This window comes from Salvelinus namaycush, chromosome 2 (genome assembly GCF_016432855.1).
Source record: "Salvelinus namaycush isolate Seneca chromosome 2, SaNama_1.0, whole genome shotgun sequence".
NCBI classification, from domain to species: Eukaryota; Metazoa; Chordata; class Actinopteri; order Salmoniformes; family Salmonidae; genus Salvelinus; species Salvelinus namaycush.
The window spans coordinates 33,121,006-33,409,363 of record NC_052308.1 but is presented as its reverse complement, the minus strand read 5'-3'; the positions used below and the strand labels follow the sequence as shown (position 1 = coordinate 33,409,363).

Below are 288,358 nucleotides of genomic sequence, written 5' to 3'. Positions count from 1 at the left end.
GGGAGGAGGAGCACTCAGTGATTTTTTTGTGGGGGTTGTGAGGGTGGTTGTATCTGTGTTCTTCAATACCCTCTCTAGACACAGCAGTGGGCAACTGCAAAGTAGGGCAGCGTCGTCTTCCAAACCAACAAGAATAAACTGCAGTACACTGAAACAGTGGCCTCGTTGAGAGTCAACAGCACATACTGTACTGTTTGGTACTATCAGAGCAGGGTTTTGGTTGTGTAATTTTAGCTAGAAAATATCTAGTGCTCTGAAGAGCACATCAAAGTACGTCAGTATATTACACGTGTGCCTTTGTTGTCGGAGCAGACCCCATGTTGGCTGTTTATGGAAACTAATATTCAATAATTATGCAAATGAGGCCCAGCTCAGAGAAGTTCCCACACTGGCATCAGTGGAGAGTTTCTCTTTGAAGACCGACCCTCATTGATTTATCCTAATGAACTTATTTTTTTAATGAAAAAAACCCCAAAACAAATGCATTCCAATCCCTGCACTCTAATCTGGATCCACTATCGGGCTCAAGGCCTGTCTGTCCTAAATGGCACCCTATTCCCTATATATTGTATTGCACTACTTTTGACCATAGGGCTCTGTTCAAAAGTAGTGCACTAAACCCTAAACGGTTTGTGTCTGAATAACATCTGGTGTACTGTAATCTCTGTTCAGGTTATAGAAGTGTTATTCAGCAGTGTCATTGTTACGATCCCATAGGGAGAGCACATAAGGCTCATAGTTATGCTGGAAACAGACAACGTTTGGGTGTCGGTTTCTGCTTTATTAGCAACAATAACTCACTCTGGAGTCCAGGCTAAGAGAGGGCTGCATGGGGTAGATTTGGTTAGATCTACCACCAGTTTCATCTCAGTCAGGCCAGCTCCCGGTATGATCTAATCAAGTCTAACCTAATTCAGTCTTAGCCTCGATGCCGCTCATCTGTTTCTGGAGGCAGCTTGGATATGTGAGTGAGTGAGTGAGTAAGTGAGTAAGTGAGAGAGAGAGAGACGGTCATTTTGTCAGATTAAGTTGAATGTCTGTTTCAGGTAAAGTCGCAGGAGTGTTCTCACTACGCCCCTTTACTGCTCCCCTCTCTCTTTCTCTGTCTCTGTCTCACTTGCTCTTTCCCTCTTCTTCTCTCTCTCCCCCTCTCTCCATCTATCTGGAATCCGTGTGATTTATAATGGCTAATGGCCGCCCACACTCTTCACACTCTTTAACTCGCCATCAAGCTCTATTGATATAAGCCGGCCAGGAAATGGAGCTAAATTATACCATTCACCGTCTGACTCTAAAGACTCCATAGGATTTACCTTCTGAAGGAGACTGCTTCAGACACACGTCCACACACAGGTACACGTACACACACTCACGCCCACACAGACGTATACACACACAGACATGCATAAAAATGCTCATAATCAGATGTGATCGCAACCAGACATGCATAATACATTTTCTATTTTCACCATTATATTGCCATGTTCCTTTGTTATTGTTCAACATTAACAATAGATCTGTTTTAGCTTAATAAAAGATTGGCATATATTTTCTATGAGGTAAGGAAGAAAGAAAGATAGACGAGAAAGAAAGAAGATAGATAACTTTGTCGCCAGAACGCAGACAGTCAAAGGAGGCCACCCCTCCCCCTTCACCCCCTCAAATTAACCCCAGGGAATAGACTAACTAAACTATAATGCCAATCCCCCACCCTAACTCAAATCTGCCCAGCAACCCATACGAAGGGGGGGAGAGAGGGAGATACAAAGAGAGAGACAGACATGAGAGTGAGAGCCAAATGAGTGCCTGCTAGTGAAATTCCTTCACTCTGTGAGTCTTTGCCCCGGAATGCTGTTTGCCACATCTTCAATTTAAGGCTAGAAGAAGGTGTGTGTCCTCAAACATGGAGGGAGTCAAAGATCATTCCGCTACCCAAGAATAGCAGCACACCCTTTAATGGTTCGAACAGCCGACCAATCAGCCTGATACAAGTGATTAGCAAACTTTTGAAAAAAATGTACACAAATGACTGATGATTGGCTGAAATAAATTGATAGTAAGGAGATTGTGACAGCTGTTCTGTTAGATTTCAGTTCAGCTTTTGGTGCCATTGATCATAACCTATTGCTGGAAAAAAACGTAGGTGATATAGATTTGCAGCCTCTGTCTTATTATGAATTCAGAGTTACCTATCTAATAGAACACAGAGGGTTTTTGTTAATAGAAGCCTTTCTAATGCAAATTCAGTTGAGTGTGGTGTACCGCAGTGCAGCTGGCTAGGGCCATTATTGTTTTCTGTTTTTACTAATGACCTTCCACTGACCTTGAAGAAAGCCTGTGTTTCTATGTATGCTGACGACTCAACAGTATACACAGTGGTGGAAAAAGTAAAATATACTTAAGTATCAAAAGTAAATGGAATTGATCAAATATACTTAAGTATTTAAAAGTAAAAGTATAAATCATTTCAAATTCCTTATATTAAGCAAACCAGATGGCACAATTTTTTTTATACAGATAGCCAGGGGCACACTCCAACACAATTTACAAACAAAGCATTTGTGTTTAGTGAGTCCGCCAGATCAGAGGCAGTAGGGATGACCAGGGATGTTCTCTTGATAAGTGCATGAATTGGACCATTTTCCTGTCAAAATGTAATGAGTACTTTTCAGTTCCAGGGAAAATGTATGGAGTAAAAATTACATTATTTCTTTAGGAATGTAGTGAAGTAAAAGTAAAAGTTGGCAAAAATATAAATCGTAAAGTAAAGTACAAATAACTGACACTCTTAACATAAAGCTCCAGTCAGTTTTAGAATAATAACTAGCAATAGGTTGGTGCTAAATATCTCAAAAACGAAAAGCTTAATTTTTTGAACAAATCACTCGCTCAATGCTAAACCTCATTTAGATATATTATTGAATAATGTGGAGATTGAGCAAGTTGAGGAGACTAAACTGCTGGGTGTAACCCTAGATACCAACCTGTCATGGACAAAACATATAGACTCAATGGTTGCAAAATGGGAAGAGGTCTGTCCACGATAGGGCGTTGCTCTTCCTTCTTGACTTCTCAGTCAACCAGACAGGTCCTACTGGTCCTAGATTTGTTACACCTGGACCACTGCCCAGCTGTGTGGCCATGTGCGGCAAAGAACGACATAGGTAAATTGCAGTTAGTCCAGAACAAAGCAGCACGTATCATACTTAGATGTACACGGAGGGAGTGTCAGTAACATGCATGTCAATCTCTCAAAGTTGAGGAGAGATTGACTGTATCACTATTGGTCTTTGTGCGAGGTAATGATGTGTTGAAGGTACCGAACTGTCTGTTCAAGCAGTTTGCACACAATTTGGACGCTCATTGGTACAACACAAGACATCCAACCAGAGGTCTCTTCACAGTCCCCAGGTCTAGAACAGAGGCTGGGAAATGCACAGTACTAAATACAGCCATGACGACATGGAACTCTCTGCCAAACCAGGTAACTCCAGCTAATAGTAAAACCAGATTAAATAACACCTTACTGCACAAAGGGGACTGTGAAGAGACACAGGCATTTTACTCATCTTGTATTGTAATTTGCACTGTATTATGTATTAGACCTAGATATTGTGTGAATGTACTGATATGTAGGCTATGTGTGACATTTTAAATGTATGTATATCAGTCCTTGAACTAATAATGTTTTGTACTATGTATTATGTCATGTTTCATGTGGACTCCAGGAAGAATAGCTAATGCTTTTACCAAATACCAAATATCCCCCCTAACTCAACTCATCCCCCCATCTCTCTGCTCTCCTCCTCTCATCTGTCTCTTTTTCCATACCCCTCCCCCAGTCTCAGCTCAGCACACCAGACTCCAACCCAACATACAGTGATCTACCTACTGTATAGTTTTGTGCCTGCCAACTGGGTGCAAACTGGTTGAATCAACAATGTTTCAACGTAATTTGTAAAATTATTGTGAGGGGAATCTACATGGAAAATACATTGTATTTGAAAAAAAGTAATCAACGGAAACTGTTGTTTTGAGGGTGGAATCCTGCACAGAATGGCGCCGAAGGAAATGGCTGCCGTTTTACGACCCCGTAACCAATTGTGCTGTTGTGTATGTTTTTTTGCATTATTTGTAACATATTTGGTACATAATGTTTCTGCCAGCGTGTCTTATGACCGAAAATAGCTTCTAGATATCAGGACAGCGATTACCCACCCCATACTGGAGGAATACTTTTTCTTCAACGAGACAGACGGGAAGGATTTACTTCAGACACCCGACAAGGCTCTCACCCCGTCATTCTCAGGAGAACGAGATAGAGGTATCGAGGATGAAGATCCGGGTGCCTTGTAAGGATCCATCACCATCGGTCCTATTAGCCAACGTACAATCAATTGATAATAAAATAGACAAACTACGATCACGTATATCCTACCAACGGGATATTAAAAACTGTAATATCTTATGTTTCACCGAGTCGTAGCTGAACGACGACATGAATAACATACAGCTGGCGGGTTTTAAGCTTTTTTGGAAGAATAGAACAGCGGCCTCTGGTAAGACAAGGGTCTATGTATATTTGTAAACAACAGCTGGTGCACAAAATCTAAGGAAGTCTCAAGGTTTTGCTTGCCTGAGGTAGAGTTTCTCATGATAAGCTGTAGACCACACTATTTACCAAATTTTCATCTGTATTTTTAGTAGCTGTCTATATACCACCACAAACCGATGCTGGCACTAAGACTGAACTCAATGAGCACTCATCCAGAGGCGGCGCTCCTAGTGGCCGGGAACTTTAATGCAAGGAAACTGAAATCCGTTTTACCTCATTTCTACCAGCATGTTAAATAGGAAACCAGAGTGTCACGCCCTGACCTTAGAGAGCCTTTTTATTTCTCTATTTGGTTAGGTCAGGGTGTGATTTGGGTGTGATTTCTATTTTTCTATTTCTTTGTTGGCCGGGGATGGCTCCCAATCAGAGGCAGCTGTCTGTCGTTGTCTCTGATTGGGAATCATACTTAGGCAGCCTGTTTTTCCACCCTAGTTTGTGGGATGTTGTTTTTGCACAGCCCTGCAGAACTTTACGTTCTTTTTTTCCCCTTTGTTGTTTTTGGTGTTCATTCTAATAAAATACGATGAACACTTTCCACGGTGCGCTTTGGTCTCATTCCGACGACGGACGTAACACAGAGGGAAAAAAACTCTAGACCACCTTTACTCCACACACAGAGACACGTACAATGCTCTCCCTCACCTTCCATTTGGAAAATCTGATTCTATCCTCCTTATTCCTGCCTACAAGCAAAAACTAAAGCAGGAAGCACCAGTGACTCGGTCAATAAGAAAGTGGTCAAATGAAGCAGATGCTAAGCTACAGGACTGTTTTTCTAGCACAGACTGGAATATGTTCCGGGATTTTTCCGATGACATAGTACACCACGAGTCACTGGCTTCATCAATAAGTGCATCGATGACGTTGTCCCCACAGAAGGCATGGATTACAGGAAACATCCGCACTGAGTTAAAGGGTTGAGCTGCCGCTTTCAAGGAGCGGGACTCTAACCCAGAAGACTATGCCCTCCGATGAACCATCGAACAGGCAAAAGCATCAATACAGGACTAAGATTGAATTGTACTTCACCTGCTACGACGCTCGTCGGATGTGGCAGGGCTTGCAAACTTTAATTTTTTTATTTCACCTTTATTTAACCAGGTAGGCCAGTTGAGAACAAGTTCTCATTTACAACTGCGACCTGGCCAAAATAAAGCAAAGCAGTGCGACACAAACAACAACACAGAGTTACACATGGAATAAACAAACGTACAGTCAATAACACAATAGAAAAAATCTATATACAGTGTGTGCAAATGAGGTAAGATTAGGGAGGTAAGGCAATAAATAGACTGTAGTGGCGAAGTAATTACAATTTAGCAATTAAACACTGGAGTGATAAATGTGCAGAAGATGAATGTGCAAGTAGAGATACTGGGGTGCAAAGGAGCAAAAAAAAAAAAACAATATGGGGATGAGGTAGTTGGATGGGCTATTTACAGATGGGCTATGTACAGGTGCAATGATCTGTGAGCTGCTCTGACAGCTGATACTTAAAGTTAGTGAGGGAGATATAAGTCTCCAGCTTCAGTGATTTTTGCAATTCGTTCCAGTCGTTGGCAGCAGAGAACTAGAAGGAAAGGCGGCCAAAGTAGGAATTTTCTTTGGGGGTGACCAGTGAAATATACCTGCTGGAGCGCGTGCTACGGGTGGGTGCTACTATTGTGACCAGTGAGCTGAGATAAGGCGGGGCTTAACTACTATAGACTACAAAGGGAAGCACAGTCGCGAGCTGCCCAGTGACACGAGCCTATCAGATGAGCTAAATAAATTCTATGCTTGCTTCGAGGCAATAAACATTGAAGCATGCATGAGAGCATCAGCTGTTCCAGGATGACTGTGTGATCACGCTCTCCGTAGCCGATGTGAGTAAGACCTTTAAACAGGTCAACATTCACAAGGACGCAGAGCCAGACGGATTACCAAGACGTGTACTCAGAGCATGCGCTAACCAACTGGCAGGTGTCTTCCCTGACTGAGTCTGTAATACCAACATGTTTCAAGCAGACCACCATGGTCCCTGTGCCCAAGAACACTAAGGTAACCTGCCTAAATGACTACCAACCCATAGCACTCATGTCTGAAGCCATGAAGTGCTTTGAAAGGCTGGTCATGGATCACATAAACTCCATTATCCCAGAAACCCTAGACCCACTCCAATTTGCATACCGCCCCAACAGATCCACAGATGATGTGATCTCCATTGCACTCAACACTGCAATTTCCACCTGGACAAAAGGAACACCTAAGTGAGAATGCTATTCATTGACTACAGCTCAGTGTTCAACACCATAGTGCCTTCAAAGCTCATCACTAAGCTAAGGACCCTGGGACTAAACACCTCCCTCTGCAACTGGATCCTGGACTTCCTGACGGGCCACCCCCAGGTGATAAGGGTAGGTAACAACACATCCGCCACGCTGATCCTAAACACGGGGTCCCTCAGGGGTGCGTGCTCAGTCCCCTCCTGTACTCCTTGTTCACTCATAACTGCATGGCAAGGCATGACACCAACGCCATCATCAAGTTGGCCTTGTACCGGAGCGCCAAGTCTAGGTCCAAAAGGTTTATTAACAGCTTCTACCCCCAAGCCATAAAACTCCTGAACAGCTAATCAAGGGCTACCCAGACCCCTCTTTTACGCTGTTGCTAATCTCTGTTTATTATCTATGCATATGTAACCGATATGAAATGGCTAGCTAGTTAACTGGGCGCGCGCTAGTAGCGTTTCAATTGGTGACGTCACTCGCTCTGAGACCTTGAAGTAGTTGTTCCACTTGCTCTGCAAGGGCCGCGGCTTTTGTGGAGCGATGGGTAACGATGCTTCGAGGGTCGTTGTCTATGTGTTCCTGGTTCGAGCCCAGGTAGGGGCGAGGAGCGGGACGGAAGCTATACTGTTACACATAGTCACTTTAACTCTACCTACATGTACATATTACCTCAATTACCTCGAGTAACCGGTGCCCCTGCACATTGACTCTGTACCGGTACCCCTGTATATAACCTCGCTATTGTTATTTTACTGCTGCTGTTTAATTATTTGTTACTTTTATTACCTATGTTTTACTTAACACTTCTTTTTTTTCTTCTTTTTTAACTTCTTAAAGCATTGTTGGTTAAGGGCTTGTAAGTAAGCATTTCACTGTAAGGTCTACCTACACCTGTTGTATTCGGCGCATGTGACATACAATTTGATTTGAATTTCAACAACAGGATTATGTCAGAATTTTAACACATTTTTAACATAGACAAACCTTGTATATAATATGTTGAATTTGTTCCTTTGAAACAATGTCAGATCTTCAACATTATATCCACTAGTACCGATTATTGGAGGACCAAAAAAAGCCGATACCGATTAATCAGCCGATTGTTATATATACTTGTAATAAATGACAATTACAACAATACTGAATGAACAATGAACACTTTTATTTTAACTTAATATAATGCATAAATAAAATCAATTTAGTCTCAAGTAAATAATGAAACATGTTCAATTTGGTTAAAAAAATGCAAAAACACAGTGTTGGAGAAGAAAGTAAAAGTGCAATATGTGCCATGTAAAAAAGCTAACGCTTAAGTTCCCTGCTCAGAACATGAGAACATATGAAAGCTGGTGGTTCCTTTTAACATGAGTCTTCAATATTCACAGTTAAGAAGTTTTAGGCTGTAGTTATTATAGGAATAATAGGACTATTTCTCTCTATACAATTTGTATTTCATATACCTTTGACTACTGGATGTTCTTACAGGCACTTTAGTATTGCCACCCTAATCTCTGGAGTTGATAGGTTTGAAGTCATAAACAGCGCTGTGCTTCCAAGCATTGTTAAAAGCTGCTGTTTGAATGAATGCTTACGAGCCTGCTGCTGCCTAGCACCGCTCAGTCAGACTGCTCTATCAAATATGAAATCATATACTTAATTATAATATAATAAACACACAGAAATACGAGCCTTTGGTCATTAATATAGTCAAATCCATAAACTATAATTTCGAAAACAAAACATTTATTCTTTCAGTGAAATAAGGAACCGTTCCGTATTTTATCGAACGGGTGGCAACCCTAAGTCTAAATATTACGGTTACATTGCACAACCTTCAATGTTATGTCATAATTATGTAAAATTCTGGGAAATTAATTACGGTCTTTGTTAGAAATAAATGGCCTTTCAACAGATCGCAATGAGCCAGGCGACCCAAACTGCTGCATATAACCTGACTCTGCTTGCACTGAACGCAAGAGAAGTGACAATTTCCCTAGTTAATATTGCCTGCTTACATGAATTTCGTTTAACTACATTTGCAGGTTTAAAAAAATATACTTGTGTATTGATTTTAAGAAAGGCATTGATGTTTATGGTTAGGTACATTATTGCAACGATTGTGCTTTTTTTGCGAATGCGCTTTTGTTAAATCATCACCCGTTTGGCGAAGTTGAAGTAGGCTGTGATTCGTTGATAAATTAACAGGCACCGCAGTGATTATATGCAATGCAGAACAAGCTAGTTAACCTAGTAATATCATCAACCATGTGTAGTTAACTAGTGACTTTGTGAAGATTGATTGTTTTTTAATAAGATAAGTTTAATGCTAGCTAGCAACTTACCTTGACTCCTTGCAGCCACAAGGTCCTTTTGATGCTGCACTCGCGTAACAGGTGGTCAGTAGCCATGTAGTCTCGTCGTGGATAGAAATGTAATTGGCCACAATCGGCGTCCAAAAACACCGATTACCGATTGTTATGAAAACTTGAAATCGCCCTAATTAATCGGCCATGACGATTAATCGGTCGACCTCTAATTTAAAGTGCATTTTAGTTTGATTAGATTAGATTTAGTCCTATTTTTTTTGTTTGATTTTTGGTTCTGATGGAGTCGTCAATCCAATGGATATTGAATTGTGTTTGGTTGTCAACTCAACCAAATATCAACATTTGAAGGAGATGTAAAGAATAGGATTAAAATGCACTTTACATAAAGTTTGATTTGAATTAGTCCTATTCTTTAACTTTGATTCTCGGTTGAGATGGAGATGTGAATCCAACATATTAATTACACATTTGTAGACAAAGTGGAATTAAAGGCAGACTCAGTGACACAAAATATACATCTCCTTCAAATGTTGATATTTGGTTGCGTTGACAACCAAATACAATTCAATATCACTTTTGCAATACAGTAAATCGCCTATTAAATTGTTGACAAGTTAACAAATTATATATTGGATTCTTGTCTCCAATTAAACGAAAAATAAAAATAGGATTAATCCAGTGGCTCAGATTAAACTATCCAAGCATTAGATATCCTTTAAATTATTATATTTGGTTGCATTGTCAACCAAACAAAATTCAATATTACTTTTGTAATACAGTAAATAGCCTAAAGTTAACATTATATCTTACAAACTAATGTAACCGTATTTATTCAACCTTAAAATGAGTAACACATCCATGGCCACATTTTGAGGTTAGCCTACAGTAACAATAAATGTCTTCTTGTGTAATCATAGAAAGCGTGCATGTTCAAGAAAGGTCACAGGTCTGTGGAGATCTTGTCACACCATCCTTCGCTTTGGCTCCCCCTCCTGTCCAGCCCAGGCGTTCGGCGTCGCCGGCCTTCTAGCTGCTGCCGAACCTATTGCTGGCCAACGCCCTTCACTCATCAACCCCGGACTTGTCTCGTCATCATTACACACACCTGGTTCCAATCCCCACTCTATCACTGGATATATACTCCCTCTGCCATTTGTCTTTGTCGGTCATTGTAAATGTTACTAGTTTTCCTGAGAGGAATCTCTCTTCATATTTCTTGAGTACTTTATATTTTGCACTCTGGGTTCGCCCAAAGTCCTGCCTACTCCTCTCTACACCAGTGACAGAATGACCAACCCAAGAAAACAGGAAGCAGCAGGACATCCCGACCTCTCTGCTGTAGGAGCGGACTCGTGCCTGGAGCGCCTTGGGACTGCCATGGATGAGGTGCTCCGGGCAATACGCCAACTGCAGGCTACGCCACCACCTTCCCAGCTCCCCACGGTCGTTCCAGCCACCCCACCATAATCTACATCTCCCGGTCCGATCAGCAACGTCCACCTGCCCCTCCCGGAGCGGTCTGACAGCACCCCAGCTCATTGCAGGCGGTGTCTCCTGCAGTGTGACCTCCACCTGGCCCGTCATGCCGAGACAGCCTCCGAGAGAGACAAGGTGGCCTTGGTGACCTCGGTGCTGACAGGCAGGGGTCCAGGACAGCGTTGGAGTACGCTCTGGATTTCCCGACGGTGGCTACGTCCACTGGCTGGAACGACCAGGTCCTGTTGAAGTTTTTCCGCAGTGGGCTGCAGGCGAACGTCCAGACCAACCTGGCATGTCGCAATGAGGACCTCATGCTGGACCAGCTCATCGCCACGGCCATCTGTCTGGATAATCTCCTGCATGCCCGTCGTCGCCCATCCCGGGGGTTTGGGTCTCTCCCAGGAACCTCCAGAAAGACTGAGCCCATGGAGATAGGCACGACGCACCTTCCCCATGAGGAACGTCAACACCGCCGTCAACAGGGTCTCAACAGGGTCGCCGTCAACAGGGCCTGGAGAACCAGGCGAGGAAGCGTCAGGCCGAGGAGCGCTCCTGCACCTTCCCAGGTAGGCGTGGACGTGCCTTGATCCTCTCTGTCCACTAAGCCCGTCCTCCTCCCTGTCACTTTCCCTGAGTCCTACCCTAGTGTACTCAGGTGATGCAGGCAATTTCCTAGACCGGTCAGTGGCCTTATCATTACGCATTCCTCTAGTCCCTTTACAACCCCCTATCCAAGTCCTTGCCCTAGTCAACCGTCCCCTAGGAACAGGACTGGTGCGCCAGACCACGATTCCCCTTTCCCTCAGTTACCCACAACCACCATGAACGCATCACTTTCCTCATCTTAGACTCTCCTGCACACCCTGTAGTTTTAGGTTTCCCCTAGCTACAGTTGCATAATCCTAGTATATCCTGGACATAGAGGAGGTTGTTGGGTTGGTTGCAGGACTGTACGGTCCCGAAGGGGGGGTGGGGTACTGTCACACCAGCCTTCGCTTTGGCTCCCCCTCCTGTCCTATTCAGGCGTTCGGTGTCGCCCTGTGCCTTTTTTGTTTTTGAAGATATACACTGCTCAAAAAAATAAAGGGAACACTTAAACAACACAATGTAACTCCAAGTCAATCACACTTCTGTGAAATCAAACTGTCCACTTAGGAAGCAACACCGATTGACAATAAATTTCACATGCTGTTGTGCAAATGGAATAGACAACAGGTGGAAATTATAGGCAATTAGCAAGACACCCCCAATAAAGGAGTGTTTCTGCAGGTGATGACCACAGACCACTTCTCAGTTCCTATGCTTCCTGGCTGATGTTTTGGTCACTTTTGAATGCTGGCGGTGCTTTCACTCTAGTGGTAGCATGAGACGGAGTCTACAACCCACACAAGTGGCTCAGGTAGTGCAGCTCATCCAGGATGGCACATCAATGCGAGCTGTGGCAAGAAGGTTTGCTGTGTCTGTCAGCGTAGTGTCCAGAGCATGGAGGCGCTACCAGGAGACAGGCCAGTACATCAGGAGACGTGGAGGAGGCCGTAGGAGGGCAACAACCCAGCAGCATGACCGCTACCTCCGCCTTTGTGCAAGGAGGAGCAGGAGGAGCACTGCCAGAGCCCTGCAAAATGACCTCCAGCAGGCCACAAATGTGCATGTGTCAGCATATGGTCTCACAAGGGGTCTGAGGATCTCATCTCGGTACCTAATGGCAGTCAGGCTACCTCTGGCGAGCACATGGAGGGCTGTGCGGCCCCACAAAGACATGCCACCCCACACCATGACTGACCCACCGCCAAACCGGTCATGCTGGAGGATGTTGCAGGCAGCAGAATGTTCTCCACGGCGTCTCCAGACTCTGTCACGTCTGTCACATGTGCTCATGTGCTCAGTGTGAACCTGCTTTCATCTGTGAAGAGCACAGGGCGCCAGTGGCGAATTTGCCAATCTTGGTGTTCTCTGGCAAATGCCAAACGTCCTGCACGGTGTTGGGCTGTAAGCACAACCCCCACCTGTGGACGTCAGGCCCTCATACGACCCTCATGGAGTCTGTTTCTGACCGTTTGAGCAGACACATGCACATTTGTGGCCTGCTGGAGGTCATTTTGCAGGGCTCTGGCAGTGCTCCTCCTTGCACAAAGGCGGAGGTAGCGGTCCTGCTGCTGGGTTGTTGCCCTCCTACGGCCTCCTCCACGTCTCCTGATGTACTGGCCTGTCTCCTGGTAGCGCCTCCATGCTCTGGACACTACGCTGACAGACACAGCAAACCTTCTTGCCACAGCTCGCATTGATGTGCCATCCTGGATGAGCTGCACTACCTGAGCCACTTGTGTGGGTTGTAGACTCCGTCTCATGCTACCACTAGAGTGAAAGCACCGCCAGCATTCAAAAGTGACCAAAACATCAGCCAGGAAGCATAGGAACTGAGAAGTGGTCTGTGGTCACCACCTGCAGAAACACTCCTTTATTGGGGGTGTCTTGCTAATTGCCTATAATTTCCACCTGTTGTCTATCCCATTTGCACAACAGCATGTGAAATTTATTGTCAATCAGTGTTGCTTCCTAAGTGGACAGTTTGATTTCACAGAAGTGTGATTGACTTGGAGTTACATTGTGTTGTTTAAGTGTTCCCTTTATTTTTTTGAGCAGTGTATTTTGAGCACAACAGCGTTTGGGTTTCGTCCCGCTTTGATCTATGGTGCTTAAATATATTCAGTAGTTCTAAACCTGTGACTGCCTTCTGCCTACTCCTCTCTACACCAGTGACAGATCTTCACAATTGCTATAATAATCGAACAGCATTGTTCACTTGCACTATGTAGTATACTTTAATATAATCTCAACTGCAATCCAGGTAATTTGGTTGTGCTATCAGATGAAGCATAGTAATAACACATGAAGTTGTTTAAATATAAAATATCTGACATTGTATTCCCATTTAAACTTTGTTGTGCTTTTAAATGGTTGAAAGCATAGTGATAACACTTCGGGAATTCAACAAACTTCTGCCTGTCTTTTTGAGTGGGTGACTGAAGGTTGAAATCTCATTGATCAACGTCTCAACCAAATACTCCCACATTTCCATGTTGAAATGACATGGTGTGCCCAACGGGCACTGTTCCATGTGGGTCCTGTTATGTACACTGAGTGAGTTAAGAACCTACTGGTTTCAACTATGACAGCTATTATCAAATTTTACTATTTGATTTGGCTCTGCTTCCTTTTCCTATGCCATCTCTATCAAAGTGCTTTGAAGTATTTTCAGTTCAGCCCTAGAGGAGCGTGGTCTTCAAGATCTCTTCGTCTGAGATTACAAACCAGTCAACACCTACAAGGACAAATAAGGTCAGTTTTCTATATCAGTCAACATTTACAACAAGGGCCTCTTGGGTTCAAATGTGCTCACCACCTGCATTCAGTGGACAGCTAGGGCAAGGGCAGACAGAGCTGGATCCGACTGTCTCCTCACTCTACAGAGTACTGTAGTGCTGTTTTTTTTTTTTTTTTTTAAATAAATATTCTTAAGGATCGGTGTCCCGCTAGCGGGACAACTTCCAGTGAAACTGGAGGGCGCACAATTCAAATAAATAATCATAAATATTATGGATTTTAAACATTTAGGTACATATAACTATCTTATATCGGCTGAAAGCTTAAATTCTTGTTCATCTAACTGCACTGTCTGATTTACAGTAGCTATTACAGCGAAAACATGCCATGCGATTGTTTGAGGACGGCGCCCCACATCAAAATACATTTCCACCGACACAGGTTTCATACATTCACAGATAACGATGAAATATTCACTTACTTTTTGAAAATCTTCCTCTGATTTGTCATCCAAAGGATCCCAGCTATATCATGTAGTGTCGTTTTGTTAGATAAAATCCTTCTTTATATCCCAAAAAGTCTGTTTAGTTGGCGCCATCGATTTGAGTAATCCACTCGTTCAACTTACAGAGAAAGGAATCCGAAAATCTACCCCTAAACTACCCCTAAACTCAAAATACGTTTCTATTTACTCCTCAGATACCCTAAAATGTAATCAAACTATAATATTTATTTCGGAAAGAAGTATGTTCAATAGGAAACCGATTTTAGCAGGTGGGTAATGTCTTCATGGTGCACGCAAACACGAATTTCCAAGACTATGTCCTTATAACTAAAACTGTTATTTCTTATTCGTTTTTGAAGTTACAAGCCTGAAACTTTGAACATAGACTGCTGACATCCTGTGGAAGCCATAGGAATTGCATCCAGGGAGCAAATTTTCTATATGACCTTTCTCTTGCATTTCTAAGAGGATGGTCTCTCAAAAAAACCCAATTCTGGTTGTTTTTTCTTTGGATTTTCTCCAACCATATCTATTGTGTTATATTCTCCTACATTATTTTAACATTTCTACAAACTTCAAAGTGTTTTCTTTCCAATGATACCAATTATATGCATATCCTGGCTTCAGGGCCTGAGCTACAGGCAGTTTACTTTGGGCACGTCATTCAGGCAGGAAGTGGAGAAAAAAGGGGCCTAGCCCTAATTAACATGGCCCATTTCTGCATGGCTAAAAGTCCTCTGGAGAAAATATCACAACATGTCTCCAACATAACTCCATTACCTCTCCACATTTCAACCTAAATGGAACTGCAATTGTCTTCAGCCGTGGTACGTGCCTCTGGTCAAACTTGGTTTGCATTGACATCAGCAAGAGGGCAAGGTGCACACATATGCTTGGATTAGGCAGTAGGCTATGTTATGCCAAGTAAACTGCTTGACATAAGTAACGTCAGTTTGAAGCCCAATAAAACTGTTTTCCAAAATGTGTCACAGGATGTAATTCTATTACATATGGAGTCAGTTTGTTTCCCCTCCTTCGCAAATAGTAGTGTTCTAGAAAGCTACTGTTCACACTTGTCAATTAAATATTTATGCTCTGTTTATTGAGGATAAATTGAAAAAAAATGAAGGCTTTACACATTTCCCTGCAGCCACTTAGCCTGGATAAATATTGGGAACAGTGTAATTTGCAAATGGCTGCTATTATTCTAATTTGCCATTCAAATAATGGCCCTATACCAGATTCCTTAACTTCCACTTTTTTAACATCATTTAATCAATTTATTTCACATCAAGCAAACAGCCACAGACAGCCAATTCGGCTAAATACGCTTGAGCGTGTGACTTTTAGAAAACTATTTCAATTAGTTTTTGGACTAAAACAAATGAACCGAGGCGCGTGTTTGACAAACGCAAATGAAAATCAAATCCCAAGAGTCCTTGGTAAATTGCTTTGCTCAGGAGCAATTATAAAGGGATCTGTTGATTTTCTTGTTAAGTAGCTTAGATTGGTTGGAGACTGGAAGGGTCTAATTTGAAGCCTAATACGTAGTGACTGGTGGAACGGCAGTGAGGACCTCACTTAAACGGCCATTAACATCAATACCACTGGGACAGCTCACACTAACGCTCACTCTGATACTGTCATTCAACACAGGATCAACACACACAAGCATGCACGCACACTTGCAGGCATACATACATACATACATACATCAATACCACTAAAATTGGTTTCTATGGCACACACACATCAATAGCACTAAAATAGCTCTCTATGACACAGTTTACACACAGTGGTAATACACAGGGACAGCTTACACTGATAACATTCATACTGAGACAATACCCTGTCACACTAAGACCTCAGCGAGCATAAGAAGAACTCCTGTTGTTTAAACATGAACTAAGGCAAATATCCAGCTCATCCTCAGACTCCAGAGACCTCTCTCTCTGGGTGATTGCTGATTGTCTAGCTGGGAGACAGGACATGATATACTTGTACAGTACTTACAGTACCTTGTGTGTTTCCTTGCCACATTCAACAACAGAGATTTGACTTCCAGTGTTGGGGAGTAGTGAACTACATGTAGTTCAACTAGTAATTTAATTTTACTGTAGTTTGGTGGTAGTTGAACTAAATTCAAATCTTGATAGTGTTTTCAGTAGTTAATTACTTTTTTGCCATGCAGTGGTGTAGCTAACTACTGGATACACACAACTTTTTTGCAAAAAGAAGAGAAAATATGGTAAAGTAGGCAATCATTTAATTTTTCGGCATCAGACCTGCCTAATTATTTGCCTGATGACTTATTACGCTGCTCTATTGACGGCAACAAACATTTGGTCGGAGCGATGTGGATCAGTGGAGGCTCCTCAGAGGAGGAAGGGGAGGACCATCCTCCTCAGTGAATTTAATAAAAAATGAAATTGTAAAACAGCCTCAACAGCACTCTGTAGGGTAGCACCATGGTGTAGCAGATACTTCCGTCCTTCTCTGGGTACATTGGCTTCAACACAAAACCTAGGAGGCTCATGGTTCTCACCCTCTTCCATAGCCTTACACAGTAATTATGACAACTTCCGGAGGACGTCCTCCAGCCAGAGCTCTTGGAGCATGAACTGACATGTTTTCCACCCAATCAAAGGATCAGAGAATTAATCTAGGGCTGAAAGCATAAGCTACAGCTATCTAGCACTGAAGTGTATAAAATGTGGTGAGTAGTTGACTCAAAGAGAGAGAAAGAGAATAGTTTAACAGTTTTTAACAAACTAATTTCTTCCAAAATGAAGGAGAAGCAAGAGTACTTTTTTTCACTCAGTTTCACTTACTTAGCAAGCAAATGCAGCTAGCTAGTTTAGCCTACTCAAACACTCTGCTCAAACAGAGGGATGCTATGTTAGCTAGCTGGCTATGACTTTCCAACACAACACTGGAACTCTTCCAAGACAAGGTAAGCTTTTGGTATAACTCATTTATTGCCACTCGGGACCTCCGGTGTCACTGCTTACACTGTAATGTTACTGCATGATTGTAGGGGGTTTACTAATGCATTAGATCTATTAGCTATACTGACTATGACGTTACTTTAACTAATATGGTGACAACAATGTAGGCTGTGTGTTTGGCTTGTAAAGTTTTTTTCGCCATATTACAGCTGATGTGTTGAGCATTGAAGTCCACAAGGGAAGGGAAGAGGTGACAGGAGGAGAGCGCATAGATGTGATAAGGAATACAACGTGGCTGCTATGAAACTGTAAACCGTGTTTACGCGTGATCAGGGGTGTATTAATTCCGCCAACTCTGTTGAAAGACATTTCTTAAACGGAAGCAAACGGAACAAAACGGGGATAAACATACCTGAATTTGTCCAATAGAAACTCTCGTTTGCAACTGTTAGATTAATGATTGCACCCTATATCAGCTAGATGCAGGCAAGAGTGTGCAAGGCGGTATTGAATGTCACTGTCTGTCCATGTGTCCCTGTCTGTCATCTCAAATTTGTTTCTCGACCTGTGTGCACCTATGTTGTAAAATTTCATTCATAGGCTAGGTTGTAGCAACCTCATGATGGGTATAGGGAAAATTTGAGTATCATGTAGTAGCCTAAACCTATCGCTGTTACATTGAGCTGGGTGAATGGAATATGAATAAGAGTCATCCAATATGCTGTAATAGAAATAAGGCCATGCTCATGAAAATAAAATCGTCCTCCCTCATCTTAAACGGCACTGACCACCACTGATGTGGATGGGTAGCCAGGCAACCTAATTCTCACTCACTTGATTTTTGTGTTTAATAGGCTAAATGGCACATTCTGTTAATATCTCTCGAGTGATCTGTTCTTGCAATTTGTAGTCTGACATTTCAGATTTAGATATGATAATTGTTCACAAACTAGTTTTTCAAAGTAACTTTAGTTAAGTAAACTATATTTTCCTTAAGTGTAGATTTAATGTAGCTTTAAAACTCTTCTAGTGTGACGTGCTTGGTAAACTATATTTTCAGTGTAGCTTCCCCCAACACTGCTAACTACATCTCACTATGATGACAGAGACGGACACACACACATCGCTCACAGAGGTTACTGGAGTGTGTGTGTGTGTTTGCAGCGACATCAGTCAACTGTCGTCAGCTATTTTTCCTGGCATCCGGGTGGCGTGGGTGTATGACAGTATGTCACAACAAGGTGGCAATGTGCTAAACATGTTGGTAGGAGGAGGCATCTGCTACAGTTGCAGCTGACGACACCACCAAGCTGTCTCCAATTAGCTAATTCGATCAGATAAGATAAGGAGTGCAATCAAAAAACGTTTATATCCATTTCCATTAAGGCCCAGAATCACACTGTGTGTGCAGATTGTCACACTGATTTAAGTTTCTCAGAACCACATTTCCATTTTCAGATTCCTGTCTCCATTAGAGGTGGAGTAATGCTGTTGCATTTTATGATGACTTTTGAGAACAATATCAGATCTTACAATTCCAGATCATTTTACTATAACAAGTGCTATAACCTAACCACAATGAACTGTCCAGTCCAAGTAGACTGTGGTTGGGCAGAACAGAGTATACTAACGTGTTTGTGTGTGTTTTTAGCCTTGTGCTGTTTTGGGGATCTATTCTTTATCTGACTCATGACATGACCCAATTAGACTGATTAAATGAATGATCTTATCCAAATACCCAATGCCCACAGTGTCCCTATAGCACCCGCCTCATACCGGCTGCTCTTAGTGCAAAAGAGTTTACTCTCCATTTAGTCCAGATGAAATAACATGACAAGACAATGTTTGTGCATCAAAATATCTGTAGGCCAGATAAAACCCTTTTCTGCCTTCCAACAGACTACATAGTATGGTCATACTGTATCATATCTGCATAATAGAGTCACATAAGATAGTCTCCTTCCTGGGTTCTTTCTGGATCCTTTTCATTCATTTAAACAGTCATCTAATCATCCCGTACTCATATTTTATTCATCCTTCACTGAAAACGGACTCGCTGCTAATTACATGCTGTCTCTCCCTTCAACAGAATGAATAGAGATGGATGGAGGTGTAACGTAACTCTAGTTCTTCCTCCTCCTCGGACGAGGAGAGGAGAGAGGGATCGGAAGACCAATTTGCAGCGAGGTATGATGACATAATGATCTTTATTAACAAGACGAAACTAAACACACGAAGAACACTTGATAATTTTACAAAACAACAAAACGACGTAGACAGACCTGAACGAGAGAACTTACATAAAACATGAAGAACGCACGAACAGGAACAGACTACATATACTAACGACAACGAAACAGTCCCGTGTGGTGCGAACATACACTGACACGGAAGACAACCACCCACGACAAACAATGTGAAACAACCTCCCTATGTATGGTTCTCAATCAGAGTAAAACGAAAACACCTGCCTCTGATTGAGAGCCATACAAGGTCAATTAAACCTGACACTTAACATAGAACAAACAACACAGACTGCCCACCCAGCTCACGTCCTGACCCACTAAACACAACTATACAAAAGGAAAACAAGGTCAGGAACGTGACAGGAGGGATGGAGAGAGAGAGAGAGGAGGAAAAAGAGGAGAGCGAGGAGTGCATGTTTATCTGTCCATGGTGTTCCCAGAGGGATATGTGGAGCTGCAGCTCTGTGATCTGAAATCTAATAACCACACGAAATGCCACAATGCCTTTCCTGGTAGAACAGAAACACATAAACACATGCACATAAACACATGCACATAAACACACACACACACACACACACACACACACACACACACACACACACACACACACACACACACACACACACACACACACACACTCACAAATAGCGCAGGAAAATGGGGTGAAATTAGGATTGGTTTGTTTGACCTTATAGGTCGAGAGGTCAGCAATCACTGAGTGACTGCTGAATCCACTCAGAACGCTCTCAATGTTTACCGAACTGGGGAGAGTGGGAGTGATATGTTTATATTTCAGTCAATATGTCCTTCATCGGACGTGCATTAGTCAACTAGGGTCAGCTCGATATATGGTCAATTCTGCTGCCTCCATCATAACAAAAACATTGCTATAATAAATGCAAGGAAAGACATCAGAGCTATTTGAATAGCTTAGTGAAGAAATATTTAAAGCTTTTAAGCTTCAAAATCTTATCCACAAAATGGATTTTAACAAATAAAGTCAATACATTTTAGAATCACTTTTGTCAACAATTACAGCTGTGAGTCTTTCCAAGAGCTTTCCACACCTGGATTGTACAATACTTTCCCAATATTATTTTCAAAATTCTTCAAGCTCTGTCAAATTGGTTGTTGATCATTGCTAGACAACCATTTTCAAGTCTTGCCATAGATTTTCAAGCAGATTTATGTCAAAACTGTAACTCGGCCACTCAGGATTCATTCACTGTCTTCTTGGTAAGCAACACCAGTGTAGATTTGGCCTACGGTCATAGAGTACGGTCATGCTGAAAGGTGAATTCATCTCCCAGTGTCTGGTGGAAAGCAGACTGAACCAGGTTTTCCTCTAGGATTTTGCCTGTGCTTAGCTCTATTACGTTCCTTTTTTATCTTGAAAAATTCCCCAGTTCTTACCGATTACAAGCATACCCATAACATGATGCAGTCACCACTATGCTTGAAAATATGGAGAGTGGTACTCAGTAATGTGTTGTATTGGATTTGCCCCAAACATAACAATTTGTATTCAGGACATAAAGTGAATTGCCTTGCAAAATCATTTTGCACTATTTTTTTGCACTATTTTTTGCACTACTAAACACTAGAATATGTTTTATTCTGTACAGGCTTCTTTCTTTTCAATCTATCAATTAGGTTAGTATTGTGGAGTAACTACAATGTTGTTGATCAAAACTTTCTTAGGAAGGACGCCTGTATCGCTGTAGTAACTGGGTGTATCGATACACCATCCAAAGTGTAATTAATAACTTCACCATGCTCAAAGAGATATTCAATGTCTGCTTTTTTTTACCCATTTACCAATAGGTGCCCTTTGCGAGACATTGGAAAACCTTCCTGGTCTTTGTGGTTAAATCTGTGTTTGATATTCATCGTATGACTGAGGGACCTTACATATAATTGTATGTGTGGGGTAGAGAGATGACGTAGTGATTCAAAAATAATGTTACACACTATTATTGCACACACAGTGAATCCATGCAACTTATAATGTGACTTGTTAAAGAAAAATTCCACCCCAAAATGTTCTTTTGGTATTTTTCTGCAGCAAAGTGATGAAATCTGTTGGTGTCATCAGAAAGATTATTGGTTTATTTCATCGGGCTTGCTTCCTAACTCGATACTATAGCTAAATTTACCAATATCTCATTTAATGTAATATTGTCATACAGAGCATTCGGAAAGTATTCAGACCCCTTGACTTTTCGTTACAGCCTTATTCTAAAATTGATTAAATTGTTTTTTCCCTCATCAATCTGCACACAATACCCCATAATGACAAAGCAAAAACAGGTTTTTATAAATGTATGTTTTTAGAAAAACATATTTATATTTATTTAAAAAAATGAAATATTACATTTACATAAGTATTCAGTCCCTTTACTCAGTCCTTTGTTGAAACACCTTTGGCAGCGATTACAGTCTTCTTGGGTATGACGCTACACGCTTGGCTACACCTTTATTTGGGAAGTTTCTCCCATTCCTCTCTGAAGATCCTCTCAAGCTCTGTCATGTTGGATGTGGAGCGTTGCTGCACAGCTATTTTTAGGTCTCTCCAGAGATGTTTGATCAGGTTCATGTCCGGGCTCTGTCTGGGCCACTCAAGGACATTCAGAGACTTGTCCCGAAGCCACTCCTGCGATGTATTGGCTGTGTGCTTATGTATTGTATCCTGCGATGTATTGGCTGTGTGCTCCTCTGAATTCCTCAAGAATTGTCCTGTTGGAAGGTGAACCTTCGCCCCAGTCTGAGCGCTCTGGAGCAGGTTTTCATCAAGGATCTCTCTGTACTTTGCTCTGTTCATCTTTGCCTCAATCCTGACTAATCTACTGCATGATGCTGCCACCACCATGCTTCAGTGTAGGGATGGTGCCATGTTTCCTCTAGACATGACACTTGGCATTCAGGCCAAATAGTTCAATCTTGGTTTAATCACACCAGATAATGTTGTTTCTCATGGTCTGAGAGTCTTCATGTTCCGTTTACTGAGGAGTGGCTTCCGTCTGGCCACTCTACCATAAAGGCCTGATTGGTGGAGTGCTGCAGAGATGGTTGTCCTTCTGGAAGGTTCTCCAATCTCCACAGAGGAATTCTTGGGTTCTGTCAGTGACCATCATGTTTTTGGTTACCTCCCTAACCAATACACTTCTCCCCCGACTTCTCAGTTTGGCCTGGTGGCCAGCTCTAGGAAGAGTCTTGGTGGTTCCAAACTTCTTCCATTTAAAAATTATGGAGGCCACTGTGTTCTTGAGGACCTTTAATGCTGCAGATTTTTTTGGTACCCTTCCCCAGATCTGTGTCTCAACACAATCCTGTCTCGGAGCTCTACGGCCAATTCCTTCGACCTTATGGCTTGGTTTTTGCTCTGACATGCACTGTCAACTGTGGGACCTTATATATTTAAAAAATGTATGATAAAAAGATTGTGGGGGCTGTTTTGTTAAACTTCAGTGCGGCTTTTGACATTAACAATCATAGTCTGTTGCTGGCAAAACTTATGTGTTATGGATTTACACTCCCTGCTATATTGTGGATAAAGAGTTACCTGTCTAACAGAACACAGAGGATGTTCTTTAATGGAAGCCTCTCCAACCCAATCCAGGTAGAATAAGGAATTCCCCAAGGCAGCTGTCTAGGCCCATTCATTTTTTCAATCTTTACTAATGAATTGCCACTGGCTTTGAGTAAAGCCAGAGTGTCTATGTATGAGGATGACTCAACATTATACATGTCAGCTAATACAGTGACTGAAATGACTGCAACACTTAACAGAGAGCTGCAGTTAGTTTCAGAGTGGGTGGCAAGGAATAAGTTAGTCCTAAATATTTCTAAAACTAAAAGCATTGTATTTGGGTCAAATCATTCACTAAACCCTAAACCAACTAAATCTTGTAATAAATAATGTGGAAATTGAGAAAGTTGAGGTGACTAAACTGCTTAGAGTTACCCTGAATTGTAAACTGTCATGGTCAAAACATATTGATACAACAGTAGCTAAGATGGGGAGAAGTATGTCCCTAATAAAGCGCTGATCTACCTTAACAGCACTATCAACAAGGCAGGTCCTACAGGCCCTATTTTTGTCGCACCTGGACTAGAGGTTGACCGATTAAGATTTTTCAACGCCGATACCGATTATTGGAGGACCAAAATTAATCGGACGATTTAAAAAAAATGTATTTATTTGTAATAATGACAATTACAACAATACTGAATGAACACTTTTATTTTAACTTAATATAATATATCAATAAAATCAATTTAGCCTCAAATAAATAATGAAACGTGTTCAATTTGGTTTAACTTCTTTGGGCTGCAAGCCCGAAGCCGGGCACAATATGACAACAGCCACTTCAAGTGCAGGGCGCGAAATTCAAAATATATTTTTTAGAAATATTTAACTTTCACACATTAACAAGTCCAATACAGCATATGAAAGATAAACATCTTGTGAATCCAGCCAACATGTCCGATTTTTAAAATGTTTTACAGCGAAAACACCACATATATTTATGTTAGCTCACCACCAAATACAAAAAAGGACAAACATTTTTTTCATAGCACAGGTAGCATGCACAAAGCCAACCTAACTAACCAAGAACCAACCAAACTAACCAAGAAACAACTTCATCAGATGACAGTCTTATAACATGTTATACAATAAATCTATGTTTTGTTCGAAAAATGTGCATATTTGAGGTATAAATCAGTTTTACATTGCAGCTACCATCACAGCTACCGTCACAAATAGGACCGAAGCAGCCAGAGTAATTACAGACACCAACGTCAAATACCTAAATACTCATCATAAAACATTTCTGAAAAATCGATGGTGTACAGCAAATTAAAGACAAACATCTTGTGAATCCAGCCAATATTTCCGATTTTTTAAGTGTATTACAGCGAAAACACAATATAGCATTATATTAGCTTACTACAATAGCCTACCACACTACCGCATTCATTCATCAAGGCACGTTAGCGATAGCAATAGGCACGTTAGCGATAGCGAATAAACCAGCAAAAGATATATAATTTTTGACTAACCTTGATAAGCTTCATCAGATGACAGTCCTATAACATCAGGTTATACATACACTTATGTTTTGTTCGAAAATGTGCATATTTAGAGCTGAAATCAGTGGTTATACATTGTGCTAACGTAGCATCTTTTTCCCACAACGTCCGGATATTTTTCTGACACTTTTTCTGACACACATATTCTGACCAAATAACTATTCATAAACATAACTAAAAAATACATGTTGTATAGGAAATTATAGATACACTAGTTCTTAATGCAATCGCCGTGTTAGAATTCTAAAAATAACTTCATTACGATATGCAGTTTACGTTATGGCGAGAGCGTGCCCAAAACCTGGCCGCAAACTACTAGTTCACATGTACGACAGATATATGAAATAACATCATAAAATGGGTCCTACTTTTGCTGATCTTCCATCAGAATGTTGTACAAGGGGTCCTTTGTCCAGAACAATCGTTGTTTGGATTTAGAATGTCCTCTTCTCCAGTCAATTAGCACGGAAAGCTAGCAAAGTGGAGCGAAGCTCTCCTTCCTGAACATACGCAGACAAAGCAACACGCCTAACGTCCCGAAAAAATTTAAATAATCTAATAAAACTATATTGAAAAAACATACTTTACGATGATATTGTCACATGTATTAAATAAAATCAAAGCCGGAGATATTAGTCGTCTATAACGACAGCTTATCAGAAGGCAAATCCAGGTCCCTTCACGCGCTCTCCAGAAAACAGGAAACTGGTGACACGTCATACAAAGAGCTTTTATTCGACCCCAGATCAAGTTATACACTTCATTTCTTCTCTCACTGCCTGTCGACATCTAGTGGAAGATGTATGAAGTGCATGTATACTGATATATATCAAGGACATTTATAGGCAGGCCCTAGAACAGAGCATCGATTTCAGATTTTCCACTTCCTGTCAGGAAGTTTGCTGCAAAATGAGTTCTGTTTTACTCACAGATATAATTCAAACGGTTTTAGAAACTAGAGAGTGTTTTCTATCCAATAAAAAAAAATAGTAATAATAATATGCATATTGTACGAGCAAGAATTGAGTACGGGGCCGTTTGAAATGGGCACCTTTTATCCGGCTACTCAATACTGCCCCTGCAGCCCAAACAGGTTAAATAATGCAAAAACAAAGTGTTGGAGAAGAAAGTAAAAGTGCAATATGTGCCATGTAAAAAAGCTAACGCTTAAGTTCCCTGCTCAGAACATGAGAACATATGAAAGCTGGTGGTTCCTTTTAACATGAGTCTTCAATATTCCCAGGTAAGAAGTTTTAGGTTGTAGTTATAGGAATTATAGGACTGTTTCTCTCTATACCATTTGTATTTCATATACCTTTGACTATTGGATGTTCTTATAGGCACTTTAGTATTGCCAGTGTAACAGTATAGCTTCCGTCCCGCTCCTCGCCCCTACCTGGGCTTGAACCAGGAACACATAGACAACAGCCACCCTCGAAGCATCGTTACCCATCGCTCCACAAAAGCCGCGGTCCTTGCAGAGCAAGGGGAACAACTACTTCAAGGTCTCAGAGCGAGTGACGTCACTGATTGAAACGCTATTAGCGCGCACCCCGCTAACTAGCTAGCCATTTCACATCAGTTACACCAGCCTAATCTTGGGAGTTGATAGGCTTGACAGCTCAATGCTCAATGCATAAACAGCTCAATGCTTGAAGCACAGCGAAGAGCTGCTGGCAAATGCAGGAAAGTGCTGTTTGAATGAATGCTTACGAGCCTGCTGACGCCTACCACCGCTCAGTCAGACTGCTCTATCAAATATAAAATCATAGACTTAATTATAACATAATAACACACAGAAATACGAGCCTTAGGTCATTAATATGGTCAAATCCGGAAACTATAATTTCGAAAAACAAAACATTTATTCTTTCAGTGAAATACGGAACCGTTCCGTATTTTATCTAACTGATGGCATCTATACGTCTAAATATTCCTGTTACATTGCACAACCTTCAATGTTATGTCATAATTACATAAAATTCTGGCAAATTAGTTCTCAACGAGCCAGGCGGCCCAAACTGTTGCATATACCCTGACTCTGCTTGCATTCATGTTAGCAGGCAATATTAACTAAATATGCAGGTTTAAAAATATATATTTGTGTATTGATTTTAAGAAAGGCGTTGATGTTTATGGTTAGGTACACATTGGTGCAACGACAGTGCTTTTTTCGCGAATGCGCTTGTTAAATCACCCGTTTTGCGAAGTAGGCTTATGAGTCAATGATAAATTAACAGGCACCGCATCGATTATATGCAACGCAGGACAAGCTGGATAAACTAGTAATATTATCAACCATGTGTAGTTAACTATTGATTATGTTAAGATTGATTGTTTTTATAAGATACGTTTAATGCTAGCTAGCACCTTACCTTGGCTCCTTGTTGCACTCGCATAACAGGTAGTCAGCCTGCCACGCAGTCTCCTCGTGGAGTCCAATGTAATCGGCCATGATCGGTGTCCAAAAATGCTGATTACCGATTGTTATGAAAACTTGAAATCGGCCCTAATTAATCGGTCATTCCGATTAATCGGCTGACCTCTAACCTGGACTACTGTTCAGTCGTGTGGTCAGGTGCCACAAAAAACTGACAATTGGTTCATAACAGGGCAGCACGGCTGGCCCTTGGATGTATACAGAGAGCTAATATTAATAATATGTATGTCAATTTCTCCTGACTCAAAGTGGAGGAGAGATTGACTTCATCACTACTTTTATTTATGAGTGGTATTGACATGTTGAATGCACCGAGCTGTTTGTTTGAACTACTGGCGCACAGCTTTGACACCCATGCATACCCCACATGTCACGTTCCTGACCTATTTCTGTTAGTTTGTTGTATGTGTTAGTTGGTCAGGACGTGAGTTTGGGTGGGCATTCTATGTTTTCTGTTTCTATGTTGGTTTAAGGGTTGCCTGGTATGGCTCTTAATTAGAGGCAGGTGTTTGGCGTTCCTCTAATTGAGAGTCATATTTAGGTAGGTTGTTTCACAGTGTTCGTTGTGGGTGGTTGTCTCCTGTGTCAGTGTTTGTCGCACCATACTGGGACTGTTCGGTTGGTTTTTGTACATCGTCATTTTGTGTAGTCTATTTTCCCTGTTCGTGCGTTCTTCGTGTTTAATGTAAGTTTGTCGTCCAGGTCTGTCTACTCCGTTTGTTGTTTTGTTAGTTATATTGCGGTTCGTGTTTTTTCGTCTTGTCTTTAAATAAATTGTGTGTTCACAACCCGCTGCGCCTTGGTTCCCTCACTACTCCTCCTTTTCGGGTGAAGAGGAGGAGGACTACCGTTACACCACAAGACATGCCACAAGAGGTCTCTTCACAGTCCCCAAGTCCAGAACATACTATGGAAGGCGCACAGTACTACATAGAGCCATGACTACATGAAACTCTATTCCACATCAAGTAACTGATGCAAGCAGTAAAATTAGATTTAAAAAACAGATGAAAAAACACCTTATGGAACAGCGGGGACTGTGAAGCAACACAAACATTGGCACAGACACATGCATACACACACATGATAACATTCGCACTATACACACACACAACATGGATTTTGTACTGTAGATATGTGGTAGTTGTGGAGTAGGGTCCTGAGGGCACACAGTGTGTTGTATAATCTGTGAATGTATTGTAATGTTTTTAAAATTGTATAAACTGCCTTAATTTTGCTGGACCCCAGGAACTGCCTTGGCAGCAGCTAATGGGTTCCATAACAAATACAAATATAAACAGGGTGTGCCTTTCCAACTCGTGTCAAATCAATTGATTTTACCACAGGTGAGCTCCAAGTTGTATAAACATCTCAAGGATGATCAATGGAACCAGGATGCACCTGAGCTACATTTCAAGCCTCATAGCACTGTATGCCTTCTACCTACACAAAATACTCATCATACAAAATACATTTGCAAGACTAGCCACCTCCTCTAATTACCTGGCACCTTTGCTTAAGAAATTCAATATCTTGTCTATTTATGACATTAATGTACTCCAATTATGCACTTTCATCTACAAATGCTCATACCTCCCAGACAGTTTACCTAAACCCTTCAATTGACTCTTAATTCTGAAATCCATCTATATAACACAAGACACTGCGAGAACCTTCACCCTCCCTACTTCCGCACCTCACATAGTCAATTCACTATCAGATATAGAGGTACCATACTCTGGAATTCTTATCTTCACATTGCCAAAATATCACCATCCCTCCATATTTCAAGCGAAGACTGGGGGTCAGCCTGATGAACCAAATGACTCAGTTATCTCCTTCATATAGCCTATCTCTTACACACTCACAACCACACACACATTTAAACTAAACAAATAATATATTTTTACGTGTTTACTGATCAATTAATTTATAAATTTATAATTATTAGGTTTTGTTATCTGTTTTAACAAACCTATTATAATTTTTTATTTTTTACTTACAGTTGAAGTCGGATGTTTACATACACCTTAGCCAAATACATTTAAACTCAGTTTTTCACAATTCCTGACATTTAATCCTAGTAAAAATTCCCTGTTTTAGGTCAGCTAGGATCACCACTTTATTTTAAGAATGTGAAATGTTAGAATAATAGTAGAGAGAATGATTTATTTCAGCTTTAATTTCTTTCATCACATTCCCAGTGGGTCAGAAGTTTACGTACACTAAATTAGTATTTGGTAGCATTGCCTTTAAATTGTTTAACTTGGTTCAAACGTTTCGGGTAGCCTTCCACAAGCTTCCCACATTGAGGTTTGAGGTCAGGGCTTTGTGATGGCCACTCCAATACCTTGACTTTGTTGTCCTTAAGCCATTTTGCCACAACTTTGGAAGTATGCTTGGGGTCATTGTCCATTTGGAAGACCCATTTGCGACCAAGCTTTAACTTCCTGACTGATGTCTTGAGGTGTTGCTTCAATATATCCACATAATTATCCTCCCTCATGATGCCATCCATTTTGTGAAGTGCACCAGTCCCTCCTGCAGCAAAGTCCCCCCACAACATGATTCTGCCACCCCCGTGCTTCACGGTTGGGATGGTGTTCTTCGGCTTGCAAGGCTCCACCTTTTTCCTCCAAACATAACGATGGTCAACAGTTCTATTTTTGTTTCATCAGACCAGAGGACATTTCTCCAAAAAGTACAATCTTTGTCCCCATGTGCAGTTGCAAACCGTAGTCTGGCTTTTTTATGGCGGTTTTGGAGTAGTGGCTTCTTCCTTGCTGAGTGGCCTTTCAGGTTATGTCGATATAGGACTCGTTTTACTGTGGATATAGATACTTTCGTACCTGTTTCCTCCAGCATCTTCACAAAGTCCTTTGCTGTTGTTCTGGGATTGATTTGCACTTTTCACACCAAAGTACGTTCATCTCTAGGAGACAGAACGCATCTCCTTCCTGAGTGGTATGATGGCTGTGTGGTCCCATGGTGTTTATACTTGCGTACTATTGTTTGTACAGATGAATGTGGTAGCTTTAGGCATTTGGACATTTGTGGAGGTCTACCATTTTTTTCTGAGGTCTTGGCTGATTTCTTTTGATTTTCCCATGATGTCAAGCAAAGAGGCACTGAGTTTGAAGGTAGGCCTTGAAATACATCCACAGGTACACCTCCAATTGACTCAAATTATGTCAATTAGCCTATCAGATGCTTCTAAAGCATTGACATAATTTTCTGGAATTTTTAAAGGCACAGTCAACTTACTGAATGTGAACTTCTGACCCACTGGAATTGTGATACAGTGAATTATAAGTGAAATAATCTGTCTGTAAACAATTGTTGGAAAAATGACTTGTGTCATGCACAAAGTAGATGTCCTAACCGACTTGCCAAAACTACAGTTTGTTAACAAGAAATTTGTGGAGTGGTTGAAAAACGAGTTTTAATGACTCTAACCTAAGTATATGTAAACTTCTGACTTCAACTGTATGTATTGTTTTTTGTGGTGTGGCTGAAAGTACTGATGGACTGTCATTTCTCTTTGCTTATTTTAGCTGTTCTTGCCTTAATATGGATTTATAGGGCTATATTCTGTTGTCACAACACAACTGATTGGCTCAAACACATTAAGAAGGAAAGAAATTCCACCAATTAACTTTAAACAAGGCACACCTGTTAATTGAAATGCATTCCAGGTGACTACCTCATGAAGCTGGTTGAGAGAATGCTAAGAATGTGCAAAGCTGTCATCAAGGTAAAGGGTGGCTATTTGAAGAATCTCAAATATAAAATATATTTTGATTTGTTTAACACGTTTTTGGTTACTACATGATTCCATATGTGTTATTTCATAGATTTGATGTCTTCACTATTATTCTACAATGTAGAAAATAGTAAAATAAAGAAAAACTCTTGAATGAGTAGGTGTTCTAAAACTTTTGACCGGTAGTGTATATAAAACACATTTAATTTTGTGTATATTTTTTTCATTATTATAATAACATTTTTATAGACCATCAAAATGTTCGAAACCAAAAACATCTGGGTCTGAAGCCTTGAAAGTTCAGGCTTAATGACTGATTGTGTCTTTTCATTATAGGATAGATACTTGTGGATTCTAGCTGCACCAATCAAAGCAGTGAAGCCAAGAGTGTAGTGAAGCAAAACTTTAGTGGTTAAAACCATTCATCTTGGGGTGACTGGGGGAGTGGGGTTTGCAAAATTCAATCGTATCACACATTTATACCATTTATAAAATAGTCAGGTATACTGTATATATTTTTTATACAGCCTAGCTCAACAATAAGTGAAAAACACGTTTGGACCCCCTATTTGTATTTGCTCCATTGCTCAGGCGGCCAAGTGGACACAAGGCTGTTTGGTTCAGCTCAGTTGTGAAGAGGAAGAACATTGCAGCTGTTTCTGATTAATAAACAACGCCATGCAGGTGGGTGGTAACTGGTAACGATCAAATAAAACCTAGCCCTGAAATGAAACATGTGCAAATTCTTTTCAGCCTGTCATCTCATAGGAAAAGACACGGCATTGACACGGATTTCCACGAATGTCCCACTTCAGATTTCTCTCTTCAAGACCAAATATATCATACTTTTGACTAAAATGATGACCTATTGATGTACATCGTTATACAACATGATGAGTAAGCTCTGGCCATTGTCTTTCAGCTCAAAAAATTGGATTTCTGCTGGTGTGGGCTCTTAAATAGGGATGTGAAAACCACCGCTCTTGCTCTTCCTTTCTGAAGTTGTCTCGTATGGATCCGTTTGTTGATCATACATTGAAGTGCAAACGCTAGAGAAAGCGAAATATTGATTCAAATAATTATTTGGTATTTTTAGGTATTTTCTTAACTGCATTGTTGGTTAAGTGCTTGTAAGGAAGCACATCACTATAAGGTCTACTACACCTGTTGTATTTGGCGCATGTGACAAATAACATTTGATTTGACGATGATGTTCAATGTGAATAAAAGTTAGTATGAGGGCTCAAGACATTGAATCAATGACCAGAAAAAGTGTGACAATCGCTGAAATGGTCTATCAGATTTATGTTCTCACACATGATGTCAGGATGTTCTGACTTCATCTGATTTCTCCACCCAAGTCTGTGACCCTTTACCACTCAACAGTGCAACCTAACATGCCAGTACAATATCAACAAACAGGAGAAAAGCTGCACTCATCCTATCATGTCTGTCTCAAGCACAAGAATGATCCCACTTGTGCCTTGCAAGGTCCTTCAGTCTCAATGCATCAGCTCAGGTGGAAGCAGGCAGCTTTAAGAGATGAAACAGAATGTGATGAAGCACTGTCACTTCAAAGCTATCCTAGGAGAAGAAGGAAGGAAGCAGAAAGAGAGGAGAGAATGTTGACAGGTGGAGAGAGAACATAATCTCTGAACTGCACATAAATGTAATTTTACTGTGTGTGTGGCACACGTGCATGTTCTCTATATTGTGTGCTGGTAAGGTTATATATCATAGCTGTGTAGTGCTATTTTAGTCACAGATTACCAAGACATCACACATCCAGACAAAGTGGAATTAGGCCTATAATTTGACATCAAAATATTGCCACACCCTAGATTTACTGTACACCTCAACATAACTCAAATCCAGTAGCCCGATACTGAGCCATATGCCACCAAACCTTTTCCAAGATCATTATGTAGATTCAGTGTAGGCTAGGTTTTTGGATTCATGCGAGATTAGTTAATTTTAGAGGTCATTGACTCACTTCACCTTACATTGGACACTTTCTGACAAACACTGGAACTTCTAAAAAATTTGTGTCGAAAATGTTCGACATTCGACACTCAGTAAACCCTTTTATCCCTTGCCACGCCAACCTCACCCTTGCTTCGTAGTTTCCCACAGCGAGTTTCTTTTGTTCCCATCACAGCAGAACTCGAGCAGATGGTGAGGTCGTCTAGTTGGGCACCAGGCAGTGATGACATACACTGCCGCACGACCAATCTCGCGTTTGAAATCAGTTGACAGGACTCGCTGCTCTGGTCAGCGCCAGGTGCTCTCTGCATGTTTACTTGGAGGAGGGTACGAGCTCAGAGAAGCGCGAGCTCAAGGCAAGCGCTGTGCCCGGGTTACCAGTGGCGATGATAAAGCTATTCAGTCAGCCGCGGGCGAAGCACGGAGGACAGAAGAACGGCGGCTGAAGAAATCAAAACTAAACCTCTATGAAGAGACCTCGCTTTTTGCTAAGTTAAATATTGTATTATTTATTTTTCATAGATATAGTAATATTATCTTTCAAGACTGAGCGCTCAAATTGCCTGCTTTTCCTGGAGCAGCTAAGTGTGTGTACAGGGAAGAGGCATTCTTGTGGTTGATAAAATGCTAAGGTGAGACCAATTGCTATTTTTCATATGTAGGACCTATGCTACAATTTACATATCTGGTTAACCATTGTGAAATAAGTCAATTAATGAGAATCGCATGCTTAGCTTTTGAATATTATTCACAGATATAAAATCATGAACTTAATTGGAAACGGTAATTACGGAATAATTAGGCATGGTCTGAATATTTTTATTTTATTTCTGAAATTATCTGCGCCTTGCCAAAGGATTCAAACAAATATGCCTCCTATATTCACTGCACTCCTCACGTACTGAAGTGAATGCGACTGTCATTGAGGAGAGGAAAGATGTTGCATTATTCTTTCTAATGTGGTGGTGACAGCACAATTGGCATATCGTCCAAATAAAATATGTAGGCTATGGTCTTATATGTAGACTAAGCTCTTTGTTTATTTAGGTCTACGGAACCCTTGCTGTTCATATTAATATTGTAGAAGCTGGCTGAATCTCACATCAAGTGGTAGGGCTAGCTACAGCATCAGTGCACCCATTGGATTTGCAAGGGCACTGTGATCCGCATTCAGTAGCCCACATGTGGCAAATAATATGGAGGATGTAGTCTGATATGTGTGTGCATATAATTAATTCATTACTATCAATTGAGAATGCGAATTCATATCGATTTTGTCTGAGGGATGACACACTGACACAGGAAATTGCACAGAGTTACCTAGTGTTGATTTTTCAGTGTCACATTTCTAGTGTTGATTGAGGTGTTAAATTAACTCTGTAAGTGTTAAATTAACACTCATTGATGTAAATGAACCCCAGTGTTGGTGTTAATAACCAGTGTTAAACCAAAACCACACCAATTGTAATCAAATTTCCCAGCATGCTCTATTGGAGGTAGATTTTTAAATAGTTTGTTTCAATATGTATGTTTTTGATTCATTCAATTCATGTTATGCTACTCAAATATACATACCATATATTTTTTTGAAACTAATCTGTTATTTGTGCTTATTGCACCTGTATCTGAAATGGTTGTTCCAGTTTATAGCTTTAGGTATCTTAGTCTTCCCAACCGTAGCAGTCATTCTGAATAAAAATTCCAAACGTTGGATAGCCCCACTCCGGCTGGATTCTAATAGGAATTACACATCACTTTGCAAGCCAGCGTAATGTGATTTACAGGCCTGATTTTGCCTGTAAACCATGAGTTTCAGACCACTGTATTAGGATAGAACTAAGCCCTTAAAATAAGGCCTTATGACAGGGCTCACCAACTGGCATCCTGCAGGCTGAATTTGGCCCGCAAGTGGTTTTATTTTGCCCTCCCCCCAGTAAAAAAAAAAGATCCACTGTCACGCAATAGCTGCAACAACAGAGGATGAGGAATCAATTTACAAAGGTGATTTATGTTATTTTAATGGACAAAAAATGTGCTTTTCTTTCAAAAACAAGGACATTTCTAAGTGACCCTCCCCAAAAATATATACACTATCGTTCAAAAGTTTGGGGTCACTTAGAAAAGTCCTTGTTTTTGAAAGAAAAGCTAAAAAAAAAAAAATGTGCATTTAAAATAACATCAAATTGATCAGAAATACAGTGTAGACATTGTTAATGTTGTAAATGACTATTGTAGCTGGAAACGGCTGATTTTTTTGTGGAATATCTACATAGGCGTACAGAGGCCCATTATCAGCAACCATCACTCCTGTGTTCCAATGGCACGTTGTGTTAGCTAATCCAAGTTTATCATTTTAAAAGGCTAATTGATCATTGGAAAACCCTTTTGCAATTATGTTAGCACAGCTGGAAACTTGTTGTGCTGATTAAAGAAGCAATAAAACTGGCCTTCTTTAGACTAGTTGAGTATCTGGAGCATCAGCATTTGCGGGTTCGATTACAAGCTCAAAATGGCCAGAAACAAAGACCTTTCTTCTGAAACTCATCAGTCTGTTCTTGTTCTGAGAAATTAAGGCTATTCCATGTAAGAAATTGGCAAGAAACTGAAGATCTCGTACAACGCTGTGTACTACTCCCTTCACAGAACAGCGCAAACTGGCTCTAACCAGAGTAGAAATAGGAGTGGGAGACCCCAGTGCACAACTGAGCAAGAGGACAGGTACATTAGTGTCTAGTTTGAGAAACAGACGCCTCACAAGTCCTCAACTGGCAGCTTCATTAAATAGTACCCGCAAAACACCAGTCTCAACGTTAACAGTGAAGAGGCGACTCCGGGATGCTGGCCTTCTAGGCAGAGTTGCAAAGAAAAAGCCATATCTCAGACTGGCCAATTAAAAGAAAAGATTAAGATGGGCAAAAGAACACAGACACTGGACAAAGTAAGATTGGAATAAAGTGTTATGGACAGACAAAAAAGGGATCTTGAAGAAGGAAGGCTATCACTCCATTTTGCAACACCATGCCATACACTGTGGACGACGTTTAATTGGAGCCAATTTCCTCCTACAACAGGACAATAACTCAAAGCACAGCTCCAAACTATGCAAGAACAGCTGGTATTCTGTCTATATTGGAGTGGCTGGCACAGTCACCGAATCTCAACCCTATTGAGCTGTTGTGGGAGCAGCTTGACCGTATGGTACGTAAGAAGTGCCCATCAAGCCAGTCTATCTTGTGGGAGGTTCTTCAGGAAGCATGGGTTGAAATCTCTTCAGATTACCTCAACAAATTGACAACTAGAATGCCAAAGGTCTGCAAGACTGTAATTGCAAATTATTTGTAATTATGTTCCAGCCCCCAACCATCTGTGGCTGAATCTAGTTGATGATCCCTACCTTATGAAATATGTATTGTATTGTGTTTCAAGTAATTTAACTTTAAAGATAACATGAACATGGCTGAATGCAACAACCATGTCTCTGTCACTAACAAATACAGTCATGGGTGGTAACTAATTCACAAGAAAGGCACTGGGAAATATGGGAATAAGGCTTTACACTAAGCAGTGTGTTAATTTAACACTGAAAAGTGTGGACCTGTATAGACACTGAACCAGTGTTAAATGTAACACTCTCAGTGTTGATTTAACCCTGTGGACAAACGTGCACTCACAGTAAAATAACCCACTATAAACCGCTTTATAAACAAGAGCAGAAAAAAATGCTAAACAGATAATCTGCCATAATGTCGCCTATATTATTGCCACACACACAACACGATCACAGGGAAAGCAGTTGAAACAGCTGACTGGCAGCTAAGGTCTCTCATGCCCTATCACATTAATTTGCATACGAAAGTGTGAGGATCCTGGCAGATGTCTCGACTGCTCTGTGGAGAAATTCGACAAGGAGTCTTTGGAGGAAAAGAAAAAGACAATGGGTTGCTCAAGATAAATTGGGGGCAGAGCTGGTAGGGGCGGTGACAAAAAATGTTGGGTCACCTTTGTAAATTGATTCCTCATCCTCATCGGGTCTGTTGCAGCTATTGCGTGACAGTGGCACCTGTTACTACTCTCTCTGAAGCTGAAGCCACAGAGCTAAATATGCTTTGAGTGACTCAGGGCCACATTCAATCAAACCTTCACAAGTTAAGTCTTGGTAATGTGGAGGATTGGATTAAAAGCTGGATCATAAGTTGTAATATTTGGTTTGATGAACAGTCCTACAGTTAGAGGCAATCAACATAAAAGTTAAGCAGGGTTTCGTTTTTCAGTTTAAGGCTTTTGTTTTCAAGGAATTGCAGTTTCTGTCATTTTTATTCAATTGAGCCTGAAATTCATTGGCCGAGGCTCAGTTGATTTAAATTATCCTGTTATTCACTTCTGTCCTCTTTAGGCTTGCCAACTGAACCAGGGTTTGTCTTGGGAAAACTTTGAGAATGCTGACATATATGGATGTACTCTAGCCAGAGTGGTGAGGGAGGAGGGGGGAAGAAGCTATTAGGTATAACCCGCTTTAGGAAGAAGGCCTGGCACAGGCAGTGAGTATGCCGTGCCCCACCCACACGCGCAAAGCAGTATTCTCCGCCAGCAGTTCAGGAGTCGTGAGAACCAGCCAACTCAAAGACGTGTTTAACACGGTATGTGTGTGTGTGCACTCGCATGTGTGCATGTGTTCACAACACAAGTCGTTGAGACCCATTGAGAGAGCCTGGGACTGACTCTGCACTGTGGGCTCTAGTTTTGGGGTTCAGTGGGGTGTTTGAGGGGGGATGGCTGGGGATGACTTAGGTGCTCCAGCTCAACCCTCTCCCATTGTGACTGCAAGTTGAGGGGTGAGGGAAATATGTCACGCCATTGTGAGGTTTTTGTAAAGATGTTTCTGACTGAGGCAGCTGTTTATCAAACTCTACCCATCTAATGTCTGGGTAGGGAATTAATTAATGGGCATTATTCTGAGACAAGTAGCTGCTATGACTCAAATCTCAGAGAGAGAGAATGGGCATTCAGAGATGCTGACTGCTTGGTTTTGCTCTCATACCACTGTATGTGGATTGGTAATGGATCCTAGCATCTCTGTACTATATTTCTGGTTACAAAGAGCACTTACTGTTATTGGGGTACTCAGAATCAGAATATGGACTGAGAAGTTATGATTGGACTAGTATATTAATGCGTAAAGTGTTATTGGTCCACCAAACTATTTGAAAATGCTTACTTAGTAGAATTTTATTGTGTAATCTACATGCCTGACTGTGCTGTGGTGATATTTTTAGGCTTTGTCCCACATGGGCATCCATTGAGATATTGGACTTGCGTCTCTCTATTGGTGCAATGTTGAAGGACTTTGCCAAAGTCACCATGATTGATCCATGCTCAGAGGACATATTGGCTTTTTGCCGTTGTAGATAGAATGAGGGAAAAAAAGGAGACAGAAGATATATATATATATATATATATATATATACATATTGTGATATCTTTCTCTCATATATATATATATAGAGAGAGAGAGAGAGAAAGATTGTGTGAGAGAGAGAGAAATTGTTACTGTCAGCACCATCTCTGTTCCATAGGGAATTAGGCATTTGTGAAACGCCCATGTTGGATCTGAATAGCTTCAGCTACTGAAACATACAAGACTGCCTCACATTAGCCTACCTAACCTTGTCACATTAGATGCTGTTAGCATAATTATATTTGTTTTATCTGTATCTTGTTAAAAGTGATATCACCATTACAAATCAAATGTTATTTGTCAAATGCTTCATAAACAACAGGTGTGGACTAACTTACTTACAGGCCCTTCCCAACAATACAGAAAAAGAAAATAGAGAAATAATAGAAAAATAAAACACGTAATAATAAAAGTAGTAATAGATACACAATGAGTGACGATAACTTGGCTGTATACAAGGGGTGCCAGTACCGAGTCAATGTGTAGGGGTACGAGGTAATTGAGGTAGATTTGTACATATAACTAGGAATAAAGTGATAGATAGTAAACAGTAGTAGCAGCGTATGTGAAGAGTCAAAGTTAATGCAAAAAGGGTCAATGCAGTCCGGGTAGCTATTTGGTGAAATATTTAACTAACTATTTTGCAGTCTTATGGCTTAGGGTTAGAAGCTGTTCAGGGTTGTCACGTTCCTGACCTGTTTTTCCTTTTTCTTGTGTTTATTTAGTTGGTCAGGGCGTGAGTTGGGGTGGGTTGTCCATGTGTTATTTTTCTATGTCGGGTTGTTTGTGTTCGGCCGGGTATGATTCTCAATCAGAGGCAGCTGTAAATCGTTGTCCCTGATTGAGAATCATACTTAGGCGGCCGGGGTTCACGTGTGTGGTTGTGGGTGGTTGTATCTCGTGTCTGTATTCGTGCCACACGGGACTGTTTGTCGGTTCGTTTCTCTTTGGTCATTTTGTTTCGTGAGTGTTCCGTTTATGTTGTTAATAAATAATCATGGACACAAACCACTCCGCATATTGGTCTGATCCTTCTCGCCTCTCCTCCTCGTCCGAGGAGGAGGATTACGACGACCGTTACAGAACCACCCACCACCAAAGGACCAAGCGGAGTGGAGAAGGGCAACAACAGCAGTGGAAGAAAACACAAGACTCGTGGACTTGGGAGGAGATCCTGGACGGCAAAGGACCCTGGGCTCAGCCAGGGGAATATCGCCGTCCCAAGGCGGAGTTGGAGGCAGTGAAGGCAGAGAGGCGCTGGTATGAGGAAGCAGCGCGGCGACGCGGTTGGGAGCCCGAGAGTCAAACCCAAACATTTCTTGGGAGGGGGCACACGAGGAGTGTGGCAAAGCCGGGTAGGATACCTGAGCCAACTCCCCGTGCTTACCGTGGAGTGAGAGGGCGTCGTACTGGTCAGACACCGTGTTATGCGGTAAAGCGCACGGTGTCCCCAGTACGCGTGCTTAGTCCAGTGCGGGCTATTCCACCTCGCCGCACTGGTAGGGCTAGGTTGGGCATCGAGCCGGATGTCATGAAGCCGGCCCAACGCATCTGGCCTCCAGTGCGTCTCCTCGGGCCGGCATACATGGCACCAGCCTTACGAATGGTGTCCCCGGTTCGCCAGCATAGCCCAGTGCGGGCTATTCCACCTCGCCGCACTGGCAGGGCTACGGGGACCATTCAACCTGGTAAGGTTGGCCAGGCTCGGTGCTCAAGAGCGCGTGTCCTCCTTCACGGTCCGGTATACCCGGTGTCACCTCCACGTACCAGTCCACCGGTGGCAGCCCCCCGCACCAGGCTGTCTCTCCGGGTTCTCTCTCCAGCTGCTCCCACCTGTCCAGCGCTGTCAGAGCCTTCCTCCTCTCCAGCGCAGCCAGTGTCTGAACTGCCTGCTTTCCCAGCGCTGTCTGAACTGCCTGCCTTCCCAGCGCTGCCCGTCTGTACTGAGCCTTCAGAGCCGTCCAGCCAGGACCAGCCAGAGCCGTCCAGCCAGGACCAGCCAGAGCCGTCCAGCCAGGACCAGCCAGAGCCGTCCAGCCAGGACCAGCCAGAGCCAGCCAGCCAGGAGCTGCCAGAGCCAGCCAGTCAGGAGCTTGCAGAGCCAGCCAGTCAGGAGCTGTCAAAGCCAGCCAGTCAGGATCCGCCAGAGCCAGCCAGCCAGGATCCGCCAGGGCCAGCCAGCCAGGATCCGCCAGGGCCAGCCAGCCAGGATCCGCCAGGGCCAGCCAGCCAGGATCCGCCAGAGCCAGCCAGCCAGGATCCGCCAGAGCCAGCCAGCCAGGATCCGCCAGAGCCAGCCAGCCAGGATCCGCCAGAGCCAGCCAGCCAGGATCCGCCAGAGCCAGCCAGCCAGGATTCGCCCCTCAGTCCGGTGCTGCCCCTCAGTCCGGTGCTGCCCTTTGGTAGAGTGGGATTGACATGGAGGGTGGCCATTGGGAGGAGGCCAAGGAAGGGGGGTTTGACTATGGTGGGGTGGGGACCACGACCAGCGCCAGAGCCGCCACCGTGGACAGACGCCCACCCAGACCCTCCCCTAGACTTTATGCTGGTGCGCCCGGAGTTCGCACCTTAAGGGGGGGGTTATGTCACGTTCCTGACCTGTTTTTCCTTTTTCTTGTGTTTATTTAGTTGGTCAGGGCGTGAGTTGGGGTGGGTTGTCCATGTGTTATTTTTCTATGTCGGGTTGTTTGTGTTCGGCCGGGTATGATTCTCAATCAGAGGCAGCTGTAAATCGTTGTCCCTGATTGAGAATCATACTTAGGCAGCCGGGGTTCACGTGTGTGGTTGTGGGTGGTTGTATCTCGTGTCTGTATTCGTGCCACACGGGACTGTTTGTCGGTTCGTTTCTCTTTGGTCATTTTGTTTCGTGAGTGTTCCGTTTATGTTGTTAATAAATAATCATGGACACAAACCACTCCGCATATTGGTCTGATCCTTCTCGCCTCTCCTCCTCGTCCGAGGAGGAGGATTACGACGACCGTTACAAGGGTCCTGTTGGTTCCAGACTTGGTGCCGTGCGGTAGCAGATTGTCTTTGACAATTTTTTAGGTACTTCCTCTGTGTCACGACTCCTACCAAAGGTGGCTCCTCTTCCTGTTCGGGCGGCGCTCGGCGGTCGTCGTCACCGGTCTACTAGCTGCCACCGATCCCTTTTCCCTTTTCTGTTGATTTTGTCTTATTGGTTTCACCTGTTTCTTGTTTAGGTTTTTAGTTGGGCTATTTAAGCCGGTAGGCCTGCCTGCTCTTTGCGCGGGCTTATTTTTCCACTGTGTTTATGTGTGGCAGTGTGTTTCATGTTGGGTTTTTCTCCGGACTAGTTAGGTCCTGTTTTTGGGCAATCGTGGTTGTGCGCCCGGCATTTTGGCGTATACGATTTTCCTTGTGCCGTAAATAAAGCACTATTCTGTACCTTCAGCCTTTTTGGCGTATACGATTTTCCTTGTGCCGTAAATAAAGCACTATTCTGTACCTTCAGCCTCCTGCGCCTGACTCCGCACCCACTATGCCTGAGTGCGTCACACTCTGACACCGCCTGGTATAGAGGTCCTAGATGGCAGGGAGCTCAGCCCCAGTGATGTACTGGGCTGTGCACAGTACCATCTGTAGCACCTTGCAGTCGGATGCCAAGCAGTGGCCATACCAAGTGGTGATGCAGCCAGTCAAGATGCTCCCGATGGTGCAGCTGTTGAACTTTTGGAGGATCTGGGGACCCATGGCAATTTTTTTCATCTCCTGGGGGGAGGAGGCATTGCTGTGCCCTCTTCACAACTGTGTTGGTGTGTTTGGACCGTGATAGATCCTTAGTTATGTGGACACCGATGAACTTGATGCTCTCAACCCGCTTCACTGCAGCCCCGTCGATGTGAATGGGGGAGTGCTCGGCCCTCCATTTCCTGTTGTCCACGATCAGCTCCTTTGTCTTGCTGACGTTGAGGGAGAGGTTGTTGTCCTGGCACCACACTGCCAGGTCTCTGACCTCCTCCCTATAGGCTGTCTCACCGTTGTCGGTGATCAGGCCTTCCACTGTTGTGTCGTTGGCAAACTTAATGATGGTGTTGGAGTCATGGATGAGCCAGACAGTCATGGATGAACAGGGAGTACAGGAGAGGACTAAGCACGCACCCCTGAGAGGCCACCAATTGCTTTATGGAAGAGCAGAGCAGAGAAGGATTCCTATTGGCTCAGAAGCAGTAGTGCTCCTCAGAAGGAGAATTGCTCCTCAGTCCCCTCCCCCTCCTTCCTCCCTCTTCCTCCTCCTCTTCTCAGCTCCACACCTCTGCTCTGCCTCCACCAGCTGTACCAAAGCCCTGTGTGATGTGGAGCGGGACGCCTGCATACTAATGGTGCCCGAACAGGGTGCTTCTCAGGCAGACCAATGCAGGAGGAGCAGTATGCCTCTCAGGTAGGCCAATGCAGCAGGAACAGGGTGCCTCTCACTCAGACTAATGAAAATGCACTTACCCAGGCTACTTGCTTATAAATTTCCCTAGCTATTTGCTGTTGTTTTTTAATATTTGATTTTGTTTGTATGTTTTATGACTGCTGCAAAATGAACCTATGAGCACCTTCAAGTGAAGTTCATAGGAGCATGTCAAATTGGGTGTCAAATGAAAGCTAAGAGTCTATATTTTTGAGATTTGAAGGCATACAGTATATACATTTTTCAACCATTTTCCAGGAATAAGTAAAGGCTTTGAATTCTGGTCAAACAGATGGAAAAGGGGTCTTAGACAACATCTAGCAGAAACAGTATTTAATAGGTATTAGAAATACATCAAAACACAATAATGTTGGATCAAAGACCCCTGCCAACTAATATCAACACATATTTCATTTTGGATGAATTAAGTTTAAGACACAATGCCTTTTTACCCACATATCTAAGATATTTTCTTATTTCTCTCCCTCATGATGAGGAAGGATAATGAACGTTCACAGAAGCAGCAAGTAAAGGAAGACCCACCAATTAGTTATAGTTTTTTTATATCAAGTTTGTTTATGAATAATTAAAACTCGTAATTCTGTTACCAAATCGGTAACATAATTACTGAAAAATCAGGAACAGAATTACCGAAAAATCGTTAACGGAATTACTGCAGTTGAATTGGCTACAATGGGAAATCATAGTAGTCACAAACCACAGTTGGGTCACCTGCTACTGTACACCCTTCCACTGGCATACTGTTACTGTATGTTCAGCTCATAATAGTCTTGGGCAGTATCCAGATTGTCATACCTTCATACTAACTTTGTGCCATACCAGGATATCCAGTCATACCAGCACTGAACACAAGGGGTGCTATTTTCAAACCCCACATAGCCTCTGTAATGCGAAGGTTAGCAATGCTAACAAGTACATGTAAAATCCCATAGAGAAAGCATTTGCAAACATTTTATACAGTCTCTGACTGAAACTATTTGCAAGACAGACATCCTAGCTCATAAAGTTATACATGTAACTCAGAAATGCTACTCACAGTTTGCTGCACAAAACAAATATTAGACAGCAAGGCTCTTGATCCAGGACTGGATTCTTTGGTGTTACCAAGCGAAGATTGATTTTGGAAGAAGCCAACTACTTAGCTAGCTAGATAGCTAGCTAGCTACTAAATTAGCAAACCAAATGTACAACGGCAGAGCTTTTAGCACATTTTAGACAATTAACTTAATAGTTAGAAGATATCTAGCTGGCAAACATTTAGTTGTGAATTCCATACTGTAACTAGATCACCTGGCGTTTGCTGCACAACAGTGAGTGACTCACAAGACTCTGGTCTCGTGTCGTTGTGTGCTTGTAAACAAACTTTGCGCCTGGGCACTACCGGTAATAATACTTAATAATACAAAATTATGTGACAGGTGAAATGAAGAACGCAATCTTCTTCAGCTCATAACGTATTTCACAAGTTGACTGCAGGTATTTACTTAAAAACTAGCTACAAATATTAACATTTATGAAAACACTTCATATATTATCAACGGTATTGACGATATTGAAAAACCCTCCCATGGCTATTTCCAAATACCCTGGTGGTATGCGGTATATATACGGTCTACTGCCCAAGCCTAGCTCATAACAGTTTTTTTTCTCATTCTGTTATCTGGTGGTCAAACCAAGACTGTGACAACAGTATAGATGTCTCGCTCGCTCTCTCACTCTCTCCAGTTAATGTCACCTCTCCCGGCTCTTACTGACACCTACCCTCTTTCCATTTACTGTTACAAGCATCCTCACTCACTGAGCACCGACCGACACCGGGTGAAAAGTAGTTTAAAATTGGCCAGCCTGCACTGGCAGCCTGGAACAGCATCTATGTTTCACAGATTTGGAAAGCACAGTACTATACAGTAGAGCATAGTAGAGAACAGAACAGTAAAGTGCAGTAGAATAGAGTACAGTACGTTATAGGGCATTAACGTAGACTACAGTATAATGTACTGTATTTAACTACTTTACTGAACTGTACTCTGCTGTGCTGTACTGTACTCTACTGGGCTGTACTGGGGTGTCCAAACTTGTGAAGCATAGACATCTATGATTGTTTCAGATTAGGTCTGGTCCGGACCAACCAAATGTGGTCTTGTTTGGGGGCCGAGCTCATTACAATACTAGCCAGTGTGTAGAACAATACTCAAATATGCAAAAGAAGGATATTGCATATTTCTACTTTTGTGTACCTATTCAGGATACATAACCATGAAGAGAATGATATTCATATCCATAATTATGCATTTCTATATATTACAGATCAGGGACCCATGATGTAATTCTGTTACCGTAATTCCATTACCGGATGTAAATCCACTTCACCTACTGTAGTTCAATAACCGCAAAAAGTATTTCTTAACTCAAGGTGTCATATCATAGCACAGCTGACACCCCATTGTTTCTGCAGACATCTTTGAATCTTAATCTTACCAAACTTTGCATCAGCATAGTTCTTCCAGTCAATGTGTTTTTGTGACATTTTCGGTGTAAATTGTTCAAAGTAGTCCTTGTGCATAGAGTTGTATGGTTTGTTAAACTTTGAAATCAATGGATTTGGTTGGCATACATTTTAAAGTGAAAAATCTGAGTCAAAGTCTAATTCTGTTTTTCCGTGGAATTGCCCAGCAAGGACATGCAGTGCCCATCAGCTACACACGCCTGGCAGGCCGGCTGTCAGCAGCACATGGCGGAGCTGGGGACTCGTGTATGGAGCTGTAATATAGGAGTATTGTGACTGAAAACGAATAATAGTGATGGAATGGCAGGTTTGGCTGTGCTTGCTGTATTGTGATATGCTGTGTTTCATCAGTAATGGTTGTTGTTTGGGAAGGAGACATGCTGCGGTGCGTTTGTAGATGTAGTCAGTAGAATCTACTAGGTAACAGCAGTCCCTTGTTTCTTTGTTGTGGTAGCGGGAGACTGAACGTAGCCACGCTATAGTGGGAGCCATTGTCTGCTGGTATAGCAATTATCAGCCTTTTCGTTTGGTGTCTGTTGTTTAATCCGGTCATTGCATATGGATGTTTATGGTTGTGATCTCGTGCTAGCGGCAGTTCTTGTTCGCTTTTCGCTCTACGATGCCTAATGGCACACACAGCTGTCTCCTCATTTGGGTATGAAACAGACATGTGGCATAGCCGGTCACCATGGTGACGGCATGAATGTGAGGGAGCCTGTTGTGTGGTTGCTGATTGGGGAACACTGCTCACATTTTAGGCCCAATGAAAAGGGCCGAATGAATGAGGAGAAACACATTATTCTTCCCTGTGAAAAGTGCTATCATGTTCTCATTAGACCCAGTTTCCTCTTGGCAGTACCAGCCAGCATCTGAAAGCCGAAGGTTAAGTCACTGAGCAAAACGGATACTGAAGACAGGCACTCTGTATACACGGTCTCCTCCCCAATGGATGAAAAGCAATTTGGCTCATTTTTATTCATATGCGTGTCTTTGTGTACTTTGGTGTCCAGATTCGGCGATTGAGAAGGTTTTATCTATTGATGTCTTTGTGGAGCAGTGAGTGCTTATGTTGGCAGAGTGGACTCAGCCCAAGGAAACCTAATGCTGTTACGAAAGCTCAGCAGGACAGGAAAAAGAGCATCCATCTTTGGTCTAAGACTTCCAGACCTCTGTTCAGAGCTCTAAACAGGGTGTCTGTTAGCTTCTTACCCCCAGAACCAATGAGCTCTATGTGGGTACAGAGAGAGACCCACACAGCCTAACCCTGGATAAGGGACCAGATCTGTCTTCTCCTGGTTGTGTGCTGCTGCTGTGGCTTTGATGAGCTTCATTAGTACCTGTGCTGTTTGGAGACTCGGGTAATAAATGCATTTATGAGGCCTTGGAATCAAATAGACAGGGCTGATGATACCTAAATGACATCTCGTCCTACTTGCCTGCCTTATCCTTTCTGGAAGGGAAGGCACTAAGCTGGGTGAACATATTTACAGGGGTATGAGGTGTGTATGTGTGTGTGTTTGGTGTATGATTTTGTGTACAGTATGGTTGTGTTTGTGTTGAATGTTTGTTTGTTTGTTTGTGTGTGTGTGTTTTGTGAGTTTTTAAGCTTTTGTGTATGGTGTGCGTGATCATGCATGTGTGTTTTAAGGAAGCTAAAACACATAAAGGTTGTGACAGAATGAAGAGGCAGAGTAAATCCCCCCTGCATGCCTGAGGCCTGCTCTGAACCAGCTGGATAATGCTTGGATGATGAGGGATTTCTGTCCATTCAGTGTACCACTGGTTTGTGGAGGTGTGAGTAGGAGTGTGTGTGAAAGAAACTGTTTGTGCACCAGTACTAGGACCAGGACTATGTATGCAATTTATGTACAACCACAGCATGTACAGTATGAGTGGGTGGTGGTGTTCATGATTCGCAGGCACTGGTTTGCTGATGAGGTGCCTGTGTTCATGTTGTGGTATACGTCTTTATGTGTGTTTGTATGTATAGCTCTTAAACTCTTTGTGTGTGTGTGTATTGTTGAGCGAGTTATGTGATTGTCTTCCGTGTCTGTGTATGTCGCACCACACGGGACTGTTTTGTTGTCGTTCGTGTATGTAGTCTGTTCCTGTTCGTGCGTTCTTCGTATATTTGTAAGTTCTCAAGTCCAGGTCTGTCTACATCGTTTATTTGTTTTGTAGTTTGTTGAAGTGTTTTCGTGTTTCGTCTTTACTTTAATAAATATCATTATGTCCACATTCCACGCTGCGCTTTGGTCCAATCCCTACTCCTCCTCTTCAGACGAAGAGGAGGAGAATGACCGTTACAGGCTCAGTGTTCTGTCACTCATGGGGACACTACGTCACCGCCAAATCTAAGGGTAGAGCTCGAAAATTCAAGTCCCTTGGGTGCTGCTATAGAGTTACATTAGAAGTGCCCATCCAAGAAGGCTCAAGGTCATTGGTCACAGATAAAATGACAACAAATCACTTTATATCTACAGTAGCTTTGATTGGACTGATCATATCAACATCATACTTTCAAAATCTTAGCTAGTAGACATCATCATGAATCAAGTCGACAATCTACTGGCAAATCCTTTTTAATCCTTGTCATATGAAGAGAAATAATGAAAATAAATTATAAATACAACGTATTGGACATAAACATTACACAACAAGTTGGAAATCGCAAACTCAACAATGAGTGGTTTGGAAAGAATCAGTGGCTAACTGCAAGCATTGCAAAGCAATCACTAGCCTGCTATTCAGTTAAGTGGGTTTGTGTTCCCAAGTCTGGGTTTAAGTGTCTCTTTTCCAAGTTTAAAATGTTAAACATTCAACATTGGCCATGCTGTCAATCCAGCATGATTTCTACCTCGCTCAAAGCAACTGTTAACTCGGAACTGGGAAATCTGACTTCAGTGAGTTGAAGACAACTGGGAACTTGGGAATTGTTTTTGCTCTGACTGGGAAAATATGTTTTGGTCATCCAACTCAGAATTGCAAGTCAGGAACTCAGGCCTCTTTCTAGAGCTACGACCTGAAGATCACTGACGTCATCATGATTCGCCCTTGTTTTTTTCAGAGTTCTCTTGAAAGCACCATAAATCCAGAGAATGCCAGACTTTGATGACAAAATTAGCCACTGAAGGACCGCCGCGCCACCTTCCTGTTCAAGTGAGCACAGCACAAGGTGAGCCCAAAAATGTATTGTATGCTGCTGCATAAATGATCTAATATGCCAGAGAGATATGTATACTGTAGCTAAGGAAGTAATACTAAGTGTATGTTGTGTAGTAAGCTGTTAGTAGCCCATGTACCTCACCCTAATAATTTGATATATTTCCCCCTCTTAATTTCGCCTAATGTTCTGACTTGGTGGTGCACATGTAGCCTATAACCTGTTTTAGAGATATGTAGTCATCGAATATTGTAAGAGCTTTCATCGTCTGCTTATATGCCCCTTTTATTTATCCTATGGTTCTGACTTGGTGTACAGGGATAACACTGTAAGAACGGCCCATGTTCTGAATTCTGTCGCTGTACATTTCAAAAGTGCTGAACAAATAGTTATATTGACTATGTCCGTCCTAGCTCGATCATGAATGTCTTAATCGAAATTACGGATTGCCTCTTATTTGCTTGTCGTCCCCTTATGCCATAGTTTGTACATCTCAATTGTCACTAGAAACCACATTTGTTTAAGCAAGTCAGCCTTATCAGCTATGTTCATTTTAAAGGCAGTAAATGAGGCTGAATGAACTGTTTCGTTGCCAGACAAGGCTCCGCTGATAGCCAGGTGTAGCAGTGGGAAGGTGTTGGGACTGCTGTTGGGACTCTGCTGTTGGGACAGCTTTATGATCCTAACAGTTTGTGGGCACTGTTTTTCACCGTTATAGTGCAATTAATATATTGTTTAGTGTTGTGTAGTGGCTTTGCTGCATGCATCCCCAAATGTTTTTGTTTTGTTTGCCCCACCAGATGATGATCGATGCTTGGCTGCCGTTTGACAAATAAAAATAATCTTGCTCTTATCCATAATAATCTCATCATGTAGGTAGCCTTCCCACACTGTCTGTGAGCTGTTGGCTAGAGCACATGTTCCAAGACCAGAGTGGGTACATTCGCCATGTAACACAACATTTCTTGTGACAAAACCATCAGTAGAATTGAAAATGCGATGGAAACCCATTTAACTTGTATTTTTTATTTGGTACATGGGAATTTAACCGCAAAACTTATTTTTATGTGCACTACGTCTTTACACTCAGCCTTCTATCCGCAACAAGTCAATTTGATGGAAGCATCTCTGGTGGGAAAATGGGCATATTGTTTTTATGAGGATTTTTTAATATTCACATGAAAATCTGTCACCAATTGGATTGAAACCTAGCTACTGAGAGTGTTAAATCAACACTGAAAGTGTTGAGTCTGTGGACCCATATAGACACCAGAAGAGTGTTAAATTAACACACTGCTTAGTGTAAAGCCTTATTCACATACACTGCTCAAAAAAATAAAGGGAACACTTAAACAACACAATGTAACTCCAAGTCAATCACACTTCTGTGAAATCAAACTGTCCACTTAGGAAGCAACACTGATTGACAATAAATTTCACATGCTGTTGTGCAAATGGAATAGACAAAAGGTGGAAATTATAGGCAATTAGCAAGACACCCCCAATAAAGGAGTGACAAAATGACCTCCAGCAGGCCACAAATGTGCATGTGTCTGCTCAAACGGTCAGAAACAGACTCCATGAGGGTGGTATGAGGGCCCGACGTCCACAGGTGGGGGTTGTGCTTACAGCCCAACACCGTGCAGGACGTTTGGCATTTGCCAGAGAACACCAAGATTGGCAAATTCGCCACTGGCGCCCTGTGCTCTTCACAGATGAAAGCAGGTTCACACTGAGCACATGAGCACATGTGACAGACGTGACAGAGTCTGGAGACGCCGTGGAGAACGTTCTGCTGCCTGCAACATCCTCCAGCATGACCGGTTTGGCGGTGGGTCAGTCATGGTGTGAGGTGGCATTTCTTTGTGGGGCCGCACAGCCCTCCATGTGCTCGCCAGAGGTAGCCTGACTGCCATTAGGTACCGAGATGAGATCCTCAGAGCCCTTGTGAGACCATATGCTGACACATGCACATTTGTGGCCTGCTGGAGGTCCTTTTGCAGGGCTCTGGCAGTGCTCCTCCTTGCACAAAGGTGGAGGTAGCGGTCCTGCTGCTGGGTTGTTGCCCTCCTACGGCCTCCTCCACGTCTCCTGATGTACTGGCCTGTCTCCTGGTAGCGCCTCCATGCTCTGGACACTACGCTGACAGACACAGCAAACCTTCTTGCCACAGCTCGCATTGATGTGCCATCCTGGATGAGCTGCACTACCTGAGCCACTTGTGTGGGTTGTAGACTCCGTCTCATGCTACCACTAGAGTGAGAGCACCGCCAGCATTCAATAATGACCAAAACATCAGCCAGGAAGCATAGGAACTGAGAAGTGGTCTGTGGTCACCACCTGCAGAATCACTCCTTTATTGGGGGTGTCTTGCTAATTGCCTATAATTTCCACCTTTTGTCTATTCCATTTGCACAACAGCATGTGAAATTTATTGTCAATCAGTGTTGCTTCCTAAGTGGACAGTTTGATTTCACAGAAGTGTGATTGACTTGGAGTTACATTGTGTTGTTTAAGTGTTCCCTTTATTTTTTTGAGCAGTGTATTTTCCAGTGCCTTGCCTTTCAAATACATTGTAGAGTTACCAGCCATGACTGTATTTGTTAGTGACAGAGGCATGGTTGTTGCGTTCCTTGGTTTTCAGTCTTATGGACTTCACTAAGTGAGATCCCAAGCAGATATGTTATTCTTTTTTATTATTATTTAACCCAATACCGTATGTATTTTATAAGGCTATATTTTGAGGCCTAGTTTTACTCCAGTACAGGGGCCTGAAACTCATACACATCACTTTGAACTAAAACCACACCCATCATATTTCTCTACATGCTCTATTGCAGGTTGAGTTTTAGAATTGTTTGTTTCAATATCTATGTTTGTGCATTGATTGATTGATTAATCTTATGCTACACAAAGATAAATAGAATGCATTTTTCTAAACTAATCCAATCAGTTAGTTACACTTTTTGCACCCATTACTGAATTGTTTATTCCAGTTTAAATCTCGTAGGTAGTTTCCTCTCAATGATCCAAAACCTGGTGTTCATTCTGAGTGCAGGTTGCAGGTGAATACAAGTTCCAACCCTGGCTGGATTCTAATAGGAATAACACTTAATTTTGCACCCCAGCAAAAAATGTTGAACACTGGACGATTTGCTGTACCCAAATGCTTCAAGCTCTCACACAAAATGCCAGGGCCCCCGAAGACACTCATTATAGGAATAGAGTTGAACTAGGTTTAAAGCAGGGCTGGGGTCTCCTTCTGTGACGAAGGCATTTGTTTGTGTAGTGAGATATGATAGGTGAGTGTAAATTCAAGTCAATTTTTTTTATTTTCACATACACCAGATAGGCACAGAGAAATGTGTTGTTTTACAGTGTAAACCATAGTAGTAGAGCACCCCTGGAGCAAATTAGCGTTAAGTACCTTGCTCAAGGGCACATCGACACATTTTTCACCTTGTCAGCTCGGGTATTCAAACCAGCTACCTTTCGGTTACTGGCCCAACGCTCTAACCACTCTAGCCGCCCTACATTGCTCTGCATCTCTGCACTCTCTCCTTTATCCCTCACCTCTACCTGTTTTTCCTCTTTTGGGCTGTTCTGGGTTAAGTTCAAAGAATGTGTGAACACTGAATCTCTGTGTATCTGGTTTAAGCAATTTGGCCTCTTCAGACAAGTGTTGCACCTGACTAGGGGTTGCTGGCCAGGAAGCCCAAAACGATGCTTGTTATGTCTGCTCCTGAGGCATTGTTATGTATGTCCTGTAGATTAAGAGTATAAACATAGTATATACATAGTAAAGCATGATATCGTAGACTAGCCTTAATTCCCCCATAATGGTTCTAGTCTTTTAGCAGTTTGGCCACTTTCACAGGAACAGGAATATCAGTCTATTGGTTACATATGTGGAAGAGTTTCACTCAAACCAGAGGAAATGGAAATATATTTTACTTTAGTGGGTAAGGCTGTGACAGAGAGCACACCCCAAAAAACATGTGGATTGACTGAAGGATTACCATCAGAATGTGGATAGTTTGTAGGATTTGAAGTGATAACGTTTTTTCCATCCAGGATTAAACAGCATTTAGCCACCACATCTGAAAGCAGCAGAGCTGAGAGGAAAGGGTCCTGTCAACAGTGCCTAGTGCTGCTGTGTCAGTGTGAGCAACGTCTGTTCCCCTCATTCAGAACACTCTGTGGGTTGGGGAGATGTAATTTTGCTTAGTGTGACAACTTTCATTACACTTACCACTGACAGTCAGAGTGTTCTGTTTTCAGGCCCCAATGGACAGCTTGGTAGTCTCTCAGGGCTTTGATGATTAGAGAGGGCACCTCTGGCCTTGTTTGCCTCCAGTTTCCATGGGAGGTGTCTAGGGCTGTGGCGGTCATGACATTTTGTGAGCCGGTGATTGTCAAGCAAATAACTGCCGGTCTCACAGTAATTGACCGGAAATGAACATAAACACGTTCTCCTGGCTTTCACACATAGCCTACTAGCCACTGATGCAGACCTTTGGAACATCCTACATTTTAAAAAGTCTAAAAATCCATTTAATATAGCCTACACCATCACAATAAATCCATTATTTGTTTCAGACAGGTCTAAAGAAACATGATATGAAGAAAATGTAGTCTATTTCAGAAGAGCAGAATAGCATACTCTGAGTTTTCCTTATGTTAGGCCCTGATATGGCTATGGGCTACACTAGTTCATTTAGCAGACAAGATTTGCTTAGAATTCCGTGGCATTATTTTTTATTATTTTATATTATAAAGAATACAATTGAACATAGCTGAATGAAATAGAAATAATATATTCTCCAAATGATTTCCAAGGAAGTTAGTTAGAAGTTAGAATAACATGCGGTTTATCTGTGTTAAGCAGTTAACAAAGAAACAGGTCCACCTATATGCTTGATTTAGAGCTATTTATTCAACTTTAGTTGTGACACAAGTTGGGCTATATGTTTTGATTTTTAATCCATTCTAAGGCTGCATGATGCAACTCTAATTATGATTTGAAAAAAGTTGCATGAAAGGCATGAGCTCTGATTTTGTTTCTTGTGCAGGCTGCACACACTTCATCAGTCTCTCATTCACAATTTGACAAGCACTTGATAATATACTCACCAGGCCTCGAATTTACCGGCATCATCCCCCTTGTGTGGCCGTAGTGCCCCCTAAAAAATCCATTCCTTTTGCAGCCAAAGTGGCCGTTGTGTCCTTGGGCTGAATATAATAATTATAATTCCCTTCTATCCCCGGCTGCTGTGCTCCGAAGCACCCTCACTCACATTGCAAAATTGAAGATGTTAGAAGAATGTTCCACATTTTGCCAACTTTTCGTCAGCCAACAAGATGAGTAGGCCTAACGAACAGCAAAAGCACTAGCCTATGTCAATCTACTATCCCCCATAGTACAAAAGTTGACATATTCTATTGGTCAACTTGTCCTTCTGTGCAATAAATAAATATTCCAAACATTCTCTGGGACACTTGTGGGATGCTACAGTTGAAGTCGGAAGATTACATACACTTAGGTTGGAGTCATTAAAACTCGTTTTTCAACCACTCCACAAATGTCTTGTTAACAAACTATAGTTTTGGCATGTTGGTTAGGACATTTACTTTGTGCATGACACAAGTCATTTTTCCAACAATTGTTTACAGACAGATTATTCCACATATAATTCACTGTATCACAATTCCTGTGGGTCAGAGGTTTACATACACTAAGTTGATTGTGCCTTTAAACAGCTTGGAAAATTCCAGAAAATGATGTCATGTCTTTAGAAGCTTCTGATAGGCTAATTGACATCATTTGAGTCAGTTGGATGTGCACCTGTGGATGTATTTCAAGGCCTACCTTCAAACTCAGTGCCTCTTTGCTTGACATCATGGGAAAATCAAAAGAAATCAGCCAAGACCTCATAAAAAAAATTGTAGACCTCCACAAGTCTGGTTCATCCTTGGGAGCAATTTCCAAATGCCTGAAGGTACCACGTTCATCTGTACAAACAATAGAACGCAAGTACAAACACCATGGGACCACGCAGCCGTCATACCGCTCAGGAAAGAGATGCGTTTTGTCTCCTAGAGATGAACGTACTTTGGTGCGAAAAGTGCAAATCAATCCCAGAACAACAGCAAAGGACCTTGTGAAGATGCTGGAGGAAACAGGTACAGAAATCTCTATATCCATAGTAAAACGAGTCCTATATCGACACAACCTGAAAGGCCACTCAGCAAGGAAGAAGTCACTGCTCGAAAACCTCCATAGAAAAGCCAGACTACGGTTTGCAACTGCACATGGGGACAAAGATTGTACTTTTTGGAGAAATGTCCTCTCGTCTGATGAAACAAAAAGATAACTGTTTGGCTATAATGACCATCGTTATGTTTGGAGGAAAAAGGGGGAGGCTTGCAAGCCCGAAGACCACCATCCCAACCGTGAAGAACAGGGCTGGCAGCATCATGTTGTGGGGGTGCTTCGCAAAATAGATGGCATCATGAGGGAGGAAAATTACGTAGATACGTTGAAGCAAAATCTCAAGACATCAGTCAGGAAGTTAAAGCTTGGTCGCAAATGGGTCTTCCAAATGGACAATGACCCCAAGCATCCAAAGTTGTGGCAAAATGGCTTAAGGACAACAAAGTCAAGGTATTGGATTGGCCATCACAAAGCCCTGACCTCAATCCCATAGAGAATTTGTGGGCAGAACTGAAAAAGCGTGTGCGAGCAAATGAGGCCTACAAACCTGACTCAGTTACACCAGCTCTGTCAGGAGGAATGGGACAAAATTCACCCAACATATTGTGGGAAGCTTGTGGAAGGCTACCCGAAACATTTGACACAAGTTAAACAATTTAAAGGCAATGATACCAAATGCTAATTGAGTGTATGTAAAATTCTTACCCACTGGGAATGTGATGAAAGAAATAAAAGCTGAAATAAATCATTTTCTCTACTATTATTCTGATATTTCACATTCTTAAAATAAAGTGGTTTTCCTAACTGACCTAAGACAGGGAATTTTTAATAGGATTAAATGTCAGGAATTGTGAAACTGAGTTTGGCTAAGGTGTATGTAAACTTCCGACTTCAACTGTATATATTCCAAATGAATACAACCACTCGCATCAAAAAAACTTTTAAAAGCAATGAGGCTGATGCAACAGATCAGAACGTTTAGCTTAAAATGTTGATAAACTATTAGGCTATTTGTTCACATTATACGTGCAGCAATGTGCACACAACAGTAGGCTGTAAGCGTAAACGTTCCCAAATGCAATCAATTATCGGGAAAACACTGTTCTCAAAAGTGACCGCAAATGCGATTATAAATGTAATGCTTTATTATAAAGGTGCATTTTTATGGTGAAAATGATCTTCCCCAAACTTGAAACTCACGCGCCGCCTATGATTGCCAGTTAGGCTCTACAACGGTTGTAAAGCGGATTAATGTGCTTAATTTTAAGAAGTTCTTTGGCCACTTTAGTTGTGATACAAACCTTATCAAAACATATTGGCCTATGGACTAAGCTACATGAGGTGTGTGACTGATTTGAAAAAATCGCAAAAAAAGTAATGCACTGTTTCTTGTCTTACTGCACATGCTGGGCGTCATTCACAAGTGATAATACATCAGTCACAACTGATAGGCTAATATTGGCACCCATCAGACTATTCTTAATTTAATGTTGTCTTTACATATACTAAATAATATGTGTGAAATTAGTTTTGATTTAGAATGGAACATTATCAGTCACCTGTCTCGGTAACAGGGGCATGGGTAAAAAAAATACATGTCATCTATGCACCTAAATTGTGAATGGAGGATACTTTTCCCATTGTTCATTTTCATGCCAGCCAGGTAGGCAAGTCTCCTGTTGTAAGGCAAAGCAATGTGATTAATGTTAAGAAAGTTGATAAATAAATATAGTAGGCTTAGCCTATAGAAAGCTGATTGGATCCTTCTTTTTTAATAGAGGCCATCAAAACTCTGTTTTCTCAAGCAATTGCATAGACTATAGAAATAGGGCGCAGTGCACGCTGACACGGTTTGCTAGGTGCATGGTGTTTCCTCTGACGCATTGGTGCGGCTGGCTTCCGGGTTAAGTGGGCATTGTGTCAAGAAGCAGTGTGGCTTGGTTGGGTTGTGTTTCGGAGGACGCACGGCTCTCGACCTTCGCCTCTCCCAAGTCCGTATGGGAGTTGCAGCGATGAGACAAGACTGTAGCTACCAATTGGATATCATGAAATTGGGGAGAAAAAGGGGTAAAAGTAACAACAACAAAAATAAGCCAAAAAAATGTAAATAGAAATATGGCACAACATGAGCTCATGGGCTCTCATGAAGTGTTTGATTAGATTTTCGAAAACATTTGCATTGATGTCAGAGTGATTCGAGGGACAATAGAGTGCCGAGTACCAGGCAGTTAGCAAGTTTGGTAGGCTACGAATGACCATCAGCAGCATCAGAGCTTGGAGAAGCCCAGTTACCAGTTACCGTGACTAAACGGTCACATGGAATTTGACTGCGGTCATGACTCATGACTGCCGGTGTGGCGGCAAAACGGTCACCGAAACAGCACTAGAGGTGACCTGTCATTATCAATCCCCCCCCCCCCCCCCCCACACACACACACACACGCACACGCATGAACACACACACTGTGGTAGCGTTCGGTCAGACCGGATACAACCCCCCCCACAGAGCTGCCAGCCCTCCAGGAGCCTGGTGCCAGGTGTCTGAGTTTTATGGCCTCAGCGTGAAAACAGCGATTACCTCGCCTGTCTCCTCCAATTTAAGCGAAGAGAGAGGGAAGGAGCGAGGAAGAGAGATGAGGGGAGAGAGAGACAAAAAAAGAGAGACAAAAAAGTAGATTGCCTGATAGATGGCCGGATATAAAAGATGCAGTGTATAGACAGACCGATAGATACAGTTGAAGTCGGAAGTTTACATACACCTTAGCCAAATACATTTAAACTCAGTTTTTCACAATTCCTGACATTTAATCCGAGTAAAATTTCCCTGTTTTAGGTCAGTTAGGATCTCCACTTTATTTTAAGAATGTGAAATGTCAGAACAATAGTAGAGAGAATGATTTATGTCAGCTTTTATTTCTTTCATCACATTCCCAATGGGCCAGAAGTTAACATACACTCAATTACTATTTGGTAGCATTGCCTTTAAATTGTTTAACTTGGGTCAAACGTTTTAGGTAGCCTTCCACAAACTTCCCACAATATGTTGGGTGACTTTTGGCCCATTCCTCCTGACAGAGCTGGTGTAACTGAGTCAGGTTTGTAGGCCTCCTTGCTTGCACACGCTTTTTCAGTTCTGCCCACAAATTTTCTATACGATTGAGGTCAGGGCTTTCTGATCGCCACTCCAATACCCTGATTTTGTTGTCCTTAAGCCATTTTCCCACAACTTTGGAAGTATGCTTGGGGTCATTGTCCATTTGGTAGACCCATTTGTGACCAAGCTTTAACTTCCTGACTGATGTCTTGAGATGTTGCTTCAATATATCCACATAATTTTCCTCCCTCATGATGCCATCTATTTTGTGAAGTGCACTAGTCCCTCCTGCAGCAAAGCACCCCCACAACATGATGCTGCCACCCCCGTGCTTCACGGTTGGGATGGTGTTCTTCGGCTTGCAAGCCTCCCCCTTTTTCCTCCAAACATAACGATGGTCATTATAGCCAAACAGTTCTATTTTTGTTTCATCAGACGAGAGGACATTTCTCCAAAAAGTACAATCTTTGTCCCCAATATGCAGTTGCAAACCGTAGTCTGGCTTTTTTATGGCAATTTTGGAGCAGTGTCGATATAGGACTCATTTTACTGTGGATATAGATACTTTTGTAGCTGTTTCCTCCAGCATCTTCACAAAGTCCTTTGCTTGTTCTGGGATTGATTTGCACTCTTCGCACCAAAGTACGTTCATCTCTAGGAGACAGAACGCGTCTCCTTCCTGAGCAGTATGACAGCTACGTGGTCCCATGGTTTTTATACTTGCGTACTATTGTTTGTACAGATGAACGTGGTACCTTCAGGCATTTGGAAATTGCTCCCAAGGTTGAACCAGACTTGTGGAGGTCTACAAAAAAAAATTCTGAGGTCTTGGCTGATTTCTTTTGATTTTCCTATGATGTCAAGCAAAGAGGCATTGAATTTGAAGGTAGGCCTTGAAATACATCCACAGGTACACCTCCAATTGACTCAAATGATGTCAATTAGCCTATCAGAAGCTTCTAAAGCCATGACATAATTTTCTGGAATTTTCAAAGCTGTTTAAAGGCACAGTCAACTTAGTGTATGTAAACATCTGGCCCACTGGAATTGTGATACAGTATAATAATCTGTCTGTAAGCAATTGTTTGAAAAATGACTTGTGTCATGCACAAAGTAGATGTCCTAACCAACTTGCCAAAACTATAGTTTGTTAACAAGAAATTTGTGGAGTGGTTGAAAAACAAGTTTTTTAATGACTCCAGCCTAAGTGTATGTAAACTTCGGACTTCAACTGTAGGTGCATAGATAGATAGATGGGTAGGTAGATAGGTAGATGAATAGATGGTTAGATAGGTTGATGGATGGATAGAGGGGGAGAGATGACTTTCAGATCTCTATATTGTCCATTCCCAGGCCCTGAGCCTGGATATAAAGGATATAAAGCCCCGATGTTCCAGTTCAGTCACAGTATATGAATCACTGAGATGGCTCTCTGTATGCCCATTTTACTTGAATGATGATATGGATCATCATGGCTATTGGAACAGTATCTAAGAGGTATGGGAGTTTCTCACGGTAACAGCCATAAAAATAGGATACTCACCAGATAATGGATACTCTAATGGACTTCACATCGTATATTGTATCCAGTATACAGTACTGAACCTTGTTTCTCCCACACTGACTAGAAAAACGAATTGAGAATTTGTACTGGCAGATAGGCCTTTGATCAGGCGTTTGGTTATGGATATGTAGATTCCATGTTGTGATCATTGTTAAAATATGCAGACATGAAACACTGGGACTGACATTCTGTTATATTTTTTGTATTACTACATTTTTTTTAGTCAGTATAAATACCTCACCTGCAATATGCTGAATCAAAGCTGTGAGTTCCTGTCAGTCACACATCCTTGTGCTCTGTGTTTCTGCCAGATTTGCGCTGAATGTAGATGAGAAATCACACATGAAAGAAAAGAGAGAAATCAAACAAAACCTGTTCTATGTTAATATTGAAACTCAGAGACATGGTTTTGATGTGTAAACACACAGACACACCATTTCAGGCTGTGCGGAGTGTGTTTTTGAGGATTAATGTGTTATTTTATGAGTATCTGACTTAGACTGTAGGCTGAGGAACACTGGGGTTTATTCTCAGTGTAGGACCCAGAGAACACAGGACCAGGAGAGTTATGGAAGACTGATTATTCCTCCAGGTTGAAGAGATATATTGCCGTCCTCAGCTGTAATATCTTCACACACGCACACCCACTTGAATCCTGCCTGAACAGATACAAAGTGTTTCACCTTGCCTAAAAGGCTGGGATTTAATCATCCTTTTCCCCCAGTATTGAAAATAAATTAGCCTGGATAGAGATGGATTTGGTTTCATTTGTGAGAAAAATTCTGATATGCTCAAATGGATAGGAGTTACTAGGGCCTGCTCTGTGCTCATCACTGTCATATCTGTTTATGATAATGCAGTGTTATTTTCCACTGTCACTGATTTGAATATCCCCAGGTAGGGCAGACAGAGAAGAGGCATAGTCATAGATCATGTGCAGATCATACTGTACATGGTAGTTCATCCCCATCATACCTACATTGACCTGTCACCTGCTGAGAACACTAATCTCACAGCAGCACAGAGGATTTAACCACTACAGTGGAAATACCCTTATCACTGACAGCACCAAACTGATATAGGAAAAACATATTTCCCCCTTGACAGGCCTTACGATCCCATATTGACTGTTTAAATGGAGAGGAAGAATAAACTGCTGTGTTTCATTTCCATAATTGGGCCTCATAAATGTGTTGGGGAAAGGGGAGGCCGCAGCAGTGCCAGTGGCTCATCTGAAATAGATGTGAGGCGCTAGCACGGTGGCGGTGAAGGGCTCCTGAATGCTTCCTGTCCTCTGGGGCTAGACCTGTCAAACCAGCCCTGCCAGTACCAACACGCTGGCCTCAGCCCTGCCCGTCCACCCACATCCATCCCACCACCCTGGGCCCAGCCCGGTGCTGGCAAAGTCACAGCCTAGAGGTTCCAGGCCTCTAATTGATTTCTACCCACCTGTGTTGCCGGTGCTTTCCAGAGACATGTCTCGAAAATTGAGTCTCCCTTTAAAACGATGTCGAGCCAAGCATTTTCCCTCTCTCTACCCGCCCTGGTTGTGTAAGTAATGTGCCCACAGTCAGATCAACGAGCACTGGCTGCTGCTGCCACACCAAAAGGATCTTCCTCTGTCACTGTGCCGGCCCGGTAGCATAGGCAGATATTCCCCTGGGAGAGAGTAACATGCAGGTAATCTCTGAAGAGACAGACACAGAATACTGTTCATCAGAGTGGCCGAGTTCATATCCACAATACACCTCTGATAGGAACAAATATACATATCAAATATGCATCATACATTTAGGCTACCACTCTCTAATCTACTAATATACATTCAGTGCCTTCAGAAAGTATTCATACCCCTTGACTTATTGCACATCTTGTTATGTTACAACTTGAATTCAAAATGGATTAATCCGATTTTTTTTCTCAACCACCTACACACAATACCTAATAATGACAAAATGAAAACAAAACATTTTAGCAATTTAAAAAAAAATTACAATACAGAAATATCCCCACACCCCTGAGTCAATACTTTGTAGAATCACCTTTGGCAGCAATTACAGCTGTGAGTCTTTCTGGGTAAGTCTCTAAGAGCTTTCCACACCTGGAATGTGCAACATTTGCCATAATGTTTTCAAAATTGTTTAAGCTCTGTCAAATTGGTTGTCCATCATTGCTAGACAACCATTTACAGGTCTTGCCATTGTTAGGTGCCTCCTAAGAAGAGGTATGTGCAGGAGTCAGGAGCAGGAGAGCAAGGAATTCCAGTTGGCACAGTCGTTTATTATAAGTCCCAACCCAACAACAACAGGTGGGGAAAATCACGAAACACACGGAGGAGAAACCTCTACTCCTAATACAGTACCAACGGTACAATGACTGTGAGGGGGAAAAAAACCTGTGGCGCAAATACGCACCCCTAACAGAGCTAACACAGCAAAATAATCCCACACAAAGACTAGCAGGCAGTGGAGGTTAATAAACCCACCGAAATTAACTAATCAGACACAGGTGATAACAAAAATAGACAGACACAAACGAAAAGGAAAAATGGATCAGTGGCAGCTAGTAGGCCGGCGACGACGACCGCCGAGCACCGCCCGAACAGGGAGAGGAGCCACCTTCGGTGGAAGTCGTGACAGCCATAGATTTTCTATGAGATTTAAGTCAAAACTGTAACTCAGCCACATGCAGTATCTTCTTGGTAAGCAACTCCAGTATAGATTTGGCCTTGTGTTTTAGGTTATTGTCCTGCTGAAAGTTGAATTCATCTCCTAGTGTCTGGTGGAAAGCAGGATTTTGCCTGTACTTAGCTCCTTTCCATTTATTTTTTATCCTGGAAAAACTCCCCAGTCCTTAACGATTACAAGCATACCCATAACGTGATGCAGCCACCACTATGCTTGAAAATATGGAGAGTGGTACTTAATAATATGATGTCTTGGATTTGCACCAAACATAACACTTTGTATTCAGGACAAAAAGTGAATTGCATTGCCACATGTTTTGCAGTGTTACTTTAGTGACTTGTTGCTAACAGGATGCATGTTTTGGAGTATTTGTATTCTGTACAGGCTTCCTTCTTTTTACTCGGTCTACTAGGTTAGTATTGTGGCATAACTACAATGTTGTTGTAGTTACTCCTATCACAGCCATCAAACTCTGAAACTGTTTTAAAGTCACCATTGGCCTCATGGTGAAATCCCTGAGCGATTTCTTCCTCTCCAACAACTGAGTTAGGAAGGATGCCTGTATCTTTGTAGTGACTGGGTGTATTGATACACCATTCAAAGTGTAATTAATAACTTCCCCATGCACAAAGGGATATTCAATGTCTGCTTTTTTTGCCCATCTACCAATAGGTGCCCGTCTTTGCGAGGCATTGGAAAACCTTACTGGTCTTTGTGGTTGAATCTGTGTTTGAAATTCACTGCTCGGCAAAGGGACCTTACAGATAATTGTATGTGTGGGGTACAGAGATGTGAGAGTCCTTCAAATATCATGTTAAAAAATAGTCCATGCAACTTATTATGTTACATGCACATTTTTACTCCTGAACATATTTAGGCTTGCCTAAATACTTATTGACTCAAGACATTCCAGCCTTTCATTTTTTATTAATTTGTAAAAATTTCGAAAAACATAGTTACACTTTGACATTATGGGATATTGTGTGTAGGCGAGTGATAAAAAAATCTAAATGTAATCAATTTTACATTCAGGCTGTAACACAACAAATGTGTAAAAAGTCAAGGGGTGTGAATACTTTCTGAAGGCACTGGATACATTGATATGCATTACAATTCTGGACCATAATCTTATACATTTTCTGAACAACAAGACAGGTCTTCTGTACACAAATATAGTGAGCCATATGCACACAATGTGTATTCAATACAAATTCAATACAATGTGAACTCAGTTTTTATAGGCTTATTGTTGGATGTGTAGTATGATTTATAACATACTCGTGTTCTTTCACCCTTCACTCACCCAGCTGTTAGAACAGCAGGACTAGTACATGTCACAGTTAATGTATGTAGTATGCTCCTTATTTGATATAAAAAGGAGGAGAATTAGGAGGACACCGATATGATTAATTACTTTACTGAAATCTCTGACTCACTTTCATTTTTTCTAGCTTTTGTTCATCAGAGGTAACCTGCCACCAACAGGCCAGAGCAGTCAGGTTGATTGACATTCTGACTGATTAACTTGAAAACTCAGTGTTTGCTTTTTTCACCTGTTTTTGGCTGAGTAAAAGCTCATTAAAAGACAGAAACTAACCTCTGCACAATAGCACAGCAACAATAATAATTTCACAGATGTATTCGACCCTGTTAGGCATATCAAATTAGTCCCCAAGAAGTCTGCAGGCTGGTGCTGTGTAGGCTGGGTGATATCTCCAGTCTAACCCTCTGCTGAGAAACTATACAGAATGTCAGGTATTTCAGTCCAAACATAGAACCAGACCTGGGCTCAAATACTATTTTAAATCTTTCAAATATTTTAAACATTTGCTGTTTGGGTGGGATTTTTACTTTTGGGACTTGTCTATTGTTTCCATTGAAACAGGCAAGGTCAATCAAACACAGCTAAAATATTCAAAATGATTTCAAATAGTATTTGAAACCAGGTCTGCACAAAACCTGGTGTGCATGTATTTGACTTGCTCATAAATGTATTCTAACATACCGGTGTGACTGTTTATTTTCACTTTGTCAGCAGCAAACTAAATATATTACTCTCAGTTTCACAGAAATGTTGCGCTGTCAGTAGCCTATTTAGCAGATATGAATTTGTTATTCATGCTGTTATTTAGGTTAAAACCCAGCTAGCACATTTGGTTCCTTGGAAGTTGTGGGAACTTATGTTTTTGGTTTCCTATGGTGTGGGAATGAAGCCATATATTTCCTGACCGGTAAAACGGAAAGTTTTTTAAACCTCCTGAGAACAGACGTTAAAATTCCGCCTGGACACGCCATCATGAGGCCTCAAATAGTGACCCGAGTTACTTCCCTGACGACACAGACGGCTTCATCAACAACAACAGGTAATGTGTGTTACATGGAAAGTTGTATTAAAAAATACCCGGCTTGATAAACTACACTGAACAAAAAATATGAACGCAACATGTAAAGTGTTGTTTCATGAGCTGAAATAAAAGATCCCAGAAATGTTCCATATGCACAAAAAGCTTAATTCTCTCAAATTTGTGCATAAACTTGTTTACATCCCTGACAGGCATATCAAGAAGCAGATTAAACAGCATGTTCAGAACACAGGTGCACCTTATGCTGGGGACAATAAAAGGCCACTAAAATGTGCAGTTTTGTCACACAACACAATGCCACAGATGTCTCAAGATTTGAGGGAGCATGCAATTTGCATGCTGACAGCAGGAATGTCCACCAGAGCTGTTGCCGGAGAATTGAATGTTCATTTCTCTACCATACGCCTCCAACGTTGTTTTAGAGAATTTGGCAGTGCGTCCAACCAGCCTAATAACCGCAGCTCACGTATAACCACCCCAGCCCAGGACCTCCACATCCGGCTTCTTCAGCTGCGGGATCGTCTGAGACCAGCCACTCAGACAGCTGATGAAACTGTGGGGTTGACTTCAGTGGGCCAATGCTCATCTTCTATGGTCACTGGCACGCTGGAGAAGTGTGCTCTTCACAGATTAATCTCGGTTACAACTGTACCGGCCAGATGGCAGACAACGTGTATGGCATCGTGTGGACGAGCGGTTTTCTGATGTCAACGTTGTGAACAGAGTGCCCCATGGTGGTGGTGGGGTTATGGTATGGGCAGGCATAAGCTACGGACAATGAACACAATTGCATTTTATCGATGGCAATTTGAATGCACAGAGATACCGTGACGAGATCCCAAAGCCCATTGTCGTTCCAGTCATCCACCACCATCACCTCATGTTTCAGCATGATAATGCACAGCCCCATGTCGCAAGGATCTGTACACCATTCCTAGAAGCTGAAAATGTCCCAGTTCTTCCATGGCCTGCATATTTACCAAACATGTCACCCATTGAGTGTGTTTGGGATGTTCTGGATTGACGTATACAACAGCGTGTTCCAGTTCTCGTCAATATCCAGCAACTTCGTACAGCCATTAAAGAGGAGTGTGACAACATTCCACAGGCCACAATTTACAGCCTGATCAACTCTATACGAAGGAGATGTGTCGCGTTGCATTAGGCAAATGGTGATCACACCAGATACTGACTGGTTTTCTGATCCACCCCCCCTACTTTTTTTTAAGGTATCTGTGACCAACAGATGCATATCTATATTCCCAGTCATGTGAAATCCATAGAATAGGGCCTAATTTATTTATTTAAATTGACTGATTTCCTTAAATGAACTGTAACTCAGTAAAATCTTTGAAATTGTTGCATGTTGTGTTTATATTTTTGTTCAGTACAGTAGGCTAATTCCCCAGCCAAGCAGATACAACTGGTAGTCGTTTTTGTTGTGAAGTGCATTAGCAAAAAGCTTGGTCCTTTCTTTAGAACAAAATGCAATTTACCACTTGACTGTCTATTATATCACCCTGTCACAGGCCCTCCCAGTCAACACCACCTCATAAGATGGCCTGCTGCAGTTGTCCAGTTTGCAGCCGAACATGCATCATAGAGAAGACCAGCAAGAGAGCCCTCATCAGCATCATGCAGACATGCCCTTGCTGTGAGCATCACTATGAATGGAACAGTCAGTCACATGTTGGCAAGTATCCGGCCAGCAACCTTCACCTGTCAGCAGCAACGGCTTTCCCCAGCTCATCATTTGTACAAATACAGAAGGTAGCCCACTTCATTACTTTTATACATTTTATAACCCAATTATGAAACCTAATTGATATAAACTGACATTATTTGTTGCTTATTTTCTACTTCTTAAATGCATGTAGTGTCCAGAGCATAACCTAGCCTGGTGGAACCAGCCTGATCGGTGCGTTCACCATTCTATTTGAATTCACATATTATGATATCTGAAGTGAAATAGAAAGGTGAATGCAGCAATCAGGTTGGTTCCACCAGGCTATTCATAACCACCATTGATAATGTAATCAATGTTCTGTGTGTGTGTGTGTGTGTGTTTTGTGTGTGACCGACCAGTATCTTTGATGAGGGGCCAGGAGCTGATGATCTACTCTCCCATGCCTGACGACCATCATTGGGGCTCTGGCAAAGACCTCACCTCCAGCCTCACCTCTTACCTGCTCACCAATGGTCGTCGATGGGGAGACCAGAATTAGGTAGGTTTAGTCTGACCTGTTCAAACTTCAACATAGTATATTTTTGTTTGTCAGATATCACCTATGCTAACTGCCATTGGTAGTAGAACAGGGACTGTACTGTGTCTGTGTTCACAGATGCATCTATGGAGCCAGCACTGGAGTCCTGCCCAAATGACAGGCTTGATACTGACGTCTCTTAATGGAGAGAGACCTGGTGCTCAACACATCCACAACATTACAGCAGAAATGTCCAGTATTTGTAACACACTTTTCATTCCATGTGTCAATGATTAACTCTGCCTATTTCTACAGATGGAGAGGACTGTATATGTTTTTGCAGATGCCAGTCTTGGTTGTTTGATGGGGAGGACCATAATTGGGTAGGTTTTATCTGACCTGTTCAAACTTCAACATATGACCTGTTTGTATGTTAGATATTACCTCTCCTAACTGCCATTGGTATTATAACAGTGACTATATGTGTATGTGTTCACAGAAACACATATGGAGCCAGCATGTGGAGACTTGCAAGATGATTTGATGAAGTCCACGCTGACAGACGGGCTTGATACTGATGGCTCTGAATGGCGAGAGACCTGGCACTCGGCATAAATGTTTAACTTGTCACAACATTTACTTGTATTGTCTTTTTTAATTATTGAATGGTATCAGTCAATATGGGGAGGGAGAAACCCTCTGTATTCTGCACCAAAATCAGGAAACTCCTGTTGTATACGGAACACAACATTGGAAGGTATGACCACTCTGACATGTTTGCCAAGGTAGCCCCATTACCACCAGACAACATGTTGATTGGCACTGTATCTGTATCGGCTGGGCATGACAAGGAAAGGTGAAAGGTGTGCATTGTTATATTAGCAGAACATTGCTTCTATGGTATGATGTAAGTGGTTGTTTATTCAACACGGACCTGTTGCTACATTTGAAAGTTAGCAAAACACTTAGTTTAGAATATCTACATAAATTCAGCCATTGCATTCTTTTCATATTACTCTGTAGGCTACTGACCTATTCAAAGCTTCCTCCGTCATCTCACCATACATCTCTGCCTGTAGTTATTGAACTCAACCTGCAGGAGGTTTGTTTGTTATGATTGAGTGGAGGGAAACAGCTGCCGGAAAGGTCTGACAGATAGGTGTGTCTTGGTGATGGCAAGGACACACCCCCAAGAAACACAGACATCAAACCACACCCCCAAGCCAACTCACATTTGGCTTCTGTCATGGCCGCCAGCATTTCTTGAGAAGCAATCCAAGAAATGAGGCCAAATCAGCAGGTGCAGTTACCCTTTAAATACCCAGTACAACACCCCATGGCAAAATGGATAGAATTTCAGGAAATTACCTTCCAGACCAGAGTCCGGAATATAAATATACATTCAGTGGACAGTTTATTAGGTACACCACCCAGTTCACGAAAATGGTTCACTCCTACAGACAGTGAGTCACGTGGCTGTGGTTTGCTATATAAAGCAGGCAGAGAGGCATCAAGGCATTCAGTTACTGTTCAATTGAATGTTAGATTGGGCAAAACAAGTGACCTAAGCGACTTTGAGCGTGGCATGATCGTCGGTGCCTGCCAGGCACGCTGGTTCCAGTACCTCAGAAATGGCCGGCCTCCGTGGCTTTTCACGCACAATAGGGTGTAGGGTTTACCGAAAATGGTTTGACAAACAAAAAACATCCAGTCAGTGGTAGTCCTGTGGGTGAAAACATTTAGTTGATGAGAGGTCGAAGGAGAATGGCAAAAATCATGCAAGCTAACAGACGGGACGCAAACAGGCAAATAACGGCTCTGTATAACAGTGGTATGCAGAACGGCATCTCGGAATGCACAACTCGTCGGTCCTTGTAAAGGATGGGTTATTATAGCAGACGACCACAACGGGTTCCTCTTCTATCAGCTAAAAACAAGAAGTTGATCCTGTGGGCACGTGATCACCAACTCTGGACAATTAAGGAGTGGAAAAACAAAGCCTGGTCCGATGAATTCCGGTTCCTGTTTCGTAATGCTGCAGGCAGTGTCAGGATTTGGCTTAAGAGTCCATGGCCCCATCCTGCCTGGTGTAAACGGTACAGGCTGGTGGCGGTGGTGTTTATGGTGTGGGGAAGGTTTTCCTGGCACACGTTGGGTTCCTTGATACCAATTGAGCAACATTTCCAAGCCCCGAATAATTCAGGCTTTTCTGGAAGCAAAGGGGTGTCCGACCCAGTACTAGATGGATGTATCTAATTAACTGGCCACTGAGTGTATATATGAACTGTATGTATAGACAATATGGACCGTATGTGAATAGAAAAGGTGTGTACAGCAGTAGTTATATAACATGAATACAGTATATACATAGTGTTCAATGACTATGTACATAGGGCAGCAGTCTAATAGGCTGACCACAACGCCCGCGTCGCGTGCGCGAGCGTTGCAAAATAAATGTAGAAATCTATGTTATTCAATTATTGCACCCACACTGCTCGCGCGCGTCAACGAGCGTCTGCGTTGCCAAGTGCTAAAATAGAACTCCTTTCTATTTCTGACGCAGATCACGCTGCAAGTCCTGCCTCTCCCATCTCCTCATTGGTTTATAGAAGCAGGTACCCACGTGCCATCTCCTCATTGGTTATACCTACGTGGGTGATTGAAAAACGAACTGTGTTGCCGGTCAGTGTACTATGAAAGTTTAGATGCCAATCACCATTTAAGTTCAAAGATGAAAAAGCCTGGGAGGAGGAGATGACTAGAAACGATTCGGTTGACCGTTTTATGTGTGGATTAATTGTCGGAGTAGGGGACCTTGTGCATTTCAGGTAAAATAACAACTCAATGTTTATATCCCAGGACAAATTTGCTAAGCAACAGCAAGCTAGCTAAATAGGACAAATTAGCTAGCAAGTGCAAGCTAACTAGCTAAATTGCCATACATGTTTAATGCTTTTCGACCTGTTCCCAAATTAATGTAATTGGTTCAGAGTTTGTTTTGATATTTGAACCTGCGTGTCGTGATCGCATTTGGTGTAGGGGGACAAAATAAATGTATGCAAGAGACGCACGTGCGCAGCCGGTTTGGGTTCCGTGTAAGGTTCAGAGTACTGGGCGGAGGCCGGCTAGTGATGACTGTTTTAACAGTCAAATCTGTTCTATGTGCGTTATTTATATGCTTGCCGTGCTTATGTTTAATTTTTGCATCTTTTTCTTTCGGTTTTGTACACCAGCTTCAAACAGCTGAAAATGCTACATTTTTGGTTATGAAAAATATATTTCACAGTGGTTTAGATGGTACAAGGATTCTCTACACTATACTTGCTGGTTTTGTCACATAAACTGAAATTAGGAGAACTATTAGAATTTTAGCAACCAGGAAATGGTGGAGCAATTTTTGCATAGTGCATCTTTAAAAAGATAATAGAAAGAGTTTTGTTGATGCTGAGAATGGTATATGTTTTTAAATAACATTCTTAGAACATTCTCTGAACTTAACTGAAGTTTTCTTGTGGTTTTTATGGAATATTTTCTTAACGTCAAATTTGAGAACATGACTTTAAATAGAACCATGAGGAAACGTTATGCTGAAATAATACAATTCCCACAGAAGAACATTGTTTCTTAATGTTGTTTTTTTTAGAACATTCCCAATGTCAAACCAGTTGGCGAACGTTCCTGGAACATAACCTACATTTATTTTAAATGTAACCATGTTTGAACTTTTAAGAAACGTTCTGTTAAAGTAATGAAATTCCAAGAAAATAAAGTTTTTTGAAAAGTACCTAAATGGGCTAAGGATGTTCCAAAGCCAAGCAACTATCTTGTACCATTCCCAGAAAGTTGTGGGAAGATTGTATGCAAAATAACCATAGAACAACCGCGCTCTCACCAAGATGTAAGAGGTTCTCAGAATGTTATGTGCTAGCTGGGAAGCCTTGTCAGTATCAGCTGTGTTAAATTAAATGCAACTCACTGTCTGATATGTTTTATGGCTTTTATCTCTCACCGGGAACTCTCAATCCCTCTCCGCCCCCCTCTATCTCGCAGTCTCCCTCTCCCTCTCTATATCTATTCTTTATCTAAATCACCATCTGTTTCTGGGATGATAATGGAACAATGTAATGCATTCACCATTGTTGCAGACTTCTAATACCTCTCCTGGTTTCTGTGTGTTGCAGACTTATTCAGCTGAATTGTGAGAAGAGAGAAAAACACGTGAGTGGAGGAAGAGGACAACCCTGAACATCCCCTGGCCCCCTTCTGAAACGCACACACACTCGCAATCATCGCGGACTGCTCGCACTCTCACACTAACTGTGGATGGACCGCAGCTCTAGAAAAAAAACACTACAAGCCTGAAAAGGGAGGACACTGATGCCCATGACCCCACACCTATCCTCCAGGCTGTCCTCAGGAACCCTGCCTCTCCTCTAAGTTCAGTGTGACCAGACAGAGAGAGCAGACAACATGGCTCCAAGCCCCCTCCTCTGGCCCCCGCTGGGATGGCTGTGTGTGGGGCTGCTTTTGCCCCTGGTGCGGGGCGGGGAGTGCCCGCGGCTGTGTGTGTGTGAGGTGCGCCCCTGGTTCACCCCCCAGTCCACCTACAGGGAGGCGGCCACGGTGGACTGCAACGACCTGCGGCTGACACACATCCCCTCCAACCTGTCTTCTGACACCCAGGTGCTGCTGCTCCAGAGCAACTCCATCGCCCACACCAGCGGGGAGCTAGAAGCCCTGTTCAACCTGACGGAGCTGGACCTGTCCCAGAACAACTTCAGCACAATGGAGGCTGTGGGCCTGGCCAACATGAACCAGCTTACCACCCTTCACCTGGAGGAGAACCAGATTAGCCAGCTTCCTGACCACTGCCTGCAGGACCTCAGCAACCTACAGGAGCTCTACATCAACCACAACCAGATCAGCACCATCGCCCCTGGGGCGTTCTCCGGTCTGCATAGCCTGCTGCGCCTCCACCTCAACTCCAACAGGCTCCGGGTTATCGACAACCGCTGGTTCGAGGCAACGCCCAACCTGGAGATCCTGATGATCGGAGAGAACCCTCTCATTGGCATCCTGGACATGAACTTCAAGCCCCTGGGGAGCCTGAGGAGCCTGGTCCTGGCCTGCATGGACCTCACTGACATTCCTGGGAATGCTCTGGTGGGCCTGGATAACCTGGAGAGCCTATCCTTCTACGACAACAAGCTGGTCCGGGTGCCCCAGCTGGCCCTGCAGAAAGTGCCCAACCTGAAGTTCCTGGACCTGAACAAGAACCCAGTGCACAAGATCCATGAGGGAGACTTCAGGAACATGCTGCGTCTGAAGGAGCTTGGTATCAACAACATGGCTGACCTGGTATCCATCGACCGTTACGCCCTGGACAACCTGCCTGAGCTGACCAAGCTGGAGGCCACTAACAACCCCAAGCTGTCCTACGTGCACCGGACGGCCTTCAGGGACGTGTCCTCCCTGGAGAGCCTGATGCTAAACAACAATGCCCTCAACTCTGTCTACCAGCACACCGTGGAGGCGCTGCCCAACCTCCGCGAGATCAGCCTGCACAGCAACCCACTGCGCTGCGACTGTGTCACCCAGTGGATGAGCTCCAACAGGACTAGCGTGCGCTTCATGGAGCCCCTGGCTATGCTGTGTACCTCGCCGCCCGAGCTCCGGGGCCAGCGAGTCAGAGAGGTGAAGCTGCAGGACTCCCCAGAGCAGTGCCTGCCCTTCATCTCCCACGACACCTTCCCCAGCCACCTGAGCCTTGAGCTGGGCATGAGTGTCAGCCTGGACTGCAGGGCTATGGCTGAGCCTGAGCCAGAGATATACTGGGTGTCTCCTATGGGGAGCAAGATAACGGTGGACACGGTGTCGGAGCGTTACCACCTGAGCAGTGAGGGCACCCTGCGACTGTCCCACGTCCAGGTGGAGGACTCAGGTCGCTACACCTGCGTAGCCCAGAACACAGAGGGCGCCGACACACGCGTCACCACCATCCGCGTCAATGGCACCCTGGTGGACAGCGCCGAGGTGATGAAGATCTACGTCAAGCAGACCGAGTCCCACTCCATTCTGGTCTCCTGGAAGATCAACTCCAACGTCATGACCTCCAACCTCAAGTGGGCATCGGCCACCATGAAGATTGACAACCCCCACATCACCTACACTGCACGCGTGCCCGTCGACGTGCACGAGTACAACCTGACCCACCTGCAGCCGGCCACCGAGTACGAGGTGTGCCTCACTGTGTCCAACATTCACCTGCAGACCCACAAGTCGTGCGTCAACGTGACCACGCGCAGCGTCACCTTCACCCTGGACGTGTTGGACCAGAGACCTAGCGCCGCCCTGCTAGCCGTCATGGCCACCATGCTGGCCTTCCTCAGCCTGGCTACTGTGGGGGTGTACGTGGCCCGGCGCTGGAAGAGGAAGAACTACCACCACTCCCTGAAGAAGTACATGCAGAAGACCTCCTCCATCCCCCTCAATGAGCTCTACCCGCCCCTCATCAACCTATGGGAGGCAGACAGTGAGAAGGACAAGGAGGGCGGTACAGAGAGCAAGCCCTCCCCCGTGGACACCACACGCAGCTACTACATGTGGTGAAGCGGGCCTGGCACAGGCCACCCCTCCACCAGCACACACAGACACACTTTTGCCATTTTGGTGCAAAAGTCGTATAAAAGTCATAAAACATTTTTTTTTGTATTTTTCAGCTTTGCTAACACATGGCAGAGTGATAAAGGACAGGATTTTTATTAGTATAGCGTATCGCCTTTGTTTGACTCTCTCTTTTTCTCTTTTATCGTTTGGACTAGTCCAAGATGGCAGCTGTGTCTAGCTTCCGGATTGTCTTAGTTGCTGCATTTTATTTCTGTGATGCGTTTTTGAAGGACAGCTTTTTGTCTTGTTGATGCAGCAGCAGGTACTATTAGTCGAGGTAAAGGTTCCTCTGGCAATGTTGTTAGGGATTGCACTGCTCATTCTCTCTTTTTGTAAAACAGGTGATCTGTTGTGCACTGAGTTGTAAAGGAGTTTGTATGGACTTCAATTAAAGCTGACTAAGGGGATTAGACTTCGTATACTGTCTACTGAATAACTCTAGCGATTGTACGGTAATGTTGTATCAACTATCATTTTAAACTCTTTTTTGGAATTAGTTTGCTGATAAATGTGCTGTAAAGCTAGAAATGTGAATGTTTGATAACATAACTAGGTACAGTAGAAGCTTTTTTATTTACTCTGAATTATTTATTTCTTATTTGCTCAAATCTGTTGCTGACCACTAACTTTTGTTGTGATTTTAACATGCAAAATGTTGTATATGAGGAAGAAGTTTAAATAAATAACATGTTTGTTTGTTTTATATAAATGTCTCTCAATCAGTTGTTGCATATTTATTTCAACTGTTATAGTAATTTCTCAGTAGAAATTATATTGTGCAGCCCATGACCTGTTACTATACCTCTGTTTGACCTCTGATCACTTGGCTCTGGTTATTTTTCCGTGAGGACACGGTTCCACTTCACCTCCAATGTGCTTCAGCAGAATATTAGCAGTATCTTAGCATGGAGCTCACGGCTCAGACTCACACTGTGCAGCAGAGCCCACTCCCCTGAGTCTAATCAGCCGTACAGAGAGCACTGTCAGCTTAACCCCCCTCTCAGTCTGCTCTACGTGTGTGTGCGTGAGTGAGTGCATGTGTGCACACTATATCAGAGTGAGAGAGAATAAACATGTTATTCCACTATATTACCCCATTACACATCATCAATCAGTGTTTCACTAGTGAAGGAACTGGGCTAATATCATACAACATGCCACCTTCACTCCACTACTGTTCCCTCCTGGTCTGACTAAATCACTCCTCTCACAACGCCCACATTATGAACATGCAGAGAGAAACAGCTATTAATATGCCAGGGGAGATCTCAGAGAGAATAGTAGTTTACCTGTAGAGAGGATGTGAGGGGGAGGTGAGGAAGGGTCTGAAGATGGATATGATTAGATTGAGGGTAGCAGGAGGTTGTAGATGTGGTGGGTTGTTGATGTAGGCCTGTGTCCTGTGTACTATGCACTAGTGGCACACCATCAATCCCCTTCTGTCTGTTTATAGGTGTCTTATTGCTCTGTGAGTTTCATACAAGCAGTAGATGAGGAGACAATGTGTTAAGCGAGGGGTTATTACTTGACGGTGCAAGAAGAATAGCCAACACTGCTCTGATCTAAATGAAAGAGACCAGTGCAGCTCTTGATAATATCTTTCATACACCGGATCAAATAGACTTCTGAGTCTGTGCTGCCCTCTAGTGGGTGTTACAAGACAGCTCTAGTGGGCACTAAGAATTGACCATGAGAACTAATATGCGACTGGGGATGTTTTAAGGCCTCAGAAATCCCTAAAATGAAAAACTTGACTAGGAGTGATTTTTCAGAACAACAATGAAGATTATTCAATAAATACAAATTATATTTAACAGCAGATATAAAGTTCTTACATATTTATTTTTTTGGAATGGTTCCATCTGGGACGGTATGAGTAGGAGTCTGTTGATAACTCTGCTCTACCGATACATTAAGTTTTCTGTTTGTTTTTGTCACAGAATGGTGTAATAAAACTTTTCCACACAGAAGAGGGAAACATATGACAGGAAAATATTGTGATGACGTTTACATAATTTATTCCCAAAGAAGGCAAACAGTGTGGATTTGATGTGTAACTTTGCACACAAACAACAGTTAATAGAACAGTTCATATCATTTAATTTGATTAGCCCTACCTTCTCATTTAAAACATCCTTTTTGTGTTCAATTAGATTAGAAAAAATATTACATGATACTCATAGTTATATAGCAATACAGAGACTCAAAGAGTGTAAACAAAAAGCTGTAATATACATACATCATGCAAAAATGTATAGAGGAAAGTGGGAATGAGTGGTAAATACTGCCACTGCAGTCCCATCACACTAAATCTATTAGTGACCATAAATGACCCCAATATGACACAGTAACCTAAAAATACATAACACAACATCATTTTGGTCCCACAAAAATAACAAGTTAAAAAAGCTTTATAAGGCATTCATCATTTCTTTATAAGAACTGCATAGATGCTTAAATGATTTAAATCGTCACAGGGTGATATTAAGTCCTGACATCTGGTGCTTTTACAAATATGGCATAAGCGTTTTGAATTGTATTGCATTTGCATGACATTTGATTATGAATGGGACAAATATTGAATGAGACAAATATTGAATGAGACAAATATTTCCCCCCTAAAATAGTTAATTTGAGTACAAAAAAGAGAAAAAGGAAAATGGTTAATGATATACCATAATATAATGGTTTTATGGTTTGTTAATTGAGTATCCTTAAACATTTAATGTAACCTGCCTGACTGATTTTGTTAATCAGTTCCAGAGTTAGTTGTTTAAGCTCTGAACTTTTGTCTGAGCATCTAAGAGGGACAGGCGATGATCCCCAAGAAACGGTTCATCAACCTCACAAGCAGTGAGGTTTTTGATCAGATTCTCTCTATCAACATTTAGGAGCAGGCCTTCTTCTGGCAGGTGGAACGCCAGGGTCACATGGTCCCACGTGTACCATGTATTGTAAACATGACCATCTGTTTCTACTATTTGGTCCATGTCGTTTATGGTTAACCCAACTTTTTGTGTCGCTGACATGGCTTGTGCTCGCCAGACAATGTGTCCTTTTCCTTCCCCCTCTACATCGTTTTCCTTGTAACCACAGACAGCGTCATCACTACCATCACCAAGACATGGGTACTCCTCAAACTCATCCACACTTGGAGAGTGAACAAGCACACAGTACATTATCTCCTGCTGGTAGACAGAGGTTTCATACACTTTCAGGACAGGCTTTTCTCTACCACATATCTGCTCTCTGTACATCTTCAGGAGATCAGACAGGCTGAGAGTGAACCTGAAGTTCCCATAACGCGATGCCTGCTTAAAGGCAGGTGAAGTGGTGAACTGATTCAGGAAGGAACCATTCTCTCTTTGCACCTCTCTCTGCTCTGGTGTTCTGTCTGGGAAGATCTTCTCCAGGTAACGGTCTTCTGTTGCTCTGATATCATCATGCTCGATGGCTAGGCTCCACCACAGGAGACTCCTATCCCCGCCCCTAAATCCATTTGAATCCAAGATTTCATCGATTTTAGATTCATTGGTGACATGGGCCACTTTGGATATGTGAAACTCGGGTTCTTCTGGGTACCGTGGAATGGGATTATGAAGGTACCCATGGTCATTAAGGATCGCCTCATTTTTCAGTGTGGTGATATTCTTATGATTCTCCACTGAAAAAAATCTCTCTTTTATTTCTTCGATTAGTACGCTCCATTTCCCTAAGAAAGAAATAACACATTTATAAAAATTACATTCTGTACTCTCTTCTCTGAGGCTACAAATAAGGCCTCTCTCACACACACATGCGCACTCATACATGCACACACACACTCACTCTTGAATTATATTTTCATTGCTACCATGATACCATGATCTACCTTTTTTTTCAAGTTTGAAGATAGCTGATTGGTGGAGGCGATGGAAGACTTGCTGCCTGGTAGATGTAGATAGCTCTTCTCACTCCACAATGAGTGAATTACCTGTACAGTAGTTAAATCAGACATTCAATAAAAGTATCTGAACAACAGTATGCATCCAAACATCACAGTCATTTTTGTCATTTTTAATCAATCGCTTTTGGTTCTATTTTCACAAGTATGTGGTGAATCCCCAAAACTATAAATACAAAACTGGTAACACATTCAAAACCTTTCCTTGTGCATTAATTTTGTTTGGCCACATCTTTCACCACACAACCATTGATCGAAAATGACTGCTTGTTCAAATCATTTTTAAAATTTAGTATAGTATATGTGTCTCAGCATCTGTAGAAACGCAGTTTGCACTGCGATGCACCACTCGGGAAGTTCCATCCACAAAGTTTTTAATGCTTATTAATTGCCTGGCACGAAGTATCAAAATACTAAAATACTACACAGGACTCTTAAAGAATTTCATTTAAATGTTAATTGTATTTTTTGATCACAGAAACAATGAGGAAAATATGGAGAAAAAATAATCATTATGGAATGTTAATTATATAAAGCAGCCCGTGTAATCATCTGCCAGAGAGTAGCCCCAATCGGCCCGAGCCTCAAGTAATACATTTGGGCCAGATAACTGACACCGGAATCGGCCCGCATCCTAGCCATAAATAATACTGCCAAAGGCGGCCCAGACTCGGGCCACATGACGTCGGCCGAATGTGACTCTCAGCCGGAATCGGCCCAGATCCACTGTGCTAGCTGGGTTTTTCCCTTTTTCTTTGCATTTATACTCCCCAAAAATATTATAGGTGATATTTTAGTCACTCAAAAGGCTGTTTTACATCTGAATGACTGTTCGGGACCTTTAAGGCTATGTGAGAGGTTATAGACCTACAGTCAGTGTCCAGATTTCAGTTTCCATTTAACCCATCAGAACAGTAGGCTGCAGTTCCATTGACGTGCCATAGGCCTATTTAAAGTCCCCATCGTGTGACTGTCGAATTTGTGTAGCTCCTCACAATCATCACACATAACATAGCTGGCACTTCTATCATCCTATTTTACTGCTTCACCAAATCTTTCCCAAACATTACTTTTCTGGCCTTGTTTTCTCTTTATTTTCAACTCTCTATTTCATAGCTTTTCTCTTATTGATTTGAATTTCACCATTGTCTTTTTTTTAAGATATTGTTTTTTCTTTATTCAACCCTCCCACCCTTCATCCATACAATATTTCGTGACCCTAAACCCGCCCGCCCCACTGATATAACCGTGGGTACCGGGTTATGAGTCAAGCCGCTCATCATTACAGTGTGCAGTTTTTACATTACGAAATTGCAAACTTACGTTTCAGCTGAAGATACTTTGTAGAGTTTCAGATTGGTTGCCTTCGGTGGATGGCTCCCCACTACTTTATGGCAGCTCCTTGATGAAAATTGTATGTGTGTAGCTGTATTTATTGAGCCTAATTCCCATAACCACATCCCACTTACAGGAAATCTAGTTTCATTTCTTGAAAACTGAAGATCAGTTTAATATGTAGACTGAACAGCCACTAGTGGTAGCTGTTTAGCTGTCTCTTGGCGGTCCTAACTTGTTTATCATGGTGAGCTGTCTCAGTAGACAGCACTTTACAGTATGTAGTTATCAGGTTCTTACTGAGATATTTAATATGTTAAAATGGACCTTGTTTTCATTGAATCTATTGAAATAAGTAGCAGATGTTTATCAATTGTGATTCATTCTTAGTAGTACCAGAAAGTATCCACAGGTAAAAACAGTGGAAACAGTACTGTAAAATAAGGTGCTATCTTTGTGTTTTTATGGCCGCAACATGTTGGGTGAGTCAACATGCTCATGTGGAACTGCACAAGAAATTCAGTGAAACTAGATCATGAAAATGTGAAAAGATGCTGCCAGGCAATAGATCAGTAACATACCGGCACTCTTTTAGCTGATTGGATGACATCTTTTTCACATTTAACCTATCTTAATAAAAGCAAGGATACAAAATATGTGTTAACCAATCAACATTTAAGTGGGGTATAAATAATGAGAGTGGGGAAAAAGAGCTCCACCACATCAACAGGCAATGTTTGCTTTGACATATAGGCATAAATATTTTTATATAATTGAAAAAGCTCATATATTAATGGGTTATAACCTCATCATGTTTATACATAACTACATCAAATATGAAAGAATAATAAAGATAATTGAAAAACCCAGGCTAGTGGTAATAAATACTTAATAGCATCCATTATAAACACCTCACATGACATATGATGTTCTGAATGACCTCAGCTCTGTCACAAAATGACAAAAGAAAACTGAATGAATGTTTGTTCCAGTTTAACTGGTGTCGGTAGTCTTCTTTTCAGCATTCCTAACCCTGACAGTCATTCTGAAGGCAGGATGCGGGTGACAAAAAATTCCAACTGTTTAAAGTCCTAACTCTTGCTGGATTCCAATAGGAATTACTCATCACTTTTGACTTGCAACATCATATTGTGACTTTCAACCCTGATTTGGCCTGTAAGCCAGGAGTTTTCTAATACCACTGCGTTAGGGAAAAACTAGGCCACCAAAGTTAAGGCTTATGCTATATGTATTGTATTGGCATAGTTTAATTTTAAGGAATATTTATTTGGCTATTCCAATTCAATACATGTTAAAATTTCAAATAAACTTTAGTTAAACTTCAAAAATAATAAACAATTAAAACAATAAATGATCAATCCAACTTAAGTTAATCAAATCAAAAATCAACAAACAATTACCAAAAAACTAAAAAAACAACCAAATGCATTTGTTCAAATAATGTAATAATCATCAGCGTCAATTTGTCAATCAATCGGTCAGTCAGTCATGGTTGGTCTGGTGGAGTGGTTGGTGGAGTGTATGTTTCGCTGTGTTGGGGGTGGGGGGTGGATGAAGATGGCAGTTGTGGCTGGTCGGTGCTTTGTCCAGGGTTGGTGCTGGTGATGGGGCTGGGACCGGGAAAACCTGGGTTGGTGTTGGGGCTGGGTTGGAAATTGTGCTGGTACCAAGGCTGGAAAACCAGCGGTTGGTGCTGGGTCTGGTGCTGGGACTACGGGCCTGGGAGAGAACAGGAACTGGGAACCAAGAGCTGGGAACTGTTGTTGGGCCGGGATCTGTAGAGGGGAAGAAAGACAACCTGAGGAGCAAGCAGAATCACAAGGGAGCCTTAGACCCAGAGGTCAATGGTGGTACTTCCCTGTGGCATGCTCGCTCTAGGGTGAAGGTGTGATCTTTGGTCTCTCCTCTGTGCCTCGTCTGGTGGTCTGGTGCTGGGACTGGTGCTGGAAACTGGGATCTGCATTGGTGCTGGGACTGCATCTGCAGAAGGGAGGAAGGACAACCTGAGGAGAAAGCGCCCACTCAAGGAAGCCCTAGACCCGGAGGTCAATTGTGGCGAAATGCTCTGAATTTACGAACGAACAATCTGACAACGTTCTGGATTTACGATCTCCCAGAGCGCACTCTGGCACTCCAGATTGAATTTACAAACACACCAGAAATCGTAAAATGTCTAGCTAGTAATTTGTTATGCTAGCAAGAGGTTGCATAGTGTCATGACCATCCTGTGAGGATCCAAATAAGTCAGATCAGCTTTGAAATAAATAACTTCAACCAGACCCCTCTCACCCGCAGAGGGGGGGTAGGAGGGAACTGGTGGGGGTTAACACCTTACGCCCTGTAGTAAATCAAGGCGCGAACATTTAGACATCCCTCTTCAAATTCACCCAAGGAATGTGATTTGTTTTTAGAAGATTTTCCCACCGAAACTCTAACACGTTCAAAAGCAACTACTGGAACAATATTTCTAACATAGAATGTGAGGAATGGTCAGAGGTGACATAAAATAACACTAATGTCATTTTGGTTGTTATTTTGTGATGTCAATAAAAATGTTATAAAGGAAATACTGTAACTTGAAAGTATACATACTACATGTACGGAGTTTCCATCCTCTGCATGCTATATGAAAAATTATTAAAAGGTTTTTGCTAAGAGAGGGATCTGGTTTTAGAAACTATAAGAGGAAATTGTTTCTATAACTGTACACAGAAAGTAGTCACCGCCCCCTTGAGTGAGGTCAGAGAGCGTGTCAGCCTGACGGATCCGCCCCTTTTGAACGAACTGTATAAAATGATGGGTTAAGAATGAACATATCAGACCAGAGAGACGTAGAGCTGTAGCTCACATTTAAAGTGGTTTGAACTCTGAATTTCAACACGAGGTAGAGACAATAAAGTCACCTCCCGGACAATCACTGGTACGGCTGATTAGTTGTCCTAAGTAAAGTATCTAGAAAAGCGATTATAAGTGGGACCATTCTACTACTCTTGTTAAACCATTATATTACGCTACTCTCATCACTCCACTGGGAACCATTGACACGGCTGGCTAGCCTATCTTCAAAGAAGTATCTTCCAGAACGAATGGAAGTAGAATAAACTCTGTAGTTCTGTTCAAGTCACCGGATACAGGACGACTGTAGAGGAGAACAACAGTAGAAGACAGGTCAGAACCCCTTTTCAACAATCAGAGCCTTACAATCGTGTCGCGAAAAGGCCCAACACCCTTTCCAAGAAGGCCCTGTCTACAGAGAGAAACAAAGGATATTCACGTAAATCCATTCACGATTCCTTACTCCAAGCGTACAGCGGTTCGTGTGCAAAGTATAAGTAAGAGTAGTTTCTAAATGTACCAACGTTAAGTGTCTGTTTTTTAAATAAATTTAACCTTTATTTAACTAGGCAACTCAGTTAAGAACAAATTCTTATTTACAATGACGGCCTCTGTCCCCCTCTCTCTTTCACCCTCACCATGTCTTTTGTAACAAGCCGCCATATTGTTGTCAGTCCGCTAGGGACCTGTTTCTAATGTGTTAAGTGTGTATGTTTATCCTGTGTTACCATTTATTTAGCTAGTAAATAAATAACTAAACCAATTTGTGTAGTACTGAATCATAAGTAAGGCCTGGATTTTTGCAGATCCAAGGTCACAACTGTTCAGAATGATGATATGATATGAGGTTATGATTAATAAGTTGACTGTTTGTAGATGTGATCGGTAAAGACCTTTAGAGTTTAATTCGGCAGATGGTAACTCTTTAAATAAGCGCTCTCGTGGTGCCCCAGATCATAATGAGTTTTTGTTACATTATAATGAGAATTGTTACATTATTAATTGAATTGGGTAACAATTACACATAGTTTGTTATTTATCTAATTAACAGTCTTCAGATTAATGAAAGTAAAGTCGCAACATAATGTGAGGGCAAAACATGTTCTCACATCTGTAACAACTGGTTACACTTTACAATATCCAACCAATCTCAACTGATTGAATATCGTTGTCTCGTTTGATTTAACAAGGAAGTTAAATTGCCAAACAAACATTTTTACCAGGTTGATCATTCAGATAAGTACCAAATTTATTCGTTACAAACAATGAGACATTTTAAACTTGTCAATATTAACCTAGATACAGCAACGATTTCAGGTTAATTCAAGCTTAATTCCCAGATAACCTATACAGGTATGATTAATCATTAACATTGCTAAATCAATTAAAGTTGCTTTTGCAAGTTCATTGAAGTCTAACTCCCACATTACTGATCCAGTATTGATGATTCATTAACGTCTATAAATTGTTTTAAATCGTTTTTGCAGCTTTAAACAACTCAAAACCCAAACATTACAAAACAAAATAATTATAATAATAATAATGAGCAAGCTATCAGAGGGCGTGCCCCCCCATTCCCCCGCTAATAAGTGAACCCTCACCAAAAGAAAGACTGATCGCTGACCTCTGCAGCGATGCAATCCCAAACTATGCTAAAGGGCTGAGAATGTTAGATCACAATGCCATAAGCGAAAAAAGAAATTGTGCCCTCCAAAACAGACCATAAGGCACAGGCCTTGTAAAGGTTCTCTCCAGTTTAGCGCTGAACTATGGCCACCAGCAGAGATGGACATTGGTCCAGTACCTCAGTGCCCAGCAGAAGCACGAGCAAGAAACGATTGAGATGAAGGGACAGGTGGAGAAAACCAAGAAACAAATGACAAAAGTGAAAAGGAAAAGATACTGCAAGCTGAGGAACTGCGTTTGAAAACGGAACAATTTAAAGAACTGGCAAAAACTTATGACGACGAACATACACAAACTCTTGTACAAAATCGTCTTCTATTTAGCCAAAAATAAATCTGACTAAGTCCACGCAAAACTAAATAAATCTGACGAGCTAGCTAAAAACAGGGGTGCGCAACTTGATACCCTGCAAGCAGTTTTGAATGACACCACTCAAAGCAATAATGTTCTATTCCAAAAACTGCAGACCAAAGACGATTAATGAACACAATGACCAAGTTGGATGAAAAAACAGCAGAACTAATTGAAGTCGCTGATCAAATGAATGATGAGAAAACCCAGGTGAGGAAGGTGGAAAAATGTATCTCTAAGCAAGCAGAGGAAATTTCATCACTGACTCTCGCTCCGCACTCAAGACCTCTCCCTGCAAACCATGACAGATAAGTATGAGGCCTAACGGAGCAAGTGCGACACTCACGTGTCTAAAAGAAATACTCTAATCGCCAAAGTGGACTCTGTGATGCAGCAGAATACCACCCTTAGGTACCGTATGAACTCCAGAAAGGAACTCCAGAAAGGTCATGCGTGACTACTCAAGTTCGCTACAAGAGCTCGGTTCACAAAGGAGTGAAGACGACAGAAGATTTCAGACTTTACCTCTCTCAGTTGTCCCTCAGTCTATTCCTCTTAGCCACTCGGCACAGACTAATATGGTTCCTCCCCGCTACCAAAGCTTGGCTTCTCCTCTTGGCCTTTCGGCCCATCCTTCCCCACAGGATGAAGCAATCCCCCCCACTTGGCACGGAACGTCTTGATAAAATCATCAAAAACGTATGCACCTTTGACCCCGTTCCAGGGAAGCCAAACGACACTGAGACGTTCATAGCAGACACAGAGGACGCCTTAGACGGCTACCTGAATGCTACGGATTTACCTGTTGAAGCGAACGTCGAATAGACACGTGACAAGGTTCATCTGTCTACAACAGCAACACGTGCAAAACGACTACGCGAAACTTGCCACGGCTTTGAAAATAGAATTCAGTGGCTCTGCGACCCGCAAACACGACAGCTCACTGGCTAACACTATCAATCAAGCACAGAACGAACACCCACAAGCATACTATCATAGGCTTCGTTCAGCTTACTTTGGCCTAGGCACTGAAACAGGAATGGAAGAGCTACTACCATTCAAACAAATGTTTCTGTCAAACATGTATCCCGACTTCATTAACTACGTAGGTTTGCCAATCTCAGAACTTAGAGAGCTTGCGAGCACAGCTTTTGAGGCATCGAAAATGAGCCTCTCTAAGAGCCCTGACATCTTGGCTTTCAATATTATATATATAATAACTGGAGCAGTTATATAATAACTGGAGCAATATAATAACTGGAGCACTCACTCCAGTTAGAGGGTGCAGCATCGGGAGCGGTGAGTGATGATGCAAATTAACTGTATCTACCACAAAACCATGACACCAATAACCACAGCGGTAAAAATACCTATAAAGAACATCCCCAACCAAACAGGTACCGCAACGTTTGACCTGGCCGCTATGTTCCTGCACCCAACTCACACAAAGGGTGACAAAAGGTTCAATGACCACCAAAGCATAGACCGATGCTCTCTAGAAGCTCTGCTAAGAGAAGAAACGAGCCCATAGGCTTTGACTATAGTCCCAGATACAAATGTTGCAATGCACAACATAAGCAACATCGCAATAGCCAATTCCACTCAAACTCCGATAGAGGACCAATTGATCACAAAGTACGCCAGTCTGTCTTGACAATTGACACAGATAACACACCACACAGTTGCGGACACCCGCTCCACTTTGTTGGGGAAACAACTCAAACAGGCCATACCTCAAAACAATCTTAGTGGACTGCTTAAACTGTGATGCGCTGATTGACTCAGGCTCGATAATTTCCCTCATATCTCAAACTTTGTTGGACAAACTCAAAAGGGCAGTGGACCCAGCAAAATGTTGGTTAAAAAGTGAACAATGCGACACTAAACTTTGTGGTTTCACTCAGACTACCTCACCGCTCACCAGGCGTCTCCTACTAAAACTGAACTTCCAGAGATTGTCACTTTTCCACCCTGTGTATGTAATTAGCATTGACACCGAGCAGACGCTGATTGTGGTAGAGTTAACAGACCGTTTGGTACCACTAATGGATTGGAAAAACAACTAAGTATTGTCACAAATAACCATGTCACCTCCACTGACACCACTGCCGTCATCAGAGGCTACCTGCAATACATTACACAACGACGAAGGAACGGCGACATCAACAGAGAAACCCCTGGTGAACTTGGTCATGACTCCGCCATTAGTGGTAGATGACAGTGTGACAGGTTTAACTCTAAAGTTGACCGAACATTACGTTTTCCTGTGTGGTTTGGGTGAACCTCCTGCCGACACATACCGCCCTCCACTGATCGGCGGCGTGTGCCTAAACCTCACAATGGTTGAGGATGCATACTGGCAACCTGGTCGGAAAAATCAGCAATCAGTTATGAAATGTTCACCAACATTTCAAAAGCGGCTAACTGCCACCCCTTGTTCCAAAAACGTTCAGATTCCCACTGGGAATGACTCCCCAGACGACACTAACTTGCTTTAGAGGTGTGTGGGCTATCACTCCGCATTGGCTCCAGGGAAGTATCTCACTACCTACTGGTTGTTGCGAACATACCACATACAGTCTATGTGTGAGCGGATATTCTGGTGAGATTGGGTGTTAAACTCGATACCATAAACTAAGTTCTGTGGTATTTGGCACAGCCAGCTCAACACGCCTTTTCTTTTGACCCTGTGCGAATGGCGTCCTGGCAGACTATTCCTGAAGCTGCAAAGTGGAAACTGAGTGCGCCGTGGTGATACCGGCAAGAACCACATGGGTTTCTGTTAGACTAAACCTGGCGCCCAGCTAACGAATGGAAGGCACTGCTGCGTTCTTCCCAACCCTCTCCGTGACTATTTGACTTGGGGCTAACTATCAATGGTAACCCGCTGTTGGAGCTAAACGCTAGATCCACTTACCTCTTGGTGCAGAATCTGACCCAAACGGATGTCACACTCAGCTAGGAACACTGATCGATTACTCATTCCATGATTTCGAATTGGTGGCTCCTGTGATTGGGCCACTTCCTTCCTCCCTAGACCCATGTGGTGATGGAGACGTGCTTTTTACTTGTCCGTCAAAGGCAATCGCAATAACTCCCGTATTACCAGTTGACGACACATCCACGTTCAGACTGGACGTCGACTCAGACCACAACATGTTGACATACTCCATTGTCACGGAGGAAGATACCGGATCTTGTTCTGCGTCTGAAGTGCACACTTATGAGGCAACAGCTGGTGATTCCCCCACAACTGACAAGCCGTCACCAGCTGATAAAGACCTGTATGATATCACTGAACCATATCCTGGTTTCTATTTACAGGTACTACAGCTAATGACGGAGGGAGACGCACTTGTCAATGACACGGAATGACAATAGCTGTGGGACTTGTTTAACAAACACCGGGATATCTGGTCGACAGACTCGATAGATTGTGGTGTTACGGGTATTCATGTGGTGCATATTCCTACGCCACCCGGAGAAGCTCCTACGTTTGTGAGACAATACAAAATTCTGCTTGCAGCGTACGCGGCGGTACGACTCTCTACTAGCGAAACAGATAATAAGGGAATGTAACAGTATGTACAGTGTGCCCGTGTGGCCTGTTTTGAAACCAACAGGAAAATTGAGTCTTACCATTGACTATAGGCAACTCAACAAGTTGGTTCCGTTGTCACGTTGGCCGATGATATAGCTCGACCAAGAATTGCCAAAAGTGGCAAATGCTAAATACTTCTCCACCATAGATGTGGCGAATGGTTTCTGGATAATGAAAGCCGACCCTCGTGACCAACACAAGTTGGCTTTCTCTTTCTCGAACAAGCTCTTCACATTCAATCGCTGACCATTCAAGTATGCAAACTCCCCTGCAGACTTCAACATCTTCCTGCACAAGGCAATGCCGGATGCAGCCACCAGGGGGATGATAATCTATGTTGACAACGTTCTCATGAGGAGTAGACATGGTCACACCACCTCAACGAGATGGATTACGTTCTTACCCAACTATGTGCAGCCGGGCCTAAATTGGCAATCATGAAAGGACAGTAGTGCAGGACCAAAGTAAACTATGTTGGACTTCTGGTGGGTGCTGAGGGCATCCTGCCATAATCTAGCAGAATCCAGGCAGTCAGCAACATCAAAATTCTGACTAACCTTCATGAGCCTTCAACCTTCACCATCTTCTTTGGTGTATGTAAATACTCCTGTCAGTTCATCAAACATGCCAATTTGTCAAAGCCTCAGCAAAACACTCAACCCTGCTGAACATCAATACTCGGACTGCAAAAAAGCGCTGCTGTCGACAGTCTGGGCAGTCAAGTACTTTACCAGTTACGTCGGTGGACAAAAAGTGATCATAGAAACATATCACCAGGCGAGTGACTTTTCTGACGTGCCAATGTCTCAGAGAGGGAGCTGTACACAACAGCAGGATAGTGGCTTGGCTAATGACACTGCAAAGCCATGATGTGGAAGTAAACTACGCAAAAGCGGAAAAACCTGCCTTTGGGTGGGGCTTTGGCGGTGTGTCAAAGCTGTGGTGATGATGACATTTACTTTAAACCGCCCCCTTGTGACGTAGCTCCGCCATTGCCTTCGAACCATCACTACTTCAAAGTGAACGTATGCCTTGGCATGCCGATGGCATTCATTGGTGGCTGTTCTTACTGTCATCTAGACCCCTTGCAAGCTGGTGTAGGATTGGTATGGCACATTGACAATCTGTGCAAACCGCTTCAATTTCATCTAGGCAACAAGACCTGCCCGTATGCAGAAGTTGCTGGCGTACTTATCACCCTGCAAACTGCGGTGAAACACGACTTGTCAGAACATGCAATCTGCACTGACTCAAACTATGCCAGACTCACCTTCTTATGCCACTTGCCATTTTGGAAACAAAAGCACTTGACTACTTCAAGGGGCAAAGAAGTGAAGAACAAAGAGCTCATTCTAGCTTGTGACGACCTAGTAACCAAACATGACATACAGGTGTATTGGAAGAAAGTCGTGGAGACAAACTTGGCAACGACCATGCCGATAGCATGGCGAAATCTGGTGCAATTCACGGCACTCCTTGGGTGTTCGATGCTTGGGACATACTGATCGCTGGTGACCCCATGGTGTCTGTGGTCACGTGTAGCCATGTAGCAACGTGGGAAACGTCTTCGCGCTAACATAACGTGTCGCTAACCCATTCATTCCAGAATGGTGATCTGGTAGCAATGCAACACCAAGATGAGACCCTCGCCACTTTGGTGGCTTTCTTATCTGATCACACAGTGACCGAGCTGGCTTTGGCAGGCTCACAGACTTGTGTTCACTGTACGCAACTAAACAACACCTCGCACTTGTAGATGACCTACTGGTATTTGTTTCGGAAACCGATGCCACACAAAGATGGGTGGTTCCCAAAACACATAGGGGGATAATGATAGCTCATGCCCACGATGAGCCATGCGGAGGCCAAATGGGGGTCAAGGCGACATGCGAAGCATTGCGACAGGTGGAACAAGACGTGGTCAGAACCACACGAGATTGTGTTCAAGCTGTCACCTGTGGCTTATCAAATCAGAATCAGCAAAGGTCGACAAAACATCACATTCAACTAGGTCCAAAGGAACCAAATCAAGTTGTACACTCCCCCCATGGCAATAGAAGGGGGCCAGTCAGTCCCAAATATTGAAGCCTAGCAAATCCGAGGTAATAAATAAAAAAAATATTATAATCATTTTCAAGTACCCTCAGCTGATCCCTTCCAGGAGATCAGTATGTTGCACCTAATCATCTTTTATTTTCTTCCCAGCTACAAGACATACGTTCGTTGTCACTGTTGATATTGTCCTGCGTTGTGCTGTTCGAAATAGGAAAATCAACTAAATTAGTTCTGTGAAAACGTTTTTCTTTAACAAAAAAAATGACTGAAATAAACAATATCTCTAATTATGTGTTTTTGTAGGATGGCGTTCCTTTGGATGATCCTGACACTCTGCACCCTGGTCAAAACCAACCCAGCAGATGTACTCACGAGCGGACCCCATACGGGAATCTCCACGATGATCCAGGACTTCTTATAACCAACTGCAGGGTACACACGCAGAGGGTCTACGCCCGCCTAGATGCAGAGAACGTGTACCGCCAACACATTTTGCCGTCAACGCAGTCAGCCTAGCCACAGTAAAAATAAACATTAGGGAGATTCCTGAAGAGATGTCATTTATCCAGCAACATATGAAATCACAGGCACTCAGGTTGCAGCATGTCTCTCCAGGACACTTTTCTGGTTGTAAACACACATGCTACTCTCCTGAACAAAACCCTCCTGCTGGTAGAAAAACTAGTAGAGGTCATGAACCATGACTATGCCCATGTCCAATTGATTTGATTATTGTTGGAGGATTTTCTCTGTGAAGTTAGCTCTTCTATGGAGCACTTGGCAATGAATAGAATCCCCTCATATCTAGTGCCCCTCTCAATGGTGGACAACATATTAACCTCAGCTACCACAACCACGATAAGGCCATTACAGTGACACCTGGCCTATAGTCTGGGGTCTGCAATTCCAATACACGTTGATGTTATGAATTTTATTCGTAATGAAGTGGGATTTTTACTGACGCTGCCGATTGTTGAACTGGAGAATATCTATAGGTTGAAAACGGTTCTGAACATAGGATTTTGGTGCAACAACACCCATGTGAAAATCACCACACCCCAAGTTATAGCTTATCAGGAACACAATCCAGATTTCTATCTCACCCCTAACCTGTTAATGTGTACTCTAACCAAAGACGTCCACCACCTTTGCCCTAGCAAATCATTCGTCAGGGATAACACTGAGCACCTTTGTGGCCTTAAGCCTATCACCAGCGAAGAACTCTGTAGAGCCAAACTAACAGCAAGAGATGAGGTCACCACCACACAAGTGAAGGTATTAGGGAATCAATGGCTGGTTAACATCCCGTTCACGTTCGCTAGGTCCCTAGTGGGGGTATTGCCCTGCGAGATCTGTAGAATGGACAAAAGTCCCAGTGAGTTTTTGTAAGAGGAGAGTTCTAGAAGCTAGTGAGTTAAAAAAACAAAAATAAATCTAAAATACCCTGAACACAGTCGGGAAAGTTTAGGGAATAATAACTATTGATATGGCGACAAACGGCACCGTTTCTTCCTGTAATATGGAGCTAGAGGATTTTAATAAAGCCATGGAGGCGTTGAAAGAAGCGCACCAGCATTCTACCAATTCGGCTCGAATATGGGGAAAAAAATTGCAAATGGGATAAAATTGGGCAACATTTTCCTGCTGACGGAGAATTCAAATCAAATAAAGAATTCAGGGAGGCAATTACGACTTGGCACAAAGACATAAAACCAGAATCAAAAGCTCAATATACCAGCGTTTTGATTTCAGCATTCTATCAGCAACATCACGATAAACCTGGAATGAGTACCAGTACCCTGCCACAGAAAGACTGGGAATGGGAGTGTATTGATAGAATTTGCACTTCTGTTTTGATGGCAGGTTTGAACCCTGTGATCATAATGGTAATTGCGGGGGTAGTGGATTTAATTCAAGAGGATGTTTCGAGAGTGGAATATAACACCGCTCACTTCGCAGACGTGCGATGGCTTAATAAGGCCACAGGGAAGAGCACTAACTATAGTTTCAATGACCAAGATAAGACAAAGAAACGTAGCGGAAAAGCATCAAAGCATAGAGAGACAGAGTCCTGTTTTAGGTGTGGGGCTATTGGTCATTGGAAAAGGGAGTGTAAAGTGGGTATGGAGCCTGCTGTATTCGGAGAAAATGCTGCCAGGCAAGCATTTGCATCGATTTCAAAAGAGCAACAACAAATCCTCCAGAAAGTGCAGGAATGGAACTTTCACCTAGCGGTGTATAGTCTCTGTTCGATTGATAAGAGGTTCATAGAGATTACAGTTTATATGTGAAGGAAGACATATGAGATCACGTCTTACCTAACTTTTTAGTAGAGGCCAGGGATCAAATATTGCGGATTCCTTACGATGAGAAATTGGCTAAATTTGCCACAGGAATACATATTTTGGGTTGAAGAATCTAGGCGAAATGCCAGGGGAATGGATTCTAAAGGTAACACATTTAAATTATATGGCCAAACACTCCTTGCAAACCTGAAGGCATAGAGTCAGGTGAAGAGAGAGCGGGAATTGTCATGGTCTTAGACTTTGGTTTTCATGCATATATAATTATACATAGCTTATCACATTGTTAACACTGTTATGTTTTGTGTGTCATTTTGTTGCTTTCCAAGTCTTATGCTATCACTCTCTTAGGAACCAGAAGGAGGAGCTGGAGAAACAAAAAGCGCTCCAGCTGACACGGAACAAGATAGCAGATTCAGCTGGAATGCCATTTTGTTGTGTGATGAGAGATGTAAATAAAATTGTGTATTGTGTGATCATAGAACAGAGGCCATAAGTCTCTGAGTTTGTAAACCTCACGGTGAATGTTTGTTATCATTGTTTGTTCGTTTCTAATCATATTTTTTTTACTTTTTATTAATGTGTTATTATCATTGTTTGTTCATATATAATCATGTTTTATTATTTTTTGTTCATGTTTTGTTATCATTGTTTGTTAATTTATAAGTAATTTCATAGCTTATGTAAATTGAACATTAGGAAGCTATTGTTCAACAGGGTTCTGAGAATTGGGTTCTGAGAATATGAAATGTTACTCATTCATGTCACTGATGGAGTGCTAAGGTTGAGGGTCTACACCAGAAGCTAAGGGTTATAGGAGGAAGGTATATAGTGGGTGCAACTAAGCTTGGAATGCGTTGAGTGCAGGGAAGCGATTACAAGTGGCAGGCATCGATAAGGGGAGATGCGTGGAGATCTTAGAAACAAACAAATGTCACTGAGGGAGAGAGGGTAATGTATAACGTTTACATTATGTCAGGATATGTTATTGTTAGCCATCAGGGTTCCTCTGGGAGGAGAAGAGACACAGTGTGGTATCAATAACATGACAGCCTTGAGTTGCGGAGGAGTGAGCACTTTGGGGTAGAGGTCAGGTCAGATGAAGTGAGGAAGAACAGATATCACTAAGGTTCTGTCTAGCAACATGGATGCATTGACTGTTTGGTTGGGTAGGAGGAGACTCAGCATAGGAGAAAGGGTTAAATATCAGTGCACGTGTGAAATGTTTTTTTTTGTCTGAATTACAGCTGTAACGACCCTTTGGGAAGAATTAAGCTTGGTTAAGCTTCTCTAGTGTCCGTGAGTTATTTAGAACCTAACAATAAAAAGCAGAAGATGGTAAATAACATTAATCACAATGGTTAGCCTATGCAAATTAATAGGAATACATTTAGCTTAATTGGTAATAAATATGACGTGGGGGAAAGTTGAGATCCTAGTCAGGTTTGTTTGTCAATTCCAGATTAAATATAGGTCTTCATGTGTATCAAATCTGTAGGCAATTGTGGGCTAAATCAATGAGAAACATCTTAAATGTTCAGGCTTCATCATGATCTGTGCTCAAAACAGGCTGGGGTGTTTTCGGTTCCGTTTAGTCTAAGCATATGCGTAAGAACGCAACTGCACTGAAATTAATAGTCTGATTCAATGGGATTCTCCTGAATAATAAATGTTTTTATCTGTTAAGGTGTTTGGTCGACGCATAGATCCATACCGATTCTAACTTTGGTATTTTGCATTAGACATACAGTAGCTCTATATTGCAGAGCATTTAATAAACCAACCACATTTCCTGTGATGTTTAGTCTGCGCAAGACCTTCGATAGGCTAGTAGACTGCGGAAATAATCGTGGAGTTTATCGTTGTTATAGCCTAGATCGCTTTATAAAATCTGGACCGTTGCTTTTCCAATGGCTAAGCAAACAAGTGGTAGCGTATGCTTTTGGCACGTCTCTATAATAAGGCCTATATCCTCACATACCCCCTAAATTCGAACCCTGCTTTTAACCATGACTCATCTCCACAGAAATGGGGTGGCAGGTAGCCTAGTGGTTAGAGCATTGGACTAGTAACCAAAAGGTTGCAAGATCGAATATATTATTAACATATTATAATCTGTGTGGCTTGAGCCCTGAATACGGATTGGCTGAAACTTGTGGTATATCAGATCGTATACCATGGGTATGACAAAACAAATATTTTTACTGTTTTAATTAGTGGGGCGGGAGGTAACCTAGTGGTTAGAGCATTGGATTAGTGACCGAAAGGTTGCAAGATCGAATCCTTGAGCTGACAAGGTAAAAATTTGTTGTTCTGCCCCTGAACAAGGCAGTTAACCCACTGTTCCTAGGCTGTCATTGAAAATAAGAATTTAACTGACTTGCCTACTTAAATAAAGCTAAAAAATTACATTGCTATTTTATAATAGCAATAAGGCACCTCAGGGTTTTGTGGTATATGGCCAATATACCATGGCTCATGGCTCGTGGCTGTATCCAGGCACTCCATGTCGCGCCATGAGTAAGAACAGCCTTTAGCAGTGGTATATTGGCACGGGTAAAAATCTGTCGTTCTGCCCCTGAACAAGGCAGTTAACCCACTGTTCCTAGGCCGCCATTGAAAATAAGAATTTGTTCTTAACTGACTTGCCTAGTTAAATAAAGGTACATTTTTTTACAAATAAATGTATAGACGAAGGATTGCATGGTGACAGTGATTGTGTCTGTTTATCCGGTAAACTGGGAATTGGGGGGAAAACGAGGTCAAATCATGACATCAGTGATTTTTCAGGTCAGAGAAAGATACCAGAGATTCCGAGTTGGATGACTGTTCAAAGAAAACTAAAATCCCAGTCTGAGCTCGTTTTTTTCAGAGTTCCCAGTTGTCTTGAACGCACTAAAGTCAGAGATTGCCGACTTCCGAGTTGTTTTGAATGAGCCACTAGAGACCTAGGCTACCTCCAACAAAGAAAAGGAAAGGGGGATACCTAGTCAGTTGTACAATTGAATGCATTCAACTGAAATGTGTCTTCTGCATTTAACCCAACCCCTCTGAATCAGAGAGGTGCGGGGGGCTGCTTTAATCGAAATCCACTTATTCGTCGCCTGGGGAACAGTGGGTTAAATGCCTGGCTCCGGCAAAACAACAAAAAAAGTTTATATTGTCAGCTTTGGGATTCAATCTAGCAACCTTTCGGTTTCCGGCCCAACGCTCTAACCACTATGCTACCAAGAAACCCTTGTGTTTGTATTGATGCGAGAAATAGGCATATCTACGCAGTAATGGTGGCTGTGATATCAACTAGCCTAATAATTTTTTGCATTGAGGTGATATGCCTATTTGAGCTAAATCGACAAATGAAATTGATGATCTAAACAGACACTTAAACTAACACGTAACACATGTAGACGTTTTTAAGGCGTTCATGGTAAGATCATTCATAATAAACTTACACGCAAACTGACACGTTACGTGACCACCACGTGAACACTACGTGTACCTGTGTCGGCAGTTTGACGCCTTAGAAACAAACTTGTCTCCATTGACAGTCCATGTTAATTCATGTCGTTATTTTATGGCGCTAGGAAGATGTTAGGTGACTTGGTGAGAGGTATCAGTAGCTTCACGAGGCTTAATGGATCACCCCCCATATGTCCTCCTGGCGGATGCACCACAACCCAGCTCCGACAGCAGTGGAGGATCATCGGCACTGTCAAGCAGGAACATCAGAGTCTACCAACAACAAACCATGGAACGAATGACAATGAGGAGGAGGATCACTATACTTCTCAGGGATCACGCCATTACAGACTTCCACAAAGACCCGGACCAGGTGAGGGTAGTGATGTGGAAACAAAGCTTCCTGAAGTATTGAGCATTTCCTTTGATCAACACAGTGTACACTAGTGGCACCCACTGGTCAAAATAATTTAGAATAGCCAAATTATTATAGATAACGTTGCCCATGCCATAGCATGTGCACAGGGTAGCCTTTTGTCTTCTACCGAAACCAACACCAAACCAATCAGGTGGTTGTTCGACAAAACTTTGATCATGTGCTTCTGATAAAGTGATACAAGCATCGGCACACTGTTTCGAAGCAAACTTCTGAGTGATTTTGACGCATGCCTCAGAGCTCAGATATAAAACATAACATCACTAGGCGAGGGTGGTATGGGGGGTGGCACGATGTAAGGACATCAACATCTAAACCACCCTCTGAGCCGCCCAGACCAAGACCATCCCCAGACCCGTCCTACAGCCTTCAGCATCCAGCCTCACCGCCGCATCGCTCCTCCTCCATGCCACCGCCCACGCCTCCAGCACCAGCCAAGGCCGATGGACACATTCACTACCCCCACCCCCCCCTTTCTCTCTCCATTTCTCGTGTAAGCGCCCTTGTGTACCTGATTGTAAGTCAGTGTCCAACCTTATCAGTGCAGCCCAGACCAGCGCAGCCCAGACCCCACCCCATCTTCCCCCAACAAAAAGACAGACACATTGTAGCCAACATTAGCTGGTTAGCTAGTGTGCTTGACTGCCATTGTGAGGTCAGAACGCTCGGATCAACCCTACTCCTCGGCCAGATCTCTCTGAACGCTCCGAGAGCAAAATGCTCAGAATTTACAAATGCCAAGAGCGGTCTGGCACTCCAGATTGAATTAACAGACACACCCAATTATATATTTAAATACTCCATATTTAGGCGAATTTCGTACGACATCCGGGAACTTTTGGCATACTAACTATATCCATACTATGACCAATAAGCATACTACATACTCAAATTACATCACAAATAGTATGGTTAGAATGAGTATTCGAACACAGCTAGTGTCTTTTGGGACCGTCTCTCGGGCACTACTTTCCAGCAGTTTTGTTAACAACGGTGAGGGCAGGCGGGAGCGAAGGACACTGGAATCCGGTACACATCAGGTGGGAGGCGGGATACGTAGCTAGCTAGCTAGGGCATCAGTAGACAGTGTTCTTCTGATATAGAAATTATATAAGTTAAGGGCTAAAAGTTAAAACAACCACTCAATGTATTGTGACATCTATGAAACTGAGATCAGGAAGGGGGTCTCCTCAACCAGGGAGGGAAAGAGCCGTTAGGCTTGTGGTAGATTAGGAAACATGTTGAAGAATATGATAAGCAATGACCAGTTAGAGAAGACTTGTACAAAAGCATTAATTTATTGAGTTAACGCCATATAATAGAAATGGACATTTAACATGTGTGTGTGTGTGTGTATTCAAAGTAAATTAGAGAAATATTAACAATTCTAGGATGGAACATGTCTGTTAGGATTTGACCTTATAGACTAGACTGTGCCCCGAGAAGAGAAGTAAGTCAGGCACTGGGTACACGCAGAGGTTTCCTGTTTTGAGCTCGACCTGTCAGTTGCAGACATGTAGATAGAGGAACCCGGTTAGACCGAAGGAGCTATCGAAGTTGAACATTGTGACAGAGTTAGATGAGAGGAGGGGCATTTATAAAGTGTATGTCATGACCAAATGTGAGGTATAAAAGGCTATGTGCGTGCATTGTATGATTTTTAGAACTCTCGTGAATAAACATTTTGACTATTGTAAGCTGGGACTCTGTCTGTTTCATTTAACCAGAATCTTACAAACTCTGGGTTGCAGACCGAGTAGTTTAATTGAAGTTCAGTTTAAGAACATTGAGAACAAAATTCTCGTAACATCTTCGCACCCGCCTGTCGGGCACTGCTTTCCCACAGTTCTGTTAATGCAGAGGGCAGGTGTTCGGCAGGCGGAAGCGAAGGACACTGCGTGCTAGCTAGCTATCATGAAGGACTCCGGTACACAGCAGGCGGGAGTGACACCGGTAGCTAGCTAGCTAGGACACAGGTAGATAGTGTCCTTCACCCCTGAAAAACTTGGATAATACTATTTCCCTTTTGACCCACATTTTAATTGCTTAGACAATCAAGGGAAATCCAGAATATCAAAAGTCTCACACAAGCATGAAGATGGCGCGCTCGAGTGGTGATGTTCATGCAGGAACCAATGCGATGCTTGAGGAGGGCGTTCTTGCAGGAACCAATGGGATGCTCGAAGGGGGGCCTGAATGTGAATGCCCACATTCAGGAGCGCCCCGAATTGCGGGCCACAATCAAACACTATCTGCATATCACACGTGTACATGGAATTAAATATAAATGAATCCCATTTCATTCTGAAATAAAACATTAAAAAAATTAAAAGAGGATGTTCAATTCCATTGATCACAGAAAGGCACAGACAACAATTGAGAACTATTTAAATAGTGGCAAACTTCTACTGTCTAACAGAGTGGCTACGTAATGAGAGCATAATAAACAACGTTGTATTTTCACAATAGGTGATGGCAATTTTTGACGAATAATGTTAAATGCATTTGGTTCATTTGAATTATAATTGTACCAGATATTCTGTTCACTTGGATATAAAGAGCATAGGAAATATGTGAGTTTTTGTCTTTATTTTTACAATTGGCTCATTCATCCCCCTCCTCTCCCCTGTAACTATTCCCCAGGTCGTTGCTGCAAATGAGAACGTGTTCTCAGTCAACTTACCTGGTAAAATAACAGATAAATAAATAAAAAATAAAATTTCATAGCAAGAACAGGGGACTTGACTAAAGTTTACATAATAAGAGTTCTACTAAATCAATCTGTGAAATGTCTTCATACCAAAACAATGTCACCTCACACATGTTCCTTTTGAATATTTATTCATTCACATAGACATTTTTTAAATATTTTACAACAAAATATATTCCATAAATCTCCAATTGTCACGCGGTAATCCTGCATTTCATGAACAACACTGACATCACTGGCTGTATGAAGAGGTGCACTTGATTTGTTTCGCCTGGTGGGCAAGGTAGGCAGAGTTAGCACCCTAGACTAGAGCCAATGGGGAATGGTACAAAAAGGGAAAAGTCAGACTACCCATGTCAGGGTCAAGGGTGAAAGGTTACGGCTGCTCCTGGGAGACACAGCGGAACCCTAGGTTAGAGGCAGAGCTGTCAGGGGTGTTCTGACTCCGTGCTGCACACCTGTACCTGTAACAGTATGACTGGAGTGGTAGAGATAGAGAGAGAGAAACAGAAACAGAAAATCATACGTCAATGTACATTAGATTGATAGCAATGTGCATTAGATTGAAAGCATCCAAGACACAAAGAATATATATTTTTAAAGTGCTCATTTTGGAAAGTAGTGTTTCCTTTAGCATTCACCAATCCAGAGTTACGGCAAATCAGTGATTACTCCATAGAATATAGAACGTAGGATGGGAAGGATGTACAGTACCAATCAAAAGTTTGGACACACCTACTCATTTGAGAATTTTTCTTTTCTTTTTACTATTTTCTACATTGTAGAATAATAGTGAAGACATCAAAACTTTGAAATAACTCATATGGAATCATGTAGTAACCAAAAAAGTGTTACACAAATCAAAATATATTTTACATTTGAGATTCTTCAAAGTAGCCACCCTTTGCCTTGATGACAGCTTTGCGCACACTTAGCATTCTCTCAACCAGTTTCATGAGGTAGTCACCTGGAATGCATTTCAATTAACAGGTGTGCCTTGTTAAAAGTTAATTTGTGGATTTTCTTTTCTTCTTAATGCATTTGACCCAATCAGTTGTGTTGTGACAAGGTAGGGGTGGTATTTAAGAACAGCTCAAATAAGCAAAGAGAAACGACAGTCCATCATTACTTTAAGACATGAAGGTCAGTCAATCCGGAAAATGTCAAGAACTTTGAACGTTTCTTCAAGTGCAGTCGCAAAAAACATCAAGCGCTATGATGAAACGGTCTCTCATGAGGACCGCCACAGGAAAGGAAGACCCAGAGTTACCTCTGCTGCAGAGGATGAGTTCATTAGAGTTGCCAGCCTCAAAAATTGCAACCCAAATAAATTCTTAACAGAGTTCAAGTAACAGACACATGTCAAGACTGTGTGAATCAGGCCTTCATGGTCAAATTGCTGCAAAGAAACCACTACTAAAGGACAGCAATAATAAGAAGAGACTTGCTTGGGCCAAGAAACACGAGCAATAGACATTAGACCGGTGGAAATTTGTCCTTTGGTCTGATGAGTCCATATTTGAGATTTTTGGTTCCAACCTCTGTGTATTTGTGAGACGCAGAGTAGGTGAACGGATGATCTCCTTGAATTATGGAAGAGGAGGTGTGATGGTGCTTTGCTGGTGGCACGGTCTGTGATTTATTTAGAATTCAAGGCACACTTGACCAGCATGGCTACCACAGCACTCTGCAGCGATACGCCATACCATCTGGTTTGCGCTTGGTAGGACTATCATTTGTTTTTCAACAGGACAATGTGACCCAACACACCTCCAGGCTGTGTAAGGGCTATTTGACCAAGAAGGAAAGTGATGGGGTGCTGCATCAGATGACCTGGCCTCCACAATCACCCGACCTCAACCCAATTGAGATGGTTTGGGATGAGTTTGACCGGCAGAGTGAAGAAAAAGCAGCCAACAAATGCCCAGCATATGTGGGAACTCCTTCAAGACTGTTGGAAAAACATTCCAGGTGAAGCTGGTTGAGAGAATGCCAAGAGTGTGCAAAGCTGTCATCAAGACAAAAGGTGGCTACTTTAAAGCATCAAAATTATAAAATATATTTTGATTTGTTTAACACTTTTTTTGTTACTACATGATTCCATATGTGCTATTTCATAGTTTTGATGTCTTCACTATTATTCTACAATGTAGAAAATTGTAAAAATTAAGAAAAACCTTTGAATGAGAAGGTGTCCAAACTTTTGACTGGTACTGTATTTTGAAGTATTTAAACAGGGCCAACGTTTGTTTTACAATCACAAAGCCCGTTAGATTGAAGTCCTTTCCTCCTTCACATGACCCCCTCAGATGAAATAAACCCAGGTTGGTGCTTGGGAATCGTTTTGCATGCTGTCAATCGCAACACCAAGGCAACCAGAGGAGGCGGGGCTAATAGCTCAGTATACTGTGGAAGACAGCATATTGAGCCTCCCAGAGGATCACCTAGCAACTGTACTAGGAAAAGTAGAAGTATGTTTTTCCCCTTAAATCATTTCCCCCTTTGCTGTTAAGCAGGCGGAGGTTGTATACAGCTCCCTTTTGTTACAAATTACAACAGTACGTTGTGTAATTCAAGCTGCAAGACTCTCTCTCTAGCTGTGGTATCCGAGTCAGGCTATTCTACATGGGCATAGAAGTCAAACACACACCTACACACCAGAGCCGGTCTCTGAACCACCCACACACAGACAACACACCCCTCCATACAGAAAGGCCCACTGTACTTTTTTTGTGTGTGGGTAGATCAGCTTTAATATTGCAAATAGATTGTGGTTTCCATCAATGTAATTGTCTGCATCATTTCCAAACACCCATACATTTTTTTGTAAATATAAACTTTTTTTTGTATATATTTTATTTATCATTTCCCCTAACCCTACCACCCCTCCCCTAATTGGAGTAAACAAATGGACAAAAAAACTTAGGCTTCTACTTCCAGCTTATACATACTATATACATTTTACTGACACAGTATATTTTACAATAGTAATCTTATTCCCATTCCCATCTCTGAAGACCATTCAGTTTTGATTTCAATTTGCCATATGTTTTTCAACTATGCTTCGATATTTCACAACATTTCTGAACCTTTCTATTCTCATAGTTTTTACATATTGTAAATGAAAGATTTTTTTTTGATATGAGTATTATTATATTATTGATCGATTGACTATGACTTTTTAAAACCCCCCAGCAGTGCTATTTATAGAGTTACCTCTAGATAAATGTTGTAATTCTTCAGCCATTCCTTAACCTGCAACCAAAAACAAGCTACATATTGAACGAACCAAAACAAATGATTTAAGGATTCGGTCTCTTTGCAGCAAAATCTGCAGAGCTGGGATGGTTGTATCCCACTGTACTTGATTGCACTAGGCTAAAGCAGTGGTTCCCAAACTGTGGGAGGTGCGAGGTGTCGGCAAGTGGGGCATGCCCCACAGTTTGGGAACCACTGCTTTTTCCCGAGACCGGCTAGGCTCTAGTATGTAGGTGTGTGTTTGACTTCTATAGGTGTAATTTTGAAATTGGTTAGTGCACCATTAGTTTTCCTCTTGTCATGTCAGTCATTGGATACCTTAGAGAGCAATTTATAACTTGTCAGAAATGTACAGATCAACTAGCCCATGTCAGCAAATTTTTTTTAGTTATGTTTTTTAGCCAGTAGATTTTGTTATAATGTTTGAGTCACTCAAATATCACATGAATACACATTAGACATGGGAAAATGTATAGAATTGCAAGAAAATGAGCTTTAAACCTGCTAAATGTTCTATCCGCCATCAAAAGGGGTGTGAACAGTTTGTGTCATGAACAGTGCTTGTGGCCATAGAAATAGTAATTGCATGAAGGTTACCTTATGGCACATGTAGGAGCCTCCTTTCTTCACTCGGTCTGTGCCTGATGGTGGACCTGCCTGCAAAAGGGAGGAGAGAAAATATCAAAACATCAAGAGGAAATCCTCACAGATGTGACATAAAAAGTGTGTGTGTATTACCGGGTTGTGCCGTTCATCTGTGGTGTGGTGTACAGTCCACCAGTCAGATGTCCACTCCCATGCATTCCCTACCATGTTGTACAGGCCATAGCCATTTGCAGGAAATGACTTCACCTGCAGACATAGAAAGATATGAGATAGATACTTTCACATTCTACACCATCAAATTGATCAGAAATACAGTGTAGACATGGTTAATGTTGTAAATGACTATTCTAGCTGGAAACGGCAGATTTTTTTACGGAATATCTACATAGGCGTACAGAGAGCCTGTAATCAAACCCACAAATGCTGATGCTCCAGATACTCAACTAGTCTAAAGAAGGCTAGTTTTATTGCTTCTTTAATCAGAACAAGTTTCCAGCTGTACTAACATAATTTCAAAAGGGTTTTCTAATGATCTATTAGCCTTTTAAAATGATAAACTTGGATTAGCTAACACAACGTTCCATTGGAAGTGATGGTTGTTGATAATGGGCCTCTGTATGCCTATGTAGATATTCCATAAAAAGAAATCAGCCATTTCCAGCTACAATAGTCATTTACAACATTAACAATGTCTACACTGTATTACTGATTAATTTGATGTTATTTTAATGGACAAAAAATGTGCTTTTCTTTCAAAGACAAGGACATTTCTACGTTTTTAACGGTAGTGTATACGTCATAGAAAGTGTAACCCTGAAAGACCTGTAAAAGAATGGAGACGATAAATCTCAGCAGCCATTGAAGTGAGACAAATCATATCAAATAGTATCATTTCACTATTACTATGCAATTCATGAATGTTCTCAATGTTATTCATGTGATCTAGAGCAGCTGTGAGCTGCTGGTGTTGTGACATTCTTAACTTGATTATCTCTCTAATCTCCAATGACACACAGTTCCTGTTGGTAAGCAGTGGCTGAATCAGAGATCAACTTCCTGTTTCATCACAATGGATTGTGGGTAAGGGCCACCCTGCCTCCCTAACATGGGAGTAAACAGACTCCCCTGAGCCCTTTGTTTTCACAGTCTTTTAGTCAAGTCAGACCAATTTTACATACTGTATTTAAGTCACATTCTTTCTCATTCTCTGTCTCGGTCTCTCTCTCTCTCTCAGTAACTGTCTCTCCCCATCTCTTACTGGTGAGGTTTTGGTGTACCCGTCCTCTTCTGAGTTGTGTGTGGGGAACTTTCCCTGCCAGAGGTTGGCGTAGTGCTGTCCTTTAGGTTTCAGTTTGTTCCCCCACGGGTAAAGTCTGAAATACAGGAACATATGATCAGGGCAGTGGATAAAGATAGGCACTACTAGAACTGTGCAAGGATTAAAAGGTGTACTGTAGGAATTGTGGCACATAACATATTATAATCTGTGTGGTTTGAGCCCTGAATACGGATTGGCTGAAAACTGTGGTATATCAGATCGTATACCACGGGTATGACAAAACAAATATTTTTACTGTTTTAATTAGTGAGGCGGCAGGTAACCTAGTGGTTAGAGCGTTGGACTAGTGACCGATCGAATCCCCGAGCTGACAAGGTAAAAATCTGTCGTTCTGCCCCTGAACAAGGCAGTTAACCCACTGTTCCTAGGCCGTCATTGAACATAATAATTTGTTCTTAACCGACTTGCCTACATAAATAGAGGTAAACATTTTAAAAATTACATTGGTAACTATTTTATAATAGCAATAAGGCACCTCAGGGTTTTGTGGTATATGGCCAATATACCATGGCTCATGGCTGTATCCAGGCACTACATGACGCGCCATGAGTAAGAACAGCCTTTAGCCATGGTATATTGGCCATACACCACACCCCCTCAGGCCTTATTGCTTCAATATACTTAATCTCTATTTATATATATATTAGTAGTGGGGTTGTTCCCTCACACACACATTACACTACCTGTCCTGTAGGCCTCCTCTGCAGGCGTACTCCCACTCAGCCTCTGTGGGTAGTCTCTTGTGGGCCCAGGAGCAGTAGGCCACAGCGTCCTGCCATGACACATGCAGCACAGGGTGGTCCAGCCTGCTAACACAACCAGGGTATGGTTAATAATAACATCATAATACATGGTAATTTAGTAGTATAGCAACACATACTGTATACTTTGTACATTTGGCTCAAGCAGGAACCAAACACACAACTTCAACCTGAGTCATAAGAACCATCAGTTTATCAACAGACCTCTACCCATCTGTGACATACAGATACTGGTAGACACTGGATCTCATTAGAATGAGCCAGTATAGCGATGTAACTCCTACCTGTCTGTGATGCTGGAGTCGGGGCCCTCAGGGTGCCTCCAGTCTGCTTCTCTGACAGGCAACCACCAGGGGGCAGCAGCCACCTGACAACCAGGAAGTCACAACAGCCGCTATGTCACACAGGTAGACAGAACACAATTTATCAGGAACTGATGTCATGGTGGTCAGGCCGAGTGTGCACTGGCGCACACACAAACAAAAACGCACAAACACACAGTCTAATAGTTGAGTGTGAAGGGGGGGGGGGGTAGTGCTACATTCCTAACCAAGCAGTGTTTGTTTACACACTCTTTCGCCACCTCTAAAACACCCTCCTCTCCCAGTCCCCGCTTCAACTGAATCTGCACCCCATGTCTATAGTCCACCAACAGTCTACACATAACATAAATCTCTCTCCCTCCCCCGTCTCTCTCTCTCACTCCCCCCAAACTAGTTCAGAGAAATAGAAAGTGTGAATCAACATTGTGTGTGTGAAATGTTAACCCACTACACCACACCAGCCCAAAAGGTAGTGTTAGAGAATGGATACTTAAAGGAAACTAGGCAGGTGCCACTTTGTCCTGCTCTGTGGCTGTTGCTCTGCATTTTAAAGCTCTGCCATCATACAGGGGTGTTTGTTTTCTTCATTTGACTCCCAAACAAAACAGTGTTTTTTACACAACTAAAAATAACGGTGTAAGATGTTGGTGTCTTGGAAAAAGGTGTCAACAGCCTTCAAAAACATATGTGCTTTTCTAAGCCAATTCGTCAGTCACACTAAACAACTCAGCTTTGGGAGTACATCACAACAGGTTTGAATAAAAAATGGAATAAATAATTGAATCCAACCTAATGCACAGGGATCTGTATAGTAATACTGAGGTAAAAGATACAGAGAAAAAAGCAGAAAGTTCAAACAGCAGTCCAAGTTCCAGAAGGAAAACAAAGCGTGTGAAGTAGTAACCTTGCTCTCTCAATCACCATGTTAACCAGTGAGCACATCCATCTGTGCCTGATTACATGCTAATGTGTGTGCCCCAATATCCTCCATCCCATGAGGACAACAGTAATTAACTTCCAGTTTTCAGAGTAAGACGTGTGCGCATAGGAAGTTGTTTGTAAAGACATATCATGTTTACAGTTGGCTATGTTGAAATCATACTGTAATCTAATTTGATGACATTGAATTCCAGTACTATGTGTCAGTACGATGTGTGTGTGTGTGTGTGTGTGTGTGTGTGTGTGTGTGTGTGTGTGTGTGTGTGTGTGTGTGTGTGTGTGTGTGTGTGTGTGTGTGTGTGTGTGTGTGTGTGTGTGTGTGTGAACCTTTAACAGTTACTGGCATTATATCAAATAAAATGTTATTTGTCACATGCGCTGAATACAACAGGTGTAGTAGACCTTACAGTGAAATGCTTACTTACAAGCCCTTAACCAACGTTCAGTTTTAAGAAAATACAAATAATTAAAGAGCAGCAGTAAATAACAATAGGGGGGCTATATACAGGGGGTACCGGTACAGAGTCAATGTGACTCTGTTTAGAAGCCTCTTGGAACTAGACTTGGCACTCTGGTACCGCTTGCCGTGTGGTAGCAGAGAGAACAGTCTATGACTATGGTGGCTGGAGTCTGACAATTTCTGGGCCTTCCTCTGACATCGCCTAAAACCCCAAACAGCAAGCAATGCAGGTGTAGAAGCGCGGCGGCTAGGAAAAACTCCCTAGAAAGGCCAAAACCTAGGAAGAAACCTAGAGAGGAACCAGGCTATGAGGGGTGGCCAGTCCTCTTCTGGCTGTGCCGGGTGGAGATTATAACAGAACATGGCCAAGATGTTCAAATGTTCATAAATGACCAGCATGGTCAAATAATAATCAGGAGTAAATGTCAGTTGGCTTTTCATAGCCGATCATTAAGAGTATCTCTACCGCTCCTGCGGTCTCTAGAGAGTTGAAAACAGCAGGTCTGGGACAGGTAGCACGTCCGGTGGACAGGTCAGGGTTCCATAGCCGCAGGCAGAACAGTTGAAACTGGAACAGCAGCAAGGCCAGGTGGACTGCAAGGCCAGGTGGACATACCAGGCAGTGATGCAACCCGTTAGGATGCTCTCGATGGTGCAGCTGTAAAACCTTTTGAGGATCTGAGGACCAATCATAGTGATTCCCTCTTGTATACTCCATGTTGAGAGAGTTCCACTATACAGCCTAAATGACCTGTACTACCCCAGGGAGAATTACTTGGCTGTCTGCTGTGGAGCGGAGTGAACGCTGCTCAATAATTAAACCAGAGGGCAGTCACCTCTCTATACAGGCTTCAAAGCATCATCAAAGGAGACTGATAAATTGGGGGTCTATTGGAATGTCATCAGATGACAGAATGAGAAACCACAACATTGCCTCTCCATGGGCCGTAGACTAAATTTGTACACATGCTCATTGATGCAAAAAAATTGGAGCAATGCAGATGGAACTCAAGTTAGGGCCCTGTGTGTGCAGGACTGAAACAGCTATGAAAACAAGAAGTAGGCTATACTAGCCTGGACGCCCGTATTTTCTTTAGCCAACTCCTGTTTCGCTTTTGTCTAGGAAGAGGCATTGTTGAATGCAGAAACAGTCACGCTAGCACCTAGGCTAGATGTAAACAACACTTAAAGAAGTTTACAATAGAACATTGAATGCAGCCGTCACTTCATTTCATCAGCATGATGGATGCACAATACATATCCCTTGCCTTGGGAGAATTAAATGTATCTTCCTATCTTTTTTGCTCTGAAGGGTACTTACTGCCTGGGATATCTGGCTTTTGACCTCCTCACTCAACACCCCCTCGAAAACAAACGAATCTCCAAACCTCTCTGCCTGTAGGAACACAGAGTGGGGAGAGAGAAGTGAAAGCATCTTATAACAATAAATCAGAGAAGGGAGCAATCACTTCTATAGAGTGACATCTGTCAGCATGGCTGTCTCAGAGTAAACCACAATTCCACATGTGTGAGGCAATGTATGTTTTCATGTTTGTAATTCATTTGTAACACTCCTGACACTACTTCTGTCTTTGACCAGCAGGTCTCCATTCAGAAAAAGAGACACTTGATATCAATAAGACTAATCTCAATAAAGTCAGTTACATTTTAAAAACCTACCTCAGTGATGTAGCCCGTGGCGTTGATGAAGCTCTGGAAGTGGCGGTTGCTGACCTCATGAGCGTCCATGTAGAAATGGTCCAGGTGCACCCTCCTCTGGGGACCCTCCCCGTCCTGGGGGATGCCAGGGTTGTCTGTACCCATCAGGAACTCCCCTCCTGGGATCAGGACCATCTACAGGCACACAACAGGACCATCAGACAACAGACATCTACAAACAACAGACACATCAGGACCATCACACACACACACACACACATCAGGACCATCAACAGACACACACCAGGACCATCAACAGACACACACCAGAACCATCAACAGACACACACCAGGACCATCAACAGACAACAGATACACATCAGGACCATCAACAGACAACATACACACATCTGGACCATCAACAGACACACACCAGGACCATCAACAGACACACACCAGGACCATCAACAGACACACACCAGGACCATCAACAGACACACACCAGGACCGTCAACAGACACACACCAGGACCATCAACAGATACACACCAGGACCATCAACAGATACACACCAGGACCATCAACAGACAACAGACACACACCAGGACCATCAACAGACAACAGACACACACCAGGACCATCAACAGACACACATCAGGACCATCAACAGACAACATACACACATCTGGACCATCAACAGACACACACCAGGACCATCAACAGACAACAGACACACACCAGGACCATCAACAGACAACAGACGCACACCAGGACCATCCAAAAGACACACACCAGGACCATCAACAGACACGCACCTGGATAATCAACAGACACACATCTGGACAATCAGACACACACACACACACACACACACACACACACACACACACACACACACACACATCTGAACCATCAACAGACACACACCAGGACCATCAACAGACACACACCAGGACCATCAACAGACACACACCAGGACCATCAACAGACACACACCAGGACCATCAACGGACACGCACCAGGGCCATCAACAGACAACATCTGAACCATCAACAGACACACACCAGGACCATCAACGGACACGCACCAGGGCCATCAACAGACAACAGACACACACCAGGACCATCAACAGACAACAAACACACATCAGGACCATCAACAGACACACACCAGGACCATCAACAGACACACATCTGAACCATCAACAGACACACACCCGGTCCCATCAATAGACACACACCGGGACCATCAACAGACAACAGACACACACCAGGACCATCAACAGACAACAGACACGCACCTGGACCATCAACAGGCACACACCGGGACCATCAACAGACAACATATACACATCTGGACCATCAACAGACACACACCAGGACCATCAACAGACAACATACACACATCTGGACCATCAACAGACACACACCAGGACCATCAACAGACACACACCAGGACCATCAATAGACACACACCGGGACCATCAACAGACAACAAACACACACCAGGACCATCAACAGACAACAGACACACACCAGGACCATCAACAGACAACAGACAAGCACCTGGATAATCAACAGACACACATCTGGACCATCAGACACACACACACAGCTTTGGTGGGGGTGAGGGCCACAAAAAATCTAACTCATCATGAGCGGCCGCAGTTGCTCGCGGGTCTGCATACAGTTAATCAGTCAGTTAACATGACCTTTATAAATTAGCTGATGACTCTTATATAACAAAATGTAAATTATCTCCTAACCCTGTGTTTACTACAGACCTTATTTTCGGCGTTAATCCAAAAACCCTACAAAAACGCCAGTCATTTCCTCATAGACTTTGTCCAAAGAACCATTGTGGAGTTAGTGCCTACATAAAGAGGCCATTAGTATTTAACGTTATCTCTATAACGATGTGAACGCTTGCTATAATACCTGACTACGAGTATCAGATTCTTCTCCATTCGTCTGAGTGTCTGTATGCCTTTCATTTGACTTTTTCGAGTATTTGACAGCAGGGTTTTCTGTTATTATTGAGCTTTCCTTCTCGATATCCACAACTGCATCTCTCTTCAGGTTGTGGCAGCCACAGCTCGAGCTCTCTACCGCCAGCGGAACGATCGTCTCAGGTTCTGCGCCGACGGAGAGTTCTGGCTTGCTTTGAACACACAGCACATCATCTTTGACATTCAGGGAAAATAAGAAAAACGCACAATAAAGCAACATTGTTGCACCATTCAGCTCAAAACCACTTGTTTGTGGACAGAGCCATGCTTCCGCATTATCAGTCACGTGATCAGTCAGCTGATAACTGTAAGGTTGCAACTCTATACCATAAACATGTAGGCTATCATTTCAGCATACTCATTATTTACAATGCGTGTCATAATGTTTGTGTATAGTTTTTGATTTAAATTTTAATTGCACTTCCTCCAGCAGTGTCTAAAGTTAGGAGAAGTTTCTTTAAATAACGCGCAATGCTCACCACACTTTGGGAGTTGTAGTCATAAATATGCTTTCTGTTTTGTTAAGTATTCGAAGGAATAATTCAAGAAACATCATTTCCCAGAAACCAGTACTGGTATATAATTTTCTGAGGGGCTACAGACCTTCACGCGGGGACGAGCGCTCATGTAGCGAACGAACGGAAGGCAAGGTGATTGGATTGAGCTGTCAAAAAAATCGGACTCTACTCGCCGACTGAATCTCCGTGCTATGGATTAGTTGAAAGCGGTATATCGCTGCCATGCTCTCCCGTTGACCCAGCCAACCTCTTACCACAGCGAAGGTAAAGTTGACCACAACTCTGTACAGTTTGCGGGAGCATCCCCGCCTCTTAAATATGTATTGCTTGTGGCGAGGGAAGAAGCGCAACAATGTATCTGCCCTCCTCATGAACGGCCGGTCATGATTTTCTGCACCGACGCTGATTAAACTATTTTTTTCCCTCCCGAGCTGAGAAACACGGTTTTGCCAGTCTGATATGAAATATAATATAATTGAACAATTGAAGCAACGCAAGTGTTCAAACTGTAGGCTACTCGTCTCATAGATGTGCTGAAGCTCAGTAAAGTTCAAGTGATTTCATACACTATCCCATTTTGAAAGAAGACTGAGAAATATGGATTTGTGCTGGCAGTTTGCCCAGTGGCTTGGGCATCATGTTGATTAACATAACAGTAACGTTATATTTATGTCGTGCACTACTGTTGTTTACTAAATCTTAGGCAATGTGGTTTTGAGGTAATATGATGGGGTGAATTGTTCACCATGTTTTTGTTTTTCTTTGAGTATGTTTCTAAGATGACTGCTCTGAAAATAGGCCTTGAGGTCAGCCTCATTATACTCACTCCTGGGGGATGTTGCAGTGTAGGCAAATAATACGTATGTGTGTATGCTACTAGATTCGCACAGTAGGAACTCTGGAGACTGAAATGTCACCAATGTGAGTCGGGACTCAGTACGTGCAGTATGTTCCAGGAGTTTTTCTCTACCAACCACATGAACAGGAAAAACTCTAGGCCCCATTGACAGCCTATAGTTAGAGTCTGGAGTTCTTCCTGGACAGGTCAAATCAAATTTTATTTGACACATACATGTGTTTAGCAGATGTTATTGCGTGTGTAGTGAAATGCTTGTGTTTCTAGTTAAATGCTTGTGTTTCTAGCTCCAACAGTGCAGTAATATCTAACAATACACACAATCGAAAGTAAAATAATGGAATTAAGAATATATAAATATTTGGATGAGCAATGTCAGAGTGGCAGACTAAGATGCAGTAGAATAGGATAGAATACAGTATATACATATGAGATGAGTAATGCAAAATATGTATACGTTATTAAAGTGACTAGTGTTCCAATTATTAAAGTTATCAGTGATTTCAGGTCTATGTATATAGGCAGCAGCCTCTAATGTGATGGCTATTTAACAGTCTGATAGCCTTGAGATGGATGTTTTTCAGTCTCTCTGTCTCAGCTTTGATGCACCTGTACTGACTTCGCCTTCTGGATCATAGCGGGGTGAACAGGCAGTGGCTCGGGTGGTTGTTGTCCTTGATGATCTTTTTGGCCTTCCTGTGACATTGTGTCCTGGAGGGCAGGTAGTTTGTACCCGGTGATGAGTTGGGCAGACCGCACCACCCTGCAAATCCTCCTGCTACCTCTCTCTGGGATTTCTCCTCAGCTAACAACAAACGTTCCCACAAATTTAGAGAACATTCCCTTAAGTCTCATTAGGTAATTAATTAATGTTGGCATATGAATGTTCCTGTGATGTGCAAGGAATGTTTCCAAGAGACCATTCCCTGAGTGTCAAATATAACTTACCCAGAACATGGTTACCATGTTCTCAGAATTTAAGATAAGAATATTGTAGACGTGTTTCATGGGAGTGTTACAAGAACATTAATGTGTCCAGTTTTCTGTGGTGAGTAGCCTCAGTTTCCAGGCTTCCTCACTGTTTGTGATGTACTAGACGTGGGGGCATGGTAAGGAGGACTGGCTCTTAAGGGTATTAACACAGCATAGGACACAGCTTTACTCCCTGGGCACTGTAACACCTGCAGTACAATAACCATGCACTACTAGGGTCTAGGCCATGTGTCATCCCTTGTAGAACTGACGGGTCTGTCACTCCCTCCACCATATAGCCCAGAGCAGGTCTAATAACCACAGGTGCATGGCCTTCCTGTTTCTCTCTCTGCCTCTCCTAATCATTAACTGTTTACCCCTCACCCACACACACACACACCAGGCTAGAGCATCAGATAGTGCCTGGCCCCATGCAAATCCTCCTGCTACCTCTCTCTCTGGGATTTCTCCTCAGCTAACAACAAACTTTCCCACAACTCAAACAAATACACTCACTGGCTCTATCAGCCATGGCATATGCAACACTCTCTCTTTAAAAGCTAAGCTGTATGTATGTATGTATGGTGCTGTTGATCTGTAAAAAAAAAAGACAGACTACGGTTTGCAACTGCACATGGGGACAAAGATCGTACTTTTTGGAGAAATGTCCTCTGGTCTGATGAAACAAAAATAGAACTGTTTGGCCATAATGACCATTGTTATGTTTGGATGAAAAAGAATGTTCCCTTAAGGGTCTCATTAGGTAATTAACTAATGTTATCATAGGAATGTTCCTGTGATGTGCAATGAATGTTTCCAAGAGAGTATTTCCTGAGTGTCAAATGGAATATACCCAGAACATGGTTGTTCTCAGAATATAAGATATTCATGTTCTAGACACACTTCATGGTAACGTTGAAGAACGTGCATGTGTCCAGTTCTGTGGATTAGGAGAATATTCCATCAACGTCAAACTAAACATACACAGAACATGGTTGCCATGTTCTCAGAATAAGATCATGTTCTAGACACTTTTCATGGGAAGGTTGCTGTGTATCAGTTGTCAGGATGTCGCCTGATGGTCCCCTCCCCCAAAAAATAAGTTTAATTACACGCATTGTTACGGTTGCTGAGCCAATCAAGGTCCTGATTGGTGGACCACTTATCCATTCATATCTTTTTGTCTTTTTGCAAGGTTAGGGATATCCACACACAGTGCTTTTAACATACATATTTGACATTGTGAATGTATTTATTTTTACTGCCTTTTTCAATCTTGTCTCATTGCTGCAACAGGCAAAGGTTGAGTCATGCCTCCTCCGAAACATGACCCACCAAACTTAACACACACCCGCCAGCCACACCAATGTGTCAGAGGCAACACCATTTAACTGACAACCGAGGTCAGCTTGCAGGTGCCCGGTCCGCCACAAGGAGTCACTAGAGCACAATGAGCCAAGTTAAGCCCCCCCAGCCAGACCCTCCCCTAACCTGGACAATTGTGCGCCGCCCTATAGGATTCCGGCTGGTTATGATACAGCCCAGGTCTGTAGTGACGCCTCTAGCACTGCATTACAGTGCCTTGCAGTGCCTTAGACCGCTGCGCCACTCGGGAGGCCCACATTGTGCATTTTCATAGTAATTATTATTCAACATGGCCTCACCTGGGATTTGAACTCACAACCTATTGATTCACTGTACTCCAATCATCCCGCTATGCCACCATGTCAGGTTTCGGTTAATCTGACTATTCTCATTATTTATTTGATTTACCTATTTCAGCAATTTAAGAGCTTTCAGTATAGTTGTATAATGTTGGTGGGGCATGTTAACCTGTTTTTAATGATACTCTTGAATCACTATGATCAAATCATTTTTTTTTTTTTTCTTCAGTATACTTTTAACAGAGCTGAGATTTACTTTAAAGTGCATTCACCCTATTGCTTACTCCTATCAAGTGGTTTCATCTACATGAGGGGTTAGGGTTTCTTTTGGCCATGGCTGAAATATATTGGCCTAATAAGCACATGCCATAGAGAGATCCCTTATTGGGCATTCTTCATCATTGGTGCTGGTGGCCTGGGTTCAAGACCTGCTAGGGTAATCACCCTACTCTCACATTCTTAGCAATATACTATAAGTAAGTTAATGTCATTATTTGGAAACAGTTACAACACACCTGTCTGATACAGTTGAAGTTGGAAGTTTACATACACTTAGGTTGGACTCATTAAAACTCATTTTTCAACCCCTCCACACATTTCTTGTTAACAAACTATCATTTTGGCAAGTCGGTTAGGACATCTACTTCGTGCATGACACAAGTAATTTTTCCAACAATTGTTTACAGACAGATTATCACAATTCCAGTGGGTCAGACGTTTACATACACTAAGTTGATTGTGCCTTTAAACAGCTTGGAAAATTCCAGAAAACGATGTCATGGCTTTAGAAGCTTCTGATAGGCTAATTGACATCATTTGAGTCAATTGGAGGTGTACCTGTGGATGTATTTCAAGGCCTACCTTCAAACTCAGTGCCTCTTTGCTTGACATCATGGCAACATCAAAATAAATCAGTCAAGACTTCAGAAAAAAAATTGTAGACCTCCACAAGTCTGGTTCATCATTGGGAGTAATTTCCAAACGCCTGAAGGTAACACGTTCATCTGTACAAACAATAGTACGCAAGTATAAACACCATGGGACCACGCAGCCGTCATACCGTTAAGGAAGGAGATGCATTCTGTCTCCTAGAGATTAACGTACTTTGGTGCGAAAAGTGCATCAATTCCAGAACAACAGCAAAAGACCTTGTGAGGATGCTGGAGGAAACAGGTACAAAGTATCTATATCCACAGTAAAACAAGTCCTACATCGACATAACCTGAAAGGCCGCTCAGCAAGGAAGAAGCCACTGCTCCAAACCCGTCATAAAAAAGCTAGACTACGGTTTGCAACTGCACATTGGGACGAAAATCGTACTTTTTGGAGAAATGTCCTCTGGTCTGATGAAACAAAAATAGAGCTGTTTGGCCATAATGACCATAGTTATGTTTGGAGGAAAAAGGGGGAGGCTTGCAAGCCGAAGAACACCATCCCAACCGTGAAGCACATGGGTGGCAACATCATGTTGTGGGGGTGTTTTGCTGCAGGAGGGACTCGTGCACTTCACAAAATAGATGGCATCATGAGGAAGGAACATTATGTGGATATATTGAAGCAACATCTCAAGACATCAGTCAGGAAGTTAAAGCTTGTTCGTAAATGGGTCTTCCAAATGGACAATGACCCCAAGCATACTTCCAAAGTTGTGGCAAAATGGCTTAAGGACAACAAAGTCAAGGTATTGGAGTGGCCATCACAAAGCCCTGACCTCAATCATATAGAAAATTGGTGGGCAGAACTGAAAAAGCGTGTGCCAGCAAGAATGTGAGAGTAGAGTGATTTCCCCTAGCAGGTCTCAAACCCAGGCCACCAGCACCAATGACCAACACCCTAACCACTTTCCCAATAAAGGATAGGCTGTGCTTATTGGGCTAGTATAGTTATGCCCTGTCCTGTCCAGAAGAAGCACTACCCCCTCCTCCCTAGGCGCTTGTGTAGATCTGAAACAACTTGATAGGTGTAAGGTTGTAAGCAATAAGGTGAATGCACTTGGAAGTACATCTCAGCTTTGTTAAAAGTACACTGAAAAAAAACAACTTTTATTTATCATAGTGATTCAGGAGTATCATTAAAACAGGTTAACATGTTCCACCAACATGAGACAACTATACTGAAAGCCCTTTAATTGCTGAAATAAGTAAATCAATCAAAGATGAAAATAGTCAGATTAACCGAGACATGACACTGACATGGTGGCGTAGCAGGAAGATCGGCGTACCGTGAACCAGGAGGTTGTCAGTTTTTAAATGCCAGGTGAGGACTGTTGAATAATAATTACTGTATAAATGATCATGCACAATGTATTCATGTAGGTCAAATATGTAAATCGAAACACTATGTTCAAAGCTCTGTGTGAGTATCTCTATCCTTGCCAACAGACAAAGCTATGAATGGATCAGTTGTTCACCAATCAGGGCCTCAATTGGCTGGACAATAGTAACAAGGTGTGATGTTTAGTGAAACATATGGGAAGAAGCTTTGGGACCATCAGGCGACGTCCTGACAACCTATATATATATCTCACAGCAAATTGGCCAGTCTTACCAAGTGGTGATTTGTCAGTGTAACATTTCAATTGTTGATTCAGCAGTTAAATTTAACTCTGTAAGACATTATCACTCAGTGGTGTAAAAGAACCCCAGTAGTGGTGTAAAAGAACCCCAGTGTTGGTGTTAATAACACGTGTTGAGTGTGAAAGTGCCATTGTGTCAGTTTTACTCTGTGGAGAGTAAAACATTCCCATCAAAACCACGGCCATCATTATCAAATTTGCCAGCATGCTGTATGTACTGCAAGTTAGACATTTTTAGGGTTGTTTTTAATATCTGTGTTTTTGCATTTACATTGATTGATTCATCTTCTGTTACACAAAGATAAATAACAAACATTTTTAAAATCTAGTCTAATCAGTTAGATTTATTGCACCCATTACTGAAATGTTTCCAACTGTTGGATGTCCTAACTCTGTCTGGATTCCAATAGGAATTATACATCACTTTGCAAGCCTGCATAATGTGTAAATCAGGAGGTTCCTAACACCGCCGTGTTAGGGTAAACCTTGGTCATCAAAGTAAGGCCTTATGATATATTTAATGTATTGTCCTAAAGAGTTTTAATAATACATTTAATCTCCAGTAAGAACTCACTTGGTGAAGTCCACAGGACTGAAACTTCTTCTTCGGGTTTTAAGGCGGACTACAACCCAAAAATGTGTAATGCAGCCACCAACTGGACAGGGTTGAGAAAAAAAATTACAAAGAAAAATCAAATCTCCATATTTCTCTTCTCAGGCTCTAGGGCCTGAGAGAGTGGTACAGCTTGTGACAATACTCCATGCAGCTCGTCTGCCGAGAAGTTTTTCAGTCCCAGGAAACCCTCCGCCGCATGCACAATGATATCTATTTTTCTGTACTTCGTCTCCACCTTGGCAGTGCCATTAATCTCCATAGCTATAAAGGCCACAAAGTCCACCTTCTTAACCTCCTATAATATCTGTGTCCTACTGGTAAAAGGCAACACGTGCAGCCTACAGTGAAGGCCTATCCACCACCATGGACTCTTTGGGAGCACCATTCGAACCCTCAACCCTTTTAACAGCTGATGCATAAGAAATGCTCTGGACAGCCCTTGCTTTGGCAGAACTGAAAATGAACAAGTTCAACAAGCATGTCTCTGTCACAAACAAGTACATGTCATGGGTGGTAACTCTGCAATTGACTCAAAGGTGCACTTGGAAATGATATTGGGGCCGTGGCTTTCATGTTGTTATGGCCACCCGTGAGTGGAAGTGTTGTACCAGTTTAAGTGGTCTATGGTTATGTTAACTGAAGTTTGAGCCTGTCTACTGTCAGTCCTGAAGTCTTTGTAAATGATTATATAAAAGCATTTGGCAGTAAAGACTTGTACCTATTGTTGCAATGTCCTTAATTTAACATTAGTGATATTGTGAAGTGATATGGACCTCTTTACATAATTGTAAAAAATACTATGTGAGGTGTTATTGCATAACACCATTGGTGTAAACTATATACACTTCCTAGTGTTCAAAATTCTATGAGGTGTTTTTGCATAACACAGTGTTAATTCCCAAACACTGGCAAAGTGTAACAGCGTCAGCACTAAGCACAGTGTTAATTTAACACTGAAAAGTGTGGACCCGTATAGACACTGATCAAGTGTTAAATTTAACACTGTCATAAACCAGGTTTCCATCCAACCTTTTTATGCGAGTAAAGTACATGTCGGATAAAAAATGTCATGACCGGCCTGATGGAAACAGAACACTTTTCGCTACATTTTCCAAATGTCGACAAAACAAAATATTCTAGGCAAGGTGGGATCTTTTTGTCGGTAAAATTAATTATGTGAGAAATGTTGGTGGAAATACTTATATGCAAATATTGATATATAGTAATCATCATATGGAAATAATAAACTTGGAGTCACGCGATGACGTGTGGTCCTTCAACTACGACTGGTCAGGAAATCATGCTGTTTATTAGGCTACAGAGGAAATAAGTTCTGATGAACTTCGCAGGGTGGTGAAAGTGCAAGGTTATGAGTTTGTTGCTTCTTTCCAATACATATCGAGGGTTTTATTTTGATGACATGATAATCTGTGCTTGGCTGCTGTTTGACAAATAAAAATATTCTTAATCGTTTGTCCATAATAATAATCTCATCATTTTGGCTATATATATGAGCTCTAGGCTGGAGTGCATGTGCCAATACCAGAATGGGCACAATTGCTATATAACACACTTTTTTTGTGAGAAAACCATCAGTAGAGTGAAAATGCAATAGAAACCCATTTAATTTGTATCTTTTTATATGGTACATGGAAATTTAACCTCAAGTTATTCTTATGTGCACTACGTCATTACTCACAGCCTTTTATCTGCAACAAGTCTGTTTGATGGGAAAATGTGCATATTATTTTTATGCGGATTTTAGAATATTTACATGAAAATCAGTTGTCAATTGGATGAAAACCTAGCTAGTGTTAATTTAACACTGGAGAATTTTCTGTGCAGAAATGTTCTTGAAATGTGTCTATTTTTAATATCTTGTGTTCTGAGAACATGGTAACCATATTCTGTGCATATTTGTCGGGAATATTCTCCTAACCCACCGAAAATTGGACACGAATGTTCTTGCATTGTTCTCATGAAACGTGTCATGAACAATATCTTATATTCTGAGAACATGGCAACCATGTTCTGTGTATGTTTGGCGGGACGTTGATGGACTTCTCTCCTAACCTACAGAACTGGACACGTGAATGTTATTCAAAGTCCCATGAAATGTGTCTAGAACATTCAAATTGTACATTCTGAGAACATGTTCTGGGTCTGTTGTGTTTGACATTAAGGGAATGTTTTCCTAACTCTAATGCCAAAACATGCTAAAAAGGTTCCCAGAAGGTTTTTACAAACATATATAGAATGTTCCGCTAACTAATGGAAAACTGGACACTCAAACATTAGGGGAACATTACGGGTTAACATTACAAAAATGTTCTCTCTGCCTAAAATTGTTAGCTGGGAAGACATAACAGAAATTAAGACTCACAAATATCACTCTTTGGGTCCTGGATTATTCCTGACCGTGTGACCTGCCCAGTTCAGAAATGTTTTTTTTTTCTCCATTTAAAAAAAAAATGTGTGTTGTGATTGTATTTGTAGCAGTACTTCTCCTTGCCTCCTCTCCTCCAGGTGTGGCCCTGTGTGTGTGAGACATGTCTGATAAGATGTCCAGTTTCCTACACATCGGGGACATCTGCTCCCTGTATGCAGAGGGCTCCACCAACGGCTTCATCAGCACTCTGGGGTGAGTTAATTTCACCTATCCCTTTTATCCTTTAGCTATTATCACTGATTGGCAAACATGGATACCATCTATTGTAGTCATTTTAGATGGTGCCTATATCTTTCCCATTCTTTTGGGATGGAGGAATCACTGAAATGTGGCTACAGGAACATTAGATAATTTATAATTTACTAATTTACTTAGATTAGATATGAATGTAAGTCAACACAATTTTTCACTTTGAGCACCTGCCCCTCCAAAGGTCTGTGCACGGCCCTGAGTGATCAAATCAAATTGTATTTGTCACATGAGCCGAATACAACAGGTGTAGACCTTACAGTGAAATGCTTACTTACAAGCCCCTAACCAACAATGCAGTTGGAATAAGAGATTAAAGTAACAAGTAATTAAAGAGCAGCAGTAAAATAACTATAGCGAGACTATATACAGGGGGGTACCGATACAGAGTCAATGTGCAGGGGCACCGGTTAGTTGTAGTATGTACATGTAGGTAGAGTTACTTTAATAACTATGCATAGCTGACAACTGAGAGTAGCAGTGGTGTAAATGTCTAGTAAATGACTAGACATTTAGGAGTCTTATGGCTTAGGGGTAGAAGCTGTTTAGAAACCTCTTGGACCTAGACTTGGCGCTCTGGTACCGCTTGCCGTGCGATAGCAGTAAGAACAGTCTATGACTCGGGTGGCTGGAGTCTTTGACAATTTTTAGGACCTTCCTCTGGGTTTCTGGGATGATGCTGTTGATGTGAGCCATGACCAGCCTTTCAAAGCCCTTCATGGCTACAGACGTGAGTGCTACGGGTCGGTAGTCATTTAGGCAGGTTACCTTTGTGTTCTTGGGCACAGGGGCTATTGTGGTCTGCTTAAAAACATGTTGGTATTACAGACTCAGAGAGGTTGAAAATGTCAGTGAAGACACTTGCCAGTTGGTCAGCGCATGCTGGTAAAACGTCTGGCCCTGCGGCCTTGTGAATGTTTACCTGTTTAAAGGTCTTTCTCACATCGGCTGCGGAGAGCGTGAACACACAGTCATCCGGAACAGCTGGTGCTGTCATGCATGTTTCCGTATTATTTGCCTCGAGGCGAGCACAGTTGTTTAGCTTGTGTCACTGGGCAGCTCTCGGCTGTGCTTCCCTTTGTAGTCTGTAATGGTTTGCAAGCCCTGCCACATCCGATGAGCGTCATAGCCGGTGTAGTACGATTCGATGTTAGTCCTGTATTGATGCTTTGCCTGTTTGATGGTTCTTCGGCGGGCATAGCGGGATTTCTTATAAGCTTCCGGGTTAAAGTCCCACTCCTTGAAAGCGGCAGCTCTAGCCTTTAGCTCAGTGCGGATGCTGCCTGTAATCCATGGCTTCTTGTTGGGGTATGTACGTACGGTCGCTGTGGGGATGACGTCATCGATGCACTTATTGATGAAGCCAATGACTGATGTGGTGTAATCCTCAATGCCATCGGCGGAATCCTGGAACACATTCCAGTCTGTGCTAGCAAAACAGTCCTGTAGCTTAGCATCTGCTTCATCTGACCACTTTTTTTCCTGACCGCGGATGCCGTTCAAAAGCAGTCCGCTGGATCTATTCAGCAGATGCCATGGGACTTGAACTTATCTGGGCATTAGGCCAGTTTTGAGTTCTGAAAATGTCTGATAGACTTTCATTTGGGAGGGAACTATCCCTTTAAGGGTGAATTCATAGCTTCATCTAAACTTGAGAAGGTCATAAAGGTACTGCCATCAAAGCTCTGCAGTGCATATATAAAGGACGTTTGTCTGTAGTGGATGTGGTGTGTGTGAGTCCCCATATTAAAATGAGTGTGTTTGAGAGAGGAATGGTGTGGAGATTAATCACAGAAGAGATGGTGTGGCCTGTGTGTCAGTTAACCTCTTGGGGAAGTTTATTGTGGCTGGGAGGTACTGGCACGAAGGGTGTGTGTCAGGTGGAGGGGTCTCTACTTTGCTGCTCAGGGGCCCCTCTGCCTTTGGCCATCTGTGGGCCACTGATAGAGAGTGGTTTGGAAGAGTTTGATAAATGACATTCCCACTTTTCCCAAAGAACAGGGCTGGGAGAACTAAGCCCTTTGAAGTGGAAGTGGAGGTCTGGTCCTGGCTTGCTCCATGACCATGATAGTATGTATAATTTACTGGGAGACTGGGACAAATTGGAAGTAAGTGGGAAGCAATGAACACAATGATAAGATGTTTGTGTGTGTACGGGCACCAGCATGCTTGTGCATGTGGACGAGAGAGAGAAAAAGTACATTGGACCATAATACCAGTGATTATCGACCGCGAGAATGAATGGTTCTAGTCAAGGAGCAATTGAAGCCTGGAAAAATATGCTTGACTCTGTAAATAATAATCTCAGCTAAAGCCCAACACGTACAAATAACAATTTATACAGCCTAACACATACAAACAATTGGATTAGATGGAGACATCTTGGCTGGTTGGGGGAGTGGGATGGGAGGTTGGAGGTGGAGACACTACTTTTTTTCCCTCTTGTATATATTCAATATATTATCACTTAACTTTATGATTATGATCAACACACACACACAACTTCTCCATAACATCAATCCCACCTGACTTCTAGAGGCTCGGTATCCCTGGAACCCCCTGCTGCTCATGAAAAATGGATCAGACTGAGTCACAGCAGAAAGAGACATCTGCCTCCACTGAGTTGTTTTACTATTCTTGTGGGGACCAAACAATTGATTCCCATTCAAAAATTAACCTTAAGCCTAACCCTAATGTGAATTGTAACCCTAACCTTAAACCTAACCCCTAAGCCGAAAATATCCTTTCCCCTTGTGCAGTGTGGCACAGCTCCTTCACATAGAGTTGATCAGGCTATTGATTTTGGCCTGTGGAATATTGTCCCACTCCTCTTCAATGGCTGCGCGAAGTTGCTGGATATTGGCGGGAACTGGAACATACTGTTAAACACGTAGATCCAGAGCATCCCAAACATGCTCAATGGGTGACATGTCTAGTGAGTATGCAGACCATGGAAGAACTAGGACATTTTTAGCTTCCAGAAATTGTTACAGATCGTCGAGACATGGCCACGCATTATCAAGCCGAAACATGAGGTGATGGCAGAGGATGAATGGTACGACAATCGGCCTCCAGGATCTCTTCACAGTATCTCTGTGAAATCATATTGCCATTTATAAATGAAATTGTGTTCATTGTCCGTAGCTTATGCCTGCCCATACCATAACCCCACCGCCACCATGGGGCACTCTGTTCACAACGCTGACATCAGCAAATCGCTCGTCCACATGATGCCATACACGTGGTCTGCGGTTGTGAGGCCGGTTGGACGTACTGCCAAATTCTCTAAACGACATTGTAGGCAGTTTATGATAGAGAAATTCATATTATATTCTCTGGAAAAGCTCTGGTGGACATTCCTGCAGTCAGCATGCCAATTGCATGCACCCTCAACTTCAGACATCTGTGGCATTATGTTGTGACAAAACTGCACATTTTAGTGGCCTTTTATTGTCCCCAGCACAAGCACAATTACACAACTGTGTAATGATCATGATGATTAATCAGATTCTTGATATGCCACACCTGTCAGGTTGATGGATTATCTTGGCAAATGAGAAATGCTTTTTGTCATATGGAACATTTCTGGGATATTTTATTTCAGTACATTAAACATGGGACCAACACTTTACATGTTGCTTTTATATTTTTGTTGAATTACTTTTTACTCCATACATTTTTCCTGTACAGGACAGGAAAATGGTCCTCATCGAGAGAACATCCCTGGTCATCCCTAATGCCTCTGATCCGGCGGACTCACTAAACACATGCTTCATTTGTAAATTATATCTGAGTGCTGACTATCCGTAAATTAAAAAACAAGAAAATTGTGCCATCTGGTTTGCCTAATATAAGAAATTTTAAATAATTTTCACTTTTTACACTTAAGTATATTTTTGCAATTACATTTCCTTTTGATACTTTTGTATATTTAAAAACAAATACTTTTAGACTTTTTCTCAAGTAGTATTTTACTGGGTGACTTTTACTTGAGTCATTTTCTAATAAGGTATCTTTTATTCAAGTATGATAATTGGATACTTTTTCCACCACTGTCACAAGGATATTAAAAACAACAAACACAAACAAACACAATCCCACACATACACACAACATATAATACAACTTCAAACGTCAAAGAATTGGAGCTTCAGGCTTTAACATGACCTACACATCTACAGAGCTGGGAACCTAATGCTGCAGCTTATGGAGAAATTCCTTTTCAAATTCACCATCAGTGTGCTCTTTAACCTCTTAACCCCAATCCTTCAGGGATAGGATGGTAGGGAGAGAGGTGAGGGTATTGACATAGACCCTCTTTTCTTACAGGTTACTATTATACAATAACTCCTGAAATGAACCCTAAACACACAGGTCATGCTCTGATACCATGTCATTATGTCAACCGTGTGCATTTGTCATCACTTGCCCTCTCCAAGAACCATCTGGTGCACTCACACACACACACACACACACTGCAGTAATCACACTCAAAAACCATGATGCATACATACATGCATGCAATCACACTCAAACACCAAGATGCATACATACAACACACCATTAGAAGTGTGGACCCAACAGATGTCCTTCTCCAACTCTCACAAACTGGAGTAGAAAGCCTGAGGGGACAAATCAAAAGTTAGAATTTGAACAATGCAGTATGATTCCAGGGCTTTAGTCTGAGAATCCTCTTGTCTTTCAGGATGCCTGTTCTCTTGTCCTGACGAGCAGCTGTTAAAGTAGGAGGAATGTACAGTAACTGGAATTGGACAGTAACGAGGGTCAGACAATCACATTTTAATCAGTTCTCCACAAGATAAACATGTTTACTGTCAGTGTCTGTGTGTGATAAATCTTGCTCACATTGATCTAACAAACCCAGGCTGCACATTAAGCAAACGTCATTCATAATGCTCAGTATAGCTATGCTGTATAATGCTCTGCAGAGATTGACACGGTAGACAGGAGCCTCAGTGTGTTGTCATGTTCAGAGAGGTTTATCCCTGGTGCAGACAGACAGGTCCATGTGTAATACGACTGATCATGTGTGTGGACACTCCACGAGTCCACAGGAACACAACTAGGATGGATGTGGGATCTGGCTGGAGTCCAGGCGATCTTTATTCCGAGCCAGTAAAAAGCTAAATTTGTCACCGACAGGAATGCTAGCTTGTCCACCCACTGACAGCAGCCAACTAATCCTAACACTCATTTCTTCATCATTGTGTGGACTGTGGAAGAGCACCGGCGAATCAAGAAACATCACAGTGAAATCACAAGTATGTGATTGGTTTAACAATAGTGACTAAGGGAGTCAGGATAAACAGTGCTCTGTAGTTGAACGTTTTGAAAACAGTGTACTTTTTATGGGGTCCAATGGTGCTTTATTGCAGGATCTCGTGCTGACAATGTGCTTAGATCAAATCAAAATGTGTTTGTCACATGCGCCCAATACAACAAGTGTAGACCTTACCGTGAAATGCTTACTTGCAAGCCCTTAACCTGTAATTAAGGTAGTAGTTGTGGAATTGTTAGGTTAGATTACTTGTTGGTTATTACTGCATTGTCGGAACTAGAAGCACAAGCATTTCGCTACACTCGCATTAACATCTGCTAACCATGTGTATGTGACAAATAAAATTTGATTTGATTTGTAAACTTCTGACCCACTGGAATTGTGATACAGTGAAATAATCTGTCTGTAAACAATTGTTGGAAAAATTACTTGTCATGCACAAAGTAGATGTCCTTACTGACTTGCCAAAACTATAGTTTGTTATCATGAAATGTGTGGAGTGGTTGAAAAACGAGTTTTAATGAATCCAACCTAAGTGTATGTAAACTTCAGACTTCAACTCTGTCTGTCTTTCGCCCACATGGTGCACAAAGAGATTGCCTTGCAGTTCTCCAGCTGTATCCACTGAAAGCGCGCAAGGTTCAAGGCACAGGGCCAGGGGGAACGGAAAGGGCCACAGAGCCGCGCACAGAAGACACTGGGTAGCACAGGGCAACACTTTAAGGGGCATTGCACTAATAATGGCGCTGACTAGGTAAATGTTCCCGCTGTTCTTAGTGCCAGTCTGCACGTTCAAACTAAAACAATGCAGCTAATAATGGCATCTTTATGCTTTCATTAATAAAATAATGATACAAATATTATTTAAAAATGCTGACATTTATTTAGTTATGGATCCATAATGAATTACTATGGGAGTAAATATCACTGATTTACAAAAATATCCTCCATATGTAATTATTGGCGGAGAGTCATGTCATATTTTTCGATGTAGTGTAGGCCTATCGTAGGCAACATGAGTTTCACTGGTGTTGAGTAATGTGCTTTTAAAAGTGGTGTAGGTCTTATTTATTTAAAGAACATTTTGAAGTTAGAAGCAATAGCCTACAACTATTTTACTGGTCTTGATAAATCAATGAGATTTTTATTTTGACTGAATCTCCGTTTGGGTATTGGTTACACTACAATTCGGGTGTAGAAATGTTATGCTCTTAGTGCAACCTTTATTTAACTAGAAAAGTCAGTTAAGAACAAATCATTTTTTACAAGGACCGCCTACTCCTTCCTCCCCATTGGGGAATTGAACCCCGGTCTCCCGCGTGCCCGCATGACACAGGGATTCTTTAGCAAAATAGCCCAGTACTGTAGCCTACTGCCGACCATCACATTGTGCAGCGCCATATTTTCCGTTCCATCCTAACGGAAACCCAGAGGTTTTTTTATTTATTTTTTCTTGGAATAGAAACACCATAATATTAACTTCTTGACGCACGGATCCCTTTAGCGGGATCATTTTCGTAAACAACCGCTGATTTGCAGAGCGCCAAATAAAAATAAAAAAAATAAAAAATATTTATAATCATGAAATCACAAGTGAAATATACCAAAACACAGCTTAGCTTGTTGTTAATCTACCTATCGTGTCAGATATTGAAAATATGCTTTACAGCGAAAGCAATCCAAGCGTTTGTGAGTTTATCAATCACTAGACAAAACAGTAAGAACAGCTAGCCGCAAATTAGCTTGGTCACGAAAGTCAGAAAAGCAATAAAATTAATCGCTTACCTTTGATCTTCGGATGTTTGCACTTTGTTCGATAAAGATTATTTTTATAACCAAAAACCTCCATTTGGTTTGCGCGTTATGTTCAGAAAACGTTTTTATAATCAATCCTCATGTTGTTTTTAACATACATAATCGATAATATTTCAACCGGACGGTAAACTATTCAATACTACAGAGAAAGAAAATGTCGAGCTACAACTCTCGGGCACATGAACAAATCAAAGGACACCTGACGCGTTTTGATAAATCTCGCTCATTTTTCAAAATAAAAGCTTGAAACTATGTCTAAAGCCTGGTCACAGCCTGAGGAAGCCATTGGAAAAGGAATCTGGTTGATACCCCTTTAAATGGAGGATGGGCAGGCAATGAAACAGGGATTTTTCCAAATAAAAGGCACTTCCGGTTTGGATTTCCTCAGGTTTTCGCCTGCAAAATCAGTTCTATTATATTCACAGACAATATTTTGACAGATTTGGAAACTTTAGAGTGTTTTCTGTCCTAACCTGTCATTTATATGAATATTCTAGCTTCTGGGCCTGAGAAATAGTCCGTTTACCTTGGGAACGTTATTTTTTCAAACATAAAAATAGTGCCCCCTAGCTGAAAGAGGTTAAGCAAATTTAATTAAGCAAAATTTCTTAATCCGTCCCATATACTATGTTCTTACAAAAACACTATTGAAGGCTATCAAATGCTTCTCAAAGATGCCATCTGGTGGTCAAACTAGCACTAACTAGCATTAATGGTAAGTGGTTGGCACTTAAATAACGTGTCATGGAATTATGCGGCACCATGCAAGCTGTGCCGCATTACGCTGAAACTTTTAAAGGACGGACCACTGTAACTGGTGTATTTTAACACCAATAAACCCACCCGTTTTTAAGAATGAATTTAGTATATATCAGTCTAGCAAACCAGGCAACTAAAAGCAACTTTCTGAACTATGTTTTGGTTCGTTTCTAGCTTGTTACCTGCATTCCAGTTCAATTAATGACCATATCTTATAGCTGACAACGTCTTGACTTGTATTCGTATTACAGGAAAATAAACTCGCAACAGGATCATTATTTGCAAGTTAATGGCGAGCTAAGTATAGAAAATAGCTTACGGTTGTGAGTGGGAAGAAATAAAAGCAGGGCATTCTACCAGAGAATTTTAGAACTTGGACACTGTCTTGTTGTCCTAACGTTATATCCTAATTTGACTTTAGTGCAGGTCATGTTTTTCTTCACATGACCATCTCTGGTAAACACACACTATATAAAATATAAGTTTATTTGTCACATGCACAGGATACAGAAGGTGTAAACGGACAGTGAAATGGTTACTTGCATATTGTAGTCTTTTGTTTAGACATGTAGATAGCTAAACAATGAACCATAATCCCAACTCATAATGTTACTACCCTACATGAATCTGCAGGTAGCCAAAACTAACCAACAAGGTTCAATGTTAGCTAGCTAGCTAACATTAGACTAATAACTAGCAATGCAAATGACTAGCAATGCAAATGCCTCTGAGATACGAATAATATTACTACACTGATCATACACGTAAAGTTAGCTAGCTAACAGTACGCTTTAACTTGCAATGAAAACAACTTTCTGACAAAATTAGAAACGTATAATATTTGAAAATGTAGCTAGCTAGACTCTTACCTGTATGCATGGATGAACGCTTCTCTGTCACGGATGCCATGGTTGCCCTTAGTTTAAAGATGTAATCCAGAGACAGGTGTTTTATACAACCGCTTTCTGTGTGTTCTCTTTTTGACTCCCTCCGCATATTTGCAATCAAAAACCAGAATTTTCTCCTTAGCTATCATACTCTGCTTCCACTGGACATTCCACTGATTTCAAAACTCGGTCCTCCATAAAGTGGAGCGGATTAGCGACACTTTTGCAGTTCTTTGTGATATCTTTCAAAAAAGCTGCGTTAGAAAGGATTACCTACACATACTGAGAAGTTATAGACAAGTGTGCTACATGGCAGACCAATCCAAACTCAACTTTTGGCATGTCCAGCCCATCCATTATCTCAGCCAATCATGGCTAGCGGGAAAGTTCCTGTCTTTTTTCCGTGGCTAAACTAACTAGGCTCGTAATTTTACTATTTTATTCATATTTACAAGTTTGTTATTAAGGCATGAAAATTCACATTTTCCAGAAGACATTTCTACCAAAAAACACATTTTGATAAAAAATACATGTTTACCTTCAAATGCCTCTCCTGTGAAGTAGTGAGGTGCGACATACACCTAGTTTCCTGAAACGAGACACATTCGTTTAGAGCCAGGGGGTTATATATTAAAAATAAAGAGAGCTGTGTGAGTGCACATTTGAATGTGTGCATGAACATTTCTAGTATATTGAAATGGTTTATGTTCATTGGCATGTTAAGGGTGTATGTGGACTATCTGTGTTTCTGACTTGTCCATGATTGACATCCGTCATTATCTCTTCTCTCCACAGGCTGGTAGATGACCGCTGTGTGGTACAGCCCGACACAGGGGACCTAAACAACCCCCCAAAAAAGTTCAGAGGTAAGAGAATGGTATACTCCCCTCTCATTCTACTATAGCAGTTTACGCAGCACCACGTCACCTCAGTAAATCCAGCCTGTTTACACAGTGTTTTCCACTGGAGATGTTTCTTCTTGTATTACACTGCGTTTCTCTGGTGATAGCGCCAGTATCCCTCCCTGTCCACATAGATTTCAAAAAGGGCTGCTCTCTTTGACACTGTTATGTGTGTGTGTGTGTGTGTGTGTGTTGTGTATCATCTTGTCTATGTTTCCTGCTCAGATGTGATTCTGTGAGAATAGGAACATATTGAGGCTCATGAAGGGAGATGTGTCTCTGGCTGTTGGGTTATTTCTATCCCCATAACAGGAAGTACAACTGAACTCACGACCTTTAAGTCTCAGGTCAGGGGTCGTTATCACCCATGGAACATTTTTGGCCTACAAACATGATGTGCAATGTGAGTGTGTCAGGCTGTGACTGTAGCCTGTGTGTCTTTTATACCACAGGTGGGTTTAATCCTGAATGCTGATTGGTTAAAACAGCATTCCAGCCGGTGTCTATTCCACATGTTACCACCGGCTAAATCTATGATGTTAAAATGTATATTTACTCTGATCCATCTGACTGTGCAATCCAGTGCCTCGTGAGCCCAGCCAGGCAATTTTATAAACTTGATCTCCGATTTTTTTTTAAAGTATCTAGACATTATTTCACATTTCTGTCGGGGCGAGACAGGCAGGCAGGCAGCATTTCTCAGCCAGTCAAAATCATGAATCAGCTGGCATCGTTTTCTTGGATATATGTGGACTGATTCAGGAAACTAGGCGTATGTCGCAATTCACGAATTCACAGGAGAGCCGTTTTGAACATAATTTTTTTAAATCAAAATGCGTTTTTGGCAGAAATGCCTTCTCGAACATTTGAACTTTCATATGCCTTAATAACAAACTTTTATGCCATCTGCAAATACGAATAAAGTTGTTAAATTAAGAGCGTAGTTGGTTTAGCCAAAGAAAAAGCAGGAACGTTCCCGCTAGCCATAATTGGCCGAGATAATGAGTGGCTGGACATGCCGAGAGATGAGTTTCAGATTGTTCTGCGGTGTAGTATCTTGTGTCTACAAAATGAGCTGCTCATTATGCGTAGATAATCCTTTCTACTGCATTTTTTTTCTAAAGATATAACGTTAGCCATGGAGAACTGCAAATATGTTGCTACTGCTCTCAATAACATTGCTGCCCTGAATTTATCAAGCGCTATCGACAAAGGTCAGTGTGAAAAAGTTGTGATGGGCTTCTTTCTGGAGGACGATCGTGCCATGCTGACTCTCTCTGACTCTGAAAATGAATCAGACGATGAGGAAATAAAACATTTTCATTGAAGAATACATTGTAGAGTCTTCTGATGGGGAAGAAACGGCGATCAACAGTGTTGTCACGGAAGAAGTTGACAGAGTTTTGAAATCAGTGGAACACAACAGGCCAAACAAACTGTGCAAACTAAACGGAAATGACACAGGACGTCTTATTTAATGAAAGGGGTTGCAGTCTGCCATGAAGCGTTCATCCATGTATACGGGTAAGAATCTAGCTACAGTTTCAGATATTATACGTTTCTAATTTTGTCATAAAGTTGTTTTCATTGCAAGTTAAGGCAGCTGGAGTTCGATGGCTGGCTTGCTAGCTAACGTTAACATTGAACCTAACTTATTTGGTAAACTTTAGCTATGACAATTGGTTTGTATTGCTAGTAACGTTACTTTATGGATTGAGATTATAGTTCATTTTTTAGCTAGCTAACATTAACGTGACATGTCTAAACAAAAGACCCCAAGTTAAAACTTGCTGTTAGCTAGTTAACGTTAGCTGAGGTTAGATTGCTGGCTTGCTAGCTAACATTCATTTATGTGTATGAATTGTGTGTAACGTAAGTGATGTTTTCTCAGAATGCCATTTCACATTGCTAGTTATAGCCTAATGTTAGCTAGCTAACATTGAACCTATTTGGTTACCTTTAGGTATCTATGACAATCGGTTTGTATTGCTAGCTAAAGCTTGCAGTTAGCTAGCCAGCTGACGTTAGATGGCTAGCTATCCATCTAACGTGGTGTGTGTAGCGATGTTATCTCAGAATGCCATTTCTCATCTATTGTATAATAATGCTAAAAATGTGTCTTTCAACATCAGTAGAACCAGCCTTACTCTTCTCCACCAGTCATACAAGGAGAACGGTCTAATGACTTCCATCAAAAAGAGAGCTGGCCCAAGCAAGCAAAGGCAGCAGCGCAGGTATCGACTACATGCACCATTTCTTCACCAACTACAGAGTTGGGGAACCGTGTGTGGACCTGAATTGTGATAACTGCAGTGGTCAATACCAGAACAAGTTTGTGCTCTGGTATTGTGCCTGGTATGCACAAGCTCCACCAGTCTGGACCTTCACTACCTGATCACAGGCCACACCAAGTTTGCCCCTGACTGGTGCTTCGGCCTCATCAAGCAGTGCTTCAGAAAGACCAAAGTGGACACAGCTAGACAAACTTATTTTTTGGAGAAGATCAGGGAGTTTTGCGACAGAGGCTGTGGACATCACATACCCTACACCAAAGTCAAGGGCAGAACCAAAACAGGCTCTCCGAATATAGATTCCCTTGTTCATGCATGGTTCGGACGAACCAGTCATCAGCAGTATCTGCAGTGCCTCTATTCAAAGGACTCTCTCCTAACACACACGCCATACGTTGCTGCTACTATTATTATTATTTTTTATCCTGCTGCTCAGCCACTTTACCCCTGATTGTATGCATATAACCACCTCGTCTATCACTGATATCGTTATTGATCTTGTTCTTGTACATACTGTATTTTATTTTGACACTATTTCTGATATTGCTACTATGCAAGTAACCATTTGTCTGTACCGTTTGCACCTTCTGTAGAGACCCATCCACTTAGCAAGACTTAGCAAAATATTGATATATAAAAGTAATATTGATATGTGTGGTCGTAACATGATTTTGTTACATACCACAACAATATCATGTGACTGTATCAAGTGTCCACCACATAAATATATGGCGCATGCATCTGTTTATGTACTGTACATGTGCACCTCACTCAAGTTTCAACTCAGGTTGCACAGCCTTACCTTGTGTATGGAATACTATGTGATAGGTGCGTGTGTAACAGTATATAAAGTATGCTAATGTACTGGTGTGAAGGCATTTGGGCAGTGGTCAAAAGTACTTAAACATACTTAAGTACTACTTAAGTATGTTTTGGGGGTATCTGTACATTACTTTGCTATTGATATTTTTGACAACTTTTACTTCACTACATTCTGAAAGAAATGTACTTTTTACTCCATACATTTTCCCTGATACCTGAAAGTAAATTTTGACATTAAAATTGTCCAATTCACACACTTATCAAGAGAACATCCATACTGCATCTGATCTGGCAGACTCACTAAACACACATGCTTCGTTTGTAAATTTTGTCTGAGTGTTGGATTGTGCCCCTGGCTATCCTAAAAAAAATTAAAGAGAATAATTGTGCCGTCTGGTTTAATATAAGAAATTTGAAATGGTTTATACTTTTACTCAAGTATGACAATTAAGTACTTTTTCCACCACTGGATGTGGCTGGGGGTATAGCATTTCTTTAACATGACCCATCAATTTAGACAAGTGTCTCTGGGTAAGCATCATCTAATATTTATAAAATATTTTTATCTGGATACATTCGGTTTACCTGGAATTTTTCCTTGTTGTAGGCTACTACCACTTTTAATCTTAATTCTTTACTACACTACTCACTGTTTAGCACATGACCCCATGTGAATCCTTAAAGAGAAGGGCTGGCTTAAGAGGGTGTGAACAATGCTGAATGGGCGTAGACCAAGGAGAGCTCTGCAGTAGTCACCAAAACATTCAAAGGCCCTTTTTAATCAAAAGTGAGTTTACAAGTGTATCACCCCTCAAAGCAGAATTACTTTCCCATTGTTCCTCAAAAATGCTGTGTATGATATACCATTTTGTAGCTCTGAGTCTCTACTTTTATCCAATGTTAAAAATAAAAATGTTACATTTTGCTACATAGGACTGGATCCAGGTGGTGAGTCAAATATACAAAGGTTTGAAGTGATTGTGTTACCTTAGTTGTTGGCTAGCTCCTCTGAACAAAAGTGTCCTGACGAGAGAGTACATTTTTCTATGCCATGTGAAATCGAACCTCTTTATCTCATTGTAATGGGGGCATCCAAATAAAGGTCACTAGAAAACAGCTTATGCAAATGCAGCTACTGCTGTTATTCTGGCTGCACTGTTTGAAGTGACTGTAATTTGGTTAGCTAGCAAGCAAGGGATAAGAACGTTGCCAGCTAGTATGGCTATGGAACAGTTAGAACAAACAACTGGGTCGTGTCCGTAGATAAAGAACAAAAAGACTGAATGACTGGGTCGCGTCTCTGGCAACCGATAGAACAAACGACTAGCCGGCTTGTGTAGAAGCCATAGATTAGTATTTCACATCCGTTATATCAGGACTATATTTTGTGGAAGGATGAAATAGTATGAATACATTTATCAAAATAACGTTTTTAATGGAAATATGTCAATCATTATTTGAATATGTTGGTAACCCGTTGTATTGGCACGGTTTGCCGGTCCTCGACTTGGTCTTGGCTCTAACAACACCGATGCCAATATTCTCCCAACACCGGCTTCCTATAGGGCATTATCACTTACATGTATACCACAAAATCTGTCTAATAAAATACAGTATGTTCATCATTTTAGTCTGGATTTAGTTGGATGTTCCATCTATTTATTTTAGGTTTTAGCATTTGGCTGTGTTAGTGTCTAATTATTGCAGAGGAGGTGAGAAAAGTATGATGTAACTCTGCAGTAATCAAAGGATTGTATAAGTAAGTGTCGCCCCGAGAGGAGTTAATGAGGATGTTTCAGCATGGCTGTAAGGCATTGAGACTAACAAGCATTCCACTCATACTGGGAGTTAGTTGCTACATTACATGATGTGGTTTAATGCGAGTGGGGCTCTGTCTATCGTACGTTGTGACCATTAGCTGCAGTCTAGAGATTTGTAGTGTATTTATAACCCATAAAGCTTGGGTCTCCTCAGAGTACACTGAATGACAATTGTGTCTTTGATGTCCCAGGGAAGTTCTCTGAGTTTATCTCCTCCTAGGAGACTGTTACCAACACAAACCCAAGCCAGCTTCTGTCTATCTGTCTGTACAGTAAAGTAAGTTTTTTTTTTTGTGTGTGTGTTAGTCTGTATGTGGAGTCAAGTTATCTTTGTGCATGCTTGTGTCTGTGTGTGCACTCCCACTAAGTGGTCAAAGTGGCCATGGTAACCCCTCCTGCATGGACTCATCTACTGGTGGTGATGACATGTGTTGGCGACACTTGTTATCATGAGAGAGAGGGAGAGAGAGAGAGAGACCAAACAAACAACACAAAGAGTTATCTATCCAAAACTGAATGTATGGGTAAGCCACTTCTTCAATCTTTCTGGCCCTATAAGAAAGAACATACAGCAAAAACATATACATGATCAAATACAAATCTTAGAATCAAATATTAAAGACTACCAGAACCCACTGGACTCTCCAATTTATATTGAATGAAATACAGGACAAAATACAAACCCTCCAACCCAAAAAGGCCTGTGGTGTTGATGGTATCCTCAATGAAATGATAAAATATACAGACCACAAATTCCAATTGGCTATACTTAAACTCTTAAATATCGTCCTTAGCTCTGGCATCTTCCACAATATTTGTAACCAAGGACTGGTCACCCCAAGCCACAAAAGTGGAGACATTTGACCCCAATAACTACCGTGGGTTATGCGTCAACAACAACCGTGGGAAAATCCTCTGCATTATTATTATCAGCAGACTCGTACATTTCCTCCGTGAAAACAATGTACTGAGAAAATGTCAAATTGCCTTTTTACCAAATTACCGTACAACAGACCACATATTCACCCTGCACACTCTGAACAAAGGCAACGTTGATTTCAAAAAAGCTTTTGACTCAATTTGGCATGAGGGTCTGCTATACAAATTGATGGAAAGTGGTGTTGGGGGGGGAAACATACAACATTATAAAATCCATGTACACAAACAACAAGTGTGCAGTTAAAATTGCCAACAAACACACACATTTTCTTTCCACAGGGCCGTGGGGTGAGACAGGGATGCAGCTTAAGCCCCACCTCTTCAACATACAGTTGAAGTCGGAAGTTTACATACACTTAGGTTGGAGTCATTAAAACTCGTTTTTCAACTACTCCACAAATTTCTTGTTAACAAACTATAGTTTTGGCAAGTCGGTTAGGACATTTACTTTGTGCATGACACAAGTCATTTTTCCAACAATTGTTTACAGACAGATTATTTCACTTATAATTCACTGTATCACAATTAGAGATCCACCGATTTGATTAGGGCCAATATCAAGTTTTCATAACAATCTGCATTTTTGGACACGTTTATGGCCGATTACATTGGCAGGCTGACTATATGTTACGCGAGTGCAGCAAGGAGCCAAGGTAAGTTGCTAGCTAGCATTAAACTTATCTTATAAAAAACAATCAATCTTATAAAAAACAATCAATCTTAACATAATCACCAGTTAACTACACATGGTTGATGATATTACTAGTTTATCTAGCTTGTCCTGGGTTGCATATAATCAATGCGGTGCCTGTTAATTTATCATTGAATCACAGCCTACTTCGCCAAACGGCATTCGCGAAAAAAGCACTGTCGTTGCACCAATGTGTACTTAACCATAAACATCAATGCCTTTCTTAAAATCAATACAGTATATATTTTTAAACCTGCATATTTAGTTAATATTGCCTGCTAACATGAATTTCTTTTAAATAGGGAAATTGTGCCACTTCTCTTGCAATCTGTGCAAGCAGAGTCAGGGTATATGCAGCAGTTTGGGCTGCCTGGCTCGTTGTGAACTGTGTGAAGACCATTTCTTCCTAACAAAGACCATCATTTATTTGCCAGAATTGTACATAATTATGACATAACATTGAAGGTTGTGCAATATAACAGCAATATTTAGTCTTAGGGATGCCACCCGTTAGATAAAATACGGAACGGTTCCGTGTTTCACTGAAAGAATAAACGTTTTGTTTCAAAATGATAGTTTCCGGATTTGACCATATTAATGACCTAAGGCTCGTATTTCTGTGTGTTATTATATTATAATTAAGTCTATGATTTGATAGAGCAGTCTGACTGAGTGGGGATAGGAAGCAGCAGGCTCGTAAGCATTCATTCAAACAGCACATTCCTGCATTTGCCAGCAGCTCTTCGCTGTGCTTCAAACATTGCGCTGTTTCTGACTATCAACTCACGAGATTAGGTTGGCATACTATAGTGCCTAATAAGAACATCCAATAATCAAAGGTATATGAAATACAAATGGTATAGAGAGAAGTAGTCCTATAATTCCTATAATAACTACAATCTAAAACGTCTTACCTGGGAATATTGAAGACTCATGTTAAAAGGAACCACCAGCTTTCATATGTTCTCATGTTCTGAGCAAGGAACTTAAACGTTAGCTTTTTTACATGGCACATATTGCACTTTTACTTTCTTCTCCGACACTTTCTTTTTGCATTATTTAAACCAAATTGAACATGTTTCATTATTTATTTGAGACTAAATTGATTATATTAAGTTAAAATAAGTGTTCATTCAGTATTGTTGTAATTGGCATTATTACAAATGATTTATATATATAAAAAAATCGGCCGATTTTAATCGGTATCGTCTTTTTTTGGTCCTCCAATAATTGATATCGGCGTTGAAAAATCATAATCGGTCGACCTCTAATCACAATTCCAGTGGGTCAGAAGTTTACATACACTAAGTTGACTGTGCCTTTTAAACAGCTTGGAAAATTCCAGAAAATGATGTCATGGCTTAGAAGTTTCTGATAGGCTAATTGACATAATTTGAGCCATTTGGAGGTGTATCTGTGAATGCATTTCAAGGCCTACCTTCAAACTCAGTGCCTCTTTGCTTGACATCATGGGAAAATCAAAAGAAATTAGCCAAGACCTCAAACAAATTGTAGACCTCCACAAGTCTGGTTCATCCTTGGGAGCAATTTCCAAATGCCTGAAGGCACCACGTTCATCTGTACAAACAATAGTACGCAAGTATAAACACCATGCAGCCGTCATACCGCTCAGGAAGGAGACGATTTCTGTCTCTTAGAGATTAACGTACTTTGGTGCGAAAAGTTTTAATCAATCCCAGAACAACAGCAAAGGACCTTGTGAACATGCTGGAGGAAACGGGTACAAAAGTATTTATATCCACAGTAAAGCGAGTCCTATATCGACATAACCTGAAAGGCCGCTCAGCAAGGAAGAAGCCACTGCTCCAAAACCACCATTAAAAAAAGCCAGACTATGGTTTGCAACTGCACACGGGGAAAGAGATCATACTTTCTGCCCATAATGACCATCGTTATGTTTGGAGGAAAAAGCGGGAGCCTTGCAAGCTGAAGAACACCATCCCAACCGTGAAGCACGGGGGTGGCAGCATCATGTTGTGGGGGTGCTTTGCTGCAGGAGGGACTGGTGCACTTCACAAAATAATATGCTGATTATCTGGTTCTTCTGTCCCCAACCAAGGAGGGCCCACAGCAGCACCTAGATCTTCTGCACAGATCTGTCAGACCTGGGCCCTGACAGTAAATCTCAGTAAGACAAAAATACTTGTGTTCCAAAAAAGGCCCAATTGCCAGGACCACAAATAACAATTCCATCTAGACACCGTTGCCCTAGATCATACAAGCGATACATACCTCGGCCTAAACATCTGCACCACACGTAACTTCCACAAAGGGACTTCTGTGCCATCAAAAGGAACATAAAATTCGACATACCGATTAGGATCTGGCTAAAAATCGTTGAATCTGTTATAGAACCCATTGCCCTTTATGGTTGTGAGGTCTGGGGTCCGCTCACTAACCAAGAATTCACAAAGTGGGACAAACACCAAATTGAGAATCTGCATGCAGAATTCTGCGAAAAATATCCTCTGTGTACAACGTAAAACACCAAGTAATGCATGCAGAACAGAATTAGGCCGATACACTCTAATTCTCAAAATCCTGAAAAGAGACGTTAAATTCTACTATTCCGATTCCTGAACCTCACATAACAAAGCCATCACATACAGAGAGATGAACCTGTAGAAGAGTCCCCTAATCAAGCTGGTCCAGGGGTTCTGTTCACAAACACAAACAGACCCCACAGAGCCCCAGGACAGCAACACGATTAGATCCAACCAAATCATGAGAAAACAAAAGGATAATTACTCGACACATTGGAAAGAATTAACAAAAAAACTGAGCAAAGTAGAATGCTATTTGGCCCTAAACAGAGAGTAAACAGTGGCAGAATACCTGACCACTGTGACTGACCCAAACTTAAGGAAAGCTTTGACTATATACAGACTCAGTGAGCATAGCCTTGCTATTGAGAAAGGCAGACCTGGCTCTCGAGAAGACAGGCTATGTGCACACTGCCCACAAAATTAGGTGTAAACTGAGCTGCACTTCCTAACCTTCTGCCAAATGTATGTCCATATTAGAGACACATATTTCCCTCATATTACAGACCCACAAAGAATTTGAAAACAAATCCAATTTTGATAAACTCCCATATTTACTGGGTGAAATACCACAGTGTGCCATCACAGCAGCAAGATTTGAGACCTGTTGCCACAAGAAAAGGGCAACCAGTGAAGAACAAACACCATTGTAAATACAACCCATATTTATGTTTATTCATTTTCCCTTTCCCTATTTGCACATAATATAACATTTGAAATATCTTTTATTCTTTTGGAACTTTTGTTAGTGTAATGTTTACTGTTAATTTTTATTTATTTCACTTTTGTTTATTATATACTTCACTTGCTTTGGAAATGTGAACATATGTTTCCCATGCCATTAAAGCCCTTAAATTGAATTTAGAGGCATAGAGAGGGGCGTTGGCATGCTCCTGTGATGGCTGTGGGCTATAGTGGCTCCCTCAAAGTTTTTGAATAGGATTCATTTAAAGACTGTAGTCCAATTCCATTTCTCCTCTCTTCTTTATGAAACACATTTGCTCACTTACCCTTACAGATTGGAAAGCATTGTATTACTGTGTTTTTTTGTGGGTTTTCTACACCAATCCAATGTTTGCCAATCCTTGAGGGTGAGGGAATGAGTGCACTCACTTCAGGAAGAATTGGCTTGTGTGTCATGTAAGGCTTCAACCAGTGCTGTGACCTGATGTAGCCTGTATTCCAACAGTAAGTGCATTGTTGTTGTACAATAATATATGGTAGTCAGGAGAGATGTAGCCTGCTTGTCTAACGCTACTGTGACCCCAAAACTGATTTAATTATTATACTCTCATTTCCATTCTGTCTCTACCTTGGCATGACCTATTTATTTATGGGCTTATTATAATTTTTTTTCAGATGTTAAAATTAACAAGAGACGGTTTCTTCCTATTGTTTTTAACATTAGCCAAATACCAAAAACCGCTGTATACCCTCTGTGGGAGATACTGTACTTCCTTTTTTCTCCCCAAACGTCGGGTTGGGAAGTGCTTATTTAAGACTTCCTTGGGGAGGTATCGTGTGTCTGCCGGATGGCCTCCGGTGTAGGATGGTGTTACCCTGAGACAGACACTGATCTTAGGTCAGTTTCACATTTCCCCTTCTTAATGGTTATGGTTAGGATTTGAAGAAGGTGAGCTGATCCTAGATTTCTGCTGAAGGGGAACTTCTGCACTCCCCACTTCTGTGTCATTTTTTGGAGAGTTCTTCCTCAGAGAAAATAATAGTAAAAAGTAAATGGTGTGTTGTGAGGGATGCAGCGTTGTTGCTCTGAGAGACGGTGGAGATAATCCTCCTTACTTTAGCCTGCTGCTGGCTGAGGGCCAGACTAGCCCTGGCCACCAGGCCTCACTGCCGAGGTATGCATACCATTTCCTCCCAATGTAAGCAGAAGCACTTTACACGCACTCCCTCACCCAAGCGCACACACACATTCACGCACGCACACACGTATGTAGGCAAACACACGCCACACAACTGCACACATCTGCAAGCATGGTGCACACACACAGTTAGAGACACACAGACTCTAATGTGTGCAAGGGCATTCATTTGACACACACTCATGCACTTACACAAACATACACCCATGTCATACATTATGCCCATGTCGCTGCAGCTCAGCAAACCATACACACTCTGGTGCTGAAACGGCTGGGCTACTACATCTCAAAGTGACCATGTTAGAACTCCTATTCCTCCTCTTCCATAACTGCTAAGAACTTCAGCCAGGCGTGATTGCAGGGTTGTGTGTTTTGGAACATAAGGTGTGGGATTGTTGTGTTGACAGACACATCTTTATTCCGTTTAAGTTGCAGACTAAACTACATTCCATCATGTGACAAACCCATCTCATACTGTTCAGTTTTCCTTTACTCAGTGAATGGTCTGTGCTGTGTAGACCTAGGTCTGTAGCAGTTCAAAATGTTGTTGTTGCCTGAGATGACCCATCCATTCCTCTCGTGAACACAGTTATAATGTCCAACTTTGTTACAGTATATTAAGCTAGCTCCATTCCACAATGATCTCTCTCAAAACTCTCATTACCGTCTCCTCAGGAGAAACGTGTTCTCTACATCAGGACAGACTCTGTTTCTAACGTAATTGACAATGAACAAGATTAGAAACTTTTTGTTCCACCTAAAATACCAGAGAAGGGCCAGAGCCTTCTCTTTGTGTGTTTTTTTAATAGAAGTTATTAAGTGCCATTTTAAAACATTTGTTGGTGAACAACAATGTGAGAGCATGTGGAAGACATTAGTGGGATCAGTGTCCGTGGCTGGTTTTGTCTGTTTCACTCTCCTCCCTTCATCCTGCTTTCTTCCTAGTCACAGCTAAAGTTGTTTACATGGATGTGTACTAGGTCATTAAGCAGCTCTTCACAGGCTTAAACCATACATTTAGAATACAGGGCCTAGCTACCAGGTGTGTTGTGGTAATGTCTTCAGCATATGATTTTCACCTGGCAGTGAGGTAAAAGAGAGGTTAGGCAAGGGAAGGAAGCTATTGAATAGCTTCGAGACTCATCCATTGCCTGAGAATAAAACAAATATGGATACCGCCTAACCCTAGTATACACATTAGTTGTTACTAAGGCACAATAGGGTAAATCCATTTGAATTTAATCACTTTTTGACTGCACCCTTTTTGATTTGAACAAAACCTTCCATACATATTTTCCCACTGTAGTACTGCTCAGAAAGTGACTTTCTGGACCTGAATGCCATAACATTCAAGAGATAAAGGTGACATTTAATCAAAGTCTACTAGAGGACAATTTATTTTTAACTAAGACAAAATAATTTATAACTGAATTTTTCCAGTACAATATACAGTGCATTTGGAAAGTATTCTGACCCCTTGAGTTTTCACATTTTGTTACGTTACAGCCTCATTCTAAAATGTATTAAATCATTTTTTCCCCCTAATCAATCTACACCCAATACCCCATGATTAAAAAAGTAAAAACAGGTTTCTTGAAATGTTTGCAAATATATTAAAAATACAAAACTAATATGACATTTACATAAGTATTCCGACCCTTTAATCAGCTCTGGCTGGGCTTCTCAAGGACATGAACCCTTTCACACGTGTGATAGTTCTACAGTGGTCCCTGAAGCGTATGATCACACCCGTGTGATTAGAACGATTATTTAAAATGCTTATTTAGAACGGACAGTTTCAAATGACGCAACAATCATCAATTGAGCTGGCCACACTTTTTTCAGAAACTATTTACACAAACACGGTCCTTACAAAGTTAAGTCCAGAATGTGAGCAGTTTATTTTTGGATGCGATGTTCACAGAAGTATCTATAGCATAACACAATCATCTAAACCCGGAAAAATGTAGGCTATATTTGTCCTAGCGCTAACTGAGGAAAGATTGACACAACCAAAGCGGTCATATTTTCTAACTCTCGGCTGACATAAACTACAATATTAATTAGCTAATAGCAATTACTATGTATAATTAATCACATCACGGGTGAGCTCACCATTGATCGAAATAGAGTAAAACACTTTCTAGAAATCGAAAGTAATCCGACGAGGATTAGTTTCAGCGTGCAGCCATGCTTTTTTTCCTCACAGAAACCAAAGATAATAAGAGAAGACAAGATGAGTTTGGTCTGTTTATAGTATGCATGTTGAAGGGGTGTGTCGTCTACCATCATTCACATCCCACCATTCACTTCCTGAAGTTCTCAAAAAATGAGTGAACCCTTACTCACCTCATTTTGTTATAGCATCTTTGGTCCGACAGAAGATCACGTGAAACCCAGAATGCATTGTATGTCAACAAATATGGCTCCACACATAGCTGGAACTAGCTTAGCTCATAATAATCAGTACAACCTTCAAAAAAGTATTTTACACACATACAGTCGTGGCCAAAAGTTTTGAGAATGACACAAATATACATTTTCACAAAGTCTTCTGCCTCAGTTTGTATGATGGCAATTTGCATACACTCCAGAATGTTATGAAGTGATCAGATGAATTGCAATTAATTGCTAAATCCCTCTTTGCCATGCAAATGAACTGAATCCCTCAAAAACATTTCCACTGCATTTCAGCCCTGCCACAAAAGGACCAGCTGACATCATGTCAGTGATTCTCTCGTTAACTTCTCTAGGATAGGTGGCAGCATTCGGAATTTTGGATGAAAAGCATGCCCAAATTAAACTGCCTGCTACTCATGCCCAGAAGCTAAGATATGCATATTATTAGTAGATTTGGATAGAAAACACTCTGACGTTTCTAAAACTGTTTGAATCATGTCTGTGATTATAACATAACTTATTTGGCAGGCGAAACCCCGAGGACAAACCATTCAGATTTTTATTTTTTGAGGTCTCTCTTTTCAATGGGTTTTAATTGGGAATCCAAATTTCTAAGGGACCTTCTTGCAGTTCCTATCGCTTCCACTGGATGTCAACAGTCTTTAGAAATTGGTTGAGGTTTTTCCTTTGAGAAATGAAGAAGTAGCACTGTTCAGAATGAGGCTCGAGGGAAGTGTACTCTGTTACGAGGCGCGTGACCTGAAAGCTAGCTACACTTTGTTTTCCTCCGGTATTGAACACAGATCATCCCTTCTTCAATTTTATTGATTATTTACGTTAAAAAATACCTAAAGTTGTATTACAAAAGTAGTTTGAAATGTTTGGACAAAGCTTACAGGTAACTTTTGTAGTCATGTTGCGTGAGTTGGAACCAGTGTTTTTCTGGATCAAACGCGCAAAATAAATTGACATTTTGGATATATATCGACAGAATTAATCGAACAAAAGGACAATTTGTGATGTTTATGGGACATATTGGAGTGCCAACAGATGAAGCTCGTCAAAAGTAAGGCATGAATTATGTCTTTATTTCTGCGTTTTGTGTCGCGCCTGGGGGGTTGAAATATGATGGTCTGTGTTTGTTTGCTTGGGTGCTATCCTCAGATAATAGCATCGTTTGCTTTCGCCGTAAAGCATTTTTGAAATCTGACACGTTGGCTGGATTCACAACAAGTGTAACTTTAATTTGGTATAATGAATGTGTGATTTTATGAAAGTTACATTTTTATAGTAATTTATTTGAATTTGGCGCTCTGCATTTTCACTGGATGTTGGCCAGTTGGGACGCTAGCATCCCACATATCCCAGAGAGGTTAACACAGGTGTGAATGTTGACGAGGACAAGGCTGGAGATCACTCTGTCATGCTGATTGAGTTCAAATAACAGACTGGAAGCTTAAAAAGGAGGGTGGTGCTTGGAATCATTGTTCTTCCTCTGTCAATCATGGTTACCTGCAAGGAAACACGTGCCGTCATCATTGCTTTGCACAAAAGGACTTCACAGGCAAGGATATTGCTGCCAGTAAGATTGCACCTAAATCAACCATTTATCGGATCATCAAGAATTTCAAGGAGTGCGGTTCAATTGTTGTGAAGAAGGCTTCAGGGCGCCCAAGAAAGTCTAGCAAGCGCCAGGACCGTCTCCTAAAGTTGATTCAGCTGCGGGATCGGGGCACCACCAGTACAGAGCTTGCTCAGGAATGGCAGCAGGCAGGTGAGAGTGCATCTGCACGCACAGTGAGGCGAAGACTTTTGGAGGATGGCCTGGTGTCAAAAAGGGCAGCAAAGAAGCCACTTCTCTCCAGGAAAAACATCAGGGACAGACTGATATTCTGCAAAAGGTACAGGGATTGGACTGCTGAGGACTGGGGTAAAGTCATTTTCTCTGAATCCCCTTTCCGATTGTTTGGGGTATCCGGAAAAAAGCTTGTCCGGAGAAGACAAGGTGAGCGCTACCATCAGTCCTGTGTCATGCCAACAGTAAAGCATCCTGAGAACATTCATGTGTGGGGTTGCTTCTCAGCCAAGGGAGTTGGCTCACTCAGAATTTTGCCTAAGAACACAGCCATGAATAAAGAATGGTACCAACACATCCTCTGAGAGCAACTTCTCCCAACCATCCAGGAACAGTTTGGTGACGAACAATGCCTTTTCCAGCATGATAGAGCACCTTGCCATAAGGCAAAAGTGATAACTAAGTGGCTCGGGGAACAAAACATCGATATTTTGGGTCCATGGCCAGGAAACTCCCCACACCTTAATCCCATTGAGAACTTGTGGTCAATCCTCAAGAGGCGGGTGGACAAACAAAAACCCACAAATTCTGACAATCTCCAAGCATTGATTATACAAGAATGGGCTGCCATCAGTCAGGATGTGGCCCAGAAGTTAATTGACAGCATGCCAGGGCGGATTGCAGAGGTCTTGAAATAGAAGGGTCACCACTGCAAATATTGACTCTTTGCATCAACTTCATGTAATTGTCAATAAAAGCCTTTGACACTTATGAAATGCTTGTAATTATACTTCAGTATTCCATAGTAACATCTGAGAAAAATATCTAAAAACACTGAAGCAGCAAACTTTGTGACAAATATTAATTTCCATTCTCAAAATTTTTGCCCACGACTGTACTATGTGCCCATTTACAATCTATGCAAGAATCGTAATGCATGATTTATCACCGGAAATTGAAAAACGTGAATAAAACAGTAAATTTATCAATAATTACCACAAAACATTTTCTGATAGTGATATATTGATACAAATGGTGTGTGCAGGCAGTCAATCACGTAACCTCTCACTCCCACTCTGAGCCATTCAGTGTTGTTGTTTATGTATGTAGCTAGTGAGCTAAGCTGTAGCATTAGCAATGTCTTTCAAAAGGAGAACTCACAAATGTGGAAATTCTGGAGATTAATTTTTTTTCTGACAATGAGTCAGTCAGGAATCAGATTCTGACAGTGAGGCGCTGCCCCCCCCAACCATTGAGAACCCTGAATCGGGGGACCCCTTGTCCACTGACAAAGTCCTAGTCCTAGAAGATGGTGGTGATGGAGGCAGACTGACAGTGGATGAAGTACAGGAGTTCTGTGGTAGCTGGAAGGCTGCCAGCCATTTCACCCCTCCTGGCCCTGCTGTTTGCTTTGATGAGTCCCAGTCTGGAGTGCAACTGCCCTTGCCATTTCCATCTGAGGCAGAGCGCTTCAAGTTGTTTCTGACAGAGGAGCTGGTGGGAGACATAGCAGAGACCAATTGCTATGCTTTGGAGCTACAGGAGAAGAGAGAGCCAGGAGTGGGGGGGGACCACAATTAGTGAAATGTATACCTTCTTGGTGACAGTCCTTCTCATGGGGATAGTAAAGAAGAACTTCCTAAGGATCTGTGCTCCAGTATTCTCTATGTTTGCAACTCCTTCCTTTGCGACTCCCTTCTTTGCCACCCTCTTTTCCCAAGATGGCTTCCTAGTTCTGCTGTGATGACTGCATTTCATCAACAATGCTACTGCCATCCTAAATGACCCATTATACAAAATAAGAAATGTCAACAGCTGGCAGTAAAGTGGCATGACAAACGAGACATCCATGTCCTCTCTGCTGTCCGTACAGCAACCATGTTAGCGACAGGGAAGGTGGACCACCTGATGGGAGAGAGAGAAATCAAACCAGACTGCGTGCTTGACTATAACCTCAAAATGGGGGCAGTGGATAAGGCGGACATCATAAACAGCTTTGTGGAATCCACTCAGAAAACGACCAAGTGGTATAAGAAGATATTTTTCAAGGGTATCTTCAAAATACAACAAGCCAATACTTCTGATGCAATTAGCATTGTTTTACAGAGCCAATAGAATTTACTTAGCTACATAAGCACGATTGAATATAACACCACCATAAAGGTTATGAAATGAGTAACGTTACCTCGTGTGTCCGCGGTTATAAGGAATATACACAAATATATTATGCTCCATACACACAGTGAGCTACAGTAGAAACGGTATAACACGACATACAGAAACTAATATAACGTAATAAGACACTTACTTTGAAAGAAAGGCGGTCTGGATTTGAACATGGGTGTCTGTAGTGACGCCTCTAGCACTGAGATGCTGTGCCTTAGACAGCTGCGCCACTTGGGAGTCATAAGGCCAGGGTACCTTCAAAATACAATACATGCTGATACTTCTCTGATGCAATTAACATTGTTTTCCATAGCTAATAGAAGAATGTAGCTAGCTACCTAAGCATTGAGAATAACACCGTAAAGGTTATGAAATGAGTAACGTTACCTCGTGTGTCCGCGGTTATAAGGAATATACGCAAAAATATTATGCTACAGTAGAAACGACATAACACGACATGCAGAAACTAATATAACATAATAAGGCACTTACTTTGATAGAAACGCACACATTTCCAAAGTTATTATTGGTAACGAAAACAACTTTGACTGCGATGTAGGCAACAGACGGAAAATGTGAACACGTGTGTGCAGGACGGGAGATGAGCAAATGTCTGCAGACTTGAACTGCACAAATAATTGGGAAGTGTTTGGGGTATTTTGTCCAGGGCAGAAATGTCCAAAAATTTCATTGGTCCACAAAAGTAAAAATGACTACTTTTATGTGAATGAATGAGGCGGAACACACCTCAATTCAAACAATTTGAAATTGACAAGTTGAAAACAGCCTATAAATAAAATCAGGCTGCGTGCTTTGGTTTGAGGGCAGCGCGGATGAAATGTACTGTTGCGTAACAATCACATTCTGGAATGGAGAGAACGTTCTAACATCACGTGCATAAAAAAACTCACGCTGGGGCGACCGTTAGAGATATTTGGAACTCACGCATGAAAAGGTTAAGAGACTTGTTCTGAAGCTACCCCTGCGTTGTCTTGGCTGTGCGCCTAGGGTCGTTGTCCTGTTGGAAGGTGAACCTTCGCCCCAGTGTGAGGTCCTTAGCGCTCTGGAGTAGGTTTTCATCTAGGATCTCTCTGTACTTTGCTCCGTTCATCTTTCCTTCGATCTTGTCTAGTCTCCTAGTCCCTTGATGCTGCCATCACTATGCTTCACCGTAGGGATGGTGCCAGGTTTCCTCCAGACATGATGTTTGGCATTCAGGCCAAAGAGTTCAATCTTGGTTTCATCAGACCAGAGAATCTTGTCTTTAGGTGCCTTTTGGCAAACTCCAAGCGGGCTGTCATGTGCCTTTTACTGAAGAGTGGCTTCTGTCTGGCCACTCTACCATGAAGGCCTGATTGGTGGAATGCTGACGATATGGTTGTCCTTCTGGAAGGGTCTCCCATCACCACAGAGGAACTCTGGAGCTCTGCCAGAGTGACCTTTGGCCTCATGGCTTGGTTTTTGCTCTGACATGCACTGTCAACTGTGGAACCTTTTATATAGACCGGTGTGTGCCTTTCCAAATCATGTCCAATCAATCGAATTTACCCCAGGTGGACGCCAATCAATTTGTAGAAACATCTCATAGATGATCAATGGAAACAGGATGCACCTGAGCTATGCAAACATTTATAAAAATCTGTTTTCGCTTTGTCATTATGGGGAATTGTGTGGATTGAATACTTTTTAGAATAAGGCTTTAACATAACAAAATGTGGAAAAATGCAATGGGTCTGAATACTTTCTGAATGCACTGTAGGTTCAGAAAATCCCCTTATTGTTTGGGATACCTTTTAAATGTACTTTCAGAGATCTTTAAATATTCATCAATAATGAAAAAGCAGTTTCTCTCTAAAGAGACAGGACTAACAATTGAAATAAATAAACTAATAGTACAGGTAGATCGCAATAAAAATAATACTACAGAGATACAAAATAAGTTAAAGAAAAAACTAAAAGAACTGGAGGAACTGTTTCAAGAACGATCTAATGTATTCTATTGCAAAAATAAAGCGAACTGTATGGAATATTGAGAAAAATGCAGCAAATTCTTCCTGAATCTCCAACACAGGAACATAACCAAAAATAATTTGCACAAACCCATTACTAAAGACGGAGTCATCTATGATTCTCTGAATTATATTTTAAAAGAGGAAGCTAAATATTTTAAGCAGATGTTTTCACCCTCTGAATCAAAACAAATCAACAAAAGAAATGTCACAGGTGCCAAATTATAGACCTTACAGTGAAATGCTTACTTACAAGCCCTTAACCAACAATGCAGTTTTAAGAAAAATAAGTGTTAAGTAAAAAATATATATGTAATAAATAAAAGTAACAAATAATTAAAGGGCAGCAGTAAAGTAACAATAGCGAGGCTAGATACAGGGGCTACCGGTACAGAGTCAATGTGCGGGGACACCGGTTAGTCGAGGTAATATGTCAATTTAGGTAGAGTTAAAGTGACTATGCATAAATAGACAGAGAATAGCAGCAGTGTACAATAGGGGGGGCAAATGCAAATGGTCTGGGTAACCATTTGATTAGCTGTTCAGGAGTTTTATGGCTTGGGGGTAGAAGCTGTTAAGAATCCTTTTGGACCTAGACTTGGCACTCCGTTACCGCTTGCCGTGCGGTAGCAGAGAGAAGAGTCTATGAACAATTTTTAGGGCCTTCCTCTGACACCATCTGGTATAGAGGTCCTGGATGGCAGGAAGCTTGGCCCCAGTGATGTACTGGGCCGTTCGCACTACCCTCTAGTGCCTTGCGATCAGAGGCCAAGTAGTTGCCATACCAGGCAGTGATGCAACAAGTCAGGATGCTCTCTGGTGCAGCTGTAGAACCTTTTGAAGACCTGAGGGGTAATCGGTTTTGTCGTGCCCTCTTCACGACTGTCTTGGTGTGCTTGGACCATAATAGTTTGTTGGTGATGTGGACACCAAGGAACTTGAAGCTCTCTACCTGCTCCACCACAGCCCCGTCGGTGGTGGCAGAAACAAAATAAGTAAAAAATAAAAATAAAAAAAACGCACAATTGGTTAGGGGATTGTAAAATGCCAGCCATCCTCTCCGGCGCCATTCTTGTTGATGACGATTACTGTAAGGAATTCTTTCCAAATAATTCAAAATATTGAAAATTAACAAATCAGAAATAGAATTGTGGTCAGATTTTCCAAATGGAGGGCAAGGGAGAGCTTTGTATTAGTCTCTGTGTGTGGAGCAAAGGTGGTCTAGAGTTTAAAAAAAAAGTATATTTTTTATTTTTTATTTTTTTCCCGCCACTGGTTACACATGTGACATGTTGGTAGAAATTAGGTAAAACGGATTTAAGTTTTCCTGCATTAACCTTTTGTCAATAGGGGGTGCTATTTGCACTTTGTAATAATTTCGTTCCCAAATTAAACTGCCTCGTACTCAATTCTTGCTCGTACAATATGCATATTATTATTACTATTGGATAGAAAACACTCTAGTTTCTAAAACCGTTTGAATTATTTCTCTGAGTGAAACAGAACTCATTCTGCAGCACATTTCCTGTCAGGAAGTGAGATTTCTGAAATCGAGGTCCCTGTTCTAGGGTCAGTTTATAAGTCCCCATGTAAGCTATGGGGCTACATGCACTGCATACGCCTTCCTCTAGATGTCAGTAAGCGGTGAGAATTTGAATGGAGTGGATTGCACCATCTGGGGGACTATACAAGCTCATGGAACGGAAGTACCGTTCTTTTCAACGGGGCGCCTGGCGCAAGAGGGACATCACAATGGCGTCCTGCAAAAGCTTTCGTTTTAGCAGTTCTATATCTCTGGTCATGTTTTTATTCGTTATAGGTGTTAAAGACATCATAAGGTAGTTAATTTAAACCGACTTATAGCAGTTTATATCAGTTTATTGCGATTTTCTGGGATTTCTTTGTGACGCGCTATCACGAGTTGGACACCTCTCCAGTGGATGGCTATCGTTAGCTGCTATTTCTACAGGAGAAGAGGACATCTTTCAACCAAAAGACGATTGTTCTGGAGAAAGGACACCTTGCCCAAGATTCTGATGGAAGCTCAGCAAATAGTAAGCAGTCTTTATGCTGTTAATTCGTATTTATGTTGACAAATGTCAAATAATAATTCCGCCATGAATTTCGGTGCGGTCTCGCTTTAGCGCACGCTGTATTGCGCAGTAACGTTAATTTTAAAAATCTAACACAGCGGTTGCATTAAGAACTAATGTATCTTTCATTTGCTGTCCAACCTGTATTTTTTTTGTCAAGTTTATGATTACTTATCGATTAGAATAGGTGCCTCTCCAAGATGGCGCCGGACAGATTGCTTGAAGTTTTGGCCACTAATCACATTGTATAACCACGATTTGTGCCGCTAAATATGCACATTTTCGAACAAACCCTATATGCATTGTGTAATATGATGTTACAGGACTGTCATCTGATGAAGAATATCAAGGTTAGTCAAAAATTATATATCTTTTGCCTGTTTGTTACGATCGCTAACCTTTGCTGCTGGTAAATGGTGTTGTGTTTCTGTCTATTGTGGTAAGCTAATATAATGCTATATTGTGTTTTCGCTGTAAAACACTTAGAAAATCTGAAATATTGGCTGGATTCACAAGATCTGTGTCTTTCATTTGCTGTACGCTGTGTATTTTTAAGAAATGTTTTATGATGAGTAATTAGGTAATACACGATGGTCTCTGTAGTTATTCTAGTTGCTTTGGTGAGAGTTGTGATGGTGGCTGCAATGGTAAACTATGATTTATACCTGAAATATGCAAATTTTTCTAACAAAACATATGCTATACAATAAATATGTTATCAGACTGTCATCTGATGAAGTTGTTTCTTGGTTAGTGGCTATTTATATCTTTATTTGGTCGAATTTGTGATAGCTACTGATGCAGTAAAAAAATGATGGAGTAAAAAAAGTGGTGTCTTTTGCTAACGTGGTTAGCTAATAGATTTACATATTGTGTCTTCCCTGTAAAACATTTTAAAAATCAGAAATGATGGCTGGATTCACAAGATGTGTATCTTTCATCTGGTGTCTTGGACTTGTGATTTAATGATATTTAGATGCTAGTATTTACTTGTGACGCTATGCTAGGCTATGCTAGTCAGCTTTTTTACTGATGGGGGTGCTCCCGGATCCGGGTTTGGGAGGAACTAGAAGTTAAAGTCCCCGGCCGCTAGTGGTGCCACCTCTGGATGAGCATTTTCCTGTTTGCTTATGGCCCTATACAGGTCATTGAGTGCTGTTTGTGGTGGTATATAGACAGCTACGAAAAATATAGACAAACTCTCTTGGTAAATAGTGTGGTCGACAGCTTATCATGAGATACTCTACCTCAGGCGAGCAAAACCCTCGAGACTTCTTTAGATATCGTGCACCAGCTGTTGTTTACAAATATACATAGACCATTGTCTTACCAGAGGCTACTGTTCTATCCTGCCGATACAGTGGATAACCCGCCAGCTGTATGTTATTTATGTCATCGTTCAGCCACGACTCTGTGAAACATAAGATATTACAGTTTTTAATGTCCTGTTGGTAGGTTAAGCGTGCTTGTAGTTCATCTATTTTATTATCCAATGATTGTACGTTGGCTAATAGGATCAACGGTGAAGGCAAATTACCCACTCGGCGCCGGATCCTCACAAGGCACCCCGATCTTTGTCCTCGATATCTCTGTCTCTTTTTCCTGCGAATGACGGGGATGAGGGCCTTGTCGGGTTCTGGAGTAAATCCCTCTCGTCCGACTCATTAAAGAAAAGTCTTCCTTCAATACGAGGTGAGTAATCGCTGTCCTGATACCTAGAAGTTATTTTCAGTAGAGACGGTGGCAGAAAGTTATGTACAAAATAAGTTACAAAAAACGCAACAACAAAAAAACGCACAATTGGTTAGGGGATTGTAAAACGCCAGCCATCCTCTCCGGCGCCATTCTTGTTGATGATGATTACTGTAAGGAATTCTTTCCAAATAATACAAAATATTGAAAATTAACAAATGTACAAGATCAGTGCGAATGCCAAATTACAGAGGAATAACTTTTTGAGGCTATTAAATCCGTTGTCTGGAAAAACCCCAGGGCTTGATGGCAACCCTTTTTTAAATATAATCAAAGCTACATTAATAGCTTGTTTTAACTACTCTTATAGAAATAGTAGTCTGTCAGGTACTCAGCAGGAAGGTCTGATGTCACTATTATTAAAACAAGACCCAGATGGCAAATATAAAGATCCAGTCTATCTAAAAAAAATAAAAAACTGGAGGTCTCTTACAATGTTGTGATGCAAAAATACTAGCGAAATGCATAGCACTTTTTTTACCAGGTATTGTTCATCCTGATCAGGCAAGTTTTTTTACATGGACGATACATTGGAGATAATATACGACAACCACTAGAAATAATAGAACAACATGAAACATCTAAGAAGCCAGGCCTAGTATTTATAGCGGATCTTGGAAAGGCCTTTGATAAAGTAAGACTGGATTTTATTTATAAATGCCTGGATTTTTTCCATTTCGGTGATTCTCTTATGAAATGGGTAAACGTAATGTATAGCAACCCCAGGTGTAAAATAGTGTCTATTTCTGAGTTAACCTGTTTGGGCTGCAAGGGGCAGTATTGAGTAGCCAGATAAAAGGTGTCCATTTCAAACGGCCTCGTACTCAATTCTTGCTCGTACAATATGCATATTATTATTACTATTGGATAGAAAACACTATCTAGTTTCTAAAACCGTTTGAATTATTTCTCTGAGTGAAACAGAACTCATTCTGCAGCACATTTCCTGACCAGGAAGTGGAATGTCTGAAATCGATGCTCTGTTCTTCTTCCTGCCTATAAATGGGCACAAGACCTATTAGTATACATGCACGTCATACACCTTCCTCTGGGTGTCAAGAGGCTGTGAGAGAAGAAATTAGGTGATTATCTTGGTCTGAGATGGAACACATCATCTTGGAATGACGTGTCCCCCATTTTCGGTACTCTGAAGAGCGCGAGCTGGACAGTGGGGTTGCCTTTTGTTTAGCTGCCGTAATAGGCGACTACAATCGCCGGCTTTGATTTTATTTGATACATGTCACCATATCATCGTAAAGTATGTTTTTTCAATATAGTTTCATCAGATTATTGAAATTTTTTCGGGAGTTTTGCCGTGTTCCGTTCTCTTCCGTTTGTTGACATGGAGAGTGTCGTGCCACCCGGCTAGCGCGCTTGCTAAATGAAGAGGGAAAGTTGCCGTTCTGAATCCAAACAACGACTGTTCTGGACAAAGGACACCTTGTCCAACATTCTGATGAAAGATCAGCAAAAGTAAGACCCATTTTATGATGTTATTTCATATATCTGTCGTAGTCGCCGGCGCCCAAGTGTTTCTGGCTATTGTGCTAAGCTAATATAACGCTACATTTTTTTTCCGCTGTAAAACACTTAATAAATCGGAAATATTGGCTGGAATCACAAGATGCCTGTCTTTCATTTGCTGTACACTATGTATTTTTCAGAAATGTTTTATGATGAGTAATTAGGTATTTGACGTTGGTGCCTGTAATTATTATGGCTGCTTTCGGTGCAATTTCTGACTGTAGCTGCAATGTAAACTATGATTTATACCTGAAATATGCACATTTTTCTAACAAAACATATGCTATACAATAAATATGTTATCAGACTGTCATCTGATGAAGTTGTTTCTTGGTTAGTGGCTATTTATATCTTTATTTGGTCGAATTTGTGATAGCTACTGATGGAGTAAAAAACTGATGGAGTAAAAAAAGTGGTGTCTTTTGCTAACGTGGTTAGCTAATATATTTACATATTGTGTCTTCCCTGTAAAACATTTTAAAAATCGGACATGTTGGCTGGATTCACAAGATGTGTACCTTTCATATGCTGTATTGGACTTGTTAACCTCTACTTCCTCAGAAACCCGGGTCCGGGAGCACCCCCACCAGTAAAAAACCTGACTAGCATAGGCTAGCATAGCGTCACAAGTAAATAGTAGCATCTAAATATCATTAAATCACAAGTCCAAGACACCAGATGAAAGATACACATCTTGGTAATCAAGCCATCATTTCTGATTTTTAAAATGTTTGGATGAATTACATTTTTAAAATTAACGTTACTGTGCAATACAGGGTGCAATACAGGGTGCGATAACGCAAGGCTACACTGCAAATAATGGCGTCTTATGCATTTTACTTTTTTCAACAGAACAACGAATTATCAGCATAAATAGTTCTTACTTTTAGCTGAGCTTCCATCAGAATCTTGGGATAGGTGTCCTTGTCCAAAAGAATCGTTGCTGGGTTGGAGAACGTCCTCTTCCACGTTGCAATTAGCAGTAAACAATGGCATGCGAAAGAGATACACAATTTTCTACAACGTCAGAAAATGAAATACCCGAAAATCGCAATATACTGACATAAACTGATATAAATCGGTTTAAAATAACAAGATTATGATGTCTTTAAAGCCTATATCAATTCTATCCATAATAATATGCATATTGTACGAGCAAGAATTGAGTACGAGGCAGTTTAATTTGGGAACATCAAGAAAAAAATAGTGCTAACAGCTCCCCCTATTGACAAGAAGTTAATGTGTGAAAGTTAAATATTTAAAAAAAATATCTTTTGAATTTCGCGCCCTGCACTTTGAGCTGGCTGTTGTCATAAGTGTACCGACGTCGGGCTGCAGCCATAAGAAGTTAATTGTCAAAAGGATTTAAACAAGGGTGTCCGCTGTCACCATATCTATTCGTTATGGCCATCAAAATGCTAGCTATTAAAATCAGAAAATTAGAAGATTAGAAATCAAAGGTGTCCATGTATGCCGATAACTCAAGTTTATATATTAAAAGTTTTACTTGAACCCTACTTGGTTCTCAAATAGATTACTAAGAACAGCTCATCCATTGTTGAAAAATTGCCTTTTTGCCTTTGTGCGGATTGCCAAGACTAATTTTCGATTAATTGAAAATGAAACATTTTTCAAAGTATCTCTCTTTTTCAAACAAGCATTGCAGAGCTAGTTACAATTTCAATTACATCCCCCTGAAAAGAAGCAACAAATATTATGGCTGAACACAAATGTGTTTGTCTATAAACTACCTGTATTTATGGAAAAGATGTTTGAAAAGGGTATTTTGTTTTTAAATTATATTGTAAATTGGAATGGTAGAGTTATTTCTTTCATGGAGTTATCAGAATTGTATGGGAAGGTCTGCTCAATCCAAGATTACAACCAATAGCATTACCCCAAATATGGAGGAGGCTGGTGGCAGCGGGAGAAGGTAGTGAACTGGTCTGTCTGCCCAATATAAAGGATCAAAACTGCTGGAGGAATACATTTAGCATAAATAGGAAAGTATACCAGTTTCATTTGAGGACCAGGATGTTGACAGCTGTGCCATACAGATTGCAAATTAGATGGGAAGAGATTTTTGATCTACCGATTCCATGGTACAGGGTGTATGAGTTGATTCAAGACTTTCAGTTGAAATGATTGTACAGAATGAAATTACATTTTTCTCGGTGGTGGGGAGGGGTCAGACGGTTGAGGGGCAGTTCTCGGGGAATTGTGAGGCGGCATCTTGGAGGGCTGGTGTCCTGGTGGTTGGGAGCTTGGGCCGGTGGCTGATAAGGTTACTGGTTCGCGTCCCCATTCTTGATTGACCTTGAGGGAGATCTGTCGACGTGCACTTGAGCAGGGTGTTGACCCTGGTTGATTCTGTGGGTCGCTCTGGATGGTAGTCTGTTAGATGATTGAATGTGATGTAGATAAAAAAACATTAAAATAAAAGGGAGAAAGGTGCTCAAAGTTGACCCATTTTGCATACTCCACCAATCCATGAGACATCCATGTCATCATACTGGAAAAAATAAATGGTTTAGATTGATGTCATTACTTTATTTATTTATATATATATATATATATATATATATATATATATATATATATACATACACATACACTGTTTGGTGCCCAAGCCTAGCTCTCTGTCATCTGGTGGTCAAACCAAGACTGAAAACAGTATAGACCTCTCTCTGTCTCTGTGTGTCTCGCTCTCGCACTCTCTCCCTCTGTGTGTGTGTGTGTGTGTGTCTAAGGCCATGTTTATTTAGGAGTGCTGTTTGATGTGGAGATCTGAGGTGTGTATGTGTCGCTGGTTTGGTTCTTTCAGTTTTCATGACAGAGGAACAGCTTGAAGCCGACACAGTTTAACACATATATTGGGTGGTAATGAGAGGGGAAGAGCAGCGTTGTCTGTCTGTGGTTGTCATGGTTTCAGTGGGATGCCTCGCAGCCTGTCTTTCCGAGCAACACATTTGAGCTCTGTTGCAGTGCTTCAGGGGCCTTTGAGCCCCGCTAAGGGGGGAAAAAATTGAGGGGGAAAACTACTTAGTGGGGTCGTCTAGCTAGCTCCACTTTGGTCTACATTACGATTCCTTGACTGAGCTCATGAATTGAGTCGGTGGGTCATAGTCCTGTTTTGTGATGCGTATACAGTATTTCCTTCTAATAAAGCGCAGAGCTCCAGCTAAGATCAGGAATGCCAAACAATGTTTCAAATCATTAAATGCTCTAGTTTACCAGGTCACCCTCTGAGCAATCTCTCCGCGCCTTTTCCCGTAGTCCGAGTGGGAATTCTGAGAAGGAGCGTACACAGAATTCCCTGATGTCTCCCACAGCTGACTGACTGACTGAGGAGCAAACTGGAGAGAACGTTCACCACAGGCTGTTTACCTGTCAGACACACAGAGAGAGAGAGATATTGTGTGTGTGTTTACCAGGGTTTCCGTTAGCCGTTAATTGCCAGCTTTTGAAAAATAATGCTTTTTATTAAGTGATGGAAATACCAGTCGAGGTAAATACATTTGACCGTCATGCTTATCGGTCTAATAAGTTAATGTGCATAATTTAGTGGAATTAAATTGTCCTGTGTATTTTCGTTAGTCGTCATGTATCTTATTTATCCAACACCGCTATCACATGCGCACAGCATAGCCTATTTTGATCAGGATTTCTCCTGCAGCTCCTCAGCTGGTTGCTGCTGGAGTAAAATGTGCTTTTATAAGACCATTTATTGCGCAACAATTCTAAATGCAATTGCGTGTTAACTGTTTTGGTGCATGATTAAAAAGAGCCACTTTTTATTTCTCAACTGGTAATTGAATCGCACCTCCCATTCACCATTCAAGTGCAGGCAACAGGCTATCAGCGCATCACCCACCACAATGTGAGCTGGAGGCAGCATACATTTTGAAAATGTACTTAATTGTTTGAGACCTGAGTGTTTTATTTCATATTATGATGCATGTCTTACCTTGCATCAAAGTAACCTATAGGCAAAATCTGACCATGGAAAACGTGGAGGCATTTATTTTATAAAGACCTCATAGGCGATGTGTGAGTTTTAAGTTTTGGAAAACGTACAATTTCTACCACCATTTCTACCATTCTGCGTGCCAGTTAGGATTTTCGTATGCGCATTTTTGTGGAACAGTTTCATTTAAATAATAACGTTCTCGTTTCTCAAAATCATTGTCACGTGGTTAATCATAAAATTCAGAATTAAAATTATAAAAATATAAAAGTTAAGTCAACTAATGCGAGATCACCAGCCTCATTGATACACCGTGATTTATTGGCGGCTAGAGAAACGAGTGCATGGTTGGAAAGATTGGAAAGATGTTGGAAAGATTTTTATAATAGCTTACTGTGAGGAACTATAGTTGTAATATATTATAATTCTCAATGGATGGTTAAAAAAACACTTTTCTACATTTCAGCGCAGCAGGCCAGGTACTTCTATGCGTGCTCGGGTGCACACGATTCCTCAACATTATCAGGACAGAAACCAGACACATGCTCATTGCTCACATGGAGCACTCCAAACAAAAGACAATGAACAAATTGACAAATCTCATAAATTACAGTTATAAAATAAATCAGAACTTGTTTCTCACAAGTGTTGCAGATTGTTAACTCTGCAAACAACGTTTCCACTTCAAGAACGAGAATGGTAAAAGATGAATTAATACAAGCACTAACAGAAATTAATGTAACCAAATGACAGGAATTAACAGTATATTTACTACTGGTGACATATGTAATGGGGAAGTGATGAAAATTAAAGGGCAAACAATTCACACAATACAACAATGAATGTGCAAGAATTGGCCGGAGACAGTTGAGCCATTCTGGAGAGAGACTTGCCACACACCCCTCCCCTTCTTGTCTCAAAATGTAATTATGCTCAAGGCACATTATCTTCACACATTTTAGATGCTTTTCAATGACCGTCACAACTCAATAATCAGCTAGGCCTATTTCCACGCTCGCTGCCCATATTGCAGGCTTCCCAAATAATAGGCATAAGCCTATGAGCTTGTGATTTGAAACAATCCACAGCTATTTTTTTTTAAAGAAGCTAATGACCCTTGGTTCCTCTGTGGCTAAGTCATGCTTTCTGGTGAAGTATTTAAAAAAAAAAAAAATTATAGACAGGAGTAATCATATCATTTTGGCAAATTGATTTCCATTTCCTTCCGTATTGGAACCACCACTATGCCATTTCTCTCCTGTTGTATTGGTTTTCATATCAACTTTCTTTCATTGCCCAGAAGCCAAAGGCACAATCTTAGTCATATTAGCAACCCGTCCTAGTTGTTGCACCTTTAGATTCCCCTGCTTTCTTCATTTCTAACAGAGATTTTCATCGGTCACTAAATGGAACCCTCTATCAGGTGTGCTGTTTAGAATGGTGTTTCCCAGGTGTGCTGTTTAGAATTGTGTTTTCCAGGTGTGCTGTTTAGAATTGTGTTTTCCAGGTGCGCTGTTTAGAATGGTGTTTTCCCAGGTGTGCTGTTTAGAATTGTGTTTTCCAGGTGCGCTGTTTAGAATGGTGTTTTCCCAGGTGTGCTGTTTAGAATGGTGTTTTCCAGGTGCGCTGTTTAGAATGGTGTTTCCCAGGTGTGCTGTTTAGAATTGTGTTTTCCAGGTGTGCTGTTTAGAATTGTGTTTTCCAGGTGCGCTGTTTAGAATTGTGTTTTCCAGGTGCGCTGTTTAGAATGGTGTTTTCACAGGTGTGCTGTTTAGAATGGTGTTTTCACAGGTGTGCTGTTTAGAATGGTGTTTTCACAGGTGTGCTGTTTAGAATTGTGTTTTCCAGGTGCGCTGTTTAGAATGGTGTTTTCCCAGGTGCGCTGTTTAGAATGGTGTTTTCCCAGGTGCGCTGTTTAGAATGGTGTTTTCCCAGGTGCGCTGTTTAGAATGGTGTTTTCCCAGGTGCGCTGTTTAGAATGGTGTTTTCCCAGGTGCGCTGTTTAGAATGGTGTTTTCCCAGGTGCGCTGTTTAGAATGGTGTTTTCCCAGGTGCGCTGTTTAGAATGGCGTTTTCCCGCAAATTGCATTTTGGCAAATGTTTTGAATGTGGGTGGACATCCTAATGGGTTATACACCCAATGCATATGGGTCTGGTAAATTTCTCAGTTGGACAGTAAATGCAAATCTTCCTAGTCAAGTTGTCCGGCATAACATTTTCCTAAAGGAATCCCTGGTGTGTATGTACAATATGTCTGTGTGTGTGTCCAGTTACCACTTAGGTATTTGTATGTCATGTAAACAGACAAGACTGTCTGTGTTAATATAAGCTACTTGTTTTGTGTTAAAGGAGTTGTATTTCTGTCGGTCTGTCTGCTCCCCTGTGGTATCCTGCATTCCTCTGCCGTTTGACTCCATTTTGACTCCTAGTTTGATCTGATCCTGGTGGACGTTTTTTTTTCTTTCTGCCCCATAGCCAGAGATGGAACATCTTTTTTCGACGGACACACACACACACGCACACACACGCGCACACACACGCTACACATTACAAAGGGCCGCTCTGTCCAGAGAATTGTGCTCTAAGGGAATAGATCAAAGCTCCTCCCTCTATGTTCACTCTCTACTTTCTTTTCTTTCTCTCTCACACTCCCTCCCTATGTTTTCCTTTTGCGCTCTTTCTGTCTTTCTCCACAACCACTTCCTCTTATTTGTTTGTCTGACCCTGTTTTTGGACTGCATGGTATGAACCATAACAGAGAGAAAAGGGGGCAGAAACAGCTATTAGCTTGAGGAGAGCTTAGAGGAAGAGAGGGAGGGGAGGGTTGAGGAGACTTGGAGTCCCCACCTCTCTCTTCCCACTCCCCTGCTCTGGCTAGCCTTATTTGGTCACTTTACTGCTGCTACGACTGGAGAGAGAGAAAGCGGGAGGATGACACATTGTTCTTTTTTCAAATTTCCCTTTGAGGAGAGAGAGAGCTCTCATCTAATCTGAGGTCAAAGAAGAAACCAGGCCTGAGAGACGGGGCGTGGGTGGCCCGTATGGTGGCATAGCACGCAACCCAGCATCCCCATAAGGTGGGGGTGTCCCCAACCGTTTTTTTTTTTAGGGTATTGAAAATCAGACTGTCAGTATTTCAAAATACCCCGGTATACGGTATAAAAGCCTAGTTTGGGATTTTCACTCTATATAGACTTCTGAATACAAGTTCCGTATGAAGTTGGCCCCGACAAATGGGATTTGGTACTGACCATAGATACTTTGTACTGTTATGAGCTGAGGTGCAGTACAAAGAAGTGCAAGTTATATCATATCTACAGTATGTAATATCTCCAGTATGCAAATACATTTTTATGGACTCCACTGGTTATAATACCCCTATCTAGCGGAAAGGATTGACGTACTAAGTACTTGTGTATTTTGGGTTCATCAGTGGAGCCCTTTGTCACTGCAACAGTACAGTACGTTTGAACAGTTTGTTGATTAGGTATTCCAGAAGAGGAACTCTGCTTGGTTGGGTTAGCTGAAACCACATGCAAATCTGAGGAGCTGTTTCTCTCAGCCTGCTTCCTATCGTGGCTATGTAAATGACAGGTAGAATCACAGTACTATCAGGACTGGCCTGTTGTATGGCGTTATGTACAGTGACTGATCACTGCCTGTCATATCTCAGGATACACTACAGTACTCAAATCAAATTGTACTAGTCACATGCTTCGTAAACAACAGGTGTAGACTAACAGTGAAATGCTGTCTTAAGGGCCCTTCCCAACAATGCAGAGAAAGAGAACATTTTATAAATGAAAAACAGAAAAATAACACATTTAATAAATACACGATGTGTAACGATAACTTTGCAATATACACAGGGTAGCAGTACCAAGTCGATGTGCAGGGGTATGAGGTAATTTAAGTAGATACAGTTGAAGTTGGAAGTTTACATACACTTAGGTTGGAGTCATTAAAACTTGTTTTTCAACCACTCCACAAATGTCTTGTTAACAAACTATAGTTTTGGCAAGTCGATTAGGACATCTACTTTGTGCATGACACAACACCATGGGACCACGCAGAGACAACAAAGTCAAGGTATTGGAGTGGCCATCACAAAGCCCTGACCTCAATCCTATAGAAAATATGTGGGCAGAACTGAAAAAGCATGTGTGAGTAAGGAGGCCTACAAACCTGACTCAGTTACACCAGCTCTGTCAGGAGGAATGGGCCAAAATTCACCCAACTTATTGTGGGAAGCTTGTAGAAGGCTACCCAAAACATTTGACCCAGGTTAAACAATTTAAAGGCAATGCTACCAAATACTTATTGAGTACATGTAAACTTCTGACCCACTGGGAATGTGATGAAAGAAATAAAAGCTGAAATAAATCATTCTCTCTACTATTTTTCTGACATTTCACATTCTTAAAGTAAAGTGGTGATCCTAACTGACCTAAGACAGGGAAATTTTACTCGGATTAAATGTCAGGAATTGTGAAAAACTGAGTTTAAATGTATTTGGCTAAGGTGTATGTAAACTTCCGACTTCAACTGTATGTAGATATAGGTGGGGATAAAGTGACAGGGCAAGAATATAGACAATAAACAGTAATAGCAACGCATCTGTCAAAAGAGTCAAAAGAGTTGGGTGGTCCGGGTAGCTATTGGTTAACTATTTAACTAACTATTTAGCAGTCTTATGGCTTGGGGGTAGAAGCTGTTTAGTGTCTTGTTGGTTCCAGACTTGGTTCATCGGTACTGCTTGCCGTACGGTAGCATAGAGAACAGTTATGATTTGGGTGGCTGGAGTTTTTGACATTTGTAAAGGCCTACCTCTGACACCACCTTGTGTATATGTCCTGGATGGCAGGAAGTCTTCTTGGGTATGACACTACAAGCTTGGCACAACTGAATTTGGGGAGTTTCTCTTATTCCTCTCTGCAGATCCTCTCAAGCTCTGTCAGGTTGAATTTTGAGCGTTGCTGCACAGCTATTTTCAGGTCTCTCCAGAGATATTTGATTGGTTTTAAGTCCGGGCTCTGGCTGGGCCACTCAAGGACATTCAGAGACTTTCCCCGAAGCCACTCTTGTGTTGTCTTGGCTGTGTGCTTAGGGTCGTTGTCCTGTTGGAAGGTGAATCTTTGCCCCAGTCTGAGGTCCTGAGCTCTCTGGAGCAGGTTTTCATCAAGGATCTGTCTGTACTTTGCTCCGTTCATCTTTCACTCAATCCTGACTAGTCTCCCAGTCCCTTCCGCTGAAAAACATTCCCACAGCATGATGCTGCCACCACCATGCTTCACCATAGGGATGGTGCCAAGTTTTCTCCAGACGCTTGGCATTCAGGCCAAAGAGTTCAATTTTGGTTTCATCAGACCTGAGAATCTTGTTTCTCACTATTCTGAGTCTTTAGGTGCTTTTTGGCAAACTCCAAGCGGGTTGTCACGTGACTTTTACTGAGGAGTGACTTCTGTCTGGCCACTTTACCATAAAAGCCTGATTGGTGGAGTGCTGCAGAGATGGTTGTCCTTCTGGAAGTTTTTTTTATCTCCACATAGGACCTCTGGAGCTCTATCAGAGTGACCATCGGATTCTTGGTCACCTCCCTGACCAAGGTCCTTCTCCCCGATTGCTCAGTTTAGCCGGGCGGCCAGCTTTAGGAGTCTTGGTGGTTCCAAACTTCTTCCATTTAATAATGATGGAGGCCACTATGTTCTTGGGGACCTTCAATGCTGCAGACATTTTTTGTTACCCTTCCCCAGATCTGTGCCTTGACACAATCCTGTCTCGGAGCTCTACAGACAATTCCTTCGACCTCCTGGCTTGGTTTTTTCTCTGACACACACTGTCAGCTGTGGGACCTGATATTTATATACAGGTGTGTGTGCCTTTCCAAATCATGTCCAATCAATTGAATTTAACACATGCGGAATCCAATCAAGTTGTAGAAACATCTCAAGGATGGTCAATGGAAACAGGATGCACCTGAGCTCAATTTCGAGTCTCATAGCAAAGAGTCTGAATACTTATGTAAATAAGGTTTTTCTGTTTAATACATTTGCAAAAATGTCTAAACCTTTTTCACTTTGTCATTATGGGGTATTGTGTGTAGATTGCTGAGGACATATTATTTTTTTAATCCATTTTAGAATAAGGCTGTAACGTAACAAAATGTAGAAAAAGTCAAGGGGTCTGAATACTTTCCGAGGGCACTGTATATACACACACACACACACACACACACACACACACACACACTGTGTTTACATGCTTATCACTGACAACTATGAGACAGCCTATAGGGAGGAGGTCAGAGATTTATGGTGCCAGGACAACAACCTCTCCCTCAACGTGATCAAGACAAAGGAGCTGATCGTGGACAACAGGAAAGGAGGGCCGAGCACGTCCCCATTACATCGATGGGGCTGTAGTGGAGCAGCTTGAGAGCTTCAAGTTCCTTGGTGTCGTTCACATCACCAACAATCTATCATGGTCCAAACACACTAAGACAGTCATGAAAAGGGCACGACAACACCAATTCCCCCTCAGGAGACTGAAAAGATTTGGCATGGGTCCTCAAGAAGTTCTACAGCTGCACCATCGAGAGCATCCTGACTGGTTGAATTACCTCCTGGTATGGCAACTGCTCAGCATCCGACCGCAAAGCGCTATAATGGGTAGTGCGTACGGCCCAGTATATCACTGGGGCTAAGCTTCCTGCCATCCAGGACCTCTATACCAGGCAGTGTCAGAGGAAGGGCCTAAAAATGGTCAGACTCCAGCCACTCTAGTCATAGACTGTTCTCTCTGCTACCGCACGGCAAGCGCTACCAGAGCACCCAAGTCTAGGTCCAAAAGGCTCCTTAACAGCTTTTACCCCCAAGCCATAAGACTGCTGAACAGTTAATCAAATGGCTACCCGGACTATTTGCATTGACCTCCCCCCTTTTTTTTTTTTTTTTTTTACATTGCTGGTACTCGCTGTTTATTATTTATGCATAGTCACTTTACCCCTCCCTACATATTACCTCAATTACCTCGACTAACCTGTACTCCAGCACATTGACTCGGTACCTGTACCCCCTTTATATAACCTCGTTATTATTATTTTACTGTTACTTTTTTACTGTTATTATTTTGTTTTTGTATCTTTTCCCCCTTTTTCTCCCCAATTTTGTGATATTCAATTGCAATCAAATTACGATCTTGTCTCATCGCTGAAATTCCCCAACGGGCTCAGGAGAGGCGAATGTCGAGTCATGCGTCCTCCGAAACATGATCGCCAAACCGCCCTCCTTAACACCCGTCCACTTAACCCAGAAGCCAGCTGCACCAATGTGTCGGTGGAAACACTGTTCAACTGACGACCGAAGTCAGCCTCCAGGCGCCCGGCCCACAACAAGGAGTCGCTAGAGCGCGAAGAGTCAAACCCTCCCCTAACCCAGATGAGGCCCTCCCCCACCCTCCTTTCGGAAAAGCTGACCACGACTCCATTTTGTTGCTTCCAGCCTACAGACAGAAACTAAAACAAGAAGCTCCCGCGCTCAGGTCTGTTCAACGCTGGTCCGACCAATCTGATTCCACGCTTCAAGACTGCTTCGATCACGTGGATTGGGATATGTTCCGCATTGCGTCCAACAACAACATTGACGAATATGCTGATTCGGTGAGCGAGTTCATTAGAAAGTGCATCGGCGACGTTATACCCACCGCAACGATTACAACATTCCCAAACCAGAAACCGTGGATTGATGGCAGCATTCGCGCGAAACTGAAAGCGCAAACCACTGCTTTTAACCAGGGCAAGGTGACCGGAAACATGACCGAATACAAACAGTGTAGCTATTTCCTACGCAAGGCAATCAAACAAGCTAAGTGTCAGTATAGAGACAAAGTAAAGTCACAATTCAACGGCTCAGACACAAGAGGTATGCGGCAGGGTCTACAGTCAATCACGAATTAAAAAAAGAAAAACAGCCCCGTAACGGACCAGGATGTCTTGCTCCCAGACAGACTAAATAACTTTTTTGCTCGCTTTGAGGACAATACAGTGCCACTGACACAGCCCGCTACCAAAACCTGCAGGCTCTCCTTCACTGCAGCCGAGGTGAGTAAAACATTTAAACGTGTTAACCCTCGCAGGGCTGCAGGCCCGAACGGCCTTCCCAGCCGCGTCCTCAGAGCGTGTGCAGACCAGCTGGCTGGTGTGTTTACGGACATATTCAATCAATCCTTATCCCAGTTTGCTGTTCCCACATGCTTCAAGAGGGCCACCATTGTTCCTGTTCCCAAGAAAGCTAAGGTAACTGAGCTAAACGACTACCACCCCGTAGCACTCACTTCCGTCATCATGAAGTGCTTTGAGAGACTAGTCAAGGACCATATCACCTCCACCCTACCTGACACCCTAGACCCACTCCAATTTGCTTACCGCCCCAATATGTCCACAGACGACGCAATCGCAACCACACTGCCCTAACCCATCTGGACAAGAGGAATACCTATGTGAGAATGCTGTTCATCGACTACAGCTCAGCATTTAACACCATAGTACCCCCCAAACTCGTCATCAAGCTCGAGACCCTGGGTCTCGACCCCGCCCTGTGCAACTGGGTCCTGGACTTCCTGACGGGCCGCCCCAGGTGGTGAGGGTAGGTAACAACATCTCCACCCCGCTGATCCTCAACACTGGGGCCCCACAAGGGTGCGTTCTGAGCCCTCTCCTGTACTCCCTGTTCACCCACGACTGCGTGGCCATGCATGCCTCCAACTCAATCATCAAGTTTGCGGACGACACTACAGTGGTAGGCTTGATTATCAACAACGACGAGATGGCCTACAGGGAGGAGGTGAGGGCCCTCGGAGTGTGGTGTCAGGAAAATAACCTCACACTCAACATCAACAAAACAAAGGAGATGATTGTGGACTTCAGGAAACAGCAGAGGGAGCACCCCCCTATCCACATCGACAGGACAGTAGTGGAGAGGGTAGTAAGTTTTAAGTTCCTCGGCGTACACATCACGGACAAACTGAATTGGTCCACCCACACAGACAGCGTTGTGAAGAAGGCGCAGCAGCGCCTCTTCAACCTCAGGAGGCTGAAGAAATTCGGCTTGTCACCAAAAGCACTCACAGACTTCTACAGATGCACAATCGAGAGCATCCTGTCGGGCTGTATCACCGCCTGGTAAGGCAACTGCTCCGCCCACAACCGTAAGGCTCTCCAGAGGGTAGTGAGGTCTGCACAACGCATCACCGGGGGCAAACTACCTGCCCTCCAGGACACCTACACCACCCGATGTCACAGGAAGGCCATAAAGATCATCAAGGACAACAACCACCCGAGCCACTGCCTGTTCACCCCGCTATCATCCAGAAGGCGAGGTCAGTACAGGTGCATCAAAGCAGGGACCGAGAGACTGAAAAACAGCTTCTATCTCAAGGCCATCAGACTGTTAAACAGCCACCACTAACATTGAGTGGCTGCTGCCAACATACTGACTCAACTCCAGCCACTTTAATAATGGAAATTGATGGAAATTGATGTAAAAATGTATCACTAGCCACTTTAAACAATGCCACTTAATATAATGTTTACATACCCTACATTACTCATCTCATATGTATATATTGTACTCTATACCATCTACTGCATCTTGCCTATACCGTTCTGTACCATCACTCATTCATATATCTTTATGTACATATTCTTTATCCCTTTACACTTGTGTGTATAAGGTAGTAGTTGTGGAATTGTTAGGTTAGATTACTCGTTGCTAAGTACTGCATTGTCGGAACTAGAAGCACAAGCATTTCGCTACACTCGCATTAACATCTGCTAACCATGTGTATGTGACAAATAAAATTTGATTTGATTTGAGATGACGTTAAGCCAATTGTGCTTCGCCCTATGGGACTCCCGGTCACGGCCAGTTGTGACACAGCCTGGTATTGAACCCAGGTCTGTGGTGACACCTCAAGCACTTAGACCGGTGCGCCACTTGAGATGCCTTTACTTTTTTTGTAAATATTTTCTTAACTCTTAAAAAAAAAAAATGTTTACTGCATTGTTGGTTAAGGGGCTTGTAAGTAAGCATTTCACGGTAAAGTCTACACCTGTTGATTTGATTACCCTATCCATATTTCCTCCACTAATGGAGGAAATACACACGTCACATCCTCTCCCTCTTTGATCTGAGCTCAAAAGACTTATCTGGATATTAACCTGATTTTAAACTGTGTGTGTGTTTTAGCATGTAACTTTGGGAGAATGATGATGCAAGTGTTTTGTGCACGTATGGCTTTGTCGGTGTGTGCATCATTAGGCACCTCACTTAGCACTGTGTATTTATTTACATCGATCAATTGGAAGTTCATCCTTAGTTATTTTTTCAGCAACTTCAATATAGCTGCATTGACAACACCTCAATCCTAACCATCCTTCACCTCTGAAACTGTTATTCATTATCTACTTACAAACACACACACACACACACACACACAGCCAATGTTCCTCTCCTATGTATATAAAGACATGAAACATTTCTTTTATGCAGTTTTTCACACTTTGCATTCATACTGTATTCTTCACATATTGTAGCTCACTTATATATCTACTGCTGTACATATCATTCTGAGTATATACACTGAGTGTACAAACCATTAAGAACACCGTGCTAATATTGAATTACACCCCCTTTTGCCCACAGAACAGCCTCAATTCGACAGGGCATGGACTCTACAAGGTGTTGAAAGCGTTCCAACAGGGATGCTGGCCCATGTTGACTCCAATGATTCCCGCAGTTGTGTAAAGTTGTCTGGATGTCCTTTGGGTGGTGGACCATTCTTGATACACACGGGAATCTATTGAGCATTAAAAAACCAGCAGCAATGCAATTCTTGACAGGCGCCTGGCACGTACTACCATACCCCATTCAAAGGCACTTAAATATTTTGTCTTGCCCATTCTCCCTCTGAATGGCGTACACACACACACACACAATCCATGTCTCAAGGCTTAAAAATCCTTATTTAACCAGTCTCCTCCCCTTCGTCTACACTGTCACATGAAGAAGGGATCATAGCTTTTACCTGGATTCGCCTGGTCAATCTGTCATGAAAAGTTCCTTATGTTTTGTACACTCTGTAGTTTTGGTGGATATACGCATAGATTGCAGTTAGATTACTGATAGTGTTATTTGTGTTAACTGGATTCATACTGACATTCGTGATTTCTTGTTTTGAACTATTATTTGTGTACTTGTTTGACATTTTTGCTGCAATTAGTAACAAAATGCATTTCACTGGGCCCGCTATAACATCTGCTAAACTGTGTACGTGACCAATACACTTTGATTTGATTTGTCTCTCTGTTCAGACTGTCTGTTCAGGTTGTGTCCAATGAATCGGTACTCTGCTCAGAAACAGTTCTGGAAGGCAGCGAAACCTGGAGGAAACAGCACCACGGACACAGTCCTCCTCAACAAACTCCATGTGAGTGACTCCTCCACCTGACCCCTATACAACTGTCTTAACATATTACTGTATTAAATTATTGATTATATACATTATTCAGTGGTATAATGACTCGTCATCTCATATCCAATGGAATGAAGAAGAGTAACAATAGATGAGCCCTCTGTGGATAACTAATTTAAACTAAACTCTAAACTAGCAATACTTTTAAAATCCAATACAGCTACATTACATTAGTAAAGCACTTACACTCATAGTTTATCTTTGAATGTGGTAATCCCTCGTACAAATGTGAAATACTACATCCTGCAGTTCCCTTTAACAGACTTGTCTAGTTTGACAGGTACAGTAGCAGTCTTGGCCTCACCACCACTGTTTGAGGAGCTCTCTTAGAGAGGATAGGTTTTCTGTCCCCACACTCGTTTGAGGGTATTCTTATGGAGGATTATATATTTTCTGAGGTAATGTTCAGGTCCTTTTATAGACATTTCTGAAGCATACTTTAGTTTCGCTACTCCCGTCCCACATTTCTCTCTCTCTCCTAAAACAAAACCATTTAAAGCCTTCTGGAATCTAACTACAGTCATAAAATGATAGATTCAAATCTCTCCTGTGTTACCATGGTGATGTGATGTTTTAGGTTCTAGCATTCCAGTTGACGCTTGCAGGCAACTGCACATGCCGTTGCTACATTCTTTTTATTTGAGATTTCTGTCATAGATTTCTGTCATATTCCCTCCTACACAAGTCCATATGTATAATTATTTGTGCAAAAGCAGCAGCAATGTTGGTAGTAGCAATAATAATGGTCTGTAACTCTTCACTCTTTCCTTCACTTATGTAGCATGCAGCAGATTTGGAAAAGAAGCAAAACGATTCGGAAAATAAAAAGTTGCTCGGAACGGTGATTCAGTATGGGAACGTCATTCAGGTGTGTGTGTGTGTGTGTGTGTGTGTACATATTCATTGTCTGCAAGACCGATGTCTGGCTTGTACTCACGGCTGAAAGTCACTTCATCAATGAAGCCAATTCATGTCATAATGAGTAACCGTCTCAACACATTCAGTTACAGCTCACGTCTCATATTCCAAATTTGAGGCCAATAATGTCATCGTAGCCCACATATTTCTATGGAGTTTTAAAGTGAGGAAAGCATTTTGAGGCTTTCCATCCAATATATTTTGCTGGTTCTTGGTGAGGAGAGACTGGGAGCCCTGGAGGCATCCATGTGGTTTCTGTGTGTTTATAAATAGAACAGTAACGTGGGAGGATCTAGATAGTGTTTTTCTAGCTTCAGAATTGAGCATATTCTTTTCTCAGTCATAACCATTCAGTCGTAGACTGCTCTGAGAGACTAAAATGTTTTGCATGCTCATAAGGGCAGAGAAAGCCCACACAACACAAGAATAAATCATATGATGATGATGAAGTGCACAAGCAAAACTGTTCAGTATGTTTGTATCACAAAAATGACAGACATAAGTTATTGTATCGTATAATATTGTATGTTTGCTGTTTTCCCCCAGCTCCTCCATTTGAAGAGTAACAAGTACTTGACTGTGAACAAGCGTCTCCCAGCGCTGCTGGAGAAGAACGCCATGAGAGTGATGCTGGACACGGCCGGGAACGAAGGCTCCTGGTTCTACATTCAACCCTTCTACAAGTTGCGCTCCATAGGAGACAGTGTGAGTTCTATATGGTTCTAAAGCTCCACTTCATAGGAGATAGCGTGAGTTCTACTGTATCTATATCATGGTTCTACAAGCTGCGCTCCATAGGAGACCGTGTGAGTTCTATCTACAGTATATGGTTCTACTAGTTCTGCTCCATAGGTGTTAGTGTGAGTTCTATCTATTTAAGCAATAAGGCCAGAGGGTATATGGCCAATATACCACGGCTCAGGGCTGTTCTTACGCACGACGCAACACAGAGTTCCTGGATACAGCCCTTAGCCGTGGTATATTGGCCATATACCACAAACCCTGAGGTGTCATACCCATGGTATACGGTCTGATATACCACGGCTGTCAGCCAATCCGCATTCAGGGCTCGATCCACCCAGTTTATAAATGTGTATTTATATACATCGATCCCTTCTACAAGCTGCGCTCTATAGGAGACAGTGTGAGTTACACCTATGGAAATTATCACATACTGTATGTAGGAATCGCTTGAATCTTATGGGGTAAGTCAACTTAAACAAATCCTCAGACTGAGTGAATCAAATGTGTAAGGAAATCTAATATGGTCACAGATAGGGCTGTTATGGTGACCGTATTACTGCCACACCGGTGGTCACGAGTCATGACCGCAGTCAAATTCCACGTAATCATTTAGTCACGGTAACTGGTAACTAGGATTCTCCAAGCTCTGATGTTGCTGATGGTCATTAGTAGCCTCCCAAGCTTGCTAACTGCCTGGTACTCAGCACTCTATTGTCCCTCTAATCACTCTAACTTCAATGCAAATGTTTTCGAAAATCTAATCAAACACTTCATGAGAGCCCGTGTTGCGCAACATTTCTATGCAATTGCGTGAGATAAAACAGTTTTGATGGCCTCTATAAGAAAGAGGATCCCATCAGCTTTCTATAGGCTAGGGCTACTATATTTATTTCTCAACTTTCCTGATAGTAAGCACATTGCTTCTCTTTACAATGGGAGTATAGCCTACCTGGCTGGCATGAAAATGAACCACCGGAAAATACGTCCTCCATTCGCTATTTAAGTCCATAGATGTATTTTTTGCCCCTATTTCGAGACAAGGGTGTGATAATGGTCCATTCTAAATAAAAACAAATTTCACATACAGTGGGGAGAACAAGTATTTGAAACACTGCCGATTTTGCAGGTTTTCCTACTTACAAAGCATGTAGAGGTCTGTAATCTTTATCATAGGTACACTTCAACTGTGAGAGACGGAATCTAAAACAAAAATCCAGAGAATCACATTGTATGAATTTTAAGTAATTAAAAATCAGGCCCGTCTGAAGTTTGGGGAAGACAATTGTTTCCATAAAAAATTGCACCTTTATAATAAAGCATTACATGCATAATCACATTTTCATTTATTTTTGAGAATGGTGTTTACCCGCTAACTTCTCTAGGGTAGGGGGCAGCATTGGGAATTTTGGATGAAAAGCGTGCCCAAATTAAACTGCCTGCTACTCAGCCATAAAAGCCAGAATATGCATATAATTATGTATATACCAGTATATTTGGATAGAAAACACTCTGAAGTTTCTAAAACTGTTTGAATGATGTCTGTGAGTATAACAGAACTCATATGGCAGGCAAAAACTTGAGAAAAAATCCAACCAGGAAGTGGGAAATCTGAGGTTTGTAGTTTTTCAACTCTTTGCCTATCGAATACACAGTGTCTATGGGGTCATATTGCACTTCCTAAGGCTTCCACTAGATGTCAACAGTCTTTAGAACCTTGTTTGATGCTTCTACTGTGAAGTGGGGGCAAATGAGAGGGGATTGAGTCAGAGGTCTGCCAGAGAGCCACGAGCTGACCATGCGCGTTCACGTGATAGTTAGCTTGCGTTCCATTGCATTTCTGAAGACAAAGGAATTCTCCGGTTGGAACATTATTGAAGATTTATGTTAAAAACATCCTAAAGATTGATTCTATACTTTGTTTGACATGTTTCTAAAATTCCATGCTTAACAGTTGTATCTTTTAGCAATGTTTATGTGGAGTATTTCTGTAAATTGATGTGGCTCTCTGCAAAATCACCGGATGTTTTGGAACTACTGAACATAACGCGCCAATTTAAACTCAGATTTTTGGATATAAATATGAACTTTACCGAACAAAACATACATGTATTGTTTAACATGAAGTCCTATGAGTGTCATCTGATGAAGATCATCAAAGGTTAGTGATTAATTTTTATCTCTATTTCTGCTTTTAAAGACTCCTCTCTTTGGCTGGAAAAATGGCTGTTTTTCTGTGACTAGGTACTGACCTAACATAATCGTTTGGTGTGCTTTCGTCGTAAAGCCTTTTTGAAATCGGACACTGTGGTGGGATTAACAACAAATGTATCTTTAAAATGGTATCTTTAAAATGGTGTGAAATACTTGTATGACTGCTTGCATGATGACGGGTTTCTCACACGACTGCATCAGCCTCATTGGTTTTAAAATGTTTTATGGATGCTAGTGGTTGTATTAATTTGGGATCTATTGCATCAAACAACTGTCCCAGACTATGTTTGGAACATTTCTTCCTCGCACAGAAGGACGAGAAAGTAATAATAATAATATATTGACATAGGCTAGTACTTTTGCTGTTTGTTAGGCCTACTCATCTTGTTGGCTGACGAAAAGTAAATGTGGATAATTCATCCAACATCTTCAATATGTGCCTCGGAATTCAATAAGGACGTGCGCAGTTGCCTCCACGATATGTCTGTCTTCACTTGTAGCCTGTGAGAAGGACCGATCACGTGATGGGCATTGGCTAATAAGAATTAAGATATCTGAGAGAGCCATGCGAGTGAGAGGTGCTTTGGCGCGCACAGCTGATAATTATTATATTCAACCCAACTGCACAACGGTAACTGGCCACAAAAGGCATGTCTTTTTTTAGGGGGCGTTACGCCCACACAAAGGGGATGCCGCCGGGAAATTGGAGGCATTATCAAGTGCTTGTCAAATTGTGAATGAGAGACTGATGAAGTGTGTACAGCCTGTGAAAAAAAACAAAGCAGAGCTCATGCCTTTCATGCAACTTTTTTCAAATCATCATTAGTCGCATCATGCAGCCTTAGAACGTATTAAATATCAAAACATATAGCCCAACATTTGTATCACCCCTAAAGTTACATAAATAACTGTAAATTAAGCATTTAGGAGGACCTGTTTCTTTATTAACCGCTCAACACAGAATAGACACATGTGCACACTCCCTCAAATCGTTTGGAGAAAATGTCCTTTCTATTTTATTCAGCTATGTTCAATTGTATTATTCATATTATAAAATAATGCCATGGAATTCGAAGCAAATCTTTTCTGCTACATAAACTAGTGTATCCCACAACCATAAGGCATAGCCAGATCAGGACCTAACATAAGGACAACCAGAGTATGCTATTCTGTTCTTCTGAAATAGACTACATTTTCTTTATATCATGTTTCTTTAGACCTGTCTAAAATAAAGATTAGATGTATTGTGATGGTGTAGGCTATAGTAAATGGATTTATTAGACTTTTTAAAATGTAGATGTTCCAAAGGTCTGCATCAGTGGCTTGTAGGCTATGCCTGGAAACCAGGAGATGCTAAATGTGTTTGTTAATTAACGGTTATTTGCTTGACAATCCCCAGCTGACAAAACTTCATGACCGCCACAGCTCCAGATTTTTTTTTGTAAATGTTTTTTTTTTTTGCAACACGCAGCTTGCAAAACCCTATGACAAAACGTTTGCACAGTGGCACAGCACATTAATGTCAGTTTTGGGTTGGCGGAATCAAGTAGGCGCGAGGCAGTAGCAAGAAAAAGGTTTTCTGTCCAAGATGGTGGCTGTGCATGTGCTAAAAAAACACCACATTTTACTTTGCTAATAAGGAAATAAATATGCATGTTTTCTGAATGATACACACAGTTTTGGAGTGTGTGTAATTCTCCACAACTAACTAGGTATTCATTTTGTAGCTTAAGTAGCTATGTTTGCAAAGTTTGTTTACCAGGTTCGCTAGCCTACCAGTTAGCTAGCTAGCTGGCTAAAAGTACTAAATGGTGCATCTAACTACACTGAACAAAAATCTAAGCGCAACATGCAAAAGTTTCAAAGATTTTACTGAGTTACAGTTCATATAAGGAAATCAATCAATATTAAATAAGTTCATTCGGCCCTAATCGTTGGATTTCACATGACTGGTAATACAGATATGCATCTGTTGGTCACAGATACCTTAAAAGAAAAGGTAGGGGTGTGGATCAGAAAACCAGTCAATATCTGGTGTGACCACCATTTGCCTCATGCAGCGCGACACATCTCCTTCGCATCGAGTTGATCAGGCTGTTGATTGTGTCCTGTGGAATGTTGTCCCACTCCTCTTCAATGGCTGTGCGAAGTTGCTGGATATTGGTGGGAACTGGAACACGCTGTTGTACACGTCGATCCAGAGCATCCCAAGCATTCTCAATGTTTGACATGTCTGGTGAGTATGCAGGCCATGGAAACTGGGACATTTTCAGCTTCCAGGAATTGTGCACAGATCTTTGCGACATTGGGCCGTGCATTATCATGCTGAAACATGAGGAGATGGCGGAGGATGAATGGCAGGATTGGCCTCAGGTTCTCGTCACGGTATCTCTGTGCATTCAAATTGCCATCGATAAAATCTGATTGTGTTCGTTGTCCTTAGCTTATGCCTGCCTATACCATAATCCCACTGCCACCATGGGGCACTCTGTTCACAAAGTTGATATCAACAATCTGCTTGCACACACAACCCCATACACGCTGTCTGCCATCTGCCCGGTACAGTTGAAACCGGGATTCATCTGTGAAGAGCAAACTTCTCCAGTGTGCCAGTGGCCATCGAAAGTGAGCATTTGTCCATTGAAGTCGGTTACGAACTGCGGTCAAGTCAAGACTCTGTTGAGGACGACGAACATGCAGATGAGCTTCCCTGAGACCGTTTCTGACAGTTTTTGCAGAAGTTCTTAGGTTGTGCAAACCCACAGTTTCATCAGCTGTCCGGGTGGCTGGTCTCAGACGATCCTGCAGGTGAAGAAGCCGGATATGGACATATGGTAGAGAAATAAAAATGTAATTCTCCGGCAACAGCTCTGGTGGACATTCCTGTAGTCTGCATGACAATTGCACGCTCCCTCAAAACTTAACATTGTGTTGTGTGACAATACTGCATTTTAGAGTGGCCTTTTATTGTCCCCAGCACAAGGTGCACTTGTGTAATGATCATGCTGTTTAATCAGCTTCTTGATATGCCACTCCTGTCAGGTTGATGGATTATCTTGGAAAAAGAAAAATGCTCACAAACAGGGATGTAAACAAATTTTTGCACAAAATTTGAGAGAAATAAGCTTTTTGTGCATATGGAACATTTCTGGGATCTTATTTCAGCTCATGAAACATGGTACCAACACTTTACATGTTGCGTTTTATATTTTTGTTTAGTGTCGTAAGTACACTTACTGATATGGAGTAATTGCTGATGATCGTTGGTTTTACCTTTTTTTTGGTTGTTTTGTGAGCTAACATTAGCTTGATTTAGACTTTTTAGCACTCTACCTTTCTGGAGAGTCACACTCTAGGTATTCCACGAGGCTCATCATCGAGTTGTTATGGATGGATCTCTTTCTCAGGTAACTCTGCCTTCCCTGCCTTCACATTAGCGCTGGTACCTACAACAGGTCTTGCACTCGTCTACATTTGGCTCAGCCAATCACACTGCACGTTCTAAACTACAGCTCCTGAACATTTATATCTTGCCCCAATATCTCCTAGGTTTATTATATTCGACTCCCGCACTGCGCCTCACTTATTTTTGGTGATAAGTAGCTCGCCCGCCAGTTGCTCAGTTGTGTTCCAGCCACCTGAGCTATATATCAGTTTGCAACAGTCGCTCTCAGTGGATTAAAGCAGCAGAGGCTGGGAGTCATTCTACAACCACAACACATATGACTGAGCCCAAGGACCAGGTGACCGCAAGTGGAGCCATGACTCGGTTGTTCTAGTAGTAATACATCTAATGAATAGCCCCTGTGGATGAATGATTTAGTTTGTGATTCTGAGCTTCACATAGTATCCTGTATTTGACTGTGGACAGACACATGCAAATAAGTCTTGTTAATGTTTCTTAGCAGCTGACGTGAGTGTGTGTCTCTGTGGGCACATAACGTATGAATAAGTGTGTGCACACGTGGAATAAATGCATACTAAATTGTAGTGTGTGTATGTTTCATTCCAGGTGGTGATAGGGGACAAAGTGGTCCTGAACCCAGTGAATGCTGGCCAGCCCCTACATGCCAGCACCCATCAGCTAGTGGACAACCCAGGATGTAACGAGGTTAGACCCTTACCCTGTCTGCAGCTCATCTCTATGTTTTATAGATGGCTGTGTGGGAGTGTACTGTATGTAGAGTATTTATAGGAGTCTGTGTAGTGTGTACTGTTATTGGGCCCCTCCTACCATATTAGACAATACCCCACTGTGCCATGGTCCTCCACATTTGCATCAATTATTTCTAGGATTTGCGTTAAGCTCTAGCCTACAGCTCATTCTGTGAGAATGGTGTGCTGCTCTGTAGTTATTAGAGTACCAGTGATAATGTGTTTCTGTTATTAAAGGATTAAACTGGTAATCCTGTGGAACTCTTTTTGCCTGTTTTGTGTTTCAGGTGAACTCGGTCAACTGTAACACCAGCTGGAAGATTGTGCTGTTCATGAAATGGAGTGACAATCAGGAGATCATTCTAAAAGGGGTTGGTTTTATCACAGTTCTCAACCAATCAGGCCTGGTTTTCACAGTTGACTTTTCCTTGATTTGCCTTGATTTGGACCATCATCCAATCAATATGAATGAGAAAATAATGGTTCAACGAACCTGGTATCCCAGTTGAAGACAAAACACTGTTAATTGTTAGCCAAACAATCTAGCCCAAGGCAGAATGACACTTCCCTAGCAGTCTCTATGGTAACAACCTTCCTGTCTGTTTGTTGCCAGGGCGACGTGGTGCGCCTGTTCCATGCGGAACAGGAGAAGTTCCTCACCTGTGACGACCACCGTAAAAAACAATATGTCTTCCTGCGCACCACCGGACGTCAGTCGGCTACCTCGGCAACCAGCAGCAAAGCCTTATGGGAGGTGGAGGTGTGGAGGAAGTGCACATGGAAATAGAATTTGTAGAAGGCCCCTCAGATCATGGCAATTTGACTGCTCCCTCGCAACTGCCAATTTATGGTCACTAAAAGTTACATTTGACTTTAAAGTTTATATGGTCTGACAAGTTGTTAAAATGTGCATGTACACAAATCCAGCGTGAGATATGACATGTGACTGATGCCTGTGTTTCTCCTCATGATAGGTGGTGCAGCATGATCCATGTCGAGGCGGAGCTGGCTACTGGAACAGTCTGTTCAGGTTCAAACACCTGGCCACTGGACACTACCTGGCTGCAGAGGTCAGTAACACTGCCTTTACAACACACGCGCGCACACACACACACACACACACACACCCTTGCGGTACCTACAAGACAGGTCAAAATGATATTGATCTTTAATTTTTACCAGGGAAGTCATCTCTAGCTTGCTCCTTATATGTATGTACTCTTGTGTGTGTTTTCCAGGTGAACCCTGACTATGAGGAGGAGTGCCTGGAGTCCCGCTCCTCAGTAAGTCACATTGTCCTGTTCTGGTAGCAGTGGGCTCTGAAGGGTGTAGAGGAATGATGAATACTGTGGATCATCTGAACCAGTCGTTCCCAGATACAGTATTCTGCTGTGACCGTGTTTTCCTGTGTCCCACTGAATGAACCAACCCAACGTCTTCAGTCACAACCCAACGTCTTCAGTCACCGTTGACACAATGTGAAATGAATCAGCCACATACCACTAGTGTGTCCCAGGAAACAATGATCATTGTAACTCTTCTAACTTGTGTACCTCCGCTTGAACACCATGTCACAGTAGCGAGCACTTCCCCAGTACCACGATTAGATGGCGGTGTCTGCATAGAGAAGTCTGATGGAACTGGGCTGATAACTTTGCCTGGCTACCCAAACTCCTTGCTCTGGCCAATCGCTACGACACACCCATGGACGCTGTTTTTTTTATCCACAATGAGCCTGGATCTGAGGACCTTGCCGCCTATTTCTAGAAAGCAAACATATTCTAACCGTTCTGATTGGTCCCAGAAACCGATGGGTTGGGCTAGAGCCAAAGCACACGTGGGTAAAGCCACAGAGTTTCTAAACCCAGGGGCGCAACATCGCAAGACTTCTGGGAAGTCTTGCAAAACAGACCAAGTAGACCAGTCCGGGGTTTGGGGTTTGAGAAGTCAATGTAAGTGAAAAATTCTTCCTTAGTTGTTAATTTTCCTGAAATATAAAGGCACAGCCTGGCCAATGTCTTGAGTAGTAGAACATGTTATTATTCCAACCTCATTAAAGGAATGAGGAATGCCTTTGATTTGACGGACTGCACATGTGCAGTTCGGCGCCAGACGATCGATAAACCCGATGACGTGTTTCTATGCATGAGCTTTGCTTGCCAACGTCGCCATGACATCGCCTACAAGTGTGGTTGAGGATTTCTATTGAAGAAGCAGTTTCTGCCTATCTTCATACTGTACTGTCTTTGGTAAAGCAGTGTTTTGAAAATGTCATTGGTTTTGATACACTGATTGGTTAGAGATGATCCAATCGCTGATGACTTTGTTTTGTACAACACCACTCATTTTGACGTCACCAAAAACAAATTCAACGATGGCAGTCTCAGGCTGAAGTATGTAGCGAACATAGAGCAGCGGAAGAATTCAGTTTGAGTCGTCAGGCAACTGTTACCGGCCTTTAGCCAACAGATGGCAGTCTACCACTAGGAATGATCTCAATTGTCTCTACAAAACACAGGACTATATAGTAAGTACTGATGCACTAGTCGCATTAGTCTGCGTTTACACAGGCAACTCAATTCGTATCTTTTTTCACTAATTGGTCTATTGACCAATCAGATTAGATCTGAAAAAAAAGATATGTCAAAAGATCGGATGTGATTGGTCAAAAGACCAATTAGTGGAAAAAAGTTAAATGCAGCCTTTTGTCAACACATGGTTGAACAAGCTTGTATGACTATCAGAGCAGGGAGCTGAGGGCTGTCTCCATGCCTGGAGGTGTGTGTCTGTCCCTGGCTCTATGGGGATGGACATACAGTTGAAGTCGGAAGTTTACATACACCTTAGCCAAATACAATTCAACTCAGTTTTTCACAATTCCTGACATTTAATTCTAGTCAATATTCCCTGTCTTAGGTCAGTTAGGATCACCACTTTATTTTAAGAATGTGAAATGTCAGAATAATAGTAGAGAATGATTTATTTCAGCTTTTACATTCCCAGTGGGTCAGAAGTTTACATACACTCAATTAGTATTTGGTAGCATTGCCTTTAAATTGTTTAACTGGGTCAAACGTTTCAGGTAGCCTTCTACAAGCTTCCCACAATAAGTTGGGTGAATTTTGGCCCATTCCTCTGGTGTAACTGAGTCAGGTTTGTAGGCCTCCTTGCTCGCACACACTTTTTCAGTTCTGCCCACAACTCTTCTATAGGATTGAGGTCAGGGCTTTGTTATGGCCACTCTAATACCTTGACTTTGTTGTCCTTAAGCCATTTTGCCACAACTTTGGAAGTATGCTTGGGGTCATTGTTCATTTGGAAGACCCATTTGCGACCAAGCTTTAACTTCCTGACTGATGTCTTGAGATGTTGCTTCAATATATCCACATAATTTTCCCTGCCTCATGATGCCATCTATTTTGTGAAGTGCACCCGTCCCTCCTGCAGCAAAGCACACCCACAACATGATGCTGCCACCCCCGTGCTTCACAGTTGGGATGGTGTTCTTCGGCTTGCAAGGCTCCCCCTTTTTCCTCCAAACATAATGATGGTGATTATGGCCAAACAGTTATATTTTTGTTTCATCAGACCAGAGGACATTTCTCCAAAAAGTACGATCTTTGTCCCCGTCTGCAGTTGCAAACCATAGTCTGGCTATTTTTATGGCGGTTTTGGAGCAGTGGCTTCTTCCTTGCTGAGTGGCCTTTCAGGTTATGTCGATATAGGACTCGTTTTACTGAAGATATAGATACTTTTGTACCTGTTTCCTCCAGCATCTTCACAAGGTCCTTTGCTGTTGTTCTGGGATTGATTTGCTTTTTTCGCACCAAAGTATGTTCATCTCTAGGAGACAGAACGCGTCTCCTTCCTGAGCGGTATGGTGGCTGCATGGTCCCATGGTGTTTATACTTGCGTACTATTGTTTGTACAGATGAATGTGGTACCTTCAGGCATTTGGAAATTGCTCCCAAGGATGAACCAGACTTGTGGAGGTCTACAATTTTTTTCTGAAGTCTTGGCTGATTTGTTTAGATTTTTTCATGATGTCAAGCAAAGAGGCACTGAGTTTGAATGCATTGAAAAACATCCACAGGTACACCTCCAATTGAATCAAATTATGTCAATTAGCCTATCAGAAGCTTCTAAAGCAATGACATAATTTTCTGGAATTGTCCAAGCTGTTTAAAGGCACAGCCAACTTAGTGTATGTAAACTTCTGACTCACCAGTGAATTAATCTGTCTGTAAACAATTGTTGGAAAAATTACTTGTCATGCGCAAAGTAGATGTCCTAACCGGCTTGCCAAAACTATAGTGTGTTAATATTTTTTATTTAGCTGTTATTTTACCAGGTAAGTTGACTGAGAACATGTTCTCATTTACAGCAACGACCTTGGGAATAGTTACAGGGGATGAATGAGCCAATTGTAAACTGGGGATTATTAGGTGACCGTGATGGTTTGAGGGCCAGATTGGAAATTTAGCCAGGACACCGGGGTTAACACCCCTACTCTTACAACAAGTGCCATGGGATCTTTAATGACCTAATATTTTTTAGACCAGAGGAAAGAGTGCCTCCTACTGGCCCTCCAACACCACTTCCAGTTGCACCTGGTCTCCCATCCAGGGACTGACCAGGACCAACCCTGCTTAGCTTCAGAAGCAAGCCAGCAGTGGTATGCAGGGTGGTATGCTGCTGGCTGCAATATGAAATTTGCGGAGTGGTTGAAAAACAAGTTTTAATGACTCCAACCTAAGTGTATGTAAACTTCCAACTTCAACTGTATACCGAAGCCGAGCCAAGTTATACTGCGCTGGCCTGGTTATGAATCCACCATGTAGTTGTTTGATAGGATGACGTAAAAAGAAAATCCCCAAGCCAGAACAGTGCGGTTCGGGTCAATACCATAAAGTCAAAAGGGTAATGCGTTACTAGACAATCATCCCCTCAACAATAGTGACCATCTGAACACAGCGGAAGATCCAAACTTATAAAAGAGCTGCAGTTTAACCAGATAATTATACTAAATTACTTATTACTCTAATTACTGAAATTAATATTTATACATATTTGTTGATATTTGAGTGATAATACTGATTTGATACTTCACAATACACTAAGATGTCTCTTTTGGCCTGTAAAACTTCATACAATTAGTAGGTCATGAGGTTTAGTGCAGTATATTGAATTAAGCCTATAGAGTTCTATTGGCCTAAATTAGATTGGAAAACAAGAAATTGGATCAAATTGATGTTCTCACATTGTGGTGAATGAAAAGATCCCTTTGCGTTGTGATTCTCTTATCTTCTTCAGTCAGTTCCTGCCCAGGATTTGAGCTTTAGGTCATTGTCTAGGAATTTCACAGGAAGCTGACCCATGTGTGTGTGACCTGACCTTTTAACGTTTCTATTACTTAAACTTAACCCATATACAGTGAGTATACCAAACATTAGGAACACCTTCCTAATATTGAGCCCCATCCCCCCTCAGAACAGTCTCAATTTGTCTGGGCATGGACGCTACAAGATGTTGAAAGCATTCCATAGGGATGCCGGCCCATGTTGACTGCTGGCCCATGTTGAATCCAATGCTTCCCACAGTTGTGTCAAGTTGGCTGGATGTCCTTTGGGTGGTGGACGATTCTTGAAACACACGTTGCAGTTCTTGACACAAACTGGTACGCCTGGCGCCTACTACCATACCTTATTCAAAGGCACATACATTTTTTGTCTTACCCATTTGTCCTCTGAATGGTACACAATCCATGTCTCAATTGTCTCAAGGCTTGAAAATCCTTATTTAACCTGTGTCCTCCCCTTCATCTACATTGATTTGAAGTGGATTTAACAACTGACATCGACAAGGGATCATAGCTTTCACCTGGTCAGTGTATTTCATGGAAAGAGCAGGTGTTCTTAATGTTTTGTATACTCAGTGTATATTGATGGTCTATCAATTATTTTAATCGTCATAATCATTGATCCTGGTCTTCAGGGCCCATGTCTATGTTGCTGTGCAGTGATCTGACGAGACTGTGTTTCCATGTTGTGTCTCCAGCTGGACTCTGAGCAGGTCGACCTCCGCGCCCGCCTCAGGAACCCCCAGGAGAAGGTCATGTATACCCTGGTGTCTGTCCCTGAAGGCAATGACATCTCCTCCATTTTTGAGCTGGACCCTACCACTTTGAGAGGGGGGGACTCCCTGGTACCCAGGTAGGACTTTGAGCTGGAGCCTACCATGCTAAGAAGGGGGGATTTCCTGGTGCCCAGATAGGACTTTAGGGCCACTTAGTCTGCCGCTAAGCAGCCCCTGCAGTTCACATTGTGCGAAAAGACCCTATTACTCATAATACTTTCAGAGAAATTTACCATTTTTCTAATAAGAAACCTCTCTTTTTACTACGTCCATGAGAATTTGTTGATTTTAAAATACATCCTGTGTTGTTGTCATGTGCAAAGGGGAGTGACCATGCTGTATTTGTCTGGGTTGGGGTCAATTTGAGTTGAAGTTAGTCAATTGAGGAATTAAACTGAAATTCCAATTCAATAATTGAAACATTTTCTGATGACTGTGTGTCTGGAAAGTCCTAAAAAAACAATGACTATATAGCCCACTGTTGATGCAGATCAGATTCTAATGAAAATGTTGCAATATGAAAAGTAAACAGTCATGTTCCTCCCCCTGGAAGGACACACACACACACACACACACACACACACACACACACACACACACACAGACACAGACACAGACACAGACACAGACACAGACACAGACACACACACACACACATATATATATATATACTGCTCAAAAAAATAAAGGGAACACTAAAATAACACATCCTAGATCTGAATGAATGAAATATTCTTATTAAATACTTTTTTCTTTACATAGTTGAATGTGCTGACAACAAAATCACACAAAAATTAACAATGGAAATCAAATTTATCAACCCATGGAGGTCTGGATTTGGAGTCACACTCAAAATTAAAGTGGAAAACCACACTACAGGCTGATCCAACTTTGATGTAATGTCCTTAAAACAAGTCAAAATGAGGCTCAGTAGTGTGTGTGGCCTCCACTTGCCTGTATGACCTCCCTACAATGCCTGGGCATGCTCCTGATGAGGTGGCGGATGGTCTCCTGAGGGATCTCCTCCCAGACCTGGACTAAAGCATCCGCCAACTCCTGGACAGTCGGTGGTGCAACGTGGCGTTGGTGGATGGAGCGAGACATGATGTCCCAGATGTGCTCAATTGGATTCAAGTCTGGGGAACGGGCGGACCAGTCCATAGCATCAATGCCTTCCTCTTGCAGGAACTGCTGACACACTCCAGCCACATGAGGTCTAGCATTGTCTTGCATTTGGAGGAACCCAGGGCCAACCGCACCAGCATATGGTCTCACAAGGGGTCTGAGGATCTCATCTCGGTACCTAATGGCAGTCAGGCTACCTCTGGCGAGCACATGGAGGGCTGTGCGGCCCCCTAAAGAAATGCCACCCCACACCATGACTGACCCACCGCCAAACCGGTCATGCTGGAGGATGTTGCAGGCAGCAGAACGTTCTCCACGGCGTCTCCAGACTCTGTCACGTCTGTCACATGTGCTCAGTGTGAACCTGCTTTCATCTGTGTAGAGCACAGGGCGCCAGTGGCGAATTTGCCAATCTTGGTGTTCTCTGGCAAATGCCAAACGTCCTGCACGGTGTTGGGCTGTAAGCACAACCCCCACCTGTGGACGTCGGGCCCTCATACCACCCTCATGGAGTCTGTTTCTGACCGTTTGAGCAGACACATGCACATTTGTGGCCTGCTGGAGGTCATTTTGCAGGGCTCTGGCAGTGCTCCTCCTGCTCCTCCTTGCACAAAGGCGGAGGTAGCGGTCCTGCTGCTGGGTTGTTTCCCTCCTACGGCCTCCTCCACGTCTCCTGATGTACTGGCCTGTCTCCTGGTAGCGCCTCCATGCTCTGGACACTACGCTGACAGACACAGCAAACCTTCTTGCCACAGCTCGCATTGATGTGCCATCCTGGATGAGCTGCACTACCTGAGCCACTTGTGTGGGTTGTAGACTCCGTCTCATACTACCACTAGAGTGAAAGCACCGCCAACATTCAAAAGTGACCAAAACATCAGCCAGGAAGCATAGGAACTGAGAAGTGGTTTGTGGTCACCACCTGCAGAACCACTCCTTTATTGGGGGTGTCTTGCTAATTGCCTATAATTTCCACCTGTTGTCTATTCCATTTGCACAACAGCATGTGAAATTTATTGTCAATCAGTGTTGCTTCCTAAGTGGACAGTTTGATTTCACAGAAGTGTGATTGACTTGGAGTTACATTGTGTTGTTTAAGTGTTCCCTTTATTCTTTTGAGCAGTGTATATATATCTATCTATACAGTACCAGTCAAAAGTTTGGATTTTCTTTATTTTCTACATTTTCTACATTATAGAATAGTAGTGATGACATCAAAACTATAGCATAACACATATGGAATCATGTAGTAACCAAAAAGTGTTTTATATGCTTTTCCAACCGTCTTGAAGGAGTTTCCACATATGCTGAGCACTTGTTGGCTGCTTTTCCACTCTGTAGTCCAACTCATCCCAAACCATCTCAGTTGGGTTGAGTTTAGGTGATTGTGGAGGCCAGGTCATCTGATGCAGTACTCCATCACTCTCCTTCTTGGTCAAATAGCCCTTACACAGCCTGGAGGTGTATTGGGTCATTGTCCTGTTGAAAAACAAATGATAGTTCCACTAAGCACAAACCAGATGGGATGGCGTATCGCTGCAGAATGCTGCAGTAGCCATGCTAGTTAAGTGTGCCTTGAATTCTAAATAAATCACTGACAGTCACCAGCAAAGCACCATCACACCTCCTCTTCCATGCTTCACGGTAGGAACCACTCATGCGGAGATCATCCGTTCACCTACTCTGTGTCTCACAAAGACATGACGGTTGGACTCATCAGACCAAAGGACAGATTTGCACCGGTCTAATGTCCATTGCTCGTGTTTCTTGGCCCAAGCAAGTTTCTTCTTATCATTGGTGTCATTTAGTAGTGGTTTCTTTGCAGCAATTCGACCATGAAGGCCTGATTCGCGCAATCTCCTCTGAACAGTTGATGTTGAGATGTGTCTGTTACTTGAATTCTGTGAAGCATTTATTTGGGTTGTAATCTGAGGTGCAGTTAACTCTAATGAACTTATGTTCTGCAGCAGAGGTAACTCTGGGTCTTTCCTGTGGCGGTCCTCATGAGAGCCAGTTTCATCATAGTGCTTGAAGTAATGATGGACTGTTGTTTCTCTTTGCTTATTTGAGCTGTTCTTGCCATAATATGGACTTGGTCTTTTACCAAATAGGGCTATCTTCTGTATACCACCCCTACCTTGTTACAACACAACTGATTGGCTCAAATGCATTGAGAAGGAAAGAAATTCCACAAATGAACTTTTATCGAGGCACACCTGTTAATTTTAATGCATTCCAGGTGACTACCTCATGAAGCTGGTTGAGAGAATGCCGAGAGTGTGCAAAGCTGTCATCAAGGCAAAGGGTGGCTACTTTGAAGAATCTCAAATATAAAATATAATTTTGATTTCTACAATGTAGAAAATAGTAAAAATAAAGAAAAACCCTTGAATGAGTAGGTGTGTCCAAACTTTTGACTGGTCGTGTGTGTAATCTTTAGATTTGTGTGGTGTTTGTTCGTTATCAGACACATTTAGTGGAATTCCCCCATTAAAACACATTTCTGTTCTCACTTTCAGTGGAAAGGGTGAGTGGGCTGTGTTAGGGTCATGGAGTGTTCAGAATCTGTTGACATAGGACAGGTCTGAGCCTGTGTTTTGGAGAGGGTAGGGAGGGTTTCCGTCTTGGGAGAGTAGGTGAGGGAGTTTCATGAGGTCATGAAACAATAAAGTGTGTGCATGTGCGTGTCTGTGTCTTGTTTTTGACTTCCAAGCTGACTACAGTAGGGAGGGTTTGACTTGCAGTAACCAGTGTTACTGTTTCATGTTGGTTGTGAGGGTGCAAGGACTGGTGACTTTGATGAAGGAGAAGATGTTTGGTTTTATTTTTGTTGAGATTTATTCAGATACTGTAAGATGTTTGGTTTACAGTAACCACTATTATTATGATATCCCTCTCTGTACTGGAATACATCAGAAAATATAAATTTTTCAATATTTAATCAGAGGCACATGTCTGTTCCCCTGTTTGGTATGGGACTTCTTAGTATGTGCTATAGTGGGCCTAGCCCAATAATGACATTATTTCTTGACTCACAATGCTCATTGTGTGTGTGTGTGTGTGCACCCAGGAACTCATATGTGAGGCTCAGACACTTGTGCACCAACACATGGGTCCACAGCACTAACCACCCCATCGACAAGGAAGAGGAGAAACCGGTCATGTTACGTGTGAGTGACAGCTCAACCAGCCAATCTCCATTTAAGACCAGACAGTTTGAGACCTTACCAATAGTCTGTCAAATCCAATCTTTAACTACTTTATATCATGTTTTCTGTGTGTCCCACTTAAATCTGTCCAACACAAACATTGCTCAATAATATAATAATACCCTCACATTAGATCTGACCACCGGATGCACAAATGATTAATTTTCTATTTGTGAGTTTTACTTACTAGAATTCACTTAATTTTACAATCCTAATTAACTCATCAGTTTCTCACAATGTTGTTATTTTTTAGATCGGCACATCTGCACTGAAAGAAGACAAAGAGGCGTTTGCCATCGTACCCGTCTCGCCCGCTGAAGTCAGAGATCTTGACTTTGCCAATGATGCCAGTAAAGTTTTGGCGTCCATCGCAGGCAAACTGGAGAAGGGCACCATCACTCAGAACGAGAGGAGGTACACGGCAGCCATTTTGGTGCTCACTATGTATTCTTTACCTCTTCAATGTAGGCACCAAACCATTCCAGAATGGAATGTCCTTGGAACTCTGGGTATCAACATGGTCCTCATTAAGAATTCTAAATCTCAAAGAATCTTCCTGTGTGCTCCTGAGTGGCGCAGCACTGCATCTCAGGTCTCAAGGCTTCACTACAGACCCTTGTTTGATTCCAGGCTGTATTACAACCGGCCGTAATCGGGAGGGAGTCCCATAGGGCGGCGCACAATTGGCCCAGCGTCGTCCGGGTTAGGGTTTGGCCGGGGTAGGCTGTCATTATAAATAAGAATTTGTTCTTAACTGACTTGCCTAATTAAATAAAGGTTAAATAAAAAAATGACTTCCTGTGTGTCCTCCAGGGCGGTGACCAAGCTTCTGGAGGACCTGGTGTTCTTCGTGGTGGACATCCCCAATAATGGCCAAGATGTTTTGGAAATCATGGTCAACAAGCCCAACCGAGAGAGACAGAAACTCATGAGGGAACAGAATATCCTCAAACAGGTAGAGGACAATGTCATTCATAAGGGATAACTAGAACGTCCACAGACTGAAGGGGTGAAAAAGGCTTAGGCCGCCTACTTAATTCCTTTTCAATGTGGATCCATTGTGGATCCACAAGTTCCTTTGTCTTCTATTAACCTCTGTTGAAGTTCAACAAAGTATAACAAACTGTCATACTTCGCCAAACATTTTTCCAAACAAATGTATTTTCTTAACCTGATGGACTATCATCCAATGGGTGGAATTTCTCTCCAGATCTTCAAGCTACTGCAGGCTCCATTCACAGACAGCGGGGATGGGCCCATGCTGCGATTGGAGGAGCTGGCTGACCAGCGCCACGCCCCTTTCAGGCACATCTGCCGCCTGTGTTACCGTGTGTTACGCCACTCCCAACAGGACTACCGCAAGAACCAGGTACGCAGCGCGGTAACTGTCAGGCCTACTGGTCTGGGCCTACGACAGCCACACAAGCACACACATGACAGTTCACATGACTGGCCTGGTCCCAAGACAACCACTACCCCAACCTTATCCCTAGCCCCTTAACCTAACCCATACTCTTTCAGTGTTTGCTGATCTGAAGATGCTAAATGAGTGTGTAAGCAGTATGATGGATGTTCCCCTAATTCAATTGGAAGCCTGAGTGGAGCTATATCCATTTGGCTTATATACACCAACAGTATCTGGTTCGATTAGACCTGCAGACCCTAGTGGGCTTTAGTAGAGGAATGGCATAGGGTTTGTTTTCACATGGTGTTCTGGACCGTGTGTTCCAGCAGACAGGGACTTAACCTATAGCCAAAATATCAAGCCACAGCACTTATACAATTAGCCTAAACTGTATGATGGCATTTAGCTGTAATTGAATGTGCTGTTCAGTCAGTGTGTCAAGTATTCTCAAATCTAATTTTATTAGTCACATGCGCCGAATACAACAGGTGTAGATCTTACAGTGAAATGCTTAATTACGAGCCCCTAACCGACAGTGCTGTTTCAAAAGATACGGATAAGAATAAGAGATAAAAGTAACAAGTAATTAAAGAGCAGCAGTAAAAAATAACAATATATACAGGGGTGTGCCAGTACAGAGTCAATGTGCGGAGGCACCAGTTAGTTGAGGTAGTATGTACATGTAGGTAGAGTTAATTAAAGTGACTATGCATAGATGACAACAGAGAGTGGCAGTGGTGAGGGGAGGGGGGGGCGATGCGAATCGTCTGGGTAGCCATTTGACTAGATGTTCAGGAGTCTTATGGCTTGGGGGTAGAAGCTGTTTAGAAGCCTCTTGGACCTAGACTTGGCGCTCCGGTACCGCTTGCCGTGTGGTAGCAGAGAGAACAGTCTATGACTAGGGTGGCTGGAGTCTTTGACAATTTTTAGGGCCTTCCTCTGACACCGCCTGGTATAGAGGACCTGGATGGCAGGAAGCTTTGCCCCAGTGATGTACTGGGCCATTCGCACTACCCTCTGTAGTGCCTTGCAGTCAGAGGCCGAGCAGTTGCCATATCAGGTGGTGATGCAACCAGTCAGGATGCTCACGATGGTGCAGCTGTAGAACCTTTTGAGGATCTGAAGACCCATGAAAATTTTTTTTTTGTCTCCTGAGGGGGAATAGGTTTTGTCATGCCCTCTTCACGACTGTCATGGTGTGCTTGGACCATGTTAGTTTGTTGGTGATGTGGACACCAAGGAACTTGAAGCTCTCAACCTGCTCCACTGCAACCCCGTCGACGAGAATGGGGGCGTGCTCAGTCCTCTTTTTCCTTTAGTCCACAATCATCTCCTTACTCACATTCTGCCTTCATCAAACTTTCAGCAGCACAACGCTCCCTTCCGGGCCACAAGACACGCACCCTCACTCACACACACGCACGCACGCACGCACGCACGCACGCACGCACGCACGCACGACCACATTCCTACAGAAACATGCATTGTCCAAACACACAGACAGACAGTCCACTGTCACATACTGTGTGTAATTGTTGGAGTGGTGGCTGGATTCAACTGAAGGAGGAAGCTGCCTGGTGCATGTGGACAGCCTCTGTTCTCCCAGTCTCAGATTTGTATTCATTTGTATTTATTATGGATCCCCATTAGCTGCTGCCAAGGCAGTGTATGTTATCATGTGTGTATGCATGTGTCTGTGACTATGTTTGTGTTGCTTCACAGTCCCCTGCTGTTCCATAAGGTGTATTTTTATGCGTTTTTAAAAATCTGATTCTACTGCTTGCATAGAGTTCCATGTAGTCATGGCTCTATGTAGTACTGTGCGCCTCCCATAGTCTGTTCTGGACTTGGGGACTGTGAAGAGACCTCTGGTGGGATGTCTTGTACGGTATGCATAGTGTCTGAGCTGTATACTAGTCGTTTACACAGACAGCTCAGTGCTTTCAACATGTCAATACCTCTCACAAATACAAGTAGTGAACTTTGAGCCAGGAGAGATTGACATGCATATTATTGTTTCCTCTCTGTGTACCTGCCCTGTTCTGAGCCAATTGCAATTTTCCTAAGTCCCTCTTTGTGGCACCTGACCACACGACTAAACAGTAGTCCAGGTGTGACAAAACTAGAGCCTGTAGGACCTGCTTGTCGATAGTGCTGCTAAGAAGATAGAGCAGCGCTTTATACTGGACAGACTTCTCCCCATCTTAAACTTCTTAGGGCTGTGATCCCGTTAATGGGATCGATATGACAACAGCCAGTAAATGGGCAGGGCGCCAAATTCAAAACAACAGAAATCTCATAATTAAAATTCCTCAAACATACAAGTATTTCACACCATTTTAAAGATACACTTCTTGTTAATCCCACCACAGTGTCCGATTTCAAATAGGCTTTTCGGCGAAAGCACCACAAACGATTATGTTAGGTTAGAGCCAAGTCACCGAAAAACACAGCCATTTTGCCAGCCAAAGAGAGGAGTCACAAAAATCAGAAATAGAGATAGAATTAATCACTAACCTTTGATCTTCATCAGATGACACTCATAGGACTTCATGTTACACAATACATGTATGTTTTGTTCGATAAAGTTCATATTTATATAAAAAAATCTCAGTATACATTGGCGCGTTATGTTCAGTAGTTCCAAAAACATCCGGTGATTTTGCAGAGTCACATCAATTTACAGAAATACTCATCATAAATGTTGATGAAAATACAAGTGTTATACATGGAACTTTAGATACACTTCTCCTTAATGCAACCGCTGTGTCAGATTTCAAAAAATCTTTACGGAAAAAGCAAACCATGCAATAATCTGAGTACGGCGCTCAGAGCCCAAAACACACAATAAATGTTTGTTTTGTTCGATAATGCCCATCATTTATGTACAAATAGCTCCTTTTGTTATCGCGTTCAGTTCACAAATCAAAATTCATGACGCGCGTTCACTAGGAGCAGATGAAAAGTCAAAGTTACGTTAGTCCGTAGAAACATGTCAAACAAAGTATAGAATCAATCTTTAGGATGTTTCTAACATAAATCTTCAATAATGTTCCAACCGGAGAATTCCTTTGTCTGTAGAAATGCAATGGAACAGAGCTCGCTCTCACGTGAACGAGCGTCACGAGCTCATGGCATTCTGCCAGACACCTGGCTCAAACAGCCCTTATGAGCCCCCACTTCACAGTAGAAGCATCAAACAAGGTTCTAAAGACTGTTGACATCTGGTGGAAGCCTTAGGAAGTGCAACATGACCAATATCCCACTGTATCTTCAATAGGGAATGAGTTGAAAAACGACCAACCTCAGATTTCCCACTTCCTGGTTGGATTCTTTCTCAGGTGTTTGCCTGCCATATGAGTTCTGTTATACTCACAGACATCATTCAAACAGTTTTAGAAACTTCAGAGTGTTTTCTATCCAAATATACTAATAATATGCATATATTAGCAACTGGGACTGAGTAGCAGGCAGTTTACTCTGGGCACCTCTGGGCACCTTATTCATCCAAGCTACTCAATACTGCCCCCAGCCATAAGACGTTTTAACTGCTGTTGTATCAATATGTTTTGATCATGACAGTTTACAATCCAGGGTTACTCCAAGCAGTTTAGTCACCTCAACTTGCTCAATTTCCATATTATTTAAAAAAATATTTAGTTGAGGTTTAGGGTTTCGTGAATGATCTGTCCCAAATACAATGCTTTTAATTTGAAATATTTAGGACTAATTTATTCCTTGCTACCCAGTCTGAAACTAACTGCAGCTCTTTGTTAACGAAGTGTTGCAGTCATTTCAGCTACTTTAGTAGCCGAAGTGTATAGCTTTGAGTCATCCGCTTACATAGACACATTGGCTTTACTCAAAGCTAGTGGCATGTCATTTAGTAAAGATAGAACAAAGGGGCCTAGACAGCTGCCCTGGGGAATCCCTAATTTCTACTTGGACTTTTTTGGAGATGCTTCCATTAAAGAACACCCTCTGTGTTCTGTGTTCGACTCTTTATCCACCATATAGCAGGGGTGTAAAGCCATAACACATACTTTTTTCCCAGCAGCAGGCTATGATCGATAATGTCAAAAGCCGCACTAAAGTCTAACAAAACAGCCCCCACAATCATTTTTATCAATTTCTCTCAGCCAATCATCAATCATTTGTGTAAGTGCTGTGCTTATTGAATGTCCTTCCCTATAAGCGTGCTGGAAGTCTGTTAATTTGTTTACTATTGAAGATATTGCAAATAGGAGTGGTGATATTGTCTGCTATTATCCTCAGTAATTTTCCTTCCAAGTTGTCAGACCCCGGTGGCTTGTCATTGTTGATAGACAACATTACTTTTTTCACCTCTTCCACACTTACTTTACGGATTCAAAATTACAATTCTTGTCTTTCATAATTTGGTCAGAAATACTTGAATGTGTAGTGTCAGATTTTTTTACTGGCACGTCATGTTTGCTAATCTTGCCGATGAAAAAATCATTAAAGTAGTTGGCAATATCAGTCGGTTTTGTAATGAAGGAACCATCTGATATGATGACTGATGCAGCTGAGTTTGTCTTTTTCTCCCCAAATGTCATTAAAGGTGCTCCAAAGCTTTTAACCTCTTGGCGCACGGATCCCTTTAACGGGATCATTTTCGTAAATAACCGCTGAATTGCAGAGCGCCAAATTAAAAAAATATATAAAAAAATATTTATTTTCATGAAATCACAAGTGAAATATACCAAAACACAGCTTAGCTTGTTGTTAATCCACCTATTGTGTCAGATTTTGAAAATATGCTTTACAGTGAAAGCAATCCAAGCGTTTGTGAGTTTATCGATCACTAGACAAAACATTACGAACAGCTAGCAGCAATGTAGATTGGTCACGAAAGTCCGAAAAGCAATCAAATTAATCGCTTACCTTTGATGATCTTCGGATGTTTGCACTCCCAGTTACACAATAAATGTTCCTTTTGTTCGATAAATATTATTTTTTTATATCCAAAAGCCTCCATTTGGGTTGTGCGTTCAGAAATCAACAGGATCCAGCAGTCATGAAGGGAAGACGAAAATTCCAAATAGTATCCGTAAAGTTCGTAGAAACATGTCAAGCGTTTTTTTATAATCAATCCTCAGGTTGTTTTTAACATAACTAATCGATCATATTTCAACCGGGCGGTAAACTATCAATACTAGAGAGAAAGAAAATGTTGAGCAACAACTTTCGCGCGCATGAACTAATCAAAGGACACCTGGCCATCCACTGACACGTTTTGATAAATCTCGCTCATTTTTCAGAAGAAAAACTTGAAACTATGTCAAAAGCCTGTTCACAACCTGTGGAAGCCATTGGGAAAGGAATCTGGTTGATATCCCTTTAAATGGAGGATAGGCATGTAATGGAACAGGGATTTTTCAAAATAAGAACCACTTCCGGGTTGGATTTCCTCAGGTTTTCGCCTGCAAAATCAGTTCTGTTATACTCACAGACAATATTTTGACAGTTTTGGAAACTTTAGAGTGTTTTCTATCCTAATCTGTTAATTATATGCATATTCTCGCATCTGGGCCTGAGAAATAGGCCGTTTACATTGGGAACATTCTTTTTCCAAACATAAAAATTCTGCCTCCTAGCGTCAAGAAGTTAATTATCATTCTTTATGTCATTTATCTTTGTTTCATAGTGTAGTTTCTTCTTTTTATACAGTTTAGTCACATGATTTCTCAATTTGTAGTATGTTTGCCAATCGGTTGTGCAGCCAGACATAATTTCCATTCCTTTTGCCTCATCCCTCTCTACCATACAATTTTTCAATTCCTCATCAATCCACAGGGATTTAATAGTTTTTATGGTCATTTTCTTAATGGGTGCATGCTTATTAGTAACTGGGATAAGCAATTTGATAAATGTGTCAAGTGCAACATCTGTTTGCTCCTCATTACACACCACGGATCAACACATGTTCTTTGCATCAACAACATAGGAACCACTACAACACTTATTGTATGATCTCTTATAGACAATATTAGGCCCAGCCTTTGGAACTTTGGTTTTCCTACATATGGCTACTATATTGTGATCACTAGATCTGATGGATCTGGATACTGCTTTCAAGCAAATTTCTGCAGCATTAGTAAAGATGTGATTAATATATGTTGACGATTTCATTCCTGTGCTGTTTAACTACCTTGGTAGGTTGATTAATAACCTGAACCAGGTTGCAGGCACTAGTTGCAATTTGAAGCTTTTTCTCAGATGAATGGCCTGGAGGCCTTTGATATGGCCACACTAATACTGTGTCTCTGTAGTCTGACGTTACACTGGCCAGTTGAACAAATCCAGGAAAATTTGGAAGACATTTGGGAATTACCCATGGGAATTTGGGGAATCTTATATTTTATCTACCTTTTTTAAATCCACCAACATGTCATTAGTTTTGCCTGTGTTACAGTAAATGTGTTGTTGTTGAAGTAATGAGTGGGAATTGTAGGTAAGTAATACTGAGGCAACAATACAGAAACTATTTTGTGTGTAACTTTTTTTAAACTAGGCAAGTCAGTTAAGAACAAATTCTTATTTACTATGACGGCCTACACCGGCCAAACCCAGATGACGCTGGGCCAATTGTGCGCCACCCTATGGGGACTCCTAATCACAGCCGGTTGTGATACAGCCTGGATTCGAACCAGGGTGTTTGTAGTGAAGCACAGAGCTGCAGTGCCTTAGACCTCTGCGCCACTCGGGAGCCCTGAACTCAGCAAAAAAATAAACGTCCTCTCATTGTCAACTGTGTTTATTTTCAGCAAACTTAACATGTGTAAAACTTTGTATGAACATAACAAGATTCAACAACTGAGACATAAACTGAACAAGTTCCACAGACATGTGACTAACAGAAATGGAATAGTGTGTCCCTGAACAAAGGTGGGGGTCAAAATCAAAAGTAACAGTCAGTATCTGGTGTGGCCACCAGCTGCTTTAAGTACTGCAGTGCATCTCCTCCTCATGGACTGCACCAGATTTGCCCATTCTTACTGTGATGTTACCCCACTCTTCCACCAAGGCACCTACAAGTTCCTAGACATTCCTGGAGGGAATTGCTCTAGCTCTCACCCTACGATCCAACAGGTCCCAGATGTGCTCAATGACCCCTGTGAGACAAAACCGTCACTCGTCAGTGAAGAGCACTTTTTGCCAGTCCTTTCTGGTCCAGCGACGGTGGGTTTGTGCCCATAGGCGGCGTTGTTGCCGGTGATGTCTGGTGAGGACCTGCCTTACAACAGGCCTACAAGCCTGTCCAGCCTCTCTCAGCCTATTGCGGACAGTCTGAGCATTGATGGAGGGATTGTGCGTTCCTTGTGTAACTCAGGCAGTTGTTGCCATCCTGTACCTGTCCCGCAGGTGTGATGTTCGGATGTACCAATCCTGTGCAGGTGTTGTTACACGTGGTGTGCCAGTGCGAGGACGATCAGCTGTCCGTCCTGTCTCCCTGTAGCACTGTCTTAGGCGTCTCACTGTACGGACATTGCAATTTATTGCCCTGGCCACATCTGCAGTCCTCATGCCTCCTTGCAGCATGCCTAAGGCATGTTCACGCAGATGAGCAGGGACCCTGGGCATCTTTCTTTTGGTGTTTTTCAGAGTCAGTAGAAAGGCCTCTTTCGTGTCCTAAGTTTTCATAAATGTGACCTTAATTGGCTACCGTCTGTAAGCTGTTAGTGTCATAACGACCGTTCCACAGGTATATGTTCATTAATTGTTTATGGTTCATTGAACAAGCATGGGAAACAGTCTTTAAACCCTTTACAATGAAGATCTGTGAAGTTTATTTGGATTTTTACGAATTATCTTTGAAAGACCGGGACCTGAAAAAGGGACGTTTCTTTTTTGTTGCTGAGTTTAGTAGCAAGGTCGATCACACTATGAACACATTGAAAATCCAATTGAAATGTTTGTTAAATCAAATGTGGCTAACCATTCAACGGGGTTTACATTAATTTATTGACCTCATTCAGTAGCATTGCATCACAATGTAACATATGCTATTTAGCTTTTATCCATTGCGACTTACATTAGTGAGTGCATACATTTTCATATGAGTAGCCCAAGTGGAAATCAAACCCACAACCCTGGTGTTGCTAGCGCCATGCACTTACCAACTGAGACATAAAGGACCGCAGTCCCAATGTTGTGATAATGTTTGACTATGATCAGAGCCTGTGTTTGTCCCACAGGAGTATATAGCCAAGCAGTTCCGCTTCATGCAGAAGCAGATAGGTTATGATGTCCTGGCTGAGGACACTATCACAGCTCTGCTCCACAACAACCGCAAGCTGCTGGAGAAACACATCACCGCTGCAGAGATAGACACCTTTGTCAGCCTCGTCAGGAAGAACCGGGAGCCCAGGTCAGTGTGTGTGTTTGGTTATACTATCCTTGTGGGGGACCAGAAGTCCTCACAAGGATACTTCCCCATAGCGAAAAAGGCTATTTTAGGCTTAGGGGTTAGGGTTCCAAATTCTCTAAAACAACGTTGGAGGCAACTTATGGTAGAGAAATTAACATTACATTTTCTGGAAACAACTCTGGTGGTCATCCTACAGTCAGCATGCCAATTGCACGCTCCCTCAAAACTTGAGACATCTGTGGCATTGTGTTGTGTGACAAAACTGCACATTTTAGAGTTGCCTTTTATTGTCCCTAGCACAAGGTGCACCTGTGTAATGATCATGCTGTTTAATCAGCTTCTTAATAGGCCACACCTTTCAGGTGGATGGATTCTCTTGGCAAAGGAGAATGCTTACTAACAGGGATGTAAACAAATTTGTGCACAAATTTGGGGATCTTTTATTTCAGCTCATGAAACATGGGACCAACACTTTACATGTTACGTTTATATTTTTGTTCAGTTAGGAGTTAGGTTATGGGTTAGGGAAAATAGAATTTTAAATGGGAATAAATTGTTTGGTCCCCACAAAGATGGTAAAACAAACATGTGGGGGTGGCTGTGTGACGGAATGTGTTAGTCGTTTGCCACATCAAGGGAGTAAAGACGTGTGGACCACAGGAAGTTGGTGGCACCTTAATTGGACAGGACGGGCTTGTGGTAATGGCTGGCGCAGAATAAGTGAAATGGTATCAAATCCATGGTTTCCATGTGGTTGATGCCATTCCATGTGCTCCGTTCCAGGTATTATTATGAGCCATCCTCCCCTCAGCAGCCTCCTGTGGTGTGGAGTGTATTGTAAGCTGCTCGAGGGCAGATGCTATGTTTTCATGTGTCATTTAATTGTGACGTGTTTGGGGAATTTTTCATTGGGGACATCATGGGTCTATAGAAATGTGTTTTTGTGCACTTGTGAATGCCGTTGTCCATATGAAAGGAGCAGTTGACATTGAATGGTGTGTGTATTCCAGGTTCCTGGACTATCTGTCAGACCTGTGTGTGTCTATGAACAAATCCATCCCGGTGACACAGGAGCTCATCTGTAACGCAGTCCTGGACCCCACCAACGGAGACATCCTTATAGAGACCAAGTAAGCCCTCTCCTCTCTTTTATACGAGATTTCAATTAATCAATATCTTTAAAATCTAAGTTCCCCTAAACATTTAACAATAATAGTCAATGGTTGTCTAGGTCTATGGTCTGTTACAGGCTGTTCTAGTATGGCAGATAAATAGCTCTTCAGTGTACTGAAGAGTAGTACTGCTCTCTTTATTGAAGTGTATTCAGTAGGAGCCCTTTCAGTCATACAGATCAAGCTGTTCAAGGTGACTGCATGATGGAGTGTTTACTCCTCGTGGATCCTCATGCTTGTCCTAATGGACATGCCTATCTAGTACAACATGTAGCCATTCAGTAAACATCTGTTCTTTCAGACAGAAAATGCTTTGATTGCAATGCACTTAATATATCCATGTGTCCATTACAAAATTATATAGTAAGCACTACACGATCGAGGGATACTACAATGTGTAGTATTCTACACTATACTACAAAATTCTATAGTAAGTAGTACATATGATCGAGGGATACTACAGAGTGTAGCATAGTATTCTGCTGTATGCTACAGTTTACTACAGAATACTATATAATTCTATACTAAGTACTATAGTATTCTATAGTATTCTATAGTCAACTGTAATATTTGTTTATGACGGAAGGCTTGCATTCATTTATACCTATGTGTTTTGTTCTCAGTGCTACACAAGAGGCAGTTTTACTCCTTGTGTTCTCAGAAATCCATGTGATGCTGTTTGGTTCAACCACACTGTGTGTTCAAATAGCTATAAATGTGTCAGTCACGTGTATAGCCACGCTAACATGTTTGTATGTACCTCTGGGATGGTCAACCGGCTGTGTGCAGGAATTTGTTCTAGCCCAGCTCCAAGACATCTGATTCAACTAATCTGACATTTCTCTTCAATTTGGACCACTGTTAGCTGAATCAGGTGTGTTAGAGCAAGACTGGTGTTGTCCAGGTTTGAGATCAGATATTGTTTCCACCCCTGAATGGTCAAGGATATGATTGTTGATAGTCTACTCTGATCCTAAATCTGTGGAGTAATACAGATTTGTCTCCTCCCCAGACTGGTGCTGTCCAGGTTTGAGATCGAGGGAGCGTCCATCGGGGAGAATTCTGTGGAGTCTGAGGAGGACGAAGAGGAGGTGTGGCTGTTCTGGAAGGACCGTAGTAAGGAGATCAGAAGTAAGAGCATCAGAGAGCTGGCCCAAGACGCCAAGGAGGGCGCCAAGGAGGACCAAGAGGTGGTCAGCTACTACAGGTCAGAAACACCACCAGGCTTTCTCTCATCTTTACTGTGTTATCTGTAGAAGATGAATAACTTCTGTCTCTGTTGATACTCGTGTGTGTATATGCTTGGTTTCCTCCTTGCTTTTGGAAATGGGGGTGGGTCCTACACATTGGGAGTGGATGAGGTGCGTACCCACCCCCCTCATCCCTTACAGATGACTACTTTGAAAAGGTCCGATAAATTAAATCAATTATAGTCCACTTTATTCTGCAACTAATGACATTAATTGATTAATATAAAGTACCAGGAAGTAGAGAGAACCAGGCGGCGTCACTAACCTTGAAACTTTAATTTTCTGTTTGTTCCTGGTCTCTGTGTATCTTAATGTCTATGTCCCTCTCTCTCTCGCAGGTACCAGCTGAACCTGTTTGCGAGGATGTGTCTGGACCGTCAGTACCTGGCCATCAATAAGATCTCTGGCCAGTTGGACGTGGATCTGATCCTGCGCTGCATGTCTGACGAGGATCTGCCTTACGACCTGCGCGCCTCCTTCTGCCGCATGATGCTGCACATGCACGTGGACCGCGACCCCCAGGAACAGGTCACGCCCGTCAAGTACGCCCGCCTCTGGTCCGAGATCCCCTCCGAGATCGCCATTGACGAGTGAGTGGCAGGGCCGACGGCCTATCAGGGTTGAGGAAAGGAGTTAGTGACATGTTCAATGGCCAATCAGAAAATACGTTAGTGCAATGTATACAGTTTGTAGTGAAGGTTTGAAAACAATGTGCCATAGCCTTGTCTGTCTTACATGTACATTTTTTGAACTTAGGTAAAACAAAACAAAATATTCTTAGTGGAGTATTTAGAGAAGCATTAACATGGTAAGAGTTAGTCGTAAGTACTCACCTGTCCCCTACCTGTGATCTGTGTCCCTCTGGTCCCAGCTATGACAATGACGGGACGTCCAAGGATGAGATCAAGGAGTGTTTTGCCCTGACCATGGAGTTTGTCGAGAACTATCTTAGAGACGTGGTGTGTCAGAGCTTCCCATTCGCCGACAAGGAGAAGAACAAACTCACCTTCGAGGTCAGTCCCATCTGGAAGCTCAGTCCCTATTGGTCAAATCAATATGAGACCCAGTCCATATTGGTCAAAGGCAAAAAGCAGTATTAGGCTCAGTCACTATTGATCTAATCTGTATTAAATTCACTTCCTATTGGTAAAAGAAGAATGAGTTTCAGTATGACATGGATTTACTAAGCACTAGCTTTGTTCTCTCTTCCTGTCTCTTTTTGTCCATTCCCAGGTAGTGAATCTATCTAGGAATCTTATCTACTTTGGCTTCTACAACTTCAGTGACCTGCTGAGGCTGACCAAGATCCTGCTGGCCATCCTGGACTGTGTCCACGTCAGCACCATTTTCCCCATCAACAAGCTGGAGAAGGGAGACGAGACTAAAGGTAGGACACAGTAACACACTGCCCCGCAGAGGGGTGAAGGTCCATACATCAGTGGGGCTTTAGTAGGGTTGAAACTTTTCTAAAGTTCCCAGGTTTTCCCCAGAAATTCTGCTTGACTTCTGGGATTTTGGAACCCTAGGCTTGAGCATTATTCACCCCATGGCCAACAAAGGACAGAACAATTGTGCTCTCACATACATGATGGTTGACGCAATCATGTGTGTTTCCAGGCAGTAACGTGATGCGCTCCATCCACGGGGTGGGGGAGCTGATGACTCAGGTAGTGCTCAGAGGAGGGGGGTTCCTGCCCACCACCCCCATCAACCCACCCGACGGGGACCAGGTCAAGACCCAGACAGAGCCAGAGAAACAGGACATCCTGGTCATGGACACCAAGCTCAAGATCATAGAGATACTACAGGTAGAAAGGCCTACACACATGCAGTACACTGTATATACAGTACAGTACTGTATATACCCGTACACCCATTTGCAAACGCCCTTCCCCCAAACTTGGTTACTCTCCTTAACCCCAACCACTCATCCATAACCCCCAATGCTTATCCTAATATGATCCCTCTACAGTACAATAGTCTTACTTATTCAGTATGTGTCATGTTCCTCTCTGTCTCTCTGCAGTTCATTCTGAATGTGCGTCTGGACTACCGGATCTCCTGTTTGCTGTGTATCTTTAAGAGGGAGTTTGATGAGAGCAACTCCCAGTCAGATCTGTCTATAGCAGGAACCCATGAGGGACCAAACAACATGCCAGGTGGGAGGAGAGCTCAGGTCATGGCACCCATCACTTGGCATGTCACCTCTTTGTGTGTTACTAAGGTCACTCTGAATTGTTTTCTCAGGAGCTCTGGACTTTGAGCACATAGAGGAGCAGGCAGAGGGGATATTTGGTGGAAGGTAACTGTTGTGATACACTAAACCTGCAGCAGTTTAGTTATTGTTTGATACTTGACCGTGTGCGCGTGTGTGCGTTTGCCTTTGTGTGTGTGCGTGTGCATGTGCGTTCGTTTTACATATGTTTGCTTGTGTGTCCACATCCAGTGAGGAGAACACCCCGTTAGACCTGGATGACCACGGTGGTAGGACCTTCCTGAGGGTCCTTCTCCACCTGACCATGCACGATTACCCTCCCCTGGTGTCCCGAGCCCTCCACCTGCTCTTCAGACACTTCAGTCAGAGACAGGAGGTCCTACAGGCCTTCAAACAGGTACACTCCTACTACCCACCCACTGTATATACTGACCTGCAGTTTTTTTTAAACTAATTAAACAGACCTTCACTTGCCTAATGTAATATTATAGAAACCATGACCTACATCTCATTCAAAGTTGCCAATTCCAAATGCATGAGTAGATTGTATAAACAGTTCTCAGAAAGACTAGGGTTGAGTTTATCTGCATCACAAAAGCATAACCATTAGCTATAATTATATGACTTATTATAATGCACTTATTGTATGTCTGTCAGAATATGAATGCCTGCTAAATGACTACAATGACAAATGTACTGTTGTCTTGTCATACATGCAGAATAATAATACATATTCACTTTCCTAGAAGTTACTGTACTCATTGTCCATATTTTCCATTACAGTATGTGGTCTACCCATGACCCATCACTCACACTTACGTAATATCCTTAGAATTATACAATTATCCAAGTACCACTTAGGCTTTTAGTTTAGCTTGACCAGGAAATGGCTGCATGACTTGACCAGGAAAACCTGCAGTTATAACCTCCGAGGGCCCAGAGTTTGTCCTAGTCAAGGCACATGGTCAGGTAAAACTATTGTTCGACTAATCATAAACAACCATCCCACACCTGGTATCCTCCATACTGGTGTCCTACTGGTCTGTTGTCCATGCCTCCAGGTCCAGTTGCTGGTGACCAGTAAGGATGTAGAGAACTACAAGCAGATCAAGTCAGACCTGGACCAGCTACGCTCCATTGTAGAGAAGTCTGAGCTGTGGGTCTACAAGAGACAGGGGCCAGATGAGGGCATGGACGCTGGGGAGGGCTCTGCAGAGTCTCAACACAAGAAGGTACAGTAGTAGGCATCCACAGACCAGGAGTTAGCCACCTAGCGCTTAACTCTCTGCAGTGGTGTATAGTACTTAAGTAAAAATACTTCAAAGTACTACTTAAGTAGTTTTTTTGGGTATCTGTACTTTACTATTTATGTTGTTTGATAACTGTACTTTTACTTCACTACATTCCGAAAGAAAATAATGTACTTTTTAATCCATATATTTACCCTGACACACAAAAGTACTTGTTACATTTTGAATGCTTAGCAGGACAGGAAAATGGTCCAATTCACACAATTATCAAGAGAACATCCCTGGTTATCTCTACTTCCTCTGACCTGGTGGACTCACTAAACACAAATGCTTAGTTTGTAAATTATGTCTGAGTGTTAGTGTGCCCCTGGCTATCCGTAAATAAATAAACACGCAAATTGTTGCAAATTGCCTTTCACTTTGACTTTAGTAATTTTCTATTAAGGTATCTTTACTTTTACTCAAGTATGACAATTGGGTACTTTTTTTTACCGCTGGCTCTCTGTGTTAAACTATGGCAATAGAGCTTTATTGTTAGCTAAGCTCGCTATCCTTTGTGAGAGATGCATTAGCTAATGGTCTTGTTCTGTTTGTTCGTTAGGGTGACTCCAACTCGGGTGGCTCAGACAAGCCAAAGAAACCAGAGAGCACCAGGAGCTACAACTACAGAGTGGTGAAGGAGGTGAAGTCTAAACAGTCTTTTTAACTTTTCAGTATACTGTATTATCTCTGGGATGGATAGGGCTATGGTTAAAGGGATACTGCAAGATTCTGGCAATACCTTTTTACTTACCCAGAGTCAGATGAACTCGTGGATACCATTGTTATGTCTCTGTGTGCAGTATGAAGAAAGTTAGAGGAAGTTTTGCGAACCAAGTAAGTAGAACAACGGCTAAATTGCCCAGAATCTTGCAGTTTCCCTTTTTACCCCCTTTTCTCCCCAATTTTCGTGGTATCCAATTGCTAGTAATTACTATCTTGTCTCATCGCTACAACTCCCGTATGGGCTCGGGAGAGACGAAGGTCGAAAGCCATGCGTCCTCCGAAACACAACCCAACCAAGCCGCACTGCTTCTTAACACAGCGCGCCTCCAACCCGGAAGCCAGCCGCACCAATGCGTCGGAGGAAACACCATGCACCTGGCTCCCTTGGCTAGCACGCACTGCGCCCGGCCCGCCACAGGAGTCGCTGGTGCGCGATGAGACAAGGATATCCCTACCGGCCAAACCCTCCCTAACCCGGACGACGCTAGGCCAATTGTGCTTCGCCCCACGGACCTCCCGGTCGCGGCCAGCTGCAACAGAGCCTGGGCGCGAACCCAGAGTCTCTGGTGGCGCAGCTAGCGCTGCGATGCAGTGCCCTAGACCACTGCGCCACCCGGGAGGCCCTTGCAGTTTCCCTTTTAACATAGTTGAGCTAGACCCTCTCTCTCCACTTGTTTGTCTCCCCCGTGTGTGTGTATGTGTGTAGATTCTGCTGCGTCTCAGCAGGCTGTGTGTTCAGGAGGGTCTGTCAGGCAGGAAGAGTAAGAAGCAGCAGCAGAGACTCCTCAGGAACATGGGAGCTCACACCGTGGTGCTGGAGCTACTACAGATCCCCTACGAGAAGGTACTGCTGTGTCTGTGTGTGTGTGTGTGTGTGTGTGTGTCTGTGTGTACTCTCCATCCTTTCATCCTCGGTGTTGTCTCCAGGGGGAGGACGTGCGTATGCAGGAGATCATGAAGCTGGCCCACCAGTTCCTGCAGAACTTCTGTGCAGGGAACCAGCAGAACCAGGCTCTGCTCCACAAACACATCAACTTGTTCCTCAATCCAGGGGTGAGACAGACCGCACTGACCCACCATGACCTCACCACTGTTATTACTTTAACCATGGCATTAGCACTGTCTTCCTCTAATAAAATAAAACGTTTATGTACATCAAGATTTCTGAAGATGTACCAATTCAATGTTGATTCAGAATGAACTCTTTCTCTATCTTTTGTATCTCCCTCCATCTCTCTCTTTCCTTCCCCCTCCTTTCTCTCTCCCCTATCAGATCCTAGAGGCTGTCACCATGCAACATATCTTCATGAATAACTTCCAGCTGTGCAGTGAGATCAACGAGCGCGTGGTACAGCACTTTGTCCACTGCATCGAGACGCACGGCCGCAACGTCCAGTACCTCAAGTTCCTGCAGACCATCGTCAAGGCCGAGAGCAAGTTCATCAAAAAGTGTCAAGACATCGTCATGGCTGAGGTAACTATCTCATCATCACCCTGTTGTCTCATTGCCAATTTTTTATTCTGCCCAGCCAATCGTATGACACATTTGTCATTGAATCAAATCATAACCACACAATGAAATCATATTGTATCCTACACAGTTTGTTGTATTTTTCAATCCCTATCCACACATAAAATACCCGGCATTCAACTGTTCCATAGTCTATTTCGTTCCATTGACTTAGTATATGTTTCTTCTCTGTCCCTTTCTTCCCCTAGCTGGTGAACGCTGGCGAGGACGTGCTGGTGTTCTACAACGACCGTGCGTCCTTCCAGACCCTGGTCACAATGATGCGGTCGGAGCGAGACCGTATGGATCAGAACAGTCCTCTGATGTACCACATCCACCTGGTAGAGCTGCTGGCTGTCTGCACTGAGGGAAAGAATGTCTACACTGAGATCAAATGTAACTCTCTGCTGCCTCTGGACGACATAGTGAGGGTGGTCACCCACGAGGACTGTATCCCTGAGGTGAGCTGAGGAGATTCAGGATGGAAGATGCAGAGTTTAGGGCTAGGGAGAAGGGTGGGGCTTAAGGAGTTAGGGTTAGACTTGAAGGTGTAGAGCAGAGGGCTGTGGATCCTCAAGTCTTCACAGGCCTGCCATTCATCATCTAGCCGTCCCCATAATGGCCTGTCTGCCCTTGTTCCCGTCTCACTCTTATGGACAAGTCATTGTCCACTATCTGTCATCTTTTCGGTCTTAGACAGTAGTGAGCCCTACTCTACAGGGACAAACTCAGAACAACCATGGCCCCTAGATTAGTCAACTAACAGGCCCCAATCACTGTGCCCTGCCCTGAGCTAGAGTCACATCAGGATGTATTCATCATCATTGTAAATCAACTCCTTGAGCTATGGACAGGGTGTAATGAGTGTGCTTAACGCTGTCCTCTCCAGGTGAAGATAGCCTACATCAACTTCCTGAACCACTGCTACGTGGACACGGAGGTGGAGATGAAGGAGATCTACACCAGCAACCACATGTGGAAGCTCTTTGAGAACTTCCTGGTGGACATCTGCAGGGTGAGAGACTTATACAAGACAGGAGCTGTGTTTGAATACTCCCCATACTAACTGTGCTATTTGTGATGTGAATTGAGAATATATTATGCTTACTGGTCATAGTATGTTGTACTAAATTCTCCAAAATATTAAGTATATACGCAGAGGACACTATTTCCGTACTTTAGGGCCCTTGATGCAATTCTTCAGGAAATGGGAATGATATCACATCGTTTTCAGGTTTGAAGAAAATGGTGGAAAATATGCCATCGAAGTCCAACAATAGCGGATACTAATTATGACAAATGCTAACAATGTTGAGCAATGTAATAAAGTAATTACTTTTCAAATAAGTTACCTTACATGTTATGTTGGCTGACAATTTGTTAGCTACGCTGTCCTTATGAACCACATAGCATATCATTACAGCAGTATGTACCGGTATGTTAGCTAGCTACCTAAAGTTAGTTGGCTACTTATACATCAAACTTGCCAGTATATTAACTATAGGCTATCTAACTAACTACCCAATGTTTATTGATTTGATTATTCCTGTCATTCTTAGGTTAGCTAAATGGTATAGTCGTTGTGCGTTCTCAATGGACATTCGGGTGCTTTCGTAAATAATTAATTTACGAGTAATCAACACTGGTTGAATATGGCCGGTGTCAGTTAAGTCGGCAAAAAAGCGTAATTAAATTGTTGCCAGCAACACAGTTAGTCACCAACGCTCTGGATAACACGGAAATTGCCTAACCAGCTCTGCTAGGGCGAGTACAATGGTCAGATTGGTCACTCTCATTTGTGTCTGGAAGTAGCTAGCAAGCTAGCCAACGTTAGCTTGGGTGCTTGACTGCCGGTGTAAGGTCAGATCACTCAAATCAACCATACTCCTCGGCCCGAGTGTCCAGTGTCCGCTCCGAGAGCGAAACGCTCTGAATATACAAATGGACAATCTGACAACTCTCTGAATTTAAGAGCACACTCTGGCACTCCATATTGAATTTAAGAACACATCCGAAGTCATAAAATGTCTAACTATTAATTTGTTATGCTAACTAGCTTGCAAGAGGTTGCATAGCAACAGCATCAACTTCCGGGAGACCGGCGAAGAGCTAGTAAGCTCAACTGAAAGGATACTCTTCCATTTCCATTATACTAAAATGAACTAATAGTATGTAGTATATACTCATTAAGTATGTAGTATACAGTATGTTAGTATGGGTATTCGAACACAGCTAAGATTTTTTCTGGATCAAAATGGGGCTTAGGTGGTGGGAGGCGTGAACATGGGTGTGGTCATGGTGCGTTCAGAACATTTGAGGCCCTCCTGTTGGCCACAGTGACAAAATGTTGCCATTTTAAAGCTAATTTCCTGCAATTCTGAGGCTGAGAGAAAATTATTTCATATATCTGTCGAACTGTGTACTATTAGTTTTGCGCCCAGGTTTTGGGCACTCGGTCGACATAACGTAAGCCTTATGTGGTAATGAAGTTATTTTTAGAATTCTAACACGGCGATTGCATTAAGAACTAGTGTATCTATCATTTCCTATACAACATGTATTTTTTAGTTATGTTTATGAATAGCTATTTGGTCAGAATGTGTGTCAGAAAAAGTGTCAGAAAAAAATCCGGACGTTGTGGGAAAAAGTAGCTACGTTAGCACAATGTATAACCACTGATTTCAGCTCTAAATATGCACATTTTCGAACAAAACATAAGTGTATGTATAACCTGATGTTATAGGACTGTCATCTGATGAACCTTATCAAGGTTAGTCAAAAATTATATATCTTTTGCTGGTGTGTCACGATCGCTAACTTTTACTGCTGGGAAATGGCTTGTGTTTCTGGCTATTGTGGTAAGCTAATATAACGCTATATTGTGTTTTCGCTGTAAAACACTTAAGAAATCGGAAATATTTGCTGGATTCACAAGATGCTTGTCTTTCATTTGCTGTACACTGTATTTTTCAGAAATGTTTTATGATGAGTATTTAGGTATTTGACGTTGGTGTCTGTAATTATTCTGGCTGCTTTCGGTGCAATTTCTGATTGTAGCTGCAATGTAAACTATGATTTATACCTGAAATATGCACATTTTTCTAACAAAACATCGATTTATTGAATAACATGTTATAAGACTGTCATCTGATGAAGTTGTTTGTTGGTTAGTTTGGTTGGTTCTTGGTTAGTTAGGTTGGCTTTGTGCATGCTACCTGTGCTGTGAAAAATGTCTGTCCTTTTTTGTATTTGGTGGTGAGCTAACATAAATATACGTGCTGTTTTTGCTGTAAAACATTTTAAAAATCGGACATGTTGGCTGGATTCACAAGATGTGTACCTTTCATTTGCTGTATTGGACTTGTTAATGTGTGAAAGTTAAATATTTCTAAAAAATATCTTTTGAATTTCGCGCTCTGCCTTTTCAGTGGAATGTGGGAGGAGTTCTGGCGGAACGCCTGAGCAGGAAAGGTTAACTAGTGATTATGTTAAGATTGATTGTTTTTTTATAAGTTAAAACCTCAACCGACCCCCCCCCCCCCCCCCCCCCCCTCCCGGATCCGGGCTTATCCGCATCAGAAACGCTGACTAGCATAGCCTAGCCTAGCGCCACAGGGATATCATATAATATAATTTTATGAAATCACAAGTCCAATACAGCAAATGAAAGATAAACATCTTGTGAATCCAGCCAACATGTCCGATTTTTTAAAATGTTTTACAGCGAAAACACAACATATATTTATGTTAGCTCACCACAATAGCCCAAAACACAATGCCATTTTTTCACCGTAAAGATAGCTTTCACAAAACCCACAAATAGAGATAAAATTAATCACTAACCTTTGAACAACTTCATCAGATGACAGTCTTATGACATCATGTTATACAATACATTTATGTTTAGTTCGAAAATTTGCATATTTATAGCTATAAATCGTGGTTCTACATTGCAGCCATGGTCACAAATGGCACCAAAATGTCCGGAGAAATTTTAGACAGCCACGTAATCTAACAGAAAAACTCATCATAAACTTTGCTGAAAAATACAAGTTGCATATATAATTAAAGATACACTGGTTCTTAATGCAACCGCTGTGTTAGATTAAAAAAAATACATTTAGTACAAAGCACAGCATGCAATAATCTGAGACAGCGCTCAGCCATTCTCCGCCATGTTGGAGTCCAAAGAGTCCACAAAAATACGAAATAACATCATAAATATTCCCTTACCTTTGATGATCTTTCATCAGAATGCAGTGCCAGGAATCCTAGTTCCACAATAAATCGTTGTTTTGTTTTAGAATGTCCATTTCTTCTGTCGAATTAGCAACTTTGGCTAGCATGGTGCTGCTCACGTGTCCATGAAGATTTTACGCATGAACGAAAAATTCAAAAAGTCATAATAATAGTCGAATAAACTGGTCAAACTCAGTTGATAATCCATCTTTAGGATGTTTTTCAGAAATATATCCAATAACGTCCCAGACGGAGCATTTCTTCGTGTCTACCTAACGCATTGCAGAAAACGATATGACAAACCCAAGTGCGTAGCCAGGTACTACCAATATGGCTGACCTCTCACTCCAACGACTCCCATCCGGTCCCAGAGAAGGCTAGAGACTTCATTCCACGTTCTACTGCCTGTTGACATCTAGTGGAAGGCGTATGAAGTGCATACAGATCCATAAATAAAAGACAATTGAATAGGCAATGCCTTTCACAGAGACCCATTTCAGAATTTTCACTTCCTGTTTGGAAGTTTGCCTGCCAAATGAGTTCTGTTTTACTCGCAGATATAATTCAAACAGTTTTAGAAACTTCAGAGTGTTTTCTATCCAATAGTAATAATAATATGCATATCATATGATCTAGGACAGAGTACGAGGCCGTTTAAATTGGGCACGATTTTATCCAGAAGTGAAAATGGCGCCCCCTATTTCCAAGAGGTTAAGTTTAATGCTAGCTAGCAACTTACCTTGGCTTCTTGCTGCCCTCGCGTAACAGGTAGTCAGCCTGCCACGCAGGCTCCTCGTGGAGTGCAATGTAAGGCAGGTGGTTAGAGCGTTGCACTAGTAACCGGAAGGTTGCAAAAACGAATCCCCGAGCTGACAAGGTAAAAATCTGTCATTCTGCCCCTGAACAAGGCAGTTAACCCACCGTTCCTAGGCCGTCATTGAAAATAAGAATGTGTTCTTAACTAACTTGCCTAGTTAAATACAGTTGTAAAAAAAATAAAAAATTAAAAATGGCAAATCGGTGTCCAAAAATACCGATTACCGATTGTTATGAAAACTTGAAATCGGCCCTAATTAATCGGCCATTCCGATTAATCGATCGATCTCTAACGTCAAGCGTAAAAAATAGAACCAAGTTCTATTTTAGCGCCTGCCTACGCAGATGCTCGTTGACGCGCGCAAGCAGTTTGGATGAAATGATTGTGTAAATTTATTTTGCAACGCTTCACACGCAAAGTGCTTCACACGGGTGGCGTGGTCAGCATGTTAGGTGGCCCATCCAAGACTTTTCTAAGTAGAAATAACCAGGCAAGAATTATACGTCTGAATGACTGATGAGAATGGATCAGAGTTTCAATCAAACTTTTTATAAAAAATATTAAGGAAATTTAGCACAATAGCATAATTATTAGCATAAATACAGTTTATCCTCCCTATACTAAACTATAATATACTTGTAATAAATCCGCCCCTTCTGAAAACTCATTGGTCCTTCACTATACTATACAAAGGCCTGGATTTCCTACAGTATTCAGAATGTATAGATGTCATAAGTGCAGTACAACTGCAGGTGAAACGGGAATGAGTTGTGTTCACCTTGTGACCTCTGCAGGTGTCCAACAACACGAGTGACCGCAAACATGCCGACACGGTCTTGGAGAGCTATGTGACCGAGACGGTCATGAGCATCGTGACCACCTTCTTCAGCTCACCCTTCTCCGACCAGAGCACCAGCCTGCAGGTAACCAACGGCCACCCACATCCCTACCCAGAAAAGAGAGGGACGTTCTGTCAGAGGAACCAAGGTCTTTCGGAGAAAGCCAGTACAACCTTCCTTCCTCTCAGTTTTCACAATCTCATTTGCCATTTATGTTATCTTTCTATCTTGGAACATGGAGTTTGTCATAATCCCGTAGAGCTAGCCTTAGAGGGCTGTAGCCTACTCCTGTCACAGTCTATAATGATTGTTATCATGGTGTCACTGAGTGATGTTTTCCTGTTGTACACGGGAGTCATAACCTTGGTAGAGAGCATTTAGGACAGGGACAGTGGTGGACATCTTGAAACATGGAGATCAGACTGGGACAGGGAGAGGTTGAATATATCTGCAAACACTCCAGCCAGCTGGTATGCACATGCTCTTGAGGACGCGGCCGGGTATACCATAGGGGTCGGCTGCCTTGTGAGTATTTACATGCTTGAAGGTCTTACTCACGTTTGCCACAGTCCTGTTCAGTAGCAGGGGCTCTCGTAGGAGGATCGGTGTTGATTAGCTCGAAGCGAGCATAAAAAGTGTTTTGCTCGTCTTGGATAGAGGCATCGTGTTCTCCACGCAGCTGGTTTTCCTTTTAGAATCCCCAATGGTTTGAAGTTCTTGCCACATGCATCTTGCGTCGAGGCCATTGAAGTGTGATTCCACTTTGTCCTTGTACTGTCTTTTTGCGTCCTTGATTGATTTCCAGATTGCGGCCACCATGTTGTTTCACAGGGCTAGGTGGAGGTATGATTTGTAATGGTGGAGCCTTAATAGTTAGTGTGAGTCGGAAGCAGCCATGTCAAGTATACAATAACATGGTTATATAAACCTTATAGTATAATCTAGTTAATCAGTTTTTTATAACTCAATTATTCTACCTCTCACTCCCCACTCCCCTCTGCCCTATCCCCTCTTCCCTCCTCTCCTCTCCCTCCTAACCCTCCTCAGACCAGGCAGCCAGTGTTTGTACAGCAGTTACAGGCAGTGTTCAGAGTGTACCACTGTAACTGGTTGGTCCCAATCCAGAAGGGCTCAGTGGAGAGCTGTATCAAGGTGCTGTCTGACGTGGGTAAGAAGTACAACATTCATTACATTAACCCCCAACACTACTGTAGCTCCGATTTACATCTCCAACAAAGACCCCTCAAAATAACCTGGCTTCTATTAACTACTCTACTGTATGTATAGATTTGACCAACTGTATAACACTTTATATATTGGGGTTGTCAAAGAAATCCAACTTGATGTTAGCCATTTGTTGGTCATTTGTTAGTCAAATTCCCTCATGAGGCAGTGCTATTATGATTGGGATGTACTCTGGAGATGAGTGTTGTATAACATCTTCCTTGGTTGTGTGTACAGTGCCAGTCAAACGTTTCGACACACCTACTCATTCATTGTAGAATAATATTGAAGACATCAAAACTATGAAATGACACCAAAAAGTGTTAAAAAATCAAAATATATTTTAAAGTAGCCACCATTTGCCTTGATGACAGCTTTGCACACTCTTGGCATTCTCTCAACCAGTTTCACCTGGAATGCTTTTCCAACAATCTTGAAGGAGTTCCCACATATGCTGAGCACTTGTTGGCTGCTTTTCCTTCACTCTGCGGTCCAACTCATCCCAATTGTAAAGGGAAAGTGGGATACCTAGTCAGTTGTACAACTGAATGCCTTCAACTGAAATGTGTATTCCGCATTTAACCCAACTTAACCCTCTGAATCAGAGGTGCGGGGGTCTGCCTTAAATCGAAATCCACATCTTCAGTGCCCGGGGAACAGTAGGTTAACTGCCTTGCTCAGGGGCAGAACGACAGATTTTTTTCCCCTTGTTAGCTCGGGGATTCGATCCAGCAACCTTTCGGTTACTGGCCCAATGCTCTAACCACTAGGCTGCCTGCTACGAATTGGGTTGAGGTCGGGTGATTGTGGAGGCCAGATCATCTGATGCAGCACTCCATCACTCTCCTTCTTGGACAAATAGCCCTTACACATCCTGGAGGTGTGTTGGGTCATTGTCCTGTTGAAAAACAAATGATTGTCCCACTAAGCGCAAACCAGATGGGATGGCGTATCGCTGCAGAATGCTGTGGTAGCCATGCTGGTTAAGTATGCTTTGAATTCTAAATACATAATCGACAGTGTTACCAGCAAAGCACCATCACACCTTCTCCATGCTTCACGGTGGGAACCACACATGCGGAGATCATCCGTTCAACTACTCTGCATCTCACAAAGACACGGCGGTTGGAACCAAAAATCTCACATTTAGATTATCAGACAAAGGACAGAGTTCCACCTGTCTAATGTCCTTTGCTCATGTTTCTTGGCACAAGCAAGTCTCTTCTTCTTATTGGTGTCCTTTAATAGTGGTTTATTGAACGCCTGATTCACGCAGTCTCCTCTGAGCATTTGATGTTGATGTGTCTGTTACTTGAATTCTGTGAAGCATTTATTTGGGCTGCAATCTGAGGTGCAGTTAACTCTAATGAACGTATCCTCTGCAGCAGAGGTAACTCTGGGTCTTCCTTTCCTGTGGCGGTCCTCATGAGAGCCCGTTTCATCATAGCGCTTGATGGGTTTTTGCGACTGCACTTGGAAGAAACTTTCAAGGTTCTTGAAATGTTCCGTATTAACTGACCTTCATGTCTTAAAGTAATGATGGACTTTCGTTTCCCTTAGCTTATTTGAGCTGTTCTTGCCATAATATGGACTTGGTCTTTTGCCAAATAGGGCTATCTTCTGTATACCTCCCCTATGTTGTCACAACACAACTGATACCTTCCTATGTCAACACAACACAACACACACCTGTTAATTGAAATGCATTCCAGGTGACTACCTCATGAAGCTGGTTGAGAGAATGCCAGAGTGTGCAAAGGTTGGCTACTTTGAAGAATCTCAAATATATATTTATAAAATATATTTTGATTTGTTTTACACTTTTTTGGTTACTACATGGTTCCATGTGTGTTATTTCATCGTTTTGATGTCCTCACTATTATTCTACAATGTAGAAAATAGTAAAAATAAAGAAAAACCCTTGAATGAGTAGGCGTGTCCAAACTTTTGACTGGTACTGAATGTGATAGCTAAAGGGCGAGCCATAGCCATCCCAGTGGATCTGGACAGCCAGGTGAACAACCTGTTTGTGAAGTCCAACAACATCGTTCAGAAGACAGCCATGTCCTGGAGAATGTCTGCCCGTAACGCTGCACGCAGAGACTCAGTACTGACCACCTCCCGAGACTACAGGAACATCATCGAGAGACTGCAGGTGGGTACACTGTTAGTGAGTCTGTCTGAGGAACGAGGCTAGGGAAATGTAATCCCTCCTAAATTCATAGATATTGCTCTACACGTGCAAGGACTGACAGACCATGACATCCAAGCGATAGTTTTAACAATTTTGAAGCTATACATTGTTTACATTCTTTTTGTTTGTGAACAATGGATTAATAAAACCTTATATTTTGGATTATGATAAAGACAGACAGTTGTGTTAAGCTCATTAGCCCTTTATAAGTTATATTCTTCAAGAATCAGTGAGTGAATAAAGAATTGAAATGAAAGTTATCAACTTCACAAATCCCAGACCAGCTTAAATTTTTTGTACCTCAGTGTGTTAAAGAGGTAGTGCGAGATTTTGGCAATTAAGCCTTTCTCTACTTACCCAGAGTCAGATGGGCAGTTGTGAACTAGCACAATTGCTAGCTATGGCTCACTAAACGACCTACAACTTCCTTCAAACTTCAGTCAAAGACACACAAAAGGTATGAGTTTCTGACTCTAGGTAAGTACAAAAAGGGCTTCTTTGGCAAAATCTTGTACTATCCCTTTACCACATTGAGGCACAAAAAGTTAAAGCTACAGTCTGGGATTTGTGAAGTTGGTAACTGTCATTTAAATTCTTTATATTTACTCATTGATTCTTGAATAATATAACTTATAAATGCCTCGTGAGCTTAGCACAACTGTCTTTATCATTAATTACCAAAATCTCGCACTATCCCTTTAACTCGCTCCCTTTTTCTCTGCCCCTCTTTCTTTCTCCCCCCTTTCCCTCCCTGTCCCTTTGTCTCTGCAGGACATAGTGTCAGCTCTAGAAGACCGCCTGCGTCCGTTGGTCCAGGCTGAGCTGTCTGTCCTAGTGGATGTACTGCATCGGCCCGAGCTACTCTTCCCTGAGAACACTGACTCCCGCAGGAAGTGTGAGAGTGGCGGCTTCATCTGCAAGTACGTGTGTTCACACTAACAATCCCACCCCACGCTAAACAACGTATACAGTGTATGGGATAGTATGTAGCAGAGGTGGGACCAAGTCATTGTTTTACAAGTCACAAGTAAGTCTCAAGTCTTAGCACTCAAGTCCCAAGACATGTCCCAAGTCAAGACAGGCAAGTCCGAGTCAAGTCTAAAGTGAAGACGGTCAAGTCTCAAGTCTTTAACTTTGAGTTTCGAGTCCTAAACAAGTCATTATGTGCTTTTTGTCACCTATATTTAACCAGGTAGGCTAGTTGAGAACAAGTTCTCATTTACAATTGCGACCTGGCCAAGATAAAGCAAAGCAGTTCGACACATACAACAACACAGAGTTACACATGGAATAAACAAACATACAGTCAATAATACAGTAGAAAAGGTCTGTATACAGTGTGTGCAAATGAGGTAAGATAAGGGAGGTAAGGCAATAAATAGGCCATGGTGGCGAAGTAATTACAATATAGCAATTAAACACTGGAATGATAGATGTGCAGGAGATGAATGTGCTATGCGTGCTCTTCACCAAATGTAATACCATTTCATATTTCTAACAAGAATAATAGTTAGTATATTACATTTAAGCAAATCATGAATGCTTTTAAAAATATCTATATATTTATTACTTTCCAAATAAATGTTATATTTCTATGGAAATACATGAGTAGCCATGAGAAAGACACCCCCCCCCCCCAATAGTGATCGACTATTGAGGATCGCTATGGGGTGCAATCGGCGATGTAGGATGTAGGCTTGTACACAATCGCCCAACCTTGTTTTAGGAACATCAGGCAGGATTTAGGCTACCAACCGCCTAGCCATTTGTAGCTCAATCTTGGGTGCAATGATCACGTTCCCACACTGACTGACTGTGTGGAGGCTCATTGATTTAACTTTACGCTAGCCAACATGATACACTAGTAAAGTAATAAAATATATAGCTGTCTGCTATATTAGCCACGACTTATTGTTTTTTGTGCAGCTTCAAATGTCGAATGTGGAAATGTGGACTTCAGTGCACAACACATCAGCTGTCTGTGACCAGGTGAAAAACATTTCTAAGCCAAACCTTCATGTCATAACTGCTAACTGCTACACATAGCCTACTTTGTTGTTACCATATTATCGAACATCATAGTCAACATAGAATAGAAGTAACGCATTAGTAAACCCGCTACAATTACAGTACAGTGTACAGTCAGCAAGCAGTTTAGCAGTTACACCGGCGGGCCCCGGTGGCAATAAACTATTAAAACCAAAAGCTTCCTTGACTTGGAAGGGTTCTCGTGTTGGATAGCCATAGCCAGCTAGCTAACATAGCATCCTTCTCTGTTTGAGCCGGGTGTTTTGAGGAGGCTAAACTAGCTAGTGAAAAATAAAATACTACAAAATATAGCTCCATCTCTCTCCCTCTCCCTTTCTCTCTTGCTTCTCCTTCAATTTTGAAGAAATGTATTTGTTGAAAACTGTTCAACTGTTGTCTTTCTCTCTCTGAGTCAACTACTCACCACATTGTATGATCTGCAGTGCTAGCTAGCTGTATCGTAAGCTTTCAGTTCTAGATTTATTCTCTGATCCTTGATTGGGTGGACAAAATGGCAGTTCATGCTGCAAGAGCTCTAATACAGTTGAAGTCGGAAGTTTACATACACTTAGGTTGGAGTCATTAAAACTTGTTTTTCAACCACTCCTCAAATTTCTTGTTAACAAACTATAGTTTTGGCAAGTCGGTTAGGACATCTACTTTGTGCATGACACAAGTAATCTTTTCAACAATTGTTTACAGACAGATTATTTCACTTATAATTCACTGTATCACAATTCCAGTGGGTCAGAAGTTTACATACACTAACATGCTGACCAGACCGGACACGTCGCGTGCGCGAGCGTCGCAAAATAAATTTAGAAATCCATGTTATTCAATTATTGCACCCACACTGCTCGCTCGCGCCAACGAGCGTCTGCGGGCTAAAATTGAAGTCATTCCTATTTCTGACGCAGATCGCGCTGAAAGTCCTGCCTCTCCCATCTCCTCATTGGTTTATAGAAGCAGGTACCCACGTGCCGTCTCCTCATTGGTTATACCCACGTGGGTGATTGAAAGACGAACTTTGTTGCCGGTTGTCGTGGTAATACAATGAAAGTTTAGATGCGATCACCATATAAGTTCTAAGATGAAAAAGCCTGGATGGAGAAGAGATGACTAGAAACGATTCTGTTGGCCGTTTTATGTGTGGATTAATTGTCGGAGTAGAGGTCCTTGTGCATTTCAGGTAAAATAACAACTCAATGTTTATATCCCAGGACAAATTAGCTAGCAACAGCAAGCTAGCTAAATAGTACAAATTAAAGTTAGCTAGCAAGTGCAAGCTAACTAGCTAAATTGCCATACATGTTTAATGCTTTTCGACCTGTCCCCAAATTAATGTCATTGGTTCAGAGTTTGTTTTGATATTTTAACCTGCGTGTCGTGATCGCGTTTGGTGTGGGGGGGAAAAATACATTTATGCACGATAGTGCACGATGGCGCACGCGCGCAGCTGGTTTGGGTTCCGTGTACGTTGACTGTGCCTTTAAATAAAATAAATAAAATAAAATGCAAATTAATTACTTAAAAATCATTCAATGTGATTTTCTGGATTTTTGTTTTGGATTCCGTCTCTCACAGTTGAAGTGTACCTATGATAAAAATTACAGACTACATGCTTTGTAAGTAGGAAAACCTGCAAAATCAGCAGTGTATCAAATACTTGTTCTCCCCACTGTACATATACATTATATTAAGTGGCACTGTTTAAAGTGGCTAGTGATACATTTTTGATCAATTTCCATCAATTCCATTATTAAAGTGAGCTGGAGTTGAGTCAGTATGTTGGCAGCAGCCACTCGATGTTAGTGGTGGCTGTTTAACAGTCTGATGGCCTTGATAGAAGCTGTTTTTCAGTCTCTCGGTCCCTGCTTTGATGCACCTGTACTGACCTCGCCTTCTGGATGATAGCGGGGTGAACAGGCAGTGGCTCGGGTGGTTGTTGTCCTTGATGATCTTTATGGCCTTCCTGTGACATCGGGTGGTGTAGGTGTCCAGTGGAGGTGGGCAGCAGAGGTTTTGTGGCATCATCTACAACCAGACTGCTTAGAGACCTGGGAATTAAGGGCCAGAGCCAGCGTTCGGCAATCAAAGCTGAATCAGAGGCGGCAGAAGGCAGCAGTCAATGGCTCTGGATGAAGAGGAAAGACCCCAGCTGGGCCCCGAAGTGAGAGGGCCAGGAGGTATGCGGTCAACAATGCTTGACTCAGGGAGGAGGACGCCCCTGCCATGCATAGTCCCATGGGATGTTGGCTATCAACAACAAGGCAACTCCTATGACTAATTGGGAATGGGACGCAAGCGTAGGATTGATCACCCTGTCGCTGGCCGCCTTTGGGGAGGGTGTATAGTGTGAAAGGCCGAAACACCCTAGGAACCAAAGGTTCCTGACGATGCACTCCCCAAATTTCACCAGGCTCACTGTTCATGAACTCTTGGAAGTGCTTGCACAAAGGATAGTAACATCTCATCCTGTGTTCTTGGAATCAGTCCTGGAGGGACAGCAACCATTACTCCTGTGTTCCAATTGCACGCTAATCCAAGTTTATAATTTTAAAAGGCTAATTGATCATTATAAAACCCTTTTGCAATTATGTTAGCACAGCTGAAAACTGTTGTGCTGATTAAATAAGCAAAAAACTGGCATTCTTTAGACTCGTTGAGTATCTGGGGCGTCATTATTTGTGGGTTCGATTACAGGCTCAAAATGGCCAGAAACAAATAACTTTCTTCTGAAACTCATCAGTTTATTCTTGTTCTGAGAAATTAAGGCTATTCCATGCGAGAAATTGCCAAGAAACTGAAGATCTCGTACAAGGCTGTGTACTACTCCCTTCACAGAACAGCGCAAACTGGCCCTAACCAGAATAGAAAGAGGAGTGGGAGGCCCCGGTGCACAACTGAGCAAGAGGACAATTACATTAGAGTGTCTAGTTTGAGAAACAGATGCCTCACAAGTCCTCAACTGGCAGCTTCATTAAATAGTACCCGCAAAACACCAGTCTCAACGTCAACAGTGAAGAGGCGACTCCGGGATGCTGGGCTTCTAGGTAGAGTTGCAAAGAAAAAGCCATATCTCAGACTGGCCAACGAAAAGAAAAGATTAAGATGGGCAAAAGAACACACACTGGATAGAGGAATTCTGCCTCGAAGGTCAGGATCCCGGAGTCACCTCTTCAATAGACCCTGCCACATCTCGTGTCTGAGCCGTTGAATTGTTACTCCACTTTGTCCCTGTACCGGCATTTTTTTTTTTTGATTGCCTTGCAGCGGGACTAACTATAAACTAACTGTTTATATTCAGCCATGTACACATGTACCCAGCTGTGACGATAACTGACAAGAATTATTTTGGGAGGTAATTTGGCCAGCATTTGATTGTAAGGAATTCTAGATCAGGTGAGCAGAAGGACTTGAGTTCCTCTCTGTTATGATTACACCATGAGTCGTTAATCATGAAGCATACAACCACGCCCTTCCTCTTCCCAGAGAGGTGTTTATCTCTTACTCTCTTAGGCTGATACAGAGAGACTCATCCATGCTTTTATTACAATCAGGCTTGACTACTGTAATGCTCTCCTGTTTGGTCTACCCAAGAAAGCCATTGGTCAATTGCAAAACATACAGAATGCTGCAGCACGGGTACTGACCAAGACCAGACGGAGAGCGCACATTACACCGGTTTTAAAGTCTCTGCACTGGCTGCCTACGATTCTTCTATTGGTTTTCAAATTAATCCATGATTGTGCACCCCAATACATATCAGACATCCTTTTAAGTTATGTACCCAAGAGGTCCCTCACGTCCTCTGGCACTGGCCTTTTAACTATCCCAAAGTCTAGGACCAAGAGGCATGGAGAGGCCTCTTTTTTTAGTTACTATGCCCCTTGCCTCTGGACTACCCTGCCAGAAAACCTGTGGGGGGCCGAAGCTGTGGACATATTTAAAGGGATCTTAAAACACACCTTTTTAGCTTCACTTTTCCTTAGGATGCTTTTTTTAGTCTTTCAGTTTTAAATTGTTATTCTTTTGTTTTTTATCCTCATGTTTGTTGTGTAGTAAATATTTGTTTTTATTTTCATTTTTTGTATTTGTTTTTTTCCTGTGAAGCACATTGTGTTGCATTCATGTCTGAAATGTGCTGTATAAATAAAGCTTGATTTAATAACGGGATGCAATTTGGATACCCAAGCTATAGGCTTCTGTAGCTATGCGCAAATGACAGTTATAGCGCCAAACCTACCAAGTTGATTTATGATTTCTAGATTTTTAATTATATGCCCGGACTTTTCACTGTGTTTTCTACAATTTGTATCGTGTTAAATATTTGCCACTATAGGTAGCCACCGTCAGTTATACCCACATACATGTATAACTGTCACTGACTTTAGTGTTAGTTTCTTTATATTTTTTGTTTAAATCAAATCGAAGTTTATTTGTCACGTGCGCCAAATACAACAGGTGTAGGCCTTACAGTGAAATGCTTTACTTACAGGCTCTAACCAACAGTGCAATTTATATATTTTTTAAAGGTATTAGGTGAACAATAGGGAAGTACAGAAATAAAAACAACAGTAAAAAGACAGTGAAAAATAACAGTAGACTCGCTACTTGTTTACCTGTCACGTGTGTGTGGTTGTTCCTGAGGATCGCTAGCAATAGTGGCTCATATTAGGCTAACGTATTACAAGTTGGGACATGTAGCCTATTTGAATCATTATGGAACACAGACCATACATAGCAGTTTAAACCTGGAGCCTGGGCCACGCTTCATGACGAATGGACCGCTGTCATCAAAGTTCTATGATTAGTGAGGATTATTATGGTAGGTTTATAGGACTACTGTTCAACCCCTATTGTACATTATTCTCACCTTCCAATATTTCATGAATTGAATATTGTAACTTTTAGGATGAATCAAACCAATATATTTCATGTGTAAAGGCTTTCTAAACTTTTAATTTGTATTGTTCATAAATACTTTATGAGCCCTAAATAATATACAAGATCAGACTATTTTTGTATCTACCAATTGGTGCTTAAAATGAGACCAATATGTATGTATTTACATGGCTTTCTTTCTTGGTCCCTAATATTCTGAACTGTTCTCTTCATATATTATAGTAAGTCTGTCGAGAAAATTCTAATTAAATTGGATAAAAGTACTGAAAACGCAATTGAATGAAAACTCCAGCAGATAATCTGTTGGCCAGCAAGTGGGAGGATTTTCAGCGGTTAAATAAATTCTATTCAATGCGCGCAAGGGAACCATGGCTGAAATGCTTGTTACGCACCTACATACAGTGCCTTTGGAAAGTATTCAGACCCCTTGATTTTTTCCACATTTTGTTACGTTACAGCCTTGTCCTAAAATGGATTAAGTAAAACAAAATCTCCACTCAATATCCCATATATGACAAAGCGAAAACAGGTTTTTAGAAATGTTTGCACATTTATTAAATGTAAAAAACAGATACCTTATTTCCACAAGTATTCAGACCCTTTGCTATTTGCCTTGAAATTGAGCTCAGGTGCATCCTCTTTCCATTGATCATCCTTTAGATGTTTCTACAACTTGATTAGAGTCCACATGTGGTAAATTCAACTGATTGGACATGATTTGGAAAGGCACGCACCTGTCTGTATATGGTCCCATAGTTGACAGTGTATTTCAGAGCAAAAACCAAACCATGAGGTCGAAGGAATTGTCCGTAGAGCTCCGAGACAGGATTGTGTTGAAGCACAGATCTGGGGAAGGTTACCAAAACATTTCTGCAGCATTGAAGGTCCTCAAGAACACATTGGCCTCCATCATTCTTCAATCCTGGCTTAGGAAGGCCACCAAAAATTCGGAGATTTCCATACCCAACTATAACACTTTCCGTCAAGATAGAACTGCCAAAGGGGGAGGAGTTGCAATCTACTGCAGAGATAGCCTGCAAAGTTCTGTCATACTTTCCAGGTCTATACCCAAACAGTTCGAACTTCTAATTTTAAAAATTAATCTCTCCAGAAATAAGTCTCTCACTGTTGCCGCCTGCTACCGACCCCCCTCAGCTCCCAGCTGTGCCCTGGACACCATCTGTGAATTGATCGCTCCCCATCTAGCTTCAGAGTTTGTTCTGTTAGGTGACCTAAACTGGGATATGCTTAACACCCCGGCAGTCCTACAATCTAAGCTAGATGCCCTCAATCTCACACAAATCATCAAGGAACCCACCAGGTACAACCCTAAATCCGTAAACATGTGCACCCTAATAGACATTATCCTGACCAACTTGCCCTCCAAATACACCTCTGCTGTCTTCAATCAAGATCTCAGCGATCACTGCCTCATTGCCTGTATCCGCTACGGGTCCGCGGTCAAACGACCACCCCTCATCACTGTCAAACGCTCCCTAAAACACTTCTGCGAGCAGGCCTTTCTAATCGACCTGGCCCGGGTACCCTGGAAGGATATTGACCTCATCCCGTCAGTTGAGGATGCCTGGTCATTCTTTAAAAGTTACTTCCTCACCATATTAGACAAGCATGCTCCGTTCAAAAAATGCAGAACTAAGAACAGATATAGCCCTTGGTTCACTCCAGACCTGACTGCCCTCGACCAGCACAAAAACATCCTGTGGCGAACTGCAATAGCATCGAAGAGCCCCCGCGATATGCAACTGTTCAGGGAAGTCAGGAACCAATACACGCAGTCAGTCAGGAAAGCAAAGGCCAGCTTTTTCAAGCAGAAATTTGCATCCTGTAGCTCTAACTCCAAAAAGTTCTGGGATACTGTAAAGTCCATGGAGAACAAGAGCACCTCCTCCCAGCTGCCCACTGCACTGAGGCTAGGTAACACGGTCACCACCGATAAATCCGTGATAATCAAAAACTTCAACAAGCATTTCTCAACGGCTGGCCATGCCTTCCTCCTGGCGACTCCAACCTTGGCAAACAGCCCCGCCCCCCCGCTGCTACTCGCCCAAGCCTCCCCAGCTTCTCCTTTACCCAAATCCAGATAGCAGATGTTCTGAAAGAGCTGGAAAACCTGGACCCATACAAATCAGCTGGGCTTGACAATCTGGACCCCCTATTTCTGAAACTGTCCGCCGCCATTGTCGCACCCCCGATTACCAGCCTGTTCAACCTCTCCTTCGTATCATCTGAAATACCCAAGGATTGGAAAGCTGCCGCGGTCATCCCCCTCTTCAAAGGGGGAGACACCCTGGACCCAAACTGTTACAGACCTATATCCATCCTGCCCTGCCTAACTAAGGTCTTCGAAAGCCAAGTCAACAAACAGATCACTGACCATCTCGAATCCCACCGTACCTTCTCCGCTGTGCAATCCGGTTTCCGAGCCGGTCACGGGTGCACCTCAGCCACGCTCAAGGTACTAAACGATATCATAACCGCCATCTATAAAAGACAGTACTGTGCAGCCGTCTTCATCGACCTGGCCAAGGCTTTCGACTCTGTCAATCACCATATTCTTATCGGCAGACTCAGTAGCCTCGGTTTTTCTAATGACTGCCTTGCCTGGTTCACCAACTACTTTGCAGACAGAGTTCAGTGTGTAAAATCGGAGGGCATGTTGTCCGGTCCTCTGGCAGTCTCTATGGGGGTACCACAGGGTTCAATTCTCGGGCCGACTCTTTTCTCTGTATATATCAATGATGTTGCTCTTGCTGCGGGCGATTCCCTGATCCACCTCTACGCAGACGACACCATTATGTATACAGTGATCCCTCGCCACTTCGCGGTTCACTTATCGCGGATTCGCTATTTCGCGGATTTTCATAATGCATTTTTTTTTTTTTTTTGGTGCATTGTGCTCTGCATTCTGATTCGCTAAAAACTCACTCCCGCTTCTTGTATCAAAACATGCTACGAATTGTGCTATCATTTTGTCGTCTCGTGCAGTTATGTGTACGTACATAAAACAGCTTGGCAAATTTACATTAAGTTGGCCAAATTATCTTGTAATTTCGAACATCTCCTAAACCCATAATGTCGACGAAACGGCCTGGACCGACAAAAGCACCTGCGGATGGGCCCAAACGGCGGATTGATGGAGACGCACAGCCGCTGACCGATGCAGAGCTGGCAGAAATGACAAAGCCACAAAGCGACGATGAAAGAGAAGAGGGAGAAGAGGACACGAGAGATGAGGAGGAAGGACTAACGCTTGGTCGCTTAGCAACCATGGTGCGAATGGCCACTGAACTTAAGCGAGTAGCTGAGGAATGGGACCCTTTGATGAGCCGTTCATTACAGTTCTCCAACGTAATCGATGGTGGCATGTCGGTGTACAAGGATCTTTTTGCAAAGAAGAAAAAAGTGCGACAACAGCTGCCTATCACTATGTTCTTCTCCCGAACAAACACACCTGCACCGCGGGCTTCAGAAGAAGAGAACACTGCAGAGCGCAGTCAGGATGCAGCGGCCCAGTCTGAAGAGCAGTGAAACGGCCTACACGTGAGTCACTGTATTTGTATACATGTAATAGTTGCTAATTGTAAAAAAAAAAAAAAGTTTTCTATTTCGCGGATTTCACTTATCGCGGGTCATTTTCGGAACGTAACCCCCGCGATAAACGAGGGATTACTGTACTTCTGGCCCTTCCTTGGACACTGTGCTATCTAACCTCCAAACGAGCTTCAATGCCATACAACACTCCTTCCGTGGCCTCCAACTGCTCTTAAACGCTAGTAAAACCAAATGCATGCTTTTCAACCGGTCGCTGCCTGCACCCGCACGCCCGACTAGCATCACCACCCTGGACGGTTCCGACCTAGAATATGTGGACATCTATAAGTACCTAGGTGTCTGGCTAGACTGCAAACTCTCCTTCCAGACTCATATTAAACATCTCCAATCCAAAATCAAATCTAGAGTCGGCTTTCTATTTCGCAACAAAGCCTCCTTCACTCACGCCGCCAAACTTACCCTAGTAAAACTGACTATCCTACCGATCCTCGACTTCGGCGATGTCATCTACAAAATAGCTTCCAATACTCTACTCAGCAAACTGGATGCAGTTTATCACAGTGCCATCCGTTTTGTTACTAAAGCACCTTATACGACCCACCACTGCGACCTGTATGCCCTAGTCGGCTGGCCCTCGCTACATGTTCGTCGTCAGACCCACTGGCTCCAGGTCATCTGCAAGGCTATGCTAGGTAAAGTGCCGCCTTATCTCAGTTCACTGGTCACGATGGCTACACCCACCCGTAGCACACGCTCCAGCAGGTGTATCTCACTGATCATCCCTAAAGCCAAAACCTCATTTGGACCCCTTTCCTTCCAGTTCTCTGCTGCCTGCGACTGGAACGAATTGCAAAAATCTCTGAAGTTGGAGACTTTTATCTCCCTCAACAACTTTAAACATCTGCTATCCGAGCAGCTAACCGATCGCTGCAGCTGTACATAGTCCATCGGTATATAGCCCACCCAATTTACCTACCTCACCCCCCATACCGCTTTTATTTATTTACTTTTCTGCTCTTTTGCACACCAGTATCTCTACTTGCACATGATCATCTGATGTTTTATCACTCCAGTGTTAATCTGCTAAATTGTAATTATTCGATTTATTGCCTACCTCCTCATGCCTTTTGCACACATTGTATATAGATTCTCTTTTTTTCTACCATGTTATTGACTTGTTTATTGTTTACTCCATGTGTAACTCTGTGTTGTTGTCTGTTCACACTGTTATGCTTTATCTTGGCCAGGTCGCAGTTGCAAATGAGAACTTGTTCTCAACTAGCCTACCTGGTTAAATAAAGGTGAAAAAAAAAGAAGAAAAAAAAATATTTAAGTTTTTGCTTTGTCATTATGGGGTTTAGCTTGATGAGGGGGGGGGGGACTATTGATTCAATTTTAGCATAAGTCTGTAACAATGTGGAAAATGTCAAGGGATCTGAATACTTTCCGAAGGCACTAAGGTAAGTCTGAATTCCAACTACTGAGAAGTGTGTAGGAAAGGCTCACATTTCCTAAGTCTGAATCGGGCCCAATATGGTTGCTGTGGTGGATAAAGTAAAAAGATTATGCAAAGTTTTCACATTACTGTACCCATGGCATTACATATGAGAACTAGTCATTATTAAATTAATAGGGTCTTTGTGACTGTACCGTCATTCTCCTTCCTGATCCCCTCCGTCTGGTACTTGGTGATGTCAGCTCCACTTTCAGATCAACCAACTGGCTCTTGTAGAAGGATAGTTCAGTCTGTGTTGCTCAGCTGCTCTCCCTGCTTCAACACGATGACCCACAGGTTGTGCACAGTGTCTCTGAGGTCTTCCAGTTTAGTCCAGATGTCAGGTTGGGTGGTGGTCTGTGTGTCGGTCTCTCCCTGAACCCAGACACACAGCGGCAACACCAGTGGAACTACAGACGCCCTCATTCTGACAGTACCAACACCGTCTAGTGTACCTTCTAGTGTCAAATTGATTTCAGCTCATGAAACGTAGGACCAGCACTTTACATGTTGCATTTTCTATTTTTGTTCAGTATAGTTGGGTGTGGCCAAGGCCTTCAAAAAGAGAACATTTGTGGATAAGATTATTGGTCATGGGAAACGTGAAGCTGTTTTTTATCTTAAGTTATGTGTCTGCGTGAATTTCTATTTCCACTTGACAGACTTCATCTGAAAAGAAACAAAATGAAGTGTTTACTTGCAATGACTAATATGTGATTGTTTTCCAATAAAAAACGTAGTTGAATGCACTGACTAAGTCGCTCTGGTTAAATGACTTAAATGAAAATGTGTGTACAACACCCACCACCCCACCTTACAGTGAGCCCCAAACCCACCCATCCAGTCAATCCTTGTGAACTCAACCCCACCATGACCCCATGGTTAGTGACCCCACGGTGACCTTTGACACTGTATCTCCCCAGGCTGATCAAACACACCAAGCAGCTTCTGGAGGAGAATGAAGAGAGGCTGTGTATCAAGGTCCTGCAGACCCTCCGAGAGATGATGACCAAAGACAGAGGATACGGAGAGAAGGTAGGACACGAGTCACAACACAACACACCTTACCTTACCTCCATCAGCAGCCCCGAACCTCGAATACCACTGCTTCTCTCCATCACAGTATAGTGGTGTCGATGACCAACCTAGTTTCTACCCTTCTCTTTTTAGGATCGCTCACATTGTACAACTCATCAACCATCTTTTTATTATGATGTGATACGGAATGATATGGATCTACATGATGAGTACACACACACAGACACACACACACACTGAGCTGGTCCAGGCTAGACTGACCTCATGAATACTTGGCTGGACACTAACTCACCAGCACGGTCCAATGAAAGCATTCATGTCTGAGGTCAAGCAGGGAGATATAACCCCCAATCTTCCTAGAAAGGGAATTGGCTCAGAATGGATGGACCTCGCCTTTACTATTATACCAATTCTTTCCGTTGTGTGTCAAACACCCTTTACTAATGAACGTATTTTCTAAAGTATTAAATGTCTACTAAGATGCACATCACATGAGTGCTTTAAAGACACTCTTTATATACCGTCTGACTAAAGTTTGTGTATGCTTCCTAATGTTGTGGTGTGCCCTGTTCACACTGATACAGCAGCAGCCTGTATCCTCCCTATGCTAACCAATGGCTGACAGTACCTCCGTCATTACGTAAGAGCAGTCATAGCTTTTAGGAGGTATAGTTGATTCGGGGCAGCAGATAGCCTAGTGGTTAGAGAGGTGGCCCAGTAACCGAAAGGTTGCTAGATTGAATCCCCGAGCTGACAATGTAAAAAAATGAATCTGTCGTTCTGCCCCTGAACAAGGCAGTTAACTCGCTGTATCTAGGCCGTCATTGTAAATAAGAATTTGTTCTTAACTGACTTGTCTAGTTAAATAAAGGTGAAATAAATAAAAAAAATCTAAATTGTAAAGCCTTCAAAAGAGATCATTAGGTTAAGATTATTGGTCGTGGGAAGTGTGAACCTGCTGTTTATCATGTGTCTGCGTGAATTTCTATTTTCAACTTCCCCTGAATAGAAAAGTCCAATAAAGAGTTAATGAGCACAAGGGTCTACTTGCTAAGACTGTGACATTTCGTTTTTTTTGTTCCATCTAATGATGTGGTGTGCCCTGCTCACACTGACACAGCAGCCTGCATCCTCTCTATGCTAATCCATGGCTAACCCTCCACCCCTCTCTTCTCTTTCAGCTCAGGGCCTTTGATGATGAGATGGATATGCCTGAGGTTGTCCCTCTTTTTCTTCTACTTCTCTCTCCCTCTTTCAGTTGTTCTGTGAATGTGCCTTGTCCTCTTAAATGTAGGTCTGTGATTGTAGTTGTGGCTGTATGTGGTGGTGAAATGTGTCTGTAGGTAGTACGCCTGGGGTTGTAGTGGTAGTTTTGGGTTGCTTTCTCTGTCACCCTCTCTCCCGCTCATCCACCCGCTCTCCTCACCCTCCCAATCAGTAAGTAAAGGTGTGGGTGGGTGGGTGTGTGCGCGCTCCCATACGTGCACGTGTGTGCGCTTTACCCAGTAGTGTTGTGCTGTTCCAGGGTGAGTCCCATGCTGGTAGGGCAGGCTGCCAGTATGTGTGTCCCAGTCAGTCTCTCTAAGGGCTGTGGAATGTGTGCACTAGTTCCATTTTGGAACATCCCTCCCTATTTCACTAGAAGGATGAATGGAGCTTTCAGGAAGAGCTTTAGTCAATGATATTGCAGCACCATGCTGTCATGGACAGGACCAGGAGTTCTTTCTGTTCTGGTCAAGTGTGCAGAGAAAATCCCTGGCCCTAGTCATGGACCACTAAGATGAGAGTGTGAGTTTGATAGAATATTCTGACACTTTCTGTTTGACCTAAATGCATTTGTGACCAGAAATGTTGGCTTCTCATATGTGTGCCATTTATTTATCTTCTCTTCCTCTCTCTCTTTCCCTATGCATTCTTCTTTCTCTCCATTCTCTACTTTCTATGTGCAGTCTGAGCTCATGGCTGTTTTAGGGTGTTTCCCCTGCCTTTCCCCAGGGTGTCAGTAGGAGGCACTGTAACAGTGTATCTAGGACTAGGAAGGTGTGTGTGTGTGTGTGTGTGTGTGTGTGTGTGTGTGTGGCTGCGTCCTAGTTTTCCCTGCCTGTGAGCTGCACGATCCCTGGGCCGCTGCCAGCTCTGGGGCGGTGGTTACATAAGAACCGGGTCGGCTTTTTTACCTTTTTCCTGGAACCCAGCCTGCCTCTCTCTCCCTGCCTCTCTCCTTGATTATATCCCTCTCTCTCATTGCTTCTCTCTCTCTCCTTGCTTCTCTCCCGCTCTCTCTCTCCTGCCCTCCACTGATGTGTGACCTTCAGAGGTAATTGCCAATAACAGTGTGGAGGAGCTGTATACCCAAAGACGCAGGCTGTGCATTCGCAAGAGGGGCTATGGGGGGGCTATATGGGGTACAGGGTTGAGGGGGGGGGGTATATATCTGTCTACAGCCCTCCCTCCCTATCCAGCCAGCCCTCCCTATCCACACCGGTTTGATGCCCCTCCCTCCTCACCGCTAGCTCTGATGTAATAACGGCAGTATGAGGAAAACAAGCCAGCCAACCTCGCCCACCTTCCCTTCTCTCGCTAATACCTCTCCCTCTTTCTCCCTGTTTCCTTCTCTCTCTCCTTCCTTTTTCCCTCTATTTATCTTTCTCTGTCTCTTTCTCTCACTTTTTCTCAGTATCTCTCTCCTTCTTTCTCTCACACTCGGTACAGTACTGCAGACACTTACACTGTGTGTAGTCTAAGTGGAGTTGGCAGAGGTTGTTTCCGTGGGGTGTTAGTGTTGGAAGAGACTCCCCACACAGCACAGTGCAGACACACACTCCTCTCTGTGATTAAGCAAGAGGAATATATGTGGGTTAAAATGTAGCTTGTCTTTAATGCACATGAACATTATATGTGTGAGCTGCTCTAGAATATCTATGTTATGTATTCTTAATTCTGGTAGGACCGGCAACTCACAGGGGGACCATGTCTGTTCTAACCGAGCACTAACTAACTCAATTCAACACATCATGGGCTTGATGATAAGTTGATTAGGTGAAGCTGAATCATGTGTGTTGGTGTTGGGCCAGAACAAAAATGTTCTCATTCTGGTTCCCCACTGGTTCGCCACTAAATAAGCGTGTATTTTTGGTTCTGATGGGGTGCGACAGTTGAACTAATAGAGGCATCCATAAGTGATATTCTTCTAGAATCAATGGGTATCAAATGGATAAAAAATACAAATGGATGTAATAAATAATAAAAATGGATGTAGCAATCTCAGATTTCCCCTTAACACCTGGGCCCATAATTTACAGAGGAAGGCGGCAAATCAGTGAGAGGGACCTAGGCTCTGTTCAGGAGGGTGTAGCATCACAAAACCGTCAGATATAAATGTTTTAGAGCAGATATGATACTCTGTCATGTAGAATATGTAATTGTGTCAGCTCCTAACATTACATAGCTGCAACATTCTGAACTGTGATTTTAGCTGAATAGATCCTTTATAGATGACTATGTACAATATTAGTTCCGGTCACTTGTTGACACTCACCTGACACTTGGTTGGTATTGGCCTTGGCTCAAGAGCTTGGGTGGACTAGATGGATTTCATTTTACGTCTGAGAAAAGTCTGAGAAAAGCAGGTTAGTTGCAGCGATTAATGACAGAGAGCAACAGACATTTTATTAGGTTTCCTCAATGTCTTTATTGTGTTTGGAGAACTTTGGACAGTGGGCAGCCAAGCGGCAAACCCCAAGATCCATTTCAGTCAGCAACGGGTCTAAATATGACTGTCTCCCTCCGCCTGCTAAAACACAAACACATGGACATGCACAGCACACACACCAAAAAAACACCTAAAAGGGGAATGTTTTTGCATGTGTTTTCTCTTAACGTGGAATCTGGAGATGTGACAGACAGCAGGGGCTTGCCGCGGGGAGATTCCAGCTCAGTGGAACGATTGTTGGGGAGGATGTGGTGAGCATGAGGGGTTGTTGTGCGGTCGCTGTGGTCGGACCATGGGCGTTGGGGAGAGAGCGCAGATATGCTCTGATCAGCAGGCTGTGTGACGGTGGCTGTCTGGCTTTGATGTGGTCATACATTTTGAAGGAAACAGTATGATTATGTAAACTTAACTTTTTAAGTTAGATTTAAATATTCTTAAGTCTTTACGTGATGTGTAAAAGGTAACAATCACTGACAGTTTTAAGGTGACACAAACATGCTAGTCTCTATACAGACACATACCAGATATTCTCAGGCTTATCTACCCTATATTGGATATACAGTAGGAAAACAGTACACTATTCCAACCCTACACACACACACAGGCAGGGAAAACTAGGACGCAGCCACACACACACACACACACACACACACACACACACACACACACACACACACACACACACACACACAACCTACACACACAACCTCTCTAATGTAGCCAGTTATAGGCCTGCCCTCAGCCGCCCTTTATTCCCTCCTTCCCTGTCTGACCTTGTTTCAGGGGGGCCATGGTTGTGCTGGCAGAACCCTGTGTTGTGATTTGTTGTGTTATTCTCTCTCTCTCTCTCTCTTGTTATGGTGACAGATGGGTTTTCTAAGCTCCTGTGTGTCACTGAGCTCCATTATGTAACTCCCTCTCTCTCTCTCCCCTCCACCCCTCCCCCATCCACACCTCCGCTCCCCTTCTAGTGTATCTGCATCTTATGTAATTAACATGATTGCATGGGAGCGTGATCGGACTCCAAACAGTTGTAGCTAGCTAACAGGTATCCTGTACATCCCACTATGTGGCCGCACCTCTCCAAAAGGCCAAGGATCCACATGAAAGAGAAGAGAACCATGGATTACTTTTATTTGTGCTGTCATTTGTACAGTAGTATTGTACTTTGCTGTCTGCAATTCGTTATATGCAGTGGTTCCAGAGTGAATTGTTGATTCTCTCCCCCACCCTCCATTTACTTCCTGATTGATAGTCATCATCGTCGCTGCTGACCCCTCCCTTTGCTTTGACCCCTCCATAACCTTCACACCACCCCGCTCTAACCAGTCAATGGCATGGCACAACCCTATAGCTGCCCTTTGCAAGTCAATCATTTATAAAATCATTAATAATCTGTTATAAACCCTGTGTCTGTGTATGTTGGCCGTACCAATGCTGCATGAGGAATAACCCTGTGTTTGTTTCTGTTGGCCCGCTATGCTGTGCTAACCCACCTCACTGCACCAGCAGCTGGATCTCAACCAGCCACAGAAAATACTGGATGACCAGAGGAGGGTAGGTACTAATCCTGACTGTAACAAGAGGCCAACCATAAACCCTTAACCCCAATTTATAACCTTAATAAACTACTGGTGGATCCTAGCATGAACATGAGCATAACATCAGAAAAGGGTAGGTACTACTGGTACTACTGGCCAGGAACATAACTACTGGCCAGGAACGTAACTCTAACCTAACAGAAGCTCACACACATTCTACGATCAAGACCGACCGTAGAGATGGCTAGGCTTTCACCCTAGCCTGAACCCTTAACCCATCACTGAACTCAACAGATTACGAACCCCACTAAAGCCCTTACCCTACAGTTGTGGTTAGCTGACTTGGCGTCCTCCATATAATCACGGGTTGGCTTAGTGTGTCTGTGTGTGTGGAAAGGATAAGCACAGGTGAAGCCTGTATTTCAGTGGCATTCTCTTAGCAGTTAGTTTGTCTCTAACATGAACTGGGTACTGCAATTGAACACAGATGGACCAACTCACACAACATATGCTACCTTCCCACCTCCACACACTTGTTGTCTCGAAGGAAATGGGGAGTGGAAGACAAAGATGTGGAGCGGGATTGGATGTTTGGCTCTCGATGTGTGATTGTGTAGTTTGTTTGGGCATTGTGTGAAACAATGTCCATTTATCTGCCCCCTGCCGATGACAGATAAGGCTCTGTTCTCCGTACTGCGTGGGTTAGCCCATCTCTGTTAGCTGGAGCATTACCATGGTAGCAGGCTTTATGTAATGTTGCTCTCATTCTCAAATGCACACCCACGGCTGACTTTAACACACACACACACACACACACAAACTCTGCCACCTCTCACTCTTTTCCCTCCGTTCCCCTCATGGGAGGTCTGTCAGGTAACGTGTGCGCTGCAGTTGCCGTGGCAATGGCAGAGTCGTGCAGACTCCCATTGGTGGCTGGATGAGTCATCATTGCTACGTCTTGGGAGGGCAGGCCTGTCTGAAAACAGCTAGGTCCCAAACTCCCAAAGCAGGACGCAGGACGCAGGCTCACTTTTACCAGGGATAGAGATATAACAAGCTTGATGACTTATTTTTTACCTGTGTTATTGAGTGTTTATTCAATATGTGAATGAGAATGTTGGGAGAGTAATAACAATATGGACATTTAGCAGATGCTTTATCTACAGCGACGTAGGTAGCCCTTTGCTGAAATAAATTCCATAACCCTGGTGTTTTCAGAGCCCTATTCCAACCAAAACAGGACTATGTGGGTAACTTAGAGCAGTGCAGTTCATGCACACAATGTTTATTTGGATTGGCTTGGCCTGAACCTGGGAAGTTGCCATATGTCCCTTCTCTCTTCAAACCACTTTAATCAATTCAACTGGGCCTCACTGGCATGATGATGCATATATGGTGCTCATAATGTACACTGTATAATAAACTCCCTCTCAAGTCTCCTCTCTTACATCATCACACTAATACACCTCCATTTTCTTCTCTCTGTAGGGTGAGGCGTTGAGGCAGATTCTAGTGAACCGTTACTATGGCAACTTCCATAGTAGGAGTGGTGGGCGGAGGGACAGCCTGACTGCCTTCAGCAACGGAACCCTGGTTCCAGTAGGGCCCAGCAAGAGCCAATCAGGTGAGAGCATCTCTCTGAGAGCATCCCCTATATATAGTATCTCTATCTGTCATCTCCTCTGTCTGTCCTCTTCTCTGTGTCATCTTATTTGTCCCTCTGTCATCTTGTCTGTCTGTCTCTGTCTATCCTCTTCTCTGTCTCTCTGTCCTCTTCTCTGTCTCTCTGTCCTCTTCTTTGTCTCTCTGTCTGTCTTTCTCTCTGTCTCCCCATCTTCTCTGTCTGTCCTCTTCTCCGTCTGTCCTCTGCTGTCTCTCGGTCTGTCTGTCCATTGTTTTGGACGAAAAGGTTAACTCTCAGGTAATTTTTATCCCATGTTGCATAAATCACCCCACAATCAAATTAGCTTGTTTTGTACATTTTTATGTAAGTTGTCACAAACTGTTATATGAGTAATTTGCCAGATACAAATGAACAAAAAAATGAAGAGTTTCTAGTGCACACAGAAACCAAGCATGACAACGTTGCATATTCTTCTGACCTAATTCTGAACTCTGGACCTCTGCCCCCTTCCAAAGAAAAGTATCATTATTTATCTTTATTTATCATGCAGATAGCACAACTTTGAGAGGTGAAAGTCTGTGCATGGTGGATAGGGAAGTTGATATTGTTCTGCTAAAGAAGTGTATGCATGTCAAGGTTTCTCAAACAGACCTGCTCACTCTGTTATATAACCAGGAGGCCTATCTCTATATACACACACACACACACACACACACACACACACACACACACACACACATAATCCTTTACTACTGAGCTGTAGAGATGTCTAGCTCTAGTCCAGCCCTGTGAGTGAGCACAACACTGTTATTGCCTCATGATGAGCAGGTCACTGTGTGATTGATCTGACCGCACTATTTCAAGTAAAAACATTGAGGCGATTTATCTCTTCACACAGCTTTTCTCATACTGCTCAGTTGAGGATAACTACTCTGGCTTTTTGGGGAATGAGGCCTGTTGAATAAACCATGATAAGAGTGTGGCTTATTTCTATGTAGTATTAAGAACATTTATGAGTCAGTCACCAGGATGCAGAAGAAGTGTATCACACTTAACATGGTGGCAGCTGTACACGCATATGGAATGATGTCATATTACCCAGTTATAGCAGTTTTTAGTGCCCATTTTCATGTCAATCAATGTAATATGTAAGTACTGTTACACCACTATGCCTCTTGGAATGAGTAATAAGCCTAGTTCTTGGGTCCCCCCTCCAAGCCTTATTACTGTGTGTGTGAGTGCAGTGTGTTTACATGTGGGTGTATGAGTGCAGTATGTTTGCATGTGTGTGTGGGTGTATGAGTGCAGTTTGTTTGCATGTAGTGTGTTTACATGTGTGTGGGTGGGTGTATGAGTGCAGTGTTTTGCATGTGTGTGAGTGCAGTGTGTTTGCATGTGTGTGTGTGTGAGTGCAGCGGGTGTGTTTGCATGTGTGTGTGTGTGAGTGCAGCGGGTGTGTTTGCATGTGTGTGTGTGTGAGTGCAGCGGGTGTGTTTGCATGTGTGTGTGAGTGCAGCGGGTGTGTTTGCATGTGTGTGTGTGTGAGTGCAGCGGGTGTGTTTGCATGTGTGTGTGAGTGCAGCGGGTGTGTGTATGAGTGCAGTGAGTGTGTTTGCATGTGTGTGTGAGTGCAGCGGGTGTGTGTGTGAGTGCAGCGGGTGTGTTTGCATGTGTGTGTGAGTGCAGTGGGTGTGTTTGCATGTGTGTGTGTGTGAGTGCAGTGGGTGTGTTTGCATGTGTGTGTGAGTGCAGCGGATGTGTTTGCATGTGTGTGTGAGTGCAGCGGATGTGTTTGCATGTGTGTGTGAGTGCAGCGGGTGTGTTTGCATGTGTGTGTGAGTGCAGCGGGTGTGTTTGCATGTGTGTGTGAGTGCAGCGGGTGTGTTTGCATGTGTGTGTGTGTGAGTGAGTGCAGCTGGTGTGTGTGTGAGTGCAGTGGGTGTGTTTGCATGTGTGTGTGAGTGCAGCGGATGTGTTTGCATGTGTGTGTGAGTGCAGCGGGTGTGTTTGCATGTGTGTGTGAGTGCAGCGGGTGTGTGTGGGTGTATTTGTGTGTGTGTGTGAGTGCAGTGGGTGTGTTTGTATGTGTGTGTGAGTGCAGCGGGTGTGTTTGCATGTGTGTGTGAGTGCAGCGGGTGTGTGTGTGTGTGAGTGCAGTGGGTGTGTTTGCATGTGTGTGGGTGTGTGCCACTACTAAAGGCTGCCATGGGTGTTGTCATTGATACTGGTGTTAATCGCTCATAAGAAGCATAGTAGGCCCTCTTATACATTCAGGAAAGCCCCTCTTGATGTTTTCTTATGAAATAAAAACATCATTATTTGAAATGTGGCTAAAACTTGAATTTACTTTCTAATTATATATGCAATTACATTGTAAATTTGTAATTTGTAATTACATTGTACATTGTAAACACAATGAAATATACATGTAGGCGACTGCCTGGATGAGTGCACTTCCCTATTTTGCACTCATATTTCGCCAGACATTCCATTGTGAATTAGTAATTTAGAGGTATCTATAGATGACTGTGGTAGTAAGATGTTAGATATAAGATTTGAAACCTCTCCTTATCCTTATAAATCAGTAGATCAGGGAAAACCACATTCATAATCCTGACCCTCCCTTCAGGCCTAGGTGGTCCGGGAGCCCTGAGTCGAGGGGAGATGAGCCTGGCAGAGGTGCAGTGTCACCTGGACAAGGAGGGCGCCTCCGACCTGGTCATCGACCTCATCATGAACACCACCAGTGACCGTGTCTTCCAGGAGAGCATCCTATTGGCCATCGCCCTGCTGGAGGGTGGAAACACCACCATCCAAGTGAGTCAGAGCCAGCTGCCAATCATAAGGATATGGGTTTGTCAGGAATGACTGAAGCCTAATAAATACCTGAATGATAAATCAAACCAAACATTATTTAAAGTGCATTTCGCTACCATAAATAACATACATCATTGGTCCCAACATCCAACACACTTCATAGATGAGGGAAAAAAAGAGAAAAAGAGAAGTCCTTGGATAGGGACAGTACCAGGGTCCGTCCAGGTACTGGCCTGCTCTGACCCTGTACAAGGCAGCCATTTTGCATTTGTCCACACCCCTCCCTGCTGCCTTAGAAGGGGTGGCAGGTAGCCTCAAGGTTCGAGCGTTGGGCCAGTAACCAAATGGTTGCTTATTTGAAAACCGGAGCTGATAAGATGAAAAATCTGTCGCTGTGCCCTTGCGCAACGCACTTAGCCCTAATTGCTCTAGGGGCGCTGTGCAATGGTGACCCTGGCTGTGACCCCACTTCCTGCGGGTCGCTCAGGGGAGTTGGGATATGCAAGAAACACATTTCCATTACACACTTGTGTGTAACAGGACAAATATAAACACCCCCGAAATTATTATTATTATTGTTATAGAAGAGAATAACTCAGCATGCCCCACAACACTGCTCTACTTCTCCTGACAGAGCTGAGCACACGATAAAGACCGAGTTTACTGTCAACTTCAAAACAGTCCCATGAGGCCAAGGGGAATGATTGAACTGAAACTGTGAGGCACATGACACCTGCTCCATAAAGCCCTCTGGATTGTTTACAATGGAGAAATATGATACTTCTCTGCAAACATAGGAGACATTTAGTTACGTGTGTGTGCATATAATGTGTGCACAAGCCCGCTGCATTTATGTTTGCTATCAATCTGTCTATCTGCTCCTCTCTGTTTGTGTGTCTGTCTCTGTCTGCCAGTGCTTGCGTAAGCAGGGGCAACTTGCGTAATCAGATTGGGAGGGAGGAAGCCACTCTAGCAGAGACAATGTCCTGACTTCCCACGGCTGCAGGCTGTCTGCCTGTATCCCTCTTTGCCTCCCTCCCTGCCTGTTACTCTGTGCTCTCTCTGCAGCAGCCAGGCTATCACGTGACCAGCGTTACATAAGGCCTGTGTGAATGAACAATGAGGAATGTCTCGGGCTTAAAAACATTCCAGCCCTCCCTCTTTCTCTCTTTCCCTCCCTCTCTTTCTTTCTCGACCCAGACTGGGTCATGCTGGGCCTCTGGAAGTGGGGCAGTAGGGAGAGGGGGGGGGGGGACTGGAAATAAACTGCCGCTCTTTATTACATAGTTATTTTGTTCTGAAACGCTGAGCGAAAATTTAGAGGGGGAAATACTGAAGTATTAGCATTTAATGCTAAAAAGGGAGACATTTTCTCTTAAGTACTTCATAACTTAACATACTGTAGCATTTCATGAATGTAAACCAGCTTGCTAGGCTAGATAATTTGCTTTCTGACCCGGATTCTTCTCCAGATCACCAACTGTCACCTCTACAAATAACCGCTTGACGTCTCTGCAGTTGTCCTCTGTGGTGTTTGGACTGTCCTGTCTCCCAGTAGATTATTAAACCTGAGGACACACTAGAATAGGTCTTTCTTAGAAACCTCCAGGTTCACTTTTCATACTGATGAGCTGGATAATAATTGTCTTTGAACCCTGGTCTTTGAAGATATATATTTATTTTAATTATGATGAAAAGTGGATTTGTCTCTCAAAGAATATTAAGACTATACAAATAGTAATGTACATTTTTTAGATTAATTTGCTGGAGTCCTGACCTCATATTATTTCTATGAAACACAAACTAACAGCAATGCGCATGTTTGTTGGTGTACTAGCACTCCTCGTTTTCAATGTATCTTTTTAAGAATGGATCCACTCTGAGGTGTCTTATCTATGTTGACGTGTCTATCCCAGACAAGCTTTTCACTACACCCGCAATAACATCTGCTAAACACGTGTATGTGACCAATATAATCTGATTTTGATTTGACAACTCTTCTGGATGGAAGCCTGAGATAGCACTCACACGGTTTACCATTACCCCCTGATCTACATACCACACAGAAATAAACCTGACCATGTACTCACTCACCCACTCCCTCACTCATGCTCAAACTCCTTACTTATTCACTCTCCTGCCAGCTTCCAGGAAGGAAGTTAGTAAGTTAGGGATGGTGAGGTTCCTCTCTGGGTTTTAGTCCTGAGTTACTGTGTAAGGTGATAGACAAGACACAAGGTCATCTGTTCTATTCTGTCTAGTCTGTGATTTTATTCAAGCTTCCATTGTCAGGGGAGGGCCAGAGTGACAGAGAACAGAGGATAAGGAAGAAGAGTAGAAGATGAAGGAACAGGGAAGAGATAAGACAAGAGTTCAGAGAGGAGGATAGCGGGAAGAAGGAAACTAGAGACTAGTTTGGGGTAAGAGAGGACAAAAGGCTGTAAGTGAAGAAAATGATTCAGTGAAGAGAGAAGGCAAAAGGAAGAGAGCCGCGGAGGGGAGCTGCAGTTCCAGTTAGTCTGTGTGGCGCTGCCTGACGTGAATTGGGGAGAGAGAGAGTGGGAACGAGAGGGAGCGCTGTTATAAATAGCTGTTATATAACATCCCTTTGTTGATGCCAAGTGGCGGAACGGAAGGAGAGCAGGGAAAGCGCTGTGACCTTGTTTTTCAGAGCCCCCGCCTCGCCCTGCCACGCCTAAATCTCATTCCGCTTGGGGTTAGTCTCCATGGTTACAGACAGTCTCTCTGTTTACCCAACACTCCAGGGGGCCCCTGAGACTCCCATCCCTCACTTCCCTCTCTCTCTCTCTCTCTCTCCTCTGCCCTCCTCCTCACCATCACTCCATTTTCTACTCCTCCACCACCATGTCTTACTTAACATCCTCAACATCAATCTGTCGAGCGTTGTCTCTTTTCCAGAACTATTTTTCTAAGTCCGGTCTAAACACAGATGTCTTTTTAATACTCCTGCCAAAACAGTGTACTTGGAGGAACACTATATCTCTCTATTCTACTAATGTCTTCTAATAATAGGGGGATGTTTTGACCACGCTGAAATGCAGAAGAAAGAAAGACCATATTACTTCTACCATCATGTTGTTGCAACGTGCATGGTTAGGCAACAACAAGTGTGTACAATGCATACAATGCAATCACACACAATGCAAACTTTGTTTTGAATCAATTGTGGCGAGGGAGACCCTTTAGGACCCTCTAGGATTTAGAAGAGCTCAGATCAAGTCAGCTCTTAGAAAGGGTCTAAGCCTCTGAGTGAGTGAGATCCATCACAACCAAACTGTAGCGTGAACATTACCTCACAAAACTAAACCGAAACCAATGTAACTCGACCCAGATGCCCAAACTCCACCAGGCCTGTTATGGCAACGCCACCAACTGAGTCCCATTTGCTCATAGATGGGGATGCCCTAGTGAGAGGAAGCATGTTAACAAAAAGGGGGCGAGAGAGTGGAGAATGAATGTGGTTATTATATAAGAGAAATGTAGTTTGAGAGCGTTTGCGTATGCGTGACACAGAACATTTCACACTGTCCTTCAAAGCTGGTCTGTTTTGATGGAGACAGCTGACCAACATTTCAATACATTTTTATTTATTTATTTAACCTTTTATTTAACTAGGCAAGTCAGTTAAGAACAAATTCTTATTTACAATGACTGCCTACCCCGGCCAAACCTGGACGACGGCGGGGCAATTGTGTACCGCCCTATGGGACTCCTGCATCTCCCAACTGAGATGCAGTTCCTTAGGCCGGTGTGTGTGTTATGTAAGCTATCCAGGGTTAGAGGCAGGAGGGGAGGAGTAGGGGGGCTGTGAAGAGCTCTTGTCTCCGCTAGGATCAGTGTAATCGCTGTGTGTGTTATCTTGGCCAGGGCCCCACCGGTGAAGCCTCCCCCCTCCTCCCTCACCCCCTCCTCAGGCCCCAATGTCCCACCCACGCCTGTGTGAGAAAGAGAGATGGGAAGGAGAGAGTTTTTTTTTTTACGGTCTCTGGGAGAGATGAATGTGGAGAGAGACAGGCATGAACACTCCAGCCCCCCCCCCCCCCCCCCCCCCCCACACACACACACACAGTTCTGTGGGTTGCCAGGTTGTGAGGCTCAGTTAATCCCCCCTCTCTGCCTCTGCACTATCCACTCTGTCATCAAGTTATTTATTGCACTGGATCTTGCTGGATAGCACGCACACTCCCCCACACCACCACCACTACTCTCCTCCATCCCACACCCCTTCACCCTGACTGGTGGCAGAGGGTGTACGTGCGAGTGGTCTGGTGCACAGTGGTGGGGGTAGGGGTGGGTGGGGCCTGGGGGATTTGGAGTCTGCTGCCCAGGGGGCATAAGTACACAATGATGTCATTGTTGATTTCGAGTAGAAGAGGGTGTAGGGAGAAGTCACTGATTTGGGGTTTAAGCTGGGCAGATCTGTCATTGGAAGACCTGATGACACAACATAATACTGTTTTTATTCAGACTGCATAATCCTTTGATACTGAGGAAAGACTGCTGGCTAGACACTAATATGTTATCAGTTTCACTAAACTATAGATATACTTTTTGATAGTAAGTCAGCAAGGTACTATCCCATTAAATGTTGGCTTGGAAACTTGGAAAATGCTATCTTTACAACCACACTGATTCGTTGTGACCTACATATTTGAGAAGACATTATGTATGTGACTTATGACAATGTATGTGAGCAACATTGTAACATATTTTGCCCAAGCTTTTAAGCGGAGTTTATTAATGCTGCAGATTACTCCACTACTGTGTGTGTGCATTGTTGTATGATTCCACATTCTCTGTGGGTGCTTGTGTACAGTATGGTGTGTCAGTGGGTTCACTTAGCTATCCCCTGTAGTATGAGATTCCCTTGTATTCAGAGAATTAAAGTTAGCAAACTCAGGGCTCTTTACCAAGGAGGAGTGGCATGTTTCATTCATTTCACATGTCTAACGTTGTGTTACTGAACGCCCTCATGCCAGCAAGCGTTCCATACACATCTCTCTTTTTAAATATGACATAAAATGGAGTTTGTCCATTTAGTTTAAACTAATTACAACTATTTGTTTTTCAACCTCGCATGTCAACACGCGCGCGCACATGCACACACACGCTTAAACCAGCCCTAAAGCACACAAACACTACCCCAGTTTAAGACTTCACACCTAACCTAGAAAAAAAGCTAGTTATGCAACAAGCTTTTTAGAGCTAGTCTAGATACCAGCTCTGATAACATTACCTCCCCCTTCCTCAACCACTCGCTCACTCGTCCCCATTTCTCCCTACCTCTCTTACTCGATTTCCCTTTCTTATTTTTTTTTTTGTTAATCTCACCCCTTTTCTTACCCCTTTACAGCTCCCTGTCTTTCTCTCTCCCTCCCCTATTCCCTTCCTCTCTCCTTCTTTCCTCCCTTCCTCCCTCTATCTGTGTAAGTAGGGTAGGCGTCTCCCTCTCGTGTCATATTCACCCTGAGCATTAGGCCTGTTCTGCCACTGGGTCAGAGTCTCTCCTCCTCTCCCTCCAAGTAGACTGTGACCAGATAACAGCTCTTACCAACCCCCCCCCCCCCCCCCCCCCTCTGCTCCAGGGAAATAGGACAGCACAGATCTCATTGCAGTCAGGGGTTAGAATGTGCTCCCATTTAGCTTGAATGTGACTCCCACAGAATATAGAGTCCAAACTGTGGTCTCTCCACTGAGGTTTTGTAACCACATGACATAATAATAATAATCCATGTATTTTATATTGCAATATTCATTACAAGAAGAATCTGTCGCTTTAAAAACAGAATAAATAAACAATTTAACAAAACATATGTATGAATCTGGCAGTTCTTTGGCAATGATCTTCCACAGCTTTAGATGACAGGCAGTTCAGAAAGGGTAGTATCTTGATGGCACAGTCAAAGCCTTAACAGGGTTTTTTTCCTTCCCTTCTTTAGTGTTTGCTGAGGCTGACTGTGGTCATGGTGTAATGGTGTTTTGCATGCATGGGGCACACTGAGATCGAGACAGAGTGAGAAAGAAAGAGGAGAAGTCCCATCTTGATACACGGTGTTGTTAGACCAGGGATTTCTCAGCTAGTTTTAGCCGTGGGACAACTTTTTCTTGAGTGGATGGTCGGAGGGCCAGAACATCATTACAAATAATTTGTAGACTACAAATTGACCGCAAGAAGCCCGAACATATAATATTTGACTAAAACTCAAAAGTTTGGACACACCTACTCATAGTGAAGACATCAAAACTATGAAATAATACATGTAGAATCCTGTAATAACCCTCTTTTTTTTTTAACAAATCAAAATATATTTGAGATTCTTCAAATATAAATATTGCCTTGATGACAGCTTTGCGCACACTCTTGGCATTCTCTCAACCAGCTTCACCTGGAAAGCTTTTCCAACACATTTTAATGTTTGTGCTTTCCTTATAACTAATTTCTGTGTTCTATTCATGTACTGTTCTATAAACAAATATGTGTTCATGCAAGTGGCTGACTCACTATCAGTAGCTGCAATTTGGCAGTACACCCAGACCTTGTTTTGAGAACAAACAAAATATATCTTAGTTTCAAGGTCTCAGCTTAGAGAGAAGAAACCTGGTGAGATATTGCTCAGTCACATGTTATGAATACTGATTGGTCTGTCACATGAATGAAACATCATGCAAATATAACTTGTCTGTGTATAGCCGTATATAAGACAACTGCTGGGACTGCCCAGGCAGAGCTTCTGACACATTCAGTATGGTGCATTAAGTTTGTTGGAACCTCTCCAGCGCGCTGACAAATAAACAACGATTAATTTAAGATTGACTTCGAGTGTCCCTGTGTAAGAATTTCCACGACAAACTCTTGAAGGAGTTCCCACATATGCTGAGCACTTGTTGGCTGCTTATCCTTCACTCTGCTGTCCAACTCATCCCTAACCATCTCAATTGGGTTGAGGACGGGTGATTGTGGAGGCCAGGTAATCTGATGCAGCACTCCATCACTCTCCTTCTTGGTCAAATACCCCGCTTCACCATTTGGCAGTCTGACAGACACATTTGGGTTGCCCGAATCAAACAAGTTGTCTAAATAGGCGACTTTAGGTCATCTCCATGGTAATATTCAGTGTTACAGTAACTACATACATTACCAGAATTTCCCTTGTAGCAGAAAGTTTATACGTTTATGATATGTACTTGGTGGTACTGTATACACAGTAGTGCAGACCTGTCTTATTTTGATCAATTTAAATTACCTGAAGCTTTGTTTAGCGAAAGGGACATTTAGCAGATGCTTTTATCCAAAGCTGTCTTACAGTTATCACATGTATTGTTGTCATGCGGGAATCGAACCCAGAACTGTGGTATTGCGAACGCTATATGCTGCAAGTAACCAACTGAGCCATCAACAATAACGCCTATTGTACTCAGTTTGGTGAAGTAGGCTACACACAACAATACACAAGCATTCACATGACTGAAATGAACGTTCCTTCCTTGTTATTTACAACAAAATGTTACGTTACTTCCCAGTACCTTTACTTGACTTCCTTTGTACTAGCGTTCCTTCTTCTGCCGTCTGACGGAGGACAAGAAGTCTGAGAAGTTTTTCCGGGTGTTCTACGACCGGATGAAGCTGGCCCAGCTGGAGATCAAAGCCACTGTGACAGTCAACACCAGCGACCTCGGCAACAGAAAGAGGGATGACGACGCCCCCGACAAAGAAGTGCCCATCCGCAAGAAAGGTCAGAGGTCAACCTCTTTTATTGTCAGTTATTGCATTTTAAGAGAGTAGGATGAAGTTACCCCTAGACACTGATCTAAGGTTTGTTTTTCTCTGAACACGTTAGCAATAAATACTAGCTGCCACAAAGAAGTCTTTATTTTATCCCCAGTACCTAGTTTGGTTCCTCTGTCCTCCCTGTGTCTCTGCAGCCAAAGACTCAGCGGTGGTGGTGACAGAGGAAGCGAGAGAGCAGCTGCTGGAGGCCTCGTCGGCCACTAAGAAAGCCTTCAACTCATACCGCCGTGAGGCTGACCCAGAGGACCACTTCTCGGCGGCCGACGGCACGCCCAGCACCGGGAACAAGAGCCAGGAAGAAGGAGAGATGAGCTTCATCATTGTCATCATGCAGCCTATCCTGCGCTTCCTCCAGCTGCTCTGTGAGAACCACAACCGAGACCTGCAGGTCAGTTATTCAGCCAGCCCAACATCAGGGGAGCTAGCCCTCACAGCTAGCCTCTTCGCAGGACAAGTCATGTTCTATGGCAATAGTTATGAAGTTCACCGCTATGTCTTTAGTTCGCAATGGTCTATTGTGTAAGTCGCTCTGGATAAGAATGTCTGCTAAATGACCAACATGTCAATGTTAGGACTTTCTGCGTTGCGTTCTATGAGCCATTTAATTTTGCTGTGAATGAACATGAAGTGCATAGTCGGTACATGATATGGGGTATATTCTCCCCTGGGCCAGAGGTGGTGGAAGGATCATCAGGAGTAATGAGATAGATGGTTCTATTCACTAATGTAGGCCTGGTGGTCACGTCTCTAATCTAACTGTTAGCTCAACACTATGGCGCTGATTACCCAGTGACTCATGGATAGATATTCTCTGTGTTTTAAGGAGTCAGGGTCATCCTGTCCTCATTTTGATGTTAACTGGAAAGTTCTTCAGTTCAGAGTCACACTTTCAATGCACATTTGCCTTTCAATACGTAATGTATTTTTTTCTGAATGAAATAAAAAATATTATGTATAAAATGTGCAAACAGCTGTATTCTTACCCTCCCTTGGTCCCTCTCCAGAACTTTCTGCGGTGTCAGAACAATAAGAACAACTATAATCTGGTGTGTGAGACGCTGCAGTTCCTGGACTGTATCTGTGGCAGCACCACGGGAGGCCTGGGTCTACTGGGCCTCTACATCAATGAGAAGAACGTGGCTCTCATCAACCAGACAGTGGAGAGCCTGACCGAGTACTGCCAAGGACCCTGCCACGAGAACCAGGTACTGGGATGGGTACTGGCCTTTAGAACCACAGCTATTTATGGGCTCTTGTCATTAGAACCAACTAACTGTGGGTCTTTGTCATTTTGTCATTAGAACTACTAACAGATACAGTGGGCCCATCCTGTAAGAACTAGCTACAAGCACATATGCATACCATACGAAGCAGTTATGGACTCCTATCCTGGGTCCACTTCTATTGTCATCCATACTACTAATACTGTCTGTGGATAGGTTGAGGGCCCTGACATGGATAACTAGTGACCTAGTGTAGTCCATGCAGCGCATTTATAAAATTGACCTAACTTATTGTTTCCTTGCAGAACTGCATCGCCACCCATGAGTCCAATGGCATTGACATCATCATCGCCCTGATCCTGAATGACATCAACCCACTGGGGAAGAAGAGGATGGACCTGGTGCTTGAACTCAAGGTGAGGCCTCCCTCGCAAAGGGTTTTGGTCACAAGTAGTGCGCTATATAGGGAATAGGGTGCCATTTTGTACATAGGCTGGGTCTCCACACTGGACCTAGTAGTAAAGCTACTTTACTCCCTACTCTAGTAGCTACTCTATCCCGGAGTGGAACTTCACAAACAGTGTGCTGCTGCTTTTGAAACCTAGACAACTCATGAATCTCTCCTAAGCTAGCTCCTTTGGTGCCAAACCAAATATCTGCAGATTGCATTTTCCCCCTAAGCCTTGTGGATTCTGCCTGTTTTCTTGGAAGGAGGAACAGAAACGGCTTAGAAAAGATTTGATCTTCAACTTTATACGCATCTCATGACTATGACATAAAGTTTACATGATAACAAACCATCTCCGTTCTTTCTCTATTTCTCTCTTTCTCTCTCTGTAGTGTTTTTAGTGTAATTAGGATGTCTTATTAAAGACAAAAAGTTTTTTTTTTATTGTCTCTCTCTCTCTCTCTCAGAACAATGCCTCCAAATTGTTGTTGGCTATCATGGAGAGTCGCCATGACAGTGAGAATGCTGAGAGAATCCTGTACAACATGAGACCTAAGGAGCTGGTGAGCCCGTTGTCCCCACAAGACTATGTGTGCACACAAGTCCCCCCAAAAATCAAAATTGCACCCATAATATGGGTGTCTCCCCACACAGGTATAGAGCGATGAAGGTAATGGTTGTCTGTGTGGTGGTGAGATCCTCAGGTGGAGGTGATCAAGAAGGCCTACCTGCAGGGAGAGGTGGAGTTTGAGGATCCCGAAGAGGACGACGACAGCGGGGAGGAGGAGGAGCATGATGCTGCCTCCCCCAGGAACGTGGGCCACAACATCTACATCTTGGCCCACCAGGTAGAGGACAGGGCCTAGTTTACGATAATGACACATTTAGATGCACATAGTTTTTTGAATAACCAACCATTTGATCCACAATTGATTGATATTACATTCAACTATCGGACCCAACCATTTGATCCAACCATTTGAGGCTCTCACACAACAGTCAGATACAGTTTTGCCTGCTATACTTCTCATGAGCGATTTGACCCCTTACTTGACTTTGACCCCTGTAGTTGGCACGCCACAACAAGGAGCTGCAGGTGATGCTGAAACCAGGAGGGACCAACGGAGAGGGAGACGAGGCTCTGGAGTTCTACGCCAAACACACTGCTCAGATAGAGGTAAGTGACATTAGTCAAACACACTCACACAGTGTATTAATTTGATATCTTTAACTGTCATTGAAAAAGAAAAATGCTTTTTGCCATAGGGAAGTGTTTCATAATACTGGTCCTGTTAGTGCTAGTGCAAAAAACAAAATATGCACCCCTTTGGGTCCCCAGGACCACCATTGGGGAAACTGCCATAGAGGGATTTCAGTTCCTCTTAATCTGATGTGGTTTAATTGGAATACTCAAAAGCCTGGAGCTAAATTACACTGTCCAGCCACATGAGTGCTCTCCAACCAGGGGCTAGGTGGCTGGTCCACTCCACACCCATAGAGCTGACATTGACTGAGTGTGTTCCTGTGTGTCCTCCTCTCAGATTGTGCGTCATGACCGAACCATGGAGGAGATAGTGTTCCCTGTGCCCAACATCTGTGAGTTCCTGACCTGTGAGTCCAAACTCAGGGTGTACTACACCACTGAGAGGGACGAGCAGGGCAGCAAGATCAATGACTTCTTCCTCAGCGCAGAGGACCTCTTCAATGAAATGAACTGGCAGAAGAAACTAAGAGGTAGCTAGCTCTTCCAAATGGCTTCTCAGGACTCATTTATATTACTCTACTTCCACTGAAATTTGACTGCATTAACTAGATGCAGTCAAAAGAAAACATTTAATAAGAAGTTATGCCAAAACTTCGTAGTAATTCCTAGTGATCTAATGATGTGACCCAGAGGAGCTGTCGCAGGGCTAGTATTAAGAGAGCCAGTGTCGTCCTCTCACTGTTTCGACGGAAGTTAGTGTTTCACTTTTGCGTAATTCCTTTTGAATTCAATCACTTTTTGACAGCATCCCTTTTGATTTAAACATAATTTTACATACATGTTTGCCTATGGAAGAAGTGGTCAGAAAGTGACTCAAAGTTGACACATTTTTCACACCATACCATGAGACGTCACTAGAAAATATAAATGGTTGAGTTTGATATCATTTAAAATTAGTTTTAAACCTTTAAATGGATACTTTGGGATTTTTGCAATGAGGCCCATTATCTACATGCCCAGAGTCAGATGAACTCGTGGATACCATTTTTATGCTATCCACTGGAAGTCTATGGGTATCAACTAGCATGCTATCAGATACCCGTAGACTTCCAGCTAACGCTAGTTAGCATTGGCTCGCAAAACTACCTCCAACTTCCTTCATACTGGACACAGAGACATAAAAATGATATCCACGAGTTCGTCTGACGCTGAAGAAGTAGATAAAGGGCCTCATTCTGTCTGTTCTAATATCTATATTTCTATGAGATTTCAATATGTTTCCTTTTTGTAGGATTGACAGTATATAATTTAAAACCACAAATATTCCCATTCAAGTCAACATTATCTGATATGTGGACCTCAACCATCTTTGTGGTTAGAGCCAGTTTGCGCCTTTCTGTGAAGGGAGTAGTACACAGCGTTTTACGAGGTTTTCAGTTTCTTGGCAATTTCTCACATGGAATAGCCTTCATTTCTCAGAACAAGAATAGACTGACGAGTTTCAGAAGAAAGGTCTTTGTTTCTGGCCATTTTGAGCCTGTAATCAAACCCACAAATGCTGATGCTCCAGATACTCAACGAGTCTAAAGAAGGCCAGTTTTATTGCTTCTTTAATCAAAACAACAGTTTTCGGCTGTGCTAACATAATTTCAAAAGGGTTTTCTAATGATCAATTAGCCTTTTAAAATGATAAACCTGGATTAGCTAACACAACATGCGATTGGAACACAGGAGTGATAGTGGCTGATAATGGGCCTCTGTACACCTATGTAGATATTCCGTAAACAATCTGCCGTTTCCAGCTACAATAGTCATTTACAACATTAACAATGTCTGCACTGTATTTCTGATCAACTTTGTGATATTTTAATGGACAAAAAATGTGCTTTTCTTTAAAAAATAAGGACATTTTTAAGTGTCCCCAAACTTTTGAAAGGTAGTGTATATCTTATCCGTTTATCATTTCCAGTGATGAAGACATGGATGTCTCATGGTATGGTGGGGTATGCAAAATAGGTACGCCCTAAGCACCTTTATCTCTTGAATGTTTTAGCGTTCAGGTCCAAAAAGTCACTTTCTGAGCAGTACTACAATGGGCAAATATGTATGGAACGTTTTGTTCGATTCAAAGGGGCTGCGGTCAAAAAGTGATTGAATTCAAATGGATTTACCCTAATAGCTCTTCTTTCCACTGTCTGTCTGTCAGTGGGCTGTTGGGGAATTTCCACTTAGGTGTGAAACATCTGTAACTGTATGAATCACTACTAAGAACACACACACACACACAAGCACACACAAACACACACACTGAGCATCCACACAAGCACACACAAACACACACTGAGCATCCACACAAGCACACACAAACACACACACTGAGCATCCACACAAGCACACACAAACACACACACTGAGCATCCACACAAGCACACACAAACACACACACTGAGCATCCACACAAGCACACACAAACACACACACTGAGCATCCACACAAGCACACACAAACACACACACTGAGCATCCACACAAGCACATGCCAAAACACTTTTTCCTCACTGTCATACAAGCAAGAAAAGTCCCTCATCTATTTCTTATTTTCCAATAAAACCAAACTGAATCAGAATAGCGACACACCAATAGCGTCTATAAACTGTGCCAACAGGCCAGATTGATTGTCAGCTGTGGGGAGGGTACAGCCAGCCTCAGTAGAGGAAAGGTTACAGTGACATGTCTAAAGGTGCTCCTCAACGGTGTCCTAAACCAACATGAACAGCAGTAAAATTATCATATTTGTTCATTTAATGTTTCATTCTATTATAAGAATGTATTTGTGCTTTAGTACTGAGCCGTTCTATTGTTTCACACTTACAGTGTATCAGTGACTCGTACTGTATCACACAGCGCTTAGCCACACACACACACCACTGGCCTTCAGCTATACATACTACAGAATATACAGAGCCTGCTGTACAGTTTCAAAACAAACAAAGAAATGTCCAATAGATTCACTCTTATTGGTAAAATGTGTAACTTCATGTTCATTCCCTCCTCTACCTCTACCTCTCTACCTCTCTCTCTCTCTACCTCTCTCTCTCTCTACCTCTCTCTCTCTCTACCTCTCTCTCTCTCTCTCTACCTCTCTCTCTCTCTACCTCTCTCTCTCTCTCTCTACCTCTCTCTCTACCTCTCTCTCTCTCTACCTCTCTCTCTCTCTACCTCTACCTCTCTCTCTCTACCTCTACCTCTCTCTCTCTACCTCTCTCTCTCTCTACCTCTCTCTCTCTCTACCTCTCTCTCTCTCTACCTCTACCTCTCTCTCCCTCTACCTCTACCGCTACCTCTCGCTCTACCGCTACCTCTCGTTCTACCGCTACCTCTCGTTCTACCTCTCTCTCTACCTCTACCCCTCTCTCTCTCTCTCTACCTCTACCTCTCTCTTTCTCTACCTCTACCTCTCTCTTTCTCTACCTCTCTACCTCTACCTCTCTCTCGCTCTAACTCTATCTACATCTACCTCTACCTCTCCTCTCGCTCTACCTCTACCTCTCCTCTCGCTCTACCTCTACCTCTCGCTCTACCGCTACCCCTCGTTCTACCCCTCGTTCTACCCCTCGTTCTACCCCTCGTTCTACCCCTCGTTCTACCCCTCGTTCTACCTCTACCTCTCTCTCTCTACCTCTACCTCTCTCTCTCTACCTCTCTCACTACCTCTCTACCTCTACCTCTCTCTCTCTACCTCTCTTTACCTCTCTCTACCTCTCTCTCTCTACCTCACTCTCTCTCTACCTCACTCTCTCTCTACCTCACTCTCTCTCTCTACCTCACTCTCTCTCTCTACCTCACTCTCTCTCTACCGCTACCTCTCTCTCTCTCTACCGCTACCTCTCTCTCTCTCTACCGCTACCTCTCTCTCTCTCTTCCTCTCTCTCTCTACCTCTATCTCTCTCTCTCTCCCTCTCTCCTCTAGCCCAGCCCGTGTTGTACTGGTGTTCCAGGAACATGTCATTCTGGAGTAACATCTCCTTCAACCTGGCCGTCCTCATGAACCTCCTGGTGGCCTTCTTCTACCCCCTGGAGGGTTTGCGTGAAGGTCAGTCACCTGCCAGCGACCCTGATCTTCGACCTGACCTTTAAATTTTTTATAAACTTTACGGTAATATACTGTTAAACCAAAGTTTCTTTGGAAATTATGGTAACATACTGTACTTTTTTAAACAGTAGCTTACAGTGTATATGCGTGTAGTGTTGGTAAGAAAACACTTTTACAAATAAACCATTGTCTACACGTACTGTAGCTGGTCACTAGGGACATCATCTGTATCTTCAGTCAGTGCTAAGACTCTTCCCTGTACATGAAGGAGTTAAGAGATTTCAGGTTTCCGCTGATTCTTTCATGTGTGTTGAGCCATGGTCTGTTTATGTGGGCACTCCGGCCACGGCTCTGTTCTCCTCAGAGAGATCAAGCAAGTTTGTATGTCCCTTTGAGGTGCTGCTGTAGTACATAGGGTCAGAGGAAGGTTGCGTGAGCCGCACACACAACACTGAGGGCCAAAAACAGGAAGAACAGACGGCTCTGGTCTCTGTGGTATGATCCAGCCCAGTTGCACTGCATCACTTGGACTTCTACATGTATCTCAGTGCAACTGGATTGCTAAGATTTTCTCCTTAGTGCTCTTTTGTAAGTGTTTGTAACACAGCTACTTTTGCACTATGGAACATTGAGTGCACAACAACAGTAAATATTTCCAAACGGTGTACCAGTAAGTGTATATATTGGGCATTCTGATCTTTGTGGTTCAGAAATAAAAATATTTTTATTGTGACATTTTGGCCGCAGAAAAGTCACCCACAATCCTTTGCCTGGCCTACCCTTCCCAAACTTCCCCTGACCCAATAATCTCCTACCTTCCTTCCCCTTTGATCCGTTGCCCCGCTGAAATTGTTGTGTTTTCACCGGTGACAAGCCTTCGTTGTGTGTTTGCCGAAATTGTTGTGTTTTCACCGGTGACAAGCCTTCGTTGTGTGTTTGCCGGTGACCAGCCTTCACTGTGTTTTGGACACTGGGCGTACCAGCATATGCTGGTCACCCACAAAACCAACATCAAGTCACATTATGCTCGCTTGCAAAGTGATGTCTCATTCCTATTAGAATCTAACCTGAGTGATGATATCCAACAATTTTGAACTTTGATTCACCCAAAATATGCATTTAGAATGACTACTGGGGATAGATGGTGAATGAATGAGACAACCTAAACTGGAACAACCATTTCAGTAACGGGTACAATAAATCCAACTAACATATTGGATTAGTTTAGAAAAATTTATGTTATTTATCTTTGTGTACCATAAGATCAAAGAATTGATTAATTCATCAATCAATGTACATGCAAAAACACAGATATTGAAACAAATAATTCTACAACTCAATCTGCAATAGAGCATGCTGGGAAATATCATAATGATGGGCATGGTTTTGCAGACCAGCTTGACCAGCTACTAGACCATGCAGCATATACAAAATATATTTTTTAGGGGTTCCTTGTCAGAGGTGTGGGTGATATGTATAACCATTATTATTGTATTCATTTTTTTGAGTGGAAGGTTTCATTACTGCTGTGACGGTTGTGAAGAACCATCCTGTTATTTCCCTCCACCATGTTTTCCTTTTATGCAATGAAATGCTATACTGTTAAAGTTCCTGTAATTGTATGGTATAACACAGGCAACTGGTTGCAGTGAAAGTAAGGTAAACAACAACAAGTTACTGAATTTTTACAGCTGAATAAAGGTGTTGCTGTAAAATGCTGGTTACTTGAGACGATAACTCACTTGGGATTTAAACTCACAACCTCTCGGTTGCTATTGACCAGAATTTCCTGCTACGCCACCAGGTCTGTGGGTATGACAGAGATTTTCCTGTTACGCCACCAGGTCTGTGGGTATGACAGAGATTTGCCCACACATTTAATGGCAAGAATACATTTCTGCACTTTGCTAAAATGTGCCCAGAATCAAGTCAATAATTTTCTGATTATCTGACAACACCAATGTAAAAATAGCAGTGCTTAGGGACACTTGATGTAAAGTGTGCATAAATATTTTGGGGATTTGAACTTGCAAGCTTTTAAGTGGAAGTGCATTACTGTTTTAGCAGTGCCACCAGGCACATCTTTATTACCAAGAATGTATATCCACACACTCTCAATATTAGGATACAGTTAGGATACAGTGTTGTTCCCTGGGGTACAAAAAGGTCAAAGGTACACATAAGGTACCTTCAGAGGTACACATAGGAACTCACCGGGTACTGGTTGGTTCCTTTTAGGGTACATGTGTGGATAATCTAGTATAATGGTTCATTTTTTACCCAATATTTTGAATATAAGGTACTATCACCACTGCATTTTGATATGTAGGTGGGGGCAATGTATCAATGGGCTATTAGCATATTTGGGCGGCTTTTTGTAATATATTTTTGACGACTGTCAGTGGAAGTGTAGTACCAGTTTAGGTGGTTAATGGTTATGTTGTCGAAGGTTGAGTACCTCTTTAAACACTGTCAGTTCTGCAGTCTTTGTTAGAGCTTGTGACATTAAAGAGCTGCACTGTTAAGAGGTTACTGTTTAAGTTAGGTGCCTGGAAGTTGCTGTGAATTTTGTGTTACCCAATTGGCAACCAGATGTCAGTAAGTTATTGTAAAATTCACAGTAACTTAATAGCCAGTAACAGCTAGTATCTCACTGGCACCCAGATGTCGTTAAGTTATTGTCAAATGCACAGTACTTGCAACTAGCTGCCAGAAGATCAGTGTACCTTCACCGAACTTTCCTGATTACAAGAAAGCTTCTAACATTAGTTGACAACTACTAAGCATTCTTTGTGATGAACACACTTGGGACCCCACCTTTCCTTGCCTCAACCTCTTGGTTGGCAGCAAACTGACCTTCCTGCCATACCATCAGGTCAGTGAGCGTGACAGAGATCAGCCCAAAAAAACACAATGAAGGCTGGTCACCAGTGAAAACACAACAAAGGCTGGTCACCAGTGAAAACACAACAAAGGGTGGTCACCAGTGAAAACACAACGGAATTTGGTCACCAGGGAAAACACAACCAGGGCTGGTCACTAGTAAAAACACAATGAAGGCTTGTCACCAGTGAAAAAACAATGAAGGCTGGTCTGCTAGCATAAACAGCTAGACCATGCTGTTTTCCCAGCAGAACAAATTAGACCATGCTGGTCAGACCAGCTTGGCCGGCATGGACCAGCTTAAAATGTGTGCTGGTCTATGCATTTTTTTTCTCCAGCAGAGTGACCTCTAGTCACTTGACCGGGATCAGGACTCACTCACTGTCCCTGTTCCTCACTGAGCCATTTAAACACTCCAGCACAACCTTTCATTGGCTTCCGTAAAGCACAACTTAAAGTTAACCTATTTTGATGCACCCAGTTCTGTTAAAATACTTGAAGAAATGCATAACACTCAAAAACTTCCAAAGCCCTCTCTAATGTGTAAAGTTCATATACATTGGCTCATTGACATTAGTGTTATCCAGAGACTGCTGCTATACAGGCCATATACCCAGTACGGTCAGAGATTAGGTAATTACTGGGGCGGCAGGTAGCCTAGTGGTTAGAGCGTTGAACTAGTAACCGGAAGGTTGCAAGATCAAATCCCCGAGCTGACAAGGTATAAATCTGTCGTTCTGCCCCTAAACAAGGCATTTAACCCACTGTTCCTAGGCTGTCATTGAAAATAAGAGTTTGTAAAAGTATAAAGGTAAAATAAGAAAACTGAGTGGAGCAGAATGGCTGTGGGTGAGGCCTCTCCTGTTGACTACAGCAGTATTACAGCATAGTACAGTACGTGCCTGTGTGTGCGTTTCCCTCCCTACAGTACAGTAGAGCTGTGTGAAGAGGGAGAGGGTATCACGTGACACCCCACATACCTTTTGGCCTAGTTCTTGTGTGTTTACAAATACACACTATTTTGGGGGGTTGGACACACACACACCCCTCCAGCAGCCCCCCAGGCAGTCAGTCCAACCCTCATGAATCTTTCAGTATAATATTTTTAGAGGCAGTGGTAGTTATGTAAGTGGCACCTGTCATGTGAGAGGGGGGAGTTACTTTCATTCTCTCTCCTTTCTCTCTCCTCTCTCACTTTCACTCTTGCTGTCTCCTTTCTTTTTCCTTTCCATTTTTGCTCCTCTTCTTCCTTCTTTACCTCTGTCTTCCCTCTCTCTCATGTCGATCTACCTCTTCTCTCTACTTCTCCCTCTCTCTTTCCCCAATTTTCTTCTGCCCTAATTTCCCACCCCCGTTCCTACGCACGCACAGTCACACACGGGCTGGGAATTGCCAGGGACCTCATGATACAATATTATCACTATACTTAGGTGCCGATACGATATCTATTGCGATTCTCATGATTCTATATGTATTGCGGTTCAATATTGCGATTTGATGTTCCAAACATATTGCTCTCTACATGTCTGCTGCAGAGAGACGAGAGAGCATAAGAAAATTAGTTTTGGTCAGTCATGGAAATAAAACTACTGCAAACATATTGGCTCACTATTTCAAAAGAAAATGGAGGATGAAAAAGTTTTGGCGCAGCTACTTTTTATTTATTTTACAAATCGATACAAAGTTTCAATATACTGTAATATCATCCAAATTGTATTGCGATATGTAAATATCGATTTCACCCACTCCCCCCTCATCACTAACACAAACATACACACACCTGCCAGTAGTAAGCTCCTGGTTTAGTGAATGGGGCTGGTTACAGTACCAGGTCTTTGCGTGGCCCTTTTTTACACGCCTAGTTCAGGTTGGGGTAGAGGTGGGGGGGGTGCTGCTGGTGGGGATGCGATTGGTTCGGTAGTAGTGACGGCAGAGCCACATGAAACCCTGTGACTATCACGTTAATCCAGGATTTACCCCTGGATCAAGGGGAGCATCAGGTAGGCTTCTCTCTAAAGCCCCGCTAAGGAAAACACACTAAAAGGTGTGTCCTACTTTTTTAGGGTTATGTAACATGCTCTGTTTGAGTTCAAAGTACAGCTCCTCAAAGCCCCCAGCTGGCTGCTGGTAGTCAGAGATCAGGGAAAAGCCTCTTGGTCTTAATGTGCACGGTCATTTTCATTCTCAAGTGCCTTTCAGTATAACTATGAGGTAACGTTATTGCATTATTTATTACATCATTCTTATGTGGAGAGATTGTTGTTTGTAAGTGGGGATTGTAGGCTGACAAGGTAGGTGTTTAATGTGTGTGTGTGTAAGTGAATGCTTAATGGCCCAGTGTACTCAAAATTCAGTTTTCCTGTGTTTTGTATCATACATCATTGTACAACCAGTGTTGGCAAAACATTTTCAGTGTGATCCGCTATTGGCTCCTTGTTTTGTCGCTAGAAGTCAATAGGTGACGTTTTGTCAAGGTCACAGCACCAATTGACCAAATTTGCGTTTTCGCCCCTCTCACGCATCACACCCCCTCCCCTTGTGCTTCTCTGCCTGTGTGTGCGCAGTTGCTGTGATGCATGTTACACAAACAGATTCTCCTATTCTCGTTTGCGGAAGAATTGAGTGGGGAAAAGTTGCTAAATGCTATCAAAACCATAGAATCTCTCGGTGTCCAAACTCCCCAAAAGCAGCCTGAAAAGTAGCTGAATTTATCACTAGTCTTTTACCAATAAAAGTTGCTGGAGGGTTCTGAAAACTCGCTAAAAAAGCAACAGTCGCTAAGTTAATAGACCAATAACAAAGAGTTCTAAAACTCTGCTAATAACAGCTATTTTTCAGGTTACATATCCCTCCCATTAGGCCCCTCCAAGTAGATCTCTCACTCTGTCCTAGATAAAAAGATATTTATTTATGTTTCTATTTGACAATTTGTGAAGTCCACAAAGCATATTGCATGTACCCCACTATATAGATTTAGAACCACGGAGAGTTACTGAAAGTCGCAAAGAAAACAGAAGCTCCCGCATCTATTCCAGCACCATTTCAACTTCAACATTTCAACATCATATATCACCTATGTTAAGTCTTATACAGTGACATCTAAAAGATACAAAAAAAAGTAGTCTAATCAAAGTAAGCTAAATATGTGGGTGTCCATGGTACTGATTTGTGTGCGTGCGTGCAAGTAGAAAAAGCATGTTGACTCACCCAACTTGTAGAGAATCTCCGATGCCATCCTCCTCTCTTTTTAACGTTGACGAAACGGTCTATGACTCTGTCATACAGTATACGCTTTTTATTTTATGTTGTCCTAGGCTACCTGGCTATGCTTGCTCGCTAGGCTAACTTCCTTTCATGGGCAACATTAGCTAGTTAACATTAGCCTTCTACATCTAGTTACATATTGAACTTCCATCCTCTCAGTCAAGGGGCACAATGTATGAATTTATGGTTGGATCAGAATCGCCATTATAATCAATGGCCAGTATGGAGAATGAAGTAAAAGTCCAAATCCCTATCTTCATCCATGGTTAATTTAGGAAAGGGCCAATTTTAGCTAGCTAGCTACCGGAGGACAACAACAAAATGAGATGCAACAATTCAAGTTGTTTCTGTCAATGACGTAGTTCTCTCTCGACGCGATGTGATAGGAGTGAAGCCAAATGATTCTCTTTTCACTTTTTTGAGTGGTGTGCCAGGACCATTCGGTTGCGCTCACTCAGCTTAGCTCAATGTTGATTGCCGTTATATTTTATACTTTTTCTTTTATCAAGGGAGGCCAAATGCTCGCTGGCTTCCCTTTCATTCAATGCTACAGGCAGCAAAATTGTCATACTCTTTTTGACCAGACAGCATCAGACAGATGGCCTACACATACAGAGACAGAGGGGCGATGTTGTGTGCTTTCTCCAGTGAGATACATTCAGCCTCTTGTGAATGGAAGGAAAATTATGAAAACACAGAGACAAAAGATACATTTTCATATTTATTTATTTTTTTAAACGTTTTTTGGGTTGCCTGGCCTTCGCATCCATTTTTTGGGAAGCCTTCCCTTCGCATCCATGAACACACTCCACTGGCGTGTGTGTGTGTATGCTTATGTGTGTTTGTGTCCTCGGCAGGTACCCTGGAGCCCCGCCTGTCTGCCCTGCTGTGGGTGGGCATGTTGGCATTGTTGGCCATTGTGGTGGCCATGCCCCAGCCCCTGGGGGTCCGAACCCTCATCATCGCCACCATCCTCCGCCTCATCTTCTCCGTGGGCCTGCAGCCCACCCTGTTTCTGCTGGGAGCATTCAACGTATGTCTGCATGGGGAACCGTGTGTGAATGACTTTATTGTATCATCTTTTTTTCTGTGTGCTCCAATGTGAATGGCCTTGCTAGTCTTCAGTAGCCTCCCCCCACTCCTCCATACCCCCAGCCACACGTACTCCCTTCACGCCTCACTCAACAGCCCATACCCACCCTTCTGCTCACTACCCACATACCCTGTCCACATGCCCCCTCCATGCAGACCTCTCTCCAGGGCTCAGTCTGCCTGTGGTGTCAGTCCCTGGCGTGGCTCGCTCACTGGCCTGGCATGGCTTGAGTGTTTGGTCGGTCAGCTGGGAAATGCGCCACTAGACGCTGGAGGCTGACACCCCACCTGCAGCCACCAAAAATTCCCTGGAACGGCCCCTTTCACACGGCCTGCTCCCCTTGTGTCGTCAAATGGGCTCTTCTGCCTTCCTCTCCTCCCTCTGTCTGTCTCCCTTCGCTCCCTGTAGCTGGGAGACAGCTACCCCACACTCATCTACTGAACCTCAGTATTACTAAAACCTACTATACTAAGAACAATCCAATGCTAATCCATGAAATGCCTGTCCTATAGTATCACGTTGTGTCTTATGGTCATCATGGATCATCATGTAGTGCATGTCCAAGGAGAATATTGACAATTTATGTAGAGAGAGACCTAAAATATTCTAAGCCTTGTTTTATAAGACATAATGAAGGCTTATACATGCTTACAACAAGTTATAAAGCATTATGGCTGGATACTTTAAGTCAAGTGTTACCTCCTATTCCATTAATGGTGAGGTCTCACTTGTGAAGGAGGTCTTCTGACCTCAATGTGGGATTTCCTGATTTAAATAAAGGTTAGATAAAATAATGATAATAAATATGAATCTATCCTGTCCCTGCAGGTGTGTAATAAGACCATTTTCCTGATGAGTTTTGTGGGGAACAGAGGGACGTTCACACGGGGCTACAAGGCCATGATCCTGGACGTTGAGTTCCTCTACCACCTCATGTACCTCATCATCTGTAGCCTGGGGGTCTTTGTCCATGTCTTCTTCTACAGCCTACTGGTGAGCACATCTATACATTTACATATATATTCTGTGTATTAATATATATCGCTGATGGTGAGCACACAGTTACACTTAATAGGAAGCTGTCCAGGGCCATTAGCGTATGTTCTGGTACAGTCTCAGGACTCGTACAATGTGTGCATGCAGGCGCGAACACACGCACACACACACAGGGTATTTAAGGACAGTGGCTTTTAATGAACAGAAACTGGCTTAGGTTATGTAGTTGGGGAGTTGAGTGGTGCTTGCTGGTGTTTTATGTGTCAGGCGTACTGCATGTGCCAGTCTGGATGATTTCCATTCAGTAACTAACTCTGAGGCCCAGGGGCTTTTTCTTTTTTTATTTAACTTTTATTTAACTAGGCAAGACAGTTAAGAACAAATTCTTATTTACAATGACGGTCTACCCCGGCCAAACCCTCCCCTAACCCGGACGATGCTTGGCCAATTGTGCGCCGCTCTATGGGACTCCAGATCACGACCGGTTGTGATAAAGCCTGGGATCGAACTCGGGTCTGTCGTGATTTCTCTAGCACTGCTATGCAGTGCCTTAGACCGCTGCGCCCCTCAGGATGCAGAAAATGTCCATGTGAATGACAGGACTTACATAACTTACTAACTTTTCAGCAGTATATCCTATCATAGAGAAAATGGCTGGGAATCTGCTCAGGAAAGAAGAACAGCTATGAAAGAAAATAGGAAATTATTTATCCAAATGATTCTGTTTTTGGACAATTGTATCAATCCCTCTTACACTTTATCTTTCTAAACCAGAATATATTTATCTGAATACATTTATCGAGGTCACAAAAAAGTATAATTCCAAACAGATATTGAACAAATAATAATTCCTAAATGCTTCCATGCTGTTTCTATATTAGGTCTAACTATAACTCTGTGTTAACTCTGTATTGTGCCTCTCGTGCAGCTCTTTGACCTGGTGTACAGGGAGGAGACTCTACTGAACGTGATAAAGAGTGTGACCCGTAACGGTCGCTCCATCGTACTGACAGCAGTGCTGGCCCTCATCCTGGTCTACCTGTTCTCCATCGTGGGGTACATCTTCTTCAAGGATGACTTCATCCTGGAGGTGGATCGCATCCCCAACACCACCCTGGGTGAGGACAAGGAGGAGACCATAGAAATATATAATTACTTTTTATAATATAATTACTGTTTTACTGCTATGGGGACACACAATATTGCAGCCAGTCCACCCATTATGGCATAATTAATCTGAATGGGGATGCCCATTCCATTCCTTCCAATTCTATAGAGGAGACCAGGAATGTTTATTAGCCTGGTCCTAGATCTGTTTGGGCCGTCTTGAAAACAGCGAAAACAGATCTGGGACCAGGTTAGACGTTTATGGTCTGTTGATAGGAGTTGCACATAGTTACACAACAACCAAACTTCCCTTACACCCTGGAAAGCCATAACAGTACAGGGACAAGGAAAACAATATAATAGTGTTATCTGGAGGTGTTGTTCATCTAGTTGCCATTAACACATGTTGCTACCTAACCTGATGTCTTTTATAGAGAACGAAGCCAGTTTGGCCAATGAGCTGGTGTCTGCTGGGATGTGTCGGTCTGAGACTGGAGAGAACAACTGCACCACAGAGCTCCAAGTGGAAGGTACAGTACAATACAGTAAAACTATATACAATAATAATAACCTATGACTTATACAGTGTAAGGTTAAAGGGCAATTAGATATGTTCTGCCTGACTGTGCAAAAGTTCCAGTCAGCCAAAATCATTTCTTAAAGGCCTTTATCAGATTATTGGAACGCGATCATCATCAAGGTGCTTATTTTGTGTGTGTATTAACTCTCTTCCCTGTCACTCTCCCTCAGACTTTGTGGAGGACATGGAGGATGGCAAGGAGCGTACGTGTGACTCTCTGCTCATGTGTATCGTCACTGTGCTGAGCCATGGCCTGAGGAGTGGAGGGGGGGTTGGAGACGTCCTGAGAAAGCCCTCCAAAGAGGTAAACACACAGACCAGACACCCACCAAGCGGGGGGGGGGGGGGGGGGGGAATTCAGAACCGAGATATACAGTACCAGTCAAAAGTTTGGACACACCTACTCATTCAAAGGTTTTTCTTTATTTTTATTAAGAAGGAAATTAATTATTTTAAGAAGGAACACCTGTTAATTGTGACTAACTCATGAAGCTGGTTGAGAGAATACCAAGAGTGTGCAAAGCTGTCATCAAGACAAAGGCTAGCTACTTTGAAGAATGTAAAATCTAAAATATATTTTGATTTGTTTAACACTTTTTTTTGGTTACTACATGATTCCATATGTGCTATTTCATAGTTTTGATGTCTTCACTATTATTCAATTAATACTATTATTCAATGTAGAAAATAGTCCAAATAAAGAAAAACCCTTGAATGAGTAGGTGTGTCCAAACTTTTAACTGGTGCTGTACGCGTACGTAAATGGAACTTAATTCCCTTTTCACACACTTTCCTCTGTGCGCATTCTGACGGATGCGCGCTGTGTTAAGAAGCAGTGTAGCTTGGTTGGGTTGTGTTTTGGAGGACGCATGGCTCTCGACCTTCGTCTCTCCCGAGCCCGTACGGGAGTTGTAGCGATGAGACAAGACTGTAACTACTAATAATTGGATACCACGAAATTGGGGTAAAAATAAATAAATAAAGGTCTAGCAAACCTGTCGATTCCAAGTGGAAAAACATCTACTTAATTTTTCCCATATACAAATAACACCATTCTTCATGCACTGTAATTTATAAATTGATGTTATTGATTGATAAGAGCTAGGTAAATGGGTAATTTGTTTGGAGAAGGGGATTGTAAATAAACATAGAAATTTTTTCAGATTATTTTTTCCTTATGTACACTCGAAATGAACGTGAAACCAGTCGTATGGCAGCAAACTGAAAAACATAGCAACATGACACGTATTTCCGCAGTAACAGTTTGAACATGACACATGCTGCAATACTTGGCCATTGTCATCACACAGTTCCATAGTCAGTGCAGGCAATAGGGCTATACTATTGTACTTTCCTCCCTGTTATAATTCTATGTACACCAGTCTTTCAACATTAGAATAGGTTGAAGAACTCAATGTTACAATTTTTGTGCGTAAAGGCTCTCCAACCTGATTTTCTTTCATAAAGTAGCTTAGGGTTCTTGAAAACTTCCCTAAACGTACATATTGTGAAATATCAGAAGGCTTTTTAATCTAAGCATGGCTTCTGAAACAGAGACGAATATGCTTATGTTTTGATGGCTATCTTTCACTGATCTCCATTCTGAACGCATTCTCCATAGGCTACATTCTAATGTTGCGCCAATCAAATGAAAGGTACACAGTAAACCTGATCAAATTGGTAGGCCACCCAGTGGGTGTGTTTTCTGGGATTGAAGAGTAGGAAAGCTAAATAAGAGGGAGGACCTGATCCTAGACCAGCACTCCTACTTTGAGATGCTTTGTGAATGTCCAGACCCAGTCAGGTCCAGTTAGACTATAGAGCTCAGTATCTTCTGTAGGGTTAAGCTGATGTTTCTGTATTCTGTATGTTCTGTATTGAAGCTGGTGAGTCATGTCATTACCATCGTTACCAACACAATGTGTTTTCTGAAGCCAGTTAGATAAGAACCATTAAAGTGCTGCTGGTATATAGACTGGAGTGGCTGCGTAACCGGATTCTCTGGACACCTCTTCCTGTAGCTAAACAACTGTACTTTCTGCACATGTGTTATATACAGTAAAAGCATGTTGTACAAACTTCTTGTGTGCTGCAACTATAAACAACATGATCGACATGTTGTACAAACTTTGTCAGTATCTAGCTACAACATAGGTTACATCAAGTTAGACCATATAAAACCAAGATCATGTCTTAAAATACATTCAACATAGGCTACCGGTAGACTGATTTATGCATTATTTAACACATGTGCAGAACTTGATACGGTTGTTTAGCTCTAGGGAAGAGGCGTTCTGAGGGGTGAAACGGGGCAGTTCGATACGGTGGGATGGAGGTAGATTCTGGGGGAGTGCCATCAGCAGTCATTTGCGGTGGTCATGGGCCTACCCCCAACCCCACATTGAGGTTTTGCAATAATTTCCTCAGAAACCCCTCCATCTGCTTGGCCTTCTTCCCTGTGTGGGAATCAGTAGGGTCTGGAAATAGCTTTTCTCTGAACTCTGTCAGACCAGGGCTGATGACATAGAACATCGTGGAGAAATGTCTGCTCCTGTCATAAACTGGTACACACACACTAGGTGCCTCCCAAGAAGATCATTTGACCTGTAGCCTACATTTGAAATGAATGTCTGTTTTTGTTTCTTTATAAAAAAAAGCTTCATCCAGAAACTCTGAAATGTATAGCTTTTCTAAAGTTTTCCAGAGGTTTTATGGTGCAGAACATTTTAATCTTTGCCTCTTGAGCTATAAAATGCTTGTTACGGTCCAAAAGAGGTGCTGGAAGAGAGAAGAGCCTGTGTTAGGTTACCGACATTATAGCCTGTTTGCGTAACTGTTTCTTGTTGTCGTAATAGTGTGGCATCTGGCCGCTTGCACTTGTGTTCTTATGTTTCACATCAACACACATGATACATGGCAGATTAGGCTATACCCCTGTTCATAACCAATGCTCCCGTTCTGCCTTTATGTAAAAGCCTGGGCCATGTTCATTATAGGCACCAAATGGAAGAAACGGACTGAAACGAAGAGGGACTACCTGGACCTGTCTAATAACGAATTTCCACTTTCCATTGCGAAATGTTTTTAAATGTTTTTAGTTGTTTACTCAAATGAACACATCCCGGGCCATCACTATAGCCGTGTTGACATTGGCAGTTTGAAGTGACTAAAATCCCATTTATTTGCATATCCAACTCAATGGATATGCACAGCCAAAAAGCACATGGAATTGAATATTTCAAGCCACATATCAAACCACCTTTGTAGGTGGTTTGACATCAGATACAAATCTGATTCCTGGCGATGTGACTTGTGTCTGAACAGTCACATCTGATTTATTTGCCCTCAAGTGGTTTTTAGACTGTTGTTTGGCATTGTTGTTGCTAGCTAGTTACTCTGTTGACAGTTTGACAAGAACATGTGGTAGCTAATTAGCTTGTTAATTGTTTACAAACAAATAAGTGAATGTGCTGGAAAGCTGAACAGCTACCTAGTTAACTAACTTAGTTGACAGCCTTGGCTAGCCAAAAAGGATTTGATTTGAAAGTTGGATCACCTTATCCTTCGAGGCTTTAAAAGTGTTCTTACACTAGGATTTTGAATATTCAAAGCAACTGGGAAACATCCATGGCAGGCATTGTTGTCACCTTAGCTTGCTACATAACTTCTGAGTGATAGGAAGCCTGAGCACACCACCAATCAGCCTACACCACTGTGCACACACCTGTCGTTACTATGACAACTAGCATAGCCATGTCAGCAAATGAATGCTGTCTGAACACGCACACATCCGGTTTGGTCACTTGTCTCTTGTTGTTTGGAAAGTCAGTATTACAAAACGGATTTGACCATTAAGTCCTGCACTGTGTGTGAACAAGGCTTATGGGTCACTCTTTCTGAACTAGGTCACTTCATCATATGTCAGCCCAGTATGATACATGCCAGGGTCAGGCCCCACTTTCACTGTCTAACATTTTGGCTTTACTCTGACCTTATTGTGCTATGTGTTATATGTGTCATTTCTTTGTGTTATATTGTGTTAAATCTTATATGTGGTTAATCCACAGGTGGGCAATGCCATCCTGAAGGGTCACAGTATGTCCAGTCCACACCTAAATCATCTAATACTGGTTTACATTGATTTAAATTGACCTTGATTATTTTTATTGTATTCGAGCAGTTAAATAGATTTTTATAGGTTGAGCTGTTAGTGGGCTGGACCAAAAACCTGTTGTTCATCCCTGGTTTAGTCTGTACACCCATACTGTGTCACTTTCTACTCCAACTAACAAGAATAATAGCTATAGCGTGGTACAGTTAGGGCTGTTGCGGTGACCAGTCATGAAGGCAGTCAGTACTCAGTACTCTATTGTTCCTCTAATCACTTGGAAATCAATGCAAATCTAATCAAACACTTCATGAGAGCCCATGAGCTCATGTTGCGCAACATTTCTATAGGCTATGCAATTGCATGAGAAAACAGAGTGATGGCCTCTACTAAAAAGAGGAGGATCCAATCAGCTTTCTATAGGCTAGGCCTACTATATTTATTTCTCAACTTTCCTAATAGTAAGCACATTGCTTCTCTTTACAACAGGAGTATAGCCTACCTGGCTGGGATGAAAGTTAACCACATGAAAAGCGTCCTCCATTTGCTATTTATGTGCATAGATGACATGTATTCTTTCCGCTGCCCCTGTTTCAATACAGGTGCATGATAATGGTCCATTCTAAATCAAAAGAAATTTTGCATATGTAAAGACAAGATTACATCAAGAATAGTCTGATAGGTGACAATATTAGCCTATTAATTGTGAATGATATATAATCACTTGCCAGCATAAGAAACAATGCCTTTTTTTTGCAACTTTTTCTAATCATAGTCGCGCAAATCATGTAGCCTAGCCCAAACGCCTATATGTTTTGATAAGGTTTGTCCAAATAACTTAAAATTAAGCACATGAATCCGCTTTACAAGAGGTGTTTAGCCTAACTAGCAGAGTTTCAAGTTTGGGGAAGATAATTTTCACCATAGAAATGCACCTTTTATAATAAAAGCATTACATGCATAATTGCATTTGCGGTCCTTTTTGATCATGGCATTTTCCGCCAATGGAACATTCGCGCTTATAGCCTACTACCATGTGCGCATTGCTACGCTTATAATGTGAAGAAATAGCCTAATAGTTTATGAACATTTTAAGCTAAATGTTCTGATCTGTTGCGTCAGCCACACTGGGTAAAAAAGCTTTTTTGATGCTAGTGGTTGTATTAATTTGGGATCCATCGCAAATTATGTTTGGACTATGTTTGGAATATTTATTTCTCACACAGAATAGAATAGGTTGACTTTTGTACTATGGGGATAGTAGATTGACATAGGCTAGTGCTTTTGCTGTTCGTTAAAATATCCTTTCTATTTTATTCAGGTTTGTTCAATTGTGTTCTTCATACTATAAAATAATGCCATGGAATTCTAACCAAATCTTGTCTGCTAAATGAACTAGTGTAGCCCACAGTCATTTGGCATAGCCAGATCAGGACCTAACATAAGGAAAACTCAGAGTATGCTATTCTGTTCTTCTGAAATAGACTATTTTTTCTTCATATTATGTTTCTTTAGACCTGTCTAAAATAAATAATAGATTTATTGTGCAGGTGTTGGCTATATTACATGGATTTATTAGACTTGTAAAAATGTAGATGTTTCAAATGTCTGCATCAGTGGCTTGTAGGCTATGTGTGGAAGTCAGGAGATGCTACATGTGTTTGTTAATTAACGGTCAATTACTGTGAGACCGACCAGTTATTTGCTTGACAATCACCAGCTGAAATTTCGTGACCTCCACAGCCCTTGTACAGTACATGTCGTGACCTGGAGTTTATAATGCTTCCTAACATGTATTATAAGTTATAACCTCTCCTCTCCCTCAAATCCCCCCCTCTCTCTTTCTAGGAGCCTCTCTTTGCGGCCAGGGTGATTTACGACCTGCTCTTCTTCTTCATGGTCATCATCATTGTCCTCAACCTCATCTTCGGAGTCATCATCGATACCTTTGCAGACCTGAGGAGTGAGAAACAGAAGAAGGAAGAGGTCTTGAAGACCACCTGCTTCATCTGTGGTGAGGAGACATAGCTGCACTGTCTCTAGCCTGAGAAGAACAGAACTACTAGTCATTTTACTGGGGTAGACATTTAGTCTGAATAGTTTTGTTTTCAGTTTATTAGTAGAAAATTGGCAGATTCGTGCAGAATTTAGTTCTACTTTACAAGATAATCTTAAATGGTTACTTTTTTCTATTTCTAAATAAACTACATGGTGTCACGGTGGTTGAGCATGACCGGAGTGTGTAGGTAGTACAGACACACATATACACACACATACACACACACACCCTCATGAGTAAGCACAAGTTCTGCAGACACGTCCTTAGCTTGACCTTCCTGTATGAATGTTAGTTTACTGCTTGCATCACCTCTTTCCTCCCTCTTTCTCTAGAAGACTGAGTCATGGAGGATTCCTTCCTGCCCATCACGCATTTATTCTCTCTCAGGCAGTCAAGTAGTGGGGGCCCAGTGGGCAGCAGATATAATTAGTCCAGGGCCAGTTCTCACACAGTATGATCTTGGATCAGTTTTCCAGGCACAGGCCCTGATCTGTTTCTGAGCTGTATGTATGTGGAGCTGGTCTATGACTCACATGCGTTAGATGAGGCCTGACCAGAGTGGTTCACCATCGCCATGGTTTCCTGGGGGGAACGGAGACAAAGAAGAGACGGGAGAGAGATTAGAAAGATGGTATCCCATCACAGTGCGCGAGGTGGTTCCTCAAGCCATTGACCTGGTCCTCCTCTCAGCCGTTGAAGTAACAGTCAGACTTGCCTTTTGTTCCTCTTCCAGTATACAGTATGTCCATGAATAGAATCCCTATTCTTTACTTCAATGACAATACACCTACTGTAGTAGCAGGACCTAAACAGGTGTCGGAGGATTTTGGCCTAGTTAGATCAAATCTAAAATGACAACACTTTCCCACACATTCCTTAAATTCACATGATCATTTTCATATTTTGGAGATTCTGGGAATATAGCCAGTCTGTCCAGGAAGACTAATGTTGTTTAGTCATCAGACTGAGAGAGGGTTCTTTGTTCACAGGAAAGGTCAAAATGCTTCTGCCAGATGCTTGTTAAACACAACACTATATCACAGGATTGAAAGTGCTCCTCTGCTTTCAGGAAGTCACATTTTCCTTTTCTTGGAAGGTCGACAATGGCTTACCCTCGATGAATTGATTTACGATCTTTATCGTAACCCGAACCCTATAGAATAACTATCTTCAAAGTAATAACTCGGGACGTCGGGTTTGAAATGAAAGCTTCTTTTAGTAATACTACTTGTTCACGTTACATTTAACAACTTTTAGATTCTACAAAACAAAAGAAAGTTGCTAGCGAAAGTCAGGATAATCACTTGTCACTTGTACATAACTGCCGCGTTCTCTTTCTACTTCCTGTCGCAAGGCATTCTGGAACTTGCAGTCAAAAGCGTAATCCAATACTAACCAATACAACAAAATATGTATGTAGTTCTCTCAATCTCCAACACACAAATTCTAATACAATTAGATATGTAAATAACTAAAGAAAATATCTGTAGATACAGCTCAATGAATTAACTGTAAACATTAACACTGTAACCCATTAAAGTTACAACAAACCCCTAGTTTATCCTAGAACCCTTATTAATAATACCCCTAGCATTCACCAGGTCTTCTGTCATATTGACCTAATTGACAGCATTCCTGTGTGTGTGTTTTATTTACTCACAGGTCTGGAGAGAGACAAGTTTGACAACAAGACGGTGACATTTGAGGAGCACATCAAGGAGGAGCACAACATGTGGCACTACCTGTTCTTCATAGTGCTGGTCAAGGTGAAGGACTCCACAGAGTACACCGGCCCCGAGAGCTACGTCGCAGAGATGATCAAGGTGACAGACACACAAACACACACCAGGCCTTTGCTGGCTCTGGACTCAAACCACAATGTCTGACAGGTCATTTGATACAGCATATAACCAGGCTGCCCCACTTACATGAGTGCATAGGGTACACTACAACATGCATCCTGTCCTGAGGGTAGACTGAAGTTTGCATGGTTAGGGTATACTGTATTATAGTTGTGATATATAGAGTTGTTATATAGAGTTGTTGTTTGTTCAGGTAAATCCCTTGACTAGCTGCTGACCTGGGCCGCATATTTATCCTCCTGACTCTCCTTTCAGCCCCTAAATGCCTCCTCTGTTGACCTTGTGTGTATGTAGTGTGTACTGAGTCAGAGAGAAGAACGTGACACATACACACACACGCCTCAACGTAGCTATTTGCCCTTCCGCCCTCAACTGACAGAGATGGCACGTACACACTGAATGACACTGAGTGACTGAATGACACAAACACACTGGATGACAGACACACATTTACATTTTAGTCACTTAGCAGACGCTCTTATCCAGAGCGATTTACAGGAGCTATTTAGGGTTAAGTGCCTTGCTCACGGACACATCGGCAGATTTTTCACCTAGTCGGCTCAGGGATTCAAACTAGCGACCTTTCAGTTACTAGCCCAACACTCTTAACCGCTAGGCTACCTGCCACCCTCTCACACACATTGTGATCTCACAGGATGAGACAAACAGAAATGCAGAGGTACAAGACTTAACTGTTGTCAAACCCCAAAACAGATTAAGCTGTGACAATGAAAACACTTGAAAGGGAATGGGGTTAATTATTGTATTCCTTTATGATAGACCTGAGATGCCATTAATCAGCTCTTAGAGAGTCATAGGTTTTAATGTTCGGTGTACATTGTTATTTTTGGTCATCATACCTTTTGGTGTCCTATTCAAATCAAAGTGTAGAACACAAATACAGTACAAGGGAGGATTCTGTTGCTAACCCTCAGCCTTTCTCTTATGTTTCAATGCCTTCAACACATTTCTATGATTCAGAGGCGTTGGGTTAAACATGGAAGACCCATGTCATTTGAATGCATTCAGTTGTGCAACTAAGAGCAAATTCCTATTTACAGGAGCACAACCTGGACTGGTTCCCACGGATGCGTGCAATGTCGCTGGTGAGCAGTGATGCAGAGGGCGAGCAGAACGAGATCAGGAACCTGCAGGAGAAGCTGGAGTCGGCCATGAGGCTGGTGTGTAACCTGTCTGGACAGCTCACGGAACTCAAGGAGCAGGTGAGTCATCTGCACAGAGACACACAGAGAGATGTCTGTCAAATCCCCCATTGTCTCCCAACAGCTAATTGGCTTGGCATTCATGTAGATCTGAGATGACTGGATAGGTTACTATTGCTTATTAAACTGATCCAATCCTTCTATATTTACAAGTGCCTGTGGATAGGGGCCATTTTGAATTGATTAGAAGGTATGTTTGAATCTCACTGCTCCAGGCTGTTGAGTGGTTGTGGAGAAAGGTTTGTGGAGGTGGGGTTGGATGTGATGGGTGGAGTGGGTTCCCAGAGTTTATAACCCTTGTCACACCTCCTACCCCCAACCCCCTTGGCAGATGACGGAGCAGAGGAAACAGAAGCAGAGGATTGGGCTCCTGGGCCACCCCCCTCACATGAATGTCAACCCCCAGCAGCCAGCCTGAGGAGGACCGTTGTGGAAACAACCACCACCCACCACCTCCCAGGACCCTAACCCTAACCCAGGACCACTCACACAAAGGAGAGGCCGACCTTACAGTGTCTAAGAACTTATTTTTCTGACAATCTACGAAGGGTACAGGAGTATGCCAAAGTTGATAGTGTCCCTGACACTACTATGGGCTTTATGTGTATGAAGGGATTTATGTGTGAATGTGTGCAGAATGCCTTAAAGGGCCAATCTGCAGTTGAAACAATATCAAAGCTGCCACCCCAACTCTGTTTTGGTAAAAAGCTGAGGGATACATGCGGTAAAGAGGTCAATCAAACTTGACCAAAACAATAGAAATGCCACTGAAACGCGTGGGGGAAAGATCCCAAATCCCCTCATTGCCTCAATCAAAATTAGCCTAAATTTAAGCTATTGTTTACATGTGTATTTCACACTATGTTTAGGTAAAAATCTGAGTATAATGCTTGTATGGCTGTCAACCCCAATACTTGTTTATGTCATTGTCTCGAATCAACTGCATTACAGTTAAAAAGGACTTTGACTACCACCACTGATTTCTGTATGCTAGCTATGCTACCAGCTTATACGAACAGGAGTTAGCGTTTAGCAGTAGCTTCTTCTAAACCTGAAAAGGGACCATTTCTAAATATTATGAGGCGAAAACAGCCAAATATATCCAAATGGCACTTTAGTAAGCACATTGTGGGCCTATTACAATGCATAAATCATGACGGATTTGACGAATATCCACTTTGCTAGATCAGATTTGTTGGATTTGCGCCAATCCAGCATCCTTCTATCCCCCACCATCTGCATTCCATTGACCTCTTTACTGCATCTATGGGCCTGGAGAAATGTAACCTCTCTTAAATTCATAGACAGAGCTATGGATTCAAGGACTGACCATCCATGATATCAAATGTATAGTTTTAACCATGTTTTGAGGCTACACAGTGTTTGTTTACATTTACATTGTTTACAAACATTGGAGTAAAACAATCTGATATTTTGGGCTCTGATGGGGTACGACCGTTGAACTAAGCTCATGAGGTATTTATAAGTCATATTCTTCAAAAATCAATGGGTTTATACCATTAATATAGGAGTCTAAAAATGGATGTAGCAACTGCAGATTTCCCCTTTAATCAACACTAAGTTATGAAGTTAGTACACATTAGGAGATGGGGTATATGCATGTAGTGTACTGAGTATGTACTGTGCATAGTGCACATGAGTTTGAGTGTGTGGATGGGGAATATATGGAGTGTGCCAGAGTGCCCTTGAACTTAAGAAGAAGGAACCAGTTGTGTTAGTTTAGGTCGTAAAAAGTGATATTGCCTTAGGTTGTCATACTACCCTTAATGCCTTGTCCATCTTCCTCACCACTTGGAATGGGTGACAATGGTTCTGCTCTCCCATGGCCTTGATGTATTTTGTGAACTTGAAGTCTCAGACAATTGCACAATAGGACTCATGAGAGCACTGGGACACTCATGTTGAAGGATGCTTTCCTGTTGTTTTGTGTTTGAAACCTGGTGGGCAAACAATAATTAATATCTTATTTTTGTACGAGGTGCAATATGAATACTTTACAATATGCAACCACAAATTTGTTTTATGTGTACATAATGTCTGAGGGAGATGGAATTCTTATAATTTTTTATATATAAAATAATGGTGGAATAGAGTTGTGATCACCTTTACGATTTTTTCCCTCAATATATTTAGACCAATGTTGTCCCACAAATGAGACAATTATATATGTTTGTCAAAAGATAATTCAACCCAAAATCCATTGGCACAGCATGGGTATTTTGCTAAAGCCAGGAGTGTTGGCTTTCAAACACTTTATATGAGTTTGTGTGCATATATACTATATATGTTTATTTTCTTATATTCGGATTCGAAGGTATCTGAACATTACAGGAAGCTTTAAGAATGAGGCATATGTTTGAGGTTATGTATTTGTGATGTCCTCAGGCTCCTGAAGTGTATTTGCCTGTTTGTACGTCCCCTGAAGATGGTTCTTGTGAGCACTGGTATGTACTTGAGCACTATGAGGGGGGTGTACACCCATATAGCAGTTGATGTGGAAAGCCAAGAAGGAGTCACACTGAAGACGTCACCACATGTAAAAGTGTTGGTATTGCTTATGTCATACATTGGGAGCACACTAAACAACTAAGTGAGAATGTTTTTTTCTCCTTGTTTTGATATGTTGGCACTGAATGACATTCTGACAGTCTCTTATATTTTCATCAATTTCTACTATGTGCTGATTTTTGTTATTATCGCTAGTTTCTTAAGTCTACTTGTCACTTTGTTTTGTGAAGGGCCTTCCGTGAAGAGAGGTGTCCTGGTTTGATTGCAGTGTTCATGTAAAGAAATCAGAGTACTAATATAAAAGATTTTGAGTGCTGTTTGACCAAAGTCTCATTTAAGCCTTTAATACTACTATATAAAACAAGCTGTCTAAAATGTACATTCCATTCTTTAAAAGTCTATTTAATAAAGATGTGTGAAAAAAATCACCCTCTGTCTATCTGTATGGAATATAACAGCACAGAGAGAAGAATTGTGACATGTATTACACAGAATCAGTATCAGAATCTAATGATTGGTGTCCCCCAGTGATCAATAGTTGGTCTATTACTCTTTTTACTTTATAGGTTAGGAGTTTTTCCTGAACACTTCACCTGACCAGGGAAAACTCTGAGCCCTATAGTCTACAACTAGGTCCCAGAGTTTGTCTTCGTCAGGTCACATGGATGGAAAAACCTCTCTAACATAAGCATTTTAGAGAACATACTATATAGTCTGAGATTTGTTCTTCTAAGTTCTTTAGCTTTTCATAGATAGAGGCATCATGATGAAGCTTGTATAGGAGGTGATTTCTCCCCACTAATTAGAAGTGAATGAGGCATTAACGACGGACACAGGCTAGATTGCTGTGTGCTGTTAAATGTGTATCATGCGATGCACATAACTGGTTATCCACTTATGACTAGAGTAGTGCCATTCATGCAGAGTGCTGCTCACTGCAGCCAGAGCTGAATGAGTCCTCTGACACACAGGAAGCAGGGGAATGCCACCAGATAGTGTGAAATGTCCTCTGGAGGCTCTCTCACTTTAACACTATTTAGGAAATGCCCTGCAGTTTATCTCCTGATGTTTTTTAGGTTGCTTTATTGAAAGAGTTCCAAGAGTTTCAGGACAATACAGAAAATGGCAGATATCCCAATACAGTAAGAAGACTGAAGAAAATAAAACTAAGCAGTAGAAGATCAAATTAATATACAGCTACAATGCAGATACCCTTTAGCAGGAATATAAATAATACCTAAAATAAGCGATAAATTAATAAAGATGAGGGAAAAAAGGGTCAGATTGAGTCAAAACGTCAGTCTCCTTTTCTTAGTATGGAACAACCTGGAGAGCTCAAAGGGGTATTAATAGTTGTCCCCATTATAACGTTACATGGTTCTTCAGGTCAGTCAGGTAGTGCCATTGCCATGGCACCTGGACCAGTCGTTAGGTAAGTATTCTCTTACCACAGCTCCTGTTGTCAAGTGAGTGTCCTCTTACCCCATTCAGACTGCCATCGGCAAATAATTACCAGTCACTGTTCTGTAACAGTGCTAGTAGATGATGCCAAGAGGTCCATGAAAGACCCACTCCATCCTTTCGATCACCTCATTTGAAAAGGGCTTTTTACAGTATGTGCAGATTTTTGCATTTGTCTGCAGAACAGTCAACCACGAGCAATCAAACTACATCATATAGCGTGCAGTTATGCTAGTGTTAGCAGAAGGTGAATCCAAAGCATGTGATGCATTGTGATTCTCTCCTAATTTAATCCACCCATAGGCTACAGGACTAGTTCCTGTTATTTACGAGCAGTAACCAGGTGAGAATGAGTTTGTGGTTTGACTCACTCATTACAGAGGCAAACACTACAAAGGCTGACCTGAAGCCAGTGCCATAGAATGAAGAATCATGAATCATTCTTATTCTATGGGCAACACAGACTGCAGAGAATAATGGTGAAACAAAGTTGATCAAGAAATGGAGTGCTGTTTGAACAGATTCTCAATCAATGTGTATAAAATATCCATTATTTACAGTCTATTTGAAAGATATGTGAAAACCTTCACCCTCAGTAGGGCATCACATCTATATCTGTATGCGGTATTTTATTTCATTTATTTATACAATTTAGTTCACAGGTACAATATGTCACACATCAATATTTCAAATATAACATTTAAAGTGTGGACTTATTTCTGGTCATTCATTTTATACAGAGGTGCCATGCCCCTAATGTTGAGTAAGGGATTGATGGCCAAATTTCTTTGAAATAATTGTGGAAATAAACTTCTAAAACATTGAACAAATTGATGAGCATGACAATTAGGATTTTTATTCCCCCCAAAACACACACACACACTGGCTTAACAATCTTTTTTGGGGGGGGAGGGGCTTTTACCCCTTTTTATTGTCCCATCGCTACAACGGATTCGAGAGAGGCGAAGGTCGAGAGCCATGCGTCCTCCGAAACACGACCCTGCCAAGCCGCACTGCTTCTTGACACACTGCTCGCTTAATTCGGGAGCCAGCCGCACCAACGTGTCGGAGGAAACACTGTACAACTGGCGACACGAGTCAGCATGCATGCACCCGGCCCACCACAAAGAGACGCAAGAGCACGATGGGACAAGGACATCCCGACTGTCCAAACCCTCCCCTAACCCAGATGCCGCTAGGCCAATTGTGCGCCGCCTCATGGGTGTCCCGTTCGCGGCCGGCTGTGACACAGCCTGGGATCGAACCCTGGTCTGTAGTGATGCCTCTAGACCGCTGCGCCACTCGGGAGGCCCTGATTTAATCATCTTAAACCTGTTTGTGTCCCTAAAGTTAATCTCTTTGGTAACAAAATGTATTGTGAGTTGATGAGGTGTGTACTCAATCTTTATCTACACTGAAATAAATGAAGAGTTCTTAAATGGTTCTTTCTCAACTCTTAAGGATCCTTGGAGAACTCTTGCCCGATTTAAGTGAGTTAAGTGCGTGGTTCTTGACGTATCTACGGTTCTTCAGAATTCCTAAAGGTTCTTGAAATGCAGATGCATCCCTTTCATAGCAGGCAGCAAATTGGCCAGTGTTAACTAGTGTTGATTCAGGAGTTAAATTAACACTCAGTGTTGTAAAAGAACCCCATCCACTGGGCACACTGGTTGAATCAACTTTGTTTCAACATAATTTCAATGAATTTACATTCAACCAACGTGGGACATCAAATTGACATCTGTGCCCAGTGGGCAGTGTTTGTGTTCATAACTAGAGTTGAACTAAAACCAAGTCCATATCATATTTTCCAGCATGTTCTATTGCAGGTTGATTTGTAGAATTGTTTGCTTCAATATCTAGGTTTTTGCATGTACATTGATTAATGAATGAATCTTATTCTACTCAAATATAAATAACATACATTTTTCTAAACTAATCCAATCTCTTACTTGGTCTTATTGCACCCGTAACTGGTTGTTCCAGTTTAGATTATTTAGGTAGTCTAATGTCCTAAACTTCCCAACCCTGGCAGTCATTCTGAATGCAGGTTGCGGGTGAATAAAAATGCAAAATGTTGGATATCCCTACTCTGGCTGGGTTCCAAGAGGAATTACACATCACGTTGCAATCCAGCATGATATGACTTGCAGGCCTGATGTGGCCTGTGAACTACGAGTTAATTAAATATGTATTGTCTAAAATGTATTTTTAATGAAAACATTCATTTTGAATCTCACTTGGTGAAAGCCACGGTAATTAATATGATGACTGCAACAACCATGTCTCTGTCACAAGCAAACACAGTCATCGGTGGTACCATAGAGATAGATAGAGGACTCTAGTGCTCAAAAGCCCATTTAAATTTTAAGTGCCATTGAGCACTTTCACCATTTTGAAATAGTCAACTGGGTGGAACTTCCTTTGGGTTAAGGAAGGATCGCATAATTCAATCCAGGTCACCAGGAGGATCAGCCAATGAATTTATACTTGTGAGCAAACATTGCGTAACTGCAGGTGGCAGTAAATCGCCAACCATGGCTCTATACCTGTTCAAACAACACACTCCAAGTGGTCGTATACACCCTTTCAGTTTGTTTGGCAAGTCATTGAAGTAGTAGAAGAAGAAAATGTACTTAAAAATGGAGATGGCTTCAACGGAGCTGCCCGTGCTCTCAGAGACGGCATAATCGGACAGATACAATGTCGATCTAAGTATATGGATGGTACTGGTCACTCTAAACTTCACTCGAAAGGCAACCAGGGAAATATGCAAATAATGCTCAACACCCTATAGCAGGGCTATTCAATTCCAGTTCTGGAGGGCCAGAACAGTGGTTCTCAAACCTGTCCTCGGGGACCCCCAGACATTTCACAATTTTGTTGCAGCCCTGAAATAACTCACCTGATTCCCTTAGTCAAGGGCTTGATGATACGTTGAGAATTTGAATCAGTTGCGCTAGCTGTGGAATAGTTAAAATACATGGAATGGCTGGGACTCCCCAAGGAGAGGTTTGTGAACCTATGGCATTGCTCGGAAAAAAACGTATTTGGTTCCAAATCAAACTTTTATCTTTAAGAAGTTAATTGTAGGTTATTATGTGTGGCAAAAACATTAGCCAATAAAGGGGTTCTGATATGGTTAACTAGCCTATATGTTGTCCTTCTGACCTGTTTTATTTCTCTATGAATGTCACAATATGTTGTTTTTTCCCTCAAATCCGGATAGTGGGGAAATAGGATTAAATTAGCTTTATTTGGTTATGCCGGTATATAATTGGTCCATTCAGTCTAAATGATTCAGGTCTGTGGGGGCTTCCATATTAATTGTCCGCATTCCAAATGTTAAATATTTTAGTAATGGTCGGAATGCGTAGTGTGACGTGCGTGTTGTTGGTAAAATTGAATTACTTAAACCCTTAGATTTCAACTAATGATACTAAGTGGTATGTCGCAAGCTTGGGACTTTCTTCAAGATTTTTCAGATAAATCAATGAATTTGGTGGGCAATGTAGGCCAACAGCCTCTTCAAGCCAAGGCTGTATAGACTTCTATGATAGAAGTCTATTTAATAGACAGCCGTCGGAGTAATTGACAGAAGTCACCAGAGTATGGAGCAGGCAGGTGCATGTTAACCTGTTCAACTCTGACACCCTCTGGTGGCATTTTATAAAATACACATAATATTGTATACTACCCTCGTAAAGTACATTTCAGTTTTAAAACTATAAGTTCTACAAACCAGGGGTTGGAACCAGTTCAGGGACCCGAAATGAAAATGGGTAAATGTATTTTTTAAAGTACATAATCAGAGCTGGGAACTAACGTGATCTACACTGTTCCAGAACAGAACCGTTATTTTAAAAGCATATGCACCGGTTAATAACGTTTTACATTCCAAGATTTTTTTTGCAGTCCCCCCCAAAAAACGCATCAAAGCGCCTATGCAAAGCTCTCACTCTGTCACTTGGAAATGTATTCCAGTGTCTGCCTGCCAGCTGAAAATCTTTGCGTGTGTAGGCTACAGTGCCTTCGGAAAGTATTCAGACCAGTTGACTCTTTCCACATTTTGTTACATTACAGCCTTATTCTAATGTATTACATTTAAAAAATCCTCAGCAATCTAACCACAATACCCCATAATGACAAAGTGAAAACAGGTTTAAGAAATGTTTGCAAATGTATAAAAAATTTAAAACGTAAGTATTCAGACCCTTAGCTATGAGACTTGAAATTGAGCTCAGGTGCACCCTGTTTCCATTGATCATCCTTGAGACGTTTCTACAACTTCATTGCAGTCCACCTGTGGTAAATTCAATTGATTGGACATGATTTGGAAAGGCACACACCTATCTATACAGTGGGGCAAAAAAGTATTTAGTCAGCCACCAATTGTGCAAGTTCTCCCACTTAAAAAGATGAGAGAGGCCTGTAATTTTCATCATAGGTACACTTCAACTATGACAGCCAAAATGAGAAAAAAAATCCAGAAAATCACATTGTAGGATTTTTAATGAATTTATTTGCAAATTATGGTGGAAAATAAGTATTTGTCAATAACAAAAGTTTATCTCAATACTTTGTTATATACCCTTTGTTGGCAATGACAGAGGTCAAACGTTTTCTGTAAGTCTTCACAAGGTTTTCACACACTGTTGCTGGTATTTTGGCCCATTCCTCCATGCAGATCTCCTCTAGAGCAGTGATGTTTTGGGGCTGTTGCTGGGCAACACGGACTTTCAACTGCCTCCAAAGATTTTCTATGGGGTTGAGATCTGGAGACTGGCTAGGCCACTCCAGGACCTTGAAATGCTTCTTATGAAGCCACTCCTTCGTTGCCCGGGCGGTGTGTTTGGGATCATTGTCATGCTGAAAGACCCAGCCACGTTTCATCTTCAATGCCCTTGCTGATGGAAGGAGGTTTTCACTCAAAATCTCACGATACATGGCCCCATTCATTCTTTCCTTTACACGGATCAGTCGTCCTGGTCCCTTTGCAGAAAAACAGCCCCAAAGCATGATGTTTCCACCCCCATGCTTCACAGTAGGTATGGTGTTCTTTGGATGCAACTCAGCATTCTTTGTCCTCCAAACACGACGAGTTGAGTTTTTACCAAAAAGTTCTATTTTGGTTTCATCTGACCATATGACATTTTCCCAATCTTCTTCTGGATCATCCAAATGCTCTCTAGCAAACTTCAGACGGGCCTGGACATGTACTGGCTTAAGCAGGGGGACACGTCTGGCACTGCAGGATTTGAGTCCCTGGCGGCGTAGTGTGTTACTGATGGTAGGCTTTGTTACTTTGGTCCCAGCTCTCTGCAGGTCATTCACTAGGTCCCCCCGTGTGGTTCTGGGATTTTTGCTCACCGTTCTTGTGATCATTTTGACCCCACGGGGTGAGATCTTGCGTGGAGCCCCAGATCAAGGGAGATTATCAGTGGTCTTGTATGTCTTCCATTTCCTAATAATTGCTCCCACAGTTGATTTCTTCAAACCAAGCTGCTTACCTATTGCAGATTCAGTCTTCCCAGCCTGGTGCAGGTCTACCATTTTGTTTCTGGTGTCCTTTGACAGCTCTTTGGTCTTGGCCATAGTGGAGTTTGGAGTGTGACTGTTTGAGGTTGTGGACAGGTGTCTTTTATACTGATAACAAGTTCAAACAGGTGCCATTAATACAGGTAACGAGTGGAGGACAGAGGAGCCTCTTAAAGAAGAAATTACAGGTCTGTGAGAGCCAGAAATCTTGCTTGTTTGTAGGTGACCAAATACTTATTTTCCACCATAATTTGCAAATAAATTCATTAAGAATCCTACAATGTGATTTTCTGGAATTTTTAATCTCATTTTGTCTGTCATAGTTAAGTGTACCTATGATGAAAATTACAGGCCTCTCTCATCTTTTTAAGTGGGAGAACTTGCACAATTGGTGGCTGACTAAATACTTTTTTGCCCCACTGTATAAGGTCCCACAGTTGACAGTGCATGTCAGAGAAAAACCCAAGCCATGAGGTTGAAGGAATTGTCCGTAGAGGCACAGATCTGGGAAAGGGTACCAAAATATTTATGCAGCATTGAAGGTCCCCAAGAACACAGCGGCCTCCATCATTCTTAAATGGAAGACTTTGGAACCACCAAGACTTTTCCTAGAGCTGGCCTCCCGGCCTAACTAAGCAATCTGGGGAGAAGGGCCTTGGTCAGGGAGGTGACCAAGAACCCAATGGTCACAGAGCTCTAGAGTTCCTCTGTGGAGATGGGAGAACCTTCCAGAAGGACAACCATCTCTACAGCACTCCACCAATCAGGCGTTTATGGTAGCGTGGCCAGACGGAAGCCACTCCTCAGTAAAAGGCACATGACAGCCCGAATGGAGTTTGCCAAAAAGCACCTAAAGACACTCAGACCATGAGAAACAAGATTCAGAAAAGTACTGAGTAAAGGGTCTGAATACTTATATAAATGTCATACTTTAGTTTTTTTTATTAAAAAAAACTGTTTTTGCTTTGTCATTATGGGGTATTGTGTGTAGATTGATGAGGACATAAACAATTTAATCAATTTTAGAATAAGACTGTAACGTAAAACAAAATGTGGAAACAACTGTCTTGCTTGCCCGCTCCATTAAGCTGCTCTATCCGTACTGATTGGTGAAGTAATTTAATGTTGAGGTAAAAAAAAAGCATATGTATGATTACTGAGGTTTAGAAAGGAACAATATAAACTAACTTTGTTTTGCTGGTCAGAAACAGTGGAACGGAATGAAAAAAGGTTTTATTTTCGGAACGAAACAGTTGGAAAATAATTTCAGTTCCAACCTGTGCTGCAAAAACATGCTTAGTACTGTTATAAAGATAAGAACTGTGGGATTCTGATAAAAGTGGCAGAAACAATGTGACTACTACAGAGCCCGAGATACAGCAGAATTGTCCAGGTTTTTTAATTTAAATTTTTGTTTGCTCCCCCAATTATCAATGTTAGGGAATAAGAGTTTTGAAAATTTAGGTTTGACATAAAATATGTCACCAATTACTGTTCCAAAAGGATTTAAAAAAAGAAACTCAGCAAAAAAAGAAACGTCTTCTCACTGTCAACTGCGTTTATTTTCAGCAAACGTAGCATGTGTAAATATTTTTATGAACAGAACAAGATTCAACAACTGAGACATAAATTGAACAAGTTCCACAGACATGTGACTAACAGAAATGGAATAATGTGTCCCTGAACAAAGGGGGGGGGGGGGGGGGGTCCAAATCAAAAGTAACAGTCAGTATCTGGTGTGCATCTCCTCCTCATGGATTGCACCAGATCTTCCAGTTCTTGCTGTGAGATGTTACCCCACTCTTCCACCAAGGGATCTGCAAGTTCCCGGACATTTCTGGAGGGTATGGCCCTAGCCCTCACCCTCCGATCCAACAAGTCCCAGACGTGCTCAATGGGATTGAGATCCGGGCTCTTCACTGGCCAAGGCAGAACACTGACATTCCTGTTTTGCAGGAAATCACGCACAGAACAAGCAGTATGGCTGGTGGCATTGTAATGCTGGAGGGTCATGTCAGGATGAGCCTGCAGGAAGGGTACCACATGAGGGAAGAGGATGTCTTCCGTGTAACGCACAGCGTTGAGATTGCCTGCAATGACAACAAGCTCAATCCGATGATACTGTGACACACCGCCCCAGACCTCCATCTCCAAATCGATCCCGCTCCAGAAAACAGGCCTTGGTGTAATGCTCATTCCTTCGACGATAACCGCAAATCCGACCATCACCCCTGGTGAGACAAAACCGTGACTCTTCAGAGAAGAGCACTTTTTGCCAGTCCTGTCTGGTCCAGCAACGGTGGGTTTGTGCTCATAGGCGACGTTGTTGCCGGTGATGTCTGGTGAGGACCTGCCTTACAACAGGCCTACAAGCCCTCAGTCCAGCCTCTCTCAGCCTATTGCGGACAGTTTGAGCACTGATGAAGGGATTGTGCATTCCTGGTGCAGGTGTTGTTACACGTGGTCTGCCACTGCGAGGACGATCAGCTGTCCGTCCTGTCTCCCTGTAGCTCTGTCTTAGGCGTCTCACAATACGGACATTGCAATTTATTGCCCTGACCACATCTGCAGTCCTCATGCCTCCTTGCAGCATGCCTAAGGCACGTTCACGCAGATGAGCAGGGACCCTGGACATCTTTCTTTTGGTGTTTTTCAGAGTCAGTAGAAAGGCCTCTTTAGTGTCCTAAGTTTTCATAAATATGACCTTAATTGCCTACTGTCTGTAAGCTGTTAATGTCTTAACGACCGTTCCACATGTGTATGTTTATTAATTGTTTATGGTTCATTGAACAAGCATGGGAAACAGTGTTTAAACCCATTACAATGAAGATATGTTATTTGGATTTTTACAAAGTATTTTTGAAAGAAAGGGTCCTGAAAAAGGGGCGTTTCTTCTTTTGATGAGTTTAGATCCAGTTGTGGCGTGTTATGGTGAATCCGTTAAGGCGGGTTTCGGAGCTCTACGTGATTTTTCTGTGATTAAAAAATATATATATATATATACACACACACACACTGTGTCTCTCTCTCTCTCTCTCTCACACACACACACGAGTCAATGTGGAGTGACACAGTGTGGGGTTTACAGACACACAGAGATTGCAATAGTTACCGGCGTTCAAACCATCAAAGAACCGTCAGACCTAGAGCTCTGAAACTTTATAAAACTGTTCTAGAGATTAAGTCACTAGTGCACAGTGAGTTATGTGGCTCTAGAAGGTTCTCAGGCCGAGAAACAGCCTTGTCCATTTGCTATAACTTCAATTCATTGTTAACGTCGTGAAAATTATGACATTTAGAAAAGTCCCAGAATTACAAGACTAGGTGCATTGAAACCGCCTCGGCCCATAGAGACGGATCCTAAAATATCTGTCCGATTGCTCTTTCAGGGACCCCGCAACAATGCCCGGAAAAAGTGACATTTCAGCACCAATTAAGGTCGCTGCTCGTGCTCCGAATGACCTATCGAGCCGAATCTCGGGATTTGGGGTCGCCGTAGCGAGGTTTGCAGCTAGAACGTAACTACGTATTTTACATTGTTTTTATGGTTTAACAGAAGGCTCTGTGAATTTTGGGCCAGCTCTGAAATATGTGATAGTTGGCTTCTAAACGAGTTGGACAAAGTGGGTTTGGTGTCAGTATGTATCAGTTTGGTATCAGAATGAGATCTTATTGACTAATGGACGCTGACTTGATGGCTGACTTTTGTCCATTTCCAATAAGTTTAAACAGTGATGAACCATCACCAAATGGACAGGCTGAAATCAACACTGAAAGTGTTGGCAAATGGCATCACCGTAGTCTCTAGGCCGTGCCGTGTCCAACGAGGTGCCACACTTGACCGTAGCTCGCTCGGTCTGACCGCAATGACCGTGCAAAAAGTAGGCCCGGAATGAAGCCTGACTAGTAGTTGTTTACCCCAATGAGGATATATGTTTACTTTCAGCTTCCTGTGACAACCGGAAGTGCCTTAAATTGGGGTCATAGGGTCTGTTTCGAAGGGTTAAAAAGGTCACATCTTTCTGAAATGTAATTTGTGTGATTAGGCAACCCTCATGAAATTATGTAGATATGAGGAGAAAGCAAAAGTCTCTACCTATCCATTGATGTAAACATATCCCCTGTCTGATTCACATGATGTCTCTTGGCCACTTGAAACCAGTTGTGTCATGTTTGGGTAGTGATTCACTGTGCCAAAAAGTCTGAATCACTTGAACTTCAAGATTGTTGTCTTGATTCAGCTTGGAATTAAATAAACAGCCTACTTTGCATTGATAACCAAATATAATCTCAGCGACTGTTCAAACAATAAACTAAACAAGACTGTAGCCGTAGAAGGGCAAAAATGACAAAATACAGATACACAATACCATAAAGATTAATGTATCAAAATTAACAAAAAAATAGATAAATAAATATTTTGCAAGTAGCCAACCCGAACAGCAACATTTTCAGTAATGGTTACAAAAACCTTTTTCTTGCTATGACTGTGATATGTTGTTGTTTATCTACCTGAGTTGACCAAGTCACTCTGGATAAGAGTGTCTGCTAAATGACCAACATGTAAATGTATACAGTGTATGTGAAAATGAACATCCCAAAATGAACTACAAAGCACACTGGGTATTATTATTGCCCTTGTTTCGGGGGCGGCACTCATTGGAATAATACTCAGCATGCTTTGTTTTGTGATTGTTCATTTTTACAATTACATTTACATTTTAGTCATTTAACAGACACTTTTATCCAGAGCGACTTACAATTGCATTCATCTTAAGATGGCTACACGAAACAACAACATTTCACAATTGTATTAAGTACATTTTCCTTCAAAGTATTTATCAAAAATGTTACAATTATATTGAGTTAATTTAACAGACGCTCTTATCACACCACCATGCTATCCGACTTCTGATACCAATGCAGGCTGGCACAAAATGTAAACCGCTCTAAAAATTGTTATGGGAAAGTATTTTGTGTTTAGAAAATACAAATTACAGAATTTTGAAAATACTAAATACATTGAAGTTTAGTTCAGCCCAGTGTAATTCAAATTACAAAATACTCAGAAGTAAATAATTAAAATATGTAAAATATGTTCCCTTTTGAAGGTTCTAAAGATTTGGTTGGCAGGCAAAAATTTTAGTGGCCCCTTTTAACTGTGGAGAGAGAAGTACATTTCCTGCAATTCTACGCATTTTGCCATGGGGAGAGAAAATGCTGCAGTTTTAAAGCAAGTCTTCTGCAAGTCTACACATTTTGCCATGGGGTGAAGAGAAATGTTAGCTTTTTTCCCAAATTTCATGCAATTTATTATTTTTTCCATGGGAAAATTGCAGTTTTAAAGCTGATTTCCTACAATTCTACCCATTTTGCTATGGGGTGGAGAAGAATCTTTGCCGTTTTAAAGCAAATTTCCTGCAATTCTACACATTTTGCCATGATTTATGCCATGATAATAGGATATCTGAGTGAGAGTGACTAACAAAATCAATGTGGGCCCCCTTTAGGTCAGAGCCCATGGGCACGTGCCCTGCTTGCCCGGTCGGTATTCGTCCATGATAACTACAAGTTTTAATAGTTGGCTAGACTAATTTACCAATCTAAAAATTGTTAGCTGACATAGCTTATTGAGTGACTGACATAACAGGAGAAAAACTGCTGATGCACAACCAAATCTCAAAATTGCACCTTGTGTATACTACATGAAATGTGTGATCTTTTGTAGCTCAGTTGTTGGAGCCTGGTGCTTGTAACACCAGGGTAGTGGGTTTGATTCCCGTGGACCACTCATACATAAAATGTATGCACATAACACTGTAAGTTGCTTTGGATGGAAGCGTCTGCTAAATGGCATATGTTATATATTCTAACTTTCAACAGTAATTTAGGAGCCCAACTGAGTTCCTAATATAATTGTTTTAACATGTCTGCGACCCATACTTAAAAAAAGCTGCTTTAGACTGTCAGAATGGTGAAAACAATGAATGCTGAGGGCAAATAGAAAGCCACAATTATCACAAATCCAAACAATTTTAATTAACCCCCTAACTAATAGTGAGCATGCAACTTCAGATTATTTCCCCCACTCTTCCCTACCAGCCAATTAAGGAAGTTCTGAGGAGTGCGACCAGGGCTGGATGAAAAAATCATAGGCTCAGAGGCTTTGTTGTTTTATAGCTCCTTAATTTCATGCAATTCTATGTCACTTACATGACAGAATACATTAGCTGAATCTTTTGTAATACCACACAAATGACCGAAATGACACTCTGACACTGACAAACGGAGATCAATCTGGTCTTGAATTCAAACAAACAATAGCCCAGGCCACTGAATCAACACACACATTGTACAATATTGGGAGGCAATATACACTGAACAAAAATATAAACGCAACAGGTAAAGTGTTGGTCCCATGTTTCGTGAGCTGAAATAAAAGATCCCAGAAATGTTCCATACACACAAAATTCTCTCAAATGTTGTGCACAAATGTGTTTACATCCCTGTTAGTGAACATTTTTCCTTTGCCAAGATAATCCATCCGCCTGACAGGTGTGGCATATCAAAAAGCTGATTAAACATCATGATCATTACACAGGTGCACCTTGTGCTGGGGACAATAAAAGGCCACTGTAAAATGTGCAGTTCTGTCACACAACACAATACTAGACATCTCAAGTTTTGAGGGAGCATGCAATTGGCATGCTGACTGCAGGAATATCAACCAGAGCTGTTGTCAGAGAATGTAATGTTAATTTCTCTAACATAAGCCGCCTCCAACTTTGTTTTTTATTTTATTTGGCAGTACGTCCAACTGGCTCAACAACCGCAGACCATGTGTATGGCGTTGTATGGGCGAGCGGTTTGCTGATGTCAACTTTGTGAACAGAGTGCCCTATGGTGGCAGTGGGGTTATGATATGGTCAGGCATAAGCTACGGACAACGAACACAATTGTATTTTATCGATAGCAATTTGAATATACTGTGATGAGATCCTGAGGCCCATTGTTGTGCCATTCATCCTCGCCATCACCTTATGTTTCAGCATGATAATGCACAGCCCCATGTCTCAAGGATCTGTACACAATTCCTGGAAGCTGAAAATATCTCAGTTCTTCGATGGCC

General features: G+C 42.3%; 3 protein-coding genes and 1 long non-coding RNA gene across 6 annotated transcripts; 2 read left to right on the top strand and 2 right to left on the bottom strand.

The window, feature by feature from the left end:
• Positions 1-71,158: 71,158 nt before the first annotated feature.
• LOC120025436 (leucine-rich repeat neuronal protein 1-like) lies at positions 71,159-73,297 on the top strand. The gene has a single exon (XM_038969961.1). The coding sequence runs from the start codon at positions 71,159-71,161 to the stop codon at positions 73,295-73,297; it is 2,139 nt and encodes a 712-aa protein (XP_038825889.1).
• A 2,058-nt stretch (positions 73,298-75,355) lies between these two features.
• Positions 75,356-78,766, bottom strand: LOC120025431. The gene is made up of 3 exons (XR_005473013.1): positions 78,621-78,766; positions 77,226-77,327; positions 75,356-77,066 (listed from the first exon to the last, which is right to left on the bottom strand). It is a non-coding gene; the product is annotated as an uncharacterized LOC120025431 (long non-coding RNA).
• Positions 78,767-98,177: 19,411 nt separating this feature from the next.
• sumf1 (sulfatase modifying factor 1) lies at positions 98,178-109,721 on the bottom strand. Of its 2 annotated transcripts, none has more exons than XM_038969946.1 (9): positions 109,371-109,721; positions 107,456-107,629; positions 107,097-107,171; positions 104,338-104,420; positions 103,976-104,101; positions 103,212-103,326; positions 102,086-102,199; positions 101,945-102,004; positions 98,178-98,567 (listed from the first exon to the last, which is right to left on the bottom strand). In XM_038969946.1, exons 1-9 carry the CDS (start codon positions 109,659-109,661, stop codon positions 98,466-98,468), a joined length of 1,140 nt encoding a protein of 379 aa, XP_038825874.1. In that variant the 5' UTR covers positions 109,662-109,721; the 3' UTR covers positions 98,178-98,465. The 2 variants fall into 2 exon arrangements, with proteins under 2 accessions (XP_038825874.1, XP_038825875.1); XM_038969947.1 differs by having other exon boundaries at positions 98,180-98,567; positions 103,976-104,098.
• A 9,470-nt stretch (positions 109,722-119,191) lies between these two features.
• On the top strand, positions 119,192-274,658 carry LOC120061617 (inositol 1,4,5-trisphosphate receptor type 1). 2 transcript variants are annotated; one of them, XM_039011523.1, is made up of 57 exons: positions 119,192-119,283; positions 128,896-128,966; positions 169,087-169,202; positions 170,029-170,115; positions 170,712-170,870; positions 177,133-177,231; positions 177,563-177,646; positions 177,889-178,035; positions 178,250-178,345; positions 178,514-178,558; positions 183,333-183,487; positions 187,606-187,705; positions 187,998-188,158; positions 188,558-188,699; positions 188,955-189,113; positions 197,369-197,541; positions 198,552-198,671; positions 199,726-199,920; positions 200,302-200,553; positions 200,835-200,976; positions 201,197-201,350; positions 201,581-201,771; positions 201,990-202,122; positions 202,211-202,265; positions 202,410-202,575; positions 203,240-203,410; positions 204,030-204,110; positions 204,900-205,037; positions 205,121-205,246; positions 205,467-205,667; positions 205,913-206,164; positions 206,593-206,718; positions 211,554-211,682; positions 212,646-212,766; positions 214,793-214,977; positions 215,788-215,936; positions 227,941-228,052; positions 234,797-234,932; positions 237,562-237,749; positions 245,320-245,503; positions 245,694-245,947; positions 246,564-246,764; positions 247,088-247,198; positions 247,698-247,793; positions 247,935-248,078; positions 248,300-248,407; positions 248,772-248,964; positions 252,404-252,526; positions 259,531-259,706; positions 260,595-260,759; positions 261,691-261,880; positions 262,304-262,399; positions 262,620-262,753; positions 268,406-268,571; positions 270,279-270,439; positions 271,540-271,701; positions 272,033-274,658. In XM_039011523.1, exons 1-57 carry the CDS (start codon positions 119,192-119,194, stop codon positions 272,117-272,119), a joined length of 8,160 nt encoding a protein of 2,719 aa, XP_038867451.1. In that variant the 3' UTR covers positions 272,120-274,658. The 2 variants fall into 2 exon arrangements, with proteins under 2 accessions (XP_038867451.1, XP_038867457.1); XM_039011529.1 differs by lacking the exon at positions 178,514-178,558.
• Positions 274,659-288,358: the final 13,700 nt, after the last annotated feature.

Excerpts from the sequence above, each read along its gene's own strand:
- LOC120025436 (XM_038969961.1), top strand. The coding sequence starts at position 71,159 with ATGGCTCCAAGCCCCCTCCTCTGGCCCCCGCTGGGATGGCTGTGTGTG.
- sumf1 (XM_038969946.1), bottom strand. The coding sequence starts at position 109,661 with ATGTTGCTTTATTGTGCGTTTTTCTTATTTTCCCTGAATGTCAAAGAT. Across the intron at positions 104,421-107,096 it reads AAAGCCAGATATCCCAGGCA|GTGGCTGCTGCCCCCTGGTG; the intron begins GTAAGTACCCTT and ends CCTGGTTGTCAG. Across the intron at positions 102,005-102,085 it reads CAGATGAACGGCACAACCCG|GCAGGTCCACCATCAGGCAC; the intron begins GTAATACACACA and ends TCCCTTTTGCAG.
- LOC120061617 (XM_039011523.1), top strand. The coding sequence starts at position 119,192 with ATGTCTGATAAGATGTCCAGTTTCCTACACATCGGGGACATCTGCTCC. Across the intron at positions 177,647-177,888 it reads AGGAGATCATTCTAAAAGGG|GGCGACGTGGTGCGCCTGTT; the intron begins GTTGGTTTTATC and ends GTTTGTTGCCAG. Across the intron at positions 252,527-259,530 it reads CCTGGAGGGTTTGCGTGAAG|GTACCCTGGAGCCCCGCCTG; the intron begins GTCAGTCACCTG and ends TGTCCTCGGCAG.